We start from the raw sequence: 288,358 nt of genomic DNA on the forward strand, positions 1-288,358 counted from the left end.
AGATTATATAAGTTTAACTTAAGAAAAGTATCATAACAATTAATCTGAAAAAGTAATTAACAACTAAACTAATATTAACATTAACAATATAAACTATAAAGAGGATCATAATACCTCAAGTGACCCTTGCTTGAGTGTTGTAACCTCTAGTCACAATGTGTGATCTATCTCATAATATTGTCAACATGAACCACCTTTATTCAATACTCAAAATGGATGCATGACTACTAATAAAAACTTTATTAGTTTTGACAAGAAAATTTGATAGAATCTATTAACTAAATACTTGAATCATTCTCAGTATCCTTAGACTTTGACAAGATCGAGCCTCTATACATGATCTCCCAAGAGTGTGTTACTTAAAAATAAATCAACCTATTAACATTTGTCAATCCTTCATGAAAATGAGGATGACTTATTCTTCCATGTAATTGGAAATACCAATTAAATAACAGGAGTCACAATTCTCACCAAACTCTTATTACAATTGAAGAACAATAAAGATATGAAATGTACAAAATAGATAAATGCCATTACGAACCATGTCTTCGTAATCCTGCAAGCTCCTCCATGTTCTTCAAATGCACTTACTATTTAATGACAATCAATAAAAAGAACATTTGACCATTCCCTTGCTTGATAGTTGTGTTCTATCTAGCACCTCCTTGGCTGCTTCCTTGTGAGCTACAGGGGACGCCATGCTATGAGTGGTTTTCTTTGGTTGTAACTTAGCAGTTATATTTACTAATGCAAGTTAGTATTTCAAAAATAAGCATTCATCCACATTACTACCATTTACAACATCATGAGATCATATCATCCATGAATATTCATAAAACACATGTGCATTTATTATATGTCATATATCATCTATTAAACTTGAAAGTATTAACAAAGTCTAGGACAGAGTCTTTAAAAGCACATAAAGTGTCTTGTAAAATATGAAATAAAATAGGTTAAATAGTGTCAACTCTAGATCCCATCATGGAGTAGAAAAAATTGTCAATAAATCTTCATTAACTTCATCCAAAATCCTCTCATGTTTAGGATATGTCTTTATGTACCAATCTAATTCATCGTTTCTCACTTAGGACACAAAGTCCAATAGCTTCTATACATTTTCTTAAACTCCTTTCCTTTCTTCAAGTGATTCTAATAAGAATACATGTTTTGCAGCCTCATTGGTATCCTTACCAAGGACTAAATCTCAATTGATCCCTCAATTTTATATGGTTTTATTTCTAGCATTGATTTTTGGATTTGTGGAATCTTCTATTTCTCCTTTTCACATTCTTTATTATCTAGAGCTTTTGTTCTCTTAACTTATCTCTTTTCAATTTTTGACATCAAAGTACTATCTTCTAAGTATCTCATCCCAAGTAGTCTCTTTCTTTGTTTTCTCTTCTCCTTTATTCTCTATATTCCAATATCATTTCTACCCAAATTCTTCTACTTTTATATGGTCGAGGGGATGGATCCTAGTTAGGGGGTTGTGACTTATTTCATCTTGTTGTTTGTAAGTGAAAGTTCATAAGTCAATGACATTATTTCTTTGCCCAAGTTCATCTTTAACTTTTTCTTTCTTTTCTAGTTGTATCCTTAATTTTATTATACTTGTATTAACTAGTTCTTCTAGGTATTCTTATTGTATAGGTAAGATCTTCTCTAGAGGTTTTAAGAATTTTATAAATCTATTATCTAGTTTGATCATTATGTTTGACAAATATGGTTTCTTTTAGGGTTTTTGGAAGTTGCAGTAGGGTTGAATCCTCCTTGCTACTACATTCACATAAAAAAACCTTCAAGATCTTCCATAGTCATCAATGTTCTTCTCCATGTTGGTTAAGAGTTGTATTGCTTTATTCCAACACTACTTTTTGGGGGGAGTCTTCAACTCTTCTTCCATGTTTTATTTTCTTTTCTCCTTGGTAGAACCCAACTTGGCATGCTCAATAATACCCTTATTAGTGTGCTCAACTCTTATATTCCATATAATTTCCATTCACATACTTGACCCATTCATACTCATGGTATAAGTTAGTGTAATCTTTCTAGGTATCCATCCTCTTTGTTTCTATATTTGCATACTTTGGTTTATAGTATTCATTATCATCAAAGAGTGTATATTTGAGTTCTTCAAACTTGGTGTGATCAGTCTCATTCAGACTTGAGTGGTTGTAGATCTAGATGTCTTTTGTGTAAATTGCATTCATTGTAACACGAGAGAATTTTGCGTCCTTGGTATTTTACATAGATATGAATGAAAAATTCTTGTGTTTTGGTTGTAGTCTTTCAATGACATAATAAACTTGTGGAGTAGCCATGATTAATTTAGAAACTAGGGTTTCAAGATGATTGAAAAATACCTTTGCAGACTGTCATTGTGATTTAACCTTTCATACTTGAAATGCTTTGATACCTTCTTCTCTTCTTTGCTCTAGAATCAAGTAGTTGCTTCAAATGAGATCAAAATGATCAAATATGGTCTAAATACCTTTGCATTTGCCATGAATTTCTATCATAAATGCATATGTCCTTGTTAGGTGGTCTTCTGCGAGATAGCTTTGTGTCTTCCCAATGATCCATATATACACTGCAATCCTCCACATTCCATGATTTTACTCTGCAACTTGGAGTAACAAATTCAATTCTAATCATCAACCCTATATTTCATAGGATATGTCACATATCATATTTTCACACTAAGATTCTCAACATTTTGTCCTTCTCAAGGGATGAGATATTTTTTGGATGGTAACTCTCCCAAAGTTAATGCTCTAAATTAATATATTAAGACCTTTTCTACACCATGCATGAACATAGTGTCTTTCTTTTTCTCATGATCATCATACCCTTGTTTCTTCCTCCATACTTGGTGTAGTATTATTTCTTTGCACATTCATGGTGTCTTCCTTGTTCTTGTTCTGAACAAATGGTTTCATAGAACCACCTCTACAAAACTTTGCTTTATGCCCAAAATTGTCACAATTATAGCAAATAGTGTTGTAATCTAGACCATACTTATTTTTCCTTACCTTAGTTCTACAATCTACAAGTTCCTTGTGATCAAACTTATTGCGTGCATAGCAGCAAGCATAGAAAGAATGCGAGCTTACTGCATTATATATTTGAGGCACAAATGATCTCTTGCTCACATAGTCATTTCTTCTTTCCTTAGTTATGCAATTAAATGCCTTATAACCATACTTATTGCATAAATATCAGTATCCTTGAAAGGATTTAAAGTACCTAGGATTAACAGTCTGCTTAGAGGAATATTTCTTGAAGTCTTTCATTTGGTTGTTGAACTTTGGTTGATCATCCCTCAATAAGTGCTTATCATTTTTAATAATATTTTTAGAATCCTCAACACAAAGTCCATTCTTCTTTTAGATGTGACTTTAGAATCATTTGAGATTGAGTTTTGACTCTTTTCAAATCCAAGACCACTTTTGTCCTTTTGTAATTTTTGAATGTTGATTATCTCATCAAGGGTGTTGGTGTTATTTTTTAATTTTATATTTTTGTCAATCTACTATTTTTATTTCTCCAATTCCTTCTTTAGATCATCAATTTCTTCCTCAAGCTTTAAACATTTAGCAAATTTATCATGAACCTTGGTATTTAGGCAATCTTCAATCCTCTTAACTTCCTCAAGTTAACTTTCAAATTGGTGATAGTTTCTTTAGAATCTTCAAGTTTGGCCTTAAGTTCTCCAATTTTTACTCTTGCTATATTCATATCTTCTAGTGCATATTTGAGTTCCCCTTCAAAATCTTGACCTCACAGTATATGGATTAAAGTTCACTGTGTCATTTGGATTAAATTCCATCAAGTCAAGATCATACTCTGAATAAATCATGTTGTTAAACATTGTTTTATTTTCCATGTGCTCAGGTTTAGAATCTACCTTAGTTGTTAGACTGCATAAAGGAACCTTACTCTAATACCAATTGTTGAACACACTTCAAGATTGAGAGGGGGGTGGGGTGACTCAGTCTTACCTTAAAATTATTTCACTTCTGATTAGTCATTCATTTTGTATTAATGATTAAACAATAAAAATAGAGAGAACTCAAAAAGGCACAACCATAACACTAGATTTACATGGAAAACCCCATCAGAGAAACACCATGGAGAGAAGAATTGATTGGATCTACTGTCTGAATCTAGCCTCACAAGAGATAACAAGATTACAATATTTTTTATGGGATGAGACCATAAGGAAGCATACAATCCCTGGAGTTTTAAGACTATGCCAAAGGAAGCTCATTACTCCCTAAATATTATAATATTTTACAAAAGTAATGGCATTTGTCAATAATAGACTTTGTTGACTGAGACATTGAAGCACATGTCTTTCTCTCTCTCTCTTTCCCACCCATTTAAATTAGTTTGATATATCTATAATATATGTGTGCGGGAAAAGCGGGCCAATGAAACTTAAAATGTGAAAATGTGGTCTCAAAGAGTTGGTTCACACACCCACGGGACTTCTTGGTGCACATTATGGAGTCATGAAGAATGACTCAACTTCCCAAGGTAGGTTCCATGGTTCTCTATCTCACAAGGTCCCTCAAGCCAATGCCTTTGCTCTCAGATCACTAAGCAAAGTGGCTTAGGGATGACAAATGCAATAATGAGGGATGCTTTAGATTGGTTTTAACATAAAATGCATCCTATTTGTGCATGATTCTATGAATGAGTTAAACTAGATTATAAGATGACAAGATTAGTAGCAATACTATCCTAACATGATATACTAGTTAATGATTTAAGCTAATGATAATAGAAATACTCTAAAATGCTTATTAGATTAATTCCTATTACAAAAAGAGGCTAGATGTATTGATAAAATTGAGCATAAGTGAGATACTAAAAGCTTTTATGGATCCTTAAAATGGAGGAATGAGAGCTCTATTTATAGTGAAAATAGGGCAATGGATGGTCGAGATTGAAGGAGTTAATCGAGGGTCAGGATTGAAAGTTATCAATCCATGTTTACAATTTTCACCAATGAAATAGTGACAATTGTCAACATAAGACTACTTGAGAGGAGATGAAAGAAGCATTAAATGCTTGAGAAGACCTCATGGTTACCTTAGAAGGTAAGGGTTAAGGTTAGGTTAGGGTTATCCAATGGATAAAGCTTTTACCCAAAGTGTAAACTCTTGTGCAAAGGTTAAAGGGAAAACCATGGTTAAAGCAATGAATACTTGATGAGACCCCTAGGTTAGAAGAGGGTTAAGTTAGGCAAAAAGTCTCTAACCATGCCACTAAGGGTTAGTTAACCATTAATGGTTTGGAAGACTTTGGGGACAAATTTGTAAGAGTCCTTCCAAATTTAGGGGTATTCAACAAGCTAGCTTGTTGAAGGGATAAAGGCTTTAATGCCTTTTGAAGACTTTACTCCAAATTTGAGAAGTGACCTCCTCAAATTTAGGGAAAAGGGATAATGGATGGATTTAGGTTAATTGATTAGGATTAGATGGATTCTAGAAGAAATTAGGAATAGGGTGAGGATGCAAGTGGGAGATGTAGGAAAATGCAAGTGGATGAGGGATAATAGGATTAATTAAAATAAATTGCTTTATTTCAATTTGGTTGCAAATTGGAAAATTAAATAAATTAGATTTATTTAATTGGGGTAAATTATTTAATTAAATGTAAATTTAATTAAAAAGTAGGGAGAAGGGATTTAATTAAATAAAATGATTTATTCAATTAAATGATGTAAAGGGCTTAAGTGAATTCAACTAAATAAATTGAATAATTTATTTAATTAAGTAGAAGAATGTGGGTGATTTAATTAAATTAGATTTAACTAAATAGAGGAATGAGAATAAAATGAACATTGAATTTTCATTTAGGAATATGGTCATTTTTATATGTCTACATTTTGCCCCTCTTTGAAGTGACGTGTGTGCACATGTTGATTCAAAGAAAATGATGTGTCGTCGTGATTTAGGTATGATCAGTTTTTATGTCATTTTGAGATTTTCATGCCGTGTCCTAGATTTAATAAACGATGCCTCAGATTTGATAAATGATGTTGATAATGCCCCCTCGGGAGATGAATAAAAAATTTTGAACATTTCATTTGTTTTGGATAAATTTGATAAATTTTATTGCATTGTAAAAATTTTAGCTATGTTGAATGCGGTTATTTGATTCATCTCCCAATAATGATGTTTGGTAGGGTTGTATGAGACACCGCGAGCAATTTACGCGTTCCTCCACATAACCCTGATTTTGATTTACCCTATAAAAGGGAAAAAGTGATCTCTTTTTGTCTCATTTGTGTTTGTTGACTTTAGAGAAAGTGACACTTGGATAAAAGTCAACATGTCAGTTCCTTATGCTTCACATTGATTTGAGTGCATTCGAAGGTATCAGAGGCCCGTCACGTATGGACCATCGGTAAGTCAGCCTTTTTGACCCCTTTTGGATTTTTATTTTGTCATTTTTGATCATATTTTCAATTTTGTCATGCAGATTTAACGGTTTAGCGCATCGGGGTCAAAGCGTAGCACATACGATAGGTTTCATAGTGCGTAGGGTTTAATAAAATAGGGTAGCATCCAAGAAGATTAGGATCGTGTAGCAAATGGTTAGGGTAGCGCTTAGGGTTAGGTTAGCGCACCAGGAGCACAAGGTAGCGCATAGGGAAAAATGGATAGCGCGTAGGAGATACCTAGCACATAGGGTTCCTAGGGGGGCGCATGGGTAGGCATAGGTAGCGCGTAGGTATACCCTAGCGCATAGGGTTAGGTTTGCAATGCAGGACCAGGATAAGATAGCATAGAGGGGTTTTTACCACTTAGGGTAGTTTTAGTGACACATAGATAGGATAGGGTAGCGCATAGGTGTTGGCTAGCGCATAGGGTGAATGGTGTAGCGCGTTGAGAGAACAGGGTAGTGCATAACCAACATTTTAGCACGTAGACAAGTTTGTTTAGCGCATGAGGGAAAATTTTGGGTAAAGCAGGATTTTTTGGATGAAGAAAAAAATTGGTAGTTTGATGCTAGTTTTGTTGGGATGGGTGCGAATTGTCAGTCTGTGTGCCTGTTGTCATTATTTTGATAAGTTGTCCAATAGGAGTTCCGATATAACTTGATTTGATTTGCAATGATTCAAGTTGATTTTGATCTGATGTTGATTTGATATGGATGGTGGATATGAACTTGATTTGATTTAAATTGTTTCAAGTTGATATATATGTTGAACTTGAGTTGCTTTACAAGCTGCAATGGTTGTGGAACTTGAGTTGTTTTACAAGGTGATATGAATGTCAAACTTGAGTTGTGTTACAAGTTGATATGATTGTGGAACTTGAGTTGTGTTACAAGTTGATTTGATTGTGGAACTTGAGTTGTGTTACAAGCTGATATGATTTGATATGAAAATGGATTGATATGATGTGGAACTTGATTAGATTTTCAAAGTTTCAAGTTGATATGAATTTTATTTTGATATGAATTATTTTGATGAGGAAACTGATATTGGACTTGTTTTGCTTTGTGATAGGAGCGTATTGGAGTGGTTCAGTCGCGAGAGCAATTTTTGAGACCGTTGTCATTGATACCACAGGTGACACAGGCTAACAAGGATATCATTGAGAGGTGTAGCCTATCCTCTTTGTTAGAGATGCCCTGGTTTATCGTTAACCGGGGTTTCTTGACAGCGTTGGCTGAGAGGTGGCATAGTGATACGAACACCTTTCATTTGGCAACAGGCGAGATCATAGTGACGCCTAAGTATTGTTACCGGATTCTACGGATTCCTGTGGTAGGTGCATTATTACCCTATGAGCAGACTAAGGAGGGTGCGACAGAGGCACTTTGCTAGATTCTTCAGGATGATAGAGTTTGTGGATATGAGATCCCCTGGCAGGAGTTCCTAGATTTGGATTATGCTCCTCTACCATTAGTGCTGGGAGGTTTCATAGGTGGTTTCTTATGTCCCGACTGGAGGTCGAAGGGACTAGCTATAGGACGGGGGTTAGTCCTGGAGGACATGGTGACACGGGGTTGTCGATTTGCATGGGGGTCGGCTATGCTGGCCCACTTATACAGGGATTTTCATTAGGTGGTGTACTTGGGGTATAGCAGTCTATCCGCTAGAGTTACATTGCTACAGGTATGGGTGTGGGAGCATATTCCCGCAGCCAGGCCACTAGTGGACAAAGATAGGCCTGTTGGGTGTGCTTATGCATACGGATATAGAGGGATAGTTGTCCAACGTAAGCTGGGAAAACTAGAGCACTGGAGGAGAGTTTGGATGATATTGATATAGTTGTCTAGCAACCATATACAGGTTGTGAGATATGGACAGAGGATGGGATGGATATGCCCTATGTATACATGTCCAGATATCTGATAGGACAGACGCCCTTTGTTATTGAGATATTTTTGCATAATCAAGTGTTGCGGCAATATGGTCGACAGCAGGGGATACCACAGGGAGCATGTTTATATGCTCAACGGAGACAGGATGTTCCAGAGTGGGGACCCACTATTGATAGCGCAGCAGTAGTTGAGGAGTTCTTTCACTTAACCAGCCAGATATGGGACTATGCCCCTGAGATAGTGGATGCAGGGATGACTAATGATTTTGCAGCACTCTTTGTTGCGCATGCAATGGCTAGGATATCAGATCTAGCAGAGATGATTCTCACTTTTGATGATGATGAGGATGAGCAGCCCGAGAGGCTAGGGAGGTGGGGAGAGGCTGGTGAGGAGGTGGATGAGGGAGGTGGTTATGGTAGAGGAGGCGATGGTGGAGATGGTGGAGGAGGTGGCCAAGGTTGATGAGGGGATAGGGGGAGATTGGATCGGGGGAGGAGAGGAGATAGGGGTGGAGATGGTGGTGACAGAGGGATACGGGTTGAGAGAGTAGTGCGACGGGTTGTGGTGGATAGAGGGAGAGGAGGTTTGGCTATCAGAGCTGGGGGCAAGGAGAGGGTTGGAAAGCTGATAGCAGCGGTGGGAGGGCATGATGATTTTAGATGACCGACCCAGAGGAGGAAGTCAGATGTTTTACCTCCACCAGCACCAAGGACAGGTAGAGGGACAGGGGGTACCCCTTCATAGGTACCCCTGCAGATGCGGATTCTGACGCATCTGGAGGATGCGTAGTTTAGATCTCTGCAGTTGTCAGTGCACCAGTTGTAGACATAGTTGTTGGTGCATCAGCATCAGATTATTCAGCTGACCATAGAGCGGGATACAGAGATAGAGCATCGAGGTTGAGCAGAGGAGCTTACAGAGAGTTTGCAGAGAGCGACAACAGGTACCCCGATGAGAGATACCTTGAGAGAGATGGCTTTGAGATCCAAGGAGGTGGAGTACTATAGGAGGCATTATGAGGATGCGGTGCCCAAGGAGTGTCGAGTGTCAAGTTTCACAGCGTCGAGATCCAGTTGATCTCGAGAGACTGGGTCAAGGACAGAGAGCAGAGGCGTGACAGGGCCTCCTAGACAGGATCCACCTTGAGATCTAGGTGTTGGGACATCTGCAGTGATACCATCTCCTTCAAGAGATAGTCATACTTGAGAGACATTTTCTCTATTGTATTTTGATCATTTTGTTGTATTGGCACAGACATGACATATTTTGTACATTGATCATTTTTGAGATATGTATGACACCATTTTTTTTATCCTCATGTGACGTGTTATGGATTATGCTTTTTATATGATTTTTAATTTTTCTATGATGATGATGATGTGATACTTAGATGTATGTGCATTGAGTATGATGTGTTAATGCATAATGTTTATGAGATGTATCTTGAAAATGAGATGTATCATATGATATGCTGTGAGATGTATCTTGAAAATGAGATGTATGATATGATATGTTGTGAGATGTATCTTGAAAATGAGATGTATGATAATGATATGCTGTGAGATGTATCTTGAAAATGAGATGTATGATAATGATATGCTGTGAGATGTATCTTGAAAATGAGATGTATGATAATGAGGATACTAATGCAAGATTAAAATGATATGCAACTTAATTGTAAAATGATATGCAACTAATTGTAAAATGATATGCAACTAATTGATTTGAGCATCCTCATTCTGCATTGGTCATCCTTGTATAGCCACATGTTGTTTGCTTTCTTTGTACGTATCATCATTGAGCATTGATTTGTTTGGGATATGTTGAAAATTTATATAAGCATAATGGTATAATTGAACCATAGTGACTTGAGAAAAATTTACATGATTTTTTATTTTACAAGATAGCATAAGCGTCAAGGTATAATTGAACCAGGATGACCTGAGTGCGGATTGCGTATAAACCATTTGTATGCACAATGTGGGATCATATCTTCAGTGATATGCTTTGAATCACGTCTCGAGACAAGTATCTACACAGTACAAATGATCGCCTCATAGACAAAAAACTAGAAAAATATTGGAGTCCCCACGACTTTCTCTAGTGTGAAGCATTGTTGAGAAAATGTAGAGGATCCAATAATTAAAAAAGTTCAAATGCAAAAATAGTCAATACTTTATGCAAGATGCAACATTTGATACTTCAAAAAATCATCCATCATATTTTGTGAATCTCGTAAGTGATCAATGTGTGGTTTTTGTGATTGTTTGAGTTTTGTTTGTTGGATATGATGTTCTGAGTTTACTACAAGTTTTTGTTGTCTTCAATGTGCTGCAAGTTCTGATTAATGCTACCACTAGCCGAGTGTTCCTCTTAATGTAGATATGTACAGTGATTACCAAGCCATGGTGAGATGCAGCGAAAGGATATGCGGATAAACCAAGATAGTGACGATGCTAAGTATGTCCTGGATGGATATTATGATAAAAATGTCGGGCGATGGCTGATAGTGCTTAACTGTGGATATAACGACATGGTAGTAAAAGATAGATAGAGGAGCTATCCTCTCACAATAGCGCTTGTTGCCAGGTTTTCACAAGTTGCTTTTATTGTACCTCTTTTTTTTGTTTTTTCTTGATTTTTGATATTTTTTTATTTTTTGACTTTTCCATGCATTAGACTGCTCAAGTGTAGTATTTCTTCAGATGGATATTGTTAGTTGGTTCGTCGAGCACATCTCCTTCTGAATTTTTTAGCTGATAAGCACCTAATCCATAGGCTGATATGATGACATAGGGACCTAACCAGTTAGGTTCAAATTTCCCTTTCTTTTCCCGATCTTGCTAATTTCTAGGATTTTCCTTGAGTACCAGGTCACCAATTTAAAAAATTCTGGGAATGACCTTGTGGTTGTAGCTTCTGCACATGCATTGATGATATGCTTTGAGATAAGTGTAGGCACGTTGGCATCTTTCATCTAGAAGTTCTAGCTCCTACAGTTGGTTAACTCGATACTCTTCATCTAGAATTAGGCCTTTCAAAGAGACTTTGAGAGATGGAATTTCTACCTCCAATGGTAAAATTGCTTCTGATCCATATACCAATGAATATGGTGTAGCGGATGCTAGTTTTGTATGCCCAAAGTGTTGGATTGAGTTGTACATGCCAATCTTTGCCTGCATCATTCACTATTTTCTTTAAGATTTTCAATATTGTTTTGTTGGATGCTTCTGCATGACCACTCCCCTGAGGCTAGTAAGGTGTAGAGAAACGATGTTGAATTTTGAATTTTTCACATAGTTCTCGCACATCTTGGTTCTTGAAAGGTCATCCATTATCTGTGATGACGGAACTTGGAATGCCATATCTGCAGATCAGATAATTAAGGATGAAAGAGGCTATTTGTTTCCCAGTTACGGTGGTCATGGGGATCGCTTCAATCCACTTGGTAAAGTATTATGTTGCAGTTATAATGAACTTGTGTCCATTTGAAGATGAAGGATAAACGTTGTCGACTAAGTCCAATCCCCACTAGCAAAAGGGCTAGGATGTTGTGAATGGTTGTAGTTCTTGTGCTGGTGCATGTATAAGATTGCCATGGATTTGGCATTTAGGACACTTCTTTGCAAAGTGATAAGAGTCTTTTTCCATTGTCGGCCAGTAATATCCCATTCTTAGAAGTTTTTTAGCAAGAGTAGGACCACTTGAATGTGTTCCACAGATACCTTTGTGAAGCTCTTGTAAGGCAGAATCAGATTCATTACGATCAAGGCAACAAAGAAGAGTACCATCTAGACCTCGACGGTACAAAGTATCAGCAGTGAGAGTATAACAAGCGGCTTGTTGGATAAAGTTACGTTTTTGGTTGCGGGATAGGTCAATGGGTAGGATATTGCTCTTAAAATAGTCGTATATCGGTCCATATAATGGAGAGTCAGAACTGGTCAAGGTATAGATAACATGGGAATTAGAATGGTCATAGGCTGGGGAGAATAGTTGCTCTACCAGAAACTCGTAACGATTTTGTTGCTCTGGAATTTGCAGTAGTGAAGCGATAGTAGCCATTGCATTGGTTGCTCTATTGTCCAACCTTGGTATTTGCTCGAAGGTGATGTGTACAAAATATTGTTTAAAATCATCCACCATTCGCTTGTATGGTAGCAGCTTGTCATCCTTTATCTGGTAGTCATTGTTGATTTGATTGATGACTAGTTGTGAATCTCCGTAGACTTTTAATTTTGTGATTCTCCATTCTACGACCATTTTGATGCCTATAACTAGTGCCTCATATTCAGCAACGTTATTTGTGCATGGAAACATAAGCCTATATGATTTTGGTATTGTGTGACCTTCAGGAGTGATGAACAGAATGCTACCAGCTGAGCCATGTTCCATATAGGATCCATCAAATTATAAGGTCCATTGTTTGGTGGAGATAGCAAGAACGTCTCTATCTAGAAATTTGATCTCCATAGGTTGTCTTCCAGGTAGTGGTGCTTCCACTAGCTGATCTGCAATTGCTTGTCCTTTGATAGCTCGTCGCTCTGTGTAGTGGATATCAAATTCACTAAGAATCATGACCCATTTAGCCAATCTGCCTATAAGAGCTACCTTGCTAAGTAAATATTTGAGAGGATCAATTTTTGCAACTAGCTTAATTGTCTGAGCTAGCATGTAGTGCTAGAACTTTTGAGAGGCAAATACCACTGTTAGACAAGCCTTCTCAGTGAATGTATAGTTGAGTTCATAACCGTTCAATGTCCTGCTGATGTAATATATAGCTCGTTCCTTGCCCTGTTGATCCTCTTGTGCTAACAATGCCCCCAGTGATATATATGTTGTTGAAATGTATAGAATGAGTGGCTTCCCTACTATTGGTGGTACTAGAACTGGTGGATTCATTAGATACTGCTTGATTTGATAAAATGATTCTGCACATTTGGCTTCCCATCTGAATGGTACATTTTTATGTAGCAAATGATTAAATGGTAGACTTTTATCTTCTAGTTGAGCGATGAATCGCCTGATTGATTGGATCCATCCTTGTAGAGATTTGAGCTTGTTGATGCTCTTTGGTGGTGGCATCTCCATAATGGCTTGTACCTTTGTTGGATCCACTTCAATACCCTTAGAAAAAACTATGTAGCCTAGTAACTTGCCTAATGTAACCCTGAAGACACACTTCTTAGGGTTGAGCCTGACTTGGAATTTTTGCAATCTGTCAAAAATCTTTTCTAAGATGCTTAAATGTTCTGCCCTAGTGAATGATTTGGCTAGTAAATCATCCACATAGTCCTCCATGAAGGTATGCATCATGTCATGAAATATTGTTGTCATTGCTCGTTGATAAGTTGCTCCTGCATTCTTTAAGCCAAAAGGCATGACATTCCAATAGTATGTTCCCCAAGGACAGGTAAATGTTGTTCTATCTTGATCCTCTGGGGCTATCTTGATTTGATTATAGCCTGAAAAACCATCCATTAGTGATAGCATTGCATGGCCTGTTGTGAGGTCTACAATTATGTCGATACTGGGTAAAGGAAAGTCATCCTTGGGATAGGCTTTGTTGACATCTCTAAAATTAGTGTATATTTTGATACTGCCATCTGGTTTTGATACTGGTACAATTTTGGAAATCCATTCAGCATAGTCGATAGGTTGAATGAATCTGACATCTAATAGTTTCTTCAGCTCAGCTTTAACCATGAGTGCCACATGTGGATTCATCTTTCGTAGTTTTTGCTTGACTGGCTTAGCTCCTGGAGTAATTAATAAGTGATGCATGATTAATTATGGATCAATCCCAAGCATTTCTACATATGACCAAGCAAAGTTGATTTTCTTTTCTTTAAAAAATTTGATAAACTCTGATCTTTCTTCCTCTGTCAAAGATTTTGTAAGGTGTATATTTTTGGTTGCTTCTGTAGTACCAATGTTGATTGATTGAATGGGCTCAATCAATATGGGTGATCACTCATGATAATGCTCAGGAAGAGTGTCAAGTCTCTCATCTTTAGGTGCCTTACAAAGGTTTTCACCCTCAGATGCATCCTTTATTTTTACTTTTTTGTGATCTACTGCTACCATTGACTGGTTTTCAGTAGTAGATCTTTTATTTTGTTCATTTTTGCGACTGAGAGACTTGGCACTCCCCTGATTGCAGATGTCGTTACTTTGTTCACTGGTAGAGTCTATTTCTGGGTTAACGGTACACAAGTAATGGATAATGGATTCGTCATTTGGGAAAATTGGTATATCATGAGTTTTAGGTTCGTCCTAGTCTATGAGGTCAGGAAAGACAAGTGGTAAGGAGTTGTTGGGTGGATCAAGTTCTGCTACTGTAAGTGTCAGGATGGAGGTAATATCACGATTGGTCTGGGTGTTGAATTTAAGGATTTTGTCGAGGTCTTCGATGGTATCATCTTCTGTATAGACTTGCTCGTAATGTCTCTGCTCATTTTCCTTGGCGTCATAGATATTTTGTGGACCAAATTCAAGTGGTCTAGATTATGTGCCATGTTCTTCTTGAGAGATGGATGTATGACTGTCATTTGCACCAATATCTTCAGTAAAATTAGAATAGCTACCCCATTCATATTCATTGGAATCAGTCTCAGAGGTATTATCCCATATTCTGGCAGTGTTGTGGACTGGTATGTTGTAGGATGAGAACAGGTTTTTTATGATTGATACAAGTTTGATAGTTTTCTCTGATTATGTGTCAGATCCTATTTCCACTCTTTGCATTTGTTCATATACTGTCTCTCCTCGGGGAGGAATGATGTTACTAGGAGATGATTCTTCTTTGTTGGATATTGGTTCTTGAATATGATGTGCTTCTGCAGTAGATGCTTCCTTCTTTTGATTGATAGGTTGCCTTTGATATTGCTTTTTTTCTTGATTTTCACGTTCTTTACGTATTGTCTCAACTGACTCAAATAGTGCCTCCTGCCAAGAGTCCTCCTTGTATATCTTCTTTTCTTTCCACTGAGGTTTTTGGTATTTGTTTGGTGTCTTCCTTGGTGGTCGAATGTATTCATAGCCTAATCCTTTCTTGTCTTTACTAAATTGTGAAGGAGGATCTAATGAATCTGTGACGCCTTCTTGACATTTACCAAAAGGTCCTTTGCCCTTGTATCCCATTTGTTGCATGATCAAGTAGCCTTTTCCATATAGGTGTGTTGGTATAGCTACCTCCACAGTAGCTGCTCTGTCTTCTTCCTCATCCTTGTATAGCCAACTAAGGATTTCCTTTTCCTCTGATTCATGTGCTAGAGTGCCTAGTTGGATAAATTTGCCATCAAACTTGGTGATGGGCTCGATTTCTTGATGTGTTGATGATGTAGGTAATCCATGAGATTTAGGTGATGCTGGTAAGTTGGCCAAACACATGGGTTCCAAAGAGTATTCTCCCATGCCTTGCTCTTTGATTTTCATTTTCTGCTTGAAATCCATATATAGTGATGTCGATTTTTCTTGTTGAAGATCTGGTGCTGAGTAGCTTTGTTTTTCTCTATTATGCGGAACCAAGCTGTCTTGGGCTGCCCCCATAGCATTACAATGTTGAAATGGATTATGATCTGTTGATATAGAAATCTTCTGGCCATTGTAGGGGAACTTAACACACTAATGATAAGTAGAAGGTACTGCTTGCATTTCATGTATCCAAGGTCGACCCAACAAGATATTGTATGTGAGGTCTATGTCTAAGACTTGACACATAGTGTCCTTTTGTATTGGTCCTACTTGAATTGGAAACATTATTGTTCCTTTGGATGATCTCTTTTCATCATCATAGGCATTGATAGTGATCTTTTTGCGTGGATCAATAGATTGCTCAGAGAAGCCTAATGCATGGATAAGTTTTAAGGTACAGATATTGAGTCCAGCTCCTCCATCTATTAATACTCTTTTGACTTGATGCTTGTAGACCAAGACTTCAATGTGGAGTGGAGTATTGTGTGGATGGCTCAATGAGATATTATCAAGCTCTGAAAAAAGTGAGGTTATGAGGCCCTGTCATATGAGCTACCATGGCTTGGAATTTGTCAGCATCCAGATCTTGAGGTACATTTGTTTCCAATAACGCTTGTTCCAAGATGTCTTTGTGTTTTGGCAAAAGTTTTAGTAACTCCGGTATAGATATTTGAGCAAGAGTTTTGCGCAGTTGACTGACTAGATCATATTTAATTTTGGGTATGGTGTTTGTTGTTGACATATGCCCCTTCAAGACATATTTTTGAGCTCTGGTTGTTACGTTGACGGATTCATGTTCATGCTTGTCCTTGATTGTGATAACATTGACTTGATTGTCCTCAGGTGATATATGATTGATGGTGTTATTGTATATATGATTGATACGAGCCCCACATGTATCGTTTAAGGTTGAAGCCCCCTCCTTGTTATAGTTTGGAAGAGGATTTTTAAAGGCTCCATGGTCACCATTTGTCTTGAGATCATCGATTGTTAAACCACCTCTATCAATCATGTCTTGAACAATGTTTTTTAGTCTCATGCAATCATTTGTTTGATGACCTTTGTTGCGATGAAAATCACAAAAGTGGGAATCATTCCACCAGGGTGGTTTGATTTGTGGTTCAAAGTTGTTGATCACTGGTAAGGAGATAATTTTGTTTGCTAGGAATTCTCTAAATGCTGACTCCAGTGATTACCCTAGTGGTGTGTAAATGCGTTTTGGAAAGTTGTTTGCATTACCTCGTGAGTTTGGATTAGGTCCTCGATTGTTATTATTGTTTTGGGCATTGTTGGTGTTGTTTGTGTTGAGTTGATCTTGATTAGTATTTGGTGCATAAGTGTTAGTGCTTTGGTTAGCACCTTTGGGATTCTTTGTAGCTTGAGGATTACCTGATAACGCTAGCACTGGTTGCTTAGATTTTGGATCATTTGATTCATTTCCTCCTTCATTTCCATTGTTTTTGTTTCTGGTCCAGAATCTGGATTTGTCTAAGTTGTTGTTGTTTTAGTTGTTGTAATTGGATGAACTTGTTCCTTCTTTGAAGAATTTTAATGTTCCTTTCTTGACACATGCCTCTTCTACTTGGATTCCATTCTCAATCAATTTGGCAAAATATGGTATGCATTGAACTTTGAGTATGTAACTCATCTCACTATTCAAGTTGTCGATGAAAATCTCCATCTTTTCCTTTTCAGGCACATCTCGAGGATATCTCGAAACCATACGCCGCCAATGTTGAAGGAATACCATGAATGTTTCATTGTTTTTTTGTTTGGTGTTATAGACATCTAACATGGTGATAGCGTGCTGAATGTTATAGGAATATTGAGTTATGAATTTGTTGACTAATTCATCGAATGATCTGATAGGAGGTATGATTTTGGATAACCATTCCATTATTTGTCCTCCCAAGCTTCTTGGGAATAACCTCATCAAATAGGTATCATCGTGGGCGAATTCAAGACTCATGGTACAGAATTCTCGAACATGATCACAGGGATCACTTTTCTCATCATATTTGTCAAATTTTGGAATGTCTGAGTTTGGGGGAAAAGGCACCATGTTTAATCGTCTGTCAAATGAATAAGGACAAATTTTAGTTAAGGAGTACCGTATTGTTGTCCCTTGTTGCATGTCTTGCATTTGTCTTTGTAACATTTGCATTTGTTGAGTGAGAGCAATCAAAGGTGCATTATTTTGCCGAGGGAAGGGTTCTTCCCTTGTATTAGTTCTAAGCTGAAATGGTGTGTGGAACGGTATGTTTGGTTCAAGGATGTTTTTCTCAGGGATATCTTGCTCGGGCAAGTTCTGTTCTAGTAGATTTTGCTCATGTATGTTTTGTTCCAGGTCACGGGCTTCTTCCTCTCTTTGTCATTCTTGATAATCATAATGTCGAGACCTTGTTCTAAAAATGTTGGTGTCAAAGTCTTCAGGAAGTTTAACTCCTTTACTTGTGAGCATGAGCAGATATTTTTCCTTGTCACTTTCTATGAGTCTTTCCACAAGTTTTTGAAATGAAGCGCTTTCTTGACATTCTTAGAGGAGTTCCTCAAAAATTTTGGTGTCCTCTAGATTCAGACACTCGAAAGGATTTGATAATCTTCAATTCATGTTGGACTTTGGTTGCATTTCGCTTTGTTTGTTTTGTTGAGAGCGACTAACAACAGACATCTAATAAAATATTTATGTGATAAAAGGAACGAACTCCTCTTCGATGTTTTGTTCAGGGGTTGGTGGTTCAAATCGGGGTATGTTGTAAGTGATGCACTCTTTGAGAAAGAAGGCCAGGTTGATCTTCCCTCCTTGATTCACGCATTGACTGAATGCTGACTTTTGATAGAATGCTCTACTCCTCAATGGTTCCTTGTCAAATTCATTTGTTTTGTCTTGAAGATACAAGCGCATATGACGAAGGAATGTTCGATGAGATTTGAAGAGTTGACAATTGATGTATAAAAATTTATTCCATTTGGCAAGTTTTAGAAGGTTGTTGTTTCTTCAACTTTGTATTATGATAAATACTCTTTCTTCTCAGAATATGAGGATTAATCATGCACAAGCGATCAATGGTTTCCTTTGATTTGTTTTGGATTCAGTTTATCTTGTTTTGGAAACTCAAGTTTTACTTTATCAAAATGAAGGTTTAGATGCCCCCTCATGACAAAGTGTGTCAAATGATATGGAATACGAGCTTTCCCGATATGGAAACTCTATTTGACAACTTGGAGTTTTAAAACAAGTGTGTTTTGGGATAGAAATCTGTTTGATTGAAGGACCTGTTTGATACCTGTGATGAGGTTTCCTGATTTTGATAGGAGAGATGTGTTATCTTGCGACTAGTTTTCAGATTTTGGACAACCTTGTTTGACGAAAAACTTGTTTTGAGAATAGTTTTGGATACTCTGTTTTGGTTTTCTGTTTGATGAAGTTCAGGCTGAGGAAGGAAAGCTCCTAAAATTGTTTTCAAATTTTTCAAAAATGACCTCTGTTTTGCCCCCTGTTTTCCTTGTTTTGGCTACGCACTAAGACAGAGATGCAATGTGCTATAGAAAGTCCTCAACGCACTAGAGAAAAGACTTCACGCGTTAAGCTTTCCCCTATGACGCGCTAACTGGTTTATTTTATTTTGTCTCAGTTCAAAATGTTATGCGCCAATATGGGCCGCCAACGCGCTAACTATTAAATCCTACGCGCTAAGGTTTAGTCTCTACGCGCTAAGTTGATGCTTCAACGTGCCAAACTGTTTTCAAAATGCGCTACTTGAAACTGCTAGTTTTAAATTTTTAGGAAGCGCTAACGTTAAGCCCTAGTGCGCTAAGGCAAAGGTCTAATGTGCTAAAAGATGGTTTCCACGTGCTAAGAGGTTGCTCTTAAGCGCTAAACTGCCCTGATAGTTTGACTTGGTTGTTTTTCTACAATTTTTGGAATTTTGCTTTGAGTTTTTAGTGATGATAGATTATTTTTTGAAGTAACAAATGAAAGCACAACACAAAAGAAGCAACCATTTTGCTTAATCTAAACAATGAGTGTGTGTTCTGCGAGGATGTGTTCAAATCCCCAATGTTTTAACAGGTTTAGATACAACAAGCAATTTAGTCAGACTGTTTATTCAAGGGTCATAAGTAATATCATAGCCCACTAGTCTCGATACTCTGTTAGCTCAAACAGTCGTGTCACCCCCTAGGGGGCGCCCATTTTTTTGTCTTTTGCTAGAAATTAACCCAAAGTGAATTGCTTCACAATTGAGTAGTTATCTTGGGAGATATATGGTGAGCGATATTGGGGTCAGATTCTTTCCCACCCTTGCACTATGATATTACAAATGTCTGGATACTGACTCGGCTCAAAGTTTCTATGCTAAAGTTTGTAATCAGGCTTCTCGTTTGGCCGTCAATGATAAACTCCCTCGGGAGGCTTCCCAACCTTTAGAACAAAGGCTTTACGTATCTCAAGGATACTGGGGGAAGACTAATCACTGTGCACAACCATCGAAAAGGACTTTCGTCACTTTCCACTTTTGATTATAGTGGGTTGGAACACTTGGCTTCAAAGTTGTTTCCCACTTAGGTCATTCCCTTCACACCGGCCAAAAATGGCTTTAAGAGTTTTTCAACCCCTTGGGAAGGCAAGCCTACTAAAGGATTTAATGCAATATGACTGAAAGTGTAAGAGTGATCTGGCCTTTTGATCACCCAGTTAAGGGGAGAACATATTCCTTCCACTTTTTAGACAAGGCAAACAAGGTTCTTTTTATCTTTCAAGGTGGAGATGTTGCTCCATGAAAACATGGTGTTTATTTTATCCTTTCAAGGCAATGATTTTCTGATGTATGAAAAGAACTGGTCAACAAAGTAAATTCGATGTTTGGTCAACAAAATAAATCGATCAAAAGGGGAAGATCTTCCCTCTTTAATTGCAAATGACTTTGGACATGTGTGATTATTTACTTTGTAAAATTTTTGAAGTGGTTCCTTTTATGCACCAAAGGATGGTGAAGTTTTTTTTTTAAACCCCTTTGTTTGCAAAACTGAAAAATTGCCTTGTTCTTTTTAGAGCCCAAACTGAAAATTTGTCTTCCTAGGAAAAGCAAAAAGGATTATTTGTGTGGTTCTTTTTATAGCCCAAACAAGGTGAGTTCAATTTTACCCTATAAGAATTAAAAGACTTTAAATTTTAACTAACTTAACTAAGTTAGTAAAAACTTAAACTATTGTAACTCTAAAAGTAAAACTATGCTCCTCCCTGCAAGAAAATGTTAAAGATCCTGCAAAAACCAACCAAAATAGTTAGAAAAATACAAGCTCTTTGTGGACTTCAACAAGTCTAAATTTAGGCTCAGTTACAATTTTAGTTTTTGCCTTCTATCTGTAATGCACTACAAAAAGGATTGTACGTGCTACAAAACAACCGAGATGCGCTATCGGACAGACTCGATTCATTGAACTGTTTTCAGAATGCGTTGCGCTGTTATTTTCCCGCATCGAAACCTACAGGAAAATGCTAAAAAGTTGATGCGCTAAGTGATGGTTTTCACGCGCCAAATAGTGAGCCGGATGTGCTGGATGATTAACTAGATGCGTTAAGGGATGTTCCCTACGCATTGATTCATGTTTCCCACGTACCTGCAAAAGTGATTATATTTAAAAACTGATTTGATTAATGGGGTGGTACCCCACGGTGGGCGCTTGAAGTGTGTGCGGGAAAAATGGGCCAATGAAACTTAAAATGTAAAAATGTGGTCTCAAAGAGTTGGTTCACACACCCACGAGACTTCTTGGTGCACGTTATGGAGTCATGAAGAATGACTCAACTTCCCAAGGTAGGTTCCATGGTTCTCTATTTCACAAGGTCCCTCGAGCCAATGCCTTTGCTCTCAGCTCACTGAGCAAAGTGGCTTAAGGATGACGAATGCAAGAATGAGGGATGCTTTAGATTGATTTTAACATGAAATGCATCCTATTTATGCATGATTCTATGAATGAGTTAAACTAGATTATAAGATGACAATATTAGTAGCAATACTATCCTAACATGATATACTAGTTAATGATTTAAGCTAATGATAATAGAAATACTCTAAAATGCTTATTAGATTAATTCCTATTACAAAAATAGGCTAGATGTATTGATAAAATTGAGCATAAGTGAGATACTAAAAGCTTGTATGGATCCTTAAAATGGAGGACTGAGAGCTCTATTTATAGTGAAAATAGGGCAATGGATGGTCAAGATTGAAGGAGTTAATCGAGGTTTAGGATTGAAAGTTATCAATCCATGTTTACAATTCTCACCAATGAAATGGTGACAATTGTCAACATAAGATTGCTTGAGAGGAGATGAAAGAAGCATTAAATGCTTGAGAAGACCTCATGGTTACCTTAGAAGGTAAGGGTTAAGGTTAGGTTAGGGTTATCCAATGGATAAAGCTTTTACCCAAAGGGTAAACTCTTGTGAAAAAATTAAAGGGATAACCATGGTCAAAGCAATGAATGCTTGACGAGACCCCTGGGTTAGAAGAGGGTTAAGTTAGACAAAAAGTCTCTAACCATGCCACTAAGGGTTAGTTAACCATTAATGGTTTGGAAGACTTTGGGGACAAATTTGTAAGAGTCCTTCCAAATTTAGGGGTATTCAACAAGTTAGCTTGTTGAAGGGATAAAGGCTTTAATGCCTTTTGAAGACTTTACTCCAAATTTGAGAAGTGACCTCCTCAAATTTAGGGAAAAGAGATAATGGATGGATTTAGGTTAATTGATTAGGATTAGATAGATTCTAGAAGAAATTAGGAATAGGGTTAGGATGCAAGTGGGAGATGTAGGAAAATGCAAGTGGATGAGGGATAATAGGATTAATTAAAATAAATTGCTTTATTTCAATTTGGTTGCGAATTGAGAAATTAAATAAATTAGATTTATTTAATTGGGGTAAATTATTTAATTAAATGTAAATTTAATTAAAAAGTAGGGAGAAGGGATTTAATTAAATAAAATGATTTATTCAATTAAATGATGTAAAGGGCTTAAGTGAATTTAACTAAATAAATTGAATAATTTATTTAATTAAATAGAAGAATGTGGGTGATTTAATTAAATTAGATTTAACTAAATAGAGGAATGAGAATAAAATGAACATTGAATATTCATTTAGGAATATGGTCATTTTTTATATGTCTACAATATCATTCACAAGTCTTCAAAACATCACTTAGGTCTTCTACAAGGTGACATATAGAGAAAAATTGTAATACCATAATAATTGGCCTCAAGATACACAACCCAATCAAAATAGGTCACATCTATTCATGCAAAAGTATTAACTGGTCCCAAAACAATCTTATACAGTTGAAATGCATTGCTCCACTTTGTGCATGATCCAAACATCTAGTCGAAATCCTTCTAGCATATTAACTTGGCGTTTCAAGCACTTAACACTTCAATCCTGTAACGCCCCCACTATGAGGACCAGAGAACAAAACAATAATTAACAATAAATATGCGAATAATTTTTTTTTTTTAAAGAATAATCTTAATCATATAATTACAAGTAATAAACCATGCATTCACAATGAGCATCATGAAGATGCAAAAAGAGGATGTCAAGGACATAAGAATCAAACAAGTGTCCACAAGGCCTCACAACGAAATTACCCAAACATAATAACTAAAACATAAATGAAGAAATAAGGATCTCTATCAAATAAAAATTACATTGTCCTTCTCGAGGTACATGGTACAATTTACATTGTCAAAGAAAATACATATGATCATTGTTACATTACAAGATATCCATGAGGATACAATCTTCAAAGTACAATAATGTCAAGTGCTCAAAAGTTGAATCACAAGGTAGATCTTAGTCTTCTCTCGAACCATTTCGATCAGGATGCAACTCGTACCAAAACCCAATGGGTGCAAATAGCACCCCACCCAACCATGTGGTACCATTAGGTCCACTCCCTGTGCTAGGAGGTATCAGTCAAACCCAAGAGACAAGAGGAAGGTACAAATGAAAAGAGAATAAACTCAAGACTCACAAGAATACAATCATAAGGAAATCACAAGATGGACTAAAGAACTCACAAGAACAACATTCAATTTTCCAGAGGCCCAAGCAAACACAGAGAAACAACCAAGTAAACCACTAGGTATGTAACTGGGAAGAGTGTCATCACTAGGTTGTTATGAGTTACCCTGGTAGGTCTTCACTAGGTCTTGGCTCCCATCCTAGGTTATCCCGATAACCTCTCCCAACCCATGGCCCCCATACAACTCTAGTGGACCACACCAACCTTTCGTGGAGACAAGATTGGTGGACACTATTCCAAGCCTTCTCAACTTAACCCGAACTTGAACGAGCATTCGGGTGTAAGAGAGGCATCCAAAAAAATTTCTTATTTAATGTGACCTAACTACCCATCCCCAATTCATTAAGTTATGTTATCAATTGATTACAAACTTCCATTGAGTTACCTTGGCGACCACATAGGTCTCGACCCCCAATGAAAGCCACTCTCCCATGAATGCACCTAGGAAACTAAACAAATCAAAGTCCAAACAGGAAAACACAAGATGAAATGCACAATAATACCATAGAAAGGGATGACCCTCTTGCTAGAATATAGTAACACATAGGGAGGATTCAGAGTAGGTTAGGAATCACCATCTAGCTTCCAAATATATATAATCAGACTAGAACTTAAATCCAAGAAATGAGTCATGGCAAAACAATGAAGAAACCATAAATTCCCTTCCAAGGCCTCTAGAACCAAAACATAGGGCTATCCAACTGAATATTAACCCCACGTGTGCAATAGATCCAGGGACATGATTAAGGTCTCAAAATGCCAATAAAAAAAAATAGAGGGATTAAATCAAAACATCAAGTTGACACAACAGCATCAAATAACAACATCCTTGCTCCATCAATGAAGGTAAAAAGGAAATAAGATTTTCCTTAAGCCATTCATTAAAAGATTTCGATCTTACAACATCTCCAAATGTTCTTAAATAACTTAATTTTCCAAAATCTCAACTAATTCATTTAGTCGCATCTAATGATACCATTTAAATGAAAGTACTAATATTTTAATGTTTCTATGTTTATGGAAACAAGGCTTTCCCCTAATAAATTCATTACAAAATCTAATTAATCATTAAAAACCAATGAGGAATTTTCATTCTTTAAGGATATACAATACATTTTAAAAATATATATTCATATATATGTATGTGTGTGTGTGTGTGTAATTCCAGAAATTATAACTACTAAATCAGATAAGTAAATCAAATTTAATATTGTCCAGGCTTGTCGCAGAGAAATTATTAACAACAACACCTACATACATATGTATAATTAATTCTTCCATTTCCAAATCCCCAAATTCTAATTTCATTTAATTTCTTATTCTTCTAATTTCATTTAATTTGAAATTCCTCTAAATTCTTCCAAACTCAAATACATGTGCATGATTTCAAAAATCAAATTGAAAATCAAAGTCAAGTTCTAAATATATTCAAATACTAAATTGAATTAAAATAAATTCAATTATTTGAATAAATTTCATGCAAAGATTAAATTGAAAATCTAAGTTAAAGTGAAAGCACATGCTAAGTTAATTAATTCAATCAATCAATTAATTAAATCATTTATCTCTCCAGTCTCTATTTCCATCTTTTAGTTCTCTTTGTCATCTTCTTATATTTCCTCCAATCATTCTTTTTCTTTTTTCAGATAGCTTTTTCTCAATCAGTTGACTCATTTAATTTATTCAATCTATTATGTTTCACCTCCAAGTCAGCAGTTCAACTATCAATTAGCATGTGAGCTCTCCTGAGTTCCACCTCTTGATCATTTTGTTCCACCTTTCAATCAATCTTCTCCAAAAATCTATAAATTGAGCATTCAATCCTCACAGTTCCTCGAGATCATGAACTTTGAATCTTTGTGTCAATTGCAGGTTGTCAGCGCAGTATTTGAGAGCCATCATACCACAAAGAGGAGAAGAGCAATGGAAGCCATATGCGATCATGGAATAGGGAGTTTTCATTAATATATTTCACATTCCTATTTCTTAATTGCATTATTTCATTGGTTTTATGTTTGAATTGCTTAGATAGTTAAGGGATTCGTGATTGTCCTTATTTCCTATTTAGCAATGATGTATTTGAGCATAGCACATTTTGTTGAACCCAACATGAACAACAGCTAATTAACCTCTCTATTTTTTTGTGTGATTTTCGCAGATCGTACAAATTTATTCTCTTTTTTTAGGTTGCATGGATTTCAAGAATGGATCTTTCCATCACGCAATCGCATAGATAGATATACACAATCGACCAAATAGGGTTACACATTCATGTGAAACCCACCACGCAATCAACCTACCAGGGTCACACAATCGTTCTGTTAGTATCACGCATTCCAAGAAAATTTGATGTTTTGTTGTTTTTTATTCTCATACCTGTTCTGTTCTCTGATCTATTCAGATCTACATGAAATTGAGTAAATCTGGAAATAAATTATTTGTATTACATGTTTTTATCATAACAGTTTATGGCACATAAGGTCAATTCAGGATTTCAAGTGCTAAAAGGACAAAAGAACAAAGAAGACAAGCCAAACGCTATCAAAGGGTTCTCAAAGCAGAAAAGTAGATACAAGATTGGGAAGATCAACCAGCTTTCGATAGATACAACAACTTAGTTCTCTCATATCAAGTTAAATATGATTTAATTAACATTGAATGGATGATGAGAGATCTGGCTAGGGCCTCACAATTGGTTTTGCAGGTTTCTGATCAAGTTTAGTTTCAATTTTTATTGTTTTTATGTTATCTGCCTATGTGTCACACAATCATCTTATTAACATTACGCAATCAACCTATTAAGGTTACACAATCATCCTGTCAGAATCATGCATTTGCTAAATTACGCAATCGGGCAGGTATAATCACGCATTCGCTTTTGTCAATTTTTTATTCTCTATTTTTGGTCGATTTGATTTTACTTCTAATCATCTGTTTGCAGCCTATGGCGAATTTACAGAAAGGATCAGATTAGTATTAGATCAATTGCACTCATAATCTCACACTTCATCTTTTGGTTCTTAAAATCAACAATGGTTAAAATGGACATGCATGCATAATCTCACACCTCATCTTTTAGTGCTTAAAATTAACATTGGTTAAAATTGACATGCATGTATAACACTTCGATTTGGGCTTAAAATCAACAATGGTTAAAATTGACAAGCATGCCTTCACATTTCAATTTGGTGTTTAAAATGGACATGCACATGTGTATTCAACACCTCAATTTGGGCTTTAAAATGAACGTGAATCAGGCTGCATTAGATTAAATCACATTTGATTTTCTTAAGGGAAAATTTTTTTATCATATTTGGGGTGGACCTATTGTTACATTAACTAACTTTCCACCCGCCTTCGGGGTCTTGGGAGAAAGGAAGGAGGTGATAACGACACCCAATTTTATTTTATTCCACGTAGTGAGGGGTATCTTTGATTGGGGATTTCATCACCCCACAGAGGTACTTCACATTGGGATGCGTTGGGGATATCATCTCTCCCAGCGTACTCTCGAGCGGGTTTTTTGAGCTGCTATATAAATATACTGGTCAGACGGCTAGAGTTTTGAGTGAATTCAATGTATGTGGGGGCCTTCCCTACACCGATAAGCTCAACTAAAGTCTTAAGTGGCTTGCTCTGAGAATCTGTCGTTGGATCAGGACCCCTCAAAAATTTACAATAAGAACCAACTTAGTAGCCCAAAATCCTACATTCAGTGATTCTGGGAGTGCGGATCGTACCCCATAGATACCCCTCATGTACCTTGCATTATGGGGCTTGGGTAAAATCCTCAATAACTCTTTCTGGACCCCCCCTGAAGCATCTTGGTCCAAAGGAGTTTACCCCAGATTCACTTCCTGTTGGCTAAGGTCATCCAAGGCTTCAAATCTGTTAAAGGTATCCTCCTCCTGTCTCTCTTGTAAGGACCTCTTTTGTCCTTGATTCCTGTTCCTTGTCTTAATTGAGACAAAACCATCAGCACCCACTACCTCGGTCGACATAGCAGCTTTTCCTTTATCAGCCCTATCTTGACTCTAGGCCGGCTGTTGAGGTTGGCACACCACTGGTTTATATCTAGGGCACTTATGCTGTAAATGACCATACTCATGATACAGACGATAGCGAAAAGGTAAAGTCTCATAATCTAGCTATTGAACCCATGTAAGATCCCACACACATATCTATAGCATCTGGCAAAGGTTTACTAAGATAAATTTCAACACAGTTACACGCAAAGGTCATTACCTTTCTCCCTAGGGTTTGCGTTGAAGATCCCACTAGCTTCCCAAGCAGTGCGGCCAACAACCGTAGCACATCCTCTCGACAGCATTCCACTGGAAAATGTGGTAAACAAACCCACACTGGAACCCTATTTGGGAGCTCCTCCGAAGGGTTAAACCCTGCATGCCAAGGTTTGATGAAAAACCCCACCTGGTTGTAAAAATACAGGCCTCCTTCAAAGACCCTATTGCAATCCTACATGCAGTTGAAAGTAACCATGAAATAGTTGTTTGCCAGCAGCATAATCTCCATTTCCCCTTCTGGTGCCCAAGTCCTCTGCGCCTAATATTCCAAAAACTGCAAAGAAACCCTCATTCCCAAAAACTTGCAATATAGTGAGTGTTTTGAAAAAGTACTCAACATCTTCAGCTATCAACTCAGGAGGAATAACTAGCTTCAACCTCTCACAGCATCTCTCCAGGCAACCATTAATCTTCAAAATGCGAGAGCTACTAGCACTCCCTGATCCCGATTTAGATGAGAAAAGGTTATTGTTAAAAGTCTTCATACTCTGGAGTGGGGGTTTTGAGGCCACCGCAACACAAAAATCCATGGCGAGAGGTACCTATGAGGCCTCACCACCATTACTCATCATCGGAGCTCAAAAAAATTATACAAGAATATAAAGGACCCACACCCTAAAGGGCCACTCGGGAAGGCATGACACCCACGACCCCACCCCTCCCAAGCACCACCGAGAGAAGGAGCCGAACAAAAACCCTGTCCCCCTTAAAACCCTCAGCCTGTAGCAAACCAGAAGCCCAGCTGCTCGCAGCCAAAGCCCCACTCGAAGCCCACCGTTTCACCCTCCACTCCCTCGGCCAAACCCTGCCCAGCCCCATTTGCCACTTATCTCCCCCGCCGTCGGGGTAAGAAAGACTGGCATGCCCGAGAAATGTGTGTCATGGAGTGGAGCCAGTGCTGCCAGACTCTTTATCTATCCATCTTGTTTCGGTATTTTGCTGCGGGGGCCTCATTGAATGGTGTCCATTTTCCAACCTAAGATTGTATTCTGTGTTTTTTTATGTATTGTTGTATCAGACCAGTATTGAGTCAGTTCTTTGGGCTATTTCAGGCCCTATCCTGCGTATCTCTGAATTCTCTAAGATTGCTTGAAAAACCAGTTCAGCCAGCTATATGTACCTCCAAACAATTTTTCTCAGACTTTGGAAAACCACAAAGCTTGTCCTACACATAGAATTACTGAAAACAAAGTCCATTTTGAAACATCAGATAGTCCAACAAACTCAAAAGTTTTACACACTGGTGACCATAGGAAGTCCTTGCATAGTCCTCATTTACATCTATACTATCATCCTAAGTCCTTGCATAGTCCTCATTTACATCTTTATTATCATCCTTAGTCCTTGCATAGTCCTCATTTACGTCTTTCTTATCATCCTTAGTCTTTGCATAGTCCTCATTTACGTCCTTATTATCGTCCTTAGTCCTTTCATAATCTCTATTTTACGTCCTCATTATCATCCTCATATACATCTTCATCTAGACTTCATATACATCTGTCGTCATTTGCATAATCATTTATAGATTCATAGCATGTGTCTTAATGGGTCTACTAGGTGATGGTTTTCTCCCCTTCGAGCAACCTAATTTGGTGCCAAATGACGGTCAGCAAGAAATCATTGAAGGTCTAGCTAACTTAGCTTGGGACTCATGGAGAAATGCACCCCAGTATATAGGAGTCGAGTACGAGATAAATATCGAGTATAAAATTGCCTGTGGGATTGATATAGAAATTCTTAAAGAACGTTTGAGAGAAGACATGGAAAAAATTGCATTACAAAAATCCTGAAATACTCAACAAGTCTCACGTCAAAATCCCCAATAGAGAGTCTAGTCTAGTTTTGCATACCTCATACCTACGTCTAGAGTCTAGCATTAGTCATCGTCTTGCATAAAACCACCCACATATAGTAGTCTTAAATGCCTGTCACAAGGTCACAAAAGGCAAAAGGTATAATGGACCCAATCAATGACCAGTATGTAAATCCAACTTGGAATATGGACATATCAACTAGTCAACAATCAGGTTCTCAGGCAATGTCTACCCTAAATGAATTACAACAACATTTAATAAAAGAAGAAATTAAGTCAGCTCAACAAGATCCACAGGTCCTTATGATCTTAGATGCACTTATACATAGTGATAGGGACAAATATCTCTCGTTGTTATTACAAAATGGGGTGAAACTACCTGAAGATTTTGATGTCACAAAAATCTTACCACTAGGAAAAACTTTAGGTCAAGATAGTAGTCAAACACCGCCCATAACACAAATGCAAGCAACAACCTTCAGTTTTTCTTAGAATGCACCTATGCAAACAAATATCAGTACAAATGCAAACTTTCAATCAAATGCATCATCTTCAGCGATAAATGTTAGTATACCAACATAGAGCATGTCGATAATATCAAGTGTCTCAACACCTATTCAAACAAAGATTCCTCAGGAAACGAGTGCAATCCAACTTCTAATTTTCCTATTCTATAGGATCGACATATAGTCACCAAAATGCAAATCTAGGTCTTACTAATACAACAAGTACAACTCAGCCAAATATGGGTTTGCATATCACTTATTTCATGGTACCTAGTGGAATGTACAACACACAAAATTATAATCATGGTACCTTCCAACAACCTCCTAGTTATGCAACCACAAATCCTTTTGTGGGACATACACAGACACAAGGTGTACCTTTGACCCAAACAGATATTCTGACGCAACAATTACAAAATTTGCAACAACAAGTGACGACCATGTAGACTGGTAACGATAAAAAGAGCTACACAATGTAGGACTTACGTCCTTATCCTTTTGATCACACATTATACATGTTGCCTTTCCCACCACATTTTGAAATGCCCAAATTTGACAAATACCGAGGGAAGGATGATCCTAGAGACCACATCAGAGAGTTTTTTATGACATGTATAGAGGTTACAACAGAAGACACTTACTTAATGAGACTATTTCCTAAAAGTCTGGGGGGGCCAACCTTAGAGTGGTTTTCACATTTACCACCAACCATCACATCATGGGGAGAATTAGTTGAACACTTTATTGCAAATTTCTCACATAACATTGAAACCCCGGTTACTTTGATGGACTTATGTGCCATGAAAATATACGAGAATGAAACATTTGCATCCTTCATACAATGATGGAGGGCTCTCTATAGGAGGTGTAAGACAATTATCCCAGAAACAAAGCAAGTGGATATGTTCACAGAAAACTTGATTCCTAAGATTAAATATCTGATACAAATGCAATGTTTAACCACTTTCAAATAAATCACAGAAAAATCTCTAAAATGTGAGAAGGGACTATTGGAATAAGGTCTTATTAAGTATGGCAACACCAACAAAAATGAAAATTTCAAGTTTTGGTCGAAAAACAAAAATCTGACCAATGATGGTGTTGTAGACGCCAGAATAGTAAATAGAACTCAACCGGTTTTATCTTTGGGAATGAGTCAATCATCAAATCCACATACAGAGAATAACATTGCTTCAACAAATGTAAACGCTACACAAAACATGAACACAAGATACCCCAAGGTAAATGCTCCAAGAAGGAATTACACACCTCTAGGAGAACCTATTGAGTCAGCGCTCAAAAATTTAATACAAACAAACATGATCACTTTACTGGAAATAAGAGTATATGAATCAGGTCCTTTCAAACCCACATGGTGGAATGATAATGATTTTTATGATTATCATCTGACTAAAGGTCGCAAAATAGAAAGTTGCTATAAATTGAAAAACTTGGTCCAAGATATGATAGACCAAGGTGACATCACAATCAATACCGATAAAACCTCAATAAACACAAATCATACAATATTTAAGGATCAATTTGTTAAGCATGACAAAGGGAAAGCTACCACATCAGGTACTCAAGATAATACAACTAACTACACAAAGGTCTCATACAACTACACTATTCATGTCATTAGCTCAGGAGATATAGTAAACAATGATTCACAAGAAACACGTGATCAAGATGAGAAATATCTAGATGGTCACACAGATGATAACTAAATTTGCATGCTATCAGAGGCACCAAAATACGATGATGATAGAAATCTTTGTCTCAGAGACTAGGGGCATGATGAACCATCTCATTAAGGATGGTTTGAAGATGAACTCATAGAACAAATCATGGATGTCAAACATACACATGAAGACTATGAAGAGGGATTTAACATAAACCTTGATAACACATCATATGATACCGACAATACCTGTAAGTCATATGATACAGTGGCTACGATCACCATAACTCCCAGAGACAAAGACTGTGCAGTAGTTACTCGCAGATCAAAGGTAACTTTCCAAGGAATACCACAAAATCATCCACCAGCAGTAGGGACCTACAATTTTGTTGAGCAACTTAAGAAAACTCCGACATAGATATCATTATTCAAACTCTTGCGCATTTCACCCACTCATAGAGCTATTCTGGACAAAGCACTTCAAGATTCGGTAGTGGACAGAGATATAGATGAAAATGCCTTCCAGTCCATGGTAGGAAATTTGACACAAGGCACTCATATTGCATTCACAGAACAAGACATTCCTAGTGATAGACTACTCCATAATGACCCGCTGCATCTATAAGCTTACATACATAAGAGAAGAATCAGAAGAGCACTTGTAGATGGAGGAGCTAGTCTCAACATTTTTACTTTAAAACTGGTTAAGGCACTAGGATATTCTGAACTTCACATTGACTCATCCAAGAGAATAAATATCAAGGCATACAATGATGAATAACGTCCCTCTAAAGGCATGGTAACACTACCCGTACAAGTGGGACCTATAACAACAAAGGTCGCTTTTCAAGTCTTGGACAGAGAACTAAGATATAACATGTTATTGGGTTGCCCATGGATCCACACCATGCAAGTAGTACCATCCATATTTCATCAGTGTGTCAAATTCCCATATAACGGTATTGAAATCACCATAAAGGGTGATCCAAATCCCTTCCAACATTGCAATTATTTGAAGGAAAGTGTGGATAAACAGGTACTTATTAATCAAGTGGCACCTCTCACTACACAACTGGAGGCATTAACAATCACAAAAATAAAGAAGAATATGCCTACAACGTCCTCCTTACAGATACAAGATATGGGTTGTGGAGAGTAATCTATTACAAATACTTCAAGTGGGAAACAATTGTCTCTATCTCCTATGTTTTTTGGGAAACCTCAAAATACAGTACAAAAACAAGACAAAGGAAAAGAAATTGTTAGATACACAGACTCGTGCTCTTTCATTAGATGGGGTGACTTACAAGAAGAATCCCTAAATGAAGATGTCAACCATTGGATATATAGAGAAGAGGATCATATGACAATACCCAGAATACCCATAGATTAGTATGGAAATGGATTCAAAATGCTCCAAAGACATGGATATGATGGTACCACAGGCCTAGGGTTACAGAAACAAGGAAGACTAGAACCTATTGTTCCTAATGACAATCCAGGGAATCAAGGATTGGGGTATAAGCATGTACCACATATCACAGAAGCAAGACAATGTACCTTTGATATACTAAATAGACCAATGAAACCGTCAAACTACATACCACAAAGGGATTTGTCCACGCGGGTGCTTCCCTCTTCATCTCAAACAAGTAATCAAGTACCCACATCACCTAGCGCGGAATCAGATGGGGAAGACATGAGACAACTCTTGCAAGAGCCTAGCACTGAGTCACAAAATGATGCACTTGTTGACACAATAGTACAAGCTAATATTGCAACAGATGTAGGTTTACCACCAGCAAATGAATCTAATCCATGGTTATTATCAATACTTCTACGATGGAAAATGACTCAAGCTCAACCTAACGAATCAGATGAAGAAATATTGCAAAGGTTTATACCAGGCTTAAGAAGGGTAACTATTGTCCAAAGAAGACCAGTCAATCTACAATGGAATCAGCGGTAGGAACAAGAAAAGATAAGTGATGATGGCTCAGATGACGAAACATACATTGAAAGTGAGACAGACTCTCACAACTATGAGTTCTTATCACTCCATGATTCTAGCCCACGAACAAGTTTCATACTAAGGTATCAAATAAAGCCTACACAAGATGAAAATACACCAAGTCATTCAAACAATCAAGTCTTCGTGTTATCAGAATATACTATAGAAGGGAGTAATGACTTACCCCTTGTACATTCACACTTGATTTATTGGGGGCAAGAAGGAAAACCAATGCTGGATTGGTTTGAAAATGATGAAGCAATTGCAGAATTCCTTGGAGTCAGAGAGGGATTTCCACAAGGTGACCACAAAGCAAGGTTTGTTGTAGACCTGGATAGAACAACATACTTTGGAGAGGAAAGTACCTCTACAACAAAAGATACAAATCAAACCACCCATAATGACAAGAGAGAGTTGGGTAACCTTCCTGTCGAAAGAGAAAGTTCAACATTGCTTATAGAAGAAACTGAAGAGGTAAACATAGCAGAAGGAGAGGTTGTACATAACATCCATTTGGAAAAATCACTAAACAAAGAAGAAAAGATAGATTCATTCATTTTTTCAAGCAATGACCTATCAACTTTTCTTGTTCCTATGCAAATATGCTAGGCTTAGACCCTGAATTAGTGTTGCATCATTTACCTTTGATACCAAGAGTTAAACCTTACAAGCAAAAATTGAGAAAAATGCATCCAAGTATTGCATTACTGGTTAATATAGAACTACAAAAGTTGTTGGGTTTAGGTTTCATTCGACCCATTGACTATGCGAAATGGATATCCAACCTAGTACCTATGACTAAGCCCACATGAGGCATAAGAATCTGTACTGATTTCTGGGATCTAAATAAAGCTTGTCCTAAGGATGACTTCTCGCTACCCAACATCGATATGATAGTTGATCTAACAACTGGAAATGAAATGCTATCATTAATGGGTGGTTTTTCAGGATACAACCAGATTAAAATTGCACTAGAAGATCAACATAAAACGACCTTTACCTGCTCATGGGGAACATATTGCTGGAATGTGATGCCATTTGGTCTCAAAAACGTCGGAGCAACATACCAAAGAGCCATGACAACGCTATTTCATGACATGATCCACAACACAATGGAAGATTATTTGGATGACTTATTGGCTAAATCACAGACAAGAGAAGGTCACCTTACAGTCCTTGTACAAATATTTGATTGATTGGAGTAGTATAATGTCAGACTAAACCCAAAGAAGTGTGTGTTCGGTGTAACAACAGGTAAACTGCTAGGGTTTATTGTGTCCAACAAAGGAATTGAAGTAGGCCTTGCCAAGGTCAAGACAACCATAGATATGCAACCTCCATCAACACTTAAACAACTAAGAGGGTTAAAAGGAAGATTGAAATCCATAAGGAGATTCATAGCGCAGTTGGCAGATAAGTGCCACCCCTTCCAGCATTTGCTCAAGAAAGGAGTTACTTTTAAATGGACAGAACAATGCCAATAATCTTTCCAAGCTTTGAAAGATTATCTTCTAAACACACCAATGTTAGTATCACCTACTCCAGGAAAACCTCTGTTGCTATATATATCAACAACAAACTCAGCTCTAGGAGCTCTGTTGGCATAACATGATGAACAAGGAAAAGAAAAAGCCATTTATTATATAAGTAGAACCCTGATCGGTTATGAGCTTAATTATATTCCTATAGAGCGAGCATGCTTAGCAGTAATCTTCACATCTCAAAAGCTTAGACATTACATGTTGAGTCATAAAGTACAACTCATTGCATGCTTTGATCCACTTAAGTACCTATTGAGCAGAGCAACATTGACGGGGAGATTGGCTAAGTGGGTAATGATCCTAAGTGAGTTTGATATAGAGTACATAGACAAAAAGGCCATCAAAGGACAAATTATAGTAGATTAGTTAGCAGAGGCTCATTTACAAGACAGTCACCCTTTGTTGGTAGACTTTCCAGACGAATCAGTGTTTACATTAACTGCATCTATAATGTGGAAGCTATATTTTGATGGGTCATATACAAGTCATGGATCTAGACCAGGGATTCTTTTCATCACCCCTCAAGGGGATTCTATAGCCAAGTCATTTAGGATAAATTTTCCATGCACAAACAATATAGCTAAATATGAAGCTCTCATCATAGGGCTTTGTACAACTGTATAGTAGAGAATAAAAGAATTACAGGTCTATGGTGATTCACAATTGATTGTAAACCAGGTCAATGATGACTACAACACGAAAGATGACAAACTCATGCCTTATAAGAAAATGGTAGAATATTACAAGGAGCACTTCAGCAAAATTACTTTCGAATAGATTCCAAGGATACAAAACAAGGCAACAGATGCCATGGCTACCATAGGATCTCTTCTAAATATGCCTACTAACAAAACTCGATTTGAGTTTATTATAGAACAGTTGATGATATCGGCATATGAGACTTCCTCAACAGAATATGTATGTGTAATTGTGGGTCCAGAATCCCCATGGTACAATGAAATATATACATATTTACACACTCAGCACATGTCACCGGATCTATCTAGAAATCAAAAGAGGACTCTTATTCATCAGGCATCTAGACACACCATTATAGCTGATACATTGTATAGAAAGGGCTTTGATGGAACTCTTCTCTGATGTCTTGATAAAAATGAAGCGCAACTTTCTCTAAAGGAAGTCCATGATGGAATTTGTGGGGCGCACCAAAGTGGTCCACCTTTGTCAAAGAAATTGTTAAGAACATGTTATTACTAGCCAACTATGGAAAAGGATGCTAATAAATATGTGTAGAAATATAAGCAATGTCAAATGCATGGAAATCTCATTCATGCACCAACACAAGATCTTCAACCCATTACGTCCCATGGCCATTTTCAAAATGGGGATTAGATCTAGTGGGTAAAATCAATCCTACTTCTTCCAATGGGCACAAGTTCATTTTAACAACCACTGAGTATTTTACTAAATGGGTTGAGGAAATTCCTCTTACATACACCACTGGAAAGCAAATAGAAAAGTTCATGCTCAATTACATTATCTGTAGATACGGGATTCCGATGTGCTTCATAACAGATAATGGGCATCCATTTAAAAATCAAGAAGTGAAAGAATTGTGTGATAAATTTCAAATACAATAGAGATTTTCCATGCCATATTATCCTCAAAGCAATGGACAAGTAAAGGCAAAAAATAAAATAATATTGAAAATCCTTAAGAAAGTTGCCACTGACACAGGACGGGGTTGGCATCTCCAGTTAAATCTCGCTCTTTGGGCTTACAAAATAGGAGTACACACCCCTACAGGAACAACACCATATTCCTTGGTCTATGGTACAGAATAAATACTCCCCATTGAAATAGAAACACCGTCTCTAAGAGTCTCCTTATAGAACATCATATCAGAGGAAGACTATCAGGTAACAAGATTACAAGAGCTAGAAACGCTTGATGAAAAGAGACAAACAATGTTAAATCATCTGCAAGTTTATCAAAATAGACTGAGACAGAGTTATAATAAACGATTCCACCCACAAACTTTTGAAGTTGGAGATCTAGTTCTTAAAGAGAACCAAAGGAATCTAGCAGAATGAGAAAAGTCAGGGAAATTTGAACCTAACTGGCTAGGTCCTTTCATCATAACAAGGGTTATAGGCAATGGAGCATATAATTTGGCTACCACGAAAGGAGATCCACACTCTGATCCTATGAACAACATGCACCTTAAACGATATTATACCTAAGGGTTGTGTTAGTTTAGGTTTTACTTTCCGCATTGCATATCATATTATTCAAATCACTGCATCACATATAGTTTCTTTTTCAAATGCATTGCATTCTCAAAGTTTCTGCATTTTCATATAGCAACATCAATAAAACAAGGCAATTGTTCAAGTTTATCATTCGTTTGCATTCAAGAGAAGCAAGGGTCATCCCCTTTCTTAGATATTCAGACATCAAGTCTTTGAGGTCTTGAGGTCATTCATTTTCAACATTACCCTGTGACAACGCTTTACTTATGGTTGGGTAGTGATTTCACTATTTGAGACTTGTTAACCCAAAATATATCAATTGCTATATCTCAACCATATCAAGATCTCTAATTCATTCGAGATGCCTAGTTGATCATATGACTAGTGAAAAATCTAAAATTCTACTTCAGCACTGCTATAATTGTCACACCCAAGTAGGTTTCATTACTTACAAGTCAAGGCAAGAAAGTTATAAAAAAAAAGCTATGCCAAATATTCATCTCAAGGCGAAAGAGCAATGATATATAACTGAAATATCACACATGCAAGTGCAACATAAAAGCTTGACTATGGGAACATGCAAATAACTCCATTAGAGCTATGAACGCCTACTGGCAATGGAGCAATATTTGAGAAATTATAGTCTATAACCTTGTCGGAGCTCTAAAAGCTTGCTGGCAGCGAGGCTCTATTCGAGATGCTTTTGAAGTTAGGATAATCCATGTAGCTAGTCATATAGGATGCTATTGATCTTTAGTGAACATAAGAGCAAGAATTATCTCATCTGCACACACATGGGCAAACGAAGATCAAAATTTCAAGAACCAATGGGGAAGTTTTTCGCGTCTCCATTTGTAAATCCTAGTCACTAAGTGTGTTGAGTTGAATGTTCCAAAGGACCTTACGGATCGATTGACTGCTTATCTATGAAATGATTTGCACCTCCATTTTAATTGGTGTATTACAAGGGCTAAACAAACATAGTCAACCTTGTTCGAATAGGAAATGCATATTCATCATGCATATTGCATTAACATAGGTCATGTCGTAAATTCATTGTCTCCACATGCATTCTGCAGATCATCATGTCATATAGGTCTCCACACTGGGGGCATAACTGAAAAAAATACTAAAAATCAGATAAAGTCCTGAAAAAATACTAAAAATCAGATAAAGTACTGAAAAAATCCAAAAACACTGAAAAAACCTCAAAATCCAAAAACACTGAAAAACTCAAAATCCAAAAACACTGAAAAACTAAAAAATCCAAAAACTTTCAAATACGATCCTGAAAGAAATAAAAAACATCTGTAAAATGTCCTGAAAAAATACCAAAAACATTCAAATATCGATCCACATAATCCATAAAATATCGAAAAAGCTCTTGGAAAAGAACTAAAAATCGAAAATCAATTAAAAAAACAACAACAAAAAAACAAACTTGCAATAAAATGTCTTGTGAGAAACAAATACCCTAGCAGATATCCAACAAACACTTCGCAAGAAGTTAACAAAGGATACGACTATTCAGTCAAACATCTGCCATCAACTGATCAAACTGTCTTATCAATCATATCATGTCCATATAAAAGTGATCATTATCTTGTCTTAAACAGAAGAGGATACACTCGAAATCAGATAGGTCAATCTTAAACGGGGTCCGCAACTTTCTGAGATCGGACATTATCAACCATCACATCAAGAAACTGAGAACGAAGGGACAAGGTCAATATAGCTGCTGAATTTTGTCTGGGTTAGTCTTTATCTTTTATCATTTGGTGACAGATTATGTTCCTATGCTACTCAAGGATGTCCACAATTGACCAGAGGAGCCATGATGGTCATTATCTTTTTCTTTGTTTGTTGTTTGTGGTGTGAATCGATGAAGTTCTAGGGAAATTGCTCTATTGGGTGTCTGTGATAGGAGCATTCAACTATTGAATGCCACACATACCTCGACCCCTAGTGTATTTCCCAAAATGGAGGGTTCACTCCTTGTCTGCTACATGTTTGTTTCTACAATGAGATATCTTTATATCTTGGTTCCTTATAGCCTGATGTGCTAAGCTTCGTTGTTCAATAATAAGGCTCAGTGATGAATATATGTTGCACAATAAAATATGTGATACAGGTTCGTGATTCTTTCAATTTCATTCTAATCTCATGCGTTTCTTAATAGTCTGTTGATTTCCCATCTTCTCTCTAAATCATATTCTTTCTAACATTGATTCTTTTATCAATCTCTTCTCTCTATCATCTTACTAACATTTCTTCAAGGTACATCTAAGTTAAAATTTTGTTTTGGCATTATCATACAAAAAAATAAATGCATTCATATAGATACCATTGCATTCATCAACATCAATTAACATGCATTCATATAGATACCATTGCATTCATAAACATTAGTTAACATGCATTCATATAGATACCATTGCATTCATAAGCATAATTGATACATACATGTAGTAACCATTGCATTCATGAATCATATAGAATCAAATAGATATACATCATATAAGCATACATGGAAAACAAAGCATAAATAGATCGCTGCCAAAAATTGCATATCATACATATATAACTCAAAAATGATAATGTTTATGAATACAATAAACAAGCCCGAAGGCTCAGATAACATGATCAAAGTGTCCCAACCAACACTGCCTCTATGAGCAGGTGGATCCTGTCCACTAGGTCCTGTCCCAGGATGTCAAGGTGGTCCCATAACACCACCACTGTTGGTCCTCTGTGTGGAAGTCCTACTAGAACCGAAATGACCTCTAACATCACTAAAACTAGGAGCTCTTTGTTCCTCAGGAATAGTGTCATGATAAAGTTGTCTGTAGTAAAAAGCCTCCTGTAGTAAAAAGCCTCCTGTGCAGCGTAGTAAAGTTTGTCAAATTGACTTTGTGCATCGGTACCCGAAGCAAAGTGTTGGTCATATGCAGATTGAATCATCTACGACCGTCTGACTGCCTCATCTCTCTCCCTCTGGAGACAATCCCTCTCAGCCTCTCAAGCACTATAGTCTGCATGGTAGACCTCTCGCTCGACATCTCGTCTAGCGACCTCCTCCTCCAAACTCTAAATCCTCACTCTAAGAATCTGCGGACCATCCTCATTCCTCTCGCCCACCTGTCCTCTCCCACCCTCTGCAGCAGGCACATCCTCTAGCTCCGACATATCATCATCATCATCTCCATCCTCGTTGCTCAATGACTTTGAAGAATCATTTCTATTCCCGCTGTTGATACACTCAGTGTCTCCACCAATGTCTATGTCCTCGTCTCCTCCTCCCTCAGCTCCTCCACCCCCCTCTCCTCCTTCGACTCTCTCCCCCAAGTCTATCCTCAGACGTTGTCTAGGATGCCGAATCTGCTGTGCTGTAATCAGAACAACAAGATCAATAAGTGGAGTAGGCCTATGTCTGGCAAACCATGCATCATACTCCGATATAGTCCCTGGATCCGCTGCACCTCTACCCCAACCCCAGAGTAACAGTTGAAGAGCATCAAACTCAGCAGAAGCAACATGCGGTTGTATGCACACCCCCCAATCAAATACCCCCTGAGATACACGAGCAAAGTAAGCAATAACAACTGGTGTCACCTGTACCTCTCCAAACTGTCTCAATACCCGACCTGGAAGATACATCTCTATAATTTGTTGCGTCTCAAAAGTACTACTGATCAGATACCTCTTCTATCAGCAAAAATACAAGTGTACTATGTCATTCGCCCAACCAGGGCAATCTAAGTAAGGTCTCCAAATAAAATTTTGAAGTATGTCAAACTGATGCCTCCAATACAAGATGTTACCTGAAACCCTGTGTCTGATACCTGCTATGTACCTAAAAGAATAAGGCTCACCAAGTTGCAAATCAACATGAGTAATAGGCCTTGAAATAGAAATATGCTCCCATGTCCAAATCTGGAGCGGTGTCACACCACAACTGATAGACCAATACCCAAGATATACAATCCCATGCGTCTGATAATACAACATGGCAAGAAGACATGGACCTCATGCATATACTCGTCGATGAACAATCATATCATGGAGCACTCTGCCCCATTCAACTGGAAATCCATGACCTCGTCTGTCAGGTATCAATAAACCGTCGACAATACTGCGTAGTACGATAGTCAGATAATCGTAGTCTAGTCCTACCCATGGGATATTGTACCGACAACTGATCTGCAAGTCATGTATCTCACACTCAAAAAGTGCACACAATCCAGCAATGCCATCATCATGGTCATACACAACTCTCTCACCATGAATCGAAATATGCAGTATATGCCATACATCCTCTAAGGTAATGGATGCCTCCCCAGTCAGAAGATGGAAAGAAAATGTCTCAGAATGCCACCGCTCTATCAACGCTTTAATCATGGCCCTGTTGGTCATAACCTTTGGCAAGTGTAACACATAGTACAAACCAAGTTGTCAAATATACTCAGTATCCTCCTCAAGTAAATCAGTATGAAGATCAAGTCCATTGGGTCTCCTTTGTTGGCAGTATAGCACTCCAATGTTCTCCTGCAAAGAGAAAAAGTTCAAAATATCAGATATCGGATCACGAGAAAGTAAAAAATTATCAGACGCGTGACAAAAAAACCTTCACACACAACGAATGCGTGACATTTAGCTCTAATGCGGTACAATAAATGCTTATGTGTGACATTTACAACGAGTGCGTAAGGAAATGAGCACATGTGTAACATCAAACACAAATGCATGAAGAAACTAGCTAATGCGTAACACTTAAAGTGAATACGGTATGTTAAGAGCGAATGCGTAAAAATTGACAGGCTAATGCATGATGCAAAGGAAAAATTGAACACTGGAATTTTTTTGAAAAATAGCAAAAAACAAGCAAAAAATCAGGAAATTTTTTAGAAAAATACCATGACACCAGTCCCAGGAGGTCTTTGATATGAACGTACTCGGTCAGACGGGTGCAATCGAGCTTTATAGCCAACCATGATGATCAAATACTCGCAAGAAAGCACAAGATTTACGGAGAAAACAAAGAACTTACCAAAAACCAAATGAGCAAATGAAAACCTAAAATCTCTATTTATAGCTCAAAATTAGGGTTTTTTTTTGACACCTTGACGCCTGTGGTCCCCGCCAGCTTCAAACAACTTGTAGCCTACTCATATGATCTCGAAATCGCACGAAACTTCACACGATTACTTATTACATTGATATCGAAAACATGGTCTCAATTTTTGAATTTTTTGACCACCTTTTTCGAGGGGGCATATTTACACTATACAATGGTACTAGGACATACTGGGGCAAAATTTTCATTTTATTTGAAACATTATCGTTCTGACATTGTCTCAAAGACGGGCAAATGTAGACACCCAAAACTGTCTCATTGATCATGTACTAATTAGTCCTCTAATTGATTAAATAATTCTTTAATTCTTTAATTAAGTTAATTAATCATATTCTTCTAATTTCATATTTCCTCATCATCTTACTAATTATTTTATTTTCTATTTTCATTTAATCATTTTAACCATTTTCTAAATATTAATTAAATATTTGTTATTTAATTAATTATGATTAATTCCATAATTTAAATAATCTTTATTATTTAAATAAATTCTATTCTCAATTTGTATTTCTAATCAACTAATCATTCAACCCTCTTCTAATATTAATTAAATATTAATTATTTAATTAATTGTAATTTAATCCTTTAATATAAATAGTCTTCATTATTTAATTGAAGTCCATTTCTAACTAATTAAATAGTTTCTTTAAATTATTTAATTAGCTAATTATTTCTTCCATTTCCAAATCCCCAAATTCTAATTTCATTTAATTTCATATTCTTCTAATTTCATTTAATTTCAAATTCTTCTAAATTCTTCCAAATTCAAATACATGTGCATGATTTCAAAAATAAAACTAAAAATCAAAGTCAAGTTCTAAATATTTTCAAATAAATTTCATGCAAAGATTAAATTGAAAATATAAGTTAAAGTGCAAGCACACGCTAAATTAATTAATTGAATCATTTATCTCTCTAGTCTCCATTTCCATCTTCTAGTTCTCTTTGTCATCTTCTTTATTTCCTCCAATCATTCTTTTTCTTCTTTCAGTTAGCTTTTTCTCAATCAGTTGACTCATTTAATCTATTCAATCTATTCTGTTTCACCTCCAAGTTAGCAGTTCAACTATCAATCAGCATGTGAGCTCACCTGAGTTCCACCTCTTGATCATTTGTTCCACCTTTCAATCAATCTTCTCAAAAAATCTATAAATTGAGCATTCAATCCTCACAATTCCTCGAGATCATGAACTTCGAATCTTTGTGTCAATTGCAGGTTGCAAGCGCAATATCTGAGAGCCATCATACCACATAGAGGAGAAGAGCAATGGAAGCCATATGTGATAATGGAATAAGGAGTTTTGATTAATATATTTCACATTCCTATTTCTTAATTGCATTATTTCATTGGTTTTATGTTTGAATTGCTTAGATAGTTAAAGGATTCGTGATTGTCCTTATTTCCTATTTAGCAATGATGTATTTGAGCATAGCACACGTACTATTATCGTAGGGGAAGAATTTTAAAAACCAAACCAAAGTGATATATGGGGTGTCATGGGATTACACCCACGGCTGTGGGTAAGCCCCTACAATTGTGGGAGCTCCCACAGTTATGGGAAAGCTCCCCACAGTTGTGGGAATCCCCATGACTATGGGTGCTACCCACGGCTGCGGGTAGCTCCCACAACCCAAAAAAAATTAGCGATAGAGAATTCCCAGAATACGAGTAAACAACACTAATTGAAATATGATACAATTTCGTTATTATATAAAATACATATATATATATATATATATATATATATATATATTCATTAAAAAAAACACTATTTAAAAAAAAAAAAACACAAAATGATTGAAAGAGAAAAACACAACACTATTTTACTCGAGAATCTCCAAAACCCCAAAATCCAAGAAACTGATTCAAAGAAAAATCATAGATACAATCCCCAAATTATTTTTTTGGAAAATCAAAATCAATATAGAAGAAACAATATCATTACACAATTAAATATTTTTCCATAACAACCCCCATTACCCATTTTTGAATCAATCTCTCAAAAAAATCAATATTTATATACAAATAAATCCATTTCACTACAATCCCCAAATTTTAACAATCTAAAAACAAAATTCCCCAATTTAATTTCTACAGCTGAAAGGAATTTTAACATGCAAGATGAGGGTAGAATTCTTACCTCAAAATGCTAACCAGAAATATTGTGTGAAGACACAAAAGCTGCAATCAGAAAATCCTCGATCCAAAACAAAACCTCAACAAATCTTGCCAAGAAATTACAAAATAATCTCCAAAAAGAAAAAAAACTTCAGGATACCCAAACAAATTCTCCCTTCAAGAATTTTTCCAAAACCCCCCAAAATTCTTCACGGCAGGGCTTCCTGCACAACCCCAGAATGCAAACCCCCCCCCCCCCCCCCCCCCGAAAAAAAAAATTAAAAAATCCTCCTCCTAGCATGCGAGAATGCTTCATAAATAAAAACATTAATTTCTTTTCTGTAACTCCCAACATGCACAGGAACAATTAAATGTCCATAAAGAAAATATATCTTTTTATATTATATTTTTATTAAAGAGGGGATAAATTATTTACTTATTCTTTTATTAACACAAGGATTATTTTATGAAGGCCAACATGTAACAATTAAATAATATATATATTTTTTAAACCTTAATTTCTTGATTACAATCCCCAAATTAAATGTTTAATTAATTAATTCAATTTAAAACATGCACTATAAACATTAAAATTAAAATCAAAGGTATAAAGTACTATTTATTGTAGAATTAATTCTTTTGCAGAACTAATTAATTCACACAAGCCAACTCCAAGATGACGTCTACAAACACACACATAAGGACGAGACCATCAAGACTACTATGACCACAAGGATACCTGACAAAAGGTAATGTCTAGGGTCTGATTGATATCTCCAGTTTCCACATTACCATTGGGTTGAAGAGCACGCTCAGACCTGAAGATTCAGGTGGAGTCAATGCTCGGTACCTGCAATTGCATTAACAAACTGTCGAACATGTGCATATAAACCATATAGCATCACATTGTGAAAAGGGAATGGAAGCGACGTAGCTTGCCCATAAAGAGAAGTGTGACGCTTTTCCCTTTCACCCAAACACATTAGAACAAATAATCATCTAAGAGCATCAAGATCAAATTCTAACATTACATAAATAATCCATCTCTATAATCATCTAACACTCAGAGCATAGATACATCAAATAACATCACATAATCAACAATATGAAAACATCATTATTCTAACAATCCATACAACATAAAGTATCATAGTTGTGAGATTTTGCCAAGATATAGAGCTCAATGAAAAGTACAAAATATAGGACAAGAATAAACTATATTCTCATCAATAGATAAATGATCAATAGATCAATAGTTATTCATACAATGAATATGAGCCTGCATATATAGGCGAGGCTATATGGACATCTGAGCACACAAACATGACATGTGACTCAATAAGAAACAAGGGTGGGTAGGAAATAGGTGTGGTAGGTAGGAGAAACAATAAGGCATTCCACATGAGGTGTATCGCACACTGAAGGTGGAATTATCACTCCACAATAAGTGGATATGACAGAGTAATAACAAGATCACACCATAAAGGTGGAAATTCTCCTACAGACACTATCCCAATGTGGCACAAACACCCAAGTGTCTGATACCCAAACTACTATGAAATGCATTATCCTAAGTAAACTTAAGTAAGGTGTAATTATATCCAACATGAGTAAATAATTACACCAATACCCCCCCTTAAGTGCAACTTAGGGGAATGCACTTAAGTCTACAATGCAACTAAGCAATGCAAGATGGGTCCCGACTACGAGGCCATGTTAGGTACCCATGTATAAATGCGAATGCAAAGCAAACCAATGCAATGAAATCTCTCATAAAGCAGGGAAAGAGAGAAAAACCTAATGGGAAAAAATCCTCCCCCAAAAGAGAGATGAAAAGTATACAAGAGAACTCTCGTAGAAGTATGTGAAGAACAAAACCCCATGCGAGGAAAAAGTCCCCCCCATATGAGAAAAGAAGAGAAGCTAGGTAGCCCCCCCTCAATGTAGAATATGCACCAATGATAGAAGCTCGAGAATGAATGAAGAAACTGCTCCATGAATGTCGAACAACGTTCCTCCCCTTAGGAAGAATCAAAACTAGAGGTGTATCCATGAAGTCTCCCCAATCATGAAGGGAAGATGGAAGAAAAAAAGTCATGATGAATGAAGTCTCTGAAAACTGGTCAAGTGTCCCCATGTTGATGATGGAAGATATCCCGTCCAAAGGTGGTGAATTGCTCCACATTGCTGAAAAAGGAACTCCAAGATCTAGTGGAGATGAATGTAGAACAAGTCCCAAAGACTCACATAAGACTCACATGTCTCCTCTAAGGATAAAAAGACCTCCTCCAACTGTTGTACATAAGAATCCACAATCATGTCAACCTTGAAAGAATGATCATGTAGAGAATGAACAGGAGGGTCAGAGTGTTCCCTCGCAACAATCAAAGAAGGGTCATATTCATCAAAGAGAAGATGAATATCATCAATGATGTCTCCCAAATCTGCAATGTAGGACTCCACAAACAAACCTGCAATGTTTGTCAAGTACTCATCCCAAGAAACTGAAGCTGGAAGATAAGGTATATCCCGCTGCACTGAATCACAAGAAGGCAAAATTGTCACACTATCTGCATCATCAGGTGCAAGAGGTGATGTGATATCAATAGAAGGAGATGAAATACAAGGCTCAAGAATGGGGTCGCATGTGAGAATCCCCATGTTCAAGTACCCAAAGTTCTCCTCAAAATATGAATCATCATAAGAAGTATGATCATCATGTGAAGAATCATCATATGTGAAATCATCCTCATCAACAAAATCTGAAAAGGAGTATAACCGAGATGCATGATCAACCACCCCAGTCGCAATGATAGCTCTAGTCTCCAAGTCTCTAATGAAAACTAACTTAGGTGTGAACTCCACAATTCTCTTAGTTGCCCCATGTGTGATTTGATAGATGGAAAGGAGATTGTTTGTCAAATGGGGTACACACAACACATCATTGAAGGAGTTATCCCCAATGGCGATAGTTCCTTTTCCAATCACATCCATGTATGTACGATTGCCCATCAAAATCTGCGGCATGGTGCAAGGCTCAAATGAAGAGAACATAGACTGCGAAGATGCCATATGATGAGAAGCCCTTGAATCTAGAAGCCATCTCCCTAAATCATGACTTGAAGTAGCACAAAGAGCTTGTCCTTTTATTTTCCAAAATGACTGAGTCTTCCCACTTGTAGAAGCCATGAATGCTTTCCCTTTTCCTTTTGATTGTGAGGAAGTGGAAGCTGATGAATCCTCCTTCTTGTAGGCATTAGGAAAATTAATGTTGCGCTTTTTGAAGATGTGTGTGAGCTCATCAATCTTCTTAGAATGGAAATGACGCTCCTCATAACCAACCTTTTTACAATAGGCACAAGTAGGTCTCTCCCTTTTTGGTGAATTGTCCTTCTTGGAAGAGGATGAATCTCCTTGTTGTGAAGAAGGTGGTGCTTTGTCCTTAGTCTTTGACTGCCATTTCTTCTTGTTGGAGTTGTCCTTTCCTTGATTTCCGTTGTTCCCTTGATTTGCCACTAATGCTTGAGACTTAAAAGTCTTAAGAATGCCCATGCTTATCAACTTAGTTTATTCCATCATCAACATTTAGGTGAAAACATCAAATGCAGACATTGTGTAGCTTGAACCCATTGCCATCCTATGTGTTTGGAAACTAGAAACAAATGTTGCATATTCTTGTGGAATTTTGCCCATCAAATTGAAGATCAATTGAGTATCCTTCTTATCAATGCCACAATCCTTGAGTTGTGCCCTCAACTCTTTTGCCTTAGTGACATAATCTTGTATAGTATCAAAGTTCTTGGGATCTGACATGGTGAGATCACTATCAATTTGATATCCCCTAATCTCATCAACTTGACCATACAAGTCTTGAAACTTTTGCCAAGCATCCTTGATTAGAGTACATTTCTCAATATGAAAAATGAGATCCTTTGATTCATACTTCCTTAAGGTACCGATTGCCATGGTATTCTTAGTGAGCCAATCCAAGTGAGCATCAGGATCAGCCTTAGGATCAACGGGAGCAACAATAGCTCCATCAATATAATGAGATAGTCATTTTTCCATAAGTTTACTCCATGCATCAATTTTCCAAGTAGCATAATTATGAGGATTTAAGAGAGGAAACTTAGGAGAACCCATAGCAGAAAAAAGGAAGGAACACAAGAGCACAAAAGCACAAGAGACACCCCCCCAAATTCAATCAATCAAAGTACCCCCTCCCCCCCCGAAAAAATGATGATTTTGGCACTCTATATGTAGTGCGTGTACAATAGGCCACTTGCAAACAATGGCAAGGTGGACTTCTGATTTTATTTTACAACTGCCCCAATAGGTTGAGAACTACAATGCAAAAGACCAACAAGATAGATCTATGCAATACAAGTGCCAAATTGGCCAAAAAAGACCATATGCTGAAAGTAAAATTTCTACTCAAAATCACTACAAAATTATAACATATTATGAGAGTAGATGAAAAATTATGCACTTAAAAAAAATGACACTTGAAAAGGAGTTCGTATGAGCCCAAATGGAGTCCCAAAAGTTGTAGAAACAGGGATTGGACATGTACAGTCATCAAAAACTAAGATTTCTGAAAACTATGTCCATAAAAATCAGAAAATAATTCCACCATGAGAAAGTACACAAAAAATTAGCCCATTTCAAAAAAAATAACACCAAAAAAGGAGCAAAAATGAGCAAGATATGGCCTTCCAAAGTTAAATTGCAAAACTGAAAAGCTCAATGGGAGGGGGCTAATAAATTTTCAAAAAAATTGATGATGTTGGTGAACCGCGTGATAAAATTTGACGGTCGTATGACCATCACAGAAAATTTCACTCCCCCGTTGACTGTGCGTCGGTATGGTACATACTGCTGATGTGGTAATACAAATGGTTTGCATGGCGTACGATGTTGTACGTTTGCTGACTGTTGTGTGTTGTGGCGCTGATTGTGCACCAAATGGTAGGTTGTGTGGCGGTTGCGTGGATTCCGTGTGGCAGAAGGTGGGGGCCAGTCGGTGGAAGTAGTGGTCGGGAAATCCGGGAGGGCCAACAGGGTCGAAAGGGCACCAACGACGGAGAAAGGTGCCGATGAGTGGTTGGGATGTAGAAGCTAGTGGGAGAAAGGCATCAGCAAGTGGTCGGCGACAACAACATGGGTCGACGGAGATAAACGATCGGTGGTGCAGAGGCACTGAGAAGTCTGCAGAGGCGGGGTCGGAGCCGACAACAAACAACCAACGATTTGCAGTGCCTGCAAACACGCAGGCTACATACGGTACGAGGGGTGGGGTAAAATCCCCCCTCGTATAATATATATTTATTTTTAGATTTAAGAAACAACTTTTACAAAGCCATTTTCATAAATAAAAAATTATGAAATAATAATTTGAAAATACATATATTTTCGCATAAAATAATATTTAAAAAAATAAAAATAAAAATAAATTGAAAATCCGTACCATACCACCCAAATTGGGCAAATTTTTTTCCTCTAAGCCCCAAATTTGACTTTCACTCAATATAGGCAGATTTATAGTCAAAATTCATGGAAACGGCCACCCGGACGCGATGGTGAGGTCGGATCTAGTCTAGGACACCTCCAAAAGATGCTGCTCCTCAGAACTGCCTCTTTACGCCGCAATAATGCCTCTCAAAGATGAATCAATGACACTCTAATGGCTTTGATACCATGCGAGCTTTTGCCAAGATCAAGAGCTCAATGAAAAGTACAAAATAAAGAGATAAAATATAGGACAAGATTAAACTATATTCTCATCAATAGATAAATGATCAATAGATCAATAGTTATTCATACAATGAATATGAACTTGCATATATAGGAAAGGCTATATGGATATGTGAGCACACAAACATGACATGTGGCTCAATAAGAAACAAGGGTAGGTGGGAAATAGGTGTGGTAGGTAGGAGAAACAATAAGATATTCCACATGAGGTGGATCACCCACCAAAGGTGGAATTATCACTCCACAATAAGTGGATATGATAGAGTAATAACAAGATCACACCATAAAGGTGGAAATTCTCCTACACACACTATCCCAATGTGACACAAACACCCAAGTGTCTAATACCCAAACTACTATGAAATGCATTATCCTAAGTAAACTTAAGTAAGGTGTAATTATATCCAACATGAATAAATAATTACACCAACAATAGTTACATAGGAATCCAGGGAACGTAGTCAAACATCACATAAGCACATAATCATCAACATATAAATCATCACTCACAAACATATAACACAAAGTACATCATTATCAAAAGGTATGAATATCACACAAGAATCCAAAAGGCTTAGCCAAACCTCATAACCAAATCCAAAATCGACCAACACAAAAAAGGGTTGAAACCACATAGAACTCAAAACCACAAGGTCTGACAAACCAAAAGAGAGAGGGCCACTACAAATCCAATTGATATGACTGATATCGGTATTAGAGATACTTACACATCAACATGTGAAGCATGCTATGATTATTATAGTACCTATTAAACATATCTAAACACTTCTTCTATGACTTAATCCCATTCCATGCTAGTGCAAACATCTAACTACTTGCATAGGTGAAAAACAAAGTATAGAAGTTCACTGTATTGTTTTGACACATTGGAAAATGAACTTGTGGTATACCAAATCATCAAAAACCTAAATACACCATTACTTAGACATTAGTTAACATGTCCTCAAAATTGCTTGAGTAAATATGCTAGTGTGATGAAATGTAGAGCAACGTGCTTTGTGAAACACTTTACTTTGCCTTAGCACTATCTGGTACATAGTTATCTATAACTCTGGAGGAGGTCATAATTTGAAACTTTAGATATGTCATATTTTCCAACTCTACAATGTTAGCATCTGAATTGCAAGATTAGATCTTGTTGTACAAAAGGAATGCAGACCCAAACAATGTGTCTCTACCTTAGAGTGTGCTTAGTTTATGCCTTAGATAATTTTTTAGATCATACTATTGAATGCAATATACAAGATTGACAAGAGTTTGACTCAAAAACTACACAGTTGAACCTTGATAGCAATATCATAGTTTGACTTGCTATGGAAAATACCTCCTACTTATCAAGATATCATGTGAAAAACTCGAAATCATACCCAAAAATGTGTACTCACTGTTGCATGTTACTCAGACACCCAAGTGATTATCTTTGATACAGATCTCATCAAAACTCTAACTTCATCAATGATACATAATAGAGATATGAACATCAAAAGATATGGCAGAACTGTGTGCAACAAGTACCTACTCCTTGTCTTCAAGATTATAGCAATGTTGAATTTTTGTCTTCCACACTACCACGAGGTTGATCTGCACCATAATGATGATATGCAGATGTCATAACTGCATTGGTCTTCACTTTAGCTAGGTCATGAGTGATATGCACCATACTCCATTTGTCCTCAAGTACTAACATCAATGACAACAAGCAACGATGCGTTGAGGTCAATGACAACATATTATTCTCTATCTGCAACATATGGGGCGTTGTGGAACCCTTTAATTTTGACATAATTTTTTTTTGAATTAGATGAACCAAAAATTTTCCTCAATTTTCTAAAATTTATGTTACCTCTAGTTTAAATCTCTTCACATAAGCATTCTTCAAGAATTTTATTAGGGAGAACATAGATGCATCATGAACTATTGTAGTATTTTCAATTGTCATTTGATTCTAGCTAAGGGTATTTTTTGCATAACAATGTCTCTCTCGATACCATTCTCCATGCCTTGTTCATATCAAAAAAGATTGTTCTCTTGGATATAAATTACACTAAGTAAAAGGTCATATAAATATTTTTACTCTCCTTAACTATTATAATTGGGTGTGAAGATTATAATTAATAATTGTTATCCAACCAATGCTCTTATTACTTGTGACACATAGGATAAAGAACCATGTTCAAGGATAAAATTTCTTAGCATTAGGATTTTCTACAAACCCATTTAGCAAAGCGATGACATCATGGGAATCTTCCCTAAAATCACTCTTATATATGACCTTGGTCATCTCGATTGTTGACTTCCTCCTTATTATCACCTAGTTATCATTGATGCACTTGATTGTTTGAGTATGTTCAGTTGTGTAATATTTAATAGCTATTTTTAACTTCATTTGGTCATACTTGACATAAATAGGTAGCTTATAATCATATTCAATAGCTTGAGCCCTAATATCTAGGGTATGTTGTTGTGCAAGCCAAAATAATCTTCTTTTCCTTGCATAGTATGTGCACAAGCCAAAACTAACTCAAAAGATTGTAAGGCTACTAGAAATATTTTTGCTTGTATTGGTCTACTTTGAGCCATATATTAGGTTTTTATTTTCTCGTCTCCTTCCTTGCTAACTCTTTTTTATGAATTCTTGAACATTGACATGTCCTAAGTTAGTGTTTCCAATCTCAGTCCACAAGGAGAAGATCTTAGAAGGGATATGACACCCCATATATTCATAATTCATTTCATTATCTAGTTGATCCTCTTGCATAGATTTTATAATTTACAAAAAAAGAAACCATTAGATGGTTCATAAATTTACATATATTTATTTGTTCACGCAAGACTAGTAATCGTAGTCCTTTTATAATAGTAATTGCAAGAAGAGCACACCATTATAAATAATGAATGCATGAGGGTGAGAGACAATTTAAAGCCTAAAAGGACAAGAAAATGCAAATAGCTAGGGATATCTAATGCATGATTCATAAGGAAAAGGCTCTAGAGTTTTCCTAATTTGTTACTTTAATGTTATCTAGGACTTTGGGATACTACATATCTCCTTTCTTTAAACCAAATAAGTTTTTTTTGAAAGTCATTAGGCTATCAAGTTTTAGGGTCCCACATTAACAAGCGCTAATTTGGTATTAATGAGAAGGAAATTTTGAAACCTAATGTGATGGCCTTAAACCAAGACTCAAGAAAATATGACTCAAGGGTCCATATGCAAATGAGAATAAGATCTACCACTATTATAAGCTAACCAACAAGATATCTATAATAGATTGGGTTTTAATGGTACCACTTGTGGAGTACTAAGTTATATATACCCTTAAAGGTTTAAGCCTAATTACCTAGAGACAAATTATTCGTCGTGAATTAATATTAAACTTGAGGCACTTCAAAAGTAGAATAATGATTAAAAACTAGTTTGAGACTATCTCTTACCAATATGATGAATTAGACACCCTCCCAACTCTTTGAGGTTCAAAATTTAAACACTTAACTTGTGGGAATCAAGATTCAAGATTGTTATTTACCAACAACCAAATTAAGGATCACTAAAACCCTAAGCTCAAAGGCCCCTCAAAACAAAAGTAGGTAGGGAAATAAGATTCAAGAAGACCACTTACAAGTACTTCATTAATTAGATCCTAGAATCCTAAAGAAAAAAACTAAAAAGTTAGATTTCCTCTTAAGTGCCCTTAGAGTAACCTATTATAAAGAAACCTAGAATCTTTGAGTTTAAAACAAAACTTGTAGTTTGACAATTTTCCAAGACAATGTCTAAACAATGGGGATTAAAATCCCTTAAACCTTGAAACATACATAATTACAAGTCTTAAACACTTTAAAATCTTTGAAATTAGGAATTTCCTACATGAGTCCAACTATATTTTCTCTACATCAAATTGATTGAATTTTAAACACAAATCAAAGAACCCTAATTATGACATTGCCTCAAAATCACAACTCTAACATTATAGACCCATTCATACCTAGAAAATAATAAATCAAGAATCCCTAACTATGCCACATATATGAATTCACAAAAAGCAAAGGAAAATATTAGAATATATAAAAACACAATGAAATAATTTTATAGCTCAAAAATCAATCAAATTTGACTACAATCTACAAGACTCACAAGCATCTTCAGGCAGACAATTAAAATAATAAATAAGAGAAAGACAACCTTTATTGCAAAAAGAATTTGAAAAATTAAACTCCATGTGCAAGCACAGATTCTAACATGTCAATCCAAATGATCTACTACTAGCAAATCCCTTAGTGAATTCATGATTAACAAGTATGATTCATAGTGGTGGGAGATGGTTTGAGTGTGTAAAGTGTTCAAGAAATTAAATCTCAAGAGGTGAGATAAGCAAATTAAGAGTCATTGAGAATTTTATGTAGAGCCAAGGAGGTAGGTTGATCTTTAGAGGAAATACATACAAAACGGTAAGAGTTAAGGTTTTATTGTACTTTGGAATATTAGTACTTTAAGTAGACAAGCAAATGAAACCCTAAAATTTCGTGCAAAATGCTATTTTTGGGAATGTTGGGAACTTGAATACAATAATGTCAAAAGAAAAAGTCTAATAAAACCTCAAAACCTTGACAACACATATCAAATTGGAGTTTTGAGAAACATCCTACATATATGTTAGCAAGAACATATAAATCTTAACATAAAAAAAATACATAGAAATATGAACAATAATAGAATATATCAATAAAAATAATAACAATAAAAAATTATGAATAAAACAGAATATTAAAAATAAAAATAAATAAAAATCTAACTTAATACATTATTTATCAATATATAATTATATCCATATGCATCACTAAAAAATGACATCTCCACTTTTATCACCATGGGGAAGTCATATTAATAGGAGACTTTAATGCTAGAACTGCAAACAATCAAACCATCAATTTGCGGAGAATATACAAAGAAAATAGTGACCTACTATGGCTAGAAGAAGAGAGCGATCAATTTTGGAACATAAGTTTGCATGACAACAAGGGCAACATTACTCACTATGGGGCAAAACTATTGGGGCTATGCAATACAACATGGTCATATGCAATGGTATGAGAGCATGACCAAATTTAGGCAAATATCACTTGTAAAACTTACAATGGTCAGAGTGTTGCGGACTACGTTATTTTCTCACAGGACCACATCTCAAGAATGTTGAAGTTAGGGATAGGAGAGTGCTCGATAGAACTAAAATCTGATCATAATCCAATATTTATTAAGATGGCCATCAAGATCGACATGCAACAAAAGGAACAAAGCCAAACAAATCAAAAGAATGCATCTTTGCAGGGTAGAATTCTCATGACTCATGAAAATCAGAAACTCTTTAATGCTACTCTCAAACAAAATATCAAGGAACATGAGTATAGTTCGGGTTCTACAGGAAATCATTTTATAAGTGAAGTTATGTTGGCCCCCCTAATACACAAGGCTCTAGAAGAATGCAAGAGGTCCAAACCCAGAACAAAGACTAAAAATACTTTTCCAACAAATCCTTGGTTTGACGAAGAATTCAAAATGGCAAAGAGAAAACTATGGGAAGGTGGGACAACCAAAGAAAATAAGAAAGCATACGAAAAACTGATAAGGGGTAAAAAAGAAAAATATGTGAACACTAGAAGAATGGAGTTGATAGCTCTTGGAAAGCATAATCCAAAGAGATTTTGGAAAGAATTACAACAAAAGAGAGGACAAGTAGAAAATAACATCACAGATTGTCAGTGGCTTGAGTATGCAAAGTTGTTATATGAGATTAATCAGGATAAACATAGGCCTCCGGTAGTCAAAGAAGATATTGAACTTTTTACCATTGAGGATATCAATCAAGGAATAAAAAGGATGGCAGGTGGAAAAGCTCATGATATTGATGGGTTGCAAGCTGAGTACCTAAAATGGGGTAGAGTTGGTCTTGCACCTCATATAAAAAACATCTTTAAAAAGATCACTCAAGAAGGCTTCCCAGAAATTTGGACAACCAATGTGGTGATTCCTCTTCATAAAAGCGGTGATATCAATAATCCATCAAACTACCGCACCATAATGGTTAATCCCCTAATGGGAAAACTCTTTGGAAGCATGGGTGACGCAAGATTATTAGTTGGGTATAAAGATAAGGAAAGAGAGCTAAAGGGCAAGCGGGTTTCAGACCAAAACATTCCACTATTGACCACAATGTCACTCTTAGATTCTTAGTTGAAAAAACATGGAACACCCAAGGTGGTAAAGTCTTTTTCCATTTTGTAGACTTTAGAAAAGCTTTTGACGCAGTACCTCGTGATAAATTATGGAATAGAATGGAAGAATTGGGAGTACCTAATGTGCTTAGAGTTGTAGTGCGTAGACTATATGAGCAAGTAAAGGCTAAAATCAAAACTGCAGAGGGAATGTTAGAATGTTTTGGTAGCGATATAGGCATCAAACAAAGCTGCCCACTCTCTCCAACTCTGTTTGGGTTATACATTGATAAGTTAGAAGAATGACTAAATAAGACCAACGGGGAAGGAATTCAATTGGCTAGCTATGTAATAAAGTTATTGCTCTATGCTGATGATCTCATCCTAATTGCTAAGATTGCCCATGGCTTAAGGGAACACTTGAGGGCACTTGAAACCTTTTGTCAAGATGTTGGGATGCAAGTTAACACTTCCAAAACCAGAGTGATGATCTTTTCTTTACGAAGAAATACCACGATACAAAATCAATTTCTTTTTGAAGGCAATCTATTGGAGGTTGTGAATGAATACAAATATCTTGGGCTTGATTTCCACAACAAGATTAATTGGGAAACATGTAGAGCTAAAAGAGTTCAAGGGGGATGGAAAGCTTTGTATTCACTACAAAATAGATGTAGAAATGCTGAACTATGGGATTGGAGAACCAAGAAAATGCTTTTTGGTTTGTTGGTCACCCCGGTGATCTTATATGGGTGTGAAATATGGGGCAGTAGCATGTCAAATTAGAAATGGAGGCAAGTAGAAAGAATACAAAAACATCTTATCATAAGCAACCTCAAAATTAAAACTGCAGTTCCATATGAAATCTTATTAGCTGAGACTGACTTCTTCCCTTTGGAAGCATCAACAATGATTCGATTAGTAAGTTATTTAAGAAAAATTCAAATATGGAAACGCACCGTTGGCCCAAGATGGTTGTAGAAGAAAAGCTAACCAGAAGGAAGAAGACATGGATGAAACAAAATGACAAATGGATGAAGAAATGAGACATTAGCATGATAGAATGCCCAATCACTAATAAGGAAATAAAAAAATATGTGAGAGAAAAATTTAGACATGGTATATGGAATAAAGAAAACGGGCAAAAAAAAAATCATTATATCAAAGAATTCAATCCAATGGGAGATCACGAAGAGAAAAGCTACATAGGAGCCAATATTAAATGAAAAGCAAAAATGTTGATAGCGTAGTTAAGGACAAGTTCTCACCACTTGAGATGTGAAATAGGCAAATGGATGATACCTAAAGAGGAGTGGGAAAAAAGGTTGTCTTTTTTGCAATGCAAAAGTAGTTGAGATAGAATGACATTTTATTAATGGAATGCTCGACGTATAGCGACATTTGCATGAACTATGAAGACACCTTGAAAATTAACAAATTAAGCACATTATTTAAAGATGCCAGATTAGAAAAAACTACAAATCTGTTGATTAACATCCACCGTCGAACAACTGATACAGTTGCTTAACAACACTATGCCCTAATGATTGGTCTTTGTCTTTGTGCTGTCCATGGGTCCCATGATCATTCCATAAAATCCAGAAATTTAATAAATTTCAAGGCCGAGCTTCTAACAAAAATAAGAGAGGGCTGACGAACGAGAACTAGTTGAAGTGAATTAGGCGGAAGGCCCATCGATTAGAGGGTCGTTTTATCCTACTTGCTTCTTATGCACTCAGCGCTTGTATCGCTTCTCATCTAACCATGGAAAAATGGACGGTCGCGCGATTCGAACACATGCCATGCGCCAGCGAATTTTCGTCGCAAATAGAGCCTCATAACATGCCCGTGGTAGTTATCATTGTCTGTTAATAGTTACACCCTAAAACATCTCTATTACTATATGCCCGGTGCTAGACAATGTGATAGTGGTGTCATTGGCAGGTATTTGGCGGTTGTGTAGCCGACTGGGATGCCATTAACAAGTGGAATCCCAACACTGGCGGTCTGCACCATCTCCAGGTAATGGAAAATACGCGTTCCTTTGGAATTTTATGGATACATAGCTTATCCCCATTTACTGAGGAAGCTTTACATATCACTTTCTTAATGTTTCAGTTGCAGATTTCACATAACAAATTTCTCTGAAGCCACCCTCATTGCGTAGCGAATCCTCAACATCAATTTAAATAATAACCGGAAACAGTTTAAGCATAATGTTCCCTAACCTAAATCAAAGCTCAAAACTCGGCTAGAATTTGCGGTTTGCTTTAATGCCAAAGTAAAAGTCACGAAATATGACAATCAAGTAAAAATTATAGGAATTAACAAGAAAAATAAGGAAATTCTAAAAACTATAGGAAATATATGAATAAATCACATACATTATAGAATCATATTTTATGACATTAGTGTTGAATTGAGAATTCAAATGAAAGTTGACATGTAAATTAACAAAATTTTATTAATTTCATTGTCAATGTGTATATATACTATATAACAATTACAACAAAATACCTAAAGGCTACAAGTTATAACTACAACATCAAAAACATTTAAAATCTGCCCCATCCTCTAATCTTCATCCACCAATACTACATTAAAATTGTAGTTTTAGCTTGAATCATTTCCAATATTAGAGACTACCTTGGCGAGTAGCACCTCGAGCAGTCCCCTCTTGTGTCTCCTCATCAAGTTGCGTGGCATCTTCTAGATCAACATCCCAACCCATGGTAGGAGTTTGATGAAACTTAGGAGTTGATCTTGAAGTTGCAAATCACTATGCATGGTTGTCAACTTTTTTGATCATTGAGAGAAAGCCCACTCCGCTTGATAGAGCGAATGAAGGTGTATGTGGACCAATGTCTCTCTACAATAAAGGAAGTCATAATTTGTAAACGTAGACAAGTGGTAAGCATATTCAACTCTATGTCATCCTTGCCATGCTATGTCCACTGTTCGATAGGGTCATTTTAAGCTGATGTAGCCCTATCTGATTTGGTGTTAAGTATGTTGAATGTTGGATGACAAATATTGAGAAATGTGATGCATTGCTCTCAAAGTCTAGATGCCTTCTTAGTGTTGCATATCTTTTGAAGGGTATTCATAGGCTGTTCCTTCACCTCTTCATTTTCGAAAGGAGGCACACTTTCATTTTGAATTGATGTAACCCTATTTGTTTTGGCTTTAGGTTTGCAAAATCTTGGACCACAAAGATTGACAAAAGCGATGCACTACTCTCAAAGTCTAGATAGCTTCTTAGTGTTGCACATCTTTTGAAGAGTCATCTTCAAAAGGAGGAACTCTCCCAATCTCTATTTTAATACCATTTTGGATTTAGAGAATAGGTTGCCATATGAAGCAAGGTGTTTATAGCATTCCATGGCCATGTCAAATCAGAGTCCTTGCTATGAGTTGCTTGCTTGATTTGGCCAAGCATGTTGTTAAATGCCTAATAAACTTTGCCAAGACTAAGATAGTCTTTATCAACATACCTAATCACCTGCATGATAGTTGAGATGAAAGAGCAAATATGTTTGCAAACAAGATAGTCAAAAAGAATAAGACTTAATTTTGATTCAACATTAAAATAAAATTTCAAAATGTAAAATACACAAATAGAATTTTTTTAATTAAATTTTGATTTAGTAATTTACCTCAAATTGTACCACCAATCATCATGAAGGATTTTCTGTCTTCAACTATGTTGGCCTTTGTGCACCTTTCCTCTTAACATTAACCATTGTTAACTTTAGAGGCTCCTTAACTTCAAGCATCCTCTCTAAAGAGATGAAGTAAATGGCACATCTAGTTTCCATAGGTTTAAAGAATTCGTTCTTCAAAAAATTGTCTTGAAGAAAGAAAGGTTCGACAATTGCAAATAAACACTTGTACGCCTTTAGCTTCTACCACCACGACCTTCACTCAATTTATCTTCTCACTTTCGTTCATTGCATTCTTGAATATGTGAACACAGCATAGGGTCCAAAAAATTTGATTTTAAGCTCCTTTTACCATCATGTTACCTAGTCTACAAACACTTTTTGAGTTGATGACAACTTGTACAACATTTGAGGCCCCAACCTCCTCGATTGCCTCCCCCAAAATCTGTAAGTGCAAGTCCATATCCTTGCATTTCCCTAAATAATCAATAGCACTAAGTACATAAGAGACATATGGTCACCTTATCCAATAGCCCCTATGAAGAGACCTGTCAAATATGGACAAAATCACTGGTCATTGTACCGTCATGGCATTCTATAAAAACATAAACATGTAGTTTGATTAAAAAACAATGTCAGAGAGGTCAATGGCTAATATTTATCTTACATGATTATTTGAAACAATAGATGACCCAGAATTCCTCCATATATGTTTATGCCTTTAATTTGAGCCTTCTGATTTGTCAAAACTGTGTTTCTCATACCTTCAAAAATAAGGATACATGTACATGTTAAATTGTAAATCACTAACAAAGAAAAAATTACCAATTGATGAATTTATATTGCTTAGCCAAAAGCATCCCAAAGATTTTGAAGTGGGGAAAGACCATGATGTTGAGTCAGTGTTCCTTGGGGACATGTCTTTGGGCCTAGCTACCTGTACTGGATGTTTTGGATACTGGACAATGCATCAGCATTTGATGGGGTGGGAGGACAGATTTAGTTTTCTTTTTCGTTATGAAGGGTTCTTGCATGGCTGTTTCTTGAGGCCAGAAATTATTTGAGAATCAAACCTTGTAAATGGGCTGTGTCTTGAGAAACATTTTCTTTTATCCTGAAATAGAATTGATGACCAGAAATGATGGTTTCCTCTTTTCTTGTTTAGCAGGCTTTTTTGAGTAAGACAGACTGTCCCTTTCATGTTTTTGGTACATAGAAATGTTTATGATGCCCCGTCCATTATTATTATTCCAAGTCAAGTGGTTTTCATAAACTGGTTGTATCTCAATTCTTAAGCATCTAAGGTTACACTTTTTTTGCTATTATTACTCAAAATCTTCAGCTGGCTTAAAGGAAGCAACAAATAATTTGAACGGGGAATTCGGAGATAATATGGATTTCCGATTGCTTAGGACTTCATAATTTTCATAAATAAAATATCCTTAGAATGGGCATGACAAACTTTCAGAAGGAAATGAATCTTCTTTCCTGATATTGTCTTTTTTAAGGCAATATACATGGAAGAAAACATAATAATGTTCTTGGATGCTTAGCATCTGTTATATTTTTAATTTGTGCATATATTTCAACATGTGGTGGTACTCAAATTGTTGGATATTGGGAATCCATTATGATCTGTTCTCTGACAGCAAATACATTGACCTCGGGAGTGTCAGGCCCTGGAACCTGGGATCTAGTTGTTGCTGTTTCTCTGGCAGAGAGTGAAGAAGTTTTTTAAAATTTTCAATTTTGTAGTTGGTTCTGTCTTTGTTGAGAAAGTCACATAGAGTTGGGTTTGTAATAGTCTTTCGCTGTCTCAAAATTGATTGTACGATGCTAGCTCTTCAATTTGCTTCTACTTTTTCATACAATCATCTTTATATTTCCTCTCTCAAAGATAAACTGGATTAAACAATCAAACTTGATCATAGTTCTTGCTTTCAGATGTATGCTGGGTCATCAACAGTTGAGGCAATGCTGTCTCGATTGGGATCAATATTTTATGGAGATATTAGAGGCCACGATAGAGTAAGTTGTTAGTTTCCTCTCAATTTATCAAAGGCATATTCAGGCTTTCTTTCTGACATTTTGATTTTCTAGTTTATATTTGATGTCTTGTTTGAAAAAGGTGTTTATTAAACAAAGTCTTGTGTTTTTTATGTATGATATAATCTTCAAAAATTATTGGGAGTAAAGCATGCAAAGTAGTAATATACAACTGGATTATATTTGATTGCACGACAGATTTCATTATCATTTTCTACCTTCATAAATCTATGCAAGAAGAGCAGAGGAATTCACAGTGAGGCAATTGATGAAAAACGAGGTCAAGATGGATGTCATATGTTAGAGGATGATTCAAATGAAGGTCTTTGTAGTTATTTAGATGCTGGCTCTCAGATTTATCTGGCCCAGGTGTGTTGTCTAATTTCTTTTATGTTGTCATTATTATTTGAGTTGATTGGATGGTAAAAACGACGAGAAAGAACCAGACAATTGGGGTATACATGCCTTTCAATCACAAAGGAACTGCAAAACGACCTAATCTACAATGTGTATGAGCTTCTTTTGTTGAGAGCATCATAATATTATAATTTACAAGTGAGAATAGAAAATTATCTACTATGAAATGCAAATATTAAGTGTGATATGGAAGCAGTCAAATTTACTTGATAGAATGCTCCCCTGCAAGATGATTGAACAATAACATCTTCAATTATTTGCATATGCAATAATGCAATTTATATTTAATAGATTCATTGTGATCCTTTGCCAGGAGCCAGCTTCATCTATTCAACACCTCATCTCATTAGGATGCTTGCATTTATGTGTGACATTTTGACTATTTTGTCGTCAATGTTTGATGATATATTCTATCATTCTCTTTTTTAAGAAAATATCAAATGCATGGAAGTTTTATGCTTCACTTCAATCCAATATGTGATTAGAAGTTGAACTGTTTATCAGTTGAGCTCATTATCCCCATTTAACAGGATCCTTCATAGTGAGATTTGGGTTCTATGTTGTTTGCTGATCTTATATACGAAATCATTAAAAAATATATTCTTGTGCTCTTCACTTGATTGTGGATTAATTGTTGTAGGATTCACATTGTGGAGAGTCTCTATACATTGCATTGTAATCTTTTGAGTATGAGTAGCTACATGTTTGAATGAATAAATGTGTTAAATTTGTTTGTGTTAATTCTTTAAACATCTTCATTTGTGTCTTTGCTTGTATGTTCTATGCATTTGATAACCGGTTGTTCATTTGACCTAGTACTTTCACCACATCAGCTCATTTAGACTAGTCATATTCCCTAATTTCACCATTAGTTCCCTGAAGAATGAAGCTTTGGTAAAAAGTAATCAGATTTGGTGTCAGAGAAGACATTGGATCGTGGGGCAGACTTATATTGATAACGATATAATATATTTATTTTTTATTAGTTTAATAATATAAATATTAATTAGTTTGATAGATATATATTTGCACTGCCAGCTGCTGTTCCCCTACTGTCTCCAAAGAAGCAGTTGTAAGTGATTTACATTTTTCGTGCTAGTACACTTTGGTTTTTACTTCCTAAATATTAAGACTTTTACAAAAGGTAAATTGTGTCATCACTTCTGTTTGGAAAAGTTTCTCTGAATTTGGACAGTGAATTGGGTGAGGCAGGTTACTGAAATAATCTTAATCACAAAAGCTGAGTGCAACTTGAAGAGATGATTGAATTGAATCATATCAATAATCATGTGTTATACAGGTTCCACTTTTCAACAAAGACAAGAAAGGAGAATCTCCTTTGGCAGGACTACTCAAAGACATAAACACGGTTAGATTTCTTCCACTTGATGCTAAATTACTGTAGTGACCATTTCTAAATTTGAATGCTACTTCAAAACTAAAACAATAGTCTACTGTGCCTTGTTGGTCACCAATAGGAGTGATCAATATATTAAACAAAATGGAATGATTGAAAGAGCTATGATTTGGAACAAATTGGGGGATTCCACAATCCTCATAAAACAAGAATAAATGGAGCACAATAGCAGAAAACAAGAACGAAGATTTTGAAAATGAAGTGCAACAGGAAAGCACTTTTGGAATATAATAATTTGGGAAGCTCTGGAAAAGATGATTTTGGCATGTCACAAATAGTTTCTTAGTTCTTCCATTTTAATGGTTCAATGCATGAGCAAGTTGGTTTTTTGCTATGCAGCCAAGATTTTTGGATCCAGATGTTCTATCAAGCATCAATTTGTGGATGAATGTAATTCGTTCCAGATCAAGTACACATTATGATCCACATCACAATTTGTTGTGTGTTGTTGCAGGGCGCAAACAAGGTAAAACATCATAGCTAATTTGGTAGTTTTGAAGGTTGTTACCTCTTTGTATTAAGCAATGCTCAATTAGTTCTCTATCAAGACAGACACAAGTATGTAGTCAATTTTTCTTATTTTATCCTTTTATTACATGCAATATGTTTAGATATAACAAATGATGTTTATTTTATAATATCATATTTTAAAAGTAGAAATAGTTAAATATTTTTTTTTCACAAATTAGTACAAATTAAAGATCACAAAAATATTGTATATTTTATACCAAATATTTACAACGAAGTGTATAAATATAATTAGTTGACCAAGATTGCAATTCAATCTACATGTTTTAGATGGCCTGAAAATGCATTTCATAATATGCTTTGAAGTTTGATGGACTCATAAGATTAGGTCCAAAAATTTGATTACAGAAAAGTTTCTCAAAGAACATTTTCATCACTTATATTGGCCTTGTATTCATTGTTTGACAAAAGACTCATTCAACCAAGAACCTAGTTCCTCATTCATGTCTAACCAATCATTTAACAATGTCTTTGGGTTGACCCATTTCCTGTTTGTGATCATATGAGAGATCTGTTAAGATTCAAATAAAATCCATTCAGTTCGTATGCTTCTTCCCTAAATTTACAAATGATTCATGCACACACATCTACTCTGAGTTTTACAAGTTATCAGAGGTTTGAGAAAATAGTAGATATAAGAGAGACAAACAAGTCTAGGAGTGAACAGAAGATGATCATTACAACTGTACATACTATACACTCTTCCTGAAACATAATAAATAGTTTGAAAAGAATATAAGATTAGTATTAAGCTTGTCAAGTTCATGAATGCAATAAATTTCGATGGCCATGCTGACCACAAATACAATAAATTCCTTCAGGTATTCTACAGTGACCTTTGCCTTTGTATCCTCATCTTTTATGAGAATAATAGTCACATCTTTGAATCTGTTGGGGAGCTTGTATTTGCTTCATCTTCTTGTTTTCCAGCTTCCTGCCCTCTACCAACAATCTTCCTTCATGTCAGCCTCTTGCTTTTTCCTCATCTATTTGCCAATTTTCAAACTGACTCATTCTATGCCCTGAAAGCTAATTGTCTTGTGAATATCTCGCGATTTGCTTGTCTTAACTCTCTTTGATTATTGGAATTTCTACTACTACTCTTCATGAACTTTATAGTACACCTGAGTTGACCTAATGGTGGAGAACTAGTACTCTTGAAAGAGAGGTCATAAGTTCAAATCCTACATGGGGTAGGATATGTATGCCTCATTTGTAGCATGGTTAGGTGCCTCTTGCATGGATTACTGGGTAGTCCCATATACTATAAGCCATTTGTAGACACAAAAAATAGATTGTTTGGTATTATGGACTATAAAAGGATATATATGGTGGCATCCAATATGGCTTGCATGGATTTCTACATCTCAACAATATGCTCACTATATTAACTCACAGCGGTCACCGTCAAACTCTTCCTTTTGTACCTCTGTCAAGTGCAGCTCCTCCTTGAGCTATCTTGCTCTGATATCATAAATGAGGATATGTTGAGGGTCAATTGAACTATCAACCATATGACTGATTTATAATGCACAATTAGTGGAAGAAGCCAAAATGGACGCAAATAAAAAATTCCACCTTATGGATTCTGCAATGTTGTATACATAGACAATAACTATCTGAAAAGAAAACAAATTCTAAAATTGAACTACTTATTCAAATATCAACAACATAACAAAATTTCTCCCACATAGGCTGTTGAGAAGATTACTCTTGAGGAAACTTGGTCTGGGAGGAAACCAAAAATCAGCCATCTTAAGGTTTTTGGTTCGACAACAACGAGGACCAAACTGGGTTCCAAAAGTTAGAAGTTGATGCTTACAAGCTACAATGACTATCATAAGGCCAATTGGCTGATTGATGTGGACATTGATTGAATCACATTCAATAGAGATGTGGTTTTTGATGAAGAAGGTGGCGCCCGTTGTGTTCTCTCCTCCCATTCTGTGTCCTGAAGATCAGCCTTTGCAGGCAAAAGATATAGGTGTAAGGCTTCCATTAGCTCTACCTGGAGGGAGGGATTCCGATGATTTTGAACCTAAAGTTGTGGAATCTCCTAGGCATGACATCGTTCCACCAGAGTTCCCTTAGGATAACTTGGATCATCATCCAGATGATTTTATTCTAGGCAGCCCAAGTCATGTTGATATTCCTGATTTGGAAGTAGATGGGTCTGCTCTTCGGCCTAAGTGGTGGGAAAATCTTATTGGTGATGTTTGGGATGATGAGCTTGTTGAGGGTAGATCCTCTAGAGAAAAGAGCAACAAGAACACAATCAACTTTTCTCTTATGGCCAACATTCAAAGTGTTTATGAGCCCCAGACTTATTCAGTGGCAAAAGGTAAACTTGAATGGGAAAAGGCTATGGAAGCTGAACATCATAGTCTTTTGAAGAATAAAACACGAGTGTGATCTTCCACCAGGGAAGAAACCCATTGACTGCAAATGGGTCTATAAAGTGTTTATGTTAATGTGTGTAGCTTTAGTCGAATGATCATTTAGAATACTTATAATATTAATCATATAAAATTTAATATTCAATATTAATCTATTATATTATTCTAAATTAATAATTGATTGATGAAACATTATAATATTGATTAAATTATTATAATTAAAGGAGAGACATGTCCGTTCAAGGACATGCCTCTCCAAAGGAATATATATAGTATAATGTTATTCAATTTGAGAACACATAGAATTCCAAGAATACAAGTATCAGATTGAATCAGATATATACATTAAAATACATCCAATAAAACCTGGGAAAATCAGCAGTTTATTATGAATGATGCTGACTAAGGAATGTAGCGAACTGACTTATTTTTCTGATTTTTGTATTCTTTGACCAGCGAGAAGGAAATTGGTTTTGTTTGTTTGTTTTGTGGTTTTTCACTATTTTTGTGTTTTTGCAAAGTATGTATGCTTGGGAATTTAAGTAATGCAATTGAAAGACAATAATAAACATAAGCTAATGACTGAAATTAAATTTCAGATTGACTGAATTTGTAACAGCAATTATTAAAAGCCAATAAACAATGGAATTCACCAAAGACAAGCCAAAATTGGCCTACTAGGGGTCCAACGCCTTGCCTGGAGGGCTGCTTTATTAGCATAAATGAGTCCAGGTGCTGTTACAGGAGTTATCAATGAGTCTTAACTGCTCCAATGAGTTTATTTCCTCTAGTAAATAATTGTCAAAAACAAATCTAACATAAATTGACCAAATTGTTGTTGTTTTCTTCAAACACCCAAGAGACTTCACTATAAATGGGCAATTTTCCACATTGATTTGCTCCTATCTCTCTCTAGTGACATCATAAGCTTGAAAGAATGATTCCAATCTTTATTCCTATTGCTGACAATGAGATTTGTACAAAAAATCCCAAGTAAAACCCTTCAATTTATTTTTTATGGATTCCAGGCAAGTAGGGAAGGTATGGTTGGCCCTAGAATGGTATGACTGGCATTTAGGAGAGGAAAACTTGCTGTAAAACCTTCCATTCTGATCAATACTTGCTGTCCAAACCCTTTCCTTGCTGCCTCAACTGATAAATCACTCAATTTGGTCCTTCAATGACCTGGATTATTGAAAATATTGCCAAATCAGGTAGGGGCTACGTCCAACCTGTGAGAATATGGGAGATTTCGTTCCCAAATTCTTACCAAAACCTGCAGATCTGAATTTGCAGAATAGCTCCAGCTATGAAGATGAAGAAAATAAACCAAGAATACCAAAAATGAGAGCCAAAACAAAAATATAATAGCCTCCAACCCTAATCGAACTCTTCCAAGGTATCTTTTAAGATTCCAAAAGAATCTTCTTTTCTTCCAAAAGCCACGCCCAACCTTGGCTTTGCACCATATGAAATCTTAATTTTTTTTAATATGTTATACGCCTCTTGGGGGATGTGCAAGGTGGGCCCAAGTGCTCACTTAAGCAAACACTTAATAGAAAGTGCTTTTATAAAGTTACTTTATAAGTTTATTTTTCTAATTTAAGAAAAAGTAACTTTATCATTACTTTTATAAAGTTACTTTATAAGTTTATTTTTCTAATTTAAGAAAAAGTAACTTTATCATTACTTTATAATAAAATATTATAAAGTACATGTATTTATCCATCCAAGTCAAATAAATGACTAAGTATAAGCCCCCAAAAATGGAAAATATCACCTCCTAACCAATTAATTTGCCTGCGGAGGTGGTTAATAGGCAAAACTATGCAATTGAGTGATCACAGGAAAAATGGGGACATTACAGATTAAGTGAAGTATAAAGCTGATGGAACACTTGATAAATACAAAGTTCAGTTGGTGGCTAAAGGCTTCTCACAAAAAGAAGGTGCTGACTAAAAGAAAACCTTTTCTCCTACAGCGAAGATGAGCACCATCCGACTGGTTCTAGCCATTGCAGCACAGTGTGGTTGGACAGTCCACCAAATAGACGTGAAGAGTGCCTTCCTCAATGGTGATTTGGAGGAAGAGGTCTACATGAGGTAGCCTCAAGGTTTCAAAATTGTAGGCAAAGAGCCCCAGGTATGTAGACTAGTGAAGGCTCTTTATGGCCTAAAAAAGCATGGTACATCAAGATTGATCAATGTTTGGTTGAATAGGGCTTTCAAAGAAGTCCTTCAGATCCCAACTTGTATGTCAAGAATGCTGGTAATGACATCATTTTTCTTATCATCTATGTGGATGATGTCATCATTACTGGTAGTGGAGCATAGTATCTTGAGCAAATCAAATTGAATGTGTCAGGTATTTGATATGATAGATTTGGGACCTACATTATTGTTTCTGTGTAGAGGTTTGGCAGACAAGTGGCAGCATATTCATTTCTCAGTCAAAGTATGCCAGGGGTTTGTTGGATAAGTTCAAGATGACAAATTGCAAACCTTCATCTACACCTATGGAGAAAGGGCTGAAAGCTTGAAGCTATCAGCCAAATCAGATTCACCAGTGGTGAATGAGTTAGCTTATAGGTAACTAGTTGGCAGCCTCATCTATCTTACAACCACTGGACCTGATAAGTTATGCCGTGAGCTACATATCTCGTTTTGTGAAGGCAAAACATTGGGTTGCAGCGAAGCGTGTACTAAGATATGTGAAAGGGACACTTGACTTTGGCATTTTGTACAACAGAAGCAAAGATCCTTAGCTGATTGGTTTTACAGACTCAGATTGGACAGGTTTTGTTGATGATAGGAAGTCTACTTTTGGATATGTCTTCAGTCTTGGTACAAGTGCAGTCACATGGACTAGTAAGAAGCAGCAGGCAATAGTTTTTTTCTCAACTGAAGCAGAATATTGGGGAACTGTTAAAGTAGCATGTGAGGCAGTATGGCTACAAAGGATGCTTTTTGACATGAAAATGTCTCAAGCAGGTCCTTCACCCTTGTTTTGTGACAATCAAGGCGTGCTAAAACTTGCCAAAAATCTAGTCTTCCATGGGCAAACCAAAAATGTAGAGCTTCATTGTCATTTTATCGGATAGTCTGTTGAAGATGGAGCTGTATTCTTGAGGACCAAACTGCAGATATCCTAACCAAGTCTCCGAACCTGGACAAGTTTGTAAAATTTAGGGGCAACTTGGTGTAGTGAATGACCATCAAGGGAGGGTATTCGAATACCAATTTACTATTTCATTCTTATACATTTTTGACCGTCATTTCAATTAGAAAATAACTCTTCATCTTCTATGGCTTGTGCTGATTGAGAATTCTTCCCAATGGCTTTGGGTTTTGACTATCTTCTAACTTCACTTGCAGTTGACAATGCATTTGATTTCAAGGCTTTAACAAAATCTTCAATCATCACATCAACCAAAAGCTTTTGGATAAAGTTTCTTGTACAAAAGGATTATATCAATGTCCTTGTGGTGAATTGACATCATTAAGTATGATGCCATATCTTTATTGTCATCATATTTGTTTGACATTATATTTCATACCTTTTTGTTGAGTAAACCTTGCCTAATTCTGGACGGTCTACTTTAGATGACAAGAATGCTGGTTTGACATCAAACTTATATTTGAAGATACTATGCTTGATGTTTGGAAGCTTCGTTTGTCCACTCTCAATCAGATATTAAGCTTTTTCATTTTTTTAATTCTACTTCCATCTGACTGTTTGAGGATATAAATTTCTAGTTGCAGGCTATGATGCCATTTTGGTATTGGGTGGTTGAATCATTGAAGTTAGTTTCGTATGGTTCTGCTCATTTCAGTGAATTCAAGGATATAGTTTTCAACAAAAAATCCACCCTCTGCTTCTCCAAGTTCAGAATTAACCCAAAACAATGTTACTAACAAGTTTTATGTTTTGGCTGTGTCTGTTCAAAATTTCAAACATAATCTCATTTGATTCATTTTTCTCCTTAATTTTTAGGATATAATTTCCAAAGCCAAATTACACAATTTTGGCTTCAAAACTTGCCTTTGGGTTTGCTTCTCAGTCAATATATCTACTGACCTTGCTGGATATTTTTTGATCATGATCCATTTTGGATTGCCTTACTCGTGCAACTCTGATCACCAAACATTTAGGATGACCTATTTCAATAGGGATACTTTTATATCAGACTTTCTTGGACAGTTGATTGTGAGTATTGATGCTCATGGTTATGAATTTGAGAATGAAATGAAAGATTGCATGCTGACTCGACCATATCAGATTTTTGATATCCAAGCAGTTTCTTTTGGATATTTATTATTTATCTTTTGGTTGCATAAAATTTATTAATTCTTTCATCCTGAGTTACCTGGTTCGGCCCCCTAGACCCCTGGGACTGGTCCGGTACGGTCCTGGTTCGGGGTTTGGGTCCGGTTCGCTGTGGTTCGAACAGGGTTCGTGGTTCACATGCCTGGTTCGAACCAGGGCGAACCCAAGAGCACCCAGGGTCGAACCCAAGAGGACCCAAGTCGAACCCAGGGGTCTGACAGCCCAAAAAATGGATTTTTTTTGAATTCCACCACATAAAAAATTAAAATGACCCTAAAAGTGAGTTTTAAAACATTAACTTGGCTCATTTCACACAAGCAACATGACTACAAGCAAGGGGAAACGAAGATGTGGGATATGGAGCCAAAACATACTGACTTCGATAAATTCACTTCTCAGCTTGTTGCATTTGATGACTCAGATAGCGAGCAAACTTAAAGTGCAAGTGCAAGTGTCATTGGCATTGGCATTGATTCATTGAATGTCAATGTCAATGTCAATGATGAGGAGGAGGAGAATGAGGATGACGAATTAGAGAATCCATTTGATGATCAAACTTTAAATTGTTGAAAGTTGAAACAATGATACTTGAATATTTTATCATTTTGATATTAAACTTGATGTATATGATGCTGTGTTGGTAAACAGATTTGTCTTCCGTTATTTATTTAATCCTTATACTCTATAGCGTGAGAAATGAAAGACAAATTTTCCACCAAACAGTTGGATAATCATTATATTGATTAACCTCTGAATTAAGGTACAACTCCCTATAATAAATATTCAATCAACTTTAAATTACAAACAATCAATATTATGCTTTTCACCAGAAAGCACAAAAAGGTAATTGCATTCACCAGTCAACACAAAATGAACGCAAGCACTGATTCATACAAACTCTTTGCATAAAGCCGACAGACTTCATATGTACACTAAAACAAAATGAAAAACTTAAAAGATGAAATTCGCTGATAATTTGCACATAGAAAGTTGTAACAGATCTTTCCTTGAAATAGATTCTCACAGAAATCAAATTCCAAACATCAAACACACAGATTTGAAGTCAAAGATAATTGTTAATAAGATTTTCATTCACTGATGATCATCTACCTTCCACATACATAAAGTTTTTCAGCCAATTTAAAGAGATAGTTTTAAAAAACTTAGTGAACCCCTATAAAGTCATTACAAAACATATAAATAGGTCACCAGACCAATAGTTTTTAACCATAGGTGAAATTAACCCGAAAGAGTTAATAAAAGGCTACCCTAACTGTATAATTGAAACTAGAAACAACTAGACTTGCTGGCAAACAACTGCCAGTAGTGCTAGTCATGCCGTTGATTCGGTCTTGGCCGGATTGCCCGGGTTGTTGTTTTGGACAGACACCATAACTGCCTTTGCCGCACTCCACTCCCGATGCACCTTTGAAAATTCCTGAATTACAGTTACATGCGGCAGACTAATGTGTATTACTCTTTGCTTCCAGAGCTCTTTCTTTCTCTTCACCATCTGCACTTTGTCCCTGTGTGAATCCAAGTGATCCAGACAAACCGTGAGCATTGATTCCACTTTGGAAATCCTCGTAAAATCTTCCACAGCCAAAGATTTCTCCACTTTGATTTGTTTAATGTGGCTGCTAAATTGATTAATCATCTCCACGATATCTTCCAAAGTTTGGCTATCTTTCTTAAGTAATTGGACATCTACGCAGCACAAATCCTTTTGCATGGTCGTCCTCAAGGTTGTTAGTTCGCCTCGTAGACTGGCTGATTCACTATGACCCTGTTCAATGATTTGGTTGCGCCACTCAATGCTCTTTTTGCAAATAAACATTACATCCTCGTTTAACCTTGGCACTTGTTTTTCAGCAAGAAAATTCATCAGGCCATAACACTGAATATCGTGCATTTGCTTCGAAATCACTGCCCATTTAGTCTTTTCTTTTTGCTATGAGATTAGGTAGGCATCCAATTCTTTGGTAACTTCATTAGCATCTTTGAAAATCTGGACTAAATCTGTTATGTAATTGGTTCCTTGATGCATGATCGAGGTGAGCCATTCTGAGAAAACCTCGGCAATCATCTTATTTCGTTGAACCTCATCAAAGAATTTCTAATTACCTCGCGATTAGAACTAAAGGGCACTAAGCTTTGAGACAACGACAATGGACTGTTCTGCAGAGCATGGATAAATTGAGCCATTTGCATTAAATTCTGCTTCAATTCAGCCTTGTCTTTTTCGTCCTTCCAAGTGTGAGAGATAATCCGTTTGGTCGAAGTCTCCTAATGCTTCACATCCACTGCTCTGGTTCCAACCCCCAAATCAACTCGTTCAATGGCATAATCTGCCTCTGAAGCAGTAACAACATCTTTATCAAATGTGGGTTTGGCAATGTCTGCAGTCCAATGCTTTGTACCTTCGTCAAAACCAATCATAGCCTCCATTTTTAGCCTTTTAGGCTTCGTGGATTTTCCCAGACATTTACTCACAGCATCCTCCATTGACACTGAAATAGGAACCGCATTTCTTTTCCTGGTAATTGAGTCACTTAACCACTTAGGTGCCAGAGTTAGTTCCTTAGATGACATGGGGGGAGATCCTTCTGAAGGCGGCAGTGTAGCACTGTCTGTGTGAGACCAGATATCAAGCGTACCTGAGTCCTGGATAGTAGCATCTGCGTCAGTTGAAACCTTGTTTGCATCGAAAACAGGGAATGCCATTTTGCACGGTACTTCCTTTGCGTCCAAATCAAGAATGAGATGGGCAGTCGGCAGCTGAAAACTCTTCTTGGACCTTGACCTGGTAACCCGACCACCAATAGAAAGTGCAGCCTCGGTGTCAAGTTTCTCTTCTTTAATCTTTGCCCGCCTTTTTCCTGCAACAAAAACATGGATGTTAGTTAAAACAAAGGTTTTACTTGCGGCCTTCTTCTTTCCATTTTTGTTTCTTGAACTAGTTGCTCTTGCTGGATGAAATCGGCTACTCCTAAGCCAATTTTCTGTTCTACGAATTACGCTGAAAGTGCGTGTCTGAATGCTATCTTCCATCTTTTTACTCCAGACAACTTCTGGGAGAGGTTCATTATGTACTCGTTTCATAAACTATGAATCCAGTACCTCTTCATTATCAGTAGTGACACCTGAAGTATCCATTGGCAATTTCATGTCACGAATCTGTTTCAAAGTTAACCTGGACCAACTCCTCTTTCTCACTTCAAATTCATCTGTGCAATCCGCCCAATAATCCTCCAACTGGAACACATGTTGATTAGGCACTATCTTTTTCACATACTGGGTAATAAAACCTTTACTATCAAAGTTATCCCTTTTCACAAAGGTTTTCAAATGAAATCTCTTAAATTCTAACTCAAGATTTAATGCGTTAGAGACAAACCTACAACTGTAATGGCCTAAATCGATGGGAAAAATTCCACTTGTGCTAGAGTCTTCACCATAATCCTTTGCAACATAGGCTAACTGCCTGGAAATTTCAATCAAAATGCAGGAGTTTGAAACATACATAGGTAGCCTATAGGGTTTACCTTTAAAACCTCCAACCCTTATGTAAGTGAAGTGGTTAAATTATGTAAAGAAACTGCCATAGATATTAACTAGTTCAACCGCTTCTGTAGACATTCTCCTATGCAAGTTGTCTTGTAACTCAAAGGTCAATCTCCCAGCAAAAATGTCATTCCAGCGAAGATAATCATCAACATGCCCTTTTAAAGTCAAATGAGGGTGATACTCATAAATTTTAATGCCTTGAACCCATTTAGCATGGAATAATCCAGACCATTCCCTCATACAAGCTAGCATATATAACAGGTATGAAGACATATAAAAATTCGACATTCCTGGGTAATTACTCAAACCCTCGTGCAACCTTTCTGCAATAACAGTTCCCCAGTCAAGGAACCGATTTTTGTCTAGAGTGACTTGGATGAAGAAATACATCCAGTCTTCCCAATAGGAGTGCGAATTTCGCTTAACTTTGCTCAACAATATTACCAAATCTCTGATTGCAGAATTAAAATGCTCACGGGTTAAGGGTCTTGGCAACCTTGAGCCCCCTTTTTGAAACTTCAAAAGCCAATTTCGCGCAATGACAGTTTTGTAATATTGCTTTTTCTTAGAGAAGATTCCATAAGATTTTCCAATTGTCCAATCTTCATAGGGTTCCCAATGTGGGATACCCATGGCAGCCATTACTGTTTATCTATCAATGGATAACAAAACCTCACCATTATTTTTCCTTATGCATCTGCTGCCTTTATCATATTGGTTCATACATTCTAAAACCAATTCTAGGCATGGAGCAGTTGTGGGAAATGCGGTTGCTTCTAATAAACCGCAATGTGTGATATCTCCCATCATAGGATCAACGACTGGGTTCCGTACTCTTTCTAGGAAATCATCTAAATCTAGTTGAACTAAAGTTGTATCACCCAGCTCTGGCAAGGAACTTACAAGGGAAGAAGAGCTCACTAATTTGGGCAGAGTGGGCCTCATGCTTAGCTCGTGATTTTCTCCAATCAGCCCAAACAAAGAAGAAAAGGGAAAGCGGAAACAAACAACTAACAAAATACCTAGATCTTTTCTAAAACAAACTGCAACAATTGGGAAAGTTGTTGAACATACCTTCCTCTGTCATTTGCAAACCGCTATCGCAGTCTATTTTTTCCCGCTCCAAAAACTTCTTCTTAACACTTAACCAAAAATGATAATCTCGACATGACAACTGCTCAATTTAAAAGACGAGAAAATCTTACCCATGATTACCAAGAACTGCCCCCATTACTCTTCACTCGTGCGACCTTACTCTGAAATGATCGCGTTCGAGCATGCCTTAAATGCTAAGTCACTTCGTATCTGACAATGCGGATCCTACAGTTGCTATAAATGACAGATTTCAAATGATTAAAGAAAGAATATTCCTCTTCTCTGCCGTCGTTTATCATATCTTAAAATCCGCACTGCCGCCTCATGCCAAGTCACATGATCTCCAAGAACCCTAAACATTGAACTCTGAACCTTGCAAAAGAATCGCGACATAAAACATAAACATGACAAACATTGAACTTTGAACCTTGAACCAAAAAGGTTCAAGTTCAAGGTTCAAGGAATGCGAAACATTTACAAGAACCAAGGTAGACTTAAAACCGCGCGGGAGGAAAAACTTTTAACACAACGGCCGTTGAACTTTGAACCTTGAACCAAAAAGGTTCAAGTTCAAGGTTCAAGTTCAACACAATGGAACTTTCACAAGATATCAATGATCGGATAACACAGGGAATTTTAAGCAAATGACTCGACCAACGGACCCGATGGGGGCATAACTCAAACAAGGAGACATATAGAATGGAAATTTTTTATATGTGCCGCCAACAGTGGCTCTGCATGGGGACTGGAACTGTAAAGTACCAAGCAAAGAACCTCAAAATCTTTGGTTTTGCAAAATGACTTAAAACAATGGCTCGACTGACAACAAAACTGACACACCTAAACTAACACAACAGAAAAGTATGTACAAACTAACAGGGGATGCTTGTTTACAATTGATACAATTTTAAGTCCTGCCCATTGTAGGACAGGGGTAACTCAAAGCCATCTTGGTAAGCAAGTTTAAAAGAATTGGGGCCCCTTACTTCATGAATTACATAAGGCCCTTTCCATAGCGACTCAAATTTGCCATGAGCGCCTTTCGGCTCTCTCCTTTTATCCCATAATAACACTAGATCACCTTTCATGAACTTCCTGGGCCTTGCTTTCTGATCAAAAATCTTTTTAACCCTCATCTGATGTTCTGTAATCCTGTCAACCAGCTTTTCCCTCTCTTCTTCAATCTTGGTTAGGTACATAATTCTCTTTTCAAGGGAGCTCTGAAAAAATGCATCTTCTACCACTGTCTGCAACCTAGAAGCCGCTAACTCTAAAGGGAGAGAGAGTTGAGCACCCATGCCATATACCAGCTCGAAGGGAGACATCGCTATGGCCCGTTTTGGTGAAGTTCGATCCGCCCACAACGCTCCATGCAAAGAAACGGGACTCGGACTCGGCTTGGACTCGGCAAGGCCGACTCGGACTCGGACTCGGGACTCGGCGTCAGACTCGGCTCCAGACTCGACTGGACTCGGGATAGTGAAAAACTCAAGAAATTTAGAGATTTTTAAATATTTAAAACTTGTTTCAGACACCCTTTATTGAATACACCTTAAAGACACAATAACATCATCAAACTCGGCTTATTTGATTACATACACAAGTATACATCAATCACATAAGCATTAATGCAAATTGTAGCTGAAGAAAATAACAAACATAGATATATAAATATTGTCAAATGTATACAATATTACAAAACTCATGGAATAAAAAATCCATGTCATCATATTATCATCATCAAATGTTTCATACAAATACCAAAGGTAAATACAACTACAAGTCTATGGCTCAGAGGAGCCTGCACCCTCCGGCCCCGGCCCCCTGTGAAGGCGTCTAAGGTAGGTTCTGGATGATTCGACTGCCATAGCCGCTCCTCGTGACACCATGCCATGCTCACCAACATCAGGAACATTCGCGTCACTATCTGCCTCTGAATCTCCTGTCTGTGCTCGTGCTCTCCGCTCCTCCTCTGCCATGGCTACAGTCTCAACCTCTATATCTACCTGGTCGATCCAATCAGTGTCAGACTTGGAGGTTAAATTTTCTCTACTTCTATCGACGCAGTTTCCCCCCATATTTTTCGACGGGGGTTTGGGGGCAGCGCCCCCAAGGTGGGGTCAAGGGGCAGCGCCCCTTGCGCGCTCCCTGTCGTGATACAGGGCGAGGTCGAGGGGCAGCGCCCCACGAGGCCAAAAAAACTTATTACAAGTCTGAATTAGGGTTTCTTTGAGAGTCTTCCTTAGGGCCTGGTTTTGCTCTTGTTGCTAATTGGGTCTTGCTTGGTGAGTGAGTATCATTCTTGAAGGTCCGAGCTGGGTCAAGTTGGTGAGTGATAAAGTCTGGAATGCCAACCTGATCTTCAAATGCCCTGAAATTTGGCTAAGTCTGGAATGTCCTGATCCTGAAATTTGACTAAGTTTGGAAAACTGAAGAATCCTCCAAAAACTAGATTTTGCAATATAACTCCTGGAGGCCCGAAACCACTCTCAAACATCTTGACAGTATATATGGAATATAACTTAAAGTATAAGATAAGGAAATGTCACTTATACTTAAATGTTATATTCCATAAAATAATCCTGACGGAGAGACCAAAATGTCAAATTTCGCTCCTGACCCTTCCAAAAAAACTTATTACTTAAAAAAAAAACTTTTTAAAATGTTTTTTTTTTGTCATTTTATTAACCCAGCCAGTAGCCGAGTCTGGGGCTCAGGACTCGCCGAGTCTGGCGATTTTGAGCCAAACTCGCCAACTCGGCGGGTCTGGCAAGTTTACTCCCCAGACTCGGACGAGTTCGAGTTCGAGTCCCTAGCTCGCCGAGCATGACTCGTACTCGGACTTGCCGAGTCTAGGCGAGTCCGGGTGAGTCCTGTTTCTTTGGCTTCATGTAACTTCTTATGCTAGTCCCTGAAATTCTCACTAACCAGCTTCCTCATGATGTTGATCAAGTTCTTGTTACTTGATTTTGCTTGACCGTTACCCTGCAGATAATAATTAGAAGCGTGTGCCAAGGAAATTCCATGATCATAGCAAAATAAGATTAACTCAGATGAAGAGAAATTTGATGCATTATCTGTGACGATTTTCTGAGGGACCCCAAACCTGACAAGAATATTATCCTTAAGGAATGTACACACAATCTCTAAAGTAGTCTTTTTCACAGGGATGGATTCCACCCACTTAGTGAAATAATCCGTCGCTGTTAATATGTGAGTGTGCCCTGCATTGGAAATTGGGTTCAGAGGACCAATGAAATCTAACCCCCACTGTTTAAAGGGCTCTTCAATTACCACGGGTCTCAAGGGCAGGGCAGCCAGCTGGGGTTTACCTATGAACAATTTGCACTTCTCGCACTTTGCCACCCACGCGTACGCATCTCTGAACATTCCCGGCCAATAGTAACAGTTCCTCAGGATTTTATATGCAGTAACCGTAGAAGAGAAATGACCCCTGCATGCTTCACTATGAAAAGTTTTCAATAAAACCTCTTGGTGCGGTTTATCCACACACCGGAGAAAAGTGCCATCTAAGCCTTTCTTGTACAATATGTTATTAGAAATGACGTACTTTGCAGCTTTCGACCTTAAATTTCGTTTCTCCTTAGGAGAAAGATGATCTGGACAGTCTCCATAAGTGAGATAGTACGCAACATTGGTGAACCAAGAATCTTGATGACTGACAAATAGAGTTAAGGGTAGATTCTCCTCCTCATCAAACTTATTCTCTGCTATCAATTTACAAAGGCCTTGTCCTCTGACCAGTTTAGTGGGCTTGATGTCCAAATTGAATTCCTGAATCTTGGAGACCCAAGATGCTCTATTGTTGATACCAACGTCCTGTTGAGTTAAAACAACTTTTACTGCAGAATTGGGAACAAAAATAGTTGCATGTGAATGAAGTATGTAGTACCTGAATTGTTTCACAACTTTTACTACCGCATAAGCCTGCTTCTCTGTTTGTGAGTATTTTAACTCATGCTTCTTCAGAGGTACACTCATGAAGGAAATTGGAACCTCCTCATTATCCTCACCCTTCTGTACCAAAATCCCAGACATAGTATGTTCTGATGCATAACAATAAATGATAAAGTCTTTACTAAAATCTGGATTAACTAGAGTAGGTGCATGTGCAATTGCCCTTTTAATTTCTTCAAAAGCTTTTCTGCCTACCTCATTCCACTTAAAGGCTACTTTCTCGCTCATCATATTTACAATGTATTTAGTAGTTTCAGCAAAATCGGGAATAAAGCGCCTTAGGAAGTTCACCTGTCCAAAGAAGGACCTCACTCCATTTCTGTTGGAAGGAAGATTGAGCTGCTGTATTGCTTTTACTCTCTGTGGATCTACCTTTACCCCCTCCTGTGAAACAATATGTCCCAGAAGTTTCCCTTCCGTGACACCAAAAACAAACTTTTTAGGATTTAACAATACTCCATGCTCTCTGCATCTCACCAGAACTTTCCTCAAATCCCGCACATGATGCTTCCTTTTCCTAGAGAAAACAGTTAAGTCATCTAAATACACCACAATAATCTTATCCCTCAAATGCCTGAAGGAAAGATTCATCGCTCTTTGAAACGTTGCCCCTGCATTAATCAACCCGAAAGGCATTCTGTTATACGCAAAGGTGCTCCAGGGGGTTATAAAGGCTGTCTTGTGTTGATCTTGCTCTGAGACACTAATTTGGTTATATCCAGAGAAGCCGTCCAACATGGAGATCATCTCCGATCCTGAAATAGTTTGTAAAATATGGTCCATTGCTGGCAGGGGGTAATTGTCTTTCAAACTAGGTTGGTTTAAGTTTCTGAAATCAACACAGATTCGTATTTCACCGTTTTTCTTCCGAACGGGAACTATGTTAGCAATCCAGGTGGAATGGTGTAGAGGATAAATAATTCGGGCCCTCAACATCTTGTCAACCTCATGAAAGATCGCTTCTGCTACCTTTGGATTAAAATTCCTTAATTTCTGCCGGAAAGGATTGACACCTGGTTTTAAAGGAATGTGATGTTGGAAATTACCATCCCTAAAATTCTTTAAATCATCGTAGCTCCATGCAAAAACATCTTTGAACTCAACCAACAATCTGACGAACCTCTTTTTCTCTTCTTCGGAACAACATTTTCCCAAATTAACAAATTTAGGATCCTCATTGGTACCAATGTTGATTTGCTCATACCCACCAGAGTTTTGAATTACAGGAGGCTCTTTTTCCCTTTGCTTAACGTACCCTTCTTTCCTGTCAAAAAGGCGTTCAAGAGAAACTAAACCCTTTGGGATTTTATTTCCTTTCAACTGCAGCATTCCATCATGCAGTTCCTCTGGTGAATTGGGAGAAAACTCTTTACAACTCGCCTCTGATCCTTTGTAAAACAAGGATGTAAAAATTTCAGCACATTGTAAAAAGTTCTGAATCTGTTTATCATTTTCAAATACCTGCCAAGATTCAGAATTATCAGGCACACTGGGTCTATAAACTAATTCAACCCTGTAAGTATCAGTTGTGAAATCAGGATGAGGCACTAATAAAGCTGCAGATACCGCCAAAGAATCAGCCTTCGAGTTAAATTCCCTAGGTACCGCTTCAATTGAAAAAGCATCGAATGCTTCGATCTCGTCTTAAACACGATTTCTATAATGTCTCAGTCTCTCATTTTTAACAGCAAATAAACCTCTCACTTGTTTAACAATAAGTTCAGCATCACCTCTTACTCTCAACATTTTGATCTGCAATCTCCTCGCTTCAGCAAGACCTAATAACAAAGCTTCATATTTGGCCGTATTATTCGTATTTTGGAATTCTAATTTGAAAGCATAAGGAATAACTTTACCTTGGGGAGGTATTAATACAACCCCGACCCCTTAACCAAAAGATGAACAACTCCCATCGAATTCCATAGACCAGAGTTCGTTAGACATACCTGAATCTGTAGCCTTACTCGCACCTTGAGGATCAGTTGATATCATATAATTACCAAAACCACAATCTTGATACAAAATCTGAGCTTTCGGATCATCTGAGGGAAAGACTGTGTATTTAGCTTTTGTTTCAGGGTGCAAAATAACTCTCTATTTTCCAACTGTGATTATTGCCTGAGACCAATCCATTCTAATTTCCCGCCCCCCCATATCTTTACAGAAGGTGCGACTCAACAACATGCCATAACTAGCAGGGATGTCAGCCACTAGAATCGTCAACTTGATTCTCTTGGCACGGTGTGCTACTAAAGCGACCTGTGCATCCTTAATTTGCCCTAATAAAGGAACCTGCTTGGAATCCATGGAGTAACATTTGCCAAAGGTCTTTGTTAAGGTTAAACCTAAAGCTTTTGCTACGACCGAGGGCATGACATTGTCTGATGCTCCTGAATCTATTATACAATTACTCAACTTATGCCCATTAATATATAAGGACACATAGAAAGGTTCTGGCTTATTTTCAGGATTAGGTTCAATCAATTCGGCTTGTTGAGGAATAGTTTTTGATGAGACTTCGGGAACTACTAATGCAGGACTGACATTTTCGTGTGCTGAAGAGTTACCAATCATTGGCATTTGGGTTTCACTTGCTAAGGCATGAGCATCGTTTCCCTTGACAAATTCAACTAGTCTATCTAACTCCTTTGGGTTCAACTTCAAATACTTAGCCGGAGTGATCTGAACTTAAGATGACTTGCAAAATTCAATGATATCAAAAGGATTATTAAATGAATCAGAATTGGAAGAAGCAACTTCTTGAACAACTTTTGAAACACTTCCATGACGAGGCAAAATTTCCTTTCCTTTTGTAGTATTATGGACTGGTGTTACAACATCTTGAGACTTCAAATTTTGTTGAGTTCTAGTAAGAATTGCGTATGAGGAATCTTCCAAAGAGACCAACATGTTTCCTCCCCTTTCTGAGTCGGAGACATATTCCATATAATGAATTTCAGAGTCGCCAGGCATACTTTGGGAACCTCCTTCATCAGCTTCTAAGATTGTTTCTCCTTTACTGATCATTTGAGAAAAACGAACCATTTCTGGACATGAAGAACCATCATGTTCATCAGTTAGATGAAACACACGTGTTTGTCTTGAGGGGTGGTGCTTCAATAGCAAGTCTTTGTTGCACAGGAGGTAATTGTAATTGTCTTCCTCCATTCCCTCCCTGTTGGTTAGGATATCTTCTGGGAATGTCTTGGTATGGTTGAGAATATGACGTACTTGCTTTAGGTGCTTGTCTCTTTAAGGCAATCACATCATTCATTAGCTGTTGGATGACAGGATTTGAAGAAGTTGAAGGTTGGGCATTTGGTGTTTGTATTTCTCTTTTCCATTTACCCGCTGTGATTAAATCATCTTCCAATTCAACTGCAAGAGTTTTAACAGCATTTAAATCTGCAACCCTTTGCCTACGAATCAGGAAGCCTATTTCAGAGCGCATAGAATTGATAAAAAAACACTTGAGATTGTCATCTGAAGGCTTTTGCTTGACTGGAATCTTGTGCAAAATCTTATCAAACCTCGCCACAAAGTCCCTCGTAGATTCAGGGATTTCTTTTTTTAACTGGGATAATTGGGTTAAGAGGGAATGCTCGTCCTCAGCTACCTTAAATCTAGCTTCAAATCTTGTCTTCAGGTCTTGCCAGGTTGTTATTACACTATTTGGCAAATGGTAAAACCAATCGGCTGCTATCCTTGTTAGGGTCTGGACAAACAACCTGACAGCAACGTCCTCATGTTGAACCGCTATCACTCCACAGGCTACACTGAAAGCATTCAGATGCTCATCAACGGTGATCGTCCCATCTCTGCTAAATTTGGCCAGATGATCCCTAGCAACTTTTGGCAAGGGGTTAAGGTTCAAACCTAAGTTCAACGGGCCTACAGCAACCCCCCAAGGGTTATTTGCTGCCATTGGGAGTATGATATTAAGAGGGGTCGGGTTGAATATATTGGGCAAGGCAACACCGTGCAGGGTCAAAGCTTGACAAATAGAGGACACAGGTGATGACGACAATGGGGATGGAGGTCTACTTCTTGCCCTTCGTTGGGACGAGAAGGTGGGTTGAAAATTCAAACTCTGCAACTCTTCAAAGATAGGATCAGAAACCCCCTCCCTTCTCTAGGATCTGGTATACGACCTAGAGTCCAGTGTGAAACGATCAGGGTAACAAACGTCTGGGATTCTGTAATTGATTGTCAGGGACTTGAATAAAGAAAACACTAGGAACAATTACCCTTTCAAAGACTAACACAGGCTGATTTGCTTGTCTCTCTATTTCGTCAAGGAGAGCACTTATTCTATCATATTCAGCTCGGCTTCTTCTATGTCTCCAGGCTAGAGTATCTAACTCAGAGATAATGTTACTTTGCTCTTCTTGTACCCAATTTAAATTTGGTTGTAAAATAGGCAAAAACCCTTCACGAGGCAACACCATTTATAATGAACAAAGCATAACTGTAACGACGTCCTTGTTTTAAAACCAATTGTTCTCGTTCTCCCCAGTAGAGTCCCCAAAAATCTGTTGGTAAACAGATTTGTCTTCCATTATTTATTTAATCCTTATACTCTATAGCTTGAGAAATGAAAGACAAATTTTCCACCAAACAGTTGGATAATCATTATATTGATTAACCTCTGAATTAAGGTTCAACTCCCTATAATAAATATTCAATCAGCTCCAAATTACACACAATCAATATTATGCTTTTCACCAGAAAGCACAAAAAGGTAATTGCATTCACCAGTCAACACAAAATGAACGCAAGCATTGATTCATATATAACTCTTTGCATAAAGCCGACAGACTTCATATGTACACTAAAACAAAATGAAAAACTTAAAAGATGAAATTTGCTGATAATTTTCTGTGCACATAGAAAGTTGTAACAGATCTTTCCTTGAAATATATTCTCACAGAAATCAAATTCCAAACATCAAACACACAGATTTGAAGTCAAAGATAACTGTTAATAAGATTTTCATTCACTGATGATCATCTACCTTCCACATACATAAAGTTTTTCAGTCAATTTAAAGAGATAGTTTTCAAAAAACTTAGTGAACCCCAATAAAGTCATTACAAAACATATAAATAGGTCGCCAGACCAATAGTTTTTAACCATAGGTGAAATTAACCCGAAAGAGTTAAGAAAAGGCTGCCTTAACTGTATAACTGAAACTAGAAACAACTAGACTTGTTGGCAAACAACTGCCAGCAGTGCTAGTCATGCCGTCGATTCGGTCTCGGCCGGATTGCCCGGGTTGTTGTTTTGGACAGACACCATAACCACCTTTGCCGCACTCCACTCCTGATGCACCTTTGAAAATTCCTGAATTACAGTTACATGCAGCAGACTAATGTGTATTACTCTTTGCTTCCAGAGCTCTTTCTTTCTCTTCACCATCTGCACTTTGTCCTTGTGTGAATCCAAGTGATCCAGACAAACCGTGAGCATTGATTCCACTCTGGAAATCCTCGTAAAATCTTCCACAGCCAAAGATTTCTCCACTTTGATTTGTTTAATGTGGCTGCTAAACTGATTAATCATCTCCGCGGTATCTTACAAAGTTTGGCTATCTTCCTTAAGCAATTGGACATCTACGCAGCGCAAATCCTTTTGCATGGTCGTCCTCAAGGTTGTTAGTTCGCCTGGTAGACTGGCTGATTCACTATGACCCTGTTCAATGATTTGGTTGCGCCACTCAATGCTCTCTTTGCAAATAAAAATTACATCCTCGTTTAACCCTGGCACTTGTTTTTCAGCAAGAAAATTCATCAGGCCATAACGCTGAATATCGCGCATTTGCTTCGAAATCACTGCCCATTTAGTCTTTTCTTTTTGCCAGGAGATTAGGTCGGCATCCAATTCTTTGGTAACTTCATTAGCATCTTTGAAAATCTGGACTAAATCTGTTATGTAATTGGTTCCTTGATGCATGATCGAGGTGAGCCATTTTGAGAAAACCTCGGCAATCATCTTATTTCGTTGAACCTCATCAAAGAATTTCTGATTACCTGGCGATTTAGAACTAAAGGGCACTGAGCTTTGAGACAACGACAATGGACTGTTCTGCAGAGCATGGATATATTGAGCCATTTGCATTAAATTCTGCTTCAATTCAGCCTTGTCTTTTTCATCCTTCCAAGTGCGAGAGATAATCCGTTTGGTCGAAGTCTCCAAATGCTTCACATCCACTGCTCTGGTTCCGATCCCCAAATCAACTCGTTCAATGGCATAATTCGCCTCTGAAGCAGTAACAACATCTTTATCAGATGTGGGTTTGGCAATGTCTGCAGTCCAATGCTTTGTACCTTCGTCAAAACCAATCATAGCCTCCATTTTTAGCCTTTTAGGCTTCGTGGATTTTCCCAGACATTTACTCGTAGCATCCTCCATTGACACTGAAATAGGAACCACATTTCTTTTCCTGGTAATTGAGTCACTTAACGACTTAGGTGCCAGAGTCAGTTCCTTAGATGACATGGGGGGAGATCCTTCTGAAGGCGGCAGTGTAGCACTGTCTGTGTGAGACCGGATTGTAAAGTTTTATTCAATTGCAATAAAAGAACAAATTATATATGTGAGAATTTTATATGATTATATTGTCTGATAATCTGATTGTTTTGTTGCAGGCTGAAGGAGAGAGATCATTAATATTTTTATATGTCTTCTCCAAATGATTCATGTTGGGCTTTATATGCTTTAGAAGACCGGTCAATGGATGTCTTAACCGGTCATGTCTTTTAGACATGACCGATCAAGGCACCTATTGATCGGTGTCTTTCCATATTGCACATTCCGATTTCGGTTATGTTTGGTAACTAACATTTAATACTTAAAACACTCGGTTGAAACGGTGTTAGTTATGATGCTTTGTTAATGGCCCGATTATAAATGTTTATCGGTATGAACTAAACCCGATAACAAATAGCATTACATATGCTATCGGGTTAATACCCCGATAGCATATTAATGCCGATTCATAAATGAATCGACATTAATATGCTATTGGGTTATTAGCCCGATAGCATTTAGATCGACGCTTAACAATGTTAAGCAAGTTGTCGATCTAATCCATCTTTATCCAATTCCAATATCATAATCATGATCAATGTTACAATCTGATAAACATATTCAGTTCGGAAAGCATAAATCAGATAATCTAATAGCATAGATGAATAAACCATAACAGAATAAAGGAGATTAACGGGTTAGAGAAGTCTTATCTTGCAGAAGCTACTAATGCATTAACACTCCCTCTTAGCTTTGGAAGATAGATAAAGTAACCTGCATCACATTTCTCTTTCATAACCAGAATAATGTCAGTCTCCAAGAATATATATCATCTATACATATGATATGAAGTACCATTAGGACACAAGATACAAATATAAAACATCACTCTAAGTATGTGACATAGAGTATCACCTAACCATGTGATATAGAAGATTCATCATTTCATTATGACAAGATATCACCTGAACACGTGATATCAGTATTGCCTAAACACGCAATACTACGGATAAACATATGAGGATGGTTAAATTCTCATCTTATCCAGGTTGTGATATGTGCACAAACATTTTATACAAATGTTTTACCACAACACCATCATGGCACATCCATGACATACCAGAGATCCAACATGATAACTGGTTTAGAGAATCATAAGATCGTCACCTTATGATGTCTACATACAAGTGTTCATAATCTGAGAGATCATCACCTCTTAGAAATGAACACAGGGGGTGAAACCCAAAATGTCCCAACATGACAAAAGAAGTTTACACATTAAACATCTTATTTACAAAGCAAATTACCTTTCTATCATACCTAAACCTTTTCTGAAGTGATCAATCTTCACTCTGGAAAGAGGTTTGGTCAGAATGTTTGCAGTTTGATCTGCTGTACAAACATATTCTAATTGAATTACATTCCTGTCAACCATATCTCGTACATAGTGGTATGGGATCTCAATATGTTTGGACCTGTCATGGAATACTGGATTTACTGAAATTTTATGCAGCTCTGATTGTCACAATGAATAATAGTAGGTTTCATAGGTTCTCCAAACAATTTCACAAGCAACTTCCTAAGCCATACTGCCTTTCGGGCAGCCATAGAAGCTGCAATATATTTGGCCTCGGTGGAACTTTGAGCTACAGAAGACTGCTTTCTACTGATCCAAGATATCATGGCTGAACCTAAACTGAACAACACCCTGAAGTGCTTTTTCTGTCAGTCACGCTGCCAGCCCAATCTGAATCTGTAAATCCGTGTAGATCTATATCAACTTTCTCATATTTAAGACCAAGGTTTAGGGTACCTTGTAAGTATCTCATAATATGTTTTACTACCACCAGGTGTATCTCCTTAGGTTCACACATAAACTGACTTAGAGCATTAACAGCATGACAAATATCTGGCCTTGTATTTAATAGATACATTAGGGACCCAATCATCTGCCTATACTGAGTAGGATCAGTGGACTGTGATTCTGCTGCTGCTTCTTTAAGTTTATGTAAGTTGGTTTCCATAGGAGAGGTCATGGGCCTACAGTTTAGCATTCCGAATCTCGTCAAAATGTCCAAGGTGTACTTTCCTTGGTTTAGTACAATATTATTGGAATTCTGCCATACTTCTAACCCTAGGAAGTAATGAAGTAGTCCCAAGTCCTTCATATCAAATTCTGTGGATAGATCTTTCTTACATTGATCTATAAGGTGATCATCTCCTGCGATTAATAGGTCATCAACATATAAAATCAATATTAGCATATCACCTTTATTTCTTTTGTAGTAGAGATTAGGATCTGCATCATTTTTAGTGAAACCTAGCTTTGAGAGATAGGTGTCAATTCTTTCATACCAAGCCCTGGGAGCCTGTTTGAGCCCATAGAGAGCTTTCTTAAGTCTACATGCATGAGACTCTGCATTATGAATTTCAAACCCTTCAGGTTGCTCTAGGTAGACTTCTTCTGAGATCTCACCATTTAAAAATGCTGTCTTAACATCCATCTAGTGTACCTTCCATCCCTTTGCTGCTGCAATGGCTAGTACAACTCTTACTGATGTATATCTGGCAATAGGTGCAAATGTTTCTTCATAATCTATTCCTTCCCTTTGTGAGAACCCTCTAGTTACAAATCTGGCCTTGTGTTTTTCAATACTGCCATCTACAGCATGTTTGATCTTGAAAAGCCATTTAGATGAAACAACAGATTTCTTAGTTGGCCTAGGAACAATCTCCCAAACATCATTGTTCATAATGGATTGATACTCTTCAGACATGGCATCCTTCCATACTTGATGTTCAAGTGCATCTGATACATTGTTTGGTTCAACTTTAGAGAGATCATTCATAAGGGCAACATAGCTAGTGAATTTATTAGGCCTTTTACTTTCCCTGAAGGTTCCTGAAGGAGCAGCAAAGTTCTGAGCTTCTGTTACAGTCTTGGTGGCCCATAGTGGTCTTTTCTTGAGTTTTTTTCTAGGTGGGTTTTGAGTTTCACCTATAGTCTCCTCAGGATTCTCCCTCTGAAGCTCAGGAGTAGGATCTTCTTCTATGTTAGGAGTAGGGATATAGATTTCAGGTTCTATTGTACTTTGGGCTCTTTTGAAGGCTAAGTCTTCTTCAAAGATTACATCCCTACTAAGTTCAATATTTCTTTGACCTTGTATATAAATTCTATGGCCCTTGGATGTTTCACTATATCCTACAAGTATTCCCCTTTTTCCAGAAGGTTCTAGTTTTAGTCTTTTCTCTTTAGGTACATGTATATAGACATGACACCCAAATATCCTAAGGTGGCTGATATCTGGCTTTATTTTGGTGAAGACTTCCTCAGGAGTTTTATCTTCAAGGTGGGAGTGAGGACATCTGTTTTGTATATATACCGCAGTGCTAGTTGCTTCTGCCAAAAGCTTGATATTTAGATTTTGATCAAGGATCATGGCTTTGGCAGCTTCTACAATAGTCCTATTTTTCCTCTCAGCTACCCCATTTTGTTAAGGATTATAAGGTATTGTTAACTCCCTCTTAATCCTTGAAATTTTACAAAAATCTTTACTTAATTCTGAAGTATATTCCCCCCCATTGTCAGTTCTTAGGGTTTTAATTTTATTTCCTGAGTAGTTCTCTGTTGGTGATTTGAATTTTTTAAACCTATTGAGGATCTCTTTTGATTCTTTACATTTCAGAAAGTAGATCCAAGTTTTCCTAGAGTAGTCATCAACAAATATTACATAATACAAAAATCCCCCTAGAGAGGGTTCGGACATAGGTCCACATACATCAGAATGAATTAATTGTAATATTTTGCTTGTCTTCCTAGTACTATTTTGGAAGGCACCTTTGGTATTTTTACCTAGGGCACATCCCTTGCACGCCTCTGAATGGTAGACCTGTAACAAGATTTCCCATAGATGATAAAGCCCTATAATTTAGGTGGCCTAGTTTTCTATGCCACACCTCATTTGCATTTGTGGCTTCATGAATTAAGGCTAAGTTGGCTCTGTGCATGGCTCATACAAATAGCCTTGTCTTTGTCCAATGACTTTAGCTTTCTTGATGGTAGAATTTCTCGGCCAAGCCAACACCTTGTTTTCCATGAAGGTCACTCTGTATCCATTATCCTCTAGTGCTGATATGGAGACTAGATTTCTTTTGATGCCGGGGACATATAGTACTCCTTCAAGTTGCAATGACATGCTTGTCTTTAATTTGATGATGCAGGTTCTAATTCCTCTGACTGGATGTGAGGAATCATCTCCGATGGTCTTTTCCTCATCATTCTCCTCTATCATGGAGTCTAGCACTTCTCTAAAACCGGTAATGTGTCTGGATGAACCACTATCAATCACCCATGAGTTAGACTTGTTTGTTGTATGGCTTGTGAGTGCTGAGTAGAGGACATAGTTCTCGAAGTCATCTTCCCTTTTGGATTTTCCTACTTTGACAAATGTGGCTTGTTTGGCTCTCTCCGGACATTTCACAACATAGTGTCCGAATTTGTCACACCTATAACATTGAATATGTGATAGGTCTTTCTTTGGAGTGTTCTTGCCTTGATGACTTTTTCTTTTCCTAAATTGCTTCTTCTTACTTTTCTTATTTGCATTAGTATTTAGGACTTGAAGGTCTTCGTCTATGTTCTTTTGTTTTATTCCAATTTTGTTCAATCTCGACTCTTCTTGGAGACAATCATCTCTTAACCTTTCAAACTTAGGATATTTGGACCTTGCACTAATGCCTTGGACAAATGTATTCCATCCACTGGGCAACCCATCTAGAGCAATGAGTGTTAATTCTTTACTCCGGATCTCATAATCAAGGGTTGCAAGTTCATCTCTTAGGGTTGATATTCGCATGAAGTAGGAGTTGATTGTCTCCCCTTTGTTTATCGTGATATGATTTATCTCTTGTTTCAATGCCAGAGTATGACTTGCATTTGATATCTCAAATGTCCTTTCAAGTGCTTTGAACATTTTGTAAGCCGTCTCTTGTTTCTTTATGATGGGCATTATGTTGTTTCTTACCCCATCAACTATTATTTTAATAGCCTTTTCATTTCCCTCAATCCATGTTGTTTTGTCGGGTTCATTCTCGGGTGCTGCACTTTCAGTTTGAACATATGAATCAACTTTGTTTTCTCTCAAAATCATTTTGATTCTAAACTTCCAAGCTGAGAAATCATCGCTACCTCCGAGTCTATCTTCGAATCTAATAGTGCTGGCCATTTTGGAAATGTGATGTAATATATCATTTTGTTCTTGAATTATTCAGAAATTGAATAACCTCAGATTCGATTAGCCTCGCTCTGATACCATGTAAAGCTTTATTCAATTGCAATAAAAGAACAAATTATATATGTGAGAATTTTATATGATTATATTGTCTGATAATATGATTGTTTTGTTGCAGGCTGAAGGAGAGAGATCATTAATATTTTTATATGTCTTCTCCAAATGATTCATGTCGGGCTTTATATGTTTTAGAAGACCGGTCAATAGATGTCTTGACCGGTCATGTCTTTTAGACATGACTGATCAAGGCACCTATTGATTAGTGTCTTTCCATATTGCACATCTCGATTTCGGTTATGCTTGGTAACTAACATTTAATACTTAAACACTCGGTTGAAATGGTGTTAGTTATGATGCTTTGTTAATGGCCCGATTATAAATGTTTATCGATATGAACTAAACCCGATAACAAATAGCATTACATATGCTATTGGGTTAATACCCCGATAGCATATTAATGCCGATTCATAAATGAATCGACATTAATATGCTATCGGGTTATTAGCCCGATAGCATTTAGATCGACGCTTAACAATGTTAAGCAAGTTGTCGATCTAATCCATCTTTATCCAATTCCAATATCATAATCATGATCAATGTTACAATTTGATAAACATATTCAGTTCGGAAAGCATAAATCAGATAATCTAATAGCATAGATGAATAAACCATAACAGAATAAAGGAGATTAATGGGTTAGAGAAGTCTTATCTTGCAGAAGCTACTAATGCATTAACATGGATATCAAGCGTCCCTGAGTCCTAGATAGTAGCATCTGCGTCAGTTGAAACCTTGTCTGCATCGAAAATAGGGGATGCCATTTTGCATGGTACTTCCTCTGCGTCCAAATCAAGAATGAGATGGGCAACCGGCAGCTGAAAAATCTTCTTGGACCTTGACCTGGTAACCCGACCACCAATAGAAAGTGCAGCCTCGGTGTCAAGTTTCTCTTCTTTAATCTTTGCCTGCCTTTTTCCTGCAACAGAAACATGGATGCTAGTTAAAACAGAGGTTTTACTTGCGGCCTTCTTCTTTCCATTTTTGTTTCTTGAACTAGTTGCTCTTGCTGGATGAAATCGGCAACTCCTCAGCCAATTTTCTGTTCTATGAATTACGCTGAAAGTGCGTGTCTGAATGCTATCTTCCATCTTTTTACTCCAGACAACTTCTGGGAGAGGTTCATTATGTACTCGTTTCATAAACTATGAATCTAGTACCTCTTCATTATCAGTAGTGACACCTAAAGTATCCATTGGCAATTTCATGTCATGAATCTGTTTCAAAGTTAACCTAGACCAACTCCTCTTTCTCACTTCAAATTCATCTGTGCAATCCGCCCAGTAATCCTCCAACTGGAACACATGTTGATCAGGTACTATCTTTTTCACATACTGGGTAATAAAACCTTTACTATCAAAGTTATCCCTTTTCACAAAGGTTTTCAAATGAAATCTCTTAAATTCTAACTCAAGATTTAATGCGTCAGAGACAGACCTACAACTGTAATGGCCTAAATCGATGGGAAAAATTCCACTTGTGCTAGAGTCTTCACCATAATCCTTTGCAACATAGGCTAACTACTTGGAAATTTCAATCAAAATGTAGGAGTCTGAAAAACATACCTAGGTAGCCTAAAGGTTTCACCTTTAAAACCTCCAACCCTTATGTAAGTGAAGTGGTTAAATTATGTAAAGAAATTGCCATAGATATTAACTAGTTCAACCGCTTCTGCAGACATTCTCCTATGCAAGTCGTCTTGTAATTCAAAGGTCAATCTCCCAGCAAAAATGTCATTCCAGCGAAGATAATCATCAACACGCCCTTTTAAAGTCAAATGGGGGTGATACTCATAAATTTTAAAGCCTTGAACCCATTTAGCATGGAATAATCCAGACCATTCCCTCACACAAGCTAGCATATATATAACAAGCATGAAGACATATAAAAATTCGACATTCCTGGGTAATTACTCAAACCCTCGTGCAACCTTTCTGCAATAACAGTTCCCCAGTCAATGAACCGATTTTTGTCTAGAGTGACCTGGATGAAGAAATACATCCAGTCTTCCCAATAGAAGGAGTGTGAATTTCCCTGAACTCTGCTCAACAATATTACCAAATCTCTGATTGCAGAATTCAAATGCTCACGGGTTAAGGGTCTTGGCAAGCTTGAGCCCCCTTTTTGAAACTTCAAAAGTCAATTTCGCGCAATGACAGTTCTGTAATATTGCTTTTTCTCAGAGAAGATTCCATAAGATTTTCCAATTGTCCAATCTTCACGGGGTTCCCAATGTGGGATACCCATGGCAGCCATTACTGTTTGTCTATCAATGGATAACAAAACCTCACCATTATTTTTCCTTATGCTTCTGTTGCCTTTATCATAGTGGTTCATACATTCTAAAACCAATTCTGGGCATGGAGCAGCTGTGGGAAATGCGGCTGCTTCTAATAAACTGCTATGTGCGATATCTCCCATCATAGGATCAGCGACTGGGTTCGTACTCTTTCTAGGAAATCATCTAAATCTAGTTGAACTAAAGCTGTATCACCCAGCTCTGGTAAGGAACTTACAAGGGAAGAAGAGCTCACTAATTTGGGAGAGTGGGCCTCATGCTTAGCTCGTGATTTTCTCCAATCAGCCCAAACAAAGAAGAAAAGGGAAAGCGGAAACAAACAACTAACAAAATACCTAGATCTTTTCTAAAACAAACTGCAGCAATTGGGAAAGTTGTTGAACATACCTTCCTCTGTCATCTGCAAACCCTTGTCGCAGTCTATTTCTTCCCGCTCCAAAAACTTCTTCTTAACACTTAACCAAAAATGATAATCTCGACATGACAACTACTCAATTTAAAAGCCGAGAAAATCTTACCGATGATTACCAAGAACTGCCCCCATTACTCTTCACTCGTGCGACCTTACTCTGAAATGATCGCGTTCGAGCATGCCTTAAATGCTAAGTCACTTTGTATTTGACAATGCGGATCCTACAGTTGCTATAAATGACAGATTTCAAATGATTAAAGAAAGAATATTCCTCTTCTCTGCCGCCGTTTATCATATCTTAAAATCTGCGCCGCCACCTCATGCCAAGTCACATGATCACCAAGAAGCCTAAACATCGAACTCTGAACCTTGCAAAACAATCGCGACATAAAACATAAACATGATAAACATTGAACCTTGAACCTTGAACCAAAAGGGTTCAAGTTCAAGGTTCAAGGAATGCGAAACACCTACAAGAACTAAGGTAGACTTAAAACCGCGCGGGAGGAAAAACTTTTAACACAATGCCCGTTGAACTTTGAACCTTGAACCAAAAAGGTTCAAGTTCAAGGTTCAAGTTCAACACAATGGAACTTAAACAAGATAGCAATGACCGGATAACATGGGGAATTTTAAGCAAATGACTTGACCAACGGACCCGATGGGGGCATAACTCAAACAAGGAGACATATAGAATGGAAATTTTTATATGTGCCACCAACATGCTGTTATGGTATGATCATGATGCTATGATTACAAGTTTATGTTGGTTTTGTTGTTTATATGATGCTATGTGACATGCTAATCTTAATTCATGCTTATAGGCTGCATATATATATAATTTACATGTTTTTGTACTAACGAACCCAAATGAACCCAAATGAACCCAAACCCGTTTTCAAAATTTTGGCGTACCGGTTCTTCAAACCCGAACCGATGCCCGAACCCGAACCCGAACCCGAACCGGCAACCTAGCTTTCATCCAAAGTTTTCACAAAAAAATTTAAATTTTTTTTGTGAATTTACTCGTTTCCCTATATTTTCTTTTCACATTGAACTTGGAAACCTATTTTTGCAAGGGCCAGCTTTCATGGATTTGAATTTTTAATCTGTTTTACCAGGAAAATTATCCTTTCTTAGAGGCAACGATTCCATATCTTCTACAATAAATGTCGTTTCTTTCTCACTACTATCACTTTCAACTTCTCTGTAATTGCCTTTTCACCTTTTCATACACGATTAGCATGGATTTTGCTTAGGCTTCCACAATTCACTACCTTGGATTTAACATGGTTGTTGCACTAAATGCATCACATTGTACTTTTGGAACACTTTTTGGTGTAAATCATTTCAGTTTTAATTTGATTCATTTTGGATACTACAAGAGTATTTGATACCACTTTCCAAGAAGGATGATTTTCTATTTGCCTCCTCTTCTAGGCATTTGTCTATTTGGAAAGTCTTTCATTTACTTATGTGTTTTCAGGTGCACCTTCCTTGAACAAGATCTTCACTTCTATTGGAGTCTCTTACTGCATCTCAGAGTCCTATTGTTTACGATATACCTTTAATATCTAAGCTTCCTATATAAATTCTTTTATTGAGACCAACACCAACTTACTGTCCTCCCCTACTTTTCATGTGTATAACTCAAGATTCTTGCAACCTTTGGAGAATTTATATCTTTTCTTTATTTCTTGATAGATTGCACCTGACATACTGGCAAGGCCTTCCTAATTTCATATAGAATGTGTCCATGGCTATTATACCACATTCTACTTCTAACGTGGAACTTATCATACACTGCTTGGTCATGACAGCTTGATAATCTTTTTGCAATTGCACAACCATATATGGATTTGGGTTGGGGCAGACTTCAAAACCATCTTTTGTACCATCTCCGGACAATCTAAAATTTTCGGTTTTTCCACCATCAATAATCCACTTGCAAGATTTTCCAGCTACCTTGCATGCAATTTTGAAACTACTGTCTGCCATGTACCTTTCTTTCTCATTGCATTCAACAGTTCCTTGTGCAATATGGGATTTTCCTCTTTCTTAGGTTTGACAAAGACAACTTCTTGTGCACTGTTTCCCTTCTATGTATCTTGACATTGAAAATTCCCTGATGGCCATGCTGGACACGTCTAAAAAAAATTCCTTTAAATCTTTGATGTTTTTTTTCCCCTTAATAGCTCTTCTTCTGTGAGATTAAGAGTCATCTTTCAAACTGTGATGGACAAATATCTCATTTATGCTCTTTTATCTTTTTCATTTTTGTATTTACTATTGTTGGCTTTCATCAATGGTTTGTGTTAAAATCCTTTTCATTTTTCTCTTCCAATTTGGCATTAATGGACCAACTTCCACAGAATACAGCTTTAGCCAACTCAATTGTCTTGATTGGAAAAAATTCACATACTTGGATTTTTTCTTCTGATTGATTTTTTTGTGCCTAGATATGATATCAAGATTTTATAACTCAATGTAATCTTTACATTCATCTTTGTTTGCATCAAATTTTTCAATTTTCTAAGCATCTTTTGATAATGATTCTGTAATGTCCCCTTCTTGAGCACTTTAGCATTGTGGACCGTTAGCCTATTTAGTGGGTTCCCATAGGCTAATGAGTTAGGGTTAGGGGACTCATGATGATAATTTGATGTAGCCTTTAGCAGCGACAGGTGTTTCATTGAGCTCATGTGGTTGAGATTTGCATAACGCCCTTCTTCTGGAGTGGTTTTGGACAATTTTCTCATGCTATTTTTTCTAAGTGTCAGATTGGACACCAACTTGGTCAGTTGACAGTGTTTCCATTCTGGGAATGTTGGTGGATTTGGTGGATTTGTTGGATGTTGATATTTCAGGTTTTAACGTGGTTCAGTTTATTTAATTTAAATAACAATTAAACTAAATATTTAATTTTAACGCTATGTAATTTATTTAATAATTGACTATATGGGTACGTAAGAGATAAATTAGAAGTGCAAGTGACATATATTAAATAAAAGGAGTTTATTGGAGTGGGCACCAACTTTGGGGAGACATAAGGAGTTTTTAAATAAATTAAAAAGTAACCTCTTGGTTGGGCATGGAGTTTTGGAGGTCTATAAAAGACTGTTTTTGAGCTCATTTGCATATGCTTGGATTTGATATTTTGAGAATACATTTGCTGGTTGAACTTGTTCTTGTAGCTTTGTGAGGATGAAAACCATTACAAGGAACATCTTCTACATTGGGCTTTACGGTTGGTTTATTCTTTAGTTTCTAAGCATTAAATTTACAAAGCACATTTGAGAGAGGTTTAAATGGAATATTAAGGAGATTACTTGCAGATTTTGGGCAGATTTGTCTCTCTTTGGTTGGTTGTATGCTTCCCTTTGCTGTTTGTACTTTGTAAGGGTGTGAGGGTTTGTCAAGAAATGCAATTGGGGTTCGGAGAGTTTAGTTGCAGATTCGTGTCGTCCAAACTTGCAGTATCATTCCCTCATCAGATCATCCCCTTTGGAGGTGTGCTTGAGGGTGGCGTCTAGGGTTTCTATGTAGCAGTTTGCTGGATTTCCTATCATTTTTCAATATTATATGTAATTAGAAAATAGGTATGTTTGATATTTCATTGTAATGAGATTTCCCCATCTGGGCATCTTTAGTTTTGATGGTAAATTGTACTTTCAGTTTATTATTGCAATATGTATCTATTGTGGAACACAACTTCTGCAGCTCCATCTACTTCTATAAAACTCTTTAAAACAGAAAAAAGTTCAAAAAACAAAACAAAAAATCAAGGGTGTATATTATAGTTTCATAGGCAAAACTTTTCCCCTTAAGTTTAGAAACCTCTTTATCCCAACTTTTCCCCCTAAGTTTAGAAACCTCTTTATCCCATGTTTTTATCCTTTCCATTCTTCTTGTAGTTGCAAATTATCCTAACATGAGGACATGATCTTTCAATTTGATGCCTTAGGAGCTAATAGTAAGCTCACATACTCTTGGATCACAACTAATAGTAAGCTCACATACTCCTGGATCACCTGGAACACAAAAATAGCCTTCCACAAGAGAGTAGAGCAAGAGAATAGATTGCTTGATTATGGATGCAATAATGGATAATGATAAACATTGGATCAATTATAGTACTTCCCCTACATTCCACATAATGTACATAAGGCCTTTCTTATACAAGCAAGATTGAGAGATAGGATTAGACAAGATTGTGACAAGTTTCTTACTTCTATGACATGAGACAACTAAAGATAAGATAAGAACGTATGACAACTTGACTTCTAGAAGGATTTCTAGAGTTCTAAGTTGAGTTAACATGTGAACATGTGTGAATAAGACCTCCAATGTAATGTTCCCATTTTTGGGTTCTCTTGCATTGTAGTTGGCACTGGTCTTTTGGGTTTGTGTTAGCCTTATCAGAGGGGTTATTTGATGTTACTTGTGAGCTCATATGGTTTAGAGGACTCATATGACACTTTTAGATGTTATTTTCAGCTTCTAATATGTTCTCCAAGATTATTGGAGAGATCGTACATTAATAGTGAGTCACCTAGTTAGGTCCGATTCAAATTGTTCATCATCGGTATCCCTCCGGTGCAGTTATTTTTCAATTTTGATGTCTTTCGACTGTTTTTGCAATTGGGGTGTACTATTGAGCTATATTTTAATGAATTTTACTAAGGTTGCTATTTTAATTAAAATACTTTAATGGGTATCTTAGTATAATAGCTTGTTGGAATGAGAATGGAAAGTTTTAAATGTTGGGACGCTGAAAAGTGACTTTATGTGTTGGGAATAATTTAAATAACAAATTAAATCACTTTTTGGAGATATAAGACTTATTTAATTAATAAAGTGATTTTATATTGTTTTCCAGAAAGTTTTTGGAACAAGGCTATAAAAGGGAGTTGTGAGCTGATTTGGTATTATGCAGATTATTCCTTTTTGTCTAATTGAAATCCTCGTGGTTTGGGAGATCGAACCTGGTTAATTTTAGCCTGTAGAGGATGAAAACCCTTTGGAGAAGATTAGTTTTGGTGGTGAAAGATTCCATGCTAGCTGGTAATAGGCGAAATCATTTAGGTTTTGCATTTGCACTTCAACTGGAGTGGTTCAAAATTCATGAAGTCTTTTTGAAAAGACAAATTTCAAGTATTGTGGTTGTGATTGAAGATTTATAGCTTGCACCTATTGACGTCATAGTCCAGACTTTGTTGGGCAATTAAGATTGAGTTGAAACAATCTTGGTTGAGGGAACGACTTGCACTGGAGTGCACATTTTTGAGGGGCGAATCTGCATTGGAATGGACTTATGCGATTCTCCTCAAGTTCATCAATGTGACAACACAACTTCCAGAGTCAAGTTCACCATTTTGACTTACAAACTAGCCTTTGGATTTTTTCCTATGATGGTTGGCCAATCTTGACTGTATTTTTTCCTTATAAACCTTTTGGGACCAGTTCGCTTATGCAACTTTGATTGCCATCCTTGTAGGATGACCTGTTTTACTAAGGGTTCTATTACATTAGTTGACTCGGGGAACACGATAAAGAGACACTAATATAGGCAAGGAAGGTGTCATTACATCATGACACTTAATAATTAATTGGGGTAAGAGATGACTAAATGAACAATAGTGTCTAATTTATTTAGTCTTTCAACTAGAACAGTGTGGTTAAGTGATCGAATGGAAATGATGGGTAGGTTATGTAGTCGGAAGTCAATAATGCTGCTTCAAGCAACTATCTAAGAGTGTGCCTCTGTGGACACAAGCAAAGTCACATTCAAATGTTAGCCTGATCGAGTGCTATTTAGAGTGCTTTAGTAGCAAAGTGATTGGAGGACACTCGAAGCTCAACTTGACTAAATTTTTTGGGGTAAGAGGAGGTTGCATTAGAAATACGTTGGAATTATTCATCAATTCAAAATTTTGTGGTGGTTCTAACTTGGGTTATAAGGAAAGCCACTCCCTAAATAAGCTAGAAAATCTACCATGCCTTGGCTCATGACTTTCATAGTTGTCTGCCAATTTTGGGTAGTGAAACCTTGCAACTTTTCCTAATCATCTTAGTGTCTCAAAAGAAAGCTCTTCACCAAGAGCTGCATTAAATAAATAAATAATTTTAGCTTGAGACCAAATCTCAAAGGATTTGTGAAGACATCTTGAAAAATCAAGATGCGTGCTTTTCTCTCTACTGCAAGGCCTATATAATAATTCTAGAACATCATCTTTGTGACGCTTTACGTTAACCACCTGACTTGCTCATAGCATTAACCATCCCAATTATTTTTGTCTAAGCGACGATTGGATTTTTTTTTTTTAACAGTTGACATTGCCTTGGCCTCCTGATCTCAGTTTCTCAATATTTTTCTTTCTTTTATTGATTATTGATCTTATGTTTGAATATTCGTAGTGATGGAATAATGTGACCATTAGGAGCTGGATGCTAAACCTTTGTAGAGCATTGGGAGCTTAATTTAACTATCTGTTGAAAAGAGATGTACAGTTTAAAGTGTGTTGCAGATGAGAATGTATGTTTGAATTTGGAATGGTATTACTTGATGATAGCTTTTATCGGTATGTTACACCAATTTTTTGGGATGGTAGGCAATGGGGGGACATGGTTCAGGGTGGGTTGGGTATGGCAAAGGGGACAGCTATTAAAAAAAAGGGAATTTTCAAATACTCATTTGATAACATCAATGAGGCATTCATCATATACATTACAGATCCTTAATACAGAACATTTACAACAAAAACCCTAAAGGATGCAAGTTCCAGTTACAAAATGACAAAAAACATAGAAAATATGCTGCTACCCCCAATTGTTCAATTAATGAGCCTATCTCCTTTGTCTCAGGATTGTAGTGGTTGACACAAGCAACAAGAAGTTCCTGATTTTGTTTTGAGATCGGAAATGAGGCTGCCTCAATAAGACTGAAATCTTTGCTGTTATATATTGCAAATCTGCAATTTTGTGACTGCAAAACAACTAAAAACTGTTGTTTTCAGTTATAGAAAACCATAGTCTTGGGACTGAAACACTATGTTGAGAGGTACTAATGGAGCCTGAAATCCTAGGTATTGTTTTGCCTGATTTTCTCTTGAAAACCCCTGCTATTTTGCCAACCAAAATGGCGGATAACTGCTTCCAAATTTTGCAAGGTCAACCTTAACAACATGTGATTGTCATGTATACCGTAAAGGAGCTTGAAAATCTGTTGTTTTGTAAACCAAAATCTCTCATTTAGGGATGAGAGTGGTGTGAGGCTTTTTTTTAATTCATTTTGGGCCTTATTTTTTAAAATCTGAGTGTAATTGCGAGGGGAGAGTTTGCTGTCTACGAGATAGTTAGTGGATGTCATTGATGTCCAAAGTCGTCTCGGGGATAGCTAGCCGCCCTTGTGTTTTAGGGATATTATGGCCATTTTCAATTGATTAGGGATGGAAGGGAGAATTTTCTGAGGCATCCCCAGTGTGGAAACATGCCAGAAAATGCCAGTAACATGTTAGAAAATGCTGGGGACACATCCCTGGGAGCACAGATTTATGGACATTCTTTTGGAATATAAGTCTGTAATAATTCTTCTTGTACAATCTATACTGATGTAATGTCCTTAGTTGATAAGATTTTTGCCTTTAATAAGACAACACTGGGTGACAATTTTTGGTTATGTACCTTGCAAGTTTGTTTTACAATTTTATTTCCCATATTTATTTCAAATAGGGTATCCATTGTGCTCAACTATTTTAAAATACATAATTGAAAATTGACATTTAAAAGTCAATCTGAAATAAATATTTTAAAATTAGGAAAGCTTGAAATTTTGAATGCATTTATCCATCTTTTGCGTTTTGATTTCTCCCTTTATTTATCACTATTTTGAAGCTATTTATTTGTGTGTTGAGGCCTCTATTCCTAACTTTACAAGAGGCGCTAAGAAGTCCAGGCTTATTCTATACATTGTCATATTAAAATAAATGTGCTCCTTTATGTTATACAAGACATATGCAAGCCACCATATTGAACTTACTTGATATACGCTACCATGTTCCAGTGGTATTGTGGCCCCCTAGTGCAGCACAATTTCTCTACCCTATGCCAGTTTGTGGGGAGGCCTCAAATCACAGGTATGGCTGGTAACACTTACAGAGTTGTGTTTGGGTCTGGTTTATATCATTTTAAGGACTTTTTTATTTCTTATGATGCCATGTTTACATAAAATAGTAATGTTATATTTAAGCTTTTTCATGTTTGATTTTCTTTTTCAATTTATAGTGCTGTCAACCTTATTGAACCTGATTTAGAAGTCCATCCACGGGCCAAATATGCATGGGATCACTGCCAAAAAGTTGAACTGAATGCTGGTGATGCACTTTTTATACCAGAAGGATGGTAATATGTTACTTTTATGAAGTACATTGCTGCTTTTCATATGTATTTTACATTAATTTGTGACAATTTTTTGAAGTGCATTGCTACTTTTCATATGTCTTTTACATCAATTTCTAACCAAAAAATCTCAATTGAATACATGATTAAAGCTTGTGATGCATTAGTTAAATACTTCTATTATTCATCATCGTGAAGAATGATTCAAGCTCTTTCTAGCTGTTATGAAATGTGTTAAAAGTATAAAAAAATGAATTCAATCGCTCCTTAGGCTTCAAATAATATTTCTTTGTATAAATATTAATTGTAAGGAATGTTTCCATCTATCTTGCAGCATTGTCAAAATCTTGTTGCGTACCTACATGCTTAAAATTGAGAGGTAGACTACTAGAATCGTATTCTGTATGTCCTATTTTTGCAGGAAAATGCATGGGAGAAAAATTCTTTGAATGTGATTGTAGACAGCAGATATGCCACAAATAAATAATTAATACTTTGTTTTGTTTAAATACTGGCAATGTAATGAACTATTGTCCGAAGGGGTAGTTGGTAGTTGCTAGTGGTTGGCACTCTTAACCAACCACCGAGTGGTATATATATCTCATGTTGTATTGGGAGTGGGGATGGGAATTGTTGTACCCAATACATGTTTTGGAATACAAGATATATCATTCTGCCATATGTTGTGAATTTTGTATTGTTCGTGTTCCTGTTACATTTCCTATTTTCTTCTAGTAGTTGAAGCACATATCCCATAGGGAGTAAACATTTTGGTGTTGATGCCGAAACGAAATCAGAGATCAGTATGATAGTAGGTGGTATCCATGTGTAATGGGCCGATCATTCAAATAGCAAGTACGTGTAACTGAAAGTGACAGTGAAAAAGTGGTAATACAAGAAGAAGCACGAGAAGATCGATTAACAAAAGACTTGGTAGATCTGTGGGAAGTTTTGGTCGTGCAGAGGGAAACTCAGGCATGAGCGGTCCTTGAAGGCACGGTACATGACGAACTCACAGTGAACCTTGCAGTCTTTGATCTTCTTGGTAGAATCCCAAGGTTGTTGGCACGAAACCTGATTGAATTGCAAGACCAACGAGAGGAGACTAACTGAGAGCAACGTCACAATGATATGAAGAGAGGACTCGTAGGGAGGAAGAAGAGCGGGATACTGGCAGACGCCATACCTCCAACAATTAATGCCCCTACGACCAAATAAAGATCTACATACCAAAAACACCTGAGAGGAAGGGGAGGGATTAGTAAGAAGATCTCTCCACTTGAGAGAGAAAAGTGAGAGGAGACGCCAGTTACAAGAATTTGTTGAAGGTTTGGTGAGTCTAGCAAGAAGTAGGAGTGCCAGTTGAAGCCATGGTCGGGAGAGAGAAAGATTGTGTACATGGAGTGGGTTGGAGGAGGTTGCCAAAAACTTGCCACTCTTGGACGACGAAGCAAGTGAGTTCAGAGTGGGGTGCATTATGAAATCTGCACCACAATGGTAGCAATATGCTTTCTAGGCATATATCACTCTCAAGACCAAGCTGATTTTCGATCATCCCTATGAATCTTGACAAAGGATCATTGCTCTCTGGAACACTGAAATTGCTTGATTCCATAAACGCTTCCGACTTGGGAATATACAAAAGAAGATTTTCCCTTGTAGCGCTAACTCCATTCTCAATAGGAATGTCAAGCAATGTATTTCATCGTGCTCGGTAGTCTCGTGAATCTTGCACTATTCTGGCATAGGAAACTCTGACAAGCTGCGTGGGTGTAGTTGCACATTCAAAGTCCACCAAAGTTGAAAGATATCAACTTGTTGATCGTCATGGCCATGCTGTTGCCCCTCCTTTGAGAAATCTTTTCTTTTTTGAATTTTTTGATTTTTGAAAATTTTCACTTTTTTCGGATGTTTAAACTTTAAAATATGAGAGATCTAGCAAATCTCAAATCTAGCTTTGAAAGCTCAACTGGTTCTAGTTTGCAATTGATTTGAACGTTGAACTGCCTCTTTCCTATGCAAGTCCAATTGATGACCCAACGTTCTTTCCTTCCTCCTAACCAAGCTGATTTTCGATCATCCTGCACCACAATGGTAGCAATACACTTTCTCTGCATATATCACCCTGACGACCAAGCTGTTTTTTTATCATCTCTATGAACCTTGACAAAGGATCATTGTTCTCTGGGACACTGAAATTGCTTGATTCCATAAACACTTTCGACTTGGGAATATCCCAAGAGAAGATTTTCCCTTGTAGCGCTAACCCCATTCTCGATAGGAATGTCAAGCAATGTATTTCATCATGCTCGATAGTCTCGTGAATCCTGCACTATTTTGGCACAACAAACCCTGACAAGCTACATGGGTGTAGTTGCGCATTCAAAGTCCACCAGAGTTGAAAGATATCAACTTGTTGATCGTCGTGGCCATGCTATTGCCCCTCCATTGAGAAATCTTTTCTTTTTTGAATTTTTTGAATTTTTTTTATTTTTGAAAATTTTCACTTTTTTCGGATTTTTAGAATAAGAGAGATCTAGCAAATCTCAAATCTGGCTTTGAAAGCTCAACTGGTTCTAGTCTGCAATTGATTTGAGCATTGAACCGCCTCTTTCCTTTGCAAGCCCAATTGACGACCCAACGTTCTTTCCTTCCTGTTGTGATAACTCTGTCAAGCGTTGAGGATGACTTTCCACTAATCTTTCATTGGATTCACCCGTTCAAGAGTTCGCATTCATGCTCTCCTAGCGCCAATTCTGTTGATGTGTTTTTTATGCACTTCATACACAAAATAAAATACCAAGGTTTCTTATCTTCTCTTGAACAAAATCCTCTTGGATGCTAAACAATGTGATCAAATGAGATGACTTCAAGGGTCCGATAGCCAAGTCTTGACCTTATATATGGATAGACTCGGTGATTGTGATGTGATTTGCTGGAATCACAAGGGGGACTTACGCTGAACCCGAATGTTTGAATATTGGTGCAACGTGGAAGTTCACTTGACTTTAAAACAAAAGGCAAAAGAGATAGGGTTTAGGGAGTCTAATCTAATTCCTAGAATGTAAGAGACTATGAATGATTTAGTGAAACTCTACTATACTTTGCATTGCCAAGCAAAGCAACAACTCCATGAAGCTAGCACGATCTTCTAAGGTAATCTTGTGATATTCAAATCATCACCAACAACATAGACACAATCAATGAGATGCATATCAATGGGCAAGTAGCAATCGAAGTTAATTTTGGACAAAGGAGTTCAGTTGACTACACAAGGTACTTCACAATGAGTAAAATACTAGTAGTATGAACATGTGAATTTCACCATTAATCATCCACAATAGCTTCCATCCATCTGATCAACATGAAAATAAGTGAGAAGTAGAGACCTTGCAAATGTTGAATCAACACACAAAGTTCACCATATCTTCAATGAAAATAGTATGCCTCTTGCAATAAAATCTTCACAACAATCTCCTTTTCTGCTACTTGTTGTGACCTTTTCACACATCACCCCATTGCTAACGGGGACCCCCTCTCTTCCTGCTTTTTGTGTTGTTAGGTTAGGGTTTTGGCTGTTTAGTCGACAGTTTTGTGTTTCCCGTGCCTGAGTCTCGGAGTTTTGATCATGCCTAGTGTCGTTTAGGGTTTTTGAAGTTATAGGATCAAGCGCGTAAAATTAAGATTTTAATGATCCTAGTTTTGTCTAAGTGTTGACCCCTTTGGAGCATTAATGTGTTTTTTTAATGTCCTCGTTGATGATTTTAAGTGCTAAGGTGTTTTTAGACCTTTTGGAGTTGTTTTCTTGCTCCTAGGGGGTTATTCGAGTTGATTTCGCACTTTATCCCGATAGATTTCCTTGTGTTATGCTCCAATTTTTGATGAATTGCTTAGGTTCAGTTGAGTTTCGAAGTTTCTAAGTGATTCTGAGTGGAAAAAACATCATTTTCCGGATGAAAATCCATATTTTAAGGGTTAAAAGGTCAAAATTCCATACTAGAGGTGCTTTTCCCTCATATTCCTGACTACCCATGGTTATCCCCACTCAGAATCCAAACTGGACATGGATTTCCCTTGAAATCCATACTTGCCTCATTTTTCCACCACTGTGAATCCATACTAGGGTCGTTTTTCCCCTAGAAGCACTAAATTTTGACTGAGTGTCAGGATTTAATTTATCCTGACTACCCATGTTTTTCCACCAGGGAGTATGGATAGGATTGCGGATGACATTTGTCTTGATTCCACACCTGGGTTGATTTTCCACCAGGTCTTTTGTGACGAGTTTTGAGGATTTTTGTGCAGACTCTCAGTCTAGACTCAAGACGATTTTCCACAGAGATCATTTTTAATGATTTTTTGAATCCAGATTTTCATCCAGATTGAGGTCGATTTTCCACCAAGGGGTAGTTTGAGTGAATGAAGTGCATTTTGAGTCCGAATTTTCATCCAAACTAAGGTTGATTTTCCCCTAGCCCCATTTTGTGTGCATTTTGATGGATTTTGTTGGGAAATTTTGTCCATACTTAGATCGATTTTCCCTGGGGAATATTTTGACGTTTTAATTGATTTTGATGGGATTTTTAAATCCCTACTTGGATGGATTTTCCTAGGTGGCTCAAATTTTGATTTAAATTGCAATATTTTAATAAAGTGAGCCTTGTTTTAATTGTTTTCTAATAAAGTAACGATATTTAATAAATTTAAAAACAATTAAATGATTTGCAATAAGCATTTAATGTTTTCAACCATCTAGAAGCAAATCGGTTTCACCAAAGCAAGTATAAGAACAAGTGTTTTATCCCACATTGCTTCTGTGGTGAGATTTGATGATGAAAATGAGTTCAAATAGAGAGAAGTCCAGCATTATTTTATTGTTAAGTTTGCCAGGTGTCTCCATGCAAGGGCGATTTTCTCTCTTATTGGCAATTTTTGATGATTTTAGAGGACTCTTACCTCTAAGTTGGTGATTTTCCTTGGGGCTGCCATTTTTGCATGCTGTTATCGAACTGATTTGGCTGCCATTGAAGACCCTTCATTCCACGATTTTTGGTCAAAGTTCGCCATTTTTGGAGAAATCCACGATTTTGGTGAAGGGGCGATTTCTATGTTTGGAGTTTCTTCCTCCAACTTTGATGATTTTCCTTGATGTCGCCATCCTCACTTGCTGTTCTCAGACCATTGTTGGTAGATTGTATGCAGATTAAAGACATTTTCCAGATTTGAAGGTGACGCCGTAGTTGGGAAAATACGATTTTTATCTGGCAAGTGTTTTGGGGGCATATTTTGATGAATTCCATGCATACTTGATACTCCCATTGCTCCTTGCTGTCATTCCTCAGATCTGAACTTTGATGCCATTGTTGTAGTAGGGGTGACCTCCATTTTTGGCTGTCCATCTATTTTCAGACTTAAACTTTGATTCCCAGCCAACTCTAAACTTAACGATTTACCTTTCAGAGAATTTTCAAGTCATTTTCGGTCAATCACTTGACCATTTGAGGGCTGTTACAGGTCTGCAACTTCGCCATGGCTACTTGTCCTCAGAAAATTTAACTCTTACCAGACATACTTTTTTTCCCGGATTTGATTTGCTTTCATTGTCTAAGTTGTTTTCCATCAAATTTATGCACGTTTAGGTGATTGCAACTTGTTTTGAAAGGCTAATTTGTACAGTTGCAGGTTGTCTTTAGACTTTGTTGACCCCCATTGGTGACTTCGGAAGGTGTCCTCAGACATAATTTTGTGTGAAAACACCATCTTTCACATCTTTCCTTAGTCACTCTTGATCCGGTATACTCCTTTGCACTATAATTTGCACAAAATTTCTAGGTATAAGGAGGTGCTGATTTCATGAGGGTTTTATGCCCTAATCTTGTCACATTTCGTATTTAAATTGTTAAAATCTACCTAGAGTGTGGACTATTTTCCTGATTTCCATACCCTAATTAGCCCAAATCATTAAGAAGTTAGGAATTTTATTAACAATATTATATTTTTCCTAAGTTCTAACTTCAAGCTTCGTACAGGTGTGATGTCGAAGTCCGGATTTAAGGAAAGAAGAGAACAACAGAGGATTGTGGAGACTAGATTCTATCCAGAATCCAAGATGTCATCCAGATGGAAGGAGATTACGGATACGAACATGCATTTCCTGAGCCTGAACCTGATGCGACAGCAGATGTTCAGAGTTGGAAATCAGATTCTTTCCCCAACGTATGTAAACATTATGAAGAGTGGTATTTTTCAAGCCGCTGGATTCCCACAGTCCATACAGTGCAGTGAACTTATCTTGGAGTGTGCACGATGTTATGATCCTCGCTCGTGAATGATCAAGACTCCTAAGGGCGTTGTCATTGCCTACCTTGCTGAGGTTGCGATTCCTGAAGTGTTTGGAATTCCATGTGGAGCAGACATGAAGGAGGTAACTAAGGGTGAATATGAAGATATGGATGCGTGTAAAAATGTAGTAAATAAAGAGTGGATGATCGAGCCTAGGCTTCATCATTCCAAGGCTCCCAAGACACTCATGTGCACAGACTTCAAAGAGGAATATAGTGACTTAGTATTCTTGCTTAACCGAGTGATGGGGATGCCGCAGGGTGCAATATACAATGGATGGATGTTCTATTTCATCCAGGATTGTCTTAGAGGGACGTTGATAAATTGGTCTAGAATCATAAGTGACAATCTGGACTTTCAGCTGAGGAATGTAGAGCGGTCTAAGTCATTCGCCATGACTTCCTATTTGGTGTACCTGCTCGCACGGTTTGTTACATACAAAGGATTGATATGCAGAGGTGAAGTCGGGAATGGGCAAGGACAATTCAGGAGTTATGAGTGCTATACTCGACTGAACATGTATATGATTGAAGATTATAAGAAAGTGAATGATGTATTCACAATGTACATCACGCGGATGTTGCAAGGCGGAATCCACAGGAGGTTGTCCAAGGAGGCAACGAAGCTAATAGAGAAATATGGATCGTGGTATATTCAGTTTCCCACTTTCACGTACCTTAGGATTCATGGGTTTCAATTCGAACCCTACAGGCTTCCTAGGTATCCTTCCGACATAATGATCTTGTTGGAAGTGGCGAGACAACTTCTAGAGTTTGATTCCATTGAGAAAGAGAAGCATAGGATAGGCATGCCATTCCCTATTTCAGTTGGGAAGACGTTGGAGGTTTGCCAGTCTCCCTTAGCCGCTAGCACTGCAAGTGAGGAGCTTGCATTCTATCGATTTGCAACCTTCAAGAAAAGAGAAAGATTTGATCCAGATAAGAAAGTTGGAAGGATCAGGGGAGAAAAGTTCATCCACAAGACAAACATAGAGGATTATTGGGCCAACCTAATGGACGAACAGGCAGTGAAGAGACGAATGTGGTCCAGAATGTCAGTAGATTTCATGAGGAAATGTGGACTTTTCCTCATTCCTGATCAGGTGTTATATGATAGGGATCATATGCATTCATGGTATGAAAATGAAATGAAGAAGGCGATCTTATTGCCTAATTGGTCAGAATTAGAAGAGATAGATTTAAGGATATTGATGAGAGAGGTCTTGAGTTTCTCCCATACATGGGTAGATATTTAGATGAATAAGTTAGTTGATATGGGCGTTTCCTTCACTTATGAAAAGATGAAGCTGGAAGAATCTACTTCTGAAGATGATCAGAGGACTATCAGTGATGTCAGGATTCATGCAGATGAAGAAAGTCAAGCTCCCAAGAGAAGGAAAAACACGCCAGGAGGAGTCAAGGCCAGAGGGAAGAAGATTGAGGAGGTCAAGAAGAAGAAGCAAAAGACTATCATTCCTTCACCCCCTCTCAGGGTCTCATCAATTAAGGAAGTTGAAATAACAGAACAAAATAAGGAGACCCAACAATGTTCGAACACAGTGATACTACCAGAGAATATTTAGGATTTGCATGCCACAGCGACATTTGCTCCACCAAATGAGAATGATGATCAGCTGGGATCCCCTATCGTCCTTTTGGAGGTTAGTTTGGGAAATAAGATATATGATTTGACCAAGAGTAATCTTGATGATGATGATGATGTTATCTCGACATTGAGAGGACTTGATCGAGATATGTGTCTCGATGATGGTATGGAGATATCCGCTATTCCTGATTGGTTGATGAAAAGTATGGAAAAGAGTAAGAAAATGATAGAGGTACAACCTATTGATAACATTGATGACTACCTAGCTAGGAGCAATAAGGAGAAAGAACCCAAGAGAGCTGAGATTTTGTCGCACATAGCTAGAGATGAGACAGCAATGCGGATTGCTCAGGTGGCTGTTCTTATTGGAGGTGTGACAGTGGACATTGCTACTCCTATGGATTTCCAGATTACTTGAGTTGCCCTTGGCTGTACTACAAGAGAGCAAGAGTTTCAGGAGGTTGGTGATAACCTTAGGGCGATCAACGCAAGGTTGGATAGAGAAATTGAAGAAAAGGAGAAGTAAAAAGAAGAGAATATCAGACTTAGAGAGTATATTGCGGGGATAAGATGTGAGAATCCCACTCTTATTTCCCCTATTGTGGTTGATCATGGACTACATTCACACTATGAGGCATCGAGAGATTGCACTAAGCTTGTGTCAATACCTGTTTGTGAGACCCTGCCTAGTTTGATTCCATTAAATTTGTTAATCATTTCCTACATTCCGAGGTCTAGAATAGATTTCATAAACCCTATTCCTTTTGCCCATTTTTTTAGTAAGAATTAAGTCTGAAACTACATTGCTAAATCCTAAGTTGTCAGCGTACCTATTCTGGATATTTCATGATCGAAGAAGATAATCCTAACAATTGTGTAAGTCTCCAAGTAAACACAACAATTCACATTGACCATTGAGTTACCCACTCGTCAAGACCTAACATGTAGAAACCTTGGAATCATTTTAGTTCATCTTACCCTTAGCATCTGAGGTGATTTTGTTCAAGAGAGGGTAAATTACCTTGGTTTTTTTTTTCTGAAATGTTATGTGCATAAAACACACATCAACACTACTCTACTCTAGCTATCTGCTAATAATCTACCTGCTAACTATTGACCTTTACAAATGATAGAGTGGAGCCTTATATAGTGCTCTCAATACAATTGAATGGCCAAGATCAAATCCACATCAATGGCCAAGATTTAAAGATAGAAACCCTAATCAGGGTTTGTTACATCCTTTACATAACATTTAATGCTTGACCAATGATAAAATTACATTTTTACGACACATCATTGAATGTTTGACCAATGAATGATGAGGCTATACATCGAACTTTGTGCGTCCACATGTGCTAGTTATCCACCTTGTTGGATTGTCAAGTGCATTGAATCTGGATGCCCTGACTTGGAATGATGTATTTGGGTTGGTGATGGCTAAGCGCCACCTCAGCTTAATCCTCTTTTAACTCATCACAAGTGTTTGTGATTCAGGCAATATCTCTTGATACTCAACATTTCCAAGTGCCATGATGACTGAGATGATGGTGGGATATATTCCCAAATTGCATCATCTTCTCCGACCTGATCACTTTCACCTATCCTTGATCTTGAATCTCTTCACTTAAAGCCTCCCTCTTGGATTACTTTCTTGCTATACTGGCAATGATTCTTGGATCTCCGAAGGAAATTCAAGATATTTGTAAAATTCCTTCCTTTAGCATCTTCACTTTCATGCTTGCTCATAGCTGGATCATTTCACACCCCCTCTTGCCTTGAAGATGCTGATATCCTCCTCTTGCGTCCATCACCATTCAGTGCATACCTTTGCATCAGACTTGAAGAATAAAGCCTTTAGGTCTGATTTTATCTTATTATTCCTTCTTGTAAGGTTGATGAATTATCAACTTACCTTCTTGTGTAATCTTGTGAAGTCTTTTCCTTTGAGCAGCTTCCTTGTATCCTTCTACCTGCTGGAGCCTTCCACCCTCGCTTCCATAACCTGAAAAGAAAACACACTTTGATCAAGATACAGATGAGAACAATGCCATTCTTTAAATCTGGAAATGAATTCCCTTTGTTTTGAGTTTTGTTTTTCACATTTCAAGATCCGATTCACTGATATTTTGAAGTCTAAGTACTCATGCTTTCAGTCTGAGACTTCACCCTTTGTAGGTCTGATATGTGGATTTTAACATGGAGTGGAAGACTGCTAGGAAGGCCGAGCTTTTAGGTTTGAAGTGGAAATGATAGCAAGCTGGCTGAACTTTTTGGGGCTAGGTGGCAGGAAGTTGGCCGGGGTTTTGAGGGTCAACTGGAAGTGGAAGACACTTCTCCAAATCACTAATCTCATAAATCACTTTCATTTCCCCATTAACCTCCTTCATTTGTTTTATCAAATATCAATGCTGCTCTTTCATTGCCAAATTGAGGGAAATTAAGCATGGTCGGGATTTTTGATATGAAGTGGTAGTGAGCTTATGGTGGTCGAGGATTTTGATGTGCCAGGGAAGACTTCTTTATGATGGCCAGGGTTTGGCTAGGAAGTGGCAGTCTCCGAGGATGGGCGTGGATTTTGGGGGAAACTGGAAGTTCTCAAGCATGGGTGTGGATTTTGGGGGGAAGTGGAATGTTGCTATGATGGCCGGACTTTTAGGGTGCAAGTGGAAGTTGATGAGGCAAGCCAGGGATTGGAGGGTAAAGTGGAAGTGAATTTACTTGCCTCTTGTAAATCAAAGTTGCCTTATTATAGGTTTGGTCCCATGTTTAATACTCGACATGCCTTGGGATTTGGGTCCTCTATCATGTTTCACTTAGGTCTGTCCATCTTAATCAAGATTCACATGCTAGCTTTGGGTTTTAACCTTACAAGTTTCATTTCATTTTTGATCTGCCCTATGCAATACGTTTGACTGAGGTCAAGACCCTTCTTGCTTCACATGTTACACTTTGATCCTCCCTTATCTCCATGTTGCATTTAGGTCAAGGCTTAAATTGGGACCTACATGCTTTGATAAAGGGCTTCTTTTCACACTTTTAGGTCCACACGTTTCATTCATTTTTATCCATAGTATTCACATGCTTAATGAGGGCTTCACATTTCATTTTAGGGCCACCTCCACATGTCCTAATTTAGGTTTGCTCTTTCAAATTTAGGTCCACATGTTTGGTTTTGGTCAGGACCTTATCCTACATGCTTCAATTTAGCTTCTTCCAATTTAGGTTGCCCCTATCTTGTGTAAGTCCACACACTTGGGCTTAGGTCAAGACCTATTTCACCTCCCCATATCATTTGATGCTTGGTGTCCTCTATGCCACACGTTATGATTGAGTCACCTTTAACTCACAGTAAACGTCAAATGATAGTGGTATCAAAAGAGAGACCATAGTGTTCTATGAAGAGTATCCTATGTATCACAATGTTCTATGAAGAGCCGTAGATATGATAGTCATCAAGTTGTTATCTATGAAACGTCATTCACAGTTTATTGAGACCATAGTTACAGGACTTGTAGAGTTTGGCCTAGACTTGGCGAGTCTCAAGGTGGGTCACCTTTGCCGAGGGCAGAGGACCTTGGACTTGGACTCAGTCGAGTTTGGCCAGGTCTGTGCAGACTCTTGAGTTTGTTAGACTTGGTAAACTCGCCGAGTCCTAAGCCCTAGGCTCTGCTGCCCAGCAAGTGAAAAAAAGGCAAAAAAAATTTAAAAAATCAGTGTAGTCTCCATTGGAGACAAATTTCAAGGACGTGAGGAGTGATAAAGCCAACACAAACCTTGGACTTTGATGGATATTCTATAAATATTATTTTATGAGCATTAGATATCAGCCAATAGAAAAAATAAATCCCGAGGCCTTTATAAAATAATAAAAGTTGTTTGAGCCCCTTGACCCTGTCTTGGGGGCGCTACCCCCAAAACCCCATTGAATAATTTGGGGGGAAACTGCACCGATAAAAGTGGGGAGAATTTAACCTTGTAGAGTTTGGCCTAGACTTGGCGAGTCTCAAGGTGGGTCACCTTTGCTGAGGCCAGAGGACCCTGGACTTGGACTCGGTCGAGTTTGGCTAGGTCTGTGCAGACTCTTGAGTTTGTTAGACTTGGTAAACTCGCTGAGTCCTAAGCCCCAGGCTTTGCTGCCCAGCAAGTGAAAAAAAGGCAAAAAAAATTTAAAAAGTCAGTGTAGTCTCCATTGGAGACAAATTTCAAGGACGTGAGGAGTGATAAAGCCAACACAAACCTTGGACTTTGATGGATATTCTATAAATATTATTTTATGAGCATTAGATATCAGCCAATAGAAAAAATAAATCCTGAGGCCTTCATAAAATAATAAAAGTTGTTTGAGCCCCTTGACCTTGTCTTGGGGGCGCTACCCCCAAAACCCCATTGAATAATTTGGGGGGAAACTGCACCGCTAAAAGTGGGGAGAATTTAACCTTCGAGTCTGATTAGGATCCATATAACATTGGTCAATATTTATATCAAACTTAGATTTATGAAATATTGATATAAGGACTTTATGTTTCTAAGAGTTATTGGATAAACGAACAGTATTATCTTGAATCTATGAAGTGGTTAACTGACAAATTTCTCTAGTATACTAATATAAAATGTTAAACTCTCCAACTTACTAGGTCATTGATGCTTAATATGATTTATTACACTCATGAATCTTAATAGTGTGGAGTGTCATCATTCTAACGAGACCAAGTATTAAAATAATAATGTAATGTTTCTATAATGGTCATCTTACTTTTAGTTGTTTAGGTAGTTTCTATTTTCTTAGTTCATTTCTGTTTTAGAAACTTTGTTTGTAATTTCTCTATTTAAGGAGATCGATTCTCCTTTGTTAAATATTGAAATATCATTTCATGGTATCAGAGCAAAAAAAGGATCTTTTGACGAATGTTTAAAATTCGTGCTCTTGGAATTTTTTACAGAAGTTTTTTGAATCAGTTTTTTTATGAAAAAATTGTGGGTTTTTTACCTCAATTTTTTCAGAAGTTTTTTATGATTTTTTTGTTAAAAAATTGCGGGCTTTGGTGGCGATGGATTTTAACCTACATGGTTAGGGTTTTGCAATTTTTTCGAGGATCTGAGTTTTTTGTCCAACCCTCAGACCTAGCATTCAGTTTTGATGTTCTTTTTGTGCCTGATTTTTTAATAAAATTAGAAGTATTTTTTTCTGAAGTTGATGTCTCGAGATTTGTGGCATGTGGTATTTTTAATTTTTTCAGTGTCTTGGATTCAAGTTGTTCCAGCTGTTCGCTGAAGGTTTTTGACAAAAAAATCAGACCTCTTTTATCGCATGACGCATTTTTTGTTTTAGCACGCGATGAAGGGCTTTGGCCGTAGGACGAGGATTTCTTTGTTTTCTGGTGTTTTGCACGATTTTTTGAAAAATTGTGGGTTCTTTCTTTGCTGGAGGATATTCTGATTTTTTCCACAAAAAATCATTGGAGGGTTTTGTATGATTTTTATGATTTTTTTCGTTAAAATCATGGAGGGTTCTACATGATTTTTTCCTAAAAATCATGGTCTTCAGGAATGAAGGTGTTTGATGATTTTTTCCCAAAATCATGTCACATCAATTGTTTGATGATTTTTCCACAAAATCATGGTGTCGTCTTGCAGTAAGTTTCAGGTTTTTGCCAATTTTTCTTGTCAACAAAAATCAAAATTTTTTTGGCAACAAAAATCGGATTTTTTTTTGAGTAGTTGATCATGATTTTTGAATAAAGAGAGGGATAGCTTTGTTACCCAACATCATGTTGGAAGGATTGTGGTAAACTTGGTCATATCCAAAAGTTCTACAAAACTAGGTGGGTCTCAAAAGCATTAGTGTTTTGGGAAGAAGGGGGCAGACTTCTATGCATTCATGGCTAAATGACCTACAACATATGTTAAGTCTTCTGTAGGATAGTTAGTAGGATGATCATTAAGGGAGGGTATTAAAATAATAATGTAATGTTTCTGTAATGGTCATCTTAGTTTTAGTTGTGTTGGTAAACAGATTTGTCACTGCGGTTGTTTACTTGAAACTGACCCTGTTTGCCTGATAAGCAGTGACAAACGTTCCAACAGTTGGAGAGATCGTTCTGTGAAACACGATCTTCCTTTGCGTTTGAGAGGGGCAGCTCCCTCGTATGATAGGGGTGTTTAGGATTTTGTGTACTTTTAACCTGAAAGTACATAAAGGAGAAAACATAAAACTAAAGAGGAATAAAGATAGAAACCCCAACAATAGACATACGACCATCGACTAAGATTTCCCAACATTAGCAACAAATTACAAGGGGAGTTTATAAGGTAATATTTTTAGCCATGAAATGATGATAAAGAAGAATGTCAAATCTGAACATACGGAGAGATAAGATACTTCAACACATTCAAACTGAGATACCAAAGGTTGCTTGTGCATCATCACATCAATCGTACAGATCACATATGCATAAAAAGACTACCAATTTGACATACGAGAAATCAGCAATAATAACACATGAATACATTTAGAACATACGAACTAAGACGTATTATTCATTATCCTTTTGGAAATATACAAGTCCAAAATCCTTTCTATACATAGTGCAAATCAAAATGTCTTTACAAGTTTCTCCTAGAATTCCAGCAGAGTTTTCCCCTTTGTAAAAAGTCCCCCCCCATCTCATTACAAATAGCCTTGTATTTATAGGCTTGTAGGATAACTACCTTATAACCAACTTCAATCTCGGGTTGATAACTAACTCTTTTCTACGTAAATTTCAATGAGTTAGTAACCTACACTTTTATGCGTAGAAGAAGTCAACTTTCCAACCTTGGTTACAATAAGTGACATAAGTCACTTTTTACAAAAGAATTTCAAATCCATTACATTGAAGAAATAACTCGTTGTCGATTTTGCCGGGGTCGGTTCCATGTCTTCTTCTAATCTGCGAGTAACTTTCTCATCAACAATTTGGTCTTCAGATATGAGAGATTTGACTACATCTACTAGTCATCATTTCCTCTTGTGAACTCCTTGTATCCCCAAGCAATTTGAAAAAGTTGGTCTTGTCATGGTCATTTCCTTTAATAACTTTCACAAGAGAAATTGCAGTGATCAATAACAAATTTGCCAAATCATGAATCTCATTGATCATTTATCATTTGTATCTAATTCTTCTTTGAGATGTTATCATTTGTGTAATGTTAATCATAAAATGTGTTGCATGTACCTTCTCCATCAACATGAGGCTCCTTTTCCAGTAATATATTGTTGTTTAACAAAATTACTTCTTATCATTTAAAGTTTTCTCTCACTTTGGCAACTTTATAGCCTTTGATACAACATTATTCTATTTTGCACAATCGTTGAAGGAGACTTAACCAAGTTATCACCAACATTAGTAATAGTACTGGAGGGGAATTGATCATAAATTCTCTTTGCTCTTAAACTGTGATCACCAATGTCGCTAGCTCTATACAACCATATACGATGAAAATACCAATTAATGTGACCCCAATATCTTTCAACCACAATATCTCGGTGGTGAATTTTGTAATCTGTCTTAATCAATTGAAGGACACGACCACCCAAGGGGCATTTTGTGAAACTATTCAAGTCTTTCTTTATGATTTGACATTTCTATGCATATCAAACCGGACACTTATGATTTGATGGTTGCATACACTCTACAATCATTGTGATCCATGAGAAGTATTCCCTTCACTGCATTGTGCCAAATGGCTCACATGTCTTGTACTCTATGCTTTCACACATTCATGCATGTTGACTGAAGCAAATTTCAAAATTTTGGTACAGAAGAGAAAAAGATGGTGCAGGTTATGGAATTTAGTCTTTGGCCTACCAATTGCATTTGTTTCAAAAGTTATTAAATTTTGTTCAACAAACCATTTAGTATATCCTTGTAATCATTGCATTCCATGTGGTACTATCACTTTGAGGCGGACTGTCAAACAGTTTGCTTGTGTCTCGTCCATGCTTACTAAATTGTTCCAACCGCAATATCTGACAAAATACTCCAGCTTCCATTAGACTTTGATGGATATCCATATCCTGCTCCAAAACTCTCATTTTGGCACAGGCGGGGAGAATATTGATTTTATGTGCCTGAAGCCCTGTCAACACAACCATTTTTTTGCATATCCTGCAATTGTGGCATTCCACAAGGCCACGTTCCTTTGAGGCATTTTGTGAAACAATTCTCATGCCTTGTATATACTTCCACTTCCTGCGTGCATGTCTACCAGAGCAGTAGCAACTAAAACATGTAACAAAATTCATCTAACCTTTATGCTTCGATAGATGTCATCTCTCTGGGGCGCTGTTATTAAATACATTGTAGCTCGGCCCGAAGGAGAGGTGTCGCTCGCCCGAGTTGATGAGATCATGTCTTATGCAATGATGTTCTCTCTCTGGATGGATCAGATCATGTGCTCTGGAGAGAAGGAAGGGGTAGACTAATGGAGACTGCTCACAGAGCACGACACTCACATAGATCTGATCTGTAAAGTGTAAAGTTCGCTATAGGATAGATCTAAGTTGAGTCCGTATCACAATGGAGCAGTTGGTTATTATTCCTAGCTACCTCATTATTTCCTCCGGTGGCATCACTACTATCATAAGTTATACGACCCCCCTTGTGCACAACGAGCAATCATTGTATCAGATGAGGCTGCTTTTCTTTGATGCGCTCTATCAAATTTTCTGAACATCTAAATAGATGTCCACGCCCTGTACCGGAGCTTCCATTTTAGCACAAACTGGCATAATGCTGATAAAGGTTGCAGAGTTTGGATTTAAACTTGGACATTGCATTTGCTTGAACGTCTCTGAGGCCCTTTCGGCAAACCCATTCTGTGCATATCCTGAGATCATTGTATTTCATGGATGACATCGTTTAAGGTATTCTGCTGAACAATGAACGTGTGGCGCAAAAGTTTTAATGGGTGTCAATACCCCATTCAAAGTCCATTTTGTGGATATCCTGCAATTATCGCATTTCATGAGACCACATTTTTGCAATATAACTTGTGCTAGGAAATACGTTTCAAAGAAGAGCATTTTGTCGAATAGTTCACATGCCATGTCTGTGCTTCAACGGTTGAGAGCTTGGTTAACATCATATCCTGCAACCATCGTATTTCCAATTTGCATCATGAGCTTGGTTGAGGGCAATATCATCACCGCATCTCTGGGATTAACGCCTGCCAAATAGATGTTTCTTTGCAGAATTCTATCAAACTGTTTACCTGCTAGAATCAACGCTGCCAAAGTCTCCATGCATTGTCAAATGTATATGCCATGAGACCTCGTTACTTTGAGGAATTCTGTCAAACTATTCACGTGCGTTGTCTTTTGATAGATGTAATACTCCAGTTCATTTTTTTGGAAAGCATGAAACCGTTGTATTCCTTAAGACCACACTGCTGGAAGCGAGGCATGTCAGTAGAGAACATTTTTGAAGAGTTCAGTCATGTGTGTTGCTTATCACTTGATTCACATTCCTTGGAGGAATTATGTCGAACAGTTCCCATGCATTGTCTGTGCATCCATAACCTGCAGCATATGTGGTATTCTTATCAAGCATCTCATGGATATTGTGTATTCTTCCTCATTCTGCAACATTCAAACACGTTACGTATATTGGCTATCAGAGTAGTCGCGACTACAACATCTGACGCTCCGTCTCTTCTTCAATGCATTGATGAATGCTCATAACCTGTTCTTTGAATCCTTCTTTTATTTATTGTTTTTCTTTAATATTTTTCCTTTCTTTGATAAAATCAATAAGAGGTTAAGAATGTTCAAAAATTGAGCATTTCTAACCTTCTTGACAAAGTGGGGCCCGAAAGGTTAAGAAATGGGGTTAGAAATGCTCAAATTTTGAGCATTCTTAACCTTTTGGGGATAGGTTAGAAATGCTCAAAAAGTGAGCATTTCTAACCTTTTTTGGCAAAGGTTAAAAAAAGAGGTTAAGAATGCTCAAAAACTGAGCATTTCTAATCTTGAGCTTCACGAACTATCCTTTAGACCTTAGAAACCATTGATCACAGAGAGGAAACAAGGAAGAGTGCAACCGATGCTTTCGAACAACTTTTGAAGCACAAAAGATCAGACATATTAAAATAATTTAAAATATTAAATTATTATGTGAGAAATAATTTAAATATTTCAAATATATTGCTTTGGCCGGAAAAAATTGGCATAACTTTCAAACGGTAGGGAGTTAGGTCCTGAAATTTGAAACACGTGTCAATGGTAGGGAAATAGACCCACACAATTATTTGCGCCTCATGACGAAGCCTTAAATGAGATATTTTAATCATTTGGGAGCAACAAACACCAAAAATTGAAAGTTTAAAATATGACAAAATATGAACTGGGTTCAGGTGAAAGTTGGACATGTGATACAAAATGATGTTTAGGTCCTGACTGTCAAGTGATTTCCCTAAATTTGTGATGATTTTCAAAATTCTTTCATTTTTCATATTCTGACTAGTAAGGATCTTGGATTGCGTGTTCATTGTTTACGCAAAAACAGCTATTGGATCTTTACTCGACGCTGAGACCGATTTAAAGTTCAAATCTTATGTAGGCCAAATATGGGGGCAACAAGTTGTTTAGGTAGTTTCTATTTTCTTAATTCGTTTATGTTTTAGAAACTTTGTAATTTCTCTATTTAAAGAAATACGAATCTCCTTTGTTAAATATCAAAATGTTGATGTGATGCTATTTGGAATAACTTGTTCTTTGTGATGTCCCTTTCCTAAGCATCAAAATTATTTGTATGGTTAGCCTATTAACCTTGGTTTCCGTAGGCTAATCTAGTGGTTAGGGAACCCATTTAGAGTTTGGTTCTTGCCGGGAGTTTGTTGGCGTGTTTAGATGTTCTTATTCCATACTATTTTTCTTAAGTCACACAAGTTACCAACTTGGTCAGTTGAGAGACTTTCTATTTTTTGGAAGGTTGGTGGATGGTAGATTGATATTTAATTGTAATTATTATAAAGTCTCATAGCTTTAATCTTTTAATAATGTTATATTAAAGGAAAAAGCTAATGTTTAATTTTAACGTTATTTTAATTTATTAAAAGGGACTGTGTGTGGGGGCCAAAAGGCAGTTATAAGGTGTCTATTTAATATTTTATTTAATCTTATGTTGGGCGCTTAACTTAGGGAGTTATAAGTGAAATTAATAAAGAGAAATATTAAAAAATTATGAAGCTTAAGTAATATTTGGTTTTAGGCAGGATTTTTGAAATGAAGAAATAAATAGAGCTTGGGCGCCCATTTCATTCATTCACGGAAAATCATTTTGGAGAGTTTGGTTTGACAAATGAAGCAAAGGTTTGAACCAGCAGCTTGTGGAGATGCAGACCTTCACAGGATTGGATACTTGCGGGAGTGAAAGATCTCTTTAGGGTGTTCTTGAGGTGATCTCATTACAGAGATTGTAGGAGAGCTTATTTGAATTAACTGAGGGAGGATTGACAGAGTTTGTAGATTAAGTGAGAGCAGTTTTGAAAGTGATGAATGATTAAAGATGAGACCATTGGAGGCCGTACCATTCTCTTCTCCAGCCGTACCATCTCCAAGGTTTAGCGTGGGTTTTTGAGGCATTGAAAGAGCAGAATTTTGATAAGGGCTCCTGGCAGATTAGTGACAGTAACATTTACAGATTGGTTGTAGCTTTCAAATTAGTGCTGATCAAAAAATAAAATCAGGCTGAACGGATTCATTGCTGCTATATCTTGCTTGGCTGGGCATGTGAATTGGGTATGTTCAATATTTACAATTAATGCATTAAAATTTTTGGATCTTGTGAAACTAGTTATCTAATAGTGTTTTGTTTCCTGCATTTCTTTTCAATAATTGCGAAAACACAAAAAAAAACAAATATTCTGGAAACCCCCCCCAAAAAAAGAATAAACAAAAAAATCAAAGTTAGAAAAAGGGTGGGATGCTTCATTCTTCGCTATTATGATAATGGATGAATTTATTCTCTCTTGATGAATTTGAGATGGGTATCCCATATTATATAACATTGATCTGTTTGTTAGTTGGTTTCGATGGGTAGACAACTCCAATATGTTGGCAAGATGCGAAACAAGGCATATTTCTTTGTAAAAGTCTATGAAATACTCTTGGAGACTACCTTGTTTGAGATAGAAATATGGATAAATTAATGATTCCATTCCATGATCCATGGAGCTATTAATATTGTAATAATTCAGTTGGTGCTAAATTACATAATAAATGGACAAATATTTGTAACAGCTTTCTGGTAATGGCTATCGAATTTGTTAGATGAGTTTTATATGAGTTGGTTTATTGATAATTGGTGTCCAATCCTGAAGCAAAACAATAATTTTATTTAGATATTTTTAGGAGTTACTTTGTTCTGATCAAATCATATAGTTGTGTTACTATGTGAAGTTGGCGCCATGCGGTATACTGAAAATGTTGAGCTGAGTGGAATCAAGGAAACAATGTGGGGGTTTAAGAATTGAAAGTTAAAAACATTAGTTGGGTAGTTAAGGCTGAAATTAAGCTGTGAGAGACAATTCTTTAAATGGAGGGTATGGAAAATGACCATTGAAGAAGAGGAGAATTAATTGGGAGCTCCATGGACGAGGCCAATATTATGGCAGCAGTCAAACCAACAAAGGGGAAAGAAGTTTAAAACAAAAGTAATGAAGACTGCCAATCATAGTAGGGAAAGCCCATCTATGAATAAATATGTTGGTCCATAAGTTTGTGTTGGGCACATAGAAATTACATTCAGGAGCTGATATGAAAGTAGTAAGAGTTGATGGCTAACAAACAATGGGTTGAACAAATCTAGGATCTTAGTTGAGTTGAATTATATGATGTAAATGAAACATGATAAATCGAAGGAATAACAAATAGAATGTGGTGAAGTAGATGCCTAGAATTTGGTTCAAGATGCATGGATTTGACAGACATTCAACAGTGGAAGTCCATTTACATCATGAACTCAGGTAATAATTATGCAGCAACTCAAGTGATGAACTGGTCTAATCAAGGATGGTATAGTTGAAGGATAAAAAGGTATAGAAAAAGCATTGAATGGAAACCAAGATGCATATGTAGAGGCTAGTTCATTGGAACATTTAGTTTATGAGTAATGGTCAGAAAGCCACTCCTTTCATGGTTAGTTTGTATTCCCAAGATTTTATTTATTTTATAGTATCAAATTAAACCACATTCTCTATGCAATCTTTTTTAGACTCCTCACATTTTAAACTAACAAGCCTTCAAAATAAGGGGTCATACACATGAATTGTAGGAAAAGAGATCAGACCACTAGTTTCTTGGACACCTTTCTTAACTAATTCATTTTAGTCCTCTGTAGCAAGTGATGCATATTTACTTCACCTGCCGGTTGAAAAACAAGGTTTCTAATCAAATAACTATTGAAGATGTTGTATCATTAAATCTTGACCTAACAATCATCCTATCCACTTGTTGGAAAAAATAATTCCTTAAAACTACATTTACTGAATTGGCCAAAAACCTAGGCACACTTGGGTACTGCTTGTTTTGGAATTGGATTTGGGTTTAATTCACATGTGGATTATATCTAGGGCATGGTTTTTTGTGCATGGATTTGTTTAGAATCATTCATGAACATCCCTGGGTGATTCCAGCAATGGGTGACAATTTCAGTGCATTTTGTTTGTCTTTTGACCTTCAAAATCAGGTCCTAAACCCCAATCCAACAGTCATTTTTGCTTTTTTTTTGTTGAGTAATAGGGGAAAACAAGCACTCCATTTTGCTTGATGTGGAAGCAATGCCACCAAAAGATTCACAATTTTAAAAGTAAGCAGCACCACAATACTGTACCCATTTACTCATGTATTAGCATACTGTACCCATGTACCCATGTTCATACCTGATTCCGATTCAGTAACCTGATCTTAAAACATTGATTTGCATGCCAAACAATTGGGAAGTAACATGTGCAATTAATTAGTGCATACTATATACAGATGTAGAACTTGGAGCTATTAGAGTGTAAAGAATTGAACTGTTTATTTGACTGACGTAGGAGCCCACTATGATTAACACCATTGAAAGGTATGGAGTGCAGGAGGTGAAACTTTTCTGCCTTTCAGTACTTGTTGGATAAACACTTGTTTGGACAAGGACTTGAGGGTTTGGATATCTTGGAGATAAAACACAAGATTATAATTGAATATTCAAGCTTAAAATGTTAATTTCCTTTTGATAAGAAAAACCTATGAAGTTGACTTGTGATTGAATGGTTTCTTGCATTTAATTATTAGATGAAACAAATTAAGGATTATGGCTAGACTTTGATAAGCTCTTGTTGGAACAGAAAGAAGACCAAATGCCATTGAAATGACGAATCATTTCAAAATTCAAATAATAAATATGGGGGCCCTATTGAGAAAAGTAAATCTATCAAGAAGGAAAAATTAAAATGAGGCATATCATCTTTCTTTTTTAACTTGTGGGTCTATAAAATTCTCATTATAATCCTTCAATTTTGTTGTCACATTGTGCAAACTGATCCCTTTATAATTATATCTCAATTTCCAGTAGGATCCAACTTAATAAATTCTTAAGCATCTGATCATCATCAGGTAGTCTCTCCAATATGATGTCAAATCTGTGATTTCTTCCACAATCAATGATTTATGAAATGCTGAAATGCAGCATGGTTTCTCTTCACATTATCTTTACCTTTCAATTTTTACTCCTTGTTGCTTCCCATGTCAGTCAAATAATTTCCTCCAATGGTTAACCCCTTAATAACTCCAAATTCCATAGTATGTCGTGTTCACTAATAGTCGTCACATGAGTTGCTTCTCAATTTGTTTGACTTTCTAACCAATACTTAAATTGATTTTTGTTTCCATTATAAGTGGGTAAGGTCATTGTTGGATGAAGGTTTCATGAGCTCGAAGATCAATGGCTGAATTAGTTTGAAGCATTTTATCTTTGACAGAGAGGTGAAGGGATTATTTAGAATTGGCTATGTAGCACTGTATTAAATCCCAATTAAGATTTAAGCAAGGAAACATTTACAAGGAATTAGTATAGGACAATGCTATCCAATGTTGCCATTTTTAGAAGAAATATTAATCTGGTTTCAACTATCCGTATTATGTATTTGCAATTTATGGACATTAGTGCTAATGTATGTTAAAAGATCTAGGAGCATAGCTAATATTGGCATTCTGTTGTATACCAGGTTTCATCAGGTGGACAGTGATGATTTAACCATAGCAGTCAACTTTTGGTGGCCATCAAAAATTATGCTAGCAATGCAAAAACACATGGATTCTTACTATTTGCGTCGAATAATTAGCAGGTTATTGGCTTTAGCACATATATGGTGATACAGTCATTATTTCTTCTCTTAAGCAATATATTGACATTTTTATTTTTTATTTTTTATTTTTTGGAGTAACATTAAATGCTGTTGACATATGACTAATGAATAATTTTTGGTGGGTTGCATTTGTATTTTTTCTCTGGATGGGCGATGGAAAACAGATTAGTGGACTCTGAGAAGGTAATAGCTTACGTGATTTTTTTATGCCCCTTCCTATTTAGCCCTTAAATATTCAATATGCCTTGGAGAAATTTTGTCAAACAGTTGTCTGGCAAAGTCTGTTTTGAGTTTTCCTGAGTTCTTGAGCCAACAATACATTACGAAATACAAATTCCTTTCATAGGGTTTCTGTCAAACACTTCTGTGATAATAGAAATCAAACATAACTACTTGTATTTCTAAAGTATAAATCCAAACACTTAGCATCCAAGTAGCTTCACCAATCATCAAACCTTACATGAACATTATAACAAATAATTGGCCTGAAAACTAATTTCAGAACCTTGTCCTTTATTGTGACATTTTGACAAACATATTGCAGACTTCCTTTCAGACTAATAACATATTCAGACTTCCATGTAAGAGCGGACTTATTATCAACTACTAACATATAACAGTCATTTATGTTTCCAGATTTCAATACCACTTCACAGCAGAAATGTTTAACCAGTCAAATGATTCGCTTCAGACAGAGGAAATGTAATGATGAATGCATAGACTGCTGGTGAAACAAATGCACCTGTACATATATGACTTTATGTTCTGATTTTTGCCTCTTCCTAATCGCTGCTTCTAATCTCCTCTAATGCCAATGTCCAGCAAAAGAAACAATCCCTGGCAAAATGCGAATGAGAAGAAGATAAGACTCTTCCTGTAGATGGACGTCCAGTTCTGATTTTGTACCATGAGCTTCTGCCAGCAATAGATGGACGCCTTGACTGCAAGAGGAAGCCCTTTGTCTGCTTATTTGATTCCATAAATTCCACTATTAATCCAGATGTGAACTCCGTTTGAATTCACCAATCTTGAAGGAATGGTTTCCGTCCAGCCTTCACTAATTACAAGGGTTTTTATCCTTAGAATATCCAGTCACTGATTTCCAGCAACAATGGAGAAATGGTTTCAATATCTAATTCTCATAACATGCTTTTGAAGGAAGATGAGGTTTGTTTATAAAGACTCAAACTCCAAATCAATCCCCACGCTCAAATGTGGGATAAATCCTCCTTTACTTTTAATTCCTCCTTATGAATTTGCTTCTCGAACAAGCTGGAGAGCTTTATTAATTAAAATAACTTTATATTGTTATTTTATAAAGTCACTTAATGCTATAATGCCCCCACTCTTAATGACATTTTATAAAGTTAAATAATAACTTTATAATATAATCATTAACAAATATCATTAAATGCCATTATAATTTTAATATCTCATTGATTACTCATTATCTCTCTGTCCCGTCTGAACCTGGAGGTCAACCATTGTTCCCACTATGCATCCAACTGCCTTACTAAAAATAGTAAGGTGGGTCTCTAATGTAGCACTGAATTACTATAAATAGTAAGTACCTCAAAACATAGCCAGAAACCTCTGAATAACCTAGCCTCAGAACATAAGAAAGATCTGGAAAAGTAAAGGCTGACCACTGGCACCTGAAAAGCTCTGTGATGCCCAAACTGGACCTTTTGAACAACTCCATTAGCCTATGAGGGTCAGGAAATAAGCTAATGTTAGAGTAATATTTTATTAGATAATAATTATTTATTTAATTATTAGTTTATTATACTCTATGCTTAAGCTAATCTTAGGAATCTTATAATTCTTTAGGGTTTTCACCTTTAGGGTTTTGAGTATCCTTTTATAAGGATTCTCTCTTTGTATTTTCATAACAACTGTAATTATTGAATTGCATTCTTGTTGCACAATCAATATGACTCCTCTTTTCTGGATCTCTGAATTCTGGCCTCCATAGCTTTTTTGCTTCTCTCCTTTTGTGACAGGTTTGCATGCAAGTGATTTTTGGGAGCTGTAGAGTTGATTTTTCCTCAACTCCAATATGGTATCAGAGCTTCAGATCTGCATGCCCCTGTTCTCTTCATGAGAGATTTTGGGCCTTGTTCTTAAGATCTGTGTATTTGGGGGTTTGTGCAGTTGTTTTTTTCCATTTTTGGGGGTAGCTGATTTTTTGGTACACTTTGGTGCCAAAAGGACCTCACAGTTGGATTCAGAAGGTTGATTCCATGAATTTTGATATATAATTTGCCTATTTTTGGTGATAGGGGCATGATTTTTTATTGGTACGTTTTTCGAGGCATGAAATCCATACGACTGTACCTGCAAATGCGTTAGAAAATTTTCTTCAAAAAAATAAAATAAAATAATTTTTTTTACCCTCTTTATGCCCTAAAAGAGGGGTTTTTTTTCTTTTGGCCGTAACTTTGTCATACGGAGGCGCTTTTTCGAAAACTTTATATCGTTGGAAAGCTCTTTTCGAGCTCTCTTCAGATCTGGAGGTTTGAACTTTTGATTTTGCTTTTTTGATAGTGTTTTTTGCTGTCAAAGCCAGAGGTTCTTTTTTGCACTCCGAGAGACATAACTTGAGCATTTGAACTTTGTTTTTCGAAAACTTTATATCGTTGGAAAGTTTGTTCTGTGTTCTTTCCATTCATATGAGTTTTCTTTCTAGATTCTGCTCCAGGTATATTTTATTTAGTTTTTTGCTTTTTCAGTACTTAAGTGAATATTCTTGGATGTTTCAGGTCCTGGGATCTCTTTCTTCGAGTAGGATGTCTCGTCTTTGGCTGTTCTTTCTGTTTCCAATCTTTTGTCTCTTTTGATCATTGTAGCATTTTATTTATGCAAACACACTGAGATAAAATGCCACCATGCATTGTATACTTGGGATCTTGCACATCTTGTGCCTTATTGTACATGCACTACTTATAAAGTGCTGTAATCTCCCCTTCTCCGCAGTGATTAGTTTTGTTGGCCGTTAGCCTAGTTCGGAGGCCCGTAGGCTAGTCGGGAGCAGAAACTAGGGTTTCCTATTTTCTAGGAGGATTCTTTGGTGTTTTCGAGGGATATATGTGGGAGTTTGACAGTTTGGATTTTGGATTCCTTCCGGTTTTTCAGAGAGCTTCAGGATGGTTCGACATGCATCTGCATCGGGTGACTTTTTCCAAACTTACTATTTTTTAGTAAGTGCGACGGCTGCTCAGAATGTGGTTATAATCACTTTGGAAACACTTACTATTTTTAGCAGTATGCTATTTTTAGTAAGTGCTATTTTTAGCAGTTCTATTTTTAGCAAGATGTCAGCAGGCCTGTTCAGATGGCTATTTCCGGCAGGTCAGTTTGAGCAGTTGGTCTTCTAGCATTTTTTGGTGCTATTCTTGGCAAGGATTCTACAGCTCAGCTCAGTGGCTATTTCTGGCAATATTATTTTGGCAGGATACTGTATTCACTCAGATGACTATTTTTAGCAGTTCAGTTCAAAGCCCCAACTCAGTTCAGTTTTGATGATTTCTAGCACTTCAGTCTCCGGTTAAATGTGGCAATAATCAGTATTTGAGGAGAAGGTAACTTTAATATATTAATACCTTAGGCATGAGGTATTAATATTTGATTATTTTATGGATGGACGACTTAGGAAGGGAGAAAATATTAATTTTATCCTAAGTCTATTTTGGCGAAATTTGCATATGACTTCAAGGGGGTCGTCATGGTGTTAATAATTAAATTATAACTCAAGGCAAATGGGGTGATTTTCTAAGTATATTGCCTTAGTAATATTTTTTATTTGGAAGTCATAGTTGGGTGCCCATTTTACACTTTATTTTATGACACTTATATTTATTAAAAAGGGCGTTTTTGGGTGAATGTGAATTGGGCGAACTTGTGCAAGGAAATGAAATGAAATGCAATGCCAAATGTGGATGAAATGGAATGGCATTTGGTTTGGGCGTATTCGGAGTGCATTTGAATTTGAATTTCGCTGGCAAAAAGTTATAAATAAGTGACTTGGGCTCTCATTTTGGTATCTCAGACAATTTACTCCGTTATGCTGTCGGATTGACTCCAGACAATCTTTGAGGGTGAATACCTCCTAGCGCTCTTGACAGACTTCGAGTGTGAGACATCACTCCTAGCTGTGATTGGATCTTCTGAATGTGTGGTTCGATTTTAGTGTGCATTTTCAGATTTCCAGTGTGGTGTGAATTTCAATGTTGCTGGTTTTTGGTGTGGCTGTAGCATGTTGTAGCTCATAACTCTCAATTCATGTGTCAGATCATTCTGGGTAGTGGCTCGTTCTCTTCCTATGCCACAGGCAATCAAGTTTGTAAGTTTGTAGAGCTTAATGTTGAGTATTTAATTTTTAAATGCAAATCGTAGTTCTTTCCTAGTCGTACTATGCTGGGCTGCCTGGGAATGCGTGCATAAATTCATTTGGGGGTTTTGGGTGCAGTTTGTTGGTTCTAATCTCATCGCCTGTCTTGTATCTCTCATTTGCGTCTGTTTGGGGGTCATTTTGTTGAGTGTGAATAGAGTTACGAGCATTTTTGTGAGTTTCTAGGCTGCTGGTCTGTGTGTTTCCAGCACATGGGTTGCGTATCAAAATCTGAAAAATTGTTAGTTTGGAGTGTTTCCTTGTGTGGAGTTGGTTTTAAAGTGTGTGGGTTCTTTGGAGTGTATTTAGAGATAATTTGAGTGTGTGGGGAGTGATTTAGAAGTGTTTGTGAGGATTTTAATGTTGCTGGTCTGTATTTCTAGCCTGCTGTTCATTCATATCAGATTTAGTTTTTTGGGGTTGAAGCTGGTTTTCAGGAGTGTGAGTCTATGGTTGTGGTGTGAAGAGTCCTAGTAATAAGTTGCAGCTGTTAGTTTGGGTTTTGGCATTTGAATATCCATGATGAATCATATTGTAATACTTGTTAGTAGTACTAACAGCAATTTATTTGAACTCTCTTAGTCCCACTGCATAAGTGGAAGAGGTTGGCCTTGCCGCCTAGTCTAGACAATGATTCTAGTAATTTTGTAATCCATGTTTGCATTGTAAAGCTGATTAGTAGTACTAACAGCTATATACTTGGATTGTTGTTCTTTGGCCCACAACATAAGTGGAAGAGGTTGGCTTGCCGCCTTCTTATCTATTGTAATTCTGTCCTCCTGCTGAATAAGTGGTGGAGTTGATTGCTATTTCATTTCTAGTCCTCCCGCTGCATGAGCGGTAGAGTAATTGTTCTTCAGTTTCTTGCATCATCCTTGGCTGGTTTACTGCCAAGTGATTTTTAATATTCTCCATATCCCGCTGAAAAGTGGAAGGGGTTGGCTTACCGTCCAAGCATTGTATTATTTCCTGTTATTCGAAGCTAACGATCCCCTCAACACCGTATGCTCTCACCTTCCCATATTGCGCACTCAATGATCAGAAAGTGGAAGGGTTAATTTCAGCATTATTGTATCTTGATTTCCTAACCTTAACAGGTTCTTGTTGTGATTGTAACTGGAAATAAATTGAAAAAAATCAAGGGGATATTACAAGTGCCATGGAGGGATTGATGTTTGTCTTTGTTTGCCATCTACCTTTGTCACGTGAGTGTTCCTTCCACGACATTAGCCTCATGATGTGTGCCAAGTGAGTGTTCCTTCCACGACACTATGTACTTTCTTTGCACCTTCGATGTTCCTGGTTCTTCGTCATGCAGTTCTTGTTGGTCATTCTTTTTAGTGTACCTGTCCTTCTCCCTTTTTCAGCGTTATGGGGAGGTTTGTCCTGTTGTTCTAATGCTTCCTTAGTTCGATTGATCAACTCTTTAGGCTTTGGTGTTTCATGCCATTTGTATCTTCGAGTTCAGTTGTTTCCCTTTGTTTGCCCTCTGATTCGAGTAGTGTAATTTGAGGGCACTCATGTAGATTACAGTCTTCTCTACCTGGTTATGTTCTATTTCAGAGGAGGTTCTTCATATCAGCAGTTACTCTTCGACAGTGTTTGTAGCTATTTCATGCTTCAATGGTGTTCTCTTCTTTTTGTTCTTGTCTTCTGGAACACTCTTGTTTGGAGGCTTCTTAATCCTTCACTTGAGCTTTCATCTCTTCTTGGAGAGGAGTTTTGTTCCCACAGGGTTTTGTCTTTTTTCTCCACTTTACAGAGATTTTATTGTATTTGGGTACCTCATCAGGTCTAATTGCCAGGACCCATTGTTGCTTTCATGCATTTTTTGCATGCTTTTTTAGTCCTTAGTTGTTTTTTAGCTACTCCCTAAGTTCATCTTAAGGGGGGGTGTTAGAGTAATATTCTATTAGCTAATAATTATTTATTTAATTATTAGTCTATTATACTCTGTGCTTAAGCTAAACTTATGAATCTTATATTTCTTTAGGGTTTTCACCTTTAGGGTTTTGAGTATCCTTTTATAAGAATTCTCTCTTTGTATTTTTATAACAACTATAATTATTTAATTGCATTCTTGATGCACAATCAATATGACTCCTCTTTTCTGGATCTTTGAATTCTAGCCTCCATAGCTTTTTTGCTTCTCTCCTTCTGTGACAGGTGATCTTTGTGTAAGAACCCTACTGATTCTTTGCTTCTATACTGCTCTACTACTGAATGCCCTGTTTGAATTAGTTTTGGGTGTTTTGAATAGATATATTGTTTTTTTGTATTTTGAGGGTTTATTGAAAACAAATAATCTAAAACTGAAACTAATTACAATAATCTTGAAAATTTTGAAACAACTGAACTACTACTGTAATGTATCTTTGTTTCTCAAGAGGATGGGAAAATACATTATTTTTTTAATAATAAAAATAATGGCAGCAACAACATGGAACCTGATTTTTATTTGATTCTTCTTTGCCTTCAACCGGAATTGAAGCATTTTACTATTCACTGCAGCACTGTAGCGTGTCACTATTCACGGGGTACTGTAGCGCGTCACTATTCACGGGGGTACTATAGCGCGTCAGTGTTCACGGGTACTATTCACGGGTACTGTTCACGTGTCACTGTTCACGCGCACTGTAGCAAATAACCATTCACAGCTGCACCTTATCTCTCCCTTATTTTGTGAATTCGATGAATACTGAAATAAATACTGTTGCAGCACAATCAGAAAATCTGTATGAGATTCTCTCAGAATTATCAAATTCACCAGGTATTTCACTGGCTCAAATGATGATCACATAGAGGAACTACGTTCTCCAACGACAAAGCTGTAAACCCTTCTCAGAGTTCAAAATCACAATGATCAAATATCTTTTTCTTTTTGTTTTCCTCTTTTCAAAAGCCTTATATATATTTCCCATGAAGGTTCGATTTTCTCCAATAAGGCATTAAATCAATTAATGATATTAAATGACATTTAATGATACAATATTTTCACTTTGTCATTTAATATTTCACCTTCGTAAAAGAGCCACAATTAATTAATTAAATGGTCCCCTTTAATGATACTTGGACCTTTACTTAAGTTATAATATAATAATATAAAATTATATTATAACTTAATAATATAAGCTCAAAACATTAATGTTTATTTAAACTAAATAAACATTAATATCTCCATTAATACTCAACATTTTTGAACGTTGTCTGAACTGGGAGCTAACATGATGAAGCTGCATATGATCATACCCCTTTACTAAAAATAGAAGGGGCCATCTCTAACATCTCAAACTTACTATAAATAGTAAGTATAGCAAATGAAGTCCAAATGATACCAAATGAAAGCCAGATCGAAACACACTGAACTCTAGAGATGATACAAGCCTCGGAAGACGCTCTATCCATACTCATTAGCCTACGAGGGTCATAATGATAGGCTAATCACCCAAAAAACCATGTCTGCTAAAATGGAGACATTACAGTCCGCCCCTCTTGAAATTGCTTGTCCCCAAGCAATATCGACTGCAAATAAACTCCTCCACCTGGATCCCAAACGAAAACCTGTGTAATGTCCCTGGTATTACCAACCAACTCCTGTAATGCCCACACCAAGGGCACAACTAACAAGACCTGCCAAACTAAATCAACCTCAACAATAGGTGTCACAAGAACATGAACATCAAGGGGAAGCAACTCTGAAAACTGACAATGTTTGCTACCCAAAACTGCGCAAGATAAGCTGTCAAACATATCATCTAACACATGCGCAACTGAACTATGCATCTGAGACAAATCATGTACATGAGAACCTGAAATGAGACTACCAACGATGCACACCATGTACATGCAATGAAACCTACCAGGGAACACCAACCAGAACTCGGATGCACACAAAGGATCCCTCAACATACTCGCTAGTGTCCCACATAGTATACCTGGATTCCAGTGCAATCTATACACACATCCATCTGTACTGTGAAGATAGGAGTACCTGGAAACATCTGCTACGCAACATCTCTCCACAAGCTTTGCTAAACCCTCATGGATGTGATATCCAACTAAACCATCATGCCCATTGTCACCATAGTCTCTCTGAAGCCATGTATCCAAAGGTAGCCTTTGTGTCATAGGAGTAACAATCTCCACTGGATACACATCAACATGATGGGAAACTGAACATTGCTCGAGCAAGTAGCCACCGACAATCAACTAAGTCGAGTACTTGCAACTGCTAGTTTCATTTACTGAAGATGGTAACTCTCCATCCCACAATGGATGGTATAATCTTGAAGCCAATCCACACCGATGCATCATCAAGTCCTCCACGTGTGGATCAAAAGAAAAGTGATGAGCACTCCTCACTGTGTAGTTGCGATAAAACGCTCCAACCTCGGTCAAGGGCTCATCTCTAACAATACTGGAATCATGAGATGGCTCCAATCTCTGACCCCGAACTGTTGATTGGGTAGGGGCTCTGGTAACCCTCTCTGCAAACCCAATCACAAAATCTCTATTAGGAAGCATTGTGGTCATAGTATCAATAATTACTCCCACACCACGCCTGATGGCGAGAGAACCTCGGATGAGAGTATCCTTGGTGGCTCCAAACGGACCCTCTCGAAACTCAGGACTCTCGAGAAGGTACTCAATAAATGAATCTATGCAGTAAAAACAATATAAGGCTGAGTCAACCTTATCCTTGAAGACCTGCAGCTGATCACGCTGACTCTGAGAAACAACAAGCTGGCGTCCACAATCAGTTGCATGGGATGAAGTAACAGATTTGCTTCCAAGAGAGGGAAACAAATCTACATGAGAGCCATACTCCCAACCACATGACACTATGCGAGTTCCATGTGAAGTGGATGGAGTAACGCCGCGTACTAACACACAACTCTCTGGAGAGTCCACCACTGCCACACAAGAGCTATCAACAATCTGACTTGTATCATCCGTCATAGCACTAACCTCAGGAGAACCTGATGCAACAAGTGGTTCTCTGCTGCTCTCAACCCTAATACTCATCCCAGCTAAGTCCCCTGTACCTGCATCAGTGACAGATGTAACCACATCCTCAACACACCCATCACTACAACCCGTGGGTGTAAACTCATCACCAAGTGATGCTATAGGAAACTCAATTGTATCCACAGATGGTGAAGATTGTGCTAAACTCAACACCACGGTAAGTTCCTCAACTTGTGACTGTGACTCACAAAGGGCTGACTGAGCGCTCTCCAACGAGTCCATAGTCACCTCAAGCTCATGGGTGAGCTCATCAACCTCCTCCTCCTTTCCCTTCAGTGCATCGTAGCAAGTGCAATCCCACTCAAGAAGATAATCCTTATCAGCAAGTAACTGCAAGTAATTCTGTTTCATTATCCCAATAGCTGCTCGGAGTGCATGGAACTCTGCCAGGGAAAGGCTACTATCACCGTGCTCATATGTTTCAGGAGTACTCCAACCAAAGGTCGCCAACATTTGTCGAGCGACATCAAAATGCTCCAAAGCTGTAGCAATCATATCATCATTAACCTTCAACTGCCTAGCCAGATGATGATACCCCCGTGACTCATTCTTTCCACCCAAATCTGCACTATGGTATGAAACCAAATCAACATCACTCACCTCATGATCAACAACATCATGTGTGCAATCAATTGTGCACACATCAATATCTAAGGTACTGCTGCTATGTACCTCATAGGATGGCTCAACTGGCAAGGTAGAAGTTGTTGTTATGACAATATCTTCACACAATTCCACTTCCAATGCAACTACATGGCCATCCAACTCATGATTCTGGGATCCTATGCCAAAGCATGAATCTTCAAACTTGTTTTCTAAGGTCTGATCTGAAAAATCAGACTCTAAATGACATGAATCCACATCACACATTACCCCATTAGTACCCAAATCTCGGGTACCCTCATGCGGCAACTTAATAGAAGCATCTTGCACATGTGTAGTCACTGCTCTCTCATGCTGATGCAAAATTTCATCACTGCTGTCATGTAGATCAGAACTCTTATGAGCCAAAATTCCCATGCAATCCTCATTCTTGACACTAGTATCACGAGTGCCAATACTCAAGGTCACTCCCACAACACTTTCTGAACTTTCCATGACTTTCAAATCATCATTACGCTCAAGTGCAAGGCTGCTGTCATGAAAATCAGACTTGTTATCATGACTGATAACAACTTCTTGAGTGCCAATAATCACCACATTCTCTTCAAGTTTCACCTTTTTATCCTTAAAAATAGATGTCATATACCGAGCAATTCTATCAAGTTTTGCAGGGTGTGAAATCAATTCATCCAGCTTCTTCTGGTTTTGTTTTAACTTTTCCAATGAGGAATACACTTGCTTCCTATTCTGGTCCCACTGATTCTGGGTACCTGAAGTAACCATGATTAACTACCTGAATCAATTTACCCAACAGGTTGGCAAGAAACCGCTCTGATACCAATGTAAGAACCCTACTGATTCTTTGCTTCTATACTGCTCTACTACTGAATGCCCTGTTTGAATTAGTTTTGGGTGTTTTGAATAGATATATTGTTTTTTTGTATTTTGAGGGTTTATTGATAACAAATAATCTAAAACTGAAACTAATTACAATAATCTTGAAAATTTTGAAACAACTGAACTACTACTGTAATGTATCTTTGTTTCTCAAGAGGATGGGAAAATACATTATTTTTTTAATAATAAAAATAGTGGCAGCAACAACATGGAACCTGATTTTTATTTGATTCTTCTTTGCCTTCAACCAGAATTGAAGCATTTTACTATTCACTGCAGCACTGTAGCATGTCACTATTCACGGGGTACTGTAGCACATCACTATTCACGGGGTACTGTAGCGCGTCAGTGTTCACGGGTACTATTCATGGGTACTGTTCACGTGTCACTGTTCACGCGCACTGTAGCAAATAACCATTCACAGCTGCACCTTATCTCTCCCTTATTTTGTGAATTCGATGAATACTGAAATAAATACTGTTGCAGCACAATCAGAAAATCTGTATGAGATTCTCTCAGAATTATCAAATTCACCAGGTATTTCACTGGCTCAAATGATGATCACATAGAAGAACTACGTTCTCCAACGGCAAAGCTGTAAACCCTTTTCAGAGTTCAAAATCACAATGATCAAATATCTTTTTCTTTTTGTTTTCCTCTTTTCAAAAGCCTTATATATATTTCCCATGAAGGTTCAATTTTCTCCAATAAGGCATTAAATCAATTAATGATATTAAATGACATTTAATGATACAATATTTTCACTTTGTCATTTAATATTTCACCTTCGTAAAAGAGCCACAATTAATTAATTAAATGGTCCCCTTTAATGATACTTGGACCTTTACTTAAGTTATAATATAATAATATAAAATTATATTATAACTTAATAATATAAGCTCAAAACATTAATGTTTATTTAAACTAAATAAACATTAATATCTCCATTAATACTCAACATTTTTGAACGTCGTCTGAACTGGGAGCTAACATGATGAAGCTGCATATGATCATACCCCTTTACTAAAAATAGAAGGGGCCATCTCTAACATCTCAAACTTACTATAAATAGTAAGTATAGCAAATGAAGTCCAAATGATACCAAATGAAAGCCAGATCGAAACACACTAAACTCTAGAGATGATACAAGCCTCGGAAGACGCTCTATCCATACTCATTAGCCTACGAGGGTCATAATGATAGGCTAATCACCCAAAAAACCATGTCTGCTAAAATGGGGACATTACACTTTGGGAGCTGTAGAGTTGATTTTTCCTCAACTCCAATATGGTATTTAGCTACTCCCTAAGTTCATCTTAAGGGGGGGTGTTAGAGTAATCTTTTATTAGCTAATAATTATTTATTTAATTATTAGTCTATTATACTCTATGCTTAAGCTAAACTTAGGAATCTTATAATTCTTTAGGGTTTTCACCTTTAGGGTTTTGAGTATCCTTTTATAAGGATTCTCTCTTTTTATTTTCATAACAACTGTAATTATTGAATTGCATTCTTGTTGCACAATCGATATGACTCCTCTTTTTTGGATCTTTGAATTTTGGCCCCCATAGCTTTTTTGCTTCTCTCCTTCTGTGACTGGTTTGCATGTAGGTGATCTTTGGGAGCTGTAGAGTTGATTTTTCCTCAACTCCAATAGCTAATCCTCTGAAAATTGATGTTCATGAAAATGGGGACATTACATTTTTACTTTGTACATGTTATGTTTTTTATGCCAAGATCAACTACTAAACATTGAATCAAAAGCAACACAAAATAGATTAACAATTTGAAATAAACTCATACCACAAAAAAGGTGAGACGAGGTTTTTGAAGTGGGAAAACCACTTGCTAGAAGCAAACCCTGCATATATTAATAAAGATGGAAACTTCAAATTGTACAATGCTTGCAATTTATTTGCTATAAAAAAATCATGGGATTTCCAAGGTAACAAGATACCTAAGTACCACCATAAAGAAAAGGGATTGAGGACCACTTTTTGGAGGTGAAAAGGAGAGTTATATGTAATGTCCTGTTGTGACCATTTCACACATCGCCCCATTAGAATGGGGACCCCCATTTTTTCTTAGGGTTTTGCTTTCCCTTAGTTTTTCTCTCTGCTTGCTAGGTTTTGAGTGAGTGAGTGGTTGCCTGGGCTGGCTAGATTAGGGCTAATCTCTGAAAGCTCGTTTTAGGGTTTCTTTCAAGCTGAGTCTAGCCTAGTTTTGGGAGGTCGGTAGTTGTCTGCCTGGAACCTTAAGTTCGCCTTAATGAAGTATTTCCTTTCAGGAGAATCAAGATGGTGAGATTGAAGAAGAGGGTGAATAGGTCTAAGGTCAGGGTAGGTCTAGTTTGAGGGTTTTCTTGTTATAGTCCTGTTTTCTTCTAGGTCTGAGTCGATTGAGTAGAGTCAGTGGTCAGAGAGGGATGAAAGTGGTAATTTCAGAAATTGATGAATGAATGCACTGGATGATGATTTAAGGAGTTTTGGAAGGAAATGATCAATATTGTTGACTTTTGAGGCGTAATTGAGAAAGTTGATACATTTTTTGCCTTGAAGAAGAGTTTTTAGGCTTTGAAATGATGAAAGCCAGTCTAGGATGAGATTTTCGCTCCTAACCCTTCCAAAGGGTCCAGAGCGAACTCTCCCTTTTTGCCTCCCTTTGGCCCTGAAAACCCAGTTGGACCTTGCCTAGACCAAATTGGATGGAGATTTGTCTTGATTGTGAAGCAAGGAAGTTGATTTGATCAAATTTGGAGGAAAATGAAATGAACCAAGGTGAGGAACTAGCCAAGAATATGATTTTCGCTCCTAACCCTTCCAAAGGGTCCAGAGTGAAAATCCCCTTTAGCATCAAATTTTCACTTGTCAAGGCCAGGATTATAGCTTCCTTAGGCATAGTAAAGACAAATTGATATGTTCTAGCCCTAGGAAGTGATTAATGATGGGTAAGATGAAAGATTTTAGTCAAGAGGATGAATTTCGCTCCTGACCCTTCCAAAGGGTCTAGAGCGAAATTCTTGAAAGCTCTCATTTCTCCTTGGCTAAAGTCAGGATCTTGATGGGGATGCGTGAGGAAGGGTCTTTGTTTGCCTCTCAAAAAAAATTGGAGTTCAAAAGGTCGAGAATCAAGCTCAATTCTTGATTTTCGCTCCTGACCCTTCCAAAGGGTCCAAAGCGAAAATCTTTGTAGCCCACATTTCCTTTCCAATTTTGGCTAAGCGTTGGTTTCTAAGGCATGTTTGAGGATGAATTGATATGTTTTTGCCTGGAGATTTTTTTATTGATTTTGAAGAACAAGATTTTGGCCTAAAGGAGAATTTCGCTCCTGACCCTTCCAAAGGGTCCAGAGCGAAATTCATCATAAACCTTATTTGTTGCCTTGAATGGACTAGAAACCTTGCTCCTAATGTGGAAAATGATCTAATTTTGCCTTATGAGGTGGTTTGAAGTTTGAAAAGTGAGCAATCTAGCCTGGAATGAGATTTTCACTCCTGACCCTTCCAAAGGGTCCAGAGCAAAAATCTTCTTAAAGCTCATTTCCTCTTTAAGTTTGGCTAAATTTTGATTTGCAGGGTATCTTGGAAGGAAGGTTGGACATTCTTGTTGCCTTTGAAATGTTTGATAGCATTGAAAAATGAAGGATTTTGGACCAAAAAGGAAATTTCGCTCCTGACCCTTCCAAAGGGTCCAGAGCGAAATTCCTAAAAAGTCTTATTTTTGCATTGAAGAAGGTCAAGTTCTTGGTCTTTTATGAATTGAATGGAAGGGAGATAGCTTGTATTTGCCTCTTGAAGATGTTTTGAATTGAAAAAATGAAGAATCTAGCCCAAGTCAAGATTTCGCTCCTAACCCTTCCAAAGGGTCCAGAGCGAAAATCTCTCTAAGAGGCATTTCTTGCCTTGTTTGGCCAAATCTTGATGACCAAGGCATGTTGAAGGAGAGAATTGACATGTTGGAATCCTTGGGGATGCTTGGAAGTTATGAAAATGAAGGATTTTAGCCAAGAAAGGAAATTTCGCTCTTGACCCTTCTAAAGGGTCCAGAGCGAAATTCCTTATAAGCCTACTTTTTGACCTTTCTTGGATATGAAACCTTATTCCTAGGGCAATGAAAGATGAAATTCTACCTTGCAAAGAAGTTTCAAGTTGAAAAAATGATGATTTTTGGTCAAGAATGAGATTTTCGCTCTTGACCCTTCCAAAGGGTCCAGAGCGAATTCTCTCAAAACTTCTCTTTGCTATCAATTTTTTGCTAAGATCAAGTGTGGGATAAGGTAAAATCAAGGAGAAGTTGCCCCTAAGAGTGACTTTAAGTTGCTAGAAACCATGCAAGATGAAGGAATTGAGCCTAAAAGTGATTTTCGCTCCTGACCCTTCCAAAGGGTCCAGAGCGAAAATCCTAAAAACCATCTTTTTTTCCAAAATTTGAGCAAAGCCAAGCCTAGACAAGGGTGCGAGAAGTCATTTGGATTGCCTTAGAGTGGATTTTGGTCGCCAAGAATGCAAGTTTTGAAGCCAAATAAGAAATTCGCTCCTGACCCTTCCAAAGGGTCCAAAGCGAAAAACCCTAAAAACACTTTTTCCTTCAAGACTTGAGTGAAACCAGGCCTGGACTACAATGAAAGAAGCTATTTAGAGTGCCTTGGAAAGATGTTTGACTTTCAAAGTGTGAATTTTGAGCTCAAATGAGAAATTTGCTCCTGACCCTTCCAAAGGGTCCAGAGCGAAATTCTGGATAGGTCCTGTCCTTGGCTAGGTTGTTGAGCAAAATTGACCTTTTTCGCCTTGTAAGGATCAAACCAATACTGGCAAGTTAAGAAGTGGATTCAAACTGAAGGAGTTTAGATGAATTGAAGTGAAGGAGATTGGAAATTTGGCCTGAAGGGTGAATTTCGCTCCTAACCCTTCCAAAGGGTCCAGAGCGAAATTCCTAAAATGTAGTGTTTCCTTCAAAATATTGTTAAGACAAGTCAGTGGTCAAGGAGAATGGACCCTGGAGATTGCTTTGGAGAAGGTCGATGATCAAGCAAAGGTGAATTTTGACCTAAAAAGTGAATTTTGCTCCTGACCCTTCCAAAGGGTCCAGAGCGAAATTCCCATTTGCACCTAATTTACCCATGTGAAAGGCTAAAATTTGAAATCCTAGGCTTTGTTAGACCAAAACAAGCGTAAGCTCGCCTTCCGGAGGATTTTGGAGTGAAGAAAAGGAGGTATTCAAGGCCTAATCAAGAAAATCGCTCCTGACCCTTCCAAAGGGTCCAGGGCGAAATTCTTGAAAACACCTATTATTCACCTTGTTTAGGCTAAGTTGAAGGCAAGTTGCAAAATTATGATGGCAAGAACATGAAAGATGGCAAATCTAGGTTGTAAGGATGTTGATTAATGAAGCAAACAAGCCTAGATAAAAGTTCAAGCAAGCCTCCTTGGAGAGACCTAAACTTTGAACATTTTAATGCCCAAGGAGAATGAAAATTCCTCAAGCCTTGATCAAGCTTTAGCATTTGCTAAGCTATCCTATAGTTTTTCATTAAATTTGCCAATAAAAACTCTCATTTGGGAGACTAAGACAAATTCGCACAAATTAAGGCACTTATAAATTAATCAATTAATTTCCTAAGCCTTAAAATAAATAAAAATCCACCTTTAGCTTTGAAATTAATTAAAAAAATTTAAAAAATCATGCTTGAGTGCCCAAAATCATTATTGTGCCTTTGCAAAAAAGTCGGCCATGCTTATGGAGGAGTTTTATTTTATTTTATTAAAGCCTTTACCAAGTCGGCCTTGAGGCAAAGCAAGTTGAGTACCCTATATAAGGGAGGTATGTTTTGACAATTTTAAATAATTCATGCATTTTCCCTTGTGCGAACTTGAAGAGCAGATTTGGAGGTGCGAAATTGAGCAGGTTGGAGGATAATTTCCAGATTTTGGAAGATATTTGAAGACTAGTTGAAGGCGAATTTTTGATTGAGAAGCTGATTGGAGGATAATATTCAGATTGAAGGCTGATTGAAGGTTAATTCATTCAAAGAGAGGACCAGAAATTCAGATCAAACATCTTTGTCTAGCAAATTCTCATTCTTCCTTCATTCATTTTTCAAAGTTTGATAGCTAAAAATCAAGGGAGAGGTATGAATAATCAGATTTTTGAAAGTTTGTTCAAGATTTTAGTTTGATTTCCATAGCAATCCTTTGAAAATCTAAGTCTTGTGCAATCTGATTTCCATTCATAATTAATATTAATTTGAAAATTCATAATTCTAGGATTTATCATATCATTTTCAAATTAATATTTAGTTATTTCCTTGAAAGGTCTTAAATCCTATACCTTAAGATATTATGCTCAAACCCTAACTTTAAGCTTTTGTGTAGGTATCAAATGACGACCCCCAAGGCCGGAGGATCCACTACTTGACAGGCTCTCATCAAGGAGGATCAGAGGAATGATGAATTGGAGACCAGGATCGTGTCCATGTGGAGCAATATCAGAGACACCAATCTAGGAAACTTCAATGTGAAGAAGTTTCGAGAAGCGCCCTACATCGGCAAGCCGTCACCTGTTGCAAAGAAGATAATTGAGAGTGGCATCAACAAGGCTACAGGTTTCCCTCCCGCAGTCAAGTGTCATGAGTTGATGATCGAGTGTGCCCGACACTATGATTCACACTCAAGGACGATTGTAGCCAAGGATGGAACTATCTTAGCCTATCTTTCGGAGGAAGCTATAAGTGAAGCCTTTCATCTCCCGGAACATAGAGACATGATCTACAAAAGTCTAGAAGGAGCTAGGTCTATCTATGAGGATGATCCTGATTCCTGCTTGAAATTCATTAACTAGAATTGGCTACTCAAGAGTAGACCTTGCCTGAACAAGATTCCCAATGCACCGCACATAATCGACTTCCAAGAAGAATTCAAGGATTTGATAACCTTGCTCAATTAGGTCACAAGTGCCTCTCAAGCTTTCTTCTTCAACAAGTGGATGTTCTTCTTCATACAACTCATCGTCCAAGGAAAGGGAATGCTCAATTGGGCTAGAATCATTAGCAACAGCCTGGACGTGCAGTTGAGAAGACTAAAGCCTACCAAGTCGTTTCACATGAGTTCATATGTTATATATGCCTTGATCAGAGGTTTTGAGTATGCAGGACTACCTCACAAAGGAGTTGTTGGAAGAGGACCCAGAGAAATAAGAGTTTGTGATTCTTATGTTCAATTGCATCATGCGCCAGGAAGTGACTACAAGCTAGTCAATGACACCTTCACAATGTATATCACCAGGACATTGCAAGGAGGGATTCACAATCGACTATCTCTGGATGCACAAGAGCTCGTGAAGAAGCATGGTGCATGGTTCATTCAGTTCCCAAAATTCACATACATCAAAGTTCATGGATGTCCTTCGCCTCCCTACATGTTGCCGAGATATCCTACAAACGGGATAATACTACTTGAGGTGACTAGGCAGTTGGCAGCTTATGCAAAGGCATCAAGACACAAGCATGGAAATGGAATTCCCGTACCCATCCTACTAGGGAACTCAATTGAAGTGTGTCTTGATACTCAGGCCGCGGAAGATGCGGAGAAGGAATTATCTCTATATTCATTCACATCCTTTGCCTCAAGGGAGAATTTTGATCCTCATGGTTCTATAGAAGAGACAGTCGGGAAGAAGTACAAACATGAGTTTCAAGTGGAAGACTTTTGGATGAATGTCCAGGATGATGTAGAGGTCAAAAGAAAGATGCATTCCAGATTACCCTTGGATCTCATCAGGAAATGCAAAATTTATAGAGTAGCCGATCAAGCCCAAGACAGTGGTAGATACCTCCAATCATCCTATGAGAAGGAAGATAAAGAAGTGAAGGTAGATTGGAATGAGCCCGAGGTTTTAGACTTAAGAGCTTTGATGGCTCCCGTTTTATCTTGCACTCGCAGATGGGTGGACGTACAACATCAAAAGTTGAAGGAGCAGAATGTATCCATGACATTCACCTTGGAAACAAGACCAGAAGAAGGAGAGGCAAGTGTGAGTGAGAATACTTCTCATTCCAAAGGTTCAAAGAGGAAAGAAGGACCTGAGAAGAGAGAGCCTTCCAAGAAGAAGCAGAAAATGAATCCTTATCGCCCACCAAGCACATCTTCTAGGCATGAAAAGGAAGCAAGCCAAGGAGAAGATCGGAGGCAGATAGTGTATGAAATTGATGAGTCTATGGAATCCATGGTACAAAATGATAAACAAGGAAAAGGACAGACACCTCAGCATTCATCGAGTCAATCTCCCCAGGTTGGTGCTAATGAGCAACAAGAAGAAAAGAATGATGATGAAGCAACATCTCCTTTCAGGGAAGATAGACCTTTGCCTAAAGAAATACAAGTAAGAGAAAGGAGATCTACCATTCCGGATTGGCTAAAAGAGAGGTTGACAAGGGTAGTTGTGGTTGAAGAGGAAGAACATGTATTTGACTTGGAAAGCCTCATAGGAAATTCTCATGAAGAACCAGAAAAGAAGAAGGCCACAAAGATGTCAAAGGTAATTAGAGATGAGACAGGCTCCAAGAAAGTGCAGATAGCTACACCAATGGTGGACAAGTATGAAGATGAGATTCTAGCAGAAGAATACGATCTGGAAACATTTGATCTTGGTCCACTTACCACTGTGCAAGCCATGGAAGAAGCAACCGATTCACTGAAAGCACTTAATGACAAACTCAAAGAAGAAATGGAAAAGGATAAGAAACTAGAAAAGGAGGTCAGTGCTTGGAGGAATTATTTTAGCCATCTTAACCAACCTTTGAGACGACAGGATCCAGCCATATCTCCTTTGCATGCACTTCCTCTTGAATCAATAAATGAGGCAGAAAGGGTAAAGAGCTTGGTCCAACTCATGAGTTCTTGGATTGATGAATCTTACAAGGTGGCCATGGAATTTGCAACAAGGATGATGAAGACGGTCCACCGTGCTATCCAAGTTCTTGAGATCATCCATAATCTATTGGTAACTGTGGATGCATTTGCTCACACTAGAGATGTTGTCATCCCGGTCTTGCAAGTGATAAGGACTCCAAGACAGATTCTAGTGCAAGAGAAGATAACGAGTGGAGAAGCCCATAGTCTTCTGCAGTGGTCAACTTTGCTCCAGATAAAGGAAGTTCTTTTCGAAGATATCAGTTCCAGGTGCAGCCAAGTTGAGGGAACTATCCACCCTATTCAAGACAAGGTATTTGAGGTATTGTGTACCATCCTTGGCAGAAGAATTGAGATTGAGACGGATGTGGACATCCAAGAATTGGAAGACAAGATCAAGATCATCTTTTGCAAAGAGGAGAACACGGTCACCAAGGAGCAGCGAAATCAGATGCATGCTACTATGTTCCTGATCGAGAAAACAAAAGAGGTGGAGCTTGGATGGGAGACAACTCTTCTCACTGCCTTTGATCAAGTCCTTCACTTGGAAGAACGAATGAAGAGTCTTCCTGAGGTTCCCATTGCTGAGATTGAGGCGGTCACGTCCAGATTCATTGAATATGCTAGAAAAGAGCATAGGAAGGGGAACAAAGTTCTAGATGAAAAGTTGTTATAAGATGATGTGGCAGCTTAATTCCTATTGGTCTGTCTCCTCGTTATTTGTGCCAATTTTTATTGGCTATGGATTGATAATGTTTATCTAAATGGGGACTTTTTTGTAACAAACCCTCATTAGGGTTTAGGTGTCAAAATCTCAGCCATCTATCGTCTTTTGATCCAGGCCGTTCATTGTATTTGAGGATGCTATATAAGCCCTCACTCATTTCATTTTGAAAGACTAGAAGGGTTAGAAAAGTTAGAGAGTTGGAGAGAAGCAAGTTTAATTTTGTTAGTAGCAAAGAATTGAGTAGTGAAGAGAGAAAGTTGAACAATTGTTGTTTATTTGGCTATGAGATCAATGAAATATTGAAGTTATGGTGTTTTGTTACAATCCTTGTGGCTATCTTCATGGTTGTTTATCTTCTTAAATCACTCTTAGTAGAAATATCATTTAGATTTTAAGTTTGAAGGACGAATGTTGTGCCTGATCTTTGATAAGACTCACATTCCAAACCACAAGGTCCTTACTAATGGTAAGAACGCCTTGTGTGGTCAATTGGAAACATTGAAATTGATTAAGAGTTCAATTATCATTAGAAGTATTGATATGTATCTCCCTGATAGTATCTATCTCCTTGGTGATTTGAAAATCATTGAATCCCCTTAGAAGAGCGCACCAATTCCAGTGAAGTTGTAATCCTTTGGCAATAATGAAATTGGTAGAATCTTATCAAGACCAGTCTTCATTAAGTCATTCTTAGGATTAGTTTAAGTATCTCTTCCTCGAAACCCTTATCTTTTGATCTTTTTTGAAAATCTGTTAGTATTAGGAAAATCCTGTTTCCTCATTTGGAAAGACGATAGCACGGACAAGCTTTCTTTGAAAGTACATAAGGCCCCTTGAAGAAACAACAAACACAATGATCATTGGTGCTTATCCGCGAGTAGAGATCCTACAAAGCAGAACCTTGAAGTCCTTCCGATTGATCCTTTTTTGCGATATCTTCAGCATTCAGAGACTTTACTCAAGAGAGGATATGATACCTCTGGGTATTTTATTCTGTGTTTGGTCGTGTACAAAATACACATCAACATGTCCCCTACTGGAAGGCTACCCGTTTCACAATAATTATTAAATATTATTATGTCTTAAAATAAGTTTTTGAGATTAGAAAACATCTAATTCCTCATAATACAATTAGTATTAATTATTTTAAGGGTTTGCCCTCAATTCTTCTCTAACCCTAACGGAGGATGATGGAATTATTGTGCTAGGGCGCTTGGAAACTATCTACAAGTAGGCTCCCTCAAGGTTTCAGGAGCACCTATTCATGCCCATGTCGGGACTCTCCGTCAAGGCTTCAGAAATATATGCGTTTACCCCATCTTTGGACTTACCCGTCTTGTGATAGAATTACTCCACCTCTCCCTACACAAACCAACCCATCCTCTTGCAGGCAATAGCGAACGATTAAAGTCTAGGCCATCAATATAATAGTCTTTCATGTACTATGAATGCCTTACACATTGCAGTCTATATTAATATTACTATTAAATTCTACATAATAACATTATTAGGCTTCATATATTAAGAATACATATTAAGAACATCCCCATGCATACCACCAAGAACAAGGATGCTACTGCCTGTAACTTAATAATAGTTTTGATCTGATCTGATCTAATAGATGGTGACGTCCCTTGATACTTTTGATTCCTTTCCTTTATATTTCTCAATTTGAGGGAGGAACACACCTTTTCATCATGTATGCCCTTTGGCAAGAGATACACCCTTTCACCATCAACACCCTTTGAAAGAGTGCAACTCTTCATTATTGATGCCCTTTGAAAGGGACACAACCTTTCACAATCAGATCTGCGCTTCTTATTAAATGAGATCTGTACTTCTTATTTAAATGAGATCTGCACTTCTGATTCCCAAATTATCCCCCGTTCAAATGAGTTTTCTTCTCCCTTTTATACTTCATATTTGGGGGTGCCACAACTTATCATTTCATGCCTTTTGACCATTCATTAACTTTAATAAAATTTTAATTATATTTTGATTTAGTTTTTATTTTGAATTTTTTATTTTATTTTTATCAATAATGTCTTTAGGTTTATTTATTTTTGTTTCCTCCTTGCCTAAAGACAAATAAGAGGTTGTTAATATGCGGGAACATGACATTATACTTGAAACTACTAGCCTCTATATTTGTGACCTTGCATTAGTGCGGGCATATGTGTTTTGCTCCTCATGGCAAGATGTGTGTGCACGCGTGTATAAAATAAGGTAGTTAAACTCCAATATTCCTTGCAAGGAACATAGTGACACCTAAGAACCAACTTAGTTGCAAGGAATATAGTGACACCTAAGAAAGGAGTTGAATAATTATCAACTTGAAATTTTAATAATTTCTACTAGAAGATCATTCAACTTAGCACAATGGTGATTTCTAAGTTGTGTATTCAAGTGCGGGTGTAGGTACGGGAACTGGAACTTGGTATGATGGTACAACAAATTTTATTTTTCCTTGGGTATGGGTACGGGAATCTATATATATATATTATAGTTCAAAATGAATAAATTATAAGTACACTGATACTCATAATTGCCAAAATATAGAATATTTAAATACCTCATTCATAATTTGCAAAAATGAAATTACTCTAGTCTCAAAATGTCATTACAGATTGGAAATTCAAATTACAATTGATATTTAATATTGAAAATACTGTTAAATGTGACAATCCAAATTTAAAACTTAAATCATGTCTAATCGCCAATTAGGTCTCATTATACTTTTATATCTCATAAATTGAATTTTACCAGCAGAGTGAACAAACTCCAGAGTGATGTATGATTAAACAGCAGCAAAATAAATCATATAATTCAATGAAACAAGCAAGAATGCAACCTATTATGAACAAATCATACAGGCCGAAACATCAAGTTATTGGGTTAACCCCATATTAGTTATTTTAAGTATAGAGGCATTAGATTTCTAGAGCAAATGAAATCGAAACCAGTTTGATAAAGTCCGATACTTTCTAAATGCTACACATAACTAGTTTTATCCATGTTTTGGAAGAATATCAAGGATAGATATTGCATAGGACACAAAGTTGTAAGGGAAACAATATGTCAAAAGAGATCACGTTGACACAAATGTAGACAACACTAATGTGTATTAATTGAATTTTAAGGCCTCTAAACTTATCTGTAATTAATATCCTTAATGATAAGCCAAAACCCTTCATGCATAAATGCTAAGTTACCATTCACTCAAAAAAACACATTAACGAAGGGGAACTTTTACAAACAATGCTATTACTGTTAGGAATCCGAGAAGAATGTGGTAGGAAGGCCACAAAATTAAAAAAGTGATAATTATATTAATACATGGGACGACCCCACAACGCAGCGGTTAGCTGCGAGCCTCCCACATTGGAGGTCTTGGGTTTGAGTCTGCTCGAGCCCGATGTGTCCCACACACAGGCAATGAAGAGATAAGGTGATGCCTGTGCGTAGAAGACAGGACAACACAAGGAGATATAAGGGTGTTAATGCCGAACAAATGCAAGGATGAGGCCCCTCAAAAATGTGGTCTCACTGGTTCATAACTCAAGTTAAAAGCAATTCGGCTTCGGCCCATTACCGATCAAAAAAAAATATTGATATTAATACATATTATATTGATATATTATTTTTATATTTCAATCATATTAATGTATTTTATTTTTTAATTTATTTTTATTGATTGGTGTATTTAAATTTTTTTTTTTTATATATAAATAGATATTGGATATAATTATTATAATTTATTTTACTATATATGTGTGTGTGTGTATGTGTGTGTTTGTTTTTGTATGGACTAACCCAACCCACAATTTTTTTTGTCCAAACACGTGAACCAAACCCTTGAACTCGAACTCGAGCCTGAACTGGAACCGGCAACTTAGATAATGATTCTATAGATCTGTTTCTGGTTCAGAAAACTCCTGGACAGTCAACATCCTTAGTGCTAGAGCAAGGGCGATTTGCCAAGAAAATAACAGCAGCTTCATATGACTTTAAAACCAGTCCCAATCACTTGCGAACCATGCCAAGAGACTAGGAGCCACTCTCCAAGGTGATAAACCTCCAAAAAACTAATCGCTTACCTCCAATATTTGTCATGCCAGCCCAAGGACTTGTTTGGCCAGCCAAGAAAGGGTCAACTCATCCAAGAAAAATCATACCTGCAGCAACATAGCCCCAAACATGTCCCAACTTGGTCTCCCAGGCAAGAGAACAAATCCAAGAAGGATTTGTAAATTTGTGAGCAATGACTATGCCTTCTCTTCAAGACAAGAGGGTTGGCCTTCCTTAGGCAAGAAAACAGCCCAGTCAAAATTCTCCTTGAAATCACATGCCAAACCACCAAAAGATCTTGGTATTTAAATTAGAAAACAATCCCAAAAATTTGAAATCAAAATGCCATGTAAATCCTCATTCTTTTTTTGAAACCTTGAATTCCAAAACTCCATGGAAATCAATGTGATTCTTATGTGAAATCCACCTAACCAGCTAGGATGGATCTTTCACCATCAATCAACTTTGGAAGAACTCATTGTTCACTCTGTTAGCATCTTGGTATGTGTGCAACTCCGAATGAATGAGAATGAGAGCCAAAAATGAGAACTTGGATTTAATTTGTTTTTAAATTGTTAAAAGGGCGTCCAACTTGGGGAACTGTTGTGACGTTTTCACACATTGCCCCATTGCAAATGGGGACCCTTGCTTTTTTGCTTTTTAGGGTTTGTTTTTTGGTCTTTTAGGGTTTTGTTAGTTAGCCTTTGCATTTTGAGTGCTGTCGGGGAGATCAATAGGATAGCAAGTCCGGCTTGAGTGATGTCCTGATCCTGAAATTTGGCTATGTCTGGAATGTCCTGATCCTGAAATTTGACTAAGTCTGGAAACTGAAAAACCTCAAAAAACTAGATTTTGCAATATAACTCCTGGAGGTCTGAAACCACTCTCAAACATCCTGAAAGTATATATGGAATATAACTTAAAGTATAAGAAATTATACTTAAATGTTATATTCCATTAAAATTGTCCTGATAGAGAGTTCGAAAAGTCAAATTTCGCTCCTGACCTTCACTGAGGTTCCAGAGCGAAAAGCGCTCCTGTCCCTCTCCAAGGGTCCAAGGCGAATCGCTCATGTCCCTCACCAAGGGTCGAGAGCGAAAAAGCTTAGTGGAGTCATTCCTGACCTTGTTTGGACAAATTGAGACATCAAAGGCATGAAGGAGGACGTAATCAGCCCATTGAAGATAGTTTTGAAAGTTAACAAGGCATAAATGAGCTCATAAAGGCCAGGGCGCTCCTGTCCCTCTCCAAGGGACCAGAGCGATTTTCCCTCAAGACAAATTTCTGGCAAAGGTAAAACAAGTTTCATGTTTGAGATGAATGAAGGGAGGCATAATCGGTCCATTGAAGATAATTTTGAAAATTAGCAAAACATAAGTGAGCTCATAATTGCCGAGGCGCTCCTGTCCCTCTCCAAGGGACCAGAGCGAAGTTATCAACATTCATTATTTTTGCCTTATTTTAGCAAATCGCACTAGATGCCAAGTTCGCTAAAAAGCTTCGAAATATTTTAAAATTTTTAATTAAATTGGCATTTAATGAAAATCGCATAGCATTTAATAATTAATTTTGAGCCTTGGAAAATCGTTTTTTTTTATTAATTGAGGCATTTCGAAATTAATTATTACTAATTTAAAAGTTTAAAAGAAGAGCGCTTGAGGTATCATTTTTTATTGCTTAATTAAGTCGGCCTCTTCCTTTTTTAATTTTATTTATTTTTTTTGCCTTTACTTGCAAGGTCGGCCTCATGGGTAAGTGGAAGGTGAGCGCTCTATATATTGGAGGTGTTTTTTCACAATTCAAATCATTCTTGCATTATCTCTCATGCGAACTTGAAGAGCAATTTGAGGAGGGCGAAATTCATCTTGAAGGCTATTGGAGAGGCGAATTTCTTGCTAGATTGGAGGATAATTTCCAGATTTTGAAGACATTTGAAGGCGAATTTCCAGACCTTGAAGAAGCTAAAGGTGGTGGAGTTGATGCTTGTGAAGACTAAAGGGAGCGCATTTTGCTAAAGGGAGTCTTGATCTACACTTTGCCTAGCAAAATTCATCTATTTTTACATCATTTTTTAGAATTAATTCCCAAGTGGAGGTATGGCGTAATCACCTTGGCACCATTTTTTTGAAGATTTAAATTTTGCTTTGAAAATCCTAAATTAGGAAATGATAACTCAAGATTTATCATAAAGTTTCCTAATTAAAATCTTGAATCTTCCTTTTAAAGTTTAATTTTTAGATTTCAAGATATATTACTAATTTTGAAATGTTGTGTAGGTGTCAAGATGGCGACTCCCAAGCTCGAAAGATCTACAAGTCGGAAGACTCTCCTCAAGGAAAATCAAGCCAGATCAAGGACGATCAAGCAAGGACAAGGACGACCTTCTTCGATCCAGCCTAGCATCGACAAGGACGGCCTTCTTTGGACTAACGTCATCAAGGGCGACTTCTCCAATCCAGTATTCCAAGGCGAGGTACATCAATCATCCTGCACATCAAGGACATAAGAAGTTAGAACAAGGGTTCGTTGAAGAAGCAGATAGTTCCAGATGAATTAATTAAAGCTAGCTTCTCAACAACATCAAGTTGAATATTTACCAAGTTACAAGTGTCATACGAGGTGGCATCCTAGTCATCACTTCTCCAGTCAGTGTGGTCCACCTCAGCATTTCCAGATTCAATGTACCTAACTCATGGAAGGTGGCACAAACTTCGATGTACCTACCTCAGCTATCCATTGGTGGAATTTTCTAGAGAGGACATGTGTCCAAGCAATACAATTTTATCATTGGTCAAGCATTAAATGTTATGTAATGGTTGTAACAAACCCTAATTAGGGTTTTCATTGTTGAATCTTGGCCATTGATCTCGAATTGATCTCAGCCATCAAATTGTATTGAGGGCACTATATAAGCCCTGGCATTTCATTTGTAAAGGCATTAGCAATAGTTAGAATATAGTTGAAAGTAGTTAGAAGATAGATAGAGAGTAGTTAGCTAGTTGATAGAATAGCAATTAAAGTAGAGTAGAGAGAGAAGGCAAAGATTGTTGCCAAGATGTTGTTGTAAAAGACTTGTGACTTCATTGAAGAAATGGTGAAATTTATGGGTCGATTCGACAATTTGCATGGTCTTCATACTTCTCATATTTGATTTCATGTTATTAGATGAGTGGAAGAAATGTGCTTGATTGATGGTGGAATTCGTATATCCATACTACTAGCAGTTTGTTGATTGCAGACTTGCCTTGCGTAGTCAACTGGAATCATTCAGCTTAAGCTTAACTGCAATTGTCGCTTCTTCATTGATATGCATCAACCTGATGGTGTCTATGCCTGCAGTGATGATTTGAACATCATAAAGCTTTCCTTCGAAGATCGCACTAGCCTTGTGGAGATGGTCCTGCGATGTCAAAACAAGACTTAGTTAGAGTTTCATCAAAGATCATTCATTGCTCTTACATTCTTAGTGTTAGGATTAGATCCTTTCCTCGCCCCCGTCTTTTTTCCTTTTTTCAAGTCCAAGTTAGTAAGATCCTGTGTTCCAGCAATATTCAAAGCAAATCAGAAGTTCAGGCATCAAGTGTAAGTCCCCATGTGATTCCAGCAAATCACATCATACCACAGAGAGTTTATCCACACGTAGAGACCCTACATACAAGAACCTTGGAGTCATCCTGATTGATCCTTTTTCGCGATATCTTCAGCAATCAGAGGCTTTATTCAAGAGAGGATAAGGTACCCTTCGGTATTTTATTCTGTGTTTGATTGTGTACAAAATACACGTCAACAGGAACATAACATCACTTTATAAAATTAAGACACTAAAGTGAATAATATAACGTTACTTTATAGTTTAGTGCAATAATTAAAATAATCCAAATCAACTTGTAGAAAGCCCAGCCAAGTCACCAAAAACTAAAACTGATCTGGTGTGACGTAGTTGAAGTTGGAGAATGAAGTTGGGTGCCGAAACGGGATCTTACTAAAAATAGTGGTGTCCTCCAAGAATTGTGGAGAATAACCTAGAAGACCAAAACAGTACAAAGAGCATTGCCACCAACTAGAATACCTATTAACACCCACACAACTGTTAGAAGCCAAGAAAATTGAATCTGAGCTCTTGAAGAATGGTGTAGTTTCCTAAACACCACCAATAAGCCTACGGGAACCCAAGAATAGGCTTATAGGAAACAACAACTAACTAGGTCCGTGAAGGGGATATTACATTCAAAACAATTGGAAAGGTCACTCTCATCACCCTTGGAGATTTTAGGGGCATTGGCCCTCATAGCTACGATACTCTTTAGATAACTTGTGTCAAAACACAATATGTGCCTACTTGCATAAAAAAATGTTCTTGCTTGCACTTAAGAATGTGTGTCTACTCACACAAAAGCCTTGGCCAGAACAATCCTAGGTGTACTCTATACCTAGAGTTCTACACATTGTGCCTCCTCCAATGCCCATAACCCACCAAACCACCTTCTTCCTTGAGTGATCTACATGTCCCTTTCCAAGTCTTACATAAATGCTTTATATAAGCCTTAAAGGGTGGTTTTCAAACCATCACATCCTTTTATAATGGTTGTCTTTAATTATTTATTAATAAATACAAGCATTCCTCCCTTTTAAAAGAGTTTTCATAAATATTCTGCATTAATCTCTATTTCAACCAAAGGATCATATTATCCTTTATTTTTCTATCTCCCTTTAATTCTTTCATAACTTTTTTTTTACTTTGGGGAAAAAGTTTCTTAACTTGGGGTTGTCCTATAGATAAACAACCACTATTGGAGACTTATTGACAAGCCAATCATGAGAAAAAGAATGTACATTTGCAGAGGGAGCACATTGCAATTGATTTGGAACTTCTTGTGCATTTTTTGTCTCAAAAATATTAGTCATAATGCTATTTTTAGTAGTAGTACTCCAACCTCCTGCCAGAGCTTGAACATGTGTAGTACATACTACATAGTACATACACTTTTCCTTTTTGGTATAATAGGAGCCCTAGTCATAGTCATTGGCATAGAACTTCTATCAGGAACATTTGTCTTAAATTGTCGATTTTGAGATATTGTAGGAGGCGGATTGGTAGAATTCAAGTTAATCCTGTTTTCACCCTTTGTACTCGTAAAATTTGTGAAAGACATGGCCTTTTGGATGTTGGTGGGAATTTTTTTTATAATCTGCATCATGGTGTGAATATCATCTTGTATTGGGCTTTGTGATTTTCTCACATGAACTTAGCAATTACAAAAGGTCTATGTAGTGGTAGGATTGACATTAAGGGCAAGGGAGCTTTCTTTATTTCCTGAAACATATATATACATTTTGGGTTGCAGTAAAAGCCTTTTTCATAGGTCCTTTCTATCTCAAATTTTTAAATGGCTGGAGCAATGTTTGAAATCTTTTCTATCCCAAATCTGTATAACAGGCTGTTTCTGTGCCTTTGGGGCTTGACTTATGGAAACCATGTTATGTTTTAGATTTTTGATCTGTTTTGGTGTTTTTGTATTGATTATATGTTCTTTCTACCCATTTCTCACAGTTTTTTGTTTGGAATTTGTTATCTATCTTATCTTGTCCCCAGAAGTTTATCCTTTTAAATATTTGTGGTGTAGTATCGAGATGCTTCCACTACTTTAGAATGCTTCCTCCATAATTTATTTACTTCGGCATGCGTACTGAAGGCATATAGTGTGTCATGCACTTGATTTGAACTTGTACTTGACAGTTCAAATGTTGATTTCTGTTCATAGGACTTCCTCTCACATAAGATGTTTTATCTAGTGTCTAGATGAATTGTAAATATGTCATCCTAGGTCATGAGACATCTATGTTTGATTCAATTATTTACAAAGCATATTTAAAATCTTGAAGTAAGTTTGCAGACTTAATTCTTTCTCTTGGTTGGTGATTTGCTGATGGATTGTCTTCTACAGTAAACACTACTAAATGTTCTCTTAGATAACTAGATGCTTATGTGGAACTAAATGCTAGCCATTTTTTGTGTGTACGCCTTTGATATGGGTTCTTTTTTGCAAATAAAGTCATTGCTAAATCATCCTTTTAACAAACGTGTTCAAATAGGGCAGGAGCGAATGACAGCAGAAGTATCAGTTATTGAACATAAAAAAGAAGAAACAGATAAAATAAATCACAACTGTTCAGCCAATTCTGATGTAGAAGAGTTGAAGGATAATTTTTTTGCGGGACCTACTCTTTCTCCACGATTTACAGGTTTGAGCAGCTTTGATGAATACAACCTTAAGGAAAAGTTGTTTCTGTTGTTCAATATGGTAATGAAAAATGTGCTTCTGATGTGCTTTCTTGTTCAGAAGACTGCTTCACAAGAGGGATGAGATCTATGAAACATGAGCAGTCACCCAATGAGTTGGGAAATTCCTTACAAGAAACAGAAACCGGAAGGTCAACAGTAGCTGTTTGTTCTGTGGATACAAGTATACATACTGCTATTCCACAGGAGATAAGTGGCAGTGTTGGCAAGGAGCAAAATTGTGACACCATGGCTTGCCAGTCAGGAGACCTGAAACCTTGTTATTTGAGTCCAACTTCCAGTGGATGCAATCTTCATGGGGTTGAGTTTAAAAATAACTATGTCCTGCAGAAATTGAACTCTTTTGAGTCACACCTACTCAATACTCTTATTTCATACGTGCATGAAAAAATAGACTCTTCATCTATCAAAATGGCAGATCAGACTCTTGATCAGAAAGAAAGTAGTGCATCTGAGTTTGTGCGCTTTCATTCTGTGTCAGAGTGCTTTCACAAGAATTATTCTTCAGGAGATGATATAATTGCCAACATACTGGGCCATCTGAAACCCGCAACGCTTCAGAAATTACTTCTTGTGATGGTGGTAAGATGTTCTCTCTGATTTCTTATTTTTTAAGCTCATTGTATTTTCTAATCCATTTGTTATTATATCTTCTTTTAAGAAAGTAATGAAGAAAAACACACTGCATTCAATCCTAGGATTGAGATTCGACAGTATATAAATAAAAATGATACTTCTAGATTACAAACTAGATCAAAAAATGGATTTATAGTGGTCTAAATAAATAAAAATTGATAATGAAAAAGAGAAAGTGATATGGCTTACCTACGAGGGAATTATTTTTGTCTAGGTTGCAAGAAAGTGGGGAATGATGATATTACAGGTGAAGCTGGGAAGCCAGATGTACCAAAGCTGAAAATGAAAGAAACTAGACTATTATCTTCCATTCTTTTTTCATGGTTTTCTCTCATTATTTATATCCTCTGTCATTATTGTCCACCTTTTTCAATTTCATGTGTGTGTGTGTATTCATATATATACATACAGTTCTAATCCAATTTTATTCTTATAATGTGTGATATAATACAGCCAAATTTCCATCTGTTGTTTTGAAGTTAATATTTATTGTTTACATGCCATCACAAAGGGGTTTGATTGGTCCGATTGGATGGTACAGTATATCAGACTTTTCTGGGGCCCCAGATTCTAACACTAACAGTAACCTTCTTGGCATTGCACGGGCTCCTGAGGAACAACATTGACACTTTATACAAATCTTGAAGTTAGCACTTCTGCTTTCTCAAACCATTATGTATCCCAAACAAGTATAAGAAGTATCTGTAAAACTTCAAGAAACAAGTACCACCTGTAGATGCCTGCATCACATATTTGTGATGGATAAGCTCAATAAAAAGAGCATGACAGTGTAACTGGCTACATTAATCAAAACTTATGTGAATTTTAGCAAATTCACATCCGATTACATTGGCTCAGCCAGGACTTAAGGTTCAAACAGTAAAGACTTGTCGATCCTTGGCCAGCTTAACTTCTATGGACTGTTCCCTTATCAATACCTGTATGCAATGAAAAAATACCAAGATCCTTGCAAATAATACAAGCTTTAAAGAAGACTAGAAAAGCTCGGGATGAAGAATGAGCATTGTCAAACCACATGTGGATAAGAATGAGAGAAGAGCTGAATCAAATTGAAAAGAATGAAACTCGGGATAAGAATGTGATTGACACTAGGTGGGTTTTTTAGGAATAAGCTGATTGAAAATGGTCAAGTGATAAGAAACAAAGCAAGGTTGGTTTGTAAGGGCTATGCACAAGTTGAAGGTATTGATTTTGAAGAAACCTTTGCTCTTTCTGCAAGATTAGAACCTATTAGAATGTTTTTGGCATTCGCTTGTTTCAATAACTTTAAAGCCTATGAAATGGATGTTAAGTCAGTCTTTCTCAATGACAATCTAGAGGAAGAGGTATACATTGAGCAGCCAAAAGGGTGTTCCTATCATCAAAATATGAGGATTATGTGTGGAAGTTGAAGAAAACACTTTACAAGATTAAGCAAGCCCTTAGAGCTTGGTATTCAAGGTTTGACAAATATCTACAAAAACAAGGCTTCAAAAGAGAAATGGCTGATGGTAATCTCTACATCAAGATTGGAGGTGAACATCAGTTGATTGTTGTGGTTTATGTAGATGACATCATTTTTGGAGACAATAGTAACAAAATGTGCCAAGAGTTTGCATAAGAATGCAAAAGGAGTTTTAAATGTCTATTCTTGGTGTGTTATCATTCTTTCTTGGTTTGCAAATTTCTCAATTTGATAAAGGCACATTTATCTCACAAACCAAGTACATCAAGGAGATGTTGAAGCCATTCAGGATGAAAGATTGTAAATAGTTAGCACACCCATGGTTACAAGCTATAAATTAAGCAAATATGATGAATCTTTTGAAGAAAATTAGACAATGTACAGGTCAATGATTGGGAGCCTACTATATGTGACAACATCAAGACCATAGATTACGCAAGCAATAGGCATGGTGGCATGTTTTCAAGAAGCACCAAAATAAACTCATTTGCAAGTAGTCAAAAGAATATTTAAATATCTAAAGGGCACTTTGGACTTTGGTTTGTGGTATCTAAGAGGTAAATATTTCACTCTAGGAGCATAAAGAGATGCAAATCGGGCAAGTGGTGTTGATGATAGGAAAAGTACAAATGGAGGAGCATTCTTTCTTGGGAATAATCATGTGTCTTGGCTAAGCAAGAAACAACCTTTAGTTTCTTTATCTACAATGGAGGCCGAATACATAGTAACAACATCATGTTTCATAAAAGTTCTTTGGATGAAGTAGACATTGACATACATGAAGGTAGAATATGATCATCCAATTTCAATACTTCGTGACAACACCAGTGCAATCAATATTTCAAAGAATTCAATTATGCACTCTAGGACAAAGCATATTTCTATCAAGTATCATTTCCTAAGGGAATTGGTAGTTGCCATCATGTCAAGTTGGAGTACATTGCCACAAAAGAATAGGTGGTGGATATTTTCACGAAGCCCCTTACTAAAGAGATTTTTGAATATCTTAGGTAGAAATTGGGAGTGATATCTCTCTGATCTAGTCACTAAATTCTTAAGGAAAATCACAGATTTAGGGTGAGCTAATTATTGCATTATCTTTCAGCTTCATGGAGAAGACAACTCAAAGATAGATCAACTGATGAACATTCTTTGTGAGAATAATGAGCATCCCTTTGTCATTGATGTTAAAGGGGGAGAGTTACAGAAAGGGAGAGTATTACAACAAGGGGGGGAATTATATTCTTTTTGCACTCTCAAATTATTTCTTTGTAAGGTTGCCATCAATGACAAAGGGGGAGATTGTTGGAAATATTGTTGTCATTGATGCAAAGGAGATATTTTTTGAAGAGGAAAGAGCATTTATTGGCTGGATGACCCATGAGATATTTTGTCTTGATTATAAGTTATTTTATTTGCAAATGTAGGCTGACCTCTATGATGATTTTATTCTATTTTTGTGCCCATGATTGCTGGTGCATCTCATCTAATTTTGATGCCCAATTCTGAAGTTGTTCAAAATTAAATGTAATATTGTTTGAGGGCTATTTGTAATGGGCCAACCCTCTTGGGGAAAATAAAATAAATTTATTGTTTTCAAATCAGGCCGACCCACTTTGAAGGATCGCCTCTCTTGGGTAAAGAGGCATAAGGATGGTATAAATGTAATGTCCCCATTTTGAAGAAGAATTAATTAATTAATTTAATTAATAAAGTTGTCCAAATTATTGATATATTTTATGGATAGCTCGATTAATTATTTTAATGAATAATATTAAGTAAATTATTTATAAAGTTATCAAATAAATTAAAATTAAAAGATGACTTTATATTTAATTAATTTAGTAAAGTGACTAATTAAATATCATTTCATAAAGTCACTTCTAGAAGCTTCTGGATGTTGGAGTAAAAAAGTATTAAAGGAGATCAAGATGAAGCTTCAAAGCATATTGGATTTTGATTTTGATTTTGATTGGGTTTTGTAGAACCGAGAGGTGTCTGCAGACTTGGGTCTTTGGGAACGAGAACTCCCATAGATTGCATAACTGAGGGAGTGGAAGACCCTCCGAGGGGTTGCAGCTGAGAGTGGAAGATACGCAATCTTCCATATTGAGCATATTGAATTGCTACATTTCCATGGTGGATGGGGTTTATGATATTTTCAGATTTGTCAGATTGAATCCCATTGTATATCGATTTTTGATTGGAAAGAGAAGTTGATCTTATTGGAGGAGTATTGGTGGTAAATTTGTAAGCTTGGAAAGGATAGGCGATTCTTCTTGCGACAATTTGAGGGTGTAACAAGGAGGGATCAGCACCATATCAAGTCTGAAGCAAAAATCGTTGCAGTCAGCCTATACCCTTGACTTTTCTCGTAGCCCATCCATTTGGCATCGAATCTCATCTATAAGGTCAGCACCATACTTGTGAAGGAAGGGCAAACCTTTTTAGAGAGGAGTTTGAGGCCTAGCAGCTGATATTTTATTTATGATCAGATCTTCTATGGACAGCAGGGGTGATTTTGGAAACACCTCATTTTGATAATTAAGTTGGCTCAACGAACAAGATATTGATTGCTTCTTCATCCCTGCATCAAGGCGTCTTTAACAGGTTCATTTTGGTGTTGTCTTTCAATGAGTATTTGATGATATTTATGTATGCAATCATGGCTGTCTTGTACTCAGAAAATTATGAGTCAACAATAAGTTGAGCTTGGGACATTGTGTTATCATTGTAAGGACTTATTGAAACCTCCTTTTGAATGAAAGAAAAGAAAATAAGGTTGCATTCATATGTCATGCTTGTTTGAGGACTCAGGCCAACTGTTTGTTAAAATGACAGCAAGCTGTTGGCGTATATTAGTGTGTCTAAAGTAGCATAGAACTCTATATTTTTGGTATCAAATGCATCTTTGTGATTGTCCAATTCATTAGGAGTTATTCATTGTTGATTATTCATGAGAAGTAAGTGTTTGAAGACCTCCTTATCAAACTGAAAATTCTGAGACACTCTGTCGGCATAACAAATTTCAGAACAGTATAACACACAGTTTGGACAGTAAAATATTCCTTGTTCTCTGCCATTTTAGTACAGGGCATATTTCAATAAAATATGTGTGGAGGAAAAGTAGGGCACACAATTAATGTAATATCATTCCTATTCAAGCAGATTTTGAAGAAGAAAATATATGTGAAGAAGTTGCAAGAATATGTTATGGAGACTCAAATGATCATCATCCATTGATGTAGCAACATACAAGAAGGCAAAAATTTTCTCATTTGGAGGTTGGTGCCTCTCAATAGAAGATATTGGTGTCTCTTGCTAAGTTGGTGGTTAGTAGTGGGGATTGGTGTTTCCAGTGGATTGGTGCCTACAAAGATTTGTAAGAGAGTTTTATTTTTCTATGGCTGGATTTGGACAGTGGATCCAATTAGTCCTTTGTGGTTTTCTTTTGAAAGGGTTTCCACATAAATCTTGTGTTCCCTAGTTTTTAGATCTTATGTGATTGCTCTATTGTGGTTTTTGAGTTTTAATAAGTAAAAGATTGTCTTATATTGAATTTTAAAATTTGAATTATTCTACACAGGCCAACTTGAAAGATTGACTTGTTTTAATTTTTTAATGTTTTTATTCTCTTTTTGGAGCCAACCTAGTCCTAAACTCCACCTTGGCGGGATTAAGGGGTATAAGTATGAGGTCTAGTGCTTCACTTTCTACAACACCATTCACCACTTTCAATTCATTTAACTTTGCTCTACTATGCGAATCAAAACTGCACCTTCTTAGGCGGGATTTTAGTGCTGTTGAGGACAATGATAGGCACACTTTCTAGGAGTGAAAAGACAAAGAGCTGAGTGCATTGAAGGTTCTCTTAAGGACAACATCAAGGGCAGGTTTAAGGCATGTATAAGGACTAATAAAGGCGCTATTAAGGGGTGTAGAGGGATTGAGTTGAGCGCAATTTCAAGAGTGAAGAGGGACTGATTGAACTGAGCTATTCCAAGGTGCATAAGGACTGATGCAAGGTGGGATTAAGGTGGTGAGAGGGACTATGGAACTAGCATGAAGAGTGGTTTTGGAGGGGTGATAAGGACTAGATGGAGGTGCTGATCCACATCTAGCATGGACAAAAGAAAGGGCACAAATCTAAGGTGTGGATGGACAATGCAAGAGGCTGGGCGCTAATCCCCATTGGAGAGGGACAAAAGGCTAGGTGGGTTTGAAGTGTTATCAAGGACAAGCATGAATGCATGTGAAAGATGGACAAGGACAAAAATACTTTAAGTGCAAGTGAGATTGATAAGTGCCAGGGCATACTTTCTTGTTGCTCATGGACTCAATGGCTTGAATTGAGGGTGAAAGGATTGCTGAGTGGCTTTCATGGTTGACAAGGACTAGATGAAGGGCTCATTTGAGGCATAGTGAAGGACAACCTAGGGTGGGATTCCTACCCAAGCTAGGACAAGTCTAGAGCACAAATCAGGTGTATGCATTGACTAAGGACAATGCAAGAAAGAAATTCCCTACTTGTCAAGGGCAAAAATGGGCGCACTTAGCATGAGGACAAGGACTAAGATGAATGCTTGAAAATTTTGCTAAGGGAAATCCCCAAATCGGCTAAGGATTCAATCAAGGATTTTAACATTTTTATACTTGAACCTTAGTTTTTTTAGTTACCAATTTTGAATTTTCCATATTTTAGGCTAGGATTTTCGAAAAATCTTCGTTATTCCCCATCCCATCAAGGTCAGAAAATCCGACCTTGACAAGGAATTTCCCTTGTCTAGGCATTACGTCTTTAAATATTTCATCGGTCATCAATACTTAGCAGTTTTCAAACATCAATCCTCATGACGACTAGTCTTGACAACTTTTGCAACATTTTTTTCGCAATTTTGACAACTATGACAACATTTGGCAACATTAACAAATCTTTGACAACTTTTCGCAATTTTCAAAATCTCACCCTTAATTAACAATCTTGACGCTTCACCATGGATTTTGGACCTGAAACTTGAATCCCTGAATTGATTGCACACCTTAAAGATAAGACATTTCACTGTAACTCATTTCATGGATTATTCAACCCTCACCCCTTGACCTAACAAGACAAAAACACTTCTCACAAGCAAAGGTTAAAGGACTAAAACCTATTGCCAAGCTAAGACAACTAAGCAAAAATGACTAAGCTAAGGAGCGAAAAAGTGGGTGTCCTCATTTGTAATGGGGTGATGTGTGAAAACATCACAATAGTATCAAAGGCAATTGCTTATTTCCTCAACTAGAAAATGGATATTGGAAGGAAGGTCCATTTTTAAGTAGCATCCATTCTTCTTTTCTGCAAAAGTTGGTTTGACCACAGTTTTCTATGTGAGAACATGGAGAAATGTATGAAAATCCTCTCTTGATGGAGATAGATTTTCTCACAAATATATCTCTTTGAAACTTGAGGTTTGAGAGAGGAGGAAGCCATGGGAACTAAGTGGACTACTAGGATTATGTCCATACATCTAGTAGTGTGGTAAGGCAGAATGTGAAAGAGAAAGCTGGATATATATGATTCAAAAAAGAAAAGCCAACATTCCAGGGCGATTCTCTATGCTCAAGCATCCAGATGATTTACCGTTATAGTATGTAAGTAGAATTGTTCAATTTGAAGTTGTACTTGTGTCAGAATTGATTGATCAGTCATCAAGTGTGAGCATGCAATCAAATTGGAGGAAACCTTAGGCAGATCTGCAGTTTCCAAGTACAGTCTGTTAGTGCTGAAAATGTACTGTCAGGTTGTTCAATCTCTGCCAATACTTCTATTATGTTGTTTTCCATTGAGGAAGGCCAAGATGGTAAATGAGAGGTACATTAGACATTTTGCACTGCCAGAGGGTGATATTTCTGAGTTAGATATTTTGTTTGCTCTTGCAATTATCAGTAATCTAGCATGACATATTCTAAGTTCTTTAATTAGTCTGGGAAAATCTGGACATCATCTTGAATCCCCAGGTGAGTTGGATGGCCCTAATAACTTCTCAAGTGATGCAGAAAAAAACTTGGATCTTACTGGAGGCATGGAGGTTTGGAATTCGCATAGATTTCCTTCAGTTAGTTGCAGAAGTTATTTATCTGGTGTCAAGGTGTTTACAGTTAAAAGATGATTGCTAGCAACTGGGTTAACCCAATCTCAAACCAGCCCAAACCTAATCGTATAACATTTTCAAAATCAAATTAATTCACCATATAAAGGTTGAAAGCTTAGTTTTGGCAGTCAATTGTTAGATATCAAGTTTCTCATCTTTCAAATTCACTTCTATACTTAGGACTCATTATTCAGTGTAAATTATTATTCATGAGGATTCCAATTTATATATGTGACAGCACAATATGAAAATATCTAGATTCAGTTATATACTATTTTAGTAGCCATTCTGCAAATGGAGATTGATTTATTGGTTTTCTTTAAACAGAACCAGTTTCCTAGAACACTAGAAGCGCTCATCATTCATGGGCTTTCACCTAAAGCTGCAGAAATCTTGACACAAAAATTTGATGAAATGGACAAGGAAGCTGCAAAAGATGAACAGTATGTTATAGATTTGATTTAATACTGCCAGTCACTGAATTTAAAAGCTTCTTTGAATTACTTGTGGCTTAAAGGGAGTGAAATCACAATGCACCTTTCAGATAATTGTAACAGATTTCAATTTCTCATGCATCAATATAAATTAGAACATTAAACACAATTAAATGTCTCCATTTCATTTTTCTGCAGGGAAGAGTTTTACAGGTTATTTTACAGTGTCTTTGATGATCACCATGCAGCTATGGAAGTTATTTTAAATGGAAAGGAGTCCTTTGCATTTCTAGTATGATACTGGTTCTTCACTTTGTGCTTATTGTATTAGTCTATTTGGATTTTATCATATATCATAATTTTTAATTACGATCAAGTCTGAAGGGTATATTTAAGTCTCTTGATATGTACCTTGGTAATCCACAGTGAATATTTATAAATAAGTTAATAATAAAGGGCCGCCATACTAACTAATATGAGGAAGAGAAGCAATGTAACTTTGATAGAGCAATGTTCATGATTCCTTTCCCATTTGATAATTCACTATGAATCATATTTATCGCGAAACTGCTACCACACCTTTAGCCAACTCTGCTCATAATAATACTATACCATGTAGGCTAATACCTTAATTATGTAGGTGACTGCCATATGATCACACTAGATACATAACATCTTAGATTCAATTGTCAAAAGACATATTCTCTGGTGAAGCCATTCAAGGCAGAGCAAAAGTACATAGAAAAAAAGTTTCTTTCATTTCGTGTATTGCACTTCTGCACTAACAATCCTTTTCTTGCTGTAGTTAATATCATATGAGAAAGTGATTCTTCTTTATGAGCTGAATCTAGACTGTGTAAATCTCTTGAATGAAGCTCTTATGTGTTTGTTTGCATAGCTTTCTAGATTTCTGGTTTTATATAAATTTCTATCATCTCTATTTTCTACATTATTAGGTCGCTTTTCATTTGGAACTGTTAATCTTAACAGTTGGATTGGACAATTTTCCTACTCTTGCTAGTTGCATTAGCTTCCTAGATATATGTGGCAATCCTTTTGCTAGGTTGAAAAAATCATATGCATATTGATCTATAAACTCTTATTGTAGAATTTAGAAACAAATCATTGCAAATGAAAGTTCAAACAGCTTATAAACTTGCCCTGTGTTTCGGAACAAGATAGAGCGGAGATGGGGGGATGCGTTTTGGGGATAGGAATAGGGGGGAGCCATTTTTTAGGGGATGGCTATTAAAATATAGAAAATTTCAAATATTCATACAAGTCATGCACGATGACAAAGAGACTATGCAAAGACAAAGGGGCAATGTATTTTCTATATTTAAAATATAGAAAATTTCAAATATTCGAACTTTTCTTTTTGTCAAAATGTAAAAGCCTTGTCTAGTCCCATCCCTGCATCCTCGGGACGTTTTAGGGATGGGAACAACCCTATTTTGGCTGAGAATGCATCCCCAAGTAACATAGCTTAGAAAAGGATTTATTGTCTTCAAAAAAGAAATAAATGAACAATTGACAACCCCCAGATTTTTATCCTTGAAACTATTGGGGGTGGAGGAAAAACTAGTCTTCTGGTGGTAGCAATTTGCCTTGCTACCTTCACGAAATTGGAAAGAGAGTATTACAAGAAGTGGGAAATCTCTTCCATTTTTAGTTTAGAGAAATCTTCCTATTAGTTATATTTTACTTATATTGTAGTTGTCAAGATCAATTTCTTTTTATGGGTTCTATGGTACTTACTCTTGATAATTGTTGACGGATGGAAGTTCTTGGCAACCGTCAGCTAGTTTATATACTCTTATTGTACTTGTGAAGGGGGACCACATGTTATGAGCATTCCTTGAATTGTAGTTGTATAAGTGCATATGAATGAACTAATTTGAGATATCTTTATGTAATTATTGGTATGAATTCCTTATAGTTATTGATATTCTTCTATTCTGTTTACTTGGTTATATTCAAGGCAAATTGAATTAGGCAGTAAACACTGTTTCTCCCAATTATGAATAGAACTGAAACATTCAATAGTTCTCATAATTCTCCAACTTATGGACATGCCTTTGATGCTTGCATAGATGGCTCTGTATAGATTTCTAATGATAATGAAGTTCTCCTGGGCCTAAGAAGAATTTTGACCATCACCAAAAGTTGTATCAATGGACTCTTGCAATCATGCTATAGTCCAGACACTTATGCAATCGTGGTAATTACTTGTGTTTTCTATCTCTACAACACAGTCCAACACTCGTCATTGCACTTGAGTTCAGTATTCTGTTCAACTTTTCTTGTTCTAATACATTTTTCATATCCATTTGGATCACACCTTCCTTCTGAGCAAGGCTTTTGGTCCCACAAAAGCTTAGTGAGACATAAGTGGGGAAAGAGTTCTCCAATTGCTTAATTGGAATATTGTTTACTCCCAAAGGGAACTAGTTTATATCACGCAGAGTAAATAGTAAATAACATTCACATCATACAATACATATCATAAGAACACACACACAAGAATATGGCAAAAAAGATGCATCCTTTATTCCAGAATGTAATGTGTGCAATCAATAATAATGGTTTCCATGACAACCATGAAGTACATATAGTACTTGGCAGTTGGTTAAGATGACCAATCATCAGCAACTACCAACAACTACTCGGAAACAAATGTCATTACATAGCCAATTATTACTTATCAAAACATTATTTATTTACTATGGCAAAATTGTCAACTACATCATCCCCCCACCCCCCTCCAAAAAAAAAGAAGTCATTTTCCATACAACGGAAAAAAAAATTGGGGCTAGACACAACAAAACTGAAGCAACTACTATTGGGAGAGATGAGAGGATGTCCCTAGAAGTAGAGAAGAGGACAGGGTGGATGGCTAAGGGTGTTGTTGCAATCGCTAGAGGCATTGATTGGTCACCAACTCCCACTCACGAGATGCCTTGACCATAGATGTTGCTTCCATCAATATCTTATTCATCTTCTCTAACGCTATCTTTCTCCCCCAATTGTGTTGTCAAGTGAGTGATCTACTCATCTCTGTCTGCCAATTGTGTGTTCTTTTCTGCCATCTATCGATCCTTCTCAGCCAACTCCTACTCATGCCTTGCTACGATCTTCTCAAGAGAGGTAACTCGAGAGTGCTCTCGAGCTAATTGGTCTGTGGCTTTTTGTGCTTGCTCAGTGAGGACTTAATGAGCGTGTTCCGCTTGGGGGAGGGCCTGCGTCCGTTTTGTCAAAACTTGAGTGGCTGACTACTAGCCGATGGTGGGTAAGGAACAATAACGTAAAGGTCGGTTCCATGCCATAGAGTGCTCTGAGTACACAACCATGGCGACCTATTGTTGGTCATTGAGGAATCCACACAGTTCGTATCGCCTGTGTTTCCATCTTGTGCCACGAGAGGGTCATGGCCAATATCTAGTCCCTAGCAATGTCTCCCACTCTACCAAGAAAAGTGGCCATACCCTCTAGTTGGCGGATGCAACGTTGAACTATACCAACTGGGTCTTGGGGGTTAGGCTGACTCAGATGCAACATTATTTCCTCCACCTCACTAGATGATGGCTCCTCTTCTCCTATTGGCAACGATTGGGTAGGCTCCAGTGCTGGTCTTGGAAGTGGATCTGGTAGTGGATGTGGATCCGACAGGGGTCTTGGGTGTGGGTCTGGAATTGGCTCTTGGCTTGGTACATCCTCACTACCCATGCAACTGCCCCCTTCTGCAAGTGTTGTCTTCGCCACCCCAACAGTCTCTAAGAACAATCCAGGCATCTCCACTGGTGGAACCTCTAGTGGAATCCCTGTTGGAATCATTTGTTGTTGTGCCAAAAGCTTGAACTACCAATGCTCAATACAAACGCCAAATTTAACCAACCCATGGGAGGCGGTTAAGCCGTGTCACGAGTCCCCAAGGAGGTGTTGACCACCAAGTCAACAATCTTCCCTTTAGCACCCATTGAAGGGAGACTCGAACTCGTGACCCAAGGCTCTACTACCAATTGTTGGAATTGTTTGCCATTGCGTCAAAAGCTCGAACTATCAATGCTCGATACACACATTAGATTTAACCGACCCACAAGAGGCAGTTAAGCCATGACATGAGTCCCCAAGGAGGTGCTAAGCACCGAGTCAACAATCCCCAAAACTTGTAACCAAGTATCAATCCCCTGGTCATGCTCGCTAGTGCCCTCAATTGGCACAAAGTAATAGGTAAAATCGCCAATGGTACTAATTCCACTGGTGATGGCAACGACATTGACAGGATTGGTGTTGGTGGAATTGGCAAAGGTGTGGGTGGAATTGACATTTACAATGCCATTGACAATGGTGCTGGTGGAACTAGCAAAGGTGTTGACGGAATTGACACCTCCAATGCTGCTCTTGAAACTAACTCTATCAAAATGGGCACTAGTGCCGCTACCACTAAGGGAGTCTTTGCAATCGCCACTAGGATTGCCGATGGCGCTACAACTTCTGACATTGGCTAAATGGATGCTGCAACTGGTGTAACGGCTACGCCACTAACCATCTCCACAACCACTGCCTCTTTGACTTCATCATCGTCATAACCTCCAGTGGCACCTAGAGATACATCCTTGGCACTCTTGCTGGTAGCAGACACCTTGATGGTCCCTTCTTCTACACTATTGCTCTCATTTTTCGATGCTTGCTGCTGGTGCTCCAACTCCTGCCTTTGCCTCTTCCTAGCTGGTTGAGCCTTCTCACCTCCACTTGTCAACGTGTCCAAGTGAGTCTAGTAGAAAATTGTTGGATTAGCTGGGTCCACACGGCTAAGAGGGTGAAGGTGTCTCCACTTGTCTACCGGTACTTGAGTGCAGACAACTTCAAGGAACAAGTCGATGGCATGCCGAGACATATAGAAGGCCTTATGCTGGAGGCAAAGAAACTCTTTGATTCAATTGAAATAAGCACTGCCTAGTTGTAAACCTTTCCGTTACTTAGGCTGATCATCAAGTAAATCATCTAGATGGCGGTGTCGGAGGCCTGACTTTCTCTTGCGAGGCAACTCCTTATTACGTCCAAAATGCATTTCCATTCCGTCATTGCCAAAAATGTTTTCTTGCCCCTTAACTATTGTTGTTTTTCCACACGCTATCCCACTCCTTTGGTGTCAAATCATTGTAGAATATTCGTTTGAGGAGGTTATCCTTTTGCTCAATTGTCATCTTGCTTGGTGGCTTGGCAACTTCGACCCCTCTTGATGGTATTTTGAATACCCTTGTAAATTTTGTCGGCCAGAAGGACACAGTAACATCATGTCCATTGTAGGGTACAATGGACTTTGTGTGTGCCCATCATAGCAAAGTACCAATGCCTTTAAAATAGGCTTGAACTTACGCACATTGAAGAAGGGCATCTAAATTGCCTTATCCACCTCAGAATGCTTGAGAACCATCTTGAGGTTGTGGTTCTCCTCCATCTCCTGCCACCAACTACGGTAGTCAATGTCGCTTAGACTCTTCCAATTGAGTACCAACTATAATTCTATCATCACCAATCTGGATGTGAGGCCAAGCTTTCTTGGTTTTATTGCTACTTCTAGTCACGATTGTCAAAATTGATGTTGGGTGAGAAGTCTGGCCTTTATTAACTTGTCGGTCATTATGGTAACTGCCTTGGCTATCTCCCATTTTTTTGGGGTTTTCAAAACTCATTTGCCCCATGTGTTTTTCTCAGTTGGTCTCCCACTTGACACCTTCGTATGGGCTGCAATTCACATTGTCATATGGGCTACTTGCATTGATTTTCTCTTGGTATTCCCCCTTGTACGACATGCACCTTCCTTATCCATACAATGATGGTTTTGTACGTCCGATCTGCAATTGCGGCTTTTTGTCTCCTTCCCCATATAACCGACTTCCCTCCTCGTATGGTCCTCCAAGTATCTCATACGGTTCATCTCTCCACCCATACGGATTTCTTTGTGCCTTGTATGGATTTCTTTGTGCCTCGTACGAATTTCTTTTTGCCACTTGCAACTAGATTTTCACGTATGACTGCTTGCTGTAAAATTCCCTCTTATTTTTTTTGAATTTTTCCACAATTACATTCAACACAACACTTGTTATGGTTAGGAAATGAAAACCAAATGCTGCTGAAAGGTAACCCTTCCACTTTTTGATCACCAAGAGCCCAATGTGGGAAGGTGAGAGCATACGGTGACAAGGGGTTCGTTAGCTTTCTAATCCGCTGGAAATTACAATGCAATTACAAAACTAGGCAGCAAGCCGACCCCTTCCACTTTTCAGCGGGATGAAGAACACAAACTTGGCGGTAAACCAGCCAAGGCAACAAAGCATAATAGAACCAAATCACTCTACCGCTTATGCAGCGGGAGGACTTTTAAATGAAACTATCACTCAACCACATATCTCAGCGGGAGGACAATATCACTCAACCACTTGCTCAGTGGGAGGACAAAACTGAATTACAAACATACAGTGGCTAAGCCATCCTCTTCCACTTGTTCAGCGGGAAATACAACATAGAATGAATTGGTCAGTACTACTGAAGCAATTCTTACAATGATAGAAATGTGAAAGGAGATAGAGTGAAGTACATATCTTATGAATTCACTAACACATTCTAACCAATAATACTACTTGCTGTTCTGAAATCAAATACAAGGAAAACGCAGAACCAGCCATCCCGAAACCCACTAAATTGCTTGTAACTCACTCAAAACCCCATAGAATCATGCCAAATCAGAAGCAAATGAAGCATATGACATAAGCAAACAAAACAATACCTCGAAACTGCAAATCAAGAGCACCAACAGCAAGGCATGCATCTCAATGCAATTCTGGAAATGGCATTTTTCCTGAAAAGTTCTATGTGCAACTAAAAATTGGAGAGTTCTCCAAATGCCACGCCAATATAGGAGACTTATCGTCTCTCCGGTATGCTTCCGACGAGCCCTCACCCAGAATGATGCATTCAACACACAGGCAGCTACGAGTGAAATACACTTTCAGCCGGCACACACCAGCAATACCAAAAAACCAGCAGCACACACAAAACTTCACCAACACACCCAAAAATCACCAAGAAGCTCACAACTATGCACCACAGCTAGGAGTGATGTCTCACACTCGAAACTGGAAGGAAGGATCTAGGAGGTATTCACCCTCGAAGAATGTCTGGAGTCATTTAGACAGCATAACGGATGCCAAATGAGGAGCCCAACCTCTGTTTATATAGATTTTCCAATCTGAAATTCAAATGAAACTGCCTCCCAATTTCGCCTCATTCCAATTGCATTTCATTTCATGGTGGACCCAAAGTGGCGCCGACTTTCCCAAGTCAAAATCACGCCAAGGAGAGGGGCCACGATTTTTGACATTATAAATTCTTTAAAATATAAAGAATGAAGTCTCCCTTTAATTCTCTAAATAAATCGCCCAGACATGACTTAGGAAAAATATTATATTTTGCACAATTTCCCATAACATCTATAAGTGATAAAATAATTAAATAATAACCTTAGGATAAGGAATAATATTTAATTAAATTGCTTATAGTTCCAGTACTGATTATTAACGGAATCCAGATTAGGCTAAACAATGAGGATCACTGAATTGTGTTGGGACAGGACCAAATCCAGGACTGCCAAAAATAGAATACCCCAAACTGCTACTTACTAAAAATAGTAAGTCATGAAATAATACTCCAAAAATCGTTATCTTCGCAACCAGAGAAAAATCTTGGCGAGCCTAGCAACTTTGTACCATCTCGACAGCCAAACCCTAACCTACTAAAAATAGTAAGTTCACCTTCCACCCTTGACAAGTTTGGTCGTGTTGACGTGTCTGAAATCGCATTGCTGCAAACTCCATACGGCCAACGCAGAATAGAATAGCCGACTGATTATCCTACTCTCTCTTGAGATAAGGAAGTCTCTAATGCTGTTTTTCTAAGTTTGATCAAAGGAGACTACCTCAAGGTTTCTTTTGTCAGGTCTTGACTGCGGGATCTCTCAGTGGCTTGATGTGTTTATGCTGGAAACACAAGGGGGCTTACGTTTGATTGGTAATTTCATATGCGAATTCCCAGGGACCTCTTTTGGTTTTCTTTCAGGTGATGTTGATTTATTTGAAGCTGACTTAGCAAGACTGGATTTCTAAAAAAGGATAAAATTGGGAGGAAAGAAAGGAAGGGTAGCGAGAGAGAACAGTAAATATTAACTAGGACAACAGATTTACCCAAGCAGACAGACACCTCCAGGAAACCAGGTTAAGCATCATCAGTCATTCAGACACAATGTTTGCATAAACTTAGTGCAATCTTCAAAGGAGAAACCAGATTTTCATATTACCAAATACAATATTAGAACTTCTATATTCATGATACGTGTACTTTTGATAATCGAACTGAATCATAAAATAGCCCAGATTAACCATGCAGAAAGGAAAAAAAGCAATCAGCTATCCTCTAATGGTATGGACTGTGGAGATTCTATCAGATGCTTGGTAAGAACTGCTGTATAAAATGAACAGACATAATTAAAAGCTTTCTAATTTAAATGAAGAAGGAGACCATGCACTCACAAGGAAATTTGAAGGTAATTTCAATCCATTGTATTAATTCCTGCAAAATTTCTTCAGAGCTTTCGCAACAATTCAAGAACTTCTTTTTGAATGAGGGAAAACCAGTCCCCTTAAATAGGTTTCCAAAAATGGATGAATGGCCAAGATCTAATCTAAACAAGTGGCCCAGATTCATCCTTACAAAAAGAGGGACCCACACTCATAAATAGGGAGATAAATATCTACAATTACTCAAAAGGAGCAATAACTACCAAAGGATAATTACAACTTTGAAATAATCCAAAAAGGGGAGGTGCACAAAAAACTTTACAATATGTTGACCAAAAGTCAACTGTCACCCTTTTGGGACAAAAGTGCACTTTTTAAGACTTGGGGGGAAAAAAGCATTTTTGAGAAACTGCTTTCTCTATTTTGGTTTCACATTCCTTTTGCAGAAACTGGTCTTCGCCATGCAGGTATTCTCGCCATAAATCACGACCTGCTGCTCGTTCCTCGCGGACATATTCCTGAAACTTGATGCATAATTGGAAGAGGGGATTAAAAGGGGGCATGGGAGGGTGGCGAATTTTGTATTGCATGCCTTCGAGATACTGGTCCACGTGCCTTAAACCGTCCTTCCAGCTGGAGCGATTACGCTCGAAGCATAATATGTCTGAATGGAACTGACCAGCAAAACTTAAGTCTTCAATGGAATAAGAAGCCTTATCTGCTCCCAATCTTCCCTCCCAATCCGGCCGGATTACACTGTCGGACAAGTCATTTATCCACCCCGAAACCATTGATCGGAGGATGGTCTTGCCTAGTTCTTGCATGTTCCCCAGAATCGCCTCACACGCGTCATTTTCTTTGTCAATAATTTCCTGGGCATCGTTCTTCATGGTGACGGTCCAATACCATTCCTTGAGAACACTGATGCTATGGGGACTCAAGATGTCAGGCAGTGTGGGAATTTGTGTATGTGTCCAGAAAAGAGCTCTTAGGAGGGGAAGGGTAGAGGCCGCTACTTCATGCATGTGAAGGGATTCTCTCTTTACTTCCAACAACCTGACGAGAGTGAGCTCTCGATGGAGAGCCATTTCCTTTACTTCTTTGAGGATCTGTTCTCCCCTTTTCTTGATGTCTTGCACCCATTCCTTAACGGCCTTTGCGGTATCCCGGATTCCTTCAAATTCAGTTGTGGTCCTCTGCGCCAATGCCATTGGGGGAATATGGGATTCAGAGGGGTTGTGTAGTGGCCGTAGGAGCTTATCGATGTATCCCTCGGCTTGTTCAGCACGGGCTCGATACATGTCCTTTTCAGCCGTGATTTCCTCGAGCTGTCTGAGTATGTTTTGCACCGAGTCCTTAAATTCCTCCTTTTCTTGCTCTTTTGTAGCTCGTCCGATGGGGACAGTCGTAATGCTATAATCTGCAAGGGTTATTTGATCTGCTAGCTTGTTTACGGGCGGGGTAGCAATATGAAGAGTGCGGTTCCTTTGCCCATCCTTGGTTATCTTAGAGTATGTTCTCGGTTTCTTCTTCCCTTTTGCTTTTGTTTGATCCATTCGTGAGAAGATGTCTTCAAGGTCGATGGGCGCCTTGGTGGCGGCCCTACGCTGAGCTCTGGCGATCAGCCACTCTTGAGGCACCGTCTGGGTTGAGGATAGGGTTAAGTTAGCACCTTGTGCTCCCATACTTTCAACTGGCTGATCACAAATTAACAGCTGTCCCGCCATCGGAGGGGTGGAAGAAGGAGGAAGCTCTTTGTTTGCATCTGAGTTCTCCCCTATCTCACTGAATAATTGTCTGATATCTTCCTGTGATGGTGGCTCCTTGGTTCCCTCGAGCTCATGGATCTCGTCTGTTCTTTGTTCCCCTTCGACAGTTGAGTCGTCCTTGGCTGCATAGAGGAGTAGTAATTCATGGCGGCTCTGCTGGGTAGGTTCATGCACTTCGATCCCCTGGGTGGATGGGATTTCTCCTTCCTCTATCTGGTCACCCGGCTTGGTCGAATTGGGGCCCTTTTGCTCGGTGTCCGGCATATCTGGAGCAGGAGGATCATTGGCTTGGAATGCCTCTATGTCGCTCTGGGAAGGCGGAGCAGGTATGCAATCCAAATCTATGGCACCATCGGGCGAACTGGGGTCTGAAGATGAAGCGGTCTCTGGCCTTCTTATGGGAATCTTCTCCCTCCTTGTTCTCTTGGACGTCCGAGTCCCTCTGCAAGCCTTAGTTTTCTTCCTTTTCTCTGGTTTTTCAGCTGATGTCCTTTCATCTTCGGAAGACTGAGAGTCGAAATTGCCCATCAGATGGTAAGTAAACTGGACCCCTTCATGGACTAGCCTCTCGATCTGGTGTTGTAACCATTGATCTGTGTATCTTGCCGGGGCTGCCATGACTGCTTCGAAATCCGTGATTGGGTCTCGAGACCAATCAACGCCTGGCAAGAGATGCCTCACTGCTTCGAATTCCCGGACTTGGAGACAATTCCCCGAGTCTGTGAGCTGATCCGGGACCCGACGGTACTCAAAGAGTCGCATTTGCTACACACTCAATCTAGAATATTCCCGTCGCCTGACTTCGTAGTCATCGGAGCAATTTTTCCAGTAATCTTCAATTGACTCCTTTGCTCTGTAGCGCCTACCGTAAGCTCTCTTTGCCAAATTGTCATGATCAAAACATTTTCTTGGGAAATGTTCCTGTAGGCCATAAGAGGCTAGCTCTGCAAGGGACTCTTCTGCTAGGGTGGGAGTTCTCAATTGGACATCATGGTTGCCTATGATCATTGGAAATGCGAATCCAGCCTGCTTGCTTTCTCGTAATAATATGCCGGCAGGGCGTGATTGCCTTGCCACTTCCATGAGGACTACTTTATCGGTTGGGTACCGCGGAAGTCGAAGGGGGGCACCTTCGAAGCCAGCAATTCGGATGTAGGAGAATCTTGGGAACTGAATAAACCAGGCCCCATACCTCTGCACTAAAATGGTAGCTTGCTCCGAGAGCCTTATGTGTAACCCTCCCTGCATTAGCCTGACTAGGCGCATTGTGAAGGCGTCGTTGACACGTTCGTACTGTCCAACCGCGTAAGCCGGGCTGCTCTTTTCCCTTTGAGCTATATCCTGGTAGTGCAGCTGCGGGTAGCAATCATAAACCTTTACCTGACCAGGCCCATTCCCGATCTCACCTTTCATTATTAATCCTGGCAGTGGCTGGTTCTTTGCGAACATATAGACCAAATAGGAGGTCATGGTGAAATACTTCTTTGTCTCAAGCTCAATCAGCTGAGCATGGATGTTATCACTTATGATCTGAGCCCAGTCAAACTTAGACTTTCCGGCAAAGACCTGTTCTGTAAAATAGAACATCCATTCTTCAAAGTAGTTGGACTTAGGGAGTCCCATGACTCGGCTAAGTAAGGTGACCATATCGCCATGTTCATTATGAAAGTCACTTCTGGGGGTCTTTTTCACAATCCTGGTGCTTGAAGGCCTTTTTTCTTTGAACCATTCTTCGTTAATTAGTGCCCTGCATCGAGCTGGGTTCATATCATACGCCCCCTGTGCCTCGTCCATTGTTGTAGCTATGGGATTATTTGGAAAGGGGATATCAAATGCATCGCCGATAGCCTCAGGGGAGAAGTCGGCAATAGTGATATCTTCCAGAAGCACTAATCTGGACTTTGGCTCGTAATGCCGAGCAGCTTCCACTACTAATTCATAGTTCTGGATTGCTGGAGGAAAACCTGCTGCTTGGGCGATGCCACTTTCCAGCATTTGCCTAGGCCTGCCATATGCATTGGGTGAGAAGACCCGATCCCTGAAATCCTGAATATCAATGTGGCCAAGGTCGGTGTCACCAATGTTGTCCCAGATACTCTGGACCTTTGACTCTCTTAACCCTCCCCTCTGATACTGATACTTCATTCTTTCAACTTTCCGTGGGATGTCTGATTTGGATGCTCGTGAGGTTTCTGCTGCAGCGGGTGTTTTTGATGATTCTGCCGCTGATTTAGGCATTTATCCTGCACAGCCAGACACGGATTACAAGGTGACTCGAGAATGACGATGCGGGTTAGATAATAACAGAAGTGTTTCAACAGACCGAGATTAGTTTAAATATCACTCTGGGCTAACAATCTGATTAACTTCTACAGCATCATATTCCTGAAGATTCATGACTAAGCATTCTTACTCTCGAATTTTTTTATTTTTTTTTTGATTAATTTTAACAAAGGCAAAACATGAGAATTTTGAAAAGAGATGCAGTTTCCGGTCAAACCTCGGGTATGAATCCTAAATTTTGGATGTTCGAATGACGGAGATGCAGACTCTAAGCATTTCAAATTTTGCGTATTTTGCCTATTTGATTCACACATTTTAAATGACCGTACGCGATAAGGCGTACTTACCTGATTGGAGCGAATGATGGGTGATTACCCGACCTTGTCGTGCGGGGCGAGCGGATGACCCTGCAAAATTTGAATCCCAACGGTTATCCTTCCTGTTTAAATTTTCGCAGTTTGGAAGATGAAAGAGGATTTATTAATTTCACATGGTTCTGTGTCTAACAACCTGAATTTTAAATGGTTGATGGGAGGATGATGCGGTGTCTTACCTCCTTGCTTTCGGATTTAAGAGTTCCTTTCGAATTTCGAATTGGAGGTTTTCGAATCTAACCTTCGCGGGTGTGCTCGCCCTGGCCTCCGCGTTACAAACTGTGCCTTTTGCGTTAAAGTTTCGCTTGCTTTTGGACTTCGCTTTCTGCATTAAAGCTTGGAGCTTAAGTCGGGAGAGATGATCGCATTGGCTTTTAACTTTGCCTTCGTTTTGTGTTCGGACCTAAGGTTCGAAAATGATTGTGTCGCCTTCAGCTTCCATCCCCGCCGAGGTTCGGACCTGGGGTCCGAAATGCGATCTCACAGGGTTAATTTCCTCGCCTTTGCCAGCGCTCGAGGCTTAGGGTCTGGAGACGATAATCGCACTATGTTTTGCTTTTAAACGTTCATCTTGGAATTTCGGACGCTTAGGGTCCGAAAACGTTGTTTGCACTATGTTTTTACTTAACTTCGCCTTGTTGGAGCTCGGACGCGGGGGTCCGAAATGGATGCTGCGCTATGTTTTTAAAACTTTATTTGCCTTTGTTGAAGTTCGGACGCGGGGGTCCGAAATGCGCGTTGTTCGCACTATGTTTTAAAACTTAACTTCGCCTTGGTTTAAGTTCGGACGCGGGGGTCCGAAATGCGCGTTTTGTTATGTTTAAAAAAAAACCCAACTTTGCCTTGGTTTAAGTTCGGACGCGGGGGTCCGAAATGCGCGTTTTGTTGTGCGTTTTTGCTTTTTAAAACTTACTTCGCCCTTTTCAGAGCTTAGGGTCCGAAGTATGTATGGTGTGCGTTTTTGCTTTTTAAAACTTATTTCGCCCTTTTCAGAGCTTAGGGTCCGAAAACGGTGTTTATGTAGCTTTTTTAAAAAAACTTTAACTTTGTCATTTAGGGTCCGAAATGCGATGTTTGCACAATGTTTTAAAACTTCACTTTGTTGAAGTTCGGACCTAAGGTCCGAAATGGACGCGCAGCGTTACGTTTTAACTTGATTTTGGACATTTCGGACCTGGGGTCCGAAAATGGATGCGCAGCGTTACGTTTTAACTTGATTTTGGACATTTCGGACCTGGGGTCCGAAAATGGATGCGCAGCGTTACGTTTTAACTTGATTTTGGACATTTCGGACCTGGGGTCCGAAAATGGAATTCCACCTTACGCTTTTAAATTTTGAATTTTCACTTTCGGACACTTAAATCCAAAAAGAGGAGCGCATAACGTTTTTTTACCTTAACTTGACTTTCGCCAAGTTCGGACCTGGGGTCCGAAAAGGAGATGCATTATGTTAAGTTTTGAAATTTTGGAACAAACTCTCGGTATTTACGCCCGAAAGCCAGATCAGTCAAAAGGGCTCATTGGTTCACTACTCCAACGTTGATCAGCTTACGGACTGATCACGAACTCGCTCGAGGAGATACGAGAAACTCTGATTCAATTCTCGGGATGACGATCAAAAAACTCAAAACTGGAAAGGGGGACCCTGTCGGCGACAGGGGGCGTGTGCAACGCACAACAAATGGCGACTCTGCTGGAGAAATGCTCCCAGTCATTTCGGGAACGCAAGTTCGGATCGAACCTAGAATCTCTGGTTAACCACCACGACCGAGAGGAGAGAAGGAGAAGAATCTTTCAAAATAAGATAATGTGAATAGTCAAATCAAATCACACGCAAGTCGGATCAACTAGTGTGTGCAAATGGGGTTCATTCCAGCCTAGAAAAAGTTGTGGCATCAATGTTTCACTGTGTCGAGATGTCCAACGGGCTAATACTCCAAAAGCAACCTGGATAGAGCCCCGCTGCCAGCAAGCGTCTATAGCCCCGGCGGAGTTATCGCCTGTTAGCTCACAGAGATTGCTCTGTTTCCGGCAAGAAGGTTTTATCCCTTTTTCTTTTTATACCGGCAGAGATGCCTGCATTCCCTTTTGCCAATTTTACGCTTAACGCTTGATTTCAGAGCGCTTGATCAGTTTTCTTTTCTTTTCTCTTTTTCTTTTTTTTTTTTGGAATAGTAGGCAATGAAGCCTACGCGGGATTGAGCATAACAGTGGTCGCTGAAGTGTAGCCACGGACCTTTCATCGATATAGCGTCCCTTTGATTAGCAACTGATTGTATGCAGTTTTTTTATGTGTATCTGTGCAGTAATCGCGATATTGTGGATAGGTTTTGACTAGGACAAGATTTTGTAGAGAAAGGTCGTCTAGATCTAACCGGACGGATCATGGGGTGCTCCATTAATCAAAAGTCTCCCCGAGCTTGGATTCCAAAAACAGATGGTAACAGTAATCTGGCGTCGCACCAGCGTTTGTACATGGCGAAGGCCTCTTTCGAGAAAATGACAGGGGTCCCAAAAATGGAGCAGGAAAACAAGAAACTAAGCTAAGACAAGGAAGGAAAACGGAGCCGCTATTCACAATGAAAAAGGCTTGGGGAAGCCTATGGCTGGAAATAATGCTTGAGGAATTGACCATTCACGGGCAAGGGAACGTTCTCGCCTGTTAGGGTCCTGAGTCGGAATGCATTCTCTCCCAAAATTTCTGAAATTTGAAAAGGACCGAGCCACAGATTATCAAATTTGTCGTGCTCTCCCTTTCTTTCATGAGCTTTGTCCCAACAAAGAACAAGATCGGAAATGCGAAAGGCCTTTACTTTTGCCCGTCTGTCGAACCAACGCTTGACTACTTCTTGGTGTTTGGCAAAATTATTTATAGCGTCGTCTCTTTTTTCATCTAAGTATAACAGCTGGGACAACCTGGCTTCCGCAGCGTTATCGATTCCTAGGTATTTGCTCATGAACTGCAAAGTTGGTATTCTCAATTGTATCGGGAAGATGGGGTCAAGACCATATACTAAGTGGTATGGAGAAGTTCCAATGGCGGCCTTGCATCGGGTACGGTCTGCCCAAAGGGCAAATCGGAGTTGGGTATGCCAATCTCTCGGGTTCTTGTCTAGGAGTCTCTTAATCACACTCAGGAGGTTTTTGTTTGTGGATTCCGCTAAACCATTACCTTGGGGATAGTAATTAGATGAAAATTTTAAAGTGATCCCGTAATTGAAGGCCCAATTTGAAAATTTTAATGACGTGAAAGCAGAACCATTATCACAGACTAGAGCATGAGGACAGCAAAAACGTGTAATAATATTCTCCTCTAAAAATTTAATAACAGCATCAGCATTGCATTGTTTCAACGATTGAGCTTCAGACCACCTTGTACAATAATCGGAAGCGGTTAGAATGTACCTGTGTTGCGCAGAGGAGGGTGGGTTGATTGTACCTATGAAGTCGAGCGCCCATTGGCCAAATGGTCTTACCTCTATGACTGGTTGGAGTGGCATAGCTGGGGTACGCTCCCTTGCTGCGGATACTTGGCACACATGACATTTCTTTACATGTTCGTGGGTGTCTCGAAATAAGGAAGGCCAATAATAGCCTGCCCTGAGGATTTGGTGAGCCGTTGCTAGGCCTGATCCGTGGCCGGTTCCGAACTTGGTATGGAACTGCTCTATAATCTGGCGTGCTTCATCCTCATTTACGCACCTCAGGTAAATGCCCTCATGATTCCTGCGGTATAAGACGGCACCTTGCAGCATGAAACGGCTACTCTTCATCTTTAGTGCCCTTTTCTGCACTGGGTTGAGGTGTGATGGGCATTTCTGATTAAGAAGGTAGAAAATTATGTCATCGTACCAACTGTCTGGGGAGACCTGTTCAATCAAATACTGTTGATGTACGATTCCTGAGCATTCAGACGCGAGGGTTTGTGTCAAGGCCTGACCTCGCACTAGCTTCATAGGCTGGATTTCAACGTCATATTCCTGAATGATGGTCACCCATTTGCCTCTCCTTTCGCTTAGCTCATTTTGCATCAATAATGTCTTCACTGCGACATCTGGTACTATGGCATATATCTTACTCCTAAGTATATAATGCCGGAACTTCCTGATGGCTTTGACTAGCGCATAGGCCTGCTTTTCAATGTTTGGGTATCTTAGTTCAGCCTCCTTCAACGGAGTACTCATGAATGCTATCGGGTGCTCACCCTTTTCCTCCCTTCGCTGAGTTAAGATTGCTGCACAGGTGTGCTCGGAGGCGAAGGAATAAATGTAAAAGGGCCTTAGGTAGTCAGGGCTTACCAGAACCGGCGCTTGGACGATTGCTTGCTTGATCTCTTCGAACGCCCTTTTGGTTATTGGGGTCCATTCTATCTTGGCGTCCTTTTTCAACATATCGTTGAGAGGGCGAACTATTTCAGCAAACCCAGTTATGAATTTCCGAACAAAATTTATCTTTCCGAAATATGACTTAAGTTCCTTCTTACTTGCAGGGAGGTTGATTTGCAGTATGGCCTTGATCCTATCAGGGTCAATTGCTATGCCCTTTTCTGAGATAACATGGCCGAGGAGCTTACCTTCGGTCACTCCGAACATACATTTCCTTGGGTTTAAGGATATCCCGAATCGACGACAGCGTTGGAAAACCTTTCGCAAATCATTCACATGATCTGCCCTTTGTTTGGAGAAAACGGTCAAGTCGTCCATATAGACAATGATGCAGCGACCTACAAGGTCTTTGAATGCAATGTCCATGGCGCGTTGAAATGTAGCCCCTGCGTTGATCAAACCAAAGGGCATTCTCCGATAAGCAAATATCCCCCACTTAGTGGTAAACGCAGTCTTAAGTCGGTCCTCGTATTCGACCATTACTTGGTTGTACCCAGAGTAACCGTCCAAGAAGGACATCATCTGGGATCCGTTGACTGTTTGCAGGACTTCATCAAGGGAGGGCAGCGGGTAGTTATCCTTTTCTGATGCTCTGTTTAGATTACGGAAATCGACACACAGTCTGATTTCCCCGCTCTTCTTTCTTACTGGGACTAGATTAGCGACCCAGGTAGAATGTCGTACTGGAAAGACGATGCGAGCAGCCAGCAACTTCTTTACCTCTTGATATATTAATGGTTCGAGGAGGGCATTCACTGGACGCTGTCTTTGCCTGAAAGGTTTTGAATCTGGCTTGAGGGGTATGGTATGAGTTATTACAGATGTATCATAGGTTTTGAGATCCTCATACCCCCAAGCGATGATATCTGGGAATTCCCTCATATTTTTGAGGATTCCGTCTCTTTCTTGGGGCGTACACACTTTGCCAATCAGCACGTTCTTTTGATTTCCTTGCGTGCCGATGTTGATTTTATCACAGGCGCCTCCTTCTGCAGTGCCCTCTTTGCGAGACTTAAGCTGGTCCCAGTCGAAAATTCGTTCTAACTGCACCATACCTTTGGGAATCGTATTTGTTCTGAGATTTAAGACCCCCTCTATGTCAATCTCGGCTTCTTGGGGTTCTTCCTCATCTATGATCTGAGTTGCAAATACATCTGAGCTTGTAATGAAGTCGATGATGTGTTTGTCATCATTAAACACCTGAAAATTGGTAATGTTGTCTGGGACTGATGGAACTGAGGCTAACTCTACTGTAAATTTCTTCAAACTTTGCATTGATAGTGGCTCAAGCGTGCTTGCGGCCTGGGCCAACGAATCAGCGACCTGGTTTTGTGACCTGAATATGGTTTTGATGTTAAAAGCATTGAAGCTTTCCATTATGTCCCACACGCGATTACGGTAAAGGCTGAGTCTCTTGTCGTGGCAAGTGTATTGTCTTCGAACTTGCCTGACTACTACTTCGGAATCCCCGAAACAATGCAGGATCTGGGCTCCCTTTTTAGTGGCTAATAGCAAACCGTGAATTAAAGACTCATATTCTGCTATATTGTTGGTGCAGTGAAACTGTAGTCTGTAGGAAGCTAAATAGGTTTCACCAGTGGGGCTTATCAGTTCTACCCCTGCTCCAGCCCCTCTCTTGGATTTAGAGCCATCGAACCTTAAGGTCCAAGTTTGATTTGGGCTGGTAACCTTGCTGGTCGCGGTTGCCGAACCTGTAATTCCATACTTTTGCCGCTCAGGGGGTGTGGTGGCCTCCGGTCTGAGAGTATGAGTTTGTAGCACCTCTGAATGCCTCTTGCATGCCTGACTCAACGCTGACCTGCATAGTGAACAAGTTGTTTCTGAATGGGCAGCATTGTGAACTCTGCACCAACCGGTTAGGAGCAGATTTGCAATAGAATCTTGATAGTTGAGCTGGGACGCTGGTCTTTCACATTTACAGAAGAATTCCCTGAGGCTGCTAAATAACTCCCCTTCTTCTGGCGATGGGGCCTCCTTATCATAACTCTCCGCAATCTGTCCGAAATTTTGGACTGGGTTTGAGCATTGTACCAATAGGACTTCGTTCATTGACCCGACGTCTGCCCTATATGTGCCCAGGTCTGATTCTAAGAATAGGGTTTCATTAGCCTGATTATATTCCGTAATCATCAGCTTGAGCCGAGGTTCGGACTCGATCCGGATCTGATTTGCTACCCCTCTCCATGGTAGCCACATGTGAGTGAAACTAGAATGCAGCCAGCCGTTGAGGACGCGGGTCCAATCTCGGCTGAGTAACATGCCATAGGCCCCTGGGATGTCCACCACTTGAATGTCGATGTACATCTGAATACGTGGATCAGCTGTTAGTTGCATGTGTATGTTGTTTAGCTCGCCCACTACAGTTACTTCAGATTTGTCCAACTGGGTAACCTTTCGGTTAGTCTTGGTGGGGGTCAAGCCTAAAGCACTGCATACTGACAAGGGCATAACATTTGCTGAAGCTCCCGAGTCAATGAGGCAATTGTGCAAGTTCTTACCAAAGATTCGGAGAGTTAATAAAAAAGGGGGGGGTTCTAGCTTTTCGGTGAACAAGCTTATTGTAGGCTCTGATGGTATGGTATCATTGTTCATGATTGAGATATCCTGAGTCCTTCCCCGTGCACGTGCTCCAAAGCCGGCCTCCATAGGTGGATCATTTTGGAACTCAGGTGGTGCAGAATAATTCACTGTCGCATCCCTGGGAGTTGTTGGTCCTCTCGCCTCACCACTGATCTTCTGGGGTTGTCCTTGTACTATCCTTTGTCCAGGGTGATCGTTCATCCCTTTGGACTGAGTAGGTGTGGGTTCCTTAAGACTATTCAAGACCATGTCCCTGACTTCGGAGACTTTCATTAGTTCAAAAAAGGGTAAGTTGACTTTCATTTTTTTGAACTCATCTGCCACCAACTGGCCAAGCTTAGCAATTTCTATGTTGCTGGATGACCTATCACTAGAGCCTGGATTTGTGACAGTAATTGGCTGGTTCTGCGGAATGAGCATCCTTGTCTGGGGTGGGGTTTTCTGGGGCTGCCCTTGGCTCGCGTACTGTTGCGATGCCTTTGGATAACTTGGGTTATTACTAGCATTCTGATCTGGAGGGACCTGGATGTCTTTGGGAGGTGTGGAAGTGGTGTAGGGGCTGCTGTTGCTGTTCTGGTTGTTATTGTTATAATACCCCCGATTTGCGCGCTGGTACTGCTGAAATGCATTCACATCGACGGGCTGATTCGGGTCAGCCACCTCGTTTTCATCCTGATTGGGGAAGAAAAATGGGGGAATGTAGGTTTTTAGAACAAGTGCAGTGTCGTACCTTGGTGACGGCACTATTTCAAATCCAGAGGGAGGGAGCACTGGTTGAGGCATTGTGTTTTCCACCTCTCGTTGGAATATGCTGGCAGCAACCTGAAATTCGTCGCATTGTAACTCTGAGTGCCGATTAGTGTTGTGTAACCTGCACCAGTTAGAAAGTGCTGCCTCTGCCAAAAATACCGTATCCGTTGGCCTGTTTTCCGATGCTGGCGGATTGTCGAGCGGAGTAGGCACTCCTCCGTTGTTGGGACGGGTGTTCCATGTCCTTGCGGGTCTTTGATATCCTTGATTCTGATATTGGCCCTGGTGTTGGTTCCTCTGATTACTTTGCAACTGATTATTCTGATTTCGCAGATGAGTAACTTCAGAGGACAGCCTTTTCATTTGGTCAGTCAGTTCCCGCATCTCATCCTTCTCCTCTTGGGTTCTTGATGACACAGTGGTATTTTGCAGATAGATAGGCTGCTTAGGGAGGATTTGGGCTATAGGTGGTCCTGGATGAAGTACCAGTTGGCTGGTGGGCTGCTGAGGCTGATATGCCGGTTGTGGGATTGGGTTTAAAATGGGCGTTTGGTGGGTCAAAGCTTGAGTAATTCCCTGGAGTTGGCTGGATGCAGCAGGGGGGCCTAATTGCATCAAGGGCCCGGCGATATTTTGGCCTAGCCCCTTACTAATTTCCATGGCCTTAGCATAGGCCTCAGTCAGTGTAGTTGGCGCAGGGTGTGATTGTCGGACGAACATGGCTGTTAAATAATCCAGCGCTGAATAGTAGATTTCCCTTGCCGAAGCGTCACTCACCACATACGGATCCTGTAATCGGGTGAAGGCCTTATGGAACCTATTGTTGAAAGAACTTATAGGCTCGTGTTCCTGTCTCTTGACTTCCACAAATTGCCTGTACAGCTCCGTGGGGGTTGTAGGGATGCCATATTTTCCTGTAAAGGCTGCCTTCAACTTTTCCCAAGAGTCGATAGAGGATACCGGTAAATGTATGAACCAGTAAAATGCGTCTTCCCCCAATGAATAAGGAAAAAGCCTGCATGCAACATCCGCGTATTCAATTCGCCTATTGCGCAACGCATCCTCAAATATTTTGATATGCTCTTCCGCTGTCCTGTTTGGGTCATTTGGATGAAAAACGGAACAGAATCTGTCTGGGCTCTTGGGCATATCATGGTAAGCCGGGAAAATCAGCGGTGACGGGTTGTCTACCAACCATGTGGCACCATTTGGAGCAGGTGGATTGTGCGCCATCCGTGGCTGAGTTATCTGTGTTGTAGTAGGAACTAGATTTGTAACCACTGGAACCGTAAAAACTGAACTCCCTGGAACGGCGGACTGCTGATTCGCCGAGCTGGACTCACTGGGGTCTGAAGGTTGGCGATAACCCTTGCGTCTATAGCACTGAAAACCAGTAAATCTCTCCCGTTCTGGGCTTGATTTTTGGACTCTTTCGAACCTTTTAGGAGAAAAAGACCCAATTCGTTCCAGCGTGAGTTGTCTAATATGATCTTTGAGCTAGACTGCTCGGAGGCCCTCCTTCTAGCGCCAATTCTGTTGACGTGTCTGAAATCGCATTGCTGCAAACTCCATACGGCCAACGCAGAATAGAATAGCCGACTGATTATCCTACTCTCTCTTGAGATAAGGAAGTCTCTAATGCTGTTTTTCTAAGTTTGATCAAAGGAGACTACCTCAAGGTTTCTTTTGTCAGGTCTTGACTGCGGGATCTCTCAGTGGCTTGATGTGTTTATGCTGGAAACACAAGGGGGCTTACGTTTGATTGGTAATTTCATATGCGAATTCCCAGGGACCTCTTTTGGTTTTCTTTCAGGTGATGTTGATTTATTTGAAGCTGACTTAGCAAGACTGGATTTCTAAAAAAGGATAAAATTGGGAGGAAAGAAAGGAAGGGTAGCGAGAGAGAACAGTAAATATTAACTAGGACAACAGATTTACCCAAGCAGACAGACACCTCCAGGAAACCAGGTTAAGCATCATCAGTCATTCAGACACAATGTTTGCATAAACTTAGTGCAATCTTCAAAGGAGAAACCAGATTTTCATATTACCAAATACAATATTAGAACTTCTATATTCATGATACGTGTACTTTTGATAATCGAACTGAATCATAAAATAGCCCAGATTAACCATGCAGAAAGGAAAAAAAGCAATCAGCTATCCTCTAATGGTATGGACTGTGGAGATTCTATCAGATGCTTGGTAAGAACTGCTGTATAAAATGAACAGACATAATTAAAAGCTTTCTAATTTAAATGAAGAAGGAGACCATGCACTCACAAGGAAATTTGAAGGTAATTTCAATCCATTGTATTAATTCCTGCAAAATTTCTTCAGAGCTTTCGCAACAATTCAAGAACTTCTTTTTGAATGAGGGAAAACCAGTCCCCTTAAATAGGTTTCCAAAAATGGATGAATGGCCAAGATCTAATCTAAACAAGTGGCCCAGATTCATCCTTACAAAAAGAGGGACCCACACTCATAAATAGGGAGATAAATATCTACAATTACTCAAAAGGAGCAATAACTACCAAAGGATAATTACAACTTTGAAATAATCCAAAAAGGGGAGGTGCACAAAAAACTTTACAATATGTTGACCAAAAGTCAACTGTCACCCTTTTGGGACAAAAGTGCACTTTTTAAGACTTGGGGGGAAAAAAGCATTTTTGAGAAACTGCTTTCTCTATTCTGGTTTCACATTCCTTTTGCAGAAACTGGTCTTCGCCATGCAGGTATTCTCGCCATAAATCACGACCTGCTGCTCGTTCCTCGCGGACATATTCCTGAAACTTGATGCATAATTGGAAGAGGGGATTAAAAGGGGGCATGGGAGGGTGGCGAATTTTGTATTGCATGCCTTCGAGATACTGGTCCACGTGCCTTAAACCGTCCTTCCAGCTGGAGCGATTACGCTCGAAGCATAATATGTCTGAATGGAACTGACCAGCAAAACTTAAGTCTTCAATGGAATAAGAAGCCTTATCTGCTCCCAATCTTCCCTCCCAATCCGGCCGGATTACACTGTCGGACAAGTCATTTATCCACCCCGAAACCATTGATCGGAGGATGGTCTTGCCTAGTTCTTGCATGTTCCCCAGAATCGCCTCACACGCGTCATTTTCTTTGTCAATAATTTCCTGGGCATCGTTCTTCATGGTGACGGTCCAATACCATTCCTTGAGAACACTGATGCTATGGGGACTCAAGATGTCAGGCAGTGTGGGAATTTGTGTATGTGTCCAGAAAAGAGCTCTTAGGAGGGGAAGGGTAGAGGCCGCTACTTCATGCATGTGAAGGGATTCTCTCTTTACTTCCAACAACCTGACGAGAGTGAGCTCTCGATGGAGAGCCATTTCCTTTACTTCTTTGAGGATCTGTTCTCCCCTTTTCTTGATGTCTTGCACCCATTCCTTAACGGCCTTTGCGGTATCCCGGATTCCTTCAAATTCAGTTGTGGTCCTCTGCGCCAATGCCATTGGGGGAATATGGGATTCAGAGGGGTTGTGTAGTGGCCGTAGGAGCTTATCGATGTATCCCTCGGCTTGTTCAGCACGGGCTCGATACATGTCCTTTTCAGCCGTGATTTCCTCGAGCTGTCTGAGTATGTTTTGCACCGAGTCCTTAAATTCCTCCTTTTCTTGCTCTTTTGTAGCTCGTCCGATGGGGACAGTCGTAATGCTATAATCTGCAAGGGTTATTTGATCTGCTAGCTTGTTTACGGGCGGGGTAGCAATATGAAGAGTGCGGTTCCTTTGCCCATCCTTGGTTATCTTAGAGTATGTTCTCGGTTTCTTCTTCCCTTTTGCTTTTGTTTGATCCATTCGTGAGAAGATGTCTTCAAGGTCGATGGGCGCCTTGGTGGCGGCCCTACGCTGAGCTCTGGCGATCAGCCACTCTTGAGGCACCGTCTGGGTTGAGGATAGGGTTAAGTTAGCACCTTGTGCTCCCATACTTTCAACTGGCTGATCACAAATTAACAGCTGTCCCGCCATCGGAGGGGTGGAAGAAGGAGGAAGCTCTTTGTTTGCATCTGAGTTCTCCCCTATCTCACTGAATAATTGTCTGATATCTTCCTGTGATGGTGGCTCCTTGGTTCCCTCGAGCTCATGGATCTCGTCTGTTCTTTGTTCCCCTTCGACAGTTGAGTCGTCCTTGGCTGCATAGAGGAGTAGTAATTCATGGCGGCTCTGCTGGGTAGGTTCATGCACTTCGATCCCCTGGGTGGATGGGATTTCTCCTTCCTCTATCTGGTCACCCGGCTTGGTCGAATTGGGGCCCTTTTGCTCGGTGTCCGGCATATCTGGAGCAGGAGGATCATTGGCTTGGAATGCCTCTATGTCGCTCTGGGAAGGCGGAGCAGGTATGCAATCCAAATCTATGGCACCATCGGGCGAACTGGGGTCTGAAGATGAAGCGGTCTCTGGCCTTCTTATGGGAATCTTCTCCCTCCTTGTTCTCTTGGACGTCCGAGTCCCTCTGCAAGCCTTAGTTTTCTTCCTTTTCTCTGGTTTTTCAGCTGATGTCCTTTCATCTTCGGAAGACTGAGAGTCGAAATTGCCCATCAGATGGTAAGTAAACTGGACCCCTTCATGGACTAGCCTCTCGATCTGGTGTTGTAACCATTGATCTGTGTATCTTGCCGGGGCTGCCATGACTGCTTCGAAATCCGTGATTGGGTCTCGAGACCAATCAACGCCTGGCAAGAGATGCCTCACTGCTTCGAATTCCCGGACTTGGAGACAATTCCCCGAGTCTGTGAGCTGATCCGGGACCCGACGGTACTCAAAGAGTCGCATTTGCTGCACACTCAATCTAGAATATTCCCGTCGCCTGACTTCGTAGTCATCGGAGCAATTTTTCCAGTAATCTTCAATTGACTCCTTTGCTCTGTAGCGCCTACCGTAAGCTCTCTTTGCCAAATTGTCATGATCAAAACATTTTCTTGGGAAATGTTCCTGTAGGCCATAAGAGGCTAGCTCTGCAAGGGACTCTTCTGCTAGGGTGGGAGTTCTCAATTGGACATCATGGTTGCCTATGATCATTGGAAATGCGAATCCAGCCTGCTTGCTTTCTCGTAATAATATGCCGGCAGGGCGTGATTGCCTTGCCACTTCCATGAGGACTACTTTATCGGTTGGGTACCGCGGAAGTCGAAGGGGGGCACCTTCGAAGCCAGCAATTCGGATGTAGGAGAATCTTGGGAACTGAATAAACCAGGCCCCATACCTCTGCACTAAAATGGTAGCTTGCTCCGAGAGCCTTATGTGTAACCCTCCCTGCATTAGCCTGACTAGGCGCATTGTGAAGGCGTCGTTGACACGTTCGTACTGTCCAACCGCGTAAGCCGGGCTGCTCTTTTCCCTTTGAGCTATATCCTGGTAGTGCAGCTGCGGGTAGCAATCATAAACCTTTACCTGACCAGGCCCATTCCCGATCTCACCTTTCATTATTAATCCTGGCAGTGGCTGGTTCTTTGCGAACATATAGACCAAATAGGAGGTCATGGTGAAATACTTCTTTGTCTCAAGCTCAATCAGCTGAGCATGGATGTTATCACTTATGATCTGAGCCCAGTCAAACTTAGACTTTCCGGCAAAGACCTGTTCTGTAAAATAGAACATCCATTCTTCAAAGTAGTTGGACTTAGGGAGTCCCATGACTCGGCTAAGTAAGGTGACCATATCGCCATGTTCATTATGAAAGTCACTTCTGGGGGTCTTTTTCACAATCCTGGTGCTTGAAGGCCTTTTTTCTTTGAACCATTCTTCGTTAATTAGTGCCCTGCATCGAGCTGGGTTCATATCATACGCCCCCTGTGCCTCGTCCATTGTTGTAGCTATGGGATTATTTGGAAAGGGGATATCAAATGCATCGCCGATAGCCTCAGGGGAGAAGTCGGCAATAGTGATATCTTCCAGAAGCACTAATCTGGACTTTGGCTCGTAATGCCGAGCAGCTTCCACTACTAATTCATAGTTCTGGATTGCTGGAGGAAAACCTGCTGCTTGGGCGATGCCACTTTCCAGCATTTGCCTAGGCCTGCCATATGCATTGGGTGAGAAGACCCGATCCCTGAAATCCTGAATATCAATGTGGCCAAGGTCGGTGTCACCAATGTTGTCCCAGATACTCTGGACCTTTGACTCTCTTAACCCTCCCCTCTGATACTGATACTTCATTCTTTCAACTTTCCGTGGGATGTCTGATTTGGATGCTCGTGAGGTTTCTGCTGCAGCGGGTGTTTTTGATGATTCTGCCGCTGATTTAGGCATTTATCCTGCACAGCCAGACACGGATTACAAGGTGACTCGAGAATGACGATGCGGGTTAGATAATAACAGAAGTGTTTCAACAGACCGAGATTAGTTTAAATATCACTCTGGGCTAACAATCTGATTAACTTCTACAGCATCATATTCCTGAAGATTCATGACTAAGCATTCTTACTCTCGAATTTTTTTATTTTTTTTTTGATTAATTTTAACAAAGGCAAAACATGAGAATTTTGAAAAGAGATGCAGTTTCCGGTCAAACCTCGGGTATGAATCCTAAATTTTGGATGTTCGAATGACGGAGATGCAGACTCTAAGCATTTCAAATTTTGCGTATTTTGCCTATTTGATTCACACATTTTAAATGACCGTACGCGATAAGGCGTACTTACCTGATTGGAGCGAATGATGGGTGATTACCCGACCTTGTCGTGCGGGGCGAGCGGATGACCCTGCAAAATTTGAATCCCAACGGTTATCCTTCCTGTTTAAATTTTCGCAGTTTGGAAGATGAAAGAGGATTTATTAATTTCACATGGTTCTGTGTCTAACAACCTGAATTTTAAATGGTTGATGGGAGGATGATGCGGTGTCTTACCTCCTTGCTTTCGGATTTAAGAGTTCCTTTCGAATTTCGAATTGGAGGTTTTCGAATCTAACCTTCGCGGGTGTGCTCGCCCTGGCCTCCGCGTTACAAACTGTGCCTTTTGCGTTAAAGTTTCGCTTGCTTTTGGACTTCGCTTTCTGCATTAAAGCTTGGAGCTTAAGTCGGGAGAGATGATCGCATTGGCTTTTAACTTTGCCTTCGTTTTGTGTTCGGACCTAAGGTTCGAAAATGATTGTGTCGCCTTCAGCTTCCATCCCCGCCGAGGTTCGGACCTGGGGTCCGAAATGCGATCTCACAGGGTTAATTTCCTCGCCTTTGCCAGCGCTCGAGGCTTAGGGTCTGGAGACGATAATCGCACTATGTTTTGCTTTTAAACGTTCATCTTGGAATTTCGGACGCTTAGGGTCCGAAAACGTTGTTTGCACTATGTTTTTACTTAACTTCGCCTTGTTGGAGCTCGGACGCGGGGGTCCGAAATGGATGCTGCGCTATGTTTTTAAAACTTTATTTGCCTTTGTTGAAGTTCGGACGCGGGGGTCCGAAATGCGCGTTGTTCGCACTATGTTTTAAAACTTAACTTCGCCTTGGTTTAAGTTCGGACGCGGGGGTCCGAAATGCGCGTTTTGTTATGTTTAAAAAAAAACCCAACTTTGCCTTGGTTTAAGTTCGGACGCGGGGGTCCGAAATGCGCGTTTTGTTGTGCGTTTTTGCTTTTTAAAACTTACTTCGCCCTTTTCAGAGCTTAGGGTCCGAAGTATGTATGGTGTGCGTTTTTGCTTTTTAAAACTTATTTCGCCCTTTTCAGAGCTTAGGGTCCGAAAACGGTGTTTATGTAGCTTTTTTAAAAAAACTTTAACTTTGTCATTTAGGGTCCGAAATGCGATGTTTGCACAATGTTTTAAAACTTCACTTTGTTGAAGTTCGGACCTAAGGTCCGAAATGGACGCGCAGCGTTACGTTTTAACTTGATTTTGGACATTTCGGACCTGGGGTCCGAAAATGGATGCGCAGCGTTACGTTTTAACTTGATTTTGGACATTTCGGACCTGGGGTCCGAAAATGGATGCGCAGCGTTACGTTTTAACTTGATTTTGGACATTTCGGACCTGGGGTCCGAAAATGGAATTCCACCTTACGCTTTTAAATTTTGAATTTTCACTTTCGGACACTTAAATCCAAAAAGAGGAGCGCATAACGTTTTTTTACCTTAACTTGACTTTCGCCAAGTTCGGACCTGGGGTCCGAAAAGGAGATGCATTATGTTAAGTTTTGAAATTTTGGAACAAACTCTCGGTATTTACGCCCGAAAGCCAGATCAGTCAAAAGGGCTCATTGGTTCACTACTCCAACGTTGATCAGCTTACGGACTGATCACGAACTCGCTCGAGGAGATACGAGAAACTCTGATTCAATTCTCGGGATGACGATCAAAAAACTCAAAACTGGAAAGGGGGACCCTGTCGGCGACAGGGGGCGTGTGCAACGCACAACAAATGGCGACTCTGCTGGAGAAATGCTCCCAGTCATTTCGGGAACGCAAGTTCGGATCGAACCTAGAATCTCTGGTTAACCACCACGACCGAGAGGAGAGAAGGAGAAGAATCTTTCAAAATAAGATAATGTGAATAGTCAAATCAAATCACACGCAAGTCGGATCAACTAGTGTGTGCAAATGGGGTTCATTCCAGCCTAGAAAAAGTTGTGGCATCAATGTTTCACTGTGTCGAGATGTCCAACGGGCTAATACTCCAAAAGCAACCTGGATAGAGCCCCGCTGCCAGCAAGCGTCTATAGCCCCGGCGGAGTTATCGCCTGTTAGCTCACAGAGATTGCTCTGTTTCCGGCAAGAAGGTTTTATCCCTTTTTCTTTTTATACCGGCAGAGATGCCTGCATTCCCTTTTGCCAATTTTACGCTTAACGCTTGATTTCAGAGCGCTTGATCAGTTTTCTTTTCTTTTCTCTTTTTCTTTTTTTTTTTTGGAATAGTAGGCAATGAAGCCTACGCGGGATTGAGCATAACAGTGGTCGCTGAAGTGTAGCCACGGACCTTTCATCGATATAGCGTCCCTTTGATTAGCAACTGATTGTATGCAGTTTTTTTATGTGTATCTGTGCAGTAATCGCGATATTGTGGATAGGTTTTGACTAGGACAAGATTTTGTAGAGAAAGGTCGTCTAGATCTAACCGGACGGATCATGGGGTGCTCCATTAATCAAAAGTCTCCCCGAGCTTGGATTCCAAAAACAGATGGTAACAGTAATCTGGCGTCGCACCAGCGTTTGTACATGGCGAAGGCCTCTTTCGAGAAAATGACAGGGGTCCCAAAAATGGAGCAGGAAAACAAGAAACTAAGCTAAGACAAGGAAGGAAAACGGAGCCGCTATTCACAATGAAAAAGGCTTGGGGAAGCCTATGGCTGGAAATAATGCTTGAGGAATTGACCATTCACGGGCAAGGGAACGTTCTCGCCTGTTAGGGTCCTGAGTCGGAATGCATTCTCTCCCAAAATTTCTGAAATTTGAAAAGGACCGAGCCACAGATTATCAAATTTGTCGTGCTCTCCCTTTCTTTCATGAGCTTTGTCCCAACAAAGAACAAGATCGGAAATGCGAAAGGCCTTTACTTTTGCCCGTCTGTCGAACCAACGCTTGACTACTTCTTGGTGTTTGGCAAAATTATTTATAGCGTCGTCTCTTTTTTCATCTAAGTATAACAGCTGGGACAACCTGGCTTCCGCAGCGTTATCGATTCCTAGGTATTTGCTCATGAACTGCAAAGTTGGTATTCTCAATTGTATCGGGAAGATGGGGTCAAGACCATATACTAAGTGGTATGGAGAAGTTCCAATGGCGGCCTTGCATCGGGTACGGTCTGCCCAAAGGGCAAATCGGAGTTGGGTATGCCAATCTCTCGGGTTCTTGTCTAGGAGTCTCTTAATCACACTCAGGAGGTTTTTGTTTGTGGATTCCGCTAAACCATTACCTTGGGGATAGTAATTAGATGAAAATTTTAAAGTGATCCCGTAATTGAAGGCCCAATTTGAAAATTTTAATGACGTGAAAGCAGAACCATTATCACAGACTAGAGCATGAGGACAGCAAAAACGTGTAATAATATTCTCCTCTAAAAATTTAATAACAGCATCAGCATTGCATTGTTTCAACGATTGAGCTTCAGACCACCTTGTACAATAATCGGAAGCGGTTAGAATGTACCTGTGTTGCGCAGAGGAGGGTGGGTTGATTGTACCTATTTCCTATTTCAAAGTCATTTATATTTCCTCCATATTTTTTAATTTTTTAATAAAAGATTTTCTTCTCCATATTCTTATAATCTTTAATATTTTCACTTTTAGCCCTTTATATAAAATCTTACCTTTCGATTTTTTCATTTTTTCATTTTTTCATTTTTGACCCTTTGACTTACCTCCCCATCCACTTCGCTTTTTTGCTTTTTGCTTTGTTGGCCATCCTCATCATCAACGTTTCTCTTCATCCCCTTAGCCACATCATGGGGTCTCATCTTGATGTCAAAGGCATACTGCCACCAACAAGTGAATGACGAATGCTTGTAACATTCCTGTTCACAACATGTACCCATATACAAGTCAAAGATTTTGTCCAACAAGGGTGTGGGTCCAATACCTTTGTAGCACCTATCAATGTATCGACCTCCATATTGTTGGTACCAGGTTACATCTTCTCCATTGATCTCTGGTGGCCCCGCCGAGTTGGGGATGACTTGCCACAATGAGTTTGAGGTTGGCAAGGATGGAGGTTCTTTGCCTTCCTCAATGCAGCGCTTGATGATATCCTCGTTATAATCATCCCGCTCAGCGATAAACATGTCATCTACCTTCACAATCATCTTGAAGCATGACCCAACGTTTCCTTGTATTCTAAGTCGATTTCCTCTTCCCATTCTTCCTCTAGTTCCACCACTACCTTGACAACTTGTTACACCTTTCGTTTCTTCTCTTCTTCATCAATATCATAGGCCAAGTACCCTTGGCGCATTCCTTTGTATGGTGCTTTCCATCGCCAATATCCAACCATTCGTACCCAAAGTGTAGGTGTGCCAAAATATGCATTCATCAAGTGCTTGTGGATGCGCAATACTGCAATGCCTTTGACATGTTTCCTTGCCAACTTTTCCTCCATCCACATTATGGGTGCATCCCGATCTTCATTTGGTGCATATGATTGGTCCCTGATCACTGGGTCTTCTTCTAGCAATTGTCCTATCTCTGCAGGTGGTGTATCCCAACATGTTTACCACCACAATGAGTCCTTTCCTCTCCTGGTAGGCCTTGAGTTTAGAGCTATTAATCGGGTCTTGAATGGGGTTGTTGTCGAGCGTTGCAAGTTTGATGACTCCATTTTGACCAACCTCCCTTACTTTATAGGGTCTGAGCCAACAAACCTTGAACTCCCCCAGTTTAATTTCGTTGGCCGTTATACTTTAAAACCAACTGCCCCGATCGGAAGTTCATCCATTAGAGTTGTTTATAGTGCCACAACTTTCGTCAACATTGTCCTACAGTCCTACCTTCATTGCCCACTGCGCCACCACTCTACGCTCATCCAACTTGTTGAGATTAAGTCGATGTTCCTTCAAGCTCTCCATATCTTCGAGGCGGTTCTCCATGGCGATGCATAGACTTGACACCATGTACTCTGCTAGAACCACTGCCTCCTATCCATTTATGAGTTAAAATGGGGTATGTCCCATCATCACTTTGTACCTTGTGCGGTATGCCCATAACACCACTGGGAGTCTCTCTTCCCAGTCCTCTTCCTCCACTCCACATGACTTGTATATTATGGACACCAGGATTTTGTTCGGCGATTCGGCCAAACCATTCGCTTGGGGGTAGTATGGACTTGATCAATTGTGGAAGATCTTAAATTGATGCAAGAGCATCTAGGGTGTAAGAGAAATCTTGCATCACCCAAAAATATATTGTTCTTTTTCAACATAGACTAGAAATGGCAAAGTTATTATTTGTAAAAAAAAAAAAAAAGGGAAGAAAAAGAAAAGAAAAAATAATAAATTAATAAATAAAAAGTTAGTTATCATAAAGTTACTTTTGTAACTTTTCATTTACTAAATGTTTAGTTAGTTATCAAAAAGCTACTTTTTTTAATTTGTCATTTAATAAAGTTCATATTAGTTATCTTAGATGGCATTCTAGATAGAGATGAGTCATAGCTCATTTTTTAATAATTGCTTTGAGCATTTAATTTTGTAACAAGGGTAGTTGTAACTACTCCATCTCTTGCCTATATAAGCAAGGCATTTGTTCATTTGTAAGCATCCTCAAGTATTATCAATCTATGCATTGTTAAGCATTTTCTCTCTCTCTTTTTGTTTCGTGTTTGGGTTTGTAAGGGGAGTACCCTTCATCATAAACTCCGTCGTCATTGATTAGATGACATAATTCACAAAATGTACTCCCTTGTCACTTGTAATCTGAATTGGAATATTGAACCTTGTCACGATTTGTTCATAGATGAACTTTGCCATATTGATGGCAATATTATCAGGTTGTGCTCTAGCCTTCACCCACTTTGTGAGGTATTTTGTTGCCACCACAATACACTTGCATTGATGTGCCTGGCTCACCTTCAGTGGTTCGATGAAGTGAAGACCCCATCTCTTAAACAACTCTTGGGGCTAAGAAGGAAATAGAGGCATGAAGTCTCATTTCAATGGTTTTTCAGCTCTTTGGCATGTATCACATTCCACTACCCACTCATGGGCATCCATATGCAATGTTGGCCACCACAGCCCTACTAATAACACTTTATGTGTAGTGGTGTTTGGTCCCATGTGGCCTCCTGCCAAACCTTCATGTGACTCCTGAACACTCTAGGAATTTCCTCTTGCATAATGCATCTTTGTAGCACCTGGTTTGTAATGTTCCCTTTTTGGGACATTAGGAAATCCATTTAAATAATTAAGTTTAAGTTGTCAAAACATAATAATTTAAAAGACAACTTAATTTAATTATTTATTTAAGTGACTTTATGTCAACATCAAATTAAAAAAATAAAGTCACTTTATTATTAAAGGGAAATTCCAAGAGACAGGCAGAGGATATGTCAAGAGTCACAGGGATGTGTTATTTAAGTACATGGAGAGGCTCATTTAGGCAGGCTTTGTTTATGTTTGGAAATTGTTCTCTTGGAGAGTTTCTAGGAAGCTCTAGTTTTCAGTAAGTTTGAGGACGCAAACCCTCGAGCTTGGGGGTAGTGGACGGAAACCCTTTGTCAGTTGGAGTTGTCATTTAGGTGGCTCACTTTGTGCTTCAGGTTTTATTTACTAGTTATCCAATCAGACTGTAAGTTTTGTGACTACGATTGGATTTTTTTTTTTGTTGCTCTATTAAGGGATTTGAGGCTATATTCATATCTAAATTTCAGAAATTTTGTTTAAATCTGAAATTTAATGATTTTTAATGTAATTTGGTGATTAAATTGAAATCAATTACATGCAAATTGTATGTTGAATCTCTGTGGTTCATTTGTTCGAATTTCTAGAATAAATATCCCTAGGGATATTTCAGTGGTATCAGAGCTGGCTCTCCTGCCAGCCTGTGAAGTTTCTCTAGTGACAGAGGAATGCAGGTCTTGAATTGGTTGATAAATAGTTGTTTCAGAAAAAGGAGCTTGGCAACTATATCCTCTTCGGAAATAAAATTATTATATTCAGAATTTTATAAGTTTTAATTGTCTGAATGTATGCAACTGGGATATAATAACCCCGTTTGAGTTTAGCACAAATAATCTCGGGTCTAGCGCAAATAAGCTGGGATATCAATATCGGAGATTTGTATTATAAAGTTTGGTCGATATTGTTCAAATAAAAGTTTATCAATAGCTGAATGTGATATTGGGCAAAAGTTTGGCAGTCCGATTATTTCTTGGCTCTATCATAAGTATTAGCTTATTTGGCGGTGGGGCCGTTTCTTGTTTGAATATGGAGCGGTAAATTGAATCACCGTTATATCCCATTAAATAATGTAAGAGAGCCGATTTAATATTGTGCTAGCCATAAATATTAGTGAACGGAAGCAATAGAAGATTTAATATTTTATTCTGGAGTTTCCATTGCATATCAGGTTGTGAAGGTGCCTGGAATTCTGTTAGAACGTGAGTCATCTCAAGGGTTTTTTTGGCTGATAAGAGTTGTTGTATCGGGGAGTCTTGTATTCTGGAGACCATCATTGTTTCATCAGGAAGAAGCCGTTTTCCTTGCAGTAGTTGAAACTGACGGGAGTTTAAGACATGACCTTTGTTGTGGCTGTCATCTACCGAGGTTGCCCCTACATTTAAAGCCGAGAATTTTGTCTTGGTGCATTTTGGGAAAAATCTTCTTGCTGGAGATCATTAGAGTGCACAATACTCCATACTTGGAGCTGTTACTTCCTTATTGATTGCATGTTGATCATCACCATTCTGGACAAGAACAACATAGGACTATTAATCATCCATATTAATTTGCGGGAATCAAGCCAAGGAGAAAGTTAAAATATCCATGTTGCTGTGAATGTGCTTAGAGCTGATAGTTCATAGAGAGGTCTTCCTTATGTAACAACGTAGTGATATTATTAGCGGTGAGTTTGATCATTTGATCGAAGCTGTAGGCTAAGAGATTGATATTGTGAGACATGGCTCGATTTGTGGTAAATATTAATAAGTCGGGCTATCTGAGTTGGCGTTTAATATTGAGAAGTCGTAGCATGAGTAATACTGCGATTGATTTGATTTGATATTGTTGGCAAAGCTGCGGAATTTTTTGCTTATGGAAGTATCGATAACATCACTCTATGAATGGTGGCCAATTTTTTCATGTGCAGGGGGTCTAGCATTCGGGTTGTTCAAGCATCGTGGAGCTTTGGCATAGTAGTTGATCTTGATATCTTCTTGAAACCGACCTTGACTTACCAAGTCGTGGACATTTTTCTTTCCTATTTCAACTGTGAGCATTGCTTATTACTTGGTTGAGTGTCTAACATTTGCCTGGGTGTATTTCAGATCATTGGCTGGGCGTAGAAGTTTCAGACTGGGTGTAGTAATTTCAGTTGTTGATATATTTCTCAGGAGGTAGTCGCAGCACGCAGGTATTTAACGTGTTACCAGTACCTTAGATTGTTGTTGCAGACTTTAGTGATCAGAAGGGGGGGGGGTTCGAATTAAGTTTGGAATGGCTTGAAAATATCAGTCTGTCATGACAGTCACATGAAGCATTGCCCCCATAGTTTGGTGAAGTGACTTTACAACTTAAGCGCTGAAGTAAGACTTTCCCAGCCAGCACGACTTTATCATTAAACACCTTCCCACTCTCGTGGTGATCTCAGTTGTTCGACTTGCTGTAGACATGGAAGGGTGAGCTGGAGTTACAGTAGTGGTTCGTTGACTGCAGGCCGAGTTCTATAGTAGGAGTCAAACAACTACTGGAGGTGTTATAAGCACTGAGCACTTTCCCTATTAGCTGGTGTTGAATTGGTAAGCTGGGCGCAGTCTAAGAGGAGACGCATTGTATGTAGGCCGTCGCTGAAGAATTAGAGAAGGCAGCATTATTGAAGAGTGAGACGTGGTTAAGGCCAGCAAAGAAGCAGCCGTCATCAAACAAAAACAAAGTTAATCAGTCGGTTTGAAAAGTATACTGTGCTGTTGATTGATTATAGTAGGATAACCCAGACTAAATGCCTTGTGTTTGGCAGCCTGTAGAAGAGTATTAACAGAAGATTCAAGAAGAGTGCAGACTTTGGGCATAAAGGCTCAATTCAAACCACAACAATAGTTTGACCAGGTTCCACATCCAATTTCTTGATTGTTGTAAATGTTCATTGCACTTTAAAATTAGTGGTGATAGTTGCAAGCACTGTGAAAATACAGTAAAGACTGAAAGAAACTTAAAGTTCTAGATTAACGTATTGCAGTTTGGTACAAGAAATGAAAGCATAAAATATTTTTTCAAGCTTGTTAATGTTCTGTTCTTGAATGTGGTAATATTCATGAATGTAAATCATCAAACACCAAATGCACCAGGAACAACTTAACCTCAGTTACAAACAGAAAAAAATCAGTCATTTTTTCCTAAGACAACTAGAAACAAAGAAAACAGAATTCAGGGAGAAAGCATTGCAATTGTTTGAACAAATTCTACAAGGATTCGGTGACTAGTTTTGGAAAAACAGGGACGTGTTTGCTGTTATTGGGTGTAGCCATTGGAACTGTAGAGAAGGGTGAGTCGCAGAGTCACTGTGAATTCATTTTGCACAGTGCTGGGCATGTCTGCTAAGCCTGATTGACAGGGCTGGGCATTATTAAGTGTTGGGACGAGTAGCCAAAAACGCAGGTCTGGCATCCTTGGAATCATTCCCTTCTACAACAAAAAAGGCACAGGTTCTTTGGTTGACCACCATATTTTGAATTATAAGCCATTTAGGGAGCTGTATTGATTGCAATGGCTGTGTAAACACTGTAATTGTGGCTGTGATAGTTTGAGAAATTGATAGCATTAAGATTCAGAATTCTGATTTTCAGTTCGAATCATGGCAATTGAAGATATTAAACATTTGGCAAGATCACTCTATGAAGCAGGTACTCAGCTCAGTGATCGATTACGATCTAAGGATGATGTCATTAATAGGCTTAAAAGGGTGGAAGACTGTTTAATCCTTGTTGAGCAGTCACCTTGTGATGTGTTGCAACTTGCAGTTAGCTATGTTTCCTATATTGACTACCTTGAAACAACACAAGTGGTTAAGGCATCTAGATGATGAGATTAAGTTGGTGGTTACTTCTTGCTTTTTTGAGATCATGAGGATTATAACACCCTGAGAACCTTATCATGATGATACAATGAAAGAGGTTCTAGAGCCAGTTGTGGAGAATCTACATGGGTTATATAATGTCAAAGCCCCTACTTTTGGTAAGAGGGCTAAAATTATAGAAATTATGGCAAGGACAAGATCATTCAACCTTATGTTGGATCTCCAATGTGAAGAGTTGATTCTTCAAATGTTCAATTGTTTTATTGCTGAAATCAGGAAACACCATTCAGATAAGGTGAAAACAAATACGTTTGACATATTGTCCATGATCCTAGATGAGGAGGATGATATCTGTAGGCAGTTGCAATTAGATTTGTTAGCTATTTGGAGAAAGGAGTTGGTTGTCTCGCATTGTGCTTATGAGTTCTGCAAAAGGTTGATTGAGCAGAAAATTGAAAGGTTCAAGGAACAAATGACTGAAAATGAACTAATCCCCATGGGTTTATAGGTTTCAGGATCTCCAAAAAAGAGCAAGAACCAAATGAAAAGAGAGCAGATTTGTTTCAGATGTCAGAAATCTTGGACACCTGATCATATTTGTGGAACTAATAAAGGGAAAAATATTTTGCAGCCAATAGGTAATGAGAGCAGAATTACAGATGAGAGTGCTTCCATGTCTCATGAGGAGCAAGCTAAAGTTACAGCCTTGAATACATCTCTTATTGGGCATGGTGAAAGAAAAAAGGATAATGGTTTTCAATCAGCTAAGGTGGATAATTTGAAGGAAGAAACAATCGCTTCAGGCCAGGGGTTTTCCAAACTCTTCATTGGAGATTTACAAGTCATTATTGATGAAGGTGGAGAAGATAAAAACTTCTTTAATAAACCCATTCATGATCACGTTGCTGCCCCGGTTGAACTTCATGAGGACTGCATGCTATCCTTTAGTGAGCTAGATGAATATGAAAATGTTTCTACAATTGATAACCAATCAGGAAATTTGATATGTGACAGCTCATTTACTATAGATGAATTTGAACCAAATCCCTTAGCATTGCAAGATTTGAAGGACAGATTGCTAGTCACAGAGGAAAGGGTTATACAAGTCCTAGCTAAGGCTGATGAATCTCACAAGTACATTGAGGATCTTATTTGGGAAACAAAAGTTGAGGAGAGACACAAGGGAGTTGCAAGTGGAATCACTAGCACTCAGTTGGGCACAATCAAAGAAGCTTTTGAAAAGATGAAATCAAATTATTTGCAACTGCTTATGGACAGGGATCTTGCTATTAAGTTTGTAGAAGATAAGGAGGAGGTGGATGAGCTTTGTTTACAACTGAGTATGATTCACTATAAATTATCCAAATCGGCAAATCAGACTTCTACTACAACAACTACTAAGGAAGAAGAAGCTAATCTTAAGAGCATGGAGATGATGCAAATCATTGAGGGGATCAATACTATTGGTAGGGACGAAACAATTCACAATGCTCCTACCATTTGTTACACAAATGATTACAATGAAGAGCAGAAGGACCAACAAGGAAACAAATCCATAAATTTTGATGATGAAAAATCAACTTGCAGCAACGAAATGGCTGTAACAGCAGGGTGTACAAGCAGATTTCAGAGTAGTTTCAGTCATGGGGCAGCGTTACTTATGAGCTTCCAAATTTGGAAGAAGTCATGCTTCAGGATGATTTAGGCAAGACTTTACCAGCTTTGAAGTTTTACTTAATGGTGATCAATCCATGGGTGAAGAAGTTGATTTTCTTGATGACACTTGTAGTGAATCAGACTTTCAATAGTTATCAGTGTTGGGCAGTGAAGGCGTACACACCTCATTCTTGAGACTGTCATCTATTCCTCTTGATAGGGCAATGGTATATTTGTTGCTTGGTGACTTCACACTCTTTAATTTCTTTTGGATTAGTGGTCGTCCTAGTTGGAATCATATAGCACTTCCTGATTTTACATTGAATACATCAGCGATTCAGTGGTATGGGAGTGTTGATGAATGCTTCTCTTGGATAGAGATGGAGTGTGGGAGGTTTTCCTTTGATTGACATTGGTTTGGTGACGTGTTTGAAATCATTTATGTTGCTGATCAACGTTATGGCAGTGAGTTTGGGTATTCCTTCATGTTGGTTTATGGGCATGAGGGGGTTCATCTTCATCTTGTCCGGTTGTTCTACATGTGTGGACGGTTACTTCAAGGTGATTAGTTTATAGATTCTTTCATTACTTATAGCGGGTTCTACAGATTGATATGGGATCCAAGTAATGATATGTTTGGTGCATTGGCTCTTGTGGACCAAGTTATGTTGCTACACTGTGGGTATGCGGATGTTTTAATCAGTGTGGCGCAACGGATTTACAAAATAGTGTTCCTGAGGATGGTTTGGGATCCTGGTATTGGTATGCAGATTCATGATTGCTTGAGGACAAACAATCTTTAAGGAGGGAGAACTGTAATGTGCCCTTTTTGGGACATTAGGAAATCCATTTAAATAATTAAGTTTAAGTTGTCAAAACATAATAATTTAAAAGATGGCTTAATTTAATTATTTATTAAAGTGACTTTATGTCAACACCAAATTAAAAAAATAAAGTCACTTTATTATTAAAGGGAAATTCCAAGAGACAGACAAGGGATATGTGAAGAGTCACAGAGATGTGCTATTTAAGTACATGGAGAGGCTCATTTAGGTAGGCTTGGTTTATGTTTGGAAATTGTTCTCTTGGAGAGTTTTTGGGAAGCTCTAGTTTTCAGCAGGTTTGAGGACGCAAACCTTCGAGCTTGGAGGCAGTGGATGGAAACCCATTGTCAGTTGGAGTTATCATTTAGGTGGCTCACTTTGTGCTTCAGGTTTTATTTATTGGTTATCCAATCAGATCGTAAGTTTTGTGGCTCCGATTAGATTTTTTTTATTGTTTCTCTATTAAGGGATTTGAGGCTATATTTATATCTAAATTTCAGAAATTTTGTTTAAATCTGAAATTTAATGATTTTTAATGTAATTTAGTGAATAAATTGAAATCAATTACATGCAAATTGGATGTTGAATCTCTGTGGTTCGTCTGTTCGAATTTATGGAATAAATATTGCATGGTCAAGGCCCATCTTGTACATCAACCCATTTATCAGCTGTAAAGTTTTTCTTTTAAGTGCTAGCTTCCTCCTTTCGCTCGGTGGCATCTCCCTTGGAAAGTTGGATGTTGACAAGTACTCCCTGATGTTTTCATACCATGACGACAAGACTGCAATTTGGAAGATGTGTGCATCCAGGAAGTCCTCATTCACCTTGTTAGGTGGCTCTCTCGATTTTATCTGTGACAGCTGGTCAACGATGACATGACTTTTCCTTGGATGGACAATAATAGTCAATGTGAATTGTTGTAGTGGGAGCAACCATCTACTCACCCTCGGATAATTGGCTTGTTCACCAGATACATTAATGCTTGGTGATCCACATAGAACATGAAGGGTTTCGCTAGCAGGTAGTGACAAAATTTCTAGATGGAGTACGCCATGCCCAGTACCTCCCTCTCAGTTGTGTTGTAGTTCCTTTCAGCCTTGGAGAATAGGCAACTGACAAAGAAAACGTAGTGGTCCAGTCCTTGTACACCCACTTTTGCCATTGTAGCCTTGATTGCGTAATTGGAGGCATCCACGTGCACATGAAATTCCTTGTCCCAACTCGGGTATGCTAGGATCGGTGCACTGACTAGCCTTGACTTTAATTCATTGAATTCCTTGTCCTGTTCATCCCCCCATGTTCCCTCTTCCATGTCAACATCTCTAGTGGGTATGAGATTTGAGCAAAGCTCTTTATGAACCTCTTGTAATAACCAACGTGCTCGAGGAACAAGTTCACTCCTATCACATTTTTTGGGGCCTCCATTTGGATGATGACCCCTACTTTGTCAGGGTCTATCTCCAGTCCTTCCTTGCACACTACGTGGTTGAGCAATTTTCCTCACAACACCATAAATCTACACTTTTTCGGGTTTAGATATTGTCATGTCCTTCGACACCTTTCCATGCATTCATTAAGTGCCGTGAGATGAGTCTCTTTCTTGTTGTATATCGACCAATCATCCAGGAATGCCTTGAAATTCCCCACTAATATCTTGTCAAAATTGTGTAATATAATTTGTTGGAAGGTAGCTTGGGCATTGCACAAGCCGAACGACATCCCGTTGTATGCATACACGCCTTCTACCACAAAGGTTGTCTTCAGTTTGTCTTCTATGACAATTCTTATTTGGTTGTATCCCGAGAACTCGTCCATGAAGGAGTATATCTCGTGGGCTGCAACCTCTTCAAGTATGGTGTCGGTGAATGCGATCAGGAAGGGGTGTTTAATCATCATTGCGTTAAGACACTTGAAATCCACATAGTCCACATAGGTCCTTATCTAATTTGCTTCCTTCTTGAGGGATATGACTATTGGCAAGACCCACTCACTAGCTTCCACCTTACAGATTATACCCGCCTCTAGCGTCTTTTCAATTTCTTCGTGTACCTTGGTGGCATAGTTTTTGTTCATTTGGTAGGGCGTCTTCCGTATGGGTTGGGCACTAGGTACGAGGGGGATTCTATGTACGCACAACTCTGGCAGTATCCCCTTTAGATCCTTATATGTCCACACAAAGGTGTCCTTGTACTCCAGGAATACCTTAAACACAACCACCTTCAGTAGGGGTTCTGTTGATGTGTATTTTGTACACTACCAAACACAGAATAAAATACCTAAAGGTACTTTATCCTCTCTTGAATAAAGTCTCCGAATGCTGAAGATGTCGCGAAAAGGATCAATCGGGATGACTTCAAGGTTCTTTTCTGTAGGATCTCTACGTGTGGATAAGCTCTCTATGGTATGATGTGATTTGCTAGAATCACAAGGGGACTTACACTTGACGACCTAAACGTCTGATTTGCTTTGAATATTGCTGGAACACAGGATTTTACTAGCTTAGATTTGGAAAAAAAGGAAAAAGGACGAGGGCGAGGAAAGGATCTAATTCTAATACTAAGAATGTAGGAGCAATGAATGAACTTTGATGAAATTCTAACTAAGTCTTGTTTTGACATCCCAGGACCATCTCCACAAGGTTAGTGTGATCTTCGAAGGAAAGCTTTATGATGTTCAGATCATCACTACAGGCATAGACACCATCAGGCTGATGCATATCAATGAAGAAGCGACAATTGAAGTTAAGCTTAAGCTGAATGATTCCAGTTGACTACACAAGGCAAGTCTGCAATCAACAAACTGCTAGTAGTATGGATATACGAATTTCACCATCAATCAAACACATTTCTTCCACTCATCTAATAACATGAAATCAAATATGAGAAGTATAGAGACCATGCAAATTGTTGAATCGACCCATAAATTTCACCATTTCTTCAATGAAGTTTTACAAGTCTTTTACAACAACATCTTGGCAACAATCTTTGCCTTCTCTCTCTACTCTACTCTAATTGCTATACTATTAACTGACTAATTCACTATTCTAACTATTCACTCCCTACTTTCTATTAGCCTTTACAAAATGAAGAGCCGGGGCTTATATAGTGCCCTTAATACAATTCAATGGCTAAGATCAATTTGAGATCAATGGCCAAGATTCTACAATGAAAACCCTAATTAGGGTTTGTTACAACAAACTCAATTCTGACCAATGAAATAATTGTATTAATTGGACACATGTCTTCTTTGGAATATTCGACCAATGGATAGCTGGGGTAGGTACATCGAAGTTTGTGCCACCTTAAATGAGTCAGGTACATTGAATCTGGGCATGCTGAGGTGGACCAACCCGATTGGAGGAGTGATGACTAGGATGCCACCTTGTCCGACACTTGTAACTTGGTAGATATTCAATTTGATGTTGCTGAGAAGCTAGCTTTAATTAACTCTTCTGAAACTATCTGCTTCTTCAACGAACCCTTGCTCTGACTTATTTTGTCTTTGATGTGCAGGATGATGATGTACCTCGCCTTGGAATGCTGGATTGGAAGAGGCTATTCCTGATGATGCTTGACCGAAGAAGGCCATCCTTGTCGATGCTAGACTGGAGGAGGTCGCTCTTGATCTAGCTTGATTTTCTTTGATGAGGGTCTGCCAAGTAGTTGATCTTCCGACTCCGAGGTCGCCATTTGATGCCTACACAAAAGATTAAAGTTAGTCTTTGAGCATCAAACCTTAAAGCATAGAATTTAGGATCTTCCAAGAGAATGATTTAAGATATTAATTTGGAAATGACATGATAAATCCAAAATTCTAATTTTTCAAATTAATGGCAACGAAATCAAAATAAATCTTGGATAAGAACTTCAAAATGATTCTTCTTACCTTCTCCCTTGAAAGCCTAACTATGAAACCTTGGAAAATGATGAGAGAAGACTGGATTTTGCTGGACAAGGGTTAAATTATAGTCTTCCTTTGGATGAATTATGCCTCCATTAGCCTTCAAAAGAGCTTCACTTTCCACTAGCCTCCAAACACTTAGCAAATTCTGGAAATTATCCTCCAACTTATCAAGAAATTCGCCTCCAACTCAGCTAGGATTCGCTCTTCAAATTGCTCCTCAATTTCGCACTTAGAAGGATGAATGAATGATTTGAAACTTGAAGCAATACTCCCCCATATATAGGGCGCTCACCCTAATTCTTGTTGAGGCCGACTTGACAAAAAGGAAATAAAATGAAATAAAACCCCTTTTTGAAGGATGGCCGACTTGGCAAATAAATGCAAATAACAAATATTGAGCGCTCAACTTAATTTTTTCATTTTCAAAATTAATTTTAATGCCTCCAAGGTGGATTTTTTATTATTTCAAGGCCTAAAAATTAATTTATTAAATTGCCAATGCCTTAATAAATGCGAATTTAATTTATCCTCCCAAATGTCTTAAATTTGGCAAATTTGGCGAAATTTGGGAATATCAAGGTTTGACTGAGGCTTAGTGAAGTTTCTTCAAGATTTTGCCCTGGACCCTCTGGAAGGGTCAGGAGCGATTTTTTCAATTTAGGTCAAAATTCACCTTAGCTTGATCATTGAACTCCTTCAAGGCAATCTCCAGGGTCCATTTCCTTCCATCACTGGGTTAGCTCATCAAAACTTGAAGGAAACATTGCATTTTTGGGAATTTTGCTCTGGACCCTTTGGAAGGGTCAGGAGCGAAATTCTCCCCTCCAAATCATGAATAGCAAGATCTTGTCTTAATTTTGCAAGAAAAGGGGAGAACTTGGAAATTTCGCCCTGGACCCTCTAGAAGGGTCAGGAGCGAATTTTGAGTTTTAGGCATATTTCTTCATGCTTTTAACTTGAAATCACTTCTAAGGCAAAGAACACCATGTCTTTCTCCCATCCAAGTCATGAATAGCAAGATTTTATCTTAAATTTGCAAGAAAGAGGGAGAATTTAGAAATTTCGCCCTGGACCCTTTGGAAGGGTCAGGAGCGAATTTCACCATTTGGCTTCAAAACTTTCACTTTCAAAAATCTCTCTTCACTTCAAGGCAATCCAAACATTGTTTTAAACTCATGCCTAGGCTTAGCTTTGCTCAAACTTTGGAGGAAAAGATAGGTTTTAGAATTTTCGCCCTGGACCCTCTGGAAGGGTCAGGAGCGATTTTTCTTGTCTAGGCTTACTCCTTCATCATTTTAACTCCAATCCACCTTACAAGGTTAGGCAATGATCCTCTTCATTCACTTCATGCATGCTTGGTTTGTTATTGCAAGGCAAAATAGGTGTTCGAAGGATTTTCGCCCTAGACCCTCTGGAAGGGTCAGGAGCGATTTTTCTTCTTGGCATCAAAACTTGCATTTTTGGCAACTCAATTTCACTCTAAGGCAATTCAAAAATTCCTCTCACACCCATATCTAAGCTTGGTTTAGTCCAAAAAATTTGGAAGAAAGTATGACTTTGAGGATTTTCGCTCTAGACCCTCTGGAAGGGTCAGGAGTGAAAATTTGGTTTTAGGCAAAATCCTTCATTTTTCCAAGTCAAAACAACCTCAATAGGCAAAAGCAATTTATTATTGTCTCATTCATGCCAAAGACTTGACCTTCTTCACTACAAAATAGGAGCATTTGGGAATTTCACCCTGGACCCTTTGGAAGGGTCAGGAGCGAAATTACCCTTCTTGTCCAGAATTCTTCATTTTGCATGCTTCCAAATCTTCAAATGTATCAAATGATGTCCAATCTCCATTCCAAGAGACCCTGCACATAAAAAAGCTAGCCAAATTTAGTGAAAAATAAGCTCAAATAAGATTTTCGCTCTGGACCCTCTGGAAGGGTCAGGAGCGAAATCTTCATCCCAGGCTAAACTGCTCAATTTTCAAGTTTGAAACCATTTCACAAGACAAGGTTAGATCATTTTCAAGGCTAGGAACCGGATTGCAAGCTCAAACAAGGTGGCAAATGAAGTTTATGATGAATTTCGCTCTGGACCCTCTGGAAGGGTCAGGAGCGAAATTCCTAATCTTGGCCAAAATCCTAACTTCATTTTCACATTTTTCCATCCAAACAAGTGTTTTGCCCTCAAAGATGCCTGGGAACGAGTTGGTTCTAAGTTTGGGTCAAACTAGAATGTCATATGGAGATTTTCACTCTGGACCCTTTGGAAGGGTCAGGAGCGAAATTCGCTTTGGACCCTCTGGAAGGGTCAGGAGCAAAATTTGACATTTTTAAACTCTCAGTCAGGATAATTTTATGGAATATAACATTTAAGTATAAGAAAGAAGATACTTTAAGTTATATTCCATATATACTTTCAAGATGTTTGAGAGTGGTTTCAGACCTCCAGGAGTTATATTGCAAAATTTAGTTTTTGGAGGATTCTTCAGTTTTCCAGACTTCGTCAAATTTCAGGATCAGGACATTCCAGACTTAGCCAAATTTCAGGATCAGGACATCCCAGACTTCATCACTCACCAACTTGACCTAACTCAAGCATCACGTGCTATCCAGGTGATCCCCCTGGCGACACTCGAAAGCTAAAGGCTAACAGACAAAACCCTAAAAGACCTAGAAAACAAACCCTAGAAAGCAAAAAGCAGGGGTCCCCATTTGCAATGGGGCGATGTGTGAAATGGTCACAACAGGTTCCAACCATCATCAACCCATATCACCTTTGGGTTGTCTTCATCACTGAGATTAACCTTCTTCACATTTGGCTCTTCGTACTTTATGGTCTTGTCTCTTTCAAAATGGTGCTTCGACATGTCATCCACTCGTGCCACTCCCTCCTTATGCTCTTCATACCCAGGGGGAAAGGTAGCATTCTTCGTACCCTTGTCAACTTCCTCAATCTCCTTGATCTATAACATGTTGCACTCGGGGTGGAAGACTTGGGAATCCTCCATCTACCAATGAATTAACCCATTCAGAGAACTTGTTTCATCCTTTGAGCAGTCTTCCAATTTAAGTACTCCTTCGTCATTAGGTTCCATTACTCTCTATCCTTCATCCATCCTTGAATCTCCATCTTTAGACTCCAAGTCGAAGGATGCCAGTTCTTTGCTCATTGCTTGATTCCTCAAGTTGATGACATACTTCCTCCCTTGACTCTCGATTGAGTGTGTTTTGCTTCTAGTTATGGTTTGCTTGGCAGTGATCAACCAACCCCACCTAAGGAGAGCGTCGTACGCCTTCTTCTGCAACAGAATAACTATGATATCCAAGAAGTATTGTGTGTCAATTGTGACTTTTTGTGCCCTTAATGTCACCAATGGCTTAATGCCATGTTGATTAGCACCCACCAATTGGAAGGTTGGCGGCTAGAGTGTTGGCTTCCCCAGACATTTCCATGTTTTCTTAAGCAATACATTGATGCCCAAACCTCCGTCGACAATGTTGTTTGTCAACTTCCTATCCATTATGTCCATCTCGACGATGACCAACTTCCTCCTAATGCTTACTGCCAATAACATGGGATTAGTGGCCAAGTTGCCTGATGGTCAATGTGGGTTCCTTCTGTGGTTTGCATTGTTCTTGGTCGACTGCATTGTCACCAACTATATTGGTGATTGCCATTTTCAATTGTGGCATGGTTTGTAGAAGGTCGGTTACCGGACTCGTAGAGTATTCAGCGAGTTTTTGAGCTCTGCGAGTTTTTATGACTTTAACTCGCAGCAAAAACTTGACGAGTTTCTTTAAAAAACTCGGCTAGACTAAAAAAAGAGGCCCAAACATGTCAAAAAATTATCAATTTTTGTTTTTTCAGGTCAATTTCATTCTCTTCATTAGAATATACACATGAAATATAACATTTAAGTATAAGTGGCATTTCAATATGTCTTTTTCCTTTCTTATACTTTATAACACCCGACGCCTTTATAAAATAATAAAAGTATTTTTGGCCTTGCGGGGCGCTGCCCCTCAACCCCGCAAGGGAGCGCGCAAGGGGCGTTGCCCCTTGACCCCAACTTGGGGGCGCTGCCCCCAAACCCCCGTCGAAAAATACAAGGGGAAATTGCGCTGATGGAAGTAGGGAAAATTTAACCTCCGAGTCTGATTAGGCTCCATATAACAACATAATTAGCATTGAAGAAATCTTGGTATTATACATTTTAGAGTTGAAAGTTTGAAAGTATGAGTATGAATGATGAAATTTCAAATATTGTGCGTTTGTAGATCTCCACCAAGATCTAGACCTATCTCTCTACCCCTCTTTTTCTCACCCTCAGACCTCAACGAGGGGTGCTACTTTCAACCTAATTTTAATTTGCAGATGCTTGGTGGCAAAGTTGGGGTGGAAATACCCCAAATCTCAAAAAATTTGCCCTCAGAATCTTATGTCAACCTTGTAGTTCATCCAATTGTGAGCACAATTAGAGCTTGTTTGAAGCCATTGACACGAAGAAGAGGAGCAAGCTAGCTCAAAAACACCTCAATGACCTTGTCTTTGTGCAATATAATCTTCGATTGCACGTAAGGAAGATAGAGGAAGTAGCAGGTAGTCCACTTGACTTGGATGATATAGATCCTTACAGTGATTGGACATCACAGAAGCAACCTCCATTGTTTTCTGAGGATGACAACACTAATTTGGAGAGGCAAGCTATGGAGGAGGAGGGGGGTGGATTTGGTTTCACGCTGGATGACATTGAGGAGGAAGAGGATGAGGATGAGGAGTCGTTGCCAGTGCCACAAGCAGGTGGAGACATAGCTTCATCTAGGATGGAGGATGAGCTAGCCATACTGAGCGAGGAGGCACAGTCACGCCCACTGCAGACTTCTAGGACTAGACCCTCTAGTTTTAGCTCTCCTCTAGTTTTAGCTAGAGCTGGGAAGAGGAAGTTGTAATTGTAATTTGTAATGATGTATTTACTTTTGGTTTTACAAAAACTATTTACTATTTTGCTTCCAGCCATTAGCATTCCTCATGAGGATGCGATTTTGTAGACACTTTGCATTTAAATATACCTAGAATCAGCTTGTTTCTTTTGTGTTATCATTTTTGACTCATTGGATGCATCTTCTCATTAAATTTTGCAAAAAAATGCATTTTTTATTAAAATTAAGCGTGTTTTTACGTTGCCGAGTTTTTCGCCGAGTTTTTTCGAGTTTTTGTTGATATTTTTCTCAGGGGCTTGGCGAGTCGAGCCGAGTCGCGAGTAGTCCAACTATGGGTTACCCTAATGGGTATTGTGGTTTGTAACACCCGTCTTATTATGTTTTTTTCAAACTTTGACCATGGTGGAGTACTAGCAGCTTCATTTGAGGCTCTTCTTTCATCAGCCATTACTTGTTCCACATCGCCTTTTTCTTCCTAAAGTCTTTCCTAGGGATCTAGATATACACCTTTCTTTGTTTGTAGCCTAGTGATCACAAGCACTTCCTCATTTGGCTTTTCCACAGCCGGCATATTTATTGCTTTTTGTTTCAGGCAGTCAATGTCTTCATGGTTTCCAAGTCTACACCACTTGCATACCATGTTTGTATTGTTTTGACAACTTTGGCATTCTCTGGCAAAGTGCCCCCATTAATTGTATTTACGACATTGTATTATGGGCCTCCCTTTCGCATCATATTGTATTCTACTCCTTGTGCCACTACTATTGTTATTATTATTGTAGCAGTTGTTGTTCCCTCGCTTGTTGTTACGGTATCTTCTATGCGATGCAATAGAATTGGTAGGTGGTTTTGATGGTGTGGTCGGAGGGGTTGATTGTTTCCCTTGGGCAAAGAGCACTTGTGTACTTCTTGTTTTTAAGTATCCTAGGTTGTGGGTACGCTTGGGTATGCCTAGGTATGCCCCATGTACACCCAAGGTATTGTGGGTCCTTTGCATACCAGAACTAGAACTGGACTAGTATTGCACCTATACCAGGTTCAATGCCTACCTGGGCATACCCAAAAACACAAATTTAGAAAACTCACCTTCATACTTGTTTTTCTCCTCCTTGTAGAGTATTCTTGGAAACATGCCTTGTTCAAATTTTTGGATTGGTAGTGATCAACCCTTCTTTGGATGTGAGAATGGAGAGCCCATTGAGATGCTTAGTCATTTTGTCCTCATCAAGATCCATATTGTTCGCCTTAGCTTGCTGAAAAAACTTTTCTATCTAATCCTATACACTTAATCGCTTGGTTGTGTGGAGTACATCGAATTAATTTTTTGATTGAAGTTGTCCTATGAATAGAAATTTCTCCTTACTAGTTTTATGAATTCTTCCCATTTATTAACTATTGGCATTTACCTTTTTCCACAAGCTGCAACATATGTTTCCCACTGTACAAGAGCATGATCTATCATCTTTAGGTGTGCAAAATTAATTCTTGTGCTCCATTTATTTAATGCACACTAAAATATACCTCTAATTGCTTAATCCATGTATCTAGCAATTCCACGTTAATTTGTCCATCACAAGGCTTAATCTATACTTTTTGTTTCTACCTTAAATGGATTCACATCCTTTCCCTTTTCTACATTAGCTTCATTCAAGAAGTCTTCATCTTTTAAATCATCCTATGAAAGACTATTCTTTCTCCATTTCTCCTTGTTGCCTACTCATGCGCTTGTTGTTGCCTCAATCATTGTTGATTTTCTGTGATACCTCTCATGTAGCCATCTAGTTTTGTCACCCTTGCATTTAATTCTGCCCGGGTGCCTTTTAAGCTCTTGTTGTCATTGTCATGCAAAATCCTTCCATGAATCCTACAAGAAATCTAAACCCTTTGATACCAAAATTAATCTATAAACTCTTATTTTAGAATTTCCTACTCACTTTGCAAATGAAAGTTTAAACAACTTAGAGGAATTGTTGTGTTCAAAATAGAAGTAAATGAATAACTCAACATGCAGATTTTTATCTTGGAAAATCCCAGTGGTGGAGGAAAAACCGATCTTGTGGCAGTGACATCTGTGCTACCTTCCTTTACTATTTTGGAAAGAGCTTATTTCAACATGTGAACAATCTCCTTGCCTTGTACTTGTGCCATTTCTCCTTATTATGAACAAAACCGAAACTTACAACAATTCTAATGATTTGCCAACTTGTAGACATGCCTTTGATGCTTGCATAAATGGCTATTTATAGATCTCTAATGACAAAAGAGTTCTCCCAGGCCCAAGAATAATTCTAACTATCACCAGAAGTTGTACAAATGCCTATTTGGTTTGAATTGTGAATTCTGGCATGAGTACTATTGGTGGACACTTCATAATTGCGGTACAGTCCCTGTGTTTTCTAGCTCTACAGCACCACCCAACAGTTGTTCCCACACCTATATTTAGTCTTCTGTTCACGTTTTCCTGTTCGGAACAGTTCGCAGCTACATTTTGGTCAGCTATCTTCAAACTTTTCTGAAACATATTGAGCTTTATATTAAGATGCTTTGGAATGTATTTCATGCTGAAATGTTTTTAATGATATCCATCTGGATTTGTAGTATTCTCTAGATGGCTTTGAAAGTGTTTTTTTGGTTATTTGGCAGGCATTAAAAACTGTTCTGGAGCGATACCTGGGAGTAAATTGTGAATGGTCCCAAACTTAGGTTTGTTGAAAATGGAACTTGAAGGAGCTTCCAAAACTATCATGTCTGGAAGAACGGGTTTCTTTACTTCTGTCAACATTTTTGTTATAATTTGGGCAATCTTCCAGTCATTTTACCTGGAGTACTAGTTTATCTCAATATTCAAGATATGCATACTTGTTTTTTTTATAGCAGTTTGTTTATGTGCATGTATGCTGTTTAAACTCCAAAACAGTGGTTCTAGAGATGACAAAGTTTGGAGAGCTGCAGAACCTGGATAGATAGCGGTACATTAGTAAAAGCACTAAACAACCCACCTGCTTGATGCTGCTGTTCGGATACTAATTAATTCTTCATATGAGATACATGGTTTCTAAGGTGCTTTTGATAGCTTTTGTTGGCAGAGATTGATGCTTTTTTGACTCTGTAAGCTAACTGTAGATATCTTAAGCTTATGACCACAATTTGCTTTTTTATTATCATAAGCTGCTTTCTGTTTCTTTTGAATGCATATAGTTTCATTATCTGAGCACTTGAAAGAGAGACGAAAGTATCTGCTTAATCTCACAGCACGTGTATAGACAATTATGCAGGCTAATTTTTTAATCACATTTTACTTTAAAGAGCTGTTCAGGATGTGAAAGGTCATTTGTTTTTATGCCTTAACATTAATAAACATTGAAATAGCGTATTGCATTTAAACATGCTAATTGGATTGTTAATGTGAATGTTTCACTGATAAGATTTCAGGCACAAAAAAGGATGCTCTTGTTTGAAGTCATTGCATGTAGGAGCTCCTTCAGTGTGTTGTTATAGGAGTTTAATGCTATGAAATCTCAAAAGATTATTGGATCTTAAGTATGCACATTTGGAGCTTCTTTCAGTTGCTCATGCAAGGTCAGAAAGTCAGTCAGACGTGCAAAGGCATGCCTTTTTCTTCATAATCTGTGTTTGTATATGTAACTAAATTGCAGCAAATACACTTGAGTGTGACCATATGCAGCTTCACATGTTTGAATCCGGACATGAAAAGAGCTTTATATGGCCAGATCAAAGAAACGGGACTCGGACTCGGCTCGGACTCGGCAAGGCCAACTCGGACTCGGACTCGGGACTCGGCGTCAGACTCGGCTGGACTCGGGAAAGTAAAAAACTCAAGAAATTTAGAGATTTTTAAAGATTTAAAACTTGTTTCAGACACCCTTTATTGAATACACCTTAAAGACACAAAAACATCATTAAACTCGGCTCATTTGATTACATACACAAGTATACATCAATCACATAAGCATAAACGCAAATTGTAGCTGAAAAAAATAAGAAACATAGATATATAAATATTGTCAAATGTATACAATATTACAAAACTCATGGAATAAAAAATTCATGTCATCATATGATCATCATCAAATGTTTCATACAAATACCAAAGGTAAATAGTAAAACTAAATACAACTACAAGTGTACAAGCCTATGGCTGAGATGGCCGTGCACCCTCTCGCCTTGGCCCCCTGCGAAGGCGTTTAAAGTAGGTCCTGGATGATTTAGCAGCCATAGTTGCTCCCCGTGACACCATGCTATGCTCACCAACATCAGGAACGACTGTGTCATGCTCACCAACATCAGGAACAGCTGTGTCACTCCGAGTCTCAGTATTTCCTGTCTCTGCTCGTGTTCTCTGCTCCTTCTCTACCATGGCTACAGCCTCAGCCTCTATATCTACCTGGTCGATCCAATCAATGTCATCATCACTAAATACAGTTGTAGGAGTCCCAGGAGCTATCTGATTCTCATTGGCCCACTCTGCTTCAAGATCAACCTCATCTAGAATGATAGGAGACATGTCAACTATTGCATTCTTTCTCATTCTCAGGCGGAGGTTGTAGTGAACAAAGACGAGATCATTCATCTTCTCCACAGATAATCTATTGCGCCTCTTGGAGTGTATGTGCTCAAACATACTCCAATTGCGCTCACAACCTGATGCGCTGCATGGTTGGCTCAAGATACGAATGGCCAACTTCTGAACATTTGGTGTCTTTGGGCCAAAAAAGTTCCACCAATGATCTGAGTTTGAAATGAGAAAAATAAATAAAATCAGTCTCACTCATGAACTCATTTAACAAGTTACAATATAGTATTGAATACAACTAAAATTAAGCCTAACAATTTATTTTTACCTGGCATCATAGTTGTTCTAGCGTGTTTGGCGACAGGACGAGAGAAGGTCTCCCCTTGTGCATTTGAGAACATCTGTAGCTCTCGAAAAAGGTCTATCTGAGAAGTACCGGTAGGTCCCATCTTCTCCATGATTGCATATAGCCCATTAAGGACCTCCGCATCAACCTTGAAAGAAGGGATAAAACGGAATGCCGGATTCAGATAATAGGCTGCCGCATGGATGGGCCTATGTAGCTGATGATGCCATCTCCTATCAATGATCTCCCAAATGGGACCATACTTGCTCTCATCTGCTCCATAGACGAATTTGATGGCCTCCTTCGCCCTATCCATGCCCTCATATATATAGCCCATTGCGGGCTTATCTCCATCCGCAACTCGCAACAAAACCACCAAGGACTTAACAAACTGCAAAATTGAAAATATTGTGTAATTTAGAAAAATGAGCAAATAAGAGAATACATATAATAACTTATAAAACATGAAGCTAAATTGTAGAATTTATAAAAAAATTACCTTCACTATCTCATCACAAGGGACCCAAAAGCCTTGCTCATAAAAAATGCAGTCTGCCATCTCTATCCCTGTAGGGGTGGTAGCATAGGATGAGGAAGACCACTCCTCACCAACAATCATACGTCTCAAGGCAGGCTTAGACCTAAGCATGGACTGCAATGTGAGGAAGTTTGTGGCAAATCTTGTGATTCCTGGACGATGCAACTCCTTCTGCTCTGTGTATTGTCTCATAAGAGCCAACACCCATGAATGATTATATACAAATTTGCAGACATTTCTTGCCCTTTCTACACATCTCTTGACCCATGGGATTTTTCCAATATCCTCCAACATGAGGTCAATGCAATGAGCAGCACATGGAGTCCAAACTATAGATGGGTGCCTCTCCATCAATAGTCTACCTGCAGCAACATAATTTGTTGCATTGTAAATTGTAATTAATGGAGGTACAAATTACAAGATAGTAATTAATTTGCAAACAAAATTGGTTTGTAATCAAAAGTTTACCCGCAGCAACATAATTTGTTGCATTGTCGGTCACCACCTGTACCACGTTCTCCTCACCCACATCTTCAATCACCTCCTCTATCTGCTCACATAGGTAGGTGGCATTCTTGCAATGGGCGGAGGCATCAATGGACTTGATGAAAACGGTGCCCCCTGAAATAAAAAAATAAAGTTAGGTCAATGATCATTCAATAAACCATTAGATAAAAAATAAAAAATTAAAGACAATATGAAACTAAAATTAATCAATCACCTACGGAAGAAACAAGAAAATTAAGGAGAGTTCTATTTCTCCTATCCATCCAACCATCAGTCATGATAGTGCAACCTTTAGTGCTCCATATGTGGCGTTGTTCATCTAAATCCTTTTTCACATCATCCACCATTTGAGACAAAATGGGTCCCCTCAAATCACTCTCACTAGGGGCTTTGAACCCCGCCCCGCATATGGTAATGGCATCAACCATTTGTTGCCAATAAGGAGACCTGTCACAAAGAAACTCAATGAGATAAGTTAAGTATAAAAATTAAAACAATCAAAGTTATCAAACATAAAAGTAAAACATTCACCTGGCTACAAAGAATGGAATACAGCTGTAGCTCCAAAACCTGCCAATTGCCATTTTAGCAGCATCATGGACCTCCTTGGTCCAACCCAGGAGTAGTGCGAGGCACAAAGAAGGAATCCAACCTAGATTTACGAATCCTAGGTCCAATGGTAACATTCCCACTATGACTACTAGTGGTAGGAGCATGAGAAGTGGCGGTGGCAGTGGCACTGCCACTTATAGAAGCAGAAGCAGAAACGGAAGCACCAGTAGTAGCAAACTGAGTGGGACGATATGGAGGTAAGGAAGAAGGGCCTCCAACACAACCTAACTGTGTCCCTCTTCCTAAAACTGTCTCTCTCCCAATGGCCGCTCGATCCTCCTTTTGTTTCTTTTTTCTTTCAATCTCCTCAACCATTACATAACAATCATGTATGGCCTCAGAGACTGCTTTTAGGCATGGTTCGGCATCATATCCACGCACACCAGCAATATGGTATTTCAGCCTATATATACCTCCATGGAATATTGTTTTGCAAAACATACATTTTGTTTGCCCCTTTCCTTGCCCTGGAAAATCCTCATGATATTTCCAAGCAGAGTCCTTTCTCATGGGGGGTCTAGAAGCCGAAGTAGACATTTTAGGATAGTTTTGTGAAAGTTGAAGTTGAGGCAAATAATAAAGTGAAGTTTGCTGAAATAAAACATTACACATACAAAATAAAATTAATACATACATTCAAAAAAACTAAAGTAGGGTTTGTAAATTTTTTTTAAAAAAAATTGTAGGGTTTGTCAAACCCTACAATTTAAAAAAAAAAAAATTTACAAACCCTACATACAACCCTACATACAACCCTACATAGTACAATTACATACTACATGCTACATACAAATTACAAACATACAAAAGATCTTGCATACAAGAAAATGTAAAACTTTCAAAATAAATGAATAAAAAATGGAATTTTTGCATATAAGAAACAAAATAATGTTAAAAAAAACAATCATACCTCTTACAACAAGCTTGAAATGAGCTGCAAACTCTTCCTATCCAACTCTTGATGCACCAAATCGAAACACAATGTAGCTCCAATGTGAAAAATTGAAGAAAACTTGAGCTTCCTCCTTGCTGGTTTTTCTTCTATGCACCCTTGTTTTTCTTCCCAACTCACTTTACTCTTCTTTTTTTTGCAAGTGAATGAAATGAAAGTCACTTTTAGGGCTAGAAGACAATTAACATTAAAAAACGGATTTAAAAAAACTTTACAAACTATTTTTTTTTTGACTTTTTATTTGCTTATTTGCTGCCAACGCCGGCCGAGTCCAGGGCTCGGGACTCGTCGAGTTTGGCGATTTTGGGCCAAAATTGCCAACTCGGCGAGTCTGGCGAGTTTAGCCTCCAGACTCGGCCGAGTCCGAGTCCGAGCCCCTGGGACTCGTTTGGCCTGACTCGGACCCGGACTCGCCGAGTTTAGGCGATTTCGGGCGAGTCTCGTTTCTCTGGGCCAGATTCACATATATAGAGCCGTGCATGGCTAGATTCAGGTACAATCATTGCATATTATACGTGAATCATCTATACAATTGTGGGGCATGCAAAAATTCCTGCTGGTGTATTTTTTAGCAAATCAAATATGTGATCAAGTGGAGCATTCTGCAATGTTTATTTTATTTTGTCATTGAAGGACAAATCAGGCATTGTCATTTTTATTCTTCTATTGTTTTAACACTATAATGATATCTAAATAGAATATACACACATCAAGCATGAAGCAGAGTGTAGGGCTGATGCTCGTTGAATGGAAGCAAGAAGTTAGAACAGTAATGATAAGGAGGTGATATAAATTGCCAAAACATTACAATATTTAATAATACTCATGAAAATCTGAAAACCAGCATAAGCAGAGTATAGGTGTTTGATAGATAGCAGTCCTAGCACCTTACGAAAAGTGAATTCAAGTAAGACTACAAAACTCTTCTTTGATTGTGCATGGATTCACTTCAGTTTGCCACAAAAGATTTGTTAAGCGACCAGATATCTAAGCACTTTCTAGTTTATTTGATTATCAGTCCATTATCGGGACTAAGTTGAATTGAGTGAATTGTCTTCTATCCAAATACCAAAGGGCATGCCAAGGTACCCATGGCTAGAAGTAGTCAATCAAATGATAGCATCTCTTCTTAGAATCTACAACTCCAGGCATTTATGAGCATGAGGATTGCATACCAGACAAGTATGACACTGCTATTAATAGCTCTTTTGGACCAACCCATTTGAACACGGGACTCCGACCATTGGCCTAATTCAAAGGATGACCCCCAACTGCAATAAGAAGAAACTTTAGAAACTAGTGACAGGTAAGTAATGTATGGCATGTATCAATGACATTACATTAAGAAAGAGGAAAAACTGTCAAAGCACAAGCAATGTCCTGGCCAATAGCATTTGCAACACCAATAATTATATTCCTAAAAGCTAGTGGATGTGCATAAGGAGACTTAAAAGGTCCTATTAGGAAGATCAAACCACACTTGTGCTTCGTCTGTTCCCTCACAAAAATAGATGGAGGAGAATGCTTCTGAGCTCAATGATTTGAGTTGAGCCTATGCAGTAGCACAAAGAACAACTCAAAGGATAATTAGTAGATGGATCTAATGAAATTATTGTGTGAGCTATGAGAAATCTGCAGTGGAAAAGTAAACAAATGTGGAAGCACCATTATATGTTTAATGTTAAGACAAGGCATTGAACTAAGCTTTTCATCTATTTGTCAAGTGGTGAATTGTGTGTCATGAGGTTGTAATTATATGGAGTAATTGAGCAATTTCTATCTTGAGAAGAACTGTGTGGGTTACAATTATAAAATCTGCAAACTAATTACTACGCTTTTTAGTTACTTTAGTTCTAGTAACAATATATTAGTTTCCCTAGCTAGATCGTGATCTAGATTGCAATGAGCATGTGACACCCAACTCAAAGATGTTTTCCAATCAGTCATTCAAGCCATTTGTCTATTTGGTGTCATGATTTTATTTTGAAGTGTCCATGTGAGTCAAGATGGCACAATGGACTTTGTAGTGGATGTGTAATGTCCCCTAATTAGTTATACTTTAAATTTACTTAAATTTGCCCAAATCTAAAATAGGTAATTTAGTTTATGGGAGTACCTTTGTATACTGTTTTCCATTAGTATTATGTTTGTTAGATAAAATCAGATTTGTAGGTTAGTTGTCATTCTTTATTATCCAATTCTTAGTGCACTAGGGTAGGCTAGTTGGATAGGGTGTCCAAGAGACTCTCCACCCTAGGCCCATGAGCAGATGCTACATCCCTCTTGGCTCCATGTGGCAGGTGTTAAGCATCCATCATGGAGTGGCGTACCCAGTGAGGTGTCCTATCGCCGTTCCCCCTCATCACAACCACCTCCTCTCTTAAGCCCAAGAGCAGATGCTTCATCCCTCTTGGCTCCATGTGGTAGGGGTTAGACATCCACTATGGAGTGGCGTACCTAAGAGAGGGTCCCACATACATTAAGTAATGAGTTTGCGATTGATATGATTTTATAATAGTCTTGTAAGGGTTACAAGTTCCCTCAGTTTAGCATTATTATACCATCATATTAATCAGCCCTTATATTGTCCATATTATTGTGTTATGTCAGATTTTGTGACAGCATTAAATTACATTCATTATCAGCTTTATAAGTTAAACTCATCACACTATATTTCAAGTTATCATCATTATAGAATTAATTCCCATCATATTTATATTCTTATTATATTTAATTATGTTCATGTATCAGATTGTAGTACCACTATATTTATTGTATAACTGTGATCATTTATCAGATGATCGGCTGTGTTATTGCCTGTAACTTAATAACAGTTCTGATTTGAACTAATCAATGGTGTTGTTACTGGATGCTTTCATTCCTTTCCTTTATATCTCTCAATGTGAGGGAGAGGTCACACCTCTTCATCATGTATGCCCTTTGGCAAGAGACACTCTTTCATCATTAGCACTCTCTCTTTGAAAGAGTGCAACTCTTCATTATTTCTGCCCTTTGAAAGGGACACAACCTTTCACAATCAGATCTGTGCTTATTTAAGTCAGTTCCGCACTTTTGATTCCCCCCAAATTATCCCCTCTGAAATGAGAATCTCCTCCCTTTTATACCTCATATTTGGGAGAGTCGCAACTTATCATTTCATGTCTTTTGTCCATTCATTAACTTAATTAAAATTTTAATTATATTCTTTTATGTTTTAAATTTAACTTTATTTTATTCTTTTAAATTTAAATTTTATTATTAATATTTAACATTAATTTCTATTTCAAAGTGGGGATATTACAGTTTGCCCAACTCAAGATTGCTTGTCCTCAAGCAATGATCATGGAGTGTTCAAAATGATGAAAGTGCTTTGGAAACACACATGGGACAAGCTTGTTGAAACCATCAAACATGATGTGAAGCACATTCAAGACATAAGGCATACATTAGGAAGACACACACCATGACAGTCATGAGGCAAACAAATAAATGAACGTAAGATATGAAGCATATATACAAGACACCAGGCGTTCATGAGAAAGGTACACACAAAAATAACCATGAAGTTTTCATGTTGAAGACACATTGCATACATATAGACATATGTAGGGCATGAAGAATTTACATGTAGCAATACACGTAAGGCATGAAGACTGAATACAATGCATGAGTTATACACATGAATACATAGGAGGTGTAAAGCATGAAGTGTACACATGAACAAACGTAAAGCATGAATCGTGCACACGAATACATGTAAGACATAAATTAAACACATTAATACATGTAAGGCATGAATCATACACACGATTACACACAAGGCATGGATCACACACTTGAAGACACGTAAAACATTCAACATACACGTGTAAAGCATAAAGTATACATTTGAAAGGTACCCATGGAGTAAAGATGTTAAAGACACACCTATTGCAAGGCGAACACATAAATACATGTAAGTCACAAGGCATACATATTAAACACATGTTGAAAACATATCAAATCTGAAGCAACACAAATCATCCATGACAAAAACATTCATATAAAGTACACATGGAGTAAGCATACTCAACACACATTACACACATATAGGAATGCACCGTTGGCCTTAAGAGAATGATTGTCAAAGTAGGTTTGCCCTGCAGGTTGGCATAATCATGCTTTGATACCACTGTAATGTCCCCTAATTAGTTATACTTTAAATTAACCTAAATTTGCCCAAATGTAAAATAGGTAATTTAGTTTATGGGAGTACCTTTGTATATTGTTTTCCATTAGTATAATATTTGTTAGATAAAATTAGATTTGTAGGTTAGTTTCCATTCTTGATTATCCAATTCTTCGTGCACTAGGGTAGGCTTGAAAGATCCTTGTTGGATCCCCTTGCTGAACTGTTGTAGTTTTTAAATTAATAAACTATATTTTCTTGTGATTCCTTTGATGGTTTTAGAGAATAGACAGAAGTTGCAGAAGGTTTGTTTCTTTTTGTGTTTTTTGATAGTTTTCAAACAAGTAATGAATAATGAACAGTAAACATGAAGGAGACAAAATAAATAAGAACATATAGCCAAATTCAGAATTGCTACAAGCTGTACCAGACAGATTGCTGATTTGTTAAACCAAATAATAATTCCAATGCAGATCCAAGGAACTTACATCCAACAATGATGCCAAAGTGAAAGGTGAATAGTGATCATAAATCAAGAATACCTCTAAGGCTGAATACATGCATTCCTTACATTCCACGTGGGATGTACCTGCTGCAAATGGCGGCCCTAAGGCTACAAGGATCACGCCCAAGTTGAAGAATCAATCTGCCATGCTGAAACCCTTACTCTGCAACCTGAATCCACAATGAAGAATGGCGTACGCAATCTTTGTCAACAATGCACTCTGCCTGAAGAATCCAATGCCAATAACTACTGAGGGCGACGTCCCAGCCAGTCCAGATCTTGGGGTTTGCGTCCCAAATGAAGAATCGCCCACTCAGAGCTAATTCACAAAAATAAGTTTGATTGTGTAAAAAGATAATGAACAATTTGGTCTTCATTTCCTTATATCTCCTTTCCTTTCCAAGCCAAACCCTAAAAGGGAGTAAAGTTGGCGCATTATGAAAAGAGTGTTATTTTCTAATTATGGCATCAACTATAGGAAAATAACACTAAATTGCAAATAAATAGCTTCAGGCATCCAAAAAGACTCTGGAAGGTGAGAATCATGTAGCAAAGTTCAAGACCTTAATAACGAGCTATAACACATAGGCATATCAACCCAGATGAAGCCAAAAATCCCTTATTACTCCGAAATGACTAAATAGATAGCCTTATTTTAATTTATTTAATCGCAAACTTAGGAAATATTTAAATATATTAAAATATCTCCAGATATGCAATAATATCCCAAAATGACCAAACAATCATGAATATAACTTTGTCACATATCTGTGATCGATGCCGGAAAAGTTGAACTAACTGGCAGTCCCATCCCTAAAATCTAGGGATGCTCCTAGAAACTAGGAAACACACCCAAACTTCCTGAAACTGAAACCATGACATGGTCCCGTGGAACCTCCAATATGGGAACTGCCACAACCTCCTAAAAAATAGGGAATCTCCCTAAAATCAAGGAACTGCTCCAAATGGCCTTCAAACTGCCTGTAAAGCCAAAATACAGTCGCTATATGCACTGAATGAGTCCCAATCAACCTTTGCTAGCCTATGAGACTCCAATGATAGGCCAATTCCTCTGTCTCTGATGTCCACTCTAGAAAGGGGACATGACAATCCTCCCCTCTCGGAGTTGCTTGCCCACAAGCAACTGAAACACCAATCCTCCACCATCCCAAATAAGACGTAAACAAATCATTGCATGTAACTGCTGCTCATCTCTGATATAAACAACATGCAATACCCCGGTCTGGAATGGCTCCTCAAAACGCTGAAGCACCTGTGCTGTCAAATCAACACTGCCTGGATCCCAGAGCGAAGCATAGCTCCCACTGAATACCTCAAGAGGGCAATGGAAAACTATATCATCTCCATAGATCAAATATCCATAAATGCCAAGATCACTAGTGTGTCTGTGATCACCAACATGCATAACATTCGTCATAATATCCAATGAATGCCAATCCATGGAAGACCCTCTATGATCTGACCCCATCTGACACACAACTATCACACACTGTTGTTGATGTGCCAGAAGATCTAATGCCAACTCACTAGACAATATATAATACTAACTAAAATCATCACTGTCCAAGCTGGCATCTAAAAATATGTAATCACCAACCAACAATGAAACAATCACCCTGTCTAGAGAAACAGATGAAACTGCCACATCAACTGGCTCAAAGTACTCACTAGGAGTAACATCACATAACTCATCCACGTCAGCTATCTGATGACAATCAACCTGTGGATCAACTGTCGTCCCACTATGCTCGATAAACTGAGATGGATAGTGGGCAAACTCCAGCTCCATCCTCGTGAAATTCCGAACATACCCTCCAAGTGTCAACAACCACTGTACACCCACGACTATATCTATACATCTGAAGTGAAGCAAACCATGTAAGATCCACGAAAGAAAGGTACTACACACGTCTATACCATGATCCCACACAAACCACCTGTAGGACATAAATTGCTCCTGTTGCTCTCCTCTGATATAAGTGCCATATAATCTTAATATCTGGAGCAACATACTATAATCCCTATAAGATGTATCAAATGAATCAACACCTGGATCCCAAATAAAACTAAATCCACATCCATCTGTCATGAAGAGACAATGATAGTAAGAGGCATCCTCGATACCGTGTCTCTCTACAGCCACTGTGAAACTCTCACACCTGTGATAACCATCCACAACAACACACCTACTAATCCATGCATCATCCTTCCCCCATGATCCTGGATGAAGTCTCTGTGTCAAGGAGATGAAAAACTTTGAGGGTCGCTGCTCATCATAACGGTTGATTGTTTGTTGATCCCTCAAACAATCCATCCCAAACTGCTGGATCAGGTGCCTGCAATCAATAACTCTATCCTCTGAAGATGGGAGAGCACTATCACAACACAGATAGTATAAGTCCCGAACCAACTCACACCTGCGAGCCATCCAATCATCTACAATCGGACTAAAAGAGAAATGAAGTGCACTCCTCGCGAGGTAATCTAAATGGACTCTCGTAAGCTCACTCAATGGCTCTGTGTCATAATCTTGTCCATCAAACTCATCATCACTCCCACTGCTCTCAAACCATGAATCCAAAGACAACTCATATGTCTGAGATCCAAAATCCAAAATACACCTCAACTGAGCACTGTGGCTCTGTGGTGAAACATATTGGTTTCCCTCGTCAGCTGTAAGAGGTGTAAAAGAAGATTTGCTTTCCAGAGAAGGAAACAAGTCAACAGGAGTAATATCGTGAGTCAAATCACAACTCTCTGGTGAATCTCGCAGTGTCACAGTAGAACACTGTTCTGTATCTGTCGTTGATGATGTATGTGCCACTCTCAATCTATCAGAAAGCTCCTCCAATCTGGAGTTCACTTCCTGAAGGGACAACTGGGTATCCTCCCATGCAACAACAGACGCCTCAAGCTCCTGAGAGAGGATATCAACTTCCTCCTCTTCCCTCAACAAAGCACCATAACTAATAAAATCCCTCTGAAGGAGATAATCTCGGTCAGCCACTAACTGTAAATACTCATGCTTCAGTATTCCAATGGCTCCATAAAGAGCATGAAACTCTGGTAAGGAAAAATCACTGTTGCCCTGCTCATCAATCATGAGGGTGCTCCAACTATGTGTAGCCAACAACTGGCGAGCAATCTCAATAACTGTGTCTATGCTCTTGTCATCAACCTTGAGTTGTCCAATCAGGTGATGAGGAGTCCGAGAATGTTGGCTCTCCTGTAACTGTACAAACTCAAAATCTACATTGTGGAAAGAAGTTGTATCCGTATCCTATACCTCTTTGTAGTCAACATCATGTATGCACTCGGCCATGGATACAACCTCATCCAAAGTACTGCTGCTATGTGCCTCTGAGAACACCACATCCGTCAATGATGATACTGTTGAAAATACACTGTCATCACTCTCTTCTGCATCCCATGTGTCCGCACAACCCACTGGCTCACGATCCTGGGGTCCAGTGCTACTAAGAGAACATATTGGGCTGGATTCTAAGGTCTGATCTATAAAATCAGAATCATTATGATATGGGTTCTCAACATTCAAAGCATCATTGGTACCCAAATTTTGAATACCTTCATGTGACAGCTCATTGGCACCATCTTGTACAAGTGTAGACATTGATACCTCAAGCTAATACAAAAGTACCTCACTGTTGTCATGAAAATCAGAATTGCTAACCTCTAACTCAGTTGCCTCTTGAGAAATCCCCTGCACGGAAGGTGAGGACAATTCATTATCCAAAGCTATCCTAATGTCTCCTTGAGTTGAATCCACATGTCTAACAAAATCATCACATAAATTTTTGTCCCACTCATCAGAACTTGAGGGCACCAAAACATTCTTATGTAGAGGTATTTTACCCCTAAATGAAAGTTCTCTGTCCATTCCTGATTCATGCACCCTTGATTCTTCTTTCCTTCTTTGCCACTGATCTAAACTTGTAGCTACCAAGTTATCTTCATCTGCTCCGGGTACACTCATAAATTGTGTGAAGGAAAGGAGCTCACGTATCATCTTAGGAAGAGAACAATATTGATGATAGCTGCTCATAACTATATGATTAAATATCTTGGCAGGAGGCATCCTACTTTTACGTGTTGGAGAAGATGAAACTTTTGAGTGCCCAATTTTAGTTCTAGCCATGGTATTTACATGTAACTAAACTGATATCCCAACGGATCACGGAAGTCGAAATAAAGTTTGTTCTCCATAATTTTGGGACTTTGGCCAACGTATTGTCTTACCAGCTGTCAACTGTAAGCATAAATGTGTAGGTTGACAACTACCTAGTTGCTAATATTAATTATCAAAACCTTCTATCCAGTACCCAGATGTGACAATTTCTCATAAACCCTACAGGCTGCCAGGATGTAGGCTCTAATACCACCGAAAGATCCCTGTTGGATCCCCTTGCTGAACTGTTGTAATTTTTTAAATTAATAAACTATATTTTCCTCTGATTCCTTTGATGGTTTTAGAGAATAGACAAAAGTTGCAGAAGGTTTGTTTCTTTTTGTGTTTTTTGATAGTTTTGAAACAAGTAATGAATAATGAACAGTAAACATGAAGGAGACAAAATAAGTAAGAACATACAGCCAAATTCAGAATTGCTACAAGCTGTACCAAACAGATTGCTGATTTGTTAAACCAAATAATAATTCCAATGCAGATCCAAGGAACTTACATCCAACAATGATGCCAAACTGAAAGGTGAATAGTGATCATAAATCAAGAATACCTCTAAGGCTGAATACATGCATTCCTTACATTCCACGTGGGATGTACCTGCTGCAAATGGTGGTCCTAAGGCTGCAAGGATCACGCCCAAGATGAAGAATCAATCTGCCATGCTGAAACCCTTACTCTACAACCTGAATCCACAATGAAGAATGGCGTACTCAATCTCTATCAACAATGCACTCTGTCTGAAGAATCCAATGCCAATAACTGTTGAGGGCTACGTCCCAGCCAGTCCAAATCTTGGGGTTTGCGTCCTAGATGAAGAATCGCCCACTCAGAGCTAATTCGCAAAAATAAGTTTGATTGTGTAAAAAGATAATGAACAATTTGGTCTTCATTTCCTTATATCTCCTTTCCTTTCCAAGCCAAACCCTAAAAGGGAGTAAAGTTGGCGCATTATGAAAAGAGTGTTATTTTCTAATTATGGCGTCAACTATAGGAAAATAACACTAAATTGCAAATAAATAGCTTCAGACATCCAAAAAGACTCCGGAAGGTGAGAATCATGTAGCAAAGTTCAAGACCTTTCCAACGAGCTATAACACATAGGCATATCAACCCAGATGAAGCCAAAAATCCCTTATTACTCCGAAATGACTAAATACATAGCCTTATTTTAATTTAATTAATCGCAAACTTAAGAAATATTTAAATATATTAAAATATCTCCAAATATCCAATAATAGCCCAAAATGACCAAATAGTCATGAATATAACTTTGTCACCTATCTGTGACCGATGCCGAAAAAGTTGAACTAACTGCCAGTCTCATCCCTAAAATCTAGGGATGCTCCTAGAAACTAGGAAACACGCCCAAACTTCCTAAAACTGAAACCATGACATGGTCCCGTGGAACCTCCAATATGGGAACTGCCACAACCTCCTAAAAAATAGGGAATCTCCCTAAACTCAAGGAACTACTCCAAATGGCCCTCAAACTGCCTGTAAAGCCAAAATCCAGTCACTATATGCACTAAATGAGTCCCAATCAACCTCTGCTAGCCTACGAGACTCCAATGATAGGCCAACTCCTCTGTCTCTGATGTCCACTCTACAAAGGGGACATGACAAGGCTAGCTAGATAAGGTGTCCAAGAGACCCTCCACCCTAGGCCCAAGAGCTAATGCTACATCCCTCTTAGCTCCATGTGGCAGGTGTTAAGCATCCATCATGGAGTGGTGTACCCAATGAAGTGTCCTATTGTCGTTCCCCCTCATCACAACCACCTCCTCTTTTAAGGCCAAGAGCAAATGCTACATCCCTCTTGGCTCCATGTGGTAGGGGTTAGGCATCCACTATGGAGTGGCGTACCCAAGAGAGGGTCCCACATACATTAAGTAATGAGTTTGCAATTGATATGATTTTATAACAGTCTGGTTACAAGTTCCCTTAGTTTAGCATTATTATACCATCATATCAATTAGTCCTTATATTGTCCATATAATTGTGTTATGTCAGATTTTGTGACAGCATTAAATTACATTCATTATCAGCTTTATAAGTTAAACTCACCACATTATATTTCAAGTTATCATCATTATAGAATTAATTCCCATCACATTTATATTCGTATTATATTTGATTATGTTCATGTATTGGATTGTAGTATTGTAATGTCCCTACTAGTTAGGGATCATTGTCTTGCAAAACAAATTGTTAGAGTACAACAAATATATATATAACTAATCTAACTTGCAATTTAAAATACTTAATTAAGATAATCACAATTCTCATCTAATAAAAATGATACGAATGTCATACAGAGATATGTCCTTAGGCAGCCGTGAGGCTCGCCTTCTTGGAACCCCTCTTGGTTCCAAGCCATCCAGGAAATCGAAGGTGAATTCAATTCCTGTCTTGGATGTAATTTCTTACATCTAAGCCATCCAGGAAATCAAAGGTTAATTTGATTCTTGTCTTGGGTGTAATTCTTTGCCTTGGATGATGTATCTCATCATCCAAGTCCTCAGAGTGGACCGACCAGATCTGTCTCTTCTTGGATGAACTTAGTCAACCAAGCCATATATATATATATATATATATATATATATATATATATATATATATATATATATATATATATATATATATATATTGCCTTAGAGATTATCATAATCCCTCCCTTAGACTAAGGGAGTTTCCTCCCTATAGCCTCCATCATGTAATCTCATTTATAATACATTTTTGCATTTTATTATTCCATAATCCACATTTATATATTTCTAATTTAACATATATTCATAAAAATGTTCATTATCCAATATTCACATTTATTTCTTAACATATATTCCTAACTATTTATTAGTATATTTTTACATATTCATTAACAGATGTTTACATATTCCTTAACACCTAAAAACCCTTCATTAACATATGTATTAAAAATATCCATTACTTATATTCATTACATATATATTAAATATGCATTAATTATATTCATTAACATATATATATTAAAATATTCATTCATTAACATATATATTAAAATATGCATTTAATTATTAACATATATATATATATATATATATATATTAACATATATATTAAAATATGCATTTAACTATATTCATTAACACAATTAAGGCATGCAACACATATTTTAATTATATTCATTAACATATATGATAAAACATTCATTTATTGCTTACCTCTTCGTAACCCGCAGTTCCTATCTCTTCCCTTGTTCGCAGACTACTCTTTCCACGAGCATCTTCCCTTCTTCCATGCAACACATATATAAAGAGTAATGTTGTAATTTTGTCCCACAAGATGGCAGGATTATGCTCTGATACCACTGTAATGTCCCTACTAGTTAGGGATCATTGTCCTGCAAAATAGATTAATATATATATATATATATATATATATATATATATATATATATATATATATATATATATATATAAAACTAATCTAACTTGCAATTTAAAATACTTAATTAACATAATCACAATTCTCATCTAATAAAAAGGATACGAATGTCATACAGAGATATGTCCTTAGGCGGCCGTGAGGCTCGCCTTCTTGGAACCCCTCTTGGTTCCAAGCCATCTAGGAAATCAAAGGTGAATTCGATTCCTGTCTTGGATGTAATTCCAAGCCATCTAGGGAATCAAAGGTTAATTTGATTCCTGTCCTGAGTGTAATTTCTTACACCCAAGCCATCTAGGAAATTGAAGGTTAATTCGATTCTTGTCTTGGTTGTAATTTCTTACACCCAAGCCATCCAAGGAAGACCCTATGTCGATTCCTTGCCTTGGATGATGCATCTCATCATCCAAGTCCTCAGAGGGGACCGGCCATATCCGTCTCTTCTTGGATGAACTTAGTCAATCAAGCCATAAATATGCATATAGATATTCAGTATATATATACTGCTTGAGGGATTATCATAATCCCTCCCTTAGACTAAAGGAGTTTCCTCCCAATAGCCCCCATCATGTAATCACATTTATAATACATTTTTGCATTTTATTACTATTCTCCATTCCATAATCCACATTTATATATTCCTGATTTAACATGTATTCCCTAACATATATTCATAAAAATGTTCATTATCCAATATTCACATTTATTTCTTAACATATATTCCTAACTATTCATTAGTATATTTTCACATATTCATTAACAGATTTTTACATATTCCTTAACACCTGAAAACCCTTCATTAACATATGTATTAAAAATATCCATTACTTATTTTCATTACATATATATTAAATATACATTAATTATATTCATTAACATATATATATATATATATATATATATTCATTCATTAACATATATATTAAAATATGCATTTAATTATATTCACACACACACACACACACACACACACACACACACACACACACACACACACACACATATATCTTAAAATATTCATTTATTAACATATATATTTTAATTGTATTCATTAACATATATAATAAAACATTCATTTATTGCTTACCTCTTCGTAACCCGTAGTTCCTATATCTTCCCTTGCTGCTCGCAGACTGCTCTTTCCACGAGCATCTTCCCTTCTTCCTTACCTACTCCCCCCCCTCCTTGGTTTTGCGGCAATCCTCCTTAATACCCCATGGAGGGGAAGGGTCCCATCCCCGCACGAGGTCCCTTCCGCAAGAAGGGGCGTGACGGTGGTCACAACCCAGGCTGCGACCCCCGTCCCACCACTTCCTGTGGGGAGGGGCCACCGTGGAGTTAGCTCTCCACATGGGGTTATCTCCACGTAAATACTTTTACTCCATCCAATACTTACGGGTGTTAATTTAACATGCTTTAATTTTAAGTATTAACATTATTGATTCGTTCATTTAATAACTCATATTTTCATCTTTTAATATATTTAAATATATTAATATTTTCTCATAATTTATTTTATATATTAATTTTATTTAATATATTAATATTATTTATATATGTCTAAGGGGTTGAGCTTAACTGGTTAAAACACTGGGTTCTCACTATGGAGACCCAAGTTCAATTCCCAATAGGGACATCTGAAGTGGAATTCTAAGCTGTGACTCTTGGCCTTCCATAGGATGGGGAAAGTCTTGGGGTCAATCTAATCAAACATAATAATAATAATAATTCAAAGATATGTAATGGGGATGGGGCCCCCTACTGTGTCCCCACTAGTTCATAGCTCCAGTCAAAAGCTATTCAAGCTTCGGCCAATTAGCGATCAAATATATATATATATATATATATATATATTAAATAATTGACTTTATCACATTTCCAGAATAATTATTAATATATAAATTAATTAAATAATTTATTTAATAAAAAAATAAATTTTAAAAATAATCATTTGTTAATCAATAATAATACTTACCTCATTTAGGGTATATATACCAAACCAAGGAGGGGACATGACAAGTATCCACTATATTTACTGTATATCTGTGATCATTTATTAGATGATCATTAGTGTTATTGCATGTAACTTAATAACAATTTTGATCTGAACCAATCGATGGTGATGTTACTGGATGCTTTGATTCCTTTCCTTTATATCTCTCAATGTGAGGGAGAGGTCACTCCTCTTCATCATGTATGCCCTTTGGCAAGAGACACACCCTTTCACCATTAGCACTCTTTAAAAGAGTGCAACTCTTCATTATTTCTACCCTTTGAAAGGGACACAACCTTTCACAATCAGGTCTACACTTCTTATTTAAGTCATTTGTGCACTTTTGATTCCCCCCAACCCCTCTGAAATGAGGTTGTCTTCTCCCTTTTATACCTCATGTTTGGGAGAATCACAACTTATCATTTCATGCCTTTTGTCCATTCGTTAACTTAATTAAATTTTTTATTATATTTAATTATATTCTTTTATGTTTTCAATTTAAATTTATTTTTATTCTGTTAAATTTTAATTTTATTATTAATATTTAAGATTAAATTCTATTTCAAAGTGGGGACATTACAAGATGGTGGAGTTTTTAATGCCTTTTTCTAGGAAAGTTTTTCAATTATGAGGTAATAAGAGTACATTGCGAATAAAATGTAGAAATCAAAATTGATTTCAATTTTTTCTCTAATGGGCTTAGGTCAATAATCCTTTATTGAAAAGCAATGGTTTGTGGGTTTCCATTTGGGGAAAATAATTGACATTGTCAAGGAGTGTTGTACACCTCAAAACAATTTATTTATATGGACAAAACAATCTCCTAGTGAAATGTTTGTTGAAATGGGAAGCTCATACATCGATTTAGTCTCACTCGAAGTATAAAACTACCTTTGCCTTTACTTTTTATCTTTATCACTTAGCTGAATCTACATGTTGCCCCATCTTGATATCTTGAAAGAGTTGTTGGATGGATTAGCAAGTGCAACTAGTAGTTTTTACAAGTTTAGCCTTTTTAGTTGGACTAGAGTGTGATAAATAGATTGAGCAAAGTGGTATATAATATTTCAATAAATTAACATTAAATGCAAGACACATTCACAAAAATTGTGGAAGATTAAAACAAATGCACTATCACATGTAGTTAGAAGAATGATGGAAGGACTGTATTGTACTGGTTTGATCTTATTGTAGGTACCTAGGGATCATACTTTTTGAAGATGTAACTAGTCTCAAAAGGTGGGTGTTTGATTTGACTAGTGGGGTAACTTGTATTTCTCTTGTTGAATGAGAATATGACAACATTGTTGATGCACATGTTGAATGAGCTATAGTAATGTCTTCAATCTATCCAAGTTTTTTGCTAGCACAGTTAATCTTGAATTGTGGATGTGCAAAATGCAATGTCTTTTGGTGTTGTTAGTTGAAACACAATATCTATGGACTATGCATTCTAGAACTATGAAGATGCTTATTAAGGCATCTTGGATGTACGCCAAGCTGTCATACTATGTATGAGGATAGATGTCAAATATTTGTATCAATTGAGTACTTTAGTTTGCCCACTAATCTAAAGGATGGAATGTGGGTTAGTTATCCACTAGAGTACATTCACTTTGATGTAACCTAATGAGTTAGACATAGATGGAATAAGTGAGTATACTACTAGTCACCATTTGTTGTTAATTAATGTTACAAGAAACACAAGGCTTGATGGAACAATTGTAAGCATGGCATCTATAATGTCCCCTTCTAATTGGTTAATTTGTGATTCGCCGTTAACCTATTTCTCTACGGTCTCATGGGCTAACTTGGATGTTGAAGAGATCCAGAGGATATTTGGCCTAGGCATTTCCAGTTTTAGGCCAATTTGAGTTGATTTGATGCAATTTTGAGAGACTTACTATTTTTGGTAAGTCACCTAGCTAGGGCAGTGACAACATTTTCAGTGCATTATTGAATATCAACAATGTCGGTGATGATAGTTGAATACTGACGGGATTGATAGGATCCTATACTTGGGAGCTTGATCATCCCTCATTATTATCCTATCCCTAGTTTGTCTTGCTCTCAGATGATCTATCTCTCATCTTTCTACTTTATTGAGAGTGTGATCGTAAGCTCATACTCCGCTAAAGTGGGGGCTAAATGTAACGTCATAAATTGTACACCCTTTATTAGTAATGTCCAAATTCACACTCTCCTAGCACTTATTTTAGTATTTCCCTTTCCTCTATGCATTATAGGACCTTTATTGTAATTAATTAATATTTTATTCAATATTATGGGTCTTATTTCACTTTATTACATCATCACACTCTTATTTGGGCCCGTAATTCTAAGTGTGTCCTTTATCATTTTGTTCTGATTTTTCATTAATCTTGCCCAATTTTCAACTCTCAAAGCATATTTCGCATATCTAAACACCCTAGATTGTCGCACTGAGATGGAATTAGCATTTAGAATCACGATAGCTCACATCCCTAGAAATTTGAAAAAAAATTGACTGGACCATGGTGATTCGCCCTGGTCTCGACTTTTTCTCCTCAAATTTCGGCATCATGTTTATTCTAAATTTGGCCTAGAGGTGATTTTAATTATTAAATCCTTATATAAGGCATCTCTCTCTATTCATTTTTTAGATAACAATAACATCATATGCAAACACTATCATCAATTGAAGAGCAAATCTAATTCAAGGAGCAACAAACTACCTCAAGGCATCTTCGACTTATGTTTCAATTATGATTTCAGGATAAATTTTGTGTGATTTATCATGTTATTGCATCAACATATGAAGGACTTATCCTAAGAGAATTGCATCACCTATTGAAGGTATAATCATCTACATGCAAGCATTTCAATCCCTTGCCCTCAAAGGACAATATTTTGCATTTCAATTCAAATTCAATTTCTATTTCAATTATGGTTGATTCCAAACCCAGGGTTTGACCTAAGGCAAACCCCTATCCACAACACAATTTCCCTTTATTTGGTGTGTAGGTGGCAGATTTGGGAGTCGTGCAGGTGGAAAAGGACAGAGGAGACCGAGACAAAGTGAACTACCTTTTGTAGAAGTTCTCGAGACACCTCTAATCAGGGTGTTATAGAGGGACCAAGGCGCTCATGGAGGACCATGACACCCATCGTTCTAGTCCCGACAATTTTTCCCAATTTTCACGTACATGCTCTGATCCTCTCCTCCTGCTCGAATCTCAGCTTACATCTCTATTTGATTTTTGCAACATTTTATTTTCATCATTTCATTTCAATTTCTATTGTTCGTTATAGATTTGGCAATTGCAATTCGAAACTTAATTCAAACACAATTCAACTAAAACAAAAGGGGAAATAGGATCTCAATCAACATTTAACCCTCTTCTTAATATAATTGAGGTCATATCTATTGAATTTATACTCCTTTTAATATAATGTTTGTGAAAGTTAGGCCATTTTGTATTTTACAAAGGATAACTTGTGAAACCCTAATTTTTCATCCATTACCAGTTGTAAGAACTCTGCAAACCCGATCATATTGGTCTTGAACAAAATCTTTAAAAGCTTTACAAATTCCAAGAGAATGAGAATGACAATGATGAAAAAGACAATACTAATTGTAGACACCTAAAAATGGTCAACGCTTGCGAGATCATACTTTAACATTTGCGCATTGCCTCATTTTAGGTTTTTGCGTCGCATTAACATTTCTCCTATGTCACGCACTTGGTTTTTATCATTTGCAAGCATCGAGTCTTTCTTCTGCATTCTTCATTTGTCTCGCTTTTGAATTAGGTCTTGTCGATAACAATCTTTAATCATGATTTTGGTTGATCTTGTCAATCTCTTATCAACTTGTCAATATCATCGTTTTGCGATCGATTTGTCATCGATCCTTGTCCTCTTCAATCATGTCAATTAGCGCATATCAATTTGGTCTCTTTATCAATATTGGTCAATTTGTCAACCAATTTCAATTGTTTATCAATCAAATCATTTATCAATTCAAAATCATGATCGAATCGATATCAATTATCTTTCATCAAGACCTAATTGTCATCCTTGCATTGCTAATTCATCTTCTAGGGTTTCGTGATTTAATCATTTAACCTTGTTTGTCATTTCTCCCTTTAGGATTAATAAATTATTTTATTTATCCTAAGTCTTCTCATCACAATTAAATGTTCATTTAATTGGCTAAGTATTCCTCTTTTTGTGAATTAATTGATAAATGAAAAATTATTAATTAATTCACTAGATTCCTATTTTTCCAATTTTCTAATTTCCTCCTATTTTTCTCCTAATTTCATGGGAATGACATTTCAATTTGTCATAATTTGTCATAATTGACAATCAATCAATCCTTGCATAGAAATTTGTCATAAATTGTCATAAAATCCTTGCATAGCAATTTGTCATACACATGTCATAATTTTGCTATTCTTGATTTGAATTTCCATTCGAATCATTATCATGCTAATTTGATCTTTTTCTCCAATTTATCTATAAATTGGATGAATTTCTTCAATCTCAGATCACTAATCAGATTATCGAATTTCTAATCAATCACGCTTCGAGTACTTTTGAGCAATTTTCTTACCTACTTGCTTTCAATCATGTATGTGCACTTGTAGGTGAGATCCACAACCAAACTATTTGAAGAGGAAAGAAGAACAATGGAGCCGCATGAAGGAAGCATTCATATCCACATATGGTTTGCATAGTATTTACTTTTGAATGTTTCATCTTTATGTCTTTATTGACTGTGTTTAGGATAGATCATTGCAATTGTGCTTTCGTGATTGAGCTAATGATTAGTATGTTTATATTGTTTGTGATGATTTCCTATTTCCTAAGCTACATTAATTGGTGAACCCGACGTGAACACTAACCATCTAACCTCTTTATGGTGTTTTTGAGTGCTTTCAAATTGATTTGCAGGCCAAAAACCCAAAAACAGGGTCGTGCAGGGTTTTCTGGAGACTTCTGCGCCTGTGTGAAGCAACTTGCGCCTGTGTTGAAGACATTTTGCGCCTGTGTCATGCATTCTGCACCTGTGTCCTGAGTTCTGCACCTGTGTAAAGTCCAGAACAAAGGTAAAAATGCAGTGTTTTACTTGAAAATTGTCTTGTTTTTGCATTCTGTTTTCTGTTTTTTGGTTTTTGGTACTAATTATCTGTGCAAAATCTTGGCATACGCATGGCAAAGACAACAAATCAAACTACTAACATATGTTATGCAGAATCGATAGTCAAAGAATAAGCACCTCAAACTTCTAACTTGGATTTTGCAGGTTGCCTTGGAGAAACAACTAAACTTGGTGTTTGTCATTAATGTTTTAGGCACCTAGTGATCTCTAAATAGGTTGGAATGAATATGTTTTTGCTTTGATTGTTGAGTGTGACATTGGAGTAAGAGAGTATGCTTTCATCCTTCTTAGGGTGATCAGAAATCCAGATCTTCGATACCATGCTCGTGTCTTTGATTGTGTGTCTCCTTTAGAGGGTCCGCCTTCCCGACCACTTTGCTTTTGCAAGCAAGTGATAATCGTGAGAAGGGAACGACCCAAAGTGAGTACGGCTAGAATACCTTGGCATTCTAACTCACTATAAAAAAATACCTGATGAGCGAAAGCTTTGAAGGAAGGGTTACGTGGGAATTGCAGTTACTTGGGAAGTGATGACCCTTGGACTCTTTCTCATATCAACATCTAAGTAGGACCTCACGGTCTAAATCGTGCTTGCGTGACTACATTTGTTTGGTATCTTGATGGGCTTAATGTCTCAATCACGCTTGCGTGACATCAAGGAGTAACGCTTAACAAAATCCTGACTAAACACCTTGTTTTTAGAAGCCAAAAACCCTTCTAGTTGCTTGAGAAGGACAAGTTCGGATACTTGGAAGAGATACTAAGTTCGCCATGGGGAGATTTCCATGGGGACTGATGCTTGGCTATCCTGAGAAGTGAGTGTCGTGGAGGGGAGCCCGTGGGGTCAAGCATCTATGTATTCTCCTTGAATCCCATAATGAGTCTACCTCTCAAGTACCTAATGTCCTTGCCTACCATAAGAAATGTGGGAATGAGCATGATTGTCTTGAGTCTATGTTGAAATATCTTGTCTTCTTTGCTTGTCAAAAGTTGAATTGCATCTCATTTCAAAAAAACAAGACAAATTGATTCAAAACAAGGTTAAACATAAGAACATTTCATTCAACAAAGTTCAAAACACTTTCAAACATTGTTCAAAATCTTGTCTCAACATTCATGTCACTTACATTTAGGTTCATCCTAGGTTGCATTTTGCAAAGTCATTGTCAATTACCAAATACCATTGTCATACATTCATATTTGCATACTCTAAGTCTCTTCATTAAGCTTAGGTCATTACCATATCATATTAGGGTCACTTGCATAGTAATTGTCCCTTAGCATATAGTGTCAAAACTAGGTTTTGTCATACTTGAGTGATCCAAATCTTTGATAAACCCTAAGTTATTGTTAGGAAGTCTAGACCTTATCAAACCTTTTCTCTTTTTGTCATCAATATCATTTGGTCAAACCTAGCTTAGTATCCAAGCATATAGGGGAGACTTTGTCATTTTGTCCTTTTGTCACTTGGTCCTTTTGTCCTTTGAGGTCTAGACATCATTTCAATTTCCTAAGGGTCTCTTTCTTAGATTTGCATTCCAAAAAGTTTGTCAAAATCTTCAAAAACAACCAAAACATAGGTTGCATGCTTGCCATAGATTGCATCTTCATTTATTTAGTTTGCATTTAGTTGCATATCATACATTATCCTTGAAAAATTCCAAAAAAAATAATATTGCATTGCATAGTGACATGTCTATTGAAACAAGGTTTCAAGCACCAATGATGCAACAAAGTTTGACATATCAACCGACAATGCAATCACAATTCTATCCAACCCAACAACAAGGCAATATCGATCAAACTCTTTATGATGAAACAAGTCTCCAAATACAAAAACTAGAGGAGAAACTAGCTCAAGAAGAAGAGATATTGGAACAAAGAGTGAAAAACATTGAGAAGAATAGATCACAAATGTCCAAAATGTTTCGAAAATTTTCAGGTCGAAATCTAAAGATTGAGCCAATAGATGTAAGATCTCTTCTTGAACGATCAGACATACCAGCTCTCCTCTCACAAATAGAGATGATGAAACAATTTCAAGAAAAGAGACAACATCAATTTCAACATTATGTACCTCCACAACAAAAACTATTTGGAGAGGAAAGAAGAACAATGGAGCCGCATGAAGGAAGCATTCATATCCACATATGGTTTGCATAGTATTTACTTTTGAATGTTTCATCTTTATGTCTTTATTGAGTGTGTTTAGGATAGATCATTGCAATTGTGCTTTCGTGATTGAGCTAATGATTAGTATGTTTATATTGTTTGTGATGATTTCCTATTTCCTAAGCTACACTAATCACCCTCTTTATTCTTATTGTTATATCTTTTGAAAGGAAAAAAAAAATCTTATCATACTTCAATCTCTAAAAGATTCTTGTAGATAATTTGTCTTGATTGTCAAAATGGGTAGGTATTGTTTCTTCAGATGTGGGACAAGGCGTGTTAGTAGAAGGAGAATGTTTTTTTTCTTATGGAAAAATAGTTGGTAAAGGAGGAAGATTAGTTTATTGTGGTAAAGGAACTCGTAAAGGAGGAAGATTATTTGATGTAGAAGCATGTTTGGATGAGCGATAGTTTCTATGACTTGCAAAATACTTCTTCAACATTTGAACCTTAAGGAGATCATTCATAGGTGATTGATTAGGATGTCCTGGACCTTTTGTACTAGCTTGTGAAGGAGGGCTTATAGGGACTTTGATTCCTTGTTCATGTTTTCCAATTCCTTGTCCACTATAACCTTGTTTTGAGATTATATCATGACAAATCCTATAAGATTTTTTTCAATTGTGAATAAGAAGGACCATTATCATGAATTTATTTAAAATTTGTAGTGTAAGTACACCGAAGAATCAAAGGGATAAGTATATGAGAATGGGATATCCCTTGTGGGGAAATTCTCCTTTCTATCATCATTCATGTCCTCTTTAATAGGTTAGGAAATAGGGTCCTTATCATCTAAAGATTATTGTTTACTTAATGCTATGTGAGAAGATCGATCATGAATAAAATGCACATTGTCTATGTAAATATGTTGACGATTACGATAAGCTCTAGGAGAATAAGGAGGATCTAGAGAGATTGATACAACATTTTGATCTTTTCCCCCTTGCACTAGAATATGTGAATGCAAAGAAGATGGTGTCATGTTTCTCTTCAATGCTTGCTCTTCATTAGAGAGATCATTGATAGGAGTATTGATTCTTTCCTCATTTGCATGAGATACCCTATGAGAAGTACAAGTGTTAGCTTTTTCATTGTCATTTCTAGAATTATCATTGTCTATAAAAGTTTTTTATATGATCTACGCATGTAATGCATTTTGTTAAAACTCTCATCATAACACAACATACCATATGGATAAAATCTTTGAGAGATAATTTGCAAGTAGGAAACACCTTTCAAATACTAAAGATGCAATATGCAAAATTACTATGAACGAAAATAAGTAATGTAGAGTGAAAGAAACCATTATCCAACACATGATTTTGAGAAATCTAACTAATGAACAATGTAATCATATGTGAAAGAACAAACCAATCAGATTTAGTATATTCCATTATAAAAACACCCCTAATCAGATTTGAAAATCAGAATTAATGCAATGTTAGAAGCATCGAGTTCACCAAAATGTAGTGGTGTAAAAAAAATTAGGGTTTTACCAATTAAAATAATAAAACCACTAATCTTATCTATGGGACCAAAACATTGAAAGAGGGGTGAATCTAATAGATCGAGCCACAATTCAAAAAGGAAAAGGGCTAAAATTTTAATTAGATTCATTGGTTTTGTTTGCCATTGTCTTTTAGTTGAAATTTGGATGTGAATTGTGAAATTAGGGCAACATAAGAGATAATTGAGGAGGAATAGTAAAAATAGACCGCTACAAATATCCAACAAAGCCACAAACAAGGGTAGAAGGAAATAATCAAAACCTACTTTCCAAAGTTTAGGCTCATTTTTCGAGAACGGGGAGCAGAGATTTGCCTTGGTCCTCTAATTTTTACTTCATTGAAATTTGAACCTATTCCTCATCGTCAACTTTGTTGGAATATCTGAGTACAACTCCTAAGTCGATTTCTTGCACACAAAAAGAGAGAAGAAAGGGTTGTGGATAGGGGTTTTCCTTGGGTCAAACCCTGGTTTAGGAATTAACCTTGAATTGAATAATGTAAATACTAAAGTAAATGCTAGGAGATATATCTCAAATCTGCAATAATTGATTGATGATGCAATGCTCTTAATGTAATCACAAATGTTGGATGTAATAGCATGACAAACACATGGACATAAGAAAGGAAACCCTAATCAAACACATATGATTGCATGAAGATTGTTGTAACTTTGCTCCATAATGATTGAAAGATAACATGCTACCTTGAATGCTTGAAAATGCTAGATGATGAATGCTTGAATGTGTTAGTGTTAGGTATGGAGTCTTAGGTCTAAAATGAATCGATAGGATGTCTTTATATAAGGTTCCCTAGGTAAATTATCGATTAGGCCAACTTCCAATGGTCAAGTGTAGTCACAGAAATCGAAATCCATGGGGAGGGAGAGAGTCGGCCCAGATTCAAATTGGGTCCTGTTTAAGGGGGACTAGGGTCGTTTGGGGCACCCTGGTCCAAGACCAAGGCATTCCATGCCCTAGTACTCCAAAAATAGGACCAACAACTCAAAATTCAGGGGAAGGCAACTCCAGGATGGGGCCCACTCAGTGGTGTCAACAGGTGACATCAAAGTTAGAGTAAAGAGGACCAAAACAAATATGGGGGGATGGAGATGGGAGACATTGAAGAAGGAGCACAAACATGGGGTGTGAATTATATCATTTATAAATTACAATGCTACACAAAGCACAACGTTCGCAAAAGTTCGATTATCATTACAAAAATACTTGGATAATATACAATACATGCACAAAAGCTTACAAAAATAAAAGGTATGGCATCTAAGACTAGTAAGATCTATGGACTCTTACTAGGAGCTATATCCACAAAAACAAGGCATGACCTCTCCTATGCTTGTTCTTCTCTCTCTCTCTCCTTTGTGCTCTTTTAATTTCAGTTATGGGTTCTCCTAAATTTCCACTTTTAACTCCACATAATTATGCAACTTAGAAAGTTAATGCATGGATTAAACTAATGAAAAAGGGTTTGTCATTATGATAATGACACTATTTCAAAACCCTCAAATGCTAATGTTGATGCTAATATGAAAACAAAATGACTCATTAAAAGTTCTATGGCTCTTGGAACATTGAGAACGTATATATCACCTAATTTTATCTTTCATATTGTAAAGTGTAATGCAATCAAGAAAGCTTGGGATAAAAAATGGTCAATTGTATGGTCAAGTTGATGAGATTAGAGGATACAAACTTGAAACTGATCTCCAAAATTTGGATCCTAAGGATTTTGATACAATCCAAGATTTTGTCACTAAGGCAAATGAGCTAAGAGCACAACTCAAGGATTGTGTCATTGAGAAGAAGGATGCACAATTGGTCTTCAATTTGTTGGGAAAGCTTCCTTCTAAATTTGTAGCTTTTGTTTCTAATTTCCACACTTATAGGTTGATAATAGGGAGTGCCTATACTACACAATCGTTTGATTCATTTAGAGATGTTGATGTTTTAACAAGAAAAATTGAACACAATGGGTATTTTCAAGTCATCCAAGTCACATGCTTTGGTGGCTAATCATGAGAAAGGTTCCAACAAGAAGTAGAAGCAATTAAAGAAAATGCCACACAAGGATAGAGCACAATCGTCTTCACCTCAACAAAGAGATTCTACATTCTCTACTAAGGGGAAATCATCTAAGAAGGAGAAGCTTACTTGTGCATATTGTAATAATTTAGGACATGACAAACACCATTGTTACAAGGATATTGATGAATTGAAGAATCTTCTTGATAATAATATAATCAATTTGCCTTCTAGAATGTCTGCTTCAACTTCTTCCAAAGAAAAAGAATTTGATAAAGGAAAGAGTTGTTGGCAATTGATACTCGTTGGATTCATATGTTGTCATTGATGGCAACAAGATTCTATTGAAGGCATATACCGACATTTGGAGGCATACACCGACGGATACCGACATTGGAGCATTCAGGGTCATCACCGGCACAGGCACCAACATCCAACACTTCAATGAAGCCGACATCAATTTGGGATCCGAAAGGTTTTATTTCTAAAATCATTTTGTAATTATTGTATAAGGGTCGACATTGAATATCTTATGTATCGTAAGCCAACATAAGGCATATTGTTTGTAAAAGGTATATAAGTCAGTCTGTTAGGTCATTTTGATATATGACAAGGTAGTAGAACTATGTAATGCAGAGGATATGTATGTGGGTCATTTGTATGCGAGTGTAATATCATGCAATGATCAGTAGATGGTTTGTAAAGCATTCTTGGAAGAAAGGAGACACCAATAAAAGGATTCAGGGTTTATCTTATGGATTTGTAAGCAGTTTGCAGGTCTTTTATCATTGGTGGATCACCTGGCAACAGTTAATTTTCAGTTTTATTCATATCCTTCTTCCCTTTTTCTCAAAAAATTCAATTAAGTTCTTTAAGCGATCAAATAGGAAGCCGACCTATAATCCAGAGGTCTGCTCTCATAATAAGATACCCACAGCCTAAGAGAAGTCCAATGTGTCACTAGATTGCAAGAATTTCAAGCTTGCATCGGGTGCAAAACCATGTGACAACAATATGTACTAATATTAACATGATTACCTTGTCACTCTTACACCAAAGTACCTTGGTGAGAAAAATATTCATCATTAATCTTCAATGTTATATCTCCATTGGAGAGATCATTGATAGGAGCATTAACTCTTTTCTCATCAACAAACGATATTCTAGGAGGAGTACAAGTATGATTCATCTCAGCATCATCTCTAGGATTGTTAAGAGTACCAATTGAAAAGTTGACTAAAGCTTTAATGTATTCCAAACATTCCATTAACCTATTTGAAAAATTTATTAGAGCTTTAAGAAATGGAGTGCAGAAATCATCTTTGAAATTTTATGCAACATATGAGAGTGCTATGGATGAATACAAGTAACATGAAGTAAAAGAGACCATTGTTTAACACGTGATTTTGATAAATATAGCTTATAAACAATGTAATCACGTGTGAAATAGAAAACCAATTAGATTTTGCAAATTACATAATGAAACATGAGATCTGAAAATGAAAATAAAAAATAATGCAAAAAATAAGACACATCGAGTTCACCAAAATGTAATGGTGAAAACTGGGGATACTCCTAGTCTAGATATGTAAGCTAGGAGTCAAACCCATTTACAACCAAATTACATTAAGGGCAATAAGGCTCAATAGGCTCAGCCTCAAATCTATTGAAAAGGGTTGAGTCTAAGTTGAACTTTACTCCCAGTTTGAGTTGAAATTGAATTGATAATGGAAAGGGCATCAATTAGGGGTAATGATGTAAAATTGATAATGATCAGTATAAATAGACAGTTTCAAATTAGATATGCAAACATCAAGTACAGATCTAGAAATGGCAAGCATAGAAGAACTTGTATGTGAAATCTAAGCTCAGAAATGTTGCATATCTAATTTGAAAAGTTATCATATGCAACAAAGAAGACCAAGAGAGCTGAATGAAGTCCCAATAGTAAGCTTAAAGCCTACATTTGCAGTCTTAGTCACATATTACCAATACACTATCCAAACGACCTCACCAACAACAAATATTGAAAAAGAAATCAAAACAAAAAAACAATATAATTTGCACACTTAATACTTTATTCTCAACAAATTTAAACAGGCAAACTTCATCATGGTTTGTAAGAATTTTTATATTATATCTTTACACTTACAAATCCCTTACTAATAAGTGCCTAAATGTCCACCAAATTGAGCCTAGCTACCTGCCATGTCATCCAACATAAACTTACAAAAGATGTCCCTATACTGAAAACACCAAAAATATAGATATCAAAATTAGTTGAGTGGTTCAATTGCTCAAAAATTATGCAAAAATACACAACAGTTACACCTGCCAAAAGTGATCATAGTTAATGTCTTGAGGATATACACTGGCACCAACAATCTTTGAGCTTTTTCGTCAAAAACATAGCAGTTGTATCAAGCATTTCATAATGAATAAATGTTGTAAGCCAAAAGAAAACAAACATAATAAAAAATAAATATTAGATAAACCACAACAAATATTCTTAATTTTGAACTTTATTCAATTCAATACTAGCATCCAAAGAAAACAAGCACAACTATGGATTCTTGCTTAGAGTATGGGATAGATTAAAAATAAAATTATGTAGCAGCTTCTCGTCCCATCCCAATCATCAATCCATGCGATATATGCCCTCCATATGGAAGGTCCAACCCCTAAATTTTAGACAACAATGCAAAGAATAATCTTCAATTCTACATGCCAAAATCATCACAAAAGAAAAGTTCATGAACAAAAGTCCAAATTAAAATTGTTCGGGTTACAAGTATACCATAATGCAATCATGTGCATGAAGAGGAAACATGTAGATAACAAAAAATAAGTTTGCAATAAGAACAACATCACTCATTAAAAGGTGGTAAAAGACTTCTTAAACTGCTACAAGAAATGGAAGTAGGTCACAATATCATAATTTGCAACAGAAACTGTACACATGCGACAAGAACTGTAGCTTTCACACTACTGGAAAAATGTTAAAATACAAATTAAAGGGCAAAAGAAAATACAAGAAGAAATAATAATCACAAGCTAATTAATAAATAAGCAACAACAAAATTAACCTATCTTTTATATGTTTCTTCGAAGCTTAAAATTATAACACGCAAAAACTAAACCAGAGACCATTGCCAACATTTCTTGAGAGTGGGCCCTACTCTTTGCCCACAAGAAAATGATCTACTTCGAGACTTCTTTAAAAAAGGAACCATATTATTATATTATTCAAATAAATTTCATCATGGTTTATAAAAAAATCTATACTCTATCTTTGCACAAATGAATCGCTTAACGAACGAGCCCTTAAAGTGAACCTTGTACATCTCTACATGCTAATCCAACATCCACTTACAAAAGCTATCCCCCAACTGAGAAACTGAATCTATGGAGAAAAAAATTAATTAGCAATGACACAATTCTTCAAAAACTATAAGAAAATACACAACTATTATACCTGCTAATTGTGAGAATGGTCAATCTCTTGAAGATATGCACTCGTGTTAGCAATCATGAGCGTTGGCCTAAAACGTATAGCAACCTTCTCAGGCACTTCCTACTCAATGACTCATGTAACCCCAAAACAAACGAAAACAATAACAAATTAATATTATGTAAATCACAACAAACATTCCTAAATCATGTAGTTTATTCGATTTATTACTAATAGAGGAAAAAAGAACAAAGAACATATAATCTTTCCATTTTGGACCAATCAAAAAAAAAAAAAGAACAAAGAACATAATTGTAGATTCACCCACACAACTTGTCATGGAATAGAAATAAATAGATGCAACAATTACTCGTCTCCTTGTAATCATGAATCCATGATATAGATGCCCTCTGTGTGGCATGTCCAACCCCTGAATGCTAGGCAACAATTCAAAGAATAGTATTCAACACTACATACAGAATCATCATAAAAGGAAACTTCATCAACAAAGCTCCAAATTAAAATTGTTTAGGTTACAAGTATACCATTATTCAATGGTGTGTACGGAGATATATGTAGGTAGCAAAAATTAGAAGCTTTCCTAGCAGAACAACACCTAATTTTTAAAGATTCTACAAGTTAATAAATTCCGACAAAATTTGTACAAACTGCTACAAGAGTTGTGAGTAGGGCACAATATCGTAACTTGCTAAAGAAAGTCTACATAGGGGATGGCAACTATAGCTTTCACACCATAGGAAAAATATTGAAATAGAAATTAAAGACAAAATGAAAAATTCCAGATATAATAACCACAATTTCATTTCTAACTAATAAATTAAAAAATAGCCTATCCTTAATATGTTTCTTCAAAGCTTGAAAACTATAACTGAAACAAACAAAACAAAAAATAAGAAAATATATACAAGATATCATTTCCAGCATTTCTTGAGAGTGGGCCCTCCTCTCCATCCATGCGGCAATGATTTTTTATGGGGCTTCCTTAAAAATGTAACTTTATTATTATACATTTCTAAAACCTTCCAATCTCGTGCTATTACCTTTTGCGTTATAACATTCTCTCCACACTATGTGCTATGGTATATAAAGTTTTCAATACATCTGGCTTACAAGTAGACCAAATATATAAGAATTGGTTTGGTTGGCGACCTATCGAAAAAGAATAAACAAGTTTGTTTGCCCTCCAACCTACAAACAATTGACTACGAATAGGTGGATTCCTTTGGCCTGCAACCAAGCTGTATGTACAAAACAATAACTCACACATCAATTGGTTACAAAAAATAAATTACTATTTTAAAAAGGTCTTACCAAGTAATAGCAATTATTGATCAGAACTAACTTCAAAATCATTTCCTACTACTAGAATCGCATTCCAAGCACCTACTCTAATTATTTTCCCTCCACATTCTTCAACATGCTACAAGATCAATATTCCCAAGCTAAAATGACAATGTTTATTAAAAATACTCTAATAATTATAATTTCCAATTTTACCTAAAACCTATATGTATCACTTATTTTTATATGATCATGAGCAACGAAAATATTAAAAAGGTCATTGTCGTTATAGCATAAGATTGTATAAATTGGACACAGAAGAACATAGTCACAAGGCAAAACAACTCCTTTGCAATAGAAATTTAAAGTCAAAAAGCTTAACAAACATAAAGAATTCCATCTAAAAGCTAAATATGCTTCATATCAACCAAAGGCTCTTATCTAATCACCATTTGCAATAGCAGTGTTAGCTAAGTTTTTGGTCAATTAAATTCAAGTTTTCATTGGCAATGTGAGTCTTTCCGAGAGGAGAATAAGTTCAAAGTTTTTGTCATATTAAAATCCTTGAAGCCAATAAATATTTTGACTGTGTCAAGGCTTTTAAGTGTCAAAAATCAAAAAATTAGTATTGTTTCACCCATGTTGCATAGCCATTAGATGATTGTCTTGAGTCAAAAGGAGTGATGTTTTTCCACGTACTTTCAGCATAGGAAGTTTTGGAGGAAAGGTTATTGTTTCAAGAGCAAACCCACATTATGGACTGCAATTGGAATTGAGTTTGCCTTTGGTTTCAGTTATGAAGTTGGAATTTCCACGAAACTGGAAACCCTAGGTTTCTTTAAGGATTAAGTTGCAGCTGGAAGAAAACTATAATGGCAGCCAGGATTTTGTGGGAGACAGATGGAATGTTGTGTGAGAGAAGGGTGAAAGAGTCTCCAAGATGTGTTGTCGTGCTTTAATTCACGCCAAGTCTGTAATCTTGTTATCAAATCCTCTTTTATTGTGGAATAATGCCCTGTTGTTGCGTAGTCTATCATATTTCTGGATTATCTCTTCATATTCTATCATGTCTCGGTCTCTATAACAAGTCAATGCCTAAATATAGAAAGGAAAATGAAAGACATGTTAATAAGGAAGTCATATTTTGAGTGTCTTATGAGTAAGTTCATGACGATCACATGGGACTGTTCTTCAAAACAATGTCATGGTATTAACTGTTGTGAGCAGCAAGAGGAGGTGTTTTGGTAGTCAGAGCAAAATGCATGAAGAGGCAGTGATGTATATGTAGGATACGCTTCCAGTCACCAGTGGTGAGAAAATCTTCAAATAGTAGTTGATAAATGTCTTTTCCAGTGGGGTTTTAAACAAGGAGAAATGAAGTGAATTTTAGGATATTGTTTATACTCCCTGTGATAGAGACATATCACAACCCTTGCATGATGGATCCTCCAGCCTGAAAAGACTACTTTGGTGTCATTTACATGACAGAAATGAGGTCATCTTTGACAATGGGTATAGGAAAGCAAAGCAAGATAATGGCCTTGTCTATGGTGTAAAAAGGATAACAATATATTTCCTACTAAGAAAAGACAGAGTTTGTTGCCCAAATAATTTCAAGATACTCTGCTACAACATGTGACAGTGATAGGAGGTAGAATAGTTAATAGGGCATGATGGCAGTCTACATAAAGAAAAGTGCAGGTTTTGGGGTCATCAACAAATTATATAGGCATTTAGCAAAGATGACAGTCTTCATCCAAACAAACTGGACAGTCTTATGACAAATGGAAAGAAAAGTTCCTAAAGTCTGTCAATGATAAAGCATGTTAACAAGGAGATATGAAAATTATTTTCCAAAGCATGCATAATCAAGTCAAGAACTTTCAAAAGATAGCATTCAGAAGTTAAAGTCAAGATGGAATCTCAACAAAGAGCAGATCAGTACATGAGAAAGACAAAGAATGATGTCAAAATACATCTATAACCCTTATCTTAGAGAAGGCAAACCTGCAAACTTAGCGATTGAGGGCATGAAGACTGTATCAACAGCTAGATAGAGAACAAACATCAAATGTTCCTGTGACAATGAACAATCCATTGTGCTTAAGACTTCCATGGTCATAGTAGAAGAGGTATGAAGACAGGAGGGGTTTTCAAAGGACCAATACTGATAGTCATATGGATGTAGAAGGACAGTCTGAAGTCATGAAGAGTGACAAAGAGAGCAATAGCCATAAATTTCGACAATGGCCAAGCATAATAAGTGACAATGGTTGAGCGAAGAGTATATAATCACCGAACAGAACGACATTAAATATGTTCTAAACCTTGACAAGTGGCTAGATACATTCTGAAGGGGAAAAAGATAAGGCTCATGCATGAAACCCTTGAGAGGCATAGCATGAAAATACAATAATGTCAGTGTGAAGGACAGCTGAAGGTATCTAATACTCAACTCACAACATCAAACACATCACACTGAAAATTAGAGTGGTAATAAGTGTCTGACTCTCACAAATAACCATGCTGAATGTGTGCCAAATCTCAAGGAGCTACGTGACAAGTAATGACATGAATGCAAATTTCATAAAGGGTAATGGGGGGACAGCTTTCTAGACAACTTCCATGTTGCTAAGAAGATTGGGGATAGTTTATGATTGCATCTTGACGGTAAGGAGTTGGTCAGGTCCTTGTTTCCATAGTAGAAGTTCCATGACAGTGACAAAGCTAACAATAAATCAACTTGAGACTACAAGAGGGCAGCAAAATGTGGCAGTGATCCATGGTTTATGGAACAACTCAGAACCATTCAGCTTTTTGAGTCCTTGCTTCCTCTTCTTCCATGAAATACTGTCATGCACAAAATGATGAGCAAACAACACAGTTTGTACAGAAGACAATTTCAAAATGGTACAGTGAGTTCATGGGAATTGCTATTTGAAGACTCTCAACTCAAGCGCACAAAGATACATATGAAGCATGGTGAGAAATAGTTCTTATACCTCAAATTTCACCACACAAAGGTTCAAATATGACAAAGACATAAAGAATATGCACAATGAAAGTAAGGTAATTCTGAGGTAAAGAAGTATCGAATGACATTTAGCTATGTTTGGTGAATCCAAGAAAATAGTCACTAGGAGGACAAAACATCAACATTTCAAGTCTACAAAAGTTTAGAATATAGTAGAAGATGATATAGTCACAGTGATATGAAGTCTGAATGAAGATCATTTGTTGAAGGTTTCAGAGGTCATAGTCATGAAATAAAGCCCTTAAAAACAATACTAAAGGCAGCAGCAAAAGATAACCTATCAAACAGATCCTAAATCAATAAAAAGGTCATTGTACAGTTACAGAGGATAGCAAAAGGCTGCAGGTCAAAACTGAACAGTCACACCAAACCTGAGTTAGGTATAATGACATACGAGAGATTTTAATAACAGTGAATACTGCAACGACACTCCTTCGGATATGAAAGGACAATCACAAGTGACAGTAATGGGCACATGACAAGTCTCCTAAAAGACAGTCTAAAAGCAGGTAACGAAAGCTGATTCCCATTAAAGATGACAGTCCCTATAAGAGAAACTCACTCATATCATGATTCAAGCAGAGATAAAGGTCTATAACAAAGCTTCAAAGAATAGAGACTTTCAGCATACAAAGATTATTATAGTGCACTCCTTTTGAGGACACAAGTTATGAAGGCAATCATGCATTAAAAGGTCACTATATGAGACAGATAGGACAGTCCTTGATGATCAAATGCATGTGATTACAGAAAATTAAGACTTCAAGACAAGGAGGATACTTAGAGCTATCACAATATAGGTGACAGTCTACAGGAAACAAGATATGACAGTCTTCACCACCAAATAATAGTCAGATTGAAGGCATAGAACATGAAGGAACTGTGATGTATGATGATAAAGACAGGGATCAAGAATAAGAGAAGACAATTAATTCAAGAAGCCACAATAGTACCAAACGACAAGTTGATGCATGACAAGAGTATTCATGGTGATATGAAAAAACCAATGCAGAGATACAAATGATCTCATATGATTTCCTGAAGCCAAAGAATGGTAGAAAGGTGAAAAGGAGGTCCAATGACTGTGCATATACGATATCATTTAGTAGACAACAATGGAAATCCAGATCAGTCCAAGAAAACGAAAAAAATACCACTGACTTAGAGGGAGTAAGGAGGGTTCTTGGGTATCTTTTTAGTTGCATAAAGATCCCTTGAACATAGGAACACATGTGAGGAGCAGTTTTGAGCATTTATTAATCAGCTAGGGGGAGTTAGGAAGGTATTAAATGACATATTTTATGCTAGGTAGTTACAAACACGATTAACACAAATACCTCCATAGGCTGCATTCCTCATTACAACCAACAGCACAATTAACACAATTTGCCAAAGCTCTAAATTGATTCATGTAAGAAAAAGAGGGAGAAGTCAATTAATTGAAATTTGTAAGAACTTTGTTTGAATAGAGAAATACATGATTTAGTTGCTACATGCACCATTTGGCAACGATCATGCTAAACAGAAACTAGTCATGAAAAAACAAGTTAAAAAATAATGGATCACAACAGTTCAGCAGTCGGACCCTATATAATCCAGTTCACAATCACAGACTTTGGCTGAATTGCATGATCCATAGAGACTGCAATCTGCAAAGAAAATTCCTGATATAAATAAACCCTATCTAAGAGTTTTACACTTATACAAATGATACTAATGATATCTAATACATGGAAACATGCATAGGCTCCACCTCACATTAAGCAGCAAAGGAACTGTTGTCATTTTATGGCATCCTTGGTCCATCAGTGAGAACCGATCAGAGATATGTTCCATCGACCAGCACTGCCCCAGTTGACCAAGGACAAAGCAAATGGTCATGAAGTGTTAAGTATTGTCTTGTCGGGAGGCAGGTTCCAAGCTTTCCCTTCATGACCCCGAAATCCCGAAACCCCCAAGTTCTCAAGCTCTTTTCCTTCCTTGAAACCGGAATCCTGAAATTCCAAGTTCTCAAGCCTTTTTCCTTCCTTGAACCCAAAATCCCAGAATCCCGAAATTCCCAGTTCTCAAGCCCTTTTCCTTAATTCAACCCAAAATTCTGAAATTTCCAGTTCTCAAGCCCTTTTCCTTCCTTGAACCCAGAATCCCAAAATCCCGAAATTCCCAGTTTTCAAGCTTTTTTCCTTCCTTGAACCCGGAATCCCAAAATTCCCAGTTCTCAAGCCCTTTTCCTTCCTTGAACCCAGAATCCCGAAATTCCCAGCTCTCAAGCCTTTTCCTTCCTTGAACACGAAATCCTAAAATTCCTAGTTCTCAAACCTTTTCCTTCCTTGAACCCGAAATCTCGAAATTTCCAATTCTCAAGCCTTTTCCTTCCTTAAACCCAAAATCCCGAAATATCCTGTTCTCAAGCCTTTTCCTTCCTTCAACCCGGAATCCCAAGATTCTGAGTTCGCATTCCCTTTTCCTTCATTGAACCCGAAATCCCGAAATTCCAAGGTTCCCATTTCCTCTCCCCTTGTGGCTGGGCCTGACGTCCAACCTCCAATGACATCAACACTTCCAGATGGCGTGACCAACACTCAAGGCTCTTAATGCTCCATCAACTCCTGCGACTTTTCTACTTTCATTCATGGAGCTACAGAGGCACATTTAATGATTTTTGGAGGACTGCCATCAAGTGGAATCCTAGGCCATAGCTTAATTATAGTTACTTGATGGCCTTCATGTCAGATCTGCCTGCCTTGACTTTGGAATATCAGACAATCCACCTTCTAGAAGTACTTTTCTTCTTGGGATTGCCTTGTTAGGGTATGGCCAGGTTTGTGCACCTCCCTGTCGTCCCTTACTGACTTTCCTCTGTGCACGCCAGGGTCAAGGTTTCTCCTCCTTGAGCATCACTCTCTCCTCTGCGACCAGTTTGCTATATATAGGTTGTTAAGGGTTCTCTCCCTGTTGGCTTGAGCTACTCTCTGCTCTTTCACTTCTTTTGAAGATTTGTATATTTTCTTGCATTTTTGCAATTGTAAGTTTGGCCATTGGCCTGAGAATGAATTGAAATGATCATTCTTGCCTCTCTCCAATTTATGCATGTTGTGTATGTTTCCTTACCTACATTATAAGTCTATGTTTTGTGGCTTTTTTCTCATGCATATGTTGTGTTAACTTGTTTCTGAGTGTGACTTGTGGGAAACATTCTCCCCTTTAACACTTAGCAAATTCTAACCTCCATACATGCGTTCGGGATCATTCATGCAATTGAAGTTTGTGCATCTCCTAGGTATTTCGATTGACTCTCTGTGTCATTTCTAGGTGGGGAGAGAAAAACATCTCTTATCTTGGTGCATCAACTCCTTTCATTTTTGCATTTTCTCCTTCCCTTTTCCTCTACAATCTCTTAGGATATGTGTAGAAGTAGAATTTGGAGTGTTGAGTTCGTTCAACACCTGCATTTGGATAGAGAAGGAAGTCGGCCTTCTCCGAAGATTCAACCCCTTTGCGCAAGGTCCCACACTTCGGGGTTGTTTCCATGTTTCACAAGGTTGTTGAGTTGATAGCTCAGTAAGGGTGCAAACTTTTGTGACAACAGGAACTCAATTGTAAAAGTCATTACCAAAAAAAACTTAAAAAGCAGTGACAGTTTCCATCAATTATAATTACATGAGTAAAAGAACTGAATGTGGAAGGACAAAGAGTTATCCTAAAAACTTTAATGTAAGCAATCCATAATTCCCCTAAAAAAAATATTGAAAAAGTTAGAAAGGGCTGAAAACAAACAAAAAATTCATTTCATAGAGGAAAGTTGCTTCATATGAGACAAAGGCACTTATCTAATTGAGGTTTGCAATAATAGTAAAGAAAACTATGTCAATAACAAATAGATATTACAACAATAATATATGATGTTGCAGTTTACAATGTTTCATATCATAAGTCAAAACACTAAAAGCGGTAAAGACTAAACTTATTGATCCACCATGTAAATAAAAACGCCTAAATCAGCAACCAAGAAGGCCAAGAGAGCTGAACGAAGTCACAATAGCGAGCCTAAAGGCCTGCATTTGCTATATTACTCACATCTTGCCAATACCCTGTCCAATCAACTTCACCACCAACAGATAATCAAAAGGAAATAAAAAAGAAACTAAATAATTTGCTTGGTTGATACTTTCTTCTCAACAAAGTAAATCAAGCAAACTTCATCATGGTTTGTAAAGAATTTCTATATTCTATCTTTACATAGACAAATCCCTTACTGATAAGTGCAAAGAGTCCACCAAATTGTGTCTGGCTACCTACCATGTCATCCAACATAAACTTACGAAAGATGTCCACATACTCAAAAATAACAAAATTCTAGCTATCAAAATTAGTTAAGATTTGTTTGATTTCTCAAAAATTATGCAAAAACACACAATAGTTATACCTGCCAATTGTGATCATAGTCAATGTCTTAAGAATATACACTGGTAATCTTGAGCCTTGTCCTCAAAAACATAGAAATCGTATAAATCATTTCATAATGAATGAATCCTATAACCCAAAAGAAAACAAATATAATAAAAAATCAATATTAAATAAATCACAACAAATAATCTTAAAATTTGAAGTTTATTGCATTCAATACTAACATCCAAAAAAAAAAAAGCAAAACTATGGATTCTTGCATATAGTATGGGATGGATTAATAATAAAATTATGTACCAGCTACTCGTCTCATTGTAGTCACGAATCCATGACATTAACACCCTCCATATGCCAAGTCGAACCCTTGAATGTTAGGAAACAATTCAAAGAATAACTTTCAATTTTACATGTCAAAATCATCACAAAAGAAAACTTCAGGAACAAAGGTTCAAATTCAACTTGTTCGGGTTACAAGTATACCATTATGCAATGGTGTGTACGGAGAGGAAATGTGTAGATAGCAAAATTAGCAATTATCTTTAAGAACAACATCACTCATTGAAAGATGGATTTTTGCGAAGGCTCAATGCAAAGGCGATGCATCTCACCACTGGTGAGGCCCCTCAAGATGGTCGGCGTTTTCTTACAAGAATACTGGAAGGTCTGATTAGCTCTCTAGTTTTGTTTTGACGACTAGAGTTGGAACAACAAACGAAAGGGATGGGATTTGTGGTGGACCTAGGCAGGGTTCATATTCATCAACTAGAGGCGGCTTGCATACCAAGTCAGAAAGGGATTGGAAGGAATGGTATTTGCGCAGAAGGAGACGAAGGAGATGCTAAGGTTGGGAAGGCGTACAGGAGAATGTTGGAAGTTGGGCTGCAAAAATGATGGTGTTTTTTTGGGCCTTAATCGGGATGGGTTAGCAGTAGACAAGCCAACGATGTGCTTAGGTAAAGAGATAGTAAATGAAGTGATAGAAAATGAGAACTACTTTGTAGAATTGGATTTGATTGGAAGATGTAAAGGTTTTTGGCCGGGCCTCGATGAGTTGCATAAGTGGATAACAGAGTTTTGGAGCCCTATTCTGGAAGGGGATGTTCAGATTTATCTTAGTGCTCGAGGGTTTTTTATGGTAGTTTTTGATAATGAATAGGACAAGAATAAAATACTTTGTGAGTTTTAATGAAGCTGGGAGGAGAAGCACTTGCTATTAGTGAAACTATGGTACTTGGCTTTCAACCATACCACTAAACCCTTTGAAATATACCAATCTGGGTAAGACTACCAAACCTTTTATGGCAGTATTGGTTTGAATCTTGCTTTGAAGCTATTGGAAATACTTTGAGGAATTTTTTGGAGGTGGATGAGGGTTCTTTAGCTTTTCTTCATACCACCTATGCTCGCATATTGGTTGAAATGGATATGACAAAAGGTCCTCCTGCGGAACTATTTCTGAAATTTGCAAAAGGAAACTTGTTCCAACTTGTGGATTATGAAGTAATCCCTTTTAGATGTCAAAGATGTTTTCAAACAAGGCACCTTCTTGTGACCTGTGCCAAACGGAAAATGAACAAACAAGCAATGTGGTGAAGGGAGATCTCCCCCCAACATTATTCAGTGGAAGAAGAAGGCCACAATGAATCCCCAAAAGGCAATGGAAAGGTCATTGCCAAGAAAATGTAGAGTAAGATTCCTCAGCTTCAAAGGCCTCGGGAGAGACAGTGATAAAGAATAAAGACAATGTTAAGGCTAGATGTCGATCTGTTGTGGAAGAAGATGGTAGATAGGGTTGTCCACAAAGCATGGATGAGGGGGTGAGGCCTTCCAATCATGAATTTTCTAAGGAGTTGCAAGGTGCAGCAAACATGGAAGAAGGTTGGAAAGTAGTGAAATGGAAGAGAGATAAGAGGGCAAAGAAGCGGGAACTTTCAATATGCTCCTCCGATCACAAATCATGGGTGCAACAAAGATGAAGATATGATCCTTTGACCTATTAAAGGATCTTTGTACTTTGGTTCTTTGTTTCTTTAGCGAGATGGCTCCCTGTTTGTAGCCACACCTGGTTCAGGCCAGGTTCAAAATCCTGATCTCAATAAAATGGTTGTAGGCCCCTTAGTCTTATTTTCATGGATCAAAAAAAAAACATCACTCGTTAAAAGAGGTTACAAGACTTTTTAAACTGCTACAAAAATTGTGCAAATCGCTAGAAGAGGTGCAAGTAGGTCAGAATGTCATAATTTGCTACAAAAAATGTACACATGTAATGAGAACTGTAGCTTTCACACTACAAGAAAAATGCTAAAAATTAAAATAGAAATTCAAGAGAAAATGAAAATACATCAAGAAATAATAATCACAAGCTCATTACTAAATAAATAAATAATTAATTGACCTATCTTTTATAAGTTAAATCAAAACTTAAAAATTATAATACAAGCAAACTAAATGAAAAAAGTGAATAGAAATACCAAAGACGATTCCTTCATTTCTTAAGAGTGGGCCCTCCTCTTTGTCCATGTGCCAAATCACATAAGCAAACATCTAGAAAAAATCGCTATTATACGCGATTAATCGGGAGTCGGGGAGATGCTTGATTTTTTCCCCCAAAAAATGGGTAAAAATTGGTCAACTGCAGTCAACGATTCTTTCGTTGAAAATCACCAAAAAAAATGCAATTAAAACCCGATTCTAACGGCAAAAAATCGTGATGGAAAAAGCAATCCTAAATTGCACGAAAAAAACAACGATATTTTCGCCCGCGTTTTCTTTAAAGTCCATGAGAGCACACATCGATCCATACAAGTTGACAGGGGCAGCAAGTTGAAGATATTTTGGTGGCTTTGGTCTTCTAAAAAAATCTGCAAGTCAAGAGCAACAGTAAGTCTTCTGAGAAATTTCACGGGAGCAGCATTATCAGGTTTTTACTTTTTTTGAAATCAAATTTTTTGTTTATTTCCATCCGATTTTTCAATATGTTTGTCTTCTTCTGTAAGTCTCTATTTAGTTTACAATTTATGAACTTACTATAATTTGTAATACCATGAACCCACAGAAGAAGCAGACAGAATATGAACTTGCTATAAATATTCTTTTGTATATTTATGAACTTACTATTTAGTGTTTTGAAATACCATGAACCCACAGAAGAAGACAGACATATTGTATACTCATTACACAACTGGATTGAGTGGAAATTTATGAACTTACCATAATTTGTAATTTCCATATTATAGTCTCTATTAGAAGGAGAGACTATGAACCCACTACCCTGGCTTTCCCTTTGGACTAAACATCTTACCATGTCATAGGAGTCCATTCATCTTACTATTTCTACTACCCTTTCCTCTGTCATGATATCTATGTGCTTGGTATCTTTGTACATTCATTGATTTGCTCAAGGCTAATACAATCATACCATCTTCTACTGATCTCACTTCATAATGCTAATACTGTCACTCCTAACTCACAACTGAGTTCTCTTTTCCTTGCAAGCTTCCATCTTATCTTTCATCACTTCTACAAGAACTATTGTGTCGTCTCATGGTTTTTAGCTATCCTCGTAGCACCAATACTTGGGTCAGCCTGTAGCATGATGCATTCAACCTTTTCTTGCCTATATGACTGTCATATACAAGAAATTGTCATTTAGCAACACACAGCTCCGTGTTCTCACTCACTCAGTTTGCATTGTATGTGTTGATGACTGTCATACGTTCATGACAAAGTATGGGGTCTTTTTCCTTTCTCAAACTTGTATCATTATCAAACCGGCATTTCTTGTAAATGAGAACTTGACTGTCCTTTTACAAAGGGCTGTCTTCACATTTTCATCTCCTTAGCGTGTAACAGTCTCTTTGTCACCCATTTGAATAGCCCTTCTACAAAATTTGCTAGTGTATTCTTGTATGCTTTGAATTTGTTTTTGCTTCAGACATTTCATACCCTTTTCTTCCTTAAACAAATGCTGCCAAGAACTTTCTTTTTCATAGCCATGGAAAATGAGACTTTCAAACCAAGACAAAAATGTTTTGCCATTCTTAGTCTAGCAAATGAGACCTTTTAATCGGAAGTTCAAGTATGATGTTGAAGGATGCCTCTAAGTTGAGTGATTCAATTGTCAAGTTTCTCTGCATCAACATCTTCTTCAAATTGTAGCATCTATATCTTCTTTCCACTCAATCCGGTTGTGAGCATGAATATACAAAACACTCACAACATACCTCCCAAAAGGAATGAACTTGCTTGTTTGATTCATATTGTAAATTTATTTACAATTTCGTTTTTGTTTATTCATATATGATATTTCACTTAGTTTAGTTTATGAAATTTTATTTACAGTTTTTCATATATTTTATTCTTATATTATTTACAGTTTAGTTAGTTTATGATATTTTATTTGCAGTTTCATTTACGTCAAATTCAAATTGTATCTCCAATATTTTAAAATATCTCTCTTCAAAATTTTGCTCATAGCTGGACTATGCCACCAAATGAGCTGCACTTCCTTGTCAAGTTGTCAACTATCAAATATGGAATAAATACATACACTTACCCAAAATGTTTTAGCAACACCCTTAAACAATTCACATGAAAAAATTTGCTCCAATACCAACTGATTGGTAATCAACTTAAATATTCTTATGTAAACTCACCAACACTGATTTTTACTTTTTTTTTACTTATGTGCTGGTCAAATGCAATATAGTAATATACTACTGAAGTCAACACTCAGAAGGCCAAAATTGATATTTTTTACACAAGGGAAAAGACCAGCAAAGTGGGTTTATGATTCCATTATCATCTTGGAAGTTTTACAAGCCAATTGCTTAAGCACCCTTCAAAAGCATTGTGGATCTTCTCCAGAACTTCCACAGCTTACCAGCTTGCATTCTGAGGAAGACTTTCTTAATCCTCATGCTTGGCTGCTGCAACAGTCATCTTCTACATGTCACCAATGCAGGAATTGATGATTCAACAAATTGAATTACTTGTACATGACCTAAACAGGTATATTCATGCTTACAAGAAACATAAGCATTTGAATCTTTCCTTCTTTTATGCAATCTAAAAGCCTTCACAATTGTCTTTTTGGTCCACTCATAACATTTGATTGTAGTCATAAAGACTCATATCTTTAAAACTATCTATTGAAATTGTTGAAAGACTGAACTAAAGTGCTTTTGCAGAACTGATTCTTGATCACAGTGCCACGTCAAAAAGACTTTGCGTGGTGGACACATTGCACAACAGTTCCAAGTAGCACGAAGGTCAAGTGCAATTGGTGTCTACAAGATATCAATGGTGGAATTTATCGTTTCAAATGGCATTTGTCCAAAGAACAAGGAAATAACACCGAGATATGCAAAGTAGGCCCTGCAGATGTAACGTATCAGGCAAAGCAATCTCTTGATGGGATTGCTAAGAGTACGGCCAAAAAGGTGAGAATTGGGGTTGAACTAGGTTCTAGTTCTGCAGATCCCAGGAGGAACTGTTTGGGTGAGGAAGATAGCCAAGATGGGGATTTCAGGAAATCTAGGTCAACACCAAATTCTATAGTACGTGGACCAAACATAGGTGGAGGAAACATTCATACTTAAAATAAAATAATTAATTATAAAATCACTAAAATGAAATAATATTATTTCTAGAATCCTCTAGAAATTTATCAGACATATGGAGAAAAAAGATAAATAGAGGTTGAGCCTCGTGGTATTATCATTGGAGATTTGGAATTGGATTTGATAATTGATTAGGTTTTTTAGAACCAAGAGGTGTCTGCGGACTTGGGTCTTTGGGAACGAAAACTCCCATAGATTTGCATAATTGAGGGAGTGGAAGACCTTCCAAGGGGTTGCAGCTAAGAGTGGAAGATACTCAGTCTTCCATATTGAGCATATTGAGATATTACATAGTCACAGTGGTTGGGTTCATGTGGTTTTCAGACTTATCTTTGTGCAGCCTTAAACCCATTTATTTCTATTAGAGAGGAAACCGATTTTGTTGAAGATCATTTGAGAACATTGTTGGGAGTGTGCTGTTCAGAATTTCTGATTTGAGACCGAATTGTAATTCTGATCCTAACCCACGATTTGGGACATATCACATCATTCAAGCCACGAATCGTTACCAAGAAAGCAGCAGCAGCATTGGTGAAGAAAGGTGATTCCAATGGTAGATGATTGGAAGTCGAATTGCATGAAGAATTGGTCTATTTGTAGGTCTGATACAAAACCGACTTCAGACTATACACCCACGATTTTGTCCATCGTTCATCATTGAGGCATCAAAAGCTAAGTTTGAGGTCAGCGATTTCATTAGAAGGCAAAGGCGATTCCTTTTATGTAAGTAGAGAAGGTTTTGAGGAGATATCGGCTCATATCAGTCCAAAATCATAATCAAACCTGTATGTGGTGCACCATCGATTTGACTCATATCCCCACGATTTGGCATCAAAACACACCATTAAGGGAAGCGCTTCACTCAAGGGACAAGGAGGATCATTTAGGAGAAGGTTTTGAGTACATACGGCTGATCAATATCAAATATCAGACTTTCTAATTGCAGCAGCAAGGGCGAATTATGAAGTGGTTCAGATTTGGCACATTGGTGGCTCTTTGTCTATGATATTGCTTGCTTCTTCACAGCGCCTCATCCCAGGTTCATTTGCGAATAACACTTAATTGTAATTATCAGTTTTGAATGCCGAAAGACTAGGACTGTCATTTGTCTTCAGACTGTCTAAAAAGGTCTATAATATCAGTCCTTATATTTGATCAATTTTGTTGCCTATGTAATGTCTTTGGATGGTCAAATGAAATAAAGAATGCAAAATGCCCATGATGAGCAAGAATGAAATGAGAAGACAAGGTCTATGCTTCACTTGCAAAGGTTTTTGGGAGCCTAAACACAAATGCACTAATAATCAGGTTAAGGAGACTTATACACATGCTGATTTACATTGCAGCCATGGGACAGAAAGTATGGCACATGACACGCTTAGTTTTCCCTTGAAGGCAGCTCTTGAACCAACACTTGGTAATGGACGGTTAGCAGAGGATGAAGTCTTGGTTGAGACTATTGATGACACTATAGATAAGTATGATGTAGCTCCTGATTTTCTATTTTATGACAGCAGACCTCCTCTAGAGCATGACGGTGGTTTAGATGTCACGGTTAGTGCAGAAAATGTTGTGTAAGAAGCTTTGAATGTTGGCACGCAAGATATGAGTGTCAAATATGGAGAATGCATAGAGAATATGAGCCACAACAGTTCTGATTTTCATAACAGCAATGATACATCTCTTTATCCTCAAGGTGATGCAGCCTTTAATTATGGGGAAGACAATGTTATGGAGTCACCTAATGTTAGCATTCAGGTTTTGGAGGATGAACACGAATCATTGGTTGATGATGCATCTAGTAAAAGGTCTGATTTTGTGTATCACAACATAGAAGATGTAAAGAGGACTCAAAGCATGTGTGACGAGTGGTTAAAGAAAGCTAGGCAAGCTAAGTTACTAGCTGTCCAAACAAAGCAACACTTACAAAAGGTCAAGGAGCGCTTCAATCATATAGATCAGATAAAACAACAAAGAGAAGCATATCTTCAATCACTCTTCTTCCAATAAAAGAAAACGTAGAGATGGAGCATGAGCAAGGTAAGTATGATTACAAATCAACTTTAGAGGAATCCCATTTATCTTCATTGGGTTTTCATGATGATCAAGAAGTTGAAGAATATGCAATCACAGATGAGCATAGTGACCTTATGAGATCAGCCACACATGAATTACCTTGGGGTGTTAAGAAAGACACCTACATTTCAAATTTGGGTTTGACACCTATTTCTTATTATATGGCAGCTATCCATTTGTTGATTGGTGATTCAATTTTCCTTGATTTTGCATGGGTTAGTGGCTGTCATGTTTTGTTTTCCGATGTGCTTTGTTAGGGGTCAATAACACATATTAGTTTATAGTTGGTTTGGGTGCTTTATGTTTTGTTATGTATGAGTTGCCGAGAGGTTCCCGTGGGGTAGTTGGTAGTTAGTGACGGTTGGCAACTTGGCCAACTGTCGAGTCTATATAATGTATGGATGGAACCTCGGCAAATTAGTATTGTACTGGCATATTTGAGAATCGAATAAAGATATCATTATTCTGCCATTGTTGTATTGCAATTGTTTTTTATGCTTTAATATATGTTAATGTTCTTGTTATATGAATTATTGGTACGTGTGGAATATCTCTGTTTATCCATGAGTTTACCAGCCTCACCGTAAGGACTAAACATTTTGGCGTCATTGCCTGTACGAACCTGGAGATAACTATGGCTGCAGGCGAAAGGAATTAATGGGTCGGCCATTCAACCAGCAATTAATTGTCGTAGACAGTGACACATGAAGAAAGTACCGCAGAAGAGGCACGAGAGGATCAATTGACGGCAGACTTTGGTAGAGTTGTGGGACATGTCGGTCACACAGTACGTGCAGAGGGAGGCTCAGGAGAGAGTCGTCTCTAAAGGCACGGTACGTGATGAACTCACCGTCAACACTCCCGTCTTTGATCTACTCGGACGTATTCCAAGGTTGCTTGCCAGAAATCTAATTGCACTCCAAGACCGAAGAGAGGAAACTGCATGAGAACTTTGTCAACAACAAGTACTCCAAAGGTACTGTTGTCATTTTATGACACCCTTCGTCAATCAGTAAGAACCGATTAGAGATATGATCCATGGACCAGCGTTGCCCTAGTTGATCAAAGAGAAACCAGAAGAATCATGAAGTGTGAAGTGTTGCCTTGTCCGGAGGAAGTTCCTCCCTTGGCCTTTTCTTCCTTCCCAGGAACTTCGCAACCCCGAGGTTCTTTCCCTTTGCCTTCTAATGTTCTCCTTCTCCGGAACTCCGGAACTCCGGAACACCGAGGTTCTAAAGTTCCTTCTCTTTGCCTTCTCTCGCTTTTCCTTCTCCGGAACTTCGGAACCCCGAGTTTCCGAAGTTCCTCTCCTTTTACTTTCTCTTCTTCTCTGCGGAACTCCGGAACCCTGAGGTTCTGAAGTTCCTTTGCGCAGTTCCGCCTTTCCTTTGCCTAGTTCCCCGAAACTCCGGAACCCCGAAGTTCCGAAGTTTCTTTCCCTTGCCTTCTCCGGAACTTCGGAACCCTTCCCTCCTAGCCTTTCTTCCTTCTTTTCTCCGGAACCCCGAGGTTCCAAAGTTCTCTTCCTTTGCCTCCCTTTCTTCTCTCCGGAACCTCGAGGTTCCGAAGTTCTCTTCCTTTGCCTCCCTTTTTTCTCTCCGAAACCCCGAGGTTCCGAAGTTCCTTCCCTCCTTGCCTTTTCTCTCTAGTTCCCCCGGAATTTCGGAACCCCAAGATTCCGAGGTTCCTTCATTAGCCCCTTTTTTCAGTTCTCCGGAACTTCGGAACCTCGACTCCAGAACCCCGAGGTTCCGAAGTTCTTTCCTTGTCTTCCCCACTTCGGGAACCCGAGTTTCCGAAGTCCCGAACTTCTTTTCGACTAGCGACACTTCCGAATGGCGTGATCAACACTCGAAGCTTTAAATGCTCTGACAATTTTGGTGACTTATGCACCTTCTTTTGTGGTGCCACAAGGGTACATTTAATGTTTTTGGCAGGATTTCCATCAAGGGCGGTACTGGGCCATGCTTGTTGTGGTGACTTATGTCATGTCTGCATACTCTGACTTTGGAAGGTCAGTCAATCCACCTTCTCAAGGTCGCCTTTTGTGGGTATGGCTAGGTTGCTTGCAAGTACAGAGGTCAAGTGCATACACTTCCCTACACTCTCGGACTGACATGTAGGGGTCATGATCACTCTTGTAACCATTTTTCTATATAACCCTGTTAAGCCTAATTGTAAAGGGTTATCTCCCTTCTGCCTTGAGGTTTCCTATGCTCTTTCTCTTCTCTTAAAGACTTGTAATTTTTTTTTGCATTTCTACAACTGTAAGTTTGGCCTTTGGCCTTTGAATTTGAATGAATTCAAATTACATTCTTGCCTTCCTTCAACTTATGCATGTTGTGTATGTTTTGTGGCTCTTCTCTCCATATATGTTGTGTTAACTTGTTTTTTCTAAGTGTGACTTGTGGGAATCCTTCTCCCCTCTTGACACTTAGCAAATTCTAACCTCCATAAATGCATTTGGGTCACTCATGCAACTGAAGTTTGTGCATCTCTTGGATATTTCAGTTGATTCCTTGTGCCATTTCGGGTGGGGAGAGGAACAATCTCTTATCTTGGTGCATCACCTCCTTTCATTTTAAGCTTTTCTCTCTTCCCTTTTCCTCTGTAAGCTGTTAGGGTAGTTTAGGAATAAGATTTGAGGTGTTGAGTTGGTTCAAAACCTGCACTTGGATTGAGAAGGAAGTCGGCCTTCTCCTCAGATTCAACCCACTAGCGCAAGGTCCAACACTTTGGGGTTGTTTCCATATTTCACAAGGTTGCTGAGTTCATAGCTCAGCAAGGGTGTGAGCTTTTGTGATAACAGGTACGAAGAGCGGAACCGTAGGGAGGAAGAGGAAAGGGATACAAGCCGACGCCATACTATTGTGCTTGCACACACACCCCTGCTTCAAGGGGCCTCCGAAGTTTCTACAGTATGCCCGAAGATAACTCTCCCTCTCGTTACTCGATGGAAAGAGGCTCCTCCTATTATCATGCTTTCAAGATCGCCAAGTAGAACCATGTTATTTCCCAAGTCCTTCCAATGCCCAAGTCATCGGAGCCATCGATGAATCATACCAAGCGGCTCGATGACTTTATGAAGTTTTCAAAAGAAAATTCCAAGAATAAAATTGCACATTTCAAGCTTTTGAGCCGAAATTGGAAGACTTAGCCAAAATGCCGAAAAAGTGAAAACGACTAACAAGATCGGACTAATGGGCAGAAGTGCAAACTGAAATAGACCATCTTCTAAGCCGAAAACGAAAGTAAGAATAAATCGCACAAAAGTCTTTATTTGCCCGAAAAATCTTGCATTTTGCTTCACAATCCCGAAAATGGCTAATAAAGGTCAGATCGTGCAAAATCCTCTTACAAGCCGACAATCTCAAAACACACAAAATCTCCTTACGGCCCGAAAAACTTAGGAGTGATTCAAAATCGCATAAACTGCCAAAAATGGACGAAAATCAATCACGAATCAATATTGCGCAATATCGTTTTAAACGCCAAAAATCATAAAGTGAAAGGGGGGAATACAGATTAAAATCGTGCATTTCAAGGCACAGGTGAAACCCTAAGTCGCGAAGTCTATCTCCAAGCCGAAGGGTAAAACATCAAACTCTCAAAATCATCAATTAGCCCGAAGTCGCATGAAGGGCATTCAAAATCACTAAACTTCACGATTTCAGCTCATAAGCCCAAGATAAATGAAGGAGAACAATCACACAAAAGAGGTCTATAGGCCGAAAATAATAAGTCTAAATCGCGCAAAGCTACCTCAAAGGGCCACAGAGTGCTAAGTTTGCGCCTTTTGCTAGTAAGGCCAAAAAATCTAAAAGGAGATCAAGTCGCGCCAAACCGGCTAACAAGCCGAAAAAGAAGAAATGAACAAAAAGGATCTAAGTTCGCAAAGTGACCATAATAGGCCGAAATGACTAAAAGAGCCAAAATCGGCTCATAAGGCCAAAATTTAAGAAAAGGAGAAATCGTGCAATAAGTCCAAATAGGCAAAAAAAATTCAAATCACATTACACCCAAATCGTCTGAGGTTCATCAAAAAAGGTCGAAAGAAGGATGTTCGTTTTCCCTTAGGGCCCGACTTGGCAATTCAAAATCGCACTTTTCAAGCCTCGGGCCAAATTTCATCATTTGAAAGGAGTACGTTAAAACCAAAATTCGCACAAAACTCTTAACTTGGCTGAAGTTGCAATTAGGGAGATATCATGGCAGGTTAAAATAAAATCTCACATTTTAGCCAAATAGGCCGGAATTCAAAAGGAGTGGCTTTACCTTGAAATTTGAAATCTCTCAAATTTGCTAAAGGGTCTGAATTTCATCTAAACGATCCGAAAATTGAAACAGAGGCTTTCTAGCTAGAAGTAAACATCTCACATTTTAGGTGAAGCATTCGAAATTGAACTTAACATCTCGCAGTTCACTTCTGAGTCCTAAATTTCCTCTAATTTCGAGAGAGAATCAAGACAAAGAATTGGATTTCACGTTTGAAGAGAGGCATTTAAAAGATACATTTCACAAAGAGCTTCTCAATCCCGAACTCCATCAAGACAAAGCCCGACATCATGGTGATCGTACCGATGAAGACAGCGATGGGGAATCCAAGACCGTACAAGCACTCCAAAGGGATATGATGAGGATCATGAAAGAAATGAAGGTTGACAAAGAAAATGGCAAGGAAGGAAAGGAACTATGGTGCACCGACTGTAAGACAAAAGGGCACACTAAGGGGAGTTGCCCTCAAAAAGCCTTCTGTGGCATCTGCCAAGTAATGGGACATTCCATCAAGGAATGCCCGTACAACTTGAAAGCACAGAGCACCCAAGTGCTCTATGCCCAACCCGACCAAGTCGCACCGCCAGCGACACCTCTGAAGCCGGTAGCAAACTCAAACACCTCTCCTGGAGGGTACCGAAACAACCGGCGAGGTAACAACAGGTCCAATAATAACACACAAAGGAGTAGAATTCAGTATGACGCAAAAGGACGACCCATGATCCAATATCGAAAATGAAACGAATGGGGTCACTTTGCGCGGGAATGTCAAAATGGAGATAACGCGAGGAGTTTGTTGTGCAAATGGTGCGGTCCGGGAAATCACGAGGACACAAAGTGTCCAAAGCAAATAGGGGTGAATATGCTGCAGGTAAAGGAACCGAAGGAAGGTGTATTGGCAATCACAAGATTGCAAAATAAGAAAGCCACGTAGCCTGACCCTCGCACGGAGAAGGAAAGACTCCAAGAAGCCAAGGCAGACATTGATGTGTGATGGCAGAAGAACGGAGGGCCTCGCACCCGACTGCCAGTACTCTGTTGACGTGTCTAAAATCGCTGAACTTGCGACTTCATCCGGCCAACGCAGAATAGAATGATCTCGCCGAGTATCCTATCCTCTCTTGAGATAAGGAAATCCCTAATGTTGTTTCTTTGATCAATGGGGACGACCTCAAGGTTTTGATTGTCAGGTCTTGAATGTGGGATTACTCAGTGATTGATGTGATTTGCTGGGAGCACAAGGGGACTTACGATTTGCAACAAGCTAATCTGCTGCAATTCTCAGACTATGAAATAAAATCAAAAGGGAAGGGATAGGAGATCTAAAACTAACAACACGGGTAGACGGATTCAACATAACCAATTCCTTCTTGGCCAGAATAGCTCACAACCTTGCAGGAACGATGCAATCTTCAAGGGGACTTGGAAGATTTTCAGACTGCAAACACACGGCTAAACACCCAATTATGGCGCAGCTCAGACGGACACCTACAATTGAACTAAGCGCAATCAAAGGCTCAGGTTAACCATACAAAAGGATACACAATCAGTATATCCTCAATGGTATGAGCCTGAATCTATCAAATACCTGCACACCCAAAACAGAAAGATCTATCTAAAATGCTGAAAGAAACCATGCAAACGGGATGAAAACAAGACAATAAACACCAAACCAATGTCTATATATTGATTTCAGCTGCCTATTACAACAATTTCTGCAGCATCCCTATGCTACTGCTAAGATCTAACCTATTCTAACTTCTAAAATCTAACTCTCTCACCAGAGTCTAACTATCTAACAAAATCTCTAACCCTTTACAAAAGAAAGGCCTCTGCCTTTTATAGTTTTTACAATATTGAATTAGAGGCTAGGATGGACTGCATCCAAGGGTCCTGATCTACCTTCCAAAAGCTGGCAGCCTTAACCCATGCCCAATCAATTCTCAGTTATCCAACCAACCACAATTCCAACTACCTGCCACTATTTGGCTTTAATTCGATCAATTTGGCAGTTGGACATAACTGTCCACAAAAATCTTGCGCGGGACCCACAGGCAATTTTATAATAAAACAGTTTCAGTTTTTAAAAAACTGAACTTCTAGGGTTAAATCCAGCTGTGTACTTTTCTTGAGAATGCATGATTGTTGCATTCGGAGTGTTCTTCGGTCTTTGGTGGTGAACTTTAACTTGTTGCTCGGGTGGCATGCTTCCCAATGCTTCATCGCTTTGATCTTGCACTGCATCTTTTCTCCTCCAGCTTCTAGCGCTTGGCCTTGGTTGCGATCCCTCTTCGATTTGCATTTTCAGGCCTTCGCCTAGTTCTCTGTGATGGCGTCTTGCCACCTGCAAACCATTAATCCCATTTTAATAAATTAATTTGAAAAATTAAATTAATTTAACAAACATTAAATTTAACGCCTGGAGGGTCATTTGAAAATTTCCCAAGTTTTAACGCTTTTACTCCTTCCGCGAATTTAGTTGTTCCTGGCAATTTCAGGCAAGAGGGTCATTCGAAAAGTTTTTTAAAAAGTTCATACTTAGACGTTTTCGAAATTCGGCCTAAATGGCACTTCCGCAAACTTTAAATTAACGCCTTACTATTTTATTTTCACATTTTTGGGGGGTTTGAGAGCAATTGCAAGGTTTTAAAAACTTTGATATTTTCACCCCTTTATGGTGAATTTCGGGATTTTGGACACTTTTGAAAGTTTTAAAAACTGTGACATTTTCACCCCTTTATGGTGAATTTTGGGATTTTGGGCACTTTTGAAAGTTTTAAAAACTTTGACATTTTCACCCCTTTATGGTGAATTTCGGGATTTTGGGCACTTTTGCAAACTTCTTTCCCTTTCGCACTTTTACCCTCTAAAATGCGATTTTCGACATTTTGAGGGGGTTTTGCAAATTTTAAAAACTTTTCAACTATCACTTGTCCCTCATTGTGCGAATTTCGGGGATTTCACCCATTTTGCCAATTTTTAGAAACTCGTGTAATTTCCCCCCTTAGTGCGAATTTTAGGATTTGAAGGAGTTTTGTCAGTTTTTTGACACTTTGCATTCTTTATCTCCTTTGTATCCCTTGGCGAAAATCAGCATTTCAACGTCATTGCAGGCTTTAACTCTTTCTTCACATTTAGGCGACTTTGCGAGAATTGGGGAGTTTTAAGTTTGCAATATGGCCCTAGAGGCCGAATTTGGTTTTAGCGGCACTTGACCCTTCATATCCCCTTCCTCTTCCGCAAGGACAGAAAGGCACAAACTGGGGGGTCCCTGTTGAAGACGGGGATGGGTGTGCGATTTGCACAACATACTCCACTTCGGTCGAGACACGAAAAAATTATCATTAAGCAAATGTTACAGACCACTAAACCCGTACGGGTATCCGACCTCCTACAGATCATGCCACAGTTGAGGATGGCCTTGACAAATGCAACCGGTGACACCACCGTCGACCAGGATCACCGAACGACGACAGAACCATCTAGTACGGCTCCGGTGACGGAACCTGGTACGGATGCCATAGATCCTATGCTGCTCACCGTAGGCATTGGACGGAAACCTATCGTGGTAGAGATGGAGATAATGGGGCAGAAGCTCACAAACACCATTGTGGATGGTAGGTCTGGAGTCAACGTGCTACCGAAAGAAACTTGGAGGGGTCTTGGCAAGCCTACCTGTTGATGTGTTTTTTATGACAGCGTCTAACACAAAATAAAGTCACCAACGGTCACCTTACCCTCTCTTGATCAAGATTAGTCTATATGTTAGGATTGCTTAAAGTTCAGACGGCTAATTCCAAGGTTCCTTTCAGTGCGTGGACGTGACTCAGATGTTTGATGGGTTTGCTGATAACCCAAGGGGCCTTACGCATGTTCAATTGGAGAAGACTTATGTAAGCTCAAAGATTTTTTGTACGAAAGATTTGCAATGGAAGTTCTAGTTTTGGATCTTTTAGGTTTTCAATTATGCAGAAAGTAAATAGGAATAGGGTAGAGGAAAACTAGGCTAAGGCTAATTTAATCCTAAGAACAGGAGACGGGATCACTCATGCAAAAGCAAACCACTCTTCGCTTCGCCAACAGAGCACAACTAAACGAAGGCGATGCAATCTTCAAAGGGTGCGTGGAGGTTTTTTAGATCATCAATACAAACCATCGGATCGAACAATCTCTACTGATGACCGAAGTTAAACGCATACACATCAACAGGCTCAAGCTAACTTTGCACGGCATACAACAATCAGCTGCACAGCAAAAGTATGAGCTCAGATTCAGCAACAAGCTCTCCAATCAAATCCAATTCTTCTAACAACACATAAACAAATCGAATATAATCAAAGAGAGCAAGACCATGCAGATTGCCAAAGTAGAACAAGAATACACCATCAAAATTCGAACAATGCATTAAGTTGGCTACCTCACAATCCTGATGCAACAATCTCAGACAAAAAAATCTCTCTTTTACAAATGAGGGGGGCACCCCCTTATATAGGCCTCAAGCCATGCAAACCCTAATTAGGGTTTCCCCAAAAGATTCCCCTCTCAAGGTGCAGCAAGGCGGGAATCGGTAATAGATAACCCATTATGCCATGTACAATTAATTTAAAGAGCCTAAAATAGGGCCAACTAGCACATTAAATGTGCCCCATGATGTTGATTATGCCCAAAATATAGCAAACACCCATGCAAGGAATAAATGCCCATCATTCTCCATATGACGGCGACATGCACGGAGAATAAAACAATAAATGAGGCGGCATGTAGGAAGATTCCCTCGTTGATGGCGACATGCATTGACTAGACCCACGTCTAGTCAAAATACCTTCAGTAATAAAAACGCCACCACTATTCAACCAAAAGATTCTCATCCAAAACTGGACGACCATTATCCCATTCATTTATGGCGTATGCAATGAATCTGCCGATAACGGCTTCCAACTCTCCGATGTAGACACTTGGCACATTTTCAATGTCAAATTCCATCAAGACAATTTCTTCCTCGCTCTTGGAAAAGAAGCTCTCCCACTCCGTCATGACTTCCTATGTCTTCTTCATTATACTGGAGAATGAAGAAACATTTGCAAAATGTTCCTTAGGGAATGAACCTATGAAGAATAAATCGTGCAACTGAGATTTCAGGGAGTTCACCGTTATTCCTCCGTCATTGAGTTTCTTCGCAAACAATGCTTCTATTGCACTAATGATGTCCTTTTGTACCCCTCTGATAGACTCCTTCAAGGTGACAGAGTCGACGCTGGATTTGTCAAAGGTGTTCTTTCCTGAGCAGATGGCGTAGAACCATCGGGGAAAGTCATAAGCTTCATTTTCTTGGATCACTTTCCCGTGCACCAGAGTTTGCCTCGGAGTCTTTGTTAGAGCCCTGAGTCGAGGAATGGTTAAGTTTTGGTAAATGTCTACATCCTACCATAATCCTTCCGTTGTCTCCAATCTGTTTAGGAGGACCACGAGCTTCAAATGAAGCTCAGATAGATCCTCAATGAATTTTCCTGCCTCAGCATAAACATCCTCTAACCATTCCCGGGAATTTTGCGCCATTGCTCTAATAAGCTCTGCATCATCAACCACTTCCTTGGGATGGTTGGGAGGAGGAGTGAATGAAGGACCTGCCTCCCGGAGGGGTCTTTTGAAACTCTTGACGTATTCGCATAGGACTCTATTTTCTTCCCTCAGCCGCTTACATTTCGCCTTTGATTTCAGCAACTTCTCGTTCATGGCTAAGGAAGATTCTTCAAAGTCTCCCACTACTTGACCTGTGGAAGCATGGCCAAGATCAATTTGTCTGATGACGTAATCCTCCTGCCTAATCTCACTTCTATCTTTATCCACTACAGACTCAGCAATATGCAAGGTCCGGGATTTTAGATTCTTCCCTGACCACCTTGGAAAACTTCCGGGGACCTTTCTTTACGTTGGCCGATCCATCCTCTTCAATAATTCTTCCAACTCTTGAGCAGGATTGGTTCCTCCTTTTGCTCCATTCCCCAACCTGCCTATCAACCAGTCTAGAGCGGGGATGGAGTGGCTATAATCTTCTACATGCTCTTGTTCCTGAAATTCTTCCTTCATTCAACCAAGGATAGCCTCCATGAAGCTATCTTGGCGAGCTTCCTCCTGGTGTGGGGGACTTTCTTGCCTCTAACTTCTCGATTGACGGTGTTCTTGCGAAGCATTGATGCTGAGTATATCGGGTGCTAGAATGTTCCCTGGAAGTGAGCCCGTGGTATGTGAAAACTTTTCAACTTCCTGGACACTCGAGGAACTAACTCGCGAATGTTCCCTTTCGGTCCTTGTTCTCTTTTGTGGAGGTTCTTCTTGCTGGGCTTCCTATTGAACCTCCTGTGGGATTTCCTGATGGATATCTTTCTTCTTTGTTGTCCTTGGCCTCTTTGGGGCATTTTTCCCTTTGTCCATTCGGGCTTCCCTTCCTGGCTGAACCTGTGAAGAGCTTTCAGTTGCCTCACTGTGGGAATCCAAACTTCCCATTAGCTGGTCTGTTAGATGGACATTTTCTTCCACCAACTTTCTTATCTGCCTATCAATCCAATGCTTAGTGAATTTCAGCACTGGTCTAGCCAAGATATTCAAATCATCCATCTCGGGCTCTGACCAATCCGGCAACTGAATTGGTTGATCCTTTACTTTTTCGAATTTAGTTTGTATCAAATCTGCATTTTCCTTCACCTGATTTGGCACCTGATACATTTCACTTATCCTGATGGTGTCAAGGGGCAATCTGGAATGCATTCTTCTCCGGACCTCAAGGTCATCCTCGACACTTGCCCAGTAATCCTCCAAGTGAAACTTGTGTATGAATTTGACACTAGCAACCTTCCTAATTTGGTTGTAAGGATCATATTGGGCCCTGGATGTATAAAATGGCAAGCGATAGAATGCCAATTCCCCTGCTGCACTTTCAGCGGCTTCCAAGCCTGGGCATATTTCCATGAAGTCACCCAGAACAACTGGAAATTCAATTGATTGCTTCTTCTTCTTCTTCTGCAGTTGATCATAGGCCGTTAACTGCCTCATGAGCTCTAGCAATACAAGCTTGTCTGATGGATATCTAGGCAACTTGTATGACTGGAAGGAGAATCCTTGCGTCTTGATGTAGGTGAATTTACGGAATTGTAAGAACGCAGCTCCATACGTCCAGACCAAGGCACTTGCTTGCGGTGACATCCTTACGTGCAACTTCTTCTGCATAAGCCGCATCAAGTACACGGTGAAGGAGTCAGTCGCCAACCTGTAAGAATTAACATTGTGGAGATGCAGCTGGGGATAACATTCATGTACTTTTAACTGAGCTGGTCCGCAACCCATGATTCCTCTTACTGGCAACCCATCGAATCCTCCTCTTTGTGCAAGCATATAGAACAGGTAGGAGCTCATAAACAAGGATTGGGATCTTTTCTCTTTTAGGTTCTTCAACTGCTCACGCAAGTAGTGACTGATCAATCTGGCCCAGTCGATCGGCGTATTTGAATTCATGATCTTGCCTATGTAGAAGAACATCCAGGGCTCAAAGTTCACAGAATGTGGGCATCCCATTACTCTACTTAGCATTTTTATCAGGTCTACATACTCCTGTTTGAACTCGAAGATGGTGAGAGTTTTGGGCATCTTGGAAACATGCACTCTAGGCTTCAGCAACCACTGCTTATTGATCAAATCAGCACACCTGGCAGGACCTGCTTCATATATTGCCTGAGCTTTGTTGCTAGTCCTGTACGTCATGGAATAATGTGAAGGAATTCTGAAAGCCTCACCAATTGACTCCGGAGTCAATGTTGCCAGCAACTTGCCATCTGGCGTTGAGATTGTTTTTCGCTCGAGATTGTAATGTGTAGCACATTCCAAGACCAGGTTTGGGCATTGAATAGCAGGAGGAAAACCAGCTGCCGCAACAATTCCACTTTTCACAATTCTGACAGCTGTCGGGGATGGATTGTGCCCTGTTGTTCCGAACATTCGGATCTTGAATGCAACCAGGTTGAATGTGCCTCGATTAGTATCACCGATTCCATCCCATCTTGAATTCAACCGAGAATGAGGAAGAAAACTTTTCATTTCCGCCCTGATCAATGCCTGCCTGGAGATAGTAGCTACCTTGCTTGATTCCACCATCCTGGAAGCACCTTGGAAACGATGAAAACATAGACTTAAGTATGACTATTCTTCACTTCTCCACTTCTTCTTTCCTGAATCTTGCACGTGAGAAATGAAATGCCTTTCCAAACTTATATAGAATTCTTAAGAGGCATTAATTTAGCAATTGCATTCGTGATGTGTCATAATTTCCCAATCACTATGCCATGCAAAAGCAACTTCCAATGCGAATGAGTTCAAATTTACAACTTTCCTTAAATGCTCCAAGTCATGCGTCATACTTGGAAGATTCTCTTCGCCAACTCGTTGATTTTCATTCTTTCCAATTTTGGAGGGAATTCGAAGGATCCTCTCAGGATTTGCTTGATTCCATTCTAACTTGTCGTCTCCTACTTTTGAAGGAATTTCTATGTCTCTTTTCAACATCCCTATTTTTTAGGGATCCTCCTAAAATTTAGGAGTCAAGTTCATTGGATGGAGAATTTCACCCCGATTCCGAATCTATAAAATTTTCCGCACTTCGTCGAGATTCGGTGTCTAACAATAGCAAATTCAAAAATTTGCCCGAGGGGAATTTTGCTTTTTATTCCTCCTTGACTCCTTGGATTCCATGCCTTAGGCAAAATTTCAACTTATTAGCTTGGGCGTTGAATTCACTGTGCCTTGGAATTTTTTCATTTTTTACACCTTCCATGGGTATACCATTTTGGCGCCCAATCACTCCCTTAGGCGGAATTTTCACTATGTGGAGGATTCATGAAATTTTTCCATCTATCCTTACCTTCCTCAGTTTGGCGCCCAACTGCATCCTTGGGCGTTGTTTTCGCTCTGCCATAGATTCACGGAAATTGTCCATCCATCCTTGCCTGACCCATTTTGGCACCCAACTGCATCTTTGGGCATTGTTTTCACTCTGCCATGGATTCATGGAATTTGTCCATCCATCTTTGCCTGACCCATTTTGGTGCCCAACTGCATCCTTAGGCGTCGTTTCACTCTGCCATAGATTCATGGAATTTGTCCACCATCCTTGCCTGACCCATTTTGGCACCCAACTGCATCCTTGGGCATTGTTTTTTCTGCCATGGATTCATGGAATTTGTCCATCCATCCTTGCCTGACCCATTTTGGCGCCCAACTGCATCCTTGGGCGTTGTTTTCACTCTGCCATGGATTCATGGAATTTGTCCATTCATCCTTGCCTGACCCATTTTGGTGCCCAACTGCATCCTTGGGCGCTGTTTTCACTCTGCCATGGATTCATGGAATTTTTCCGCTTTGCAATTTTGGAATGACTTCCTGAACCTTGGTGAATTTCTGAGCTTTCCATTTTAGGCATAGGCTTCCAGCACTTGATCAATTTTCGGCTTTCTCTGTATGCTATCTGACTTTCCGGAACTAGAAATGTGTGCGAACGTCTGATCCTTCTCGCCTTGTCTGACTAACCCTGCCAGTACTGACTTTCCAAAAATAGAAACCTTCAAATTGTCAGTGTTAGACCCCTAGGTAGGGTGTAAGAATGACTTACTATAAATAGAAACTTACTAAAAATAGAAATTAATAAAAATAGTAAGTTTAATTTTTGGCAAAATGACGGCATTCTGGGGCTCGGAAAAATCTCTAAAAAATAGGGATGTTGATTTTCCCAGGTTTTATTGGGATGTATTTTAATGTATATATCTGATTCAATCTGATACTTGCATTCTTGGAATTCTATGTGTTCTCAAATTGAATAACATTATACTATATATATTCCTTTGGAGAGGCATGTCCTTGAACGGACATGTCTCTCCTTTAATTATAATAATTTAATCAATATTATAATGTTTCATCAATCAATTATTAATTTAGAATAATATAATAGATTAATATTGAATATTAAATTTTATATGATTAATAATAATATATTATTATTAATCAACATATATTATATGTATTCTAAATGATCATTCAACTGAAGCTACAAACATTAACACTCCCTCTTAGCTAGGGAGGATGATCAGACAAAATGTGTAGTGATCTCCCATATCAACACTTATGGCCCTCACCATAGCTACACAAAACATAATTAACACTCCCTCTTAGCTAGGGAAGATAAAATCAATGCAAATGCATTAAGTCTACATTAATTATGGAATAGAGAAAATATTATCTCACTATGATATCCAAAAGTATGGTATAAACAAGAATATCAAGGCACATGATAATCACCATAACTCAAAAATATCATCTCATGATATTGGGAGTATTTGCATCAACCATATGATGCTCATCACAGGGGACCATAGTCTCAAGGTGTGAATTTGCCTCCGTCGACGATTCTATTCACAAGCTCTTGCGTGGATTGCCTCTGTCGGCGATTCTATCCATAAACTCTTGTGTGGATTGCCTCACTCGGCGATTCTATCCATGAGCTCTCACGTGGATTGCCTCAGTCGGCGATTCTATCCACAAGCTCTTACGTGGATTGCCTCAGTCGGTGATTCTATCCATGAGCTCTCACGTGGATTGCCTCAATCGGCGATTCTATCCACAAGCTCTTATGTGGATTGCCTCAGACGGCGATTCTATCCATGAGCTCACACGTGGATTGCCTCAGTCGGCGATTCTATCCACAAGCTCTTATGTGGATTGCCTCAGTCGGCGATTCTATCCATGAGCTCTCACGTGGATTGCCTCAGTCGGCGATTCTATCCACGTGGATTGCCTCAATCGGTGATTCTATCCACAAGCTCTCACGTGAATTGCCTCAGTCGGCAATTCTATCCACAAGCTCTTACGTGGATTGCCTCAGTCGGCGATTCTATCCATGAGCTCTTACGTGGATTGCCTCAGTCGGCGATTCTATCCACAAGCTCAAGTTATTGTAAGATCGTCACCTTCCAATAACCTCAAAAATACAAGTGGAAATCATTTGGAAGTCGTCACTTCCTTATGATTTACACAGGGCCCATAAGGCATTAAATGATTTCATTAGTAGAATAATCAATTGAATCAAGTTTTACCTCATAAGTGTTTCACCTTTAATAGCGAAAATCCCTCTCAATCACTATGATCGAAATTGTCACAAGTTGACTGAACCATCTACTCCCTCTGAAGCTCAAGTTCTTGTATCAACCTCTTGTCCTCTTTTGAAATGTCGGACTCCCTTTGCATCTGGTCTCAATCATCAATTTATTTCTCCCTTTAATTCAATTTTATTGTGCTTTCGTCCTGATGGTATGTCGGAGAGAGATTACAAATAGCTCATAAACTAAATTATCTCGAACAGAAATACCAATGATAGAAGCATACAAGATTTTACTAGCCAATATTATAGCATAAATTACAAACTCAATAATTCATGTGCCTTAATAAAACATGGAATACTTATCTTAAGTTTAAAACATTTCCTTTCATAAGGTGAGTCCATATAATAAATATCACGCATGAATCATCTCTTATCATAATTCCCTTTGAATGATGTAGAACATTTTCATAATTTTGATAAACACTTTCATTATGATCTGCCACACACAGTCGTTAATAACTTTTTCAATTTACCAAATTTATCCAATCTCTTCAGTGAGATGTTATAAAATCTAATTACAAACATTTCCTCCAAGTTATAGCCAGATCCAACTGTTAAAACAAAAGTTATGACATTTTTCCCAAAACTGCTAACCCTAGGTAGGGTTTCAAGTGACCTGCACCAAAGTCGTCATATCTTGCACAAAACCGAATCAAATTTGATGAGATAAACATATTTGAAAACTAGGAACACAGATCTTTCCATCCATATATTATATTCCTCATTTTGAGCCCAACCAAGGGCCGTACAATGGCATATTTCAGACTGAAATTTCTAAAAGAAAACTGAATTCTCCAACCCTTTCCAACCTCCAAATTAAACTTCACATGCCTGAGCTCTGATACCACGTTGATTTTCCCAGGTTTTATTGGATGTATTTTACTGTATATATCTGATTCAATCTGATACTTGCATTCTTGGAATTCTATGTGTTCTCAAATTGAATAACATTATACTATATATATTCTTTTGGAGAGGCATGTCCTTGAACGGACATTTCTCTCCTTTAATTATAATAATTTAATCAATATTATAATGTTTCATCAATCAATTATTAATTTAGAATAATATAATAGATTAATATTGAATATTAAATTTTATATATGATTAATAATAATATATTATTATTAATCAACATATATTATATGTATTCTAAATGATCATTCGACTGAAGCTACAAACATTAACAAGGAACTTTCTAAAAATAGAAAGTTGCTCTATTTGGCCTCAAATTTTACTGGGAAGTTCCTTGAAGGGTCCTGATTCCAATTGTATATTCAGTTTTCCCAAAACCCTAACAGAAACCCCCTAAAATCTAGGACAGAAGGCAGAAACCCTAAAAAGGGAAAAAACAGGCCCTAAACTTCATAGAACTCGCTCGACACAGAAGCAGATCAACTCTAACTGACCCCCAAACATCCGCAAAGCATAGAGATTGACGAGACCACTACCATAACACACAAAAACCAAGACCAAACGACCGAAAGGGCCTAAAAGCTAGGGGGGTCCCTATATGGGATGGGGTGATGTGTGATTAGGTGAGAGCACTACCCTCTGGCCACCAACACTCCACTTGGTCGATACGGATCAGCACGGCATCAAACCCCTCGAGACTCTCATGGCACAAAAGGTGGTGATCGGGACACAGCAATTCTTTCTAGACTTCGTAGTCATTCCACTTGAGAGAAAAGCGTACAACGCCCTCCTCGGAAGGGGATGGTTGATCGTGCCTAGAGCCAATCATAACTGGAAGAAGAATGCACTCTCAATTGAGAGTGAGGGCCATAAGTATATGATTGACCTGAGGAATCAGGCTGTCAGTGAAGAGCTTGCGTCGTTTGACTCGGACTCAAAGGACTCAAATAAATGGGAGTGGGGTTTCGAAGGAGACAAAGGAGGGAGAGAACCCAAAGAGGAAGGAGTGCTAGAATTGGTCGGATGCTCTGAAGATGGAACTAGTTCATTGGCCGGACTCTTCCACTGGCAGATGGAGGACTACGAGGTCTTCCAACCAGAGTGCCACATGCTACAAATATGCGAGATTGGGGAATCAAGTGGCGGTACGGAAGAGCAGTCATTTCCCCCGGAGTATGGTAGGTACCAGGAAGGGATGGCACAAGTGGATGACACACCAGCCCACCGGTTTGAACGAGATAAACCTATCAAGTACGAGGAGAGGGATGTAAAAAAAGTCAATCTATGCAAGGACAAGGACCCGCAGGTGATACTCGTAGGGGTTGATTGGAACCCTGTACTGAAGGCGGCAGCCTTCAAGATATTCCTGGAGTACAAGGACGTCTTTGCCTAGACCTACAAGGACTTGAAGGGGGTACCTCCGAAACTTTGCGTACACCACATATCCCTTGTACCAAAACTCGTACGGAGGAGACCGTACAGAATGAACAAGAACTACGCGACCAAGGCGAATGAGGAAATCAACAAAATGTTGGAGGCTGGGATCATATTTAAGGTGGAGACAAGTGACTGGGTCTCCCCAATAGTCATTTCTCTCGAGGAGGATGCTAACCAGATAAGGATATGCGTAGACTTCAGGTACCTAAATGCAGTAACAATCAAAGACCCATTTCCATTCCCATTCACGATTAGCATCTTGGAAGAAGTAGCTGGGCACAAGATATACACGTTTTTGGATGGGTTCTCGGGATACAATCAGATAAGTATTGTGGAAGAAGATAAGCTAAAGACTACATTTGTGGTGGAAGAGGGGGTGTACGCCTACAATCGCATGCCCTTCGAGTTATGTAAATGCACCGACAACCTTCCAAAGTATAATTTTGCACATCTTTGACAAAATGTCCGTAGTGAACTTTGGGGCGTTCTTGGATGACTGGTCTATTTTCAGTGATCGGGACACTCATCTAAAGGCACTCGAAGAATGTATGGAAAGGTGTCGGAAAGCTAGGCTAGCTCTTAACCCGAAGAAGTGCAAGTTTATGGTACCGCAGGGAAAGCTACTTGACCACATTGTTTGTAAAGAAGGACTAAAGACAGACCTATTGTGACCTAATCACACATCACCCCATCCCAGATAGGGACCCCCTAGCTTTTAGGCCCTTTCGGTCGTTTGGTCTTGGTTTTTTTGTGAGTTTTGGTGGCAATCTCGTCAATCTCTCCGCTTTGCGGATGTTCGGGGATTAGTTAGAGTTGATCTGCTTCTCTGTCGAGCGAGTTCTATGAAGTGTGGGCCCTGTTTTGTCCCTTTTTAGGGTTTCTGCCTTCTGTCCTAGATTTTAGGGGTTTCTGTTAGGGTTTGGGGAAAACTGAACATACAACTTGAATCAAGACCCTCCAAGGAACCTCCCAGTAAAATTTGAGCCAAAACGGAGCAACTTTCTATTTTTAGAAAGTCCCTATTTTTTAGGGATTTTTCCGAGTCCCGAAATGTCGTCATTTTGCCAAAAATCAAACTTACTATTTTTAGTAATTTCTATTTTTAATAAGTTTCTATTTATAGTAAGTCATTTATGCACCCCGTCTAGGTGTCTAACACTGACACTTTGAAGGTTTCTATTTTTGGAAAGTCAGTACTGACAGGGTTAGTCAGATAAGGCGACAAAGATCAGGTGTTTGCAGATATTTCTAATTCCGGGGAATCAAACAGCAGATAGAGAAAGCTAGAAATTGCTCAAGTGCTGGAAGCCTATGCCTAAAATGGAAGGCTCAAAAATTCACCAAGGTTCAAGAAGTCACTTCAAAATTGCAAAGGGGTCAAATTGTCCTAAGTCTGGAAAATCGAACCATGAATTCCAAGAATCCATGCCAAGGTGAAAATTCCGCCCAAAGCAGTGATTGGGCGCCAAATTGGTCTTCTCATGGACAATTCACAAATCCATGAATTCCTTGCCATGTTGGAAATAGCGCCCAGGTATGCAATTGGGCGCCAAATTGAGGAAGACAAGGAAAGATGAAAAAAAAGAAAATTCCTTGCCCTATTGGAAATAGCGCCCAGGTATGCAGTTGGGCGCCAAATTGGGGAAGACAAGGAGAAAAGGACAATTGCAAGAATCCTTGGCCAAGTCAAAAATGTGCCTGGACATGAGGCAGGGCGCCAAAATGGTATACCCATGGACAACAAACAATTTAAAGAAATTCCTCCCCCTAGCCAAAATGCGCCCTAGAGCAGTGGAGGGCGCCAGAATCGACAATGCACAGAGAAAAGGACACTTCCAAGAATCCTTGGCCAAGTGTGAAATGCACTCTAGCCTGGTGGAGAGCGCTAAAATGGGAGGTGTAAGAAATTTATGAAAGAGTTGAAATTCCTTGGCCAAGTCAAAAATGTGCCTAGGAATGATGGAAGACACCAAAATGGTGTTCCCATGGACACCAAGCAATTTAAGGAATTCCCTCTCCAAGGGTGAAATGTGCCCAATGAAAAAGAAAGGCGCCAGATAGAGGGATGCAAGGAATTCTTGGAAATGAAAGAATTCCCCACCAAGTGTAAAATGTCACCCAGGAACACAGGAGGGCGCTAAAGTGATCTTCTCATGGACAGTGCACAAGGAGATGAATTCCTTCCTCAGGAGAAATTTCCGCCCAAGGCCAAACTAGAGCGCCAAAATGGAAATTCCATGGAAGGCGTGAAAACTGAAAAAAATCCAAGGCACGGTGATACCAACGCCCAAGCTAAAAAGTTGAAATTTTGCCTAAGGCATGGAATCCAAGGGGTCAAGGAGAAATTAAAAAGTAAAATTCCCCTCAGGCGAATTTTTGAATTTGCTATGTTTAGACACTGAATCTCGACGGAGTGTGGAAAATTTTATAGATTCAGAATCGGGGTTAAATTCTCCATCCAATGAACCTGACTCCTAAATTTTAGGAGGATCCCTAAAAAATAGGGATGTTGAAAAGAGACATGGAAATTCCTTCAAAAGCAGGAGAAGATAAGTTAGAATGAAATCAAGCAAATCCTGAGAGAATCCTTCGAATTCCCTCCGAAATTGGAATGAATGAAAATCAACGAGTTGGCGAAGAGAATCTTCCAAGTATGACGCATGACTTTGAGCATTGAAAGAAATTTCTAAATTCAAACTCA

General features: G+C 38.2%; 1 protein-coding gene across 4 annotated transcripts; it reads left to right on the forward strand.

Moving 5' to 3' along the window:
• Positions 1-58,747: 58,747 nt before the first annotated feature.
• On the forward strand, positions 58,748-218,595 carry LOC131037683 (lysine-specific demethylase JMJ31). Of its 4 annotated transcripts, XR_009104282.2 has the most exons (16): positions 58,749-59,067; positions 59,161-59,238; positions 62,823-62,906; positions 63,123-63,293; positions 64,642-64,710; positions 65,098-65,224; positions 103,298-103,370; positions 103,519-103,635; positions 126,826-126,945; positions 127,131-127,149; positions 157,683-157,827; positions 157,926-158,467; positions 166,448-166,563; positions 166,753-166,846; positions 217,924-218,040; positions 218,198-218,595. XR_009104282.2 is itself a non-coding variant. In XM_057969864.2 (15 exons), the coding sequence occupies exons 1-15, from the start codon at positions 58,981-58,983 to the stop codon at positions 217,981-217,983; spliced, it is 1,899 nt and encodes a 632-aa protein (XP_057825847.2). In that variant the 5' UTR covers positions 58,748-58,980; the 3' UTR covers positions 217,984-218,494. The 4 variants fall into 4 exon arrangements, 3 of the variants coding, with proteins under 3 accessions (XP_057825847.2, XP_057825849.2, XP_057825846.2); XM_057969864.2 differs by having other exon boundaries at positions 58,748-59,067; positions 157,929-158,467; positions 217,924-218,494; XM_057969866.2 differs by having other exon boundaries at positions 62,810-62,906; positions 217,924-218,494.
• The last annotated feature ends 69,763 nt before the right edge of the window (positions 218,596-288,358 follow it).

This window comes from Cryptomeria japonica, chromosome 10, assembly GCF_030272615.1.
Source record: "Cryptomeria japonica chromosome 10, Sugi_1.0, whole genome shotgun sequence".
Classification (NCBI taxonomy): Eukaryota; Viridiplantae; Streptophyta; class Pinopsida; order Cupressales; family Cupressaceae; genus Cryptomeria; species Cryptomeria japonica.

Coding starts and splice junctions, on each gene's coding strand:
- LOC131037683 (XM_057969863.2), top strand. CDS start 58,981: ATGGAAAAATGGACGGTCGCGCGATTCGAACACATGCCATGCGCCAGC. Junction 103,636..126,825: donor CTTTTTATACCAGAAGGATG/GTAATATGTTAC, acceptor GTTGTATACCAG/GTTTCATCAGGTGGACAGTG. Junction 157,828..157,925: donor TCTTTCTCCACGATTTACAG/GTTTGAGCAGCT, acceptor TTTCTTGTTCAG/AAGACTGCTTCACAAGAGGG.